Source organism: Panthera onca, chromosome D1 (assembly GCF_046562875.1).
Source record: "Panthera onca isolate mPanOnc1 chromosome D1, mPanOnc1 haplotype 2, whole genome shotgun sequence".
Classification (NCBI taxonomy): Eukaryota; Metazoa; Chordata; class Mammalia; order Carnivora; family Felidae; genus Panthera; species Panthera onca.
The window spans coordinates 96,295,074-96,583,431 of NC_138348.1; the positions used below are offsets into that span (position 1 = coordinate 96,295,074).

The 288,358-nt window shown below is 47.6% G+C and overlaps 1 protein-coding gene and 4 long non-coding RNA genes across 5 annotated transcripts; all 5 read right to left on the reverse strand.

Moving 5' to 3' along the window:
• Positions 1 to 12,838: 12,838 nt before the first annotated feature.
• SORL1 (sortilin related receptor 1) lies at positions 12,839 to 181,481 on the reverse strand. Its single transcript, XM_078432861.2, has 48 exons — positions 180,662 to 181,481; positions 163,429 to 163,545; positions 156,995 to 157,120; positions 148,996 to 149,157; positions 146,706 to 146,773; positions 141,165 to 141,345; positions 128,388 to 128,489; positions 126,725 to 126,894; positions 121,299 to 121,491; positions 118,307 to 118,424; positions 118,020 to 118,093; positions 107,433 to 107,521; positions 94,096 to 94,274; positions 92,421 to 92,607; positions 88,010 to 88,138; positions 87,444 to 87,529; positions 83,510 to 83,682; positions 81,821 to 81,952; positions 79,349 to 79,440; positions 77,812 to 78,058; positions 76,988 to 77,126; positions 70,992 to 71,165; positions 68,885 to 68,998; positions 64,962 to 65,084; positions 61,265 to 61,384; positions 55,340 to 55,465; positions 52,240 to 52,347; positions 50,371 to 50,502; positions 48,683 to 48,814; positions 47,568 to 47,702; positions 46,660 to 46,815; positions 42,141 to 42,290; positions 39,497 to 39,628; positions 38,401 to 38,527; positions 38,066 to 38,235; positions 35,584 to 35,696; positions 35,253 to 35,357; positions 34,399 to 34,471; positions 31,311 to 31,393; positions 29,510 to 29,606; positions 26,917 to 27,101; positions 23,647 to 23,766; positions 22,383 to 22,547; positions 20,633 to 20,807; positions 19,538 to 19,644; positions 17,091 to 17,283; positions 14,287 to 14,499; positions 12,839 to 13,070 (listed from the first exon to the last, which is right to left on the reverse strand). The coding sequence occupies exons 1-48, from the start codon at positions 180,935 to 180,937 to the stop codon at positions 13,003 to 13,005; spliced, it is 6,636 nt and encodes a 2,211-aa protein (XP_078288987.2). The 5' UTR covers positions 180,938 to 181,481; the 3' UTR covers positions 12,839 to 13,002.
• LOC132661002 (uncharacterized) lies at positions 85,378 to 87,437 on the reverse strand. The gene is made up of 2 exons (XR_009602005.3): positions 86,885 to 87,437; positions 85,378 to 86,790 (listed from the first exon to the last, which is right to left on the reverse strand). It is a non-coding gene; the product is annotated as an uncharacterized LOC132661002 (long non-coding RNA).
• LOC132661000 (uncharacterized) lies at positions 107,712 to 117,987 on the reverse strand. Its single transcript, XR_009602002.2, has 2 exons — positions 110,225 to 117,987; positions 107,712 to 107,878 (listed from the first exon to the last, which is right to left on the reverse strand). It is a non-coding gene; the product is annotated as an uncharacterized LOC132661000 (long non-coding RNA).
• Positions 121,534 to 125,647, reverse strand: LOC132661003 (uncharacterized). Its single transcript, XR_014135316.1, has 2 exons — positions 125,579 to 125,647; positions 121,534 to 125,539 (listed from the first exon to the last, which is right to left on the reverse strand). It is a non-coding gene; the product is annotated as an uncharacterized LOC132661003 (long non-coding RNA).
• Positions 181,482 to 241,367: 59,886 nt separating the features above from the next.
• LOC132662292 (uncharacterized) lies at positions 241,368 to 243,530 on the reverse strand. Its single transcript, XR_009602565.3, has 3 exons — positions 243,277 to 243,530; positions 242,090 to 242,160; positions 241,368 to 241,995 (listed from the first exon to the last, which is right to left on the reverse strand). It is a non-coding gene; the product is annotated as an uncharacterized LOC132662292 (long non-coding RNA).
• Between the last annotated feature and the right edge of the window lie 44,828 nt (positions 243,531 to 288,358).

The following is a 288,358-nucleotide window of genomic DNA, read 5'->3' on the forward strand; positions in this document are numbered from 1 at the left end:
CTCCCTCTCAAGTCTTTAAGATTCTATTGAATTTGAAAAAAACAAAAAAAAAACAACAACCAGATTGACACAGAAAATTCCAGAATGTGTCTGTGCATAAAACGTCGTATGTTTGTACTCGATCGGCACTACTCAGCCCACCCCTCCCACATTCCCATCTCAGAAAAGCTCATAAGCACTTCGACCATAAGACGCAGAGAAGGTGGATGGAGGTCAGAATGCGTGATGGTGAGATCTGAAGGCTCGGGGTCATGGTCAAGATCCTCTGAACCCAGCGTTGCCTCTCTGGACTTCTGTGAGAATAACAGGAAGTGGCTCCAACACGCTTCCCTCTGGACTTGGAGGACACTTGTGGTGTTCTAGAAGATGTCACAAGAAGGTGTTCCCCACTAGGCAAACTCCTACTGGTTCCACGTGACCCAGGTCTAACGCCAACTCCGCCCAGATGCCTCACCCAATTTCCCCAAACATAAGGCTTGTTTCAACCCCTCTAGGTTCTGTGGGCCTCTGCCCCGGTCACAGGTCTCGGCAAAGTTGATGCCCTCTGGCCTGCAGATCGTGGATAACCTGGTGCCTCCTTTGTCTCAGGTCACCCTTGCTTAGTGTGGGGGCTGCTGATTAGATGTAGAATAAGAAGGGCTGCTCCTGAGAGTAGAGCTCCTCTCCCTCCATTCCCTGCCGATGGGGCCAGCGATCCCTCCCCCAAGCCCCCCACCCCGACCAGGGACCATAGCATGCCACAGCCAGATGCCGGGAGGAACACAATGGGGGACTCTCCCCCAGCAGCTCTGGGAAGCACAGAGGGGGATGGCCTCCTAGCTAATGCTGTTAGTCACGGCATTTGACGTGCATTATCTAATGCGCCCAATTACCTAATTTAATCCTCACAGCATCCCTATGAGGTAGGTGCTAAAGGATCCTTATTTACAGGAGAGGAACTTTCAGTGCAAAAAAGAGGTGAAGACGCACCCCGAATCTCCAGCTCCCCAGTCCGGATTTGAACTCAGACTGTGATCCCAGAGCCCAGAGCCTTGACTACATGCGATTCTGCACAAAGAAAGCGCTGAAATTCTGCGTGAAAGGCTTCCTGGTGCCCAGGAAGTGCTTGGCTGACATTGGTCATGGGTTCCCCCTTGTGGTCCATGGTCCCGTAGCCAGAATTGCAGAAGCAGGCTGCTACCTCAGCTCATGGGCTCTCCCTCTGAGGGAGGACCTATATGACCTGCCCCCCCCACCCCTACTCCACCACCCCCCCATCCCCCCACCCCCCCGCCGGGGGACTGTTCTTGAATTTTTCGTTTGCTTTCCTTTTACATACCAAAGACGCTGTGTGGCAAAGGCCCCTGTGTGGCCAATATCCACCCTCGCCTTCCTCCTTCCAACAAAAGCCCTCCGTCATTGGAAATGGCGACGAGCCAGGGACAAATGAACTACCTTTCCCAGACTCCTTGCAGAAAGGGAACATGACCGCTACTTGTTAGGTGGAGATGCGGAGAAAGTTCTCCGAATGGAGCCGGTGCAGCTCTGAGGTTCTTCTCTGTCCTCCCCTCTTCCTCTTTCTCGCTGCCCGAACCTCGGACGTGATGGCGAGAAGAGGACCCTGGGTACAGACGGCAGGCCACGAGGAGACCCAAAGTGAGAAAACCGGGCAAAGGACGGCAGAGCAGAAAGCCAGGACAACCCTGGGTCTTTCACGGCTGAAGCTTCCACGGCAGCACATGAGAGCAAACGTTTCACACCATGACCGTGTGGGATTTGGGCCGTTCTCTGCTGTACCTCATACTCATGGATTCATTCTTCGAGAACAGGTTGACTCATGCCTTCACTCAACCAACAGATTGACTAAGTGTCAAGGAATGTTCACTTCCTTGAACACTCCTTGGTTCCACAGAGCCAAGGAGTGGACATAACAACGAAGGAGGAGCCCCAGTCTCAAAGATTCGGTATTTTCTGCCTCTTCGCCTCCACGCTGCCCCACGTGTCACCAGGACCCAGGATGATGGATGATGGGGGTTTTGCTCCACAATGGCCCACCTGCTTTTTGGTGAGATCCCCGGGCCTCACTCCGGAGCTCCCCGCGCCAGGCTGACCGCCAACAGGAGGTGGTTGACTTATGTCCCTGAAATGGAGAGTTCACGTTCTGTGCATCGTGTCCCACCGGGGGGTGGGGGGGGGGGGCACTCCCACAGCCACTTCGGGCCTGTTTATACCTTTGTGCGAAGAGCCAACCCACCTGAAATCGGAAGGAGCGAGGCCCCAAAAGACGGCTTCCGTCTGGCCCTTATTCAGAAAGTTTGCCACATCGTGGAGATACGTCCACACTCTAACGCGCACAGTAGCTCTAAGGAGTATCAACTTGCGTAGCTGTCTTCTCCTTCCTGTTTCCCTCCCCCTCTGGGACCACTGGGGCTTTGAATATGGGAAGCGCTAAAAACCCCACTGTTGATTCCACACTTGGGACCATCCAAAAACCAGTGTAAGTGGGGGGTTAAGACCCTCGGGGTCAAACAGACCTCTGCTAAACGCGGGCTTTATTTTCTTCTGTGTAAAATGAGAGGAGATTCTCTTCACTTCAAGGCGTTTTAAGATGAAATGAAATGGTGGAGTCTGGCATACAATTAGTCCTCGGCAAATGGGAGATATTATCCACTCATCCATCTGTCCACCGAGCAAGCTTTTCCAAAATAATCAGAGCAGTGTGGGAAATGTGGGTAACAGAAAACAAGTAGACAATATGGCCTTTAATTTTAGAGAACTTAATCTTGCCATCCCAGATAGAAGTTATGGGACTTTTTACCAAGTTCAGACGGCAAAATGGATTTCCTTTCAAAGGGTTCCAATGGCCAAGGATCTCTGCAAACAGAAAACTAATTGTCTAATGAATCCTGTAATGTGATTGATCTTAGCAATAAGCCATCTCATGCCTGAGGCCACAGGTATGTGTCATTTCCTCACATAGCCCTCCCTATCTGGAGATTAGCAGAGAAGATCTGCTCTGTAAATTAAGAATGGCACATGGCAAGAGGCTAGCCGGGACCCAGGGATATATTTCTCACCCTCTATCCTGCTGGGTCCCCTGTCTCCAAAGTTGACAAACATTCAGGGAAGGAGTCCATCGTGACCCTCCCGGGGGTCCTGCGGGGAATGATGCTGCATTCACAACAGGCCCCCTGGGTGTTAGGATGCGGCTGATTTCACCAATGTTTCCAGGGCTAAAAGGTGAGGTGAGGGGAAGAAATCCCACCATGGGGTTCAGACCAAAGAGGAAAGGGCACCTTGTTCGTTTATGTTTTAGAGGCTAATGTTCAGTATCAGTTAGTATGAATTGTAGATTTCGGGATGAAGTGGTTAGGATAGATGTATCTGCACTCCATTATCTCTGCTAAAGGAAGGGAGCTGAGAAGCCCTGGGAAAATTTTAAAAGGTGGGCTATTCAAAATTTTAGTCTCTGCGTTTTGTAAATAAAAAGATGGCCTACTTTTCATATGTTTTGCTGACATTATTACAATCAGCCTTCATTTTTAAAAATTTTTTTTTTGAAAGTTTATTTTTGAGAGAGAGAGAGAGACAGAGGGCAAGCGGGAGAGGGGCAGAGAGAGGGGAGACAGAATCCGAAGCAGGCTCCAGGCTCCGAGCTGTCAGCGCAGAGCCCGACGTGGGGTTCAAACCCACAAACTGTGAGATCATGACCTGTGAGATCAGACGCTTCACTGAGCCCCCCAGGCGCCCCAGCCTTCATTTCTTGAGTATAAAAGAATAAAAAGCACAGTGTGAAGTTACAGAACAGTATTTGGGTCCTGGCATCCTTTTTCATTCACAGTCCCTTCCATTTAAGGAAGTCTACGTGTAAAAAGCAATAGCCACGAGGAAACAATGCATCACATAATTAATCCAATCTAGGTAGGCCTCCCATAACACACTCTCCTACCCCCGGTAGAGTTTCTCTTAGAAGCTGAATTGGAGCCTCTGGCTTAGGCTCAGAATCAAACTGGAGCCTCCTGCCTCCCCCAGTGTAGTCATGAGATGCACAAGAACAGGCTTGACTTCAGACTTTTAGACTAAGGCTGATTAGCCAGCTGATAAACCCAACTCTGAGGCAAGTCACATCACATTCTCCGCCTCAGTGTCCTCTTGTATAAAATCACTGAGATCATCTACACAAGACTCGGGACGGCCTCGCCACGCAGAGGCTCCATCCTACGTGTGCCAGAGGGCAAGAATCCTGTCTGCTATATTCTACACTGTTCTTCCAATGGCCAATACAGGACCTCAGACGGAGGACGGGCTCAACAAGGACTTCCTGAATGAACGCTGCTCTAGGATCCAGGAACCGAGTAGGTGCCTCACTGACCAGGAAGGTTTGCATCTTGCCAGCCGGGAGCTTGAGACCTGACATTAATCTTTAATTTCTTCAGGAACTGTCCCAATCCTCAGAATTCTCTGTCTTCCTCCTGCTTGAGACCTCTCTAGCCTGGAGAGGGTAGATATTTGTAAGGGATCCAACAGGGGACTCACGCCACATTTTTTTTTTTTTTTACCGTCTAGCTCTGCCATTATCTATACGCTGCAATTTAACACGTAACTGTCTTGCCATTTAACACATTCCCTTTCCAGTTGAGGTGGAGAAAAAGTTCACCCTCTGACACTAAATCCCTCCAGCACTGTTCCCAATTCCCTCTTTTCCTTCCCTACGCGGGTCACGCAGACACAGGCAAACCACCTAGGCTCTAGCCGTCTTCAGACCATTCCCTTCTCTCTCTTAGAATCCAGACACATCCCTCTTGGCTAGCCAGATTATTCTGTACCAAACATGCTTAGTGTGACAACCATGTTTGCAAACCATCGTCTGCTATGCATCTGTCTTACGCTCTCCTATGTCGGTTCATGCTATTTCCTTTGGTGGGAGGCATTGATGGCTGTTTCTCCCATGTTTGGAAACTAAACGGTGAATGGGGAACCCTTAGTGAGCCAGAGATAATGAAGTGACAATTCTCCGGTTCCACATTTCTTCGGAGTAAGTCTCTGTCAAAACTGGTTGCAGGGACAGGGGCGCCTGGGTGGCTCAGTCAGTTAAGCATCTGACTTCAGCTCAGGTCACGATCTCGTGGTCCGAGAGTTCAAGCCCCACGTCAGGCTCTGTGCTGACAGCTCAGAGCCTGGAGCTTGCTTGGGATTCTGTGTCTCCCTCTCTCTCTGCCCCTCCCCCTCTTGCACTCTCTCTCAAAAATAAACATTAAAAAATTTAAAAAAAAAACATTAAAAAGTATAATCCCCAATAGTGTTATTTAAAAAGGTAAACTAGCTGGTTAAAATAAATCCGAATGTAGACATATCCAAACTGGGCTATCAGAAGGGACACTTGGGAGTGGCTGTGTGAAGTAACTAAAAACACAGACTCTGGAGCCGGGCTACTTGGGTTCAAATCCCAGTTCTGCCCCTTACTAGCTGGTGTGAACTTGGGCAACTTTCTTTATCTTTCTGTGCATCAGTCTCCTTATCTAGAACATAAGAATAATAATATCCTCCTTAAACGATTGGTGTGAGGTTTAAATGAGTTAACGTATAAGAAACCCCCAGAACAATTCCCACCGGAGCGCAATTTGGCTTTGCTACTAACATTCATCGTCAAGTCCCATCGTGGCTACCGGGTATTTGGAACCACCTTTGGGGGCAGTGTATTCAGGGTCTTAAGCACATTCACCAGAATCACTGCAACGTGCATACGTTGGGATACAATTTCGTCCAACGGTAGTGCCGATTCTCGGGAGCAATCAAGCTATTTGGGGTTCAGAATGAGGTGTGCATGCGAAGTCAAGAGCGTGATGCTCCTGCATTGTTCGCCTACCGCCTATGAAGAATTCCATAAAACCCACATGCACACACACCCAGACAGTTGAGCTCCATCTGAGGCTTCGTCAATCCCGGGGTAACTAACAGGTTCGGCTTCTGCTAGTGAGAGGCTGAAAACGAAATTTTAATCGTGAGATCTTCATTCCGTCGATGCTGAGGGCTTTCCCGACTGGTCTCCAACCAATGGGCAAGTTTCATAAAAAGCTGATTTACATTTAAATCCAAGCCTTTTTTGTTTTTTTTTTTTCTCCCTCAAAGTTTGCTGATGCCAAGTTTTAAGTATGAAATGTCATTGTTTTCATACAAATATTCCCAAACATTACCAGTTGTCATTTTGGCATTAAATAAGGTTGCAGCTCTAACAATGGTACCATTAGCATTTTTAAAAGCGTTAACATCATTGTTCTTCTGGAAATTATTGCAGGCTCCAATTACCCTACACAGAATCTTTAAAAAAAAAAAAAAAATTAATGGGGCACCGGAATCAAAGCCAGTTAGCGCTGGATGAAAAGAATGGCAGCTACCTCTTTTTGCTGGGACCATAATGGTCTCGTGCTAGTCCAATTATCACCCCACTGGAACATGTTGCAATGGTGTGCCCCACCGTGTACCTAAATAACCGTGAATAAGACGTCCGTTAAACATTCTTTCCCCAAGATGCATGGGATTTTGATAAAATCGAACTGGGTTGTCACAAAGGAAAAGAATTCTCTGTGGTTCTCAGCGCTGGATTCTTAACAAAAACATTTTCCAATTTTTTTTTTTTTAAAGAAAAGGTTTCATGGATCTAGCATCTTGTGTTTCACATATATGATTTTGCAAAGAAACTTAAGTCTATCTCGTCATGTCTCCAAATGTCATCCGTAATCTTCCTGGGGGAAATCCTTTAAAATTGTATTATCTGTGCCCTTAAATTCCCTAACCACATAGTATTACTATTCTAGACCTCTAATATTGAAACCAAAAGGGCAAAGTAGCATGTGAATAAGAAAATAAATTTCAGAATGGAATAAATCTAGATTCAAATCTTGACTGTTGCCACTTACCACACGTGAGATCTCGGTTACTTCCCCTAAGACTAATGTAACTCACCTTTTAAAACACAGATTCATATCTAAATCACAGGATCACTTTTAAAATTGCAAAAAGCTGTTTCTAGAGTTTAGCAGTGAGGGGCAAAGCATAGGGGTTCAGTAGAAAGGCCATGTTATAATGCTCATCAACTGAGCTACTTAATGTATAGGACTGGCCCTATGGGGTCTATAGGGCTTTTTGGTAAATGGCCTCGAGTTGTCGTCGAGAGTTCCTTTGTAGAGGTTTTTGGGTAGTCTAACTGTAAGGTTCTTTCTTAGTTTTTCTTTTATAGTCAGGCTATCTGCCTTTAGCAGTGCCTTTCCATTTTTAATTTGCTGTCAACTGGGGAACGAGACATAGCTGACAGATGAAGTCAGAATTTGGGGGCTACCCTGACGTGGTCCCCCAGACTCCAAAACAACGCCCTCCCAGAGTTAAACTTTAAAACCAACATATAATAGGCAGAATAATTTTACAGGTGCAATGGCTGTCAGGCCAGGATGATTTTATTGTAACCCAGTCAGGGTTCATTAACATTAGCTATATAATGTTTTAGTGAAGGGGTGGGGGGCGGGGAGCTTGCTTCACCCACAAAACCCAAAAAAAGAGGAGTCAGTGGCAGATATGGGCGGTGCCCAAGCCCTGGTGGAGGGAAACTTTGGCGAAGGGACATCAAGGATCAAGACCCCACTGGCGAGACTTTCCTCAGAAATGGACAGAGTTGCAACCCAAAGGTTTCAAATACTAAGTTCATATGGAGTACATTATTCTTGTATTGGCATGCCAATCATTTGTTCGTTCATTCAATATTTATTGGGCAACCCCTATTCTCACCTGGGTCCCTCCCATTTCCTTTCTTCTGAGTCCATGTTACTAAGCAACCTTCTAGTTGTGTCTGGCTTCCTGGGCAGAGGGCCCTGGGAGGGGGAGAATGCACTGGCCATGCTAACATTCTAAGTGACAGGACTGCTTCCCGTGATGAGCTACTCAATGGGCATTATTTTGTCGCAGATCAGTCTCAGGAGCTTGGTTAAAGTGCACCTGCTCACAAGAGACGAACTCACTAACGTGTTGACAAATTATCTAAACCTGGAGACCCAAGGGCTAGGTCACGACCAGGAATTTTCACCCTTGGGATTCCTCTGGGTGCGACGTGTTAGACTGTGTTCTGACGCTGAATGGTGACGGGGGTGGGGTGGGGGGTGGGGAGGCAGTGTGTGGGGTCAGAAATTCTTGGCACTGGAGGCTGGTTCTGCCATTCATGCTCTGGTTTCCCGAAGCCAGTTGCTTAGCCTCTCCGAGCCTCTGTTGCCTCTTCTACACAACAGAAGGACAGTCCTTCGGGGTTCTCTTTGGGCTCAATATTTAAACAAAAGCGACAAACCAGCAGATCTGTTGCATTAGAAACACCTGCCTCCCCTTCTCTCCCGTTCCATATTCTCCAGGCCTGACTGATGGGCCCACCTGCCATTCATTGACCCATCAGAGGGGCTGGCAGCATCCTTCGCACGACCCCACTGCCCACGGGAACCTCCTCAATGTGCTCTTTGACAACACAGCACATCACACTGCTGTGCTTTCTTCTCGGAAGACTTGAAAACTGCCTTCTTAGCCAATGGTGTCTCAGCAAATGTAGTGACAGCTTTAAGGAAGTCACTGCCCCTGTGGAGTAATTCTATTCACTGCGAGAACAGCTGTCTTGACATCTCCCCGCTCCTCAGCCAACACTAAGGCATCGTGTTCTTCAAGGATCCACCACGCGAGAGCACCTTGGTCATGACAAGATTATCCCAGGCCTTCGTGTTCTCTCATCTATCAAATACACATCCTCCCAAACCAGGCAAATCAAAAAGCGTCCGGACGCTGTACAGACCATCTTTATTGCGCTCAAAAGAACAACTCAAGACACGCGTAGAGAGTGGGTTCTCATATAGGTGTCTCCTTCACCCAGTTAAATTTTTATTCAGTGAAAAAAGTTGACATTGAGACAAAAATTATCGTAAAACTGTGCAACAATATAGTAAAATCTTCAGCATAAATTGGTGATTTGGAAACGCGTCAAGGCAATCGAAATCATAAATGCCTCATGTCACCTTGGAGAGAAACAAGTATACGGTGTTTCACTTTAAATGAGAGCAGAGTAGGCCTTTATTTTGCTTCCAATGCTTTCGATTTTGCCTAAAGTTTCTAATAATTTGTAACAAGAGTCTTTAGATGAGAAATGACATGGAATATCTGAGAATAATGTTCCCTCAGCATTCATACTTATTCCATTTGCGTTATTGTACGTGAAGCAAATACCATTCTTGGGTTACTTGGCTCTGAGGATTTAATTCCTGACACGGCTGCTCAAAATCGGTGGGCAGAAACATACGCACAACCTATCCTCCCTCAACCCACGTTCAGTGGTGGTTCCCGTTCCGAGAACATGCTCATTGTCCCGACTAAGCATACCGACTAACCCGACTAAGCATACCTCTTGCTGTCTATTCCATATCTCAGTCTTGCATAGAAAGTAGTCTATATGAACTTAATGCACTGGCTTTTATTACACAAAAATTGTACCTGAAAGGCAGCACACGCTCCAGTTAAGAAAAATAACATGCTAGGAATGTCAAGAGTACAATCTCAACAAAGTGAAGATTCTGCACAGGGTCTGAGGGTCAATTCGGAAAATCAATATGGAGATGGTATTCGGTTGATTTATCTCCCGGACCCCTTGAGGGAGGGGTCTCCCAACTCTGCCGAAGGAAGAGAAAAATCTTCTCGGAGATTCACCATGATCCCCTTAGTAGGAAAGTGACCACCCAAACCTACCAAGATGAGGTTTCTGCCCTTAAGGAAGTACCGGGACTATCATCTTACAAGATGGAGTGACCGCCGGGTGGATGTTTGGAGGTAAGATTCTCCCAGGGGAGGTGGGTGGTTATCTACAAGAGCCTCACCACACCATCGCCCTCCCCAGTTCCCCCAGAATGGCCGCTATCTGAGAAGGGTTACGGTCCTTAACAGGCTGAAGCGTAGCTTAATCTAGTAGGCCAGGATGATGGGCAGGAGAGAGCATGTAGCTCTGCGTCCCACACCTGTTCCACCCAAATATCCCTAGAGATACTGGCAGAGATGGAACCCCAGGAACCTCTGTCCCCAAAGTCCCAAGTTTCCACCAGTTTCCCACCATCATAACCATGTACCCAGTATGCCGGGGCAGCCAGGAGTTACTGGAACTTCTCACCTGTCTGGAAATGCCTGCATAGACGTGGCTTCTCCCCAGACTCCTCTGCAGAATTCTACTCTTTGTCATGTCATCCGCATGGACCCGTGTCTCCTCAGGCTCTAGGGGCATTCGATACACATAGGGGCAAAGTCAGCTTCCAGAGAAAACTCTGTACGCAGTGCCCCTGCCTGCCAAATTTTAGCGGTCCGTTCGTGGTCCGTCGCGGTCCACGTGCGGGCGGGCTGCTGACATTCTAACGTGCGCGCTGGGAGAGAAGAGAACTCTTTTCCTGTACGGTGTGAACTTTTGAGGTGGCATCTCCAACGAGGTACAAAGCCCCTTCTTCACAAACAACCAGGGGCTCCAACTGGTCACAGTGAAGACAATGATCTGGTCACGTTCAAAGGCTGCACATAGTTTGCGTTCTCATTTCCTGTGGTCACTCCAACCTCTGGACTCCTGCAGACGGCATGTATATACACCACAACCCCACAAAGCCACGCGGAGGGAAGGAAGAGTGGGTGCTTCAAAAGTTCATAAAAATATACAATTTGCACATAGCTGTATCTACCTAGCTTAGTCTTCAGAAACTTAGCTCTTCTGTGTATATAAAATACTCTAGCCCTAAAAGGCTGCTTTTTCTCAAACAGCACAGTGGCGTTTTCCGAGGAGAGGGGTGATGGCCAGTCTATACAGTACTGTGCACTAAGCACTGGGAGGTGCTGGAGACGAGAACTGGAAGCTCAGGTATGTCTCAAGTTGCCAACTGGAGACACGGGCCCTGTAAACAAAGGCCTGCCTACAGAATAACTGAAAATAAAGTCTCAGAGCCTTTTATATCAGCTTTCACAAATGCCACCAAAAAGTTGGCCGAAAAAGAGAAGAAAAAAACATACTTTCTAGGGGTTCAATTAAACGACTTGCCTCCCACCAGACTGTTTATCTTTTAGCTACTAAAAGAGCTTCACTAAAGGGGTGGGGGTGGGGGGTAGGCCTTGGAGTTCCGAACAAAACCCCAAGACAACACGAGATAAAACCAAAGAACTTCCGTTCTTTGAAAAAGTAACAAAGGAGAGAGAAAGAAGGGAGAAAACGTGGAAGGAGGCTCGTCATGACCACCACGTGTTAAAATAAAAGGGAGCCTTACCCACGCAACATGCTACATGTCTATAGTTTAAGACACTCCTCCCTGAAAATATATACATATATAAATTAAAACTTTTAGCACGAAGAAAATGGAATTGGCTCTTCGTTTTCCAGACAATCACTAGCTAGAGCGAAACTATATTATCCCCCAAGAATGATACTTTTGGTTAAAAGAAAGCAAATACTTGTGAGAAGGTGATGTAAAGCATCTCAGAGGAGATGGGGTTTTTAGAAAGCTCGCACGTAAAGGACACACATTCAGAAACATGACTTTGGACTATCCTCAGAGCTCACTGCTTCTCGGCTGAGAGGTTCTGCAGCGAGGTCGGTACGGTAGGAGTCACAACAACGCCGGACATTGGTGCCTACGACGCTAGGTCTAAAGGGCGGGCATCAGTCCACAATGGATTCCACGTACCTATCAAGTGGCCATGAACTGAATACTAGGGTGGCATTTAAAGGCAGAAGAAGAAGAAGAAGAAGAAGAAGAAGAAGAAGAAGAAGAAAAAAGCTCAGCTTGTTCTACAGAGAGAATAAACTCTAGTCTTGTTCCAGCTGCAAACTGGATAGAACGGTCTCGGATTTGTCGATCTCCTGTATCTCTGTTAAGAGCGGACAGGACCCTTTAAACTGGGCAGGGGTATGGGGGAAGCAGGTGGAAGGAAACAGAGATTGAGAGAGAGAGAGAGAGAGAGAGAGAGAGAGAGAAGGCACTGACCCAATTCAAAATGACTGCATATATCAGTGTAGATTTTTAAAGACAGTAAGTGGCCACCTCAACACAAATACAAAATTTTACATTCGAGATTCTTCAGTGGTGAGTAAAAACAAAAAAGCCAAAAAGGACAAAGCAGTACTATATCTGCCAGTGTATCTATCATGGCACAGACCTAGGATTCTCCCACGACCCGGGTGATTTTTTTTTTTTTGCAAGGGCCATGACACCGGGGTGTAGTAAAGCAGGGTTAATCGTTTTGTAGCTGTGAAAGGCGCTATAGTAAGACTCCCTCAGTTAGCGTAAGAGAAGAAACTGCTGTCTGTTTGACTGACTGAAACGGAGCAATGACTCAATGTGCTCTCCTGCCAAATACCATCAGGTGACACACGAGTGACTAAAAATGGATTGCTTCCGACCCTACAAGGCGAGGGGTTCCTAACGGGCAGTGTTGGTGTCAGATGACCGCTAAAGCCTTGCCTTATACAGAGTCCCAATAAATTAACAAAGTAACAGGAAAGAACCTTCCCCTATAACACACACACTTTCATGTAAACTGAATCTGAACGAAATTTAAAGTTTGAGCACACCTTCAAGGAGGAGGGAGGGATCCCACCCGTCACCCTCTCTTGAAGTGTTTCTATTAAATACATTTCTGTGTCTTAGAAAAATAAAAAGAAAGGCCAGTTTATTGAATCAAAATGATCTCACAGACTTAAAAGCATGCCCAGCAAGCACAGCCCTGTAAGACTACATTAATATGAAATTAAAGCAATTTGGTTACTAAAATCAACCTGGTTGGAAGTTCACAGTTGATGACTACAAAGTGTACTCATTCCTTTCTTTCCTTTTTTTTGTTTTTTTTTTGTTTTTGTCTTTTGTTTTTGGCCCATATAAAAATAACATATTGCAACTCAAAGTGCATCTTTTTAAAATAAACCATCAACTATCTTTATCAAATAAAATATTTACACCATTTGGTTTCTAGTGAGGAAAAGCTCTTTCAGGCTATCACCATGGGGACGTCGTCTGAAAATCCAGTTATCATAGGAGCATCTTCGTCATCTTCCCCTAAAGGCAAAACAGTCGGTCCTTGGTAAGTTCCAGAGCACTTGCACCCAATCCCGACACCCACCCCTCCGCCCCGGCCGCCCCCAACACCGTCGTGAGCCCCAGCCTGGAAAATCGGTACCGCGGCCCTCTAGGCACAGTGGTCTAAGCCGAAACCGAGCTCAGCTGACCCCTGACGCTCTTGGGTCACCTTCTCCCTGTCCACGGGTGACCAAGCTTATTTTAATGGTAGCTTGAACTTAACCAAAGAAAGAAAGGAAATCATTTAGGAAGGAGAACCTTATGACCTATCCAAAAGTCCAACGGGTGACTTAGGTTCCCTAATTGGGAGTTATCCACACCCTACAACAACACTGTGAGCTTCTTTATCCGTTTTCTCCTCTGAACCCACACTGCTCTGAGGCAAAGGACCTCAGAGGGGTTGAAGCTATCTGAGGGCAGCTTCCCAGACTAAAGGATGTCCCCTCGTGGCCCCCGGTACAATCCTGTACAACCAAGTCACGATCCGCCTTCAGTGATCACCGTGTGGTACCATTAACTTCTTTTGCCCCCAGTAACGGAAGCAAAGAACCCGCCCCATTCACGCAAAGCAGACCAAATACTTGTACTAAGCAAGACAGGAAACTGAGAAGAGGAGGGAGCAAAGCTAATATCAAATGATCAGTGATCGGGGAATATACAAATACCTTTATAAACAAAAAAATATTATAGCTGGTTTACAGGGAAAAAACTAGGTATGTAAAGTCACAGTCCACATGTCTGCGCTCGGGGACGACCCCAAAACACGCCTAACTTATTATATCAAGTGGTCCACTAGCTCTACGGCATTTCGTAATTATAATGAGCACGTAGACGTTTTAAAAGAGGTATTTCTTTCTTTCTTCCATACCACGTTATGGGTACGCAAAAAGCAGAATGACTGGGGAGGTGCCCCTAGCGATCGGAAAGGGGCACAGCCAGATGGAAAAGGCTTCTCTGGACGGAAGTCAGTTGGGAAGGCGTGACTCCTGATCTTGACCGGGCTCTTCAAGGACGCCGGACCTCCGGGTCCGGGAAGGATGGAGAGGGGTTGGGAATTCCTGAAAACCTGCTGACACCTCGGGGGTATCGAAAGCCCCGGGCCTATCGATCGACCCTTCCGTACTTCCTACTCAGGCCACCGGCTTGGAAGGGGTCTGCGTGGGGAGGAAGAGCCAGGGCACCCCGTCCCACTTACCCAGGTCGTCCCCGGAGGAGAAGATGGCCGAGCCCAGCCTGGAGCTGTAGTGGCTGTTGGCGAAAGCGGTAAAGCTGCTCCGCAGCCTCCGATGCTTCGTGTACAGGACGGCAAACCCCACCGCCAGGCTCAGCAGTATCAGGAACAGGATGGGTACCACCACGGCGGCCACATCCGTAGACCTGGCCGCCCGGGCCGCGGACGCACCCGCACCTGCCAACGTTAAGACAGCCACGCATGAGCCCCCTCCGCAAAGGCGGCAGAGCCGCCCGCCGAGAAAGCGGGGAGTTTGCCGAACGGTTACCCGAACCGCCTGCCCGGTGTGACGAGTTCCTGCCCGTGACGGCCGGCTGGGTCCCCACGCCGTGCCACGAGCCGAGAGACCACGGGCCTTGTGCATGCAAACACGGTAATTACGTTAGACTCCTAATCACTGCCTCGTTGTTGATTTAGATAATCTCCTGGAAGGGAGACCTTTGTTGGGGTAGCGACACTGATATCGTTAGCGTTCTTACTTAAGACCACTCGCTGGCGTTACATAAGAGGATGTGAAATCAGACCAGTAATTAACGAGGTTGCAATTATTTCCCCCTACTTGGCACCGAAGTCACTCTGAACAGCAAATACCTGAAGCTCCGTCGAGTGATGCAAACGAGATCCCTTAACTGCAACACTGACTTAACAGCTCATGAAGTTTTATGAGGTTTTTTTCCTTACTTAAATAAGAGAGAGAGAGAGAACCCTTCCATATACGTTTAACATTTTAACAATCCACTTGGCAAAGCCATTTAGGTGTCTGTAACCTAACAATGATGCCCACTTGCCACTATCTTCAACAAATTCTCCCTTTATGATGATGTATAGATAGATTTGTACCAATAGGGCCCGAGGGCAAAGCCATCCCCCTGCTGGGTTAGGGCCAGTCTTAAAAATCCCTGGGGAGGGGGCGCCTGTCGGTTAAGCGTCTGTCTTCGACTCAGGTCGTGATCTCACGGTTCGTGGGTTCAAGCCCCATGTCGGGCTCCGTGCTGACAGTTCGGATTCTGTGTCTCCCTCTCTCTGCCCCTCCCCTGCTCGTGCTCTGTCTCTCGCAAATAAACAAACATCAAAAAAAAAAAAAAAATTTTTTTTTTTTTAATTCCTGGGGAAAGTCTGAGTGAGGCAGGAAAATGGAACTTGGGAGCCCGTTTTAGCTAAGGAAGCAAAGTGGACCTTCCCTGTCCTATGAAGAGTTGAGGCAGTTCCCTGGTTTAGGGCAAGGTGCTGTGGCACAGGCCTGTGCCTCAGAGGGCAGGCTCAGTAGCCACCCAGGGGTTCATCCCAGCAAGGTGCTCAACCAGGTGGGCCAGAGAACAGCCATTTCTTGCGAGCCTAATCTAACAACTCAAGACGCATGTCTTTACATTCTTTCGTTATTGACCTACGGGGAAAAGCCGTAGCAGAGTCTTACTTCGTATGTCCCAACGTAACCCCAGCTGTGAAGTGGTAAACTAGGGCAATGCTCTTGCCTGGAACGGTTAAGAGGAACCAGTGTGGCGGAGGAAACAAGAATGAGTGGGCCCTCACCTCCTCCACCCTGCTTCTGTGGTGGAAAATGGAGGCCTCACTGAGAGATTCTTTCTGCTGGACGATTTTGGTTTTATAAAGGCAACAGTTGTTTTCCCCCCAGAGTCTATTTCACAGTTGCTAATTGGTTTTGCTTAAAAAGGAGGCTCTATTTAGGAACTGCTAGGTTAACAAGCCTTCTGTTGTGTGTTTTCTGTAAGACCTTCTCAGAACCTCTAATAACACTATGATTCTCCAAAGGGGACACGGTCTGCAAGGTCGTCCTCCCTCAGGGAGGTGCCTGGGAAACATGACATGACAGAACACACAACAACTCTAACGCAAGATTTTGGCTTAAGCATCGGCGAGCTCCTGGCTGGGAGTAAATGGAACTGAAAAGACCAGTGGCAAAACGTTGGCTGAAATGCTGGCCAAGCTACTACGACACAAGCAGCATTTCTGCGCAAATGAAAGGTTCCTCTCCCCTGCCCCACCTCTGCCCTCGGCATGACCCAACATTGGTATCTGTGAGTGTTTATAAGACAAGATGCCAGGCCAAATTCAGGTTCTGATCTGGACTGGCGGCTAAGACGAAGGGGGAGGCTATACAATCGGTTACTCTATGGGAAGGAGATTAGCTACTGACTTGGAAGAATCCCAGGGAATATTAGCATACTAGAGGCTCTGAGAAGTCCTGCAAACAACAAGCAGTAGCACTCACACTAACCTAGTGTTTCCCAAGCAGAATCTCCTTTTTTTAACAAAACCTACTGCTAACCTATGCCCTTTCTAGGCTCTACATTCAGAATTTGGTCACACGGTAACTCCAGCTCCTCACCCCATGCCTGGCTCGGGAAATAGTTGTTAAATAAATCAGTGCCTGATTACACGGATGCACAAATGACTTTTTTTGAACTGAAAGAATATTTAAAAAAATTTTTTTAACGTTTATTTATTTTTGAGACAGAGAGAGACAGAGCATGAACAGGGGAGGGGCAGAGAGAGAGGGAGACACAGAATCTGAAACGGGCTCCAGGCTCTGAGCCGTCAGCACAGAGCCCGACGCGGGGCTCGACCTCACGGACCGTGAGATCATGACCTGAGCCGAAGCCGGACGCTTAACCGACTGAGCCACCCGGGCGCCCCTGAAAGAATATTTTAAATGTGCGTAAGAAAGACACATATTCATCAGACCACGCCACATCCTTCATCTATTTCCCCAGAAGTGAAGATGGAAAGTGGCCACACGAGTGACTCACCAGACCCCAGTTCGTCATACAGCAGGACAGCAGGCTCCCCACAGATCTGGCTGCCAAAAAGGCATCTTGCTTGCACAGTGAAAGTGTAATTATGACCCAATTTCAGGTTGGAAATTTTAAAGAAAGTGTCAGTAGTATTCCCAAGGTAAGCTGAGATATTCATGGCTCCATCCAACATGTGTATCTCATAGCCCTGAAAACAAAGACACGAGAGATTGTGCAGGAAGTTAAGTAAGGAATCTGACAGCTTCTATTACTGGTTCCAACTTTATGTGAGCTCCTTATTGCAGGCTTTTATAGATGCGAAAGCACTTTGGGTTTCTTACTAGATCTTTTTACGTTACCACTGAGATATTGGATTCAGAAAATGGCAATTTTCCCATCCCAAATAACTACCACGCCCACTTGTGAGCTGCAAAGTGGCAAAGTATAGCCCTAATGAAAGCCATTTTGATAAATATTTTGGTACACATTCAAAGTTCTGGTCAAGAGTCCACTCATCTCAAGCAATACGAAACGCAACAAAGAATCTGGACAATTCAGCAACAGTTTGCTGTAATGTAATGTAATGGGATTTGACTCACGATAAATCCGGGTCGTGGTGGGACTCCCGCAGCGGGGCTGGGAAAGTCAGGACATTTCTAGGGAGAACAGTGTGTGGGAACTTCCTTGTCAGCCCACAGCTCACTGCCCAGCTCCTCACTTTCTAGCTCTTCCAGGCTGATGGTGGCCCCAGACCAACTTGGCCTTGACCAGAAAGCACCTCAACATTAGGGTGGGGGCAGAACGGACTTCTGGACTTCTATGACAATCTCCCAATATTCCAGTCTCAAAGCTACCAACTCCCACCCCACCAGCACCAAAAAAAAAGACCTCCTCTCTTAGCTCTATCCACATATTGGGCCCCACTGCATACTCACGGACTCTTGGTCCCCATTCCATTGACCTGTCTATTCTCTGAACTCTAAGCCAGGGGGAGAGGAGAAGGATACGCTATATGCTTATGCCAGAACCCTCCACTGGGAGTCAAATACTGACCTGTCACCTCCACCTAAAAGCTGGGCCGTGAGGCGGACCACTGGCTGCCAAACTGGGCCTCCCAATACCGTCTACCTGGAATCCTGTCCCCCCATTCTTCTTTAGAAACTAGCATTGATTGCTTCTATCTAGCACGTATTTGCTGTCAAGAGCGTGCAACATACATAAAGGTGTAAAGAAAAACATCCAAATGATACAAACGTCGGTCATTCACTTAATTAACTATGAAACATCCTCTTCTTTTAGACACTAAAGTTATTTCCTCTTTCTTGCTATCAGAAATAAAACAAGGCCCTCAACAGGGCCTTGTACATAAATTCTTTATGCACATCGTTTCCTGAGAATAAAATCCCGAAAGAATTGCCGGGCCAAAGGATGCGAACGCTTTTTATTTCTGACATGTATCACCAAAGTGCCTTACAGAAAGGCTGAACCAATTTGTATTCCCAGCATGCTAATCTCCCCAACTACGGCTCATTCTGGTAATACTCTTCCCCCTCCCCTGCCAAACTTAGCTGATTTAATGTTGAAAGGGTCCTATCTTTGTTGTTCAGATCACCAGTGAGATTGATCCTTTTTTCTTTTGCCCACTGCTGCTGGAGTTTTTACTGTGTTACCGGTACCTTTTCCAGAATCAGAATATTAGTCTTCTGAACTGCTTTGAAAGCTTTCTTTATATTTGAGTTTATTAACCACACATCCGTCCCGGCGGGGAGAGTTGTGAGGGTTTTCAAATTTTACTCTAGCTTTGCTTCTGGCATTACAGGGTGACCATTTACAACCCCAGCGCCCTTTACCGACGCTGTGCCGCGAAAGAGCCACAGTGGATTTGTCGTGTCTCTGTTCAGCTCGTGCTTTGCTGACAACGGGGACAAGCCAGGTCTGCTCAAGAACCTGTCCACACTTGGGTGACAGATCGGCAGATCTACTCGCCCTCCTCCTCCCTCCCATCTCCTGCTGCGAATACAGTCATGGGTCTGCCAGTGACAAAACAAAACAAAACAAAACAAAACAAAACAAAACAAAAGTCTTTTCTGTATGTTGACGGACTATCTGCAGGTACTTCTTGTTCCTTTGGACATCACTGGAAAGAAACCGCGATGCCACGGCCCTGCTCTGGGACTGTCAGAAGGCACAGGGAGGGCTTGGCCCATTCCCCTGTCTTGCGGGGGGAAAACAAGTTCAGGAATGAAAGGTGCTTAGTGCAGGGCTCTCTTGAACGGGCAGGATAAACCTCTGAGTAATTAGCGAGCCCACAGAAAATGGCCCTTTTGTTCTCAAGTTCGCTCCCGTGCCCTTTTCTTTCTCTCTCCCCCTGTTGACGCGCCAGCGGGCTGGTAACGAGCCCATCTCTAAAGCTGCATTTCAATTAGACCCCCGAAGTCATTGTGGAGGAGGGAGGAACTCACCCTGCTTTCATTGAAATGCTTTTCCTTCAAAGCTAGACTCTTCCAAAACAGAAGGACGTGGTCGTTTTCTGTTATGATTTTTAAGGCATCAGGTGCAGACAATGAAACTGAAAATTAAAGATTCAGCAGGATGCGGTTAGTGGCTATGTATTGGAATCGCTGTTCTCTCTGGTCAGAGGGAGATTAAATAACGCCAACTTGAGAGGCTAGGTCAAGGAAGAAACGGAACCCATGTGTTGCTTAGTACAGAGCCTCACACAAGGTAGACGCTCCCTAAGTGGCATCTCTCTTGTTGCCGTTATAATACCTTTGGCCAAATCTGGATAGCACCTGCTCTAGTGGCCCTCAGAGCCACAGATGGCCGAAAACAAATTGCGTCGGGGAGAGAGGGAGGGGGTGGGATGGACCACGGTTCCAGAGCCTTCCTGGACTTCTGCTCTGGTTGCAGTCTGCTTTCCTGTCTCCCCGGTCCCGCCCCAAGACCTGAGGAGCCTGACTGCTCAGTGAGGGGCCAGGGGCTGTACCCGACAAGAGGGCCCTGGAGTGACACTGGAGTCAGGCCCTGACCCGCTGCTCACACCGCCAGCCTAGTGGGGCCTCTGTCGCGGACATCCTGACACCGTCTGCTGCCAGCCAGGGACCTGAGCTCGTGACCTGCTTTCTGAACCAGAGTCTGACGGCTGAGCCAGCTCTGGAGTGGCAGCAAGCCCCCTTTAATACGCTGCCCAATTCTTGGCCTCCCTCCTTGGCCACGAGAAACCACTGTGATTTCGGCCTAGGTTCCCATCCTCGGCTTTCGTGGCAAAGGCTGTTTCACTTCCTACCTCTTTGGGGCATTCCTGCCCTGGGCCCCTACAAATGTCGAAACCAGCTAGGCAGAAGGAGAGCAAAAGCGATGCAGGACACAGAGAACGACAGCCGTCCCCCCGGGCCACCACCCTGTAGCCCAGGCCCTGGAACCCTGCCCTGCCCGCCAGGCGTGGATACCGACACTTCCCGTGCGGTTCCTGAGAGATGTTGTGTTTCTACAGGCTTCCTAGCAGCCCTGGGGGCACCTTGCTGCGCGAGCGGGCTCCTCATCGCTCTCCTGTTTACCTGTGGTGATTTTTATACTGGAATCTTTGCTCATGTTCCCCAGTTGGACAATGACGTGGTACTTTCCTCCAGGTTCCAACTTGTTAAGGGTGTATTCCACGGTACTGTTGCGGGATCTTATTTTGTAGCTTCTATCGCTCTTCCTTATTAGATCTTTAACCGCAATTGCATACAACTAGAACAAGAAAGAGAGACCTTAAGGGTAATCAGAAAGTCAGCATTTTTTAACTCTTGGCAATTCGATGGCGGATGACAGGACATAAGCGCATCAGTGGCTGCGACCCAGAGCGACGATGTTTTTGAGCCCCACAGTCTGACTCTGCTCTTTGGAAAGCCTTTCGGGGTGGCCAGGTCCAAATCTGGAACAAGTATTTGTTCCCAGAACTGTGCACAGAATTATCAGTTCAACCCGAAAAACAAGCCTAGGGAAAGTTACATTTATTGTGGCATCAGCAAATAGGTTGCAACAGGCAAGAAAAGTCCAAATGGAGTGTTCAGAGCATCTCCTCAGCTGTGATAGTTTCGGGATGTTGTCAGAGGAGATAAAAGGACAAAACGCTCTGCTTATTCTCTCCCCCAGATTGCTTCTTGTATATAGGGAGGCAAGAGGAAAAGACAGGGCCATGTGGTAAGTGCAGGAGATTCCATCACCAGGAAGAAGCTGAGAGTCAAGGAAAGCCTTAGCAACAGAGCATCTAAAACCATCCACCCCAGGGGCGCTCAGTGGGTTAAGTGTCTGACTTCGACTCAGGTCAAGATCTCACGGTTTGTGAGTTTGAGCCCCACGTCTGTGCTGACAGCTCGGAGCCTGGAGCGTGCTTCGGATTCTGTGTCTCCCTCTCTGTCCCTCCCCCACTTATGCACCCTCTCTCTCTCTCTCTCTCTCTCTCTCAAAAGTAAATAAGGGGTGTCTGAGTGGCTCAGTTGGTTGAGGGTCCATATGACTTTGGCTCAGATCATGATCTCATGGTCCGTGAGTTCGAGCCCCACATCGGCTCTGTGCTGACAAGCCACAGCTGGAGGCTGCTTTGGATTCTGTGTCTCCCCCTCTCTCTGCCCCTCCCCACTTGTGCTCTTTCTCTCTCTCTCAACAATAAACAAACATTAAAAAAAAATTTTTTTTAATAAATAAAACGTTTTTTAAAAATTAAAAAAATAAATAAATAAAACCACCCACCCCTGGGATGACAGAGAGGGCAGCCTGGAGCAAAGGAAAACAGAAGCTGTTTTTCAGAATTAATGCCTCTTCTTTTAGACCAGGGGCCAGCAAACTTTTTTGTAAAGGTTCAGATACAAAGTACCTCTAGGCTTTGAAGGCCAAATGGGTCTCTACCAGAACTATTCAACTCTGCCACGTGTCACATGAAAGCAGCCACAGGAAAGATGTACACGAACGGTTAAGAGTTTGGTTCTAATAAACTGTATTTATAAAAGCAGGCAACGACCTGGATTCGGCCTGCAGGGATTTGTCTGCCAACCCTGCTTCAGAGGATCAGGGGAGGGAAGGGGAGAAGTCAGAGAAGAAAGAGGGACCAACCAATATGGCAGCTGGAAATCTTGGAGAAGCAACGATTAAGAAGAGGCACCTGCAAGGACCCCATCTTTGGCCGGACAGAAACGGGGGGAGAGACCTCCTGCTGAGCTCCCGCCACCAGGGCTGGCTTTCCTGGTCCCATCACAGGACCCCCTCTCTGCTCCCAAACCATGCCAAGAGCACACGCATGGCCGGCCGAATGCCCGGCCCGCTCACCAGGTCCTGGTCAGGAGAATCATACGGGGATTCCCACTTGATGACAGCCGAGGTTTTGCCGGTGCGAACCACATGCAGGTGACGAGGTGGGAGCCTGTTGTCTGGGATCATCCTTACCACAACGTAGTCGGAGGACGGCCCTAGGTAGGGCACCACCACCCGGACCTGAAACAAACACCCATGGATGCACGCAGTCCGCGCTAAGACTTTTTTTTTTTCCCTCCCCCACAAAACAGTGACAGACGTACCCAATTACGATTCAATCATTGCAAAAGAAGACACAGAATGTAAAAGAACTCCCCACCCATCCCAGATCTCTAATCCATTTTCCCAGAAGTATCGCTGGAAATGGTCTTAGGTGCTTCCTTCCCGGTGTCCCGTGCACACGTTAAGCGCAGATCTACACACGTGTGCCTCCTACACATGCGTGCCTACGTGCGTGTGCATCTAGGTAGCCTCTTCTTAATTTTTTTATACAAATGAGAAAATACTACATGGCTCGTTAGGCTCTTCGCTTCTTGCCATTAATAAGAGCCCAGAGGGGCGCCTGGGTGGCTCAGTCGGCTAAGCAGCTGACTTCGGCTCAGGTCACAATCTCGCGGTCCGTGAGTTCGAGCCCCGCGTCGGGCTCTGTACTGACAGCTCAGAGCCTGGAGCCTGTTTCAGACTCTGTGTCTCCCTCTCTCTCTGCCCCTCCCTTGTTCATGCTCTGTCTCTGTCTCAAAAATAAATAAACGTTAAAAAAAATTTAAAAAAAAAAAAAATAAGAGCCCAGAGATGTCTCCCCCTCGGTACGGGGCTCTCTGTCTTTTGAAGGGTTGCCTTGTAGTTCATTGCAAGGATCAGCCACGCTCTTCTTAACCAGCCTTGGCAGCCACGCGTTTCAAACCTTCTGCTGTCACCAGCAAGAGCGCACCAGACACCTTTCTCCAGAGATCTTGGCACACACGTGCAGACAGGTACGTGGGCTACGTTCCTAGAAGTGGAGTCGGACAAAGCGGGGTGTGTCTGTTCCTGTTGTGACCCATCTGCCAAGTTCGCAATCCCCCACCAGGGAACGGCGGTGGGTTAAGGGGTCATTCGTTCTGTTTTTCAAGCAGGAACTTGATGCTGCCACAGAAGAGGAACTACCCTCTCCTCACACACTCAGATCCTGGAGTCCCGCGTCCAGCTCCCCAGGTCTCGGTCTGAGCGAGGCGCCCAGGATCTAAGCCATCCTTAAAGAACAGAAAGTCCTCTGGACCCCCTGGTACGGGAACCTTACCAGAAACAAATACTGCTCATCCCTCCTGACAATGACGGTTTTGTTGTGGAGTGAAGTAGTCAAGCTCTTCGGACTGCGATACAGGTCAAGGAAGGATGTAGCGTAGAAAATGCCATAAACCTGGTCAAGAGGATGGAAGAGGACATCAGCTCGGTGGCCAGTGACTTCATTCTCTTGAAATCCCTAGTTTATGCCCTGCTGCAGGGGAGCTTAGGAGAGAAAAGTCTTCATGTAGCATGTATTTCATCGGCATTTACAGAGAAGGTGCCCTGGGGCTGGCAGTGAACCCACGGCCACCCAGATGAACACGGCGGGTGCTCTCTGTCCTCCAAGAGCTCGTTTTTTTTTTTTTTTTTTTTTTTGAGGAAGGAGGAGCAGAGAAGAAAAACAGACACGATTATAAATGACAAGCTGCCAGTACAGAACAGGGGATGCTACAGGGAGCGACTGCACGAGGAGCCGCGGAGAAGGGGGCGGTGGGTCCCAGAGAGCAGGGGGCATGCTACCTGAAAAGCAGGGATGGAAGAGGGGAGCTGAGCGGAAGTGCTGATTGGGGAGGAAGCGAGTGCATTTGTAGGGGGAGGTGAGGAGGGAAGGCAGCAGGGCGGACATGGGGCGCTGCCCAGAACACACCCATTCTTCGTCTCCCCCTTAGGAGAATCCTGGTTCTTAGTGAGAATTGCCACCTGGAAGAAAATCTGCACTTCCCACCTCCCCGGAAGCTGGGAGGCCAGGTGACAAAGTTCTGGCCAATGAACTTTAAGCAGAGATGTCACGTGGGGCCTGAGTGACGGGCTCGTTAACATAGGGGGAGGAGCCCTTCTTTCAGCTCTCCTCCCGCCTGGAACACAGATGACGGTGTGGCTCCAGCCCTCCAGGCCCTTGAGGTGACCTTGAAAATGGATGCCACGGGCAGCCTGGGTCCCGGATCAAACCGTGCTGCTCCTGTACAAACCCAGGCTCGCCGAAGGACTCCACCTTCCCTGTACAAGCCACTGTCACTTTCAGGCCTGTGATATGCAGCCACTCTGAACCCCGGCTGAGGTGGGTGGAAAACTGGGAGTTTAAAGCAGGGACGGGGGATTTGATGGGCTTGGGGTAGGCGATGGCCTCTGTGGGGGTTATAATGGGGAAGGGGCAGTAAAGTGCCGAGGAAGCTTTCTTTGTCAGGCAGCATGAAAGCACGCATGGGCAGGTAAGACGGGGGCTTGAAGAGAGCTGTACAAGTCTGGAGAGGAGGTGGGGCCGGAGGGCACGGCCCAGGGACGTGCGCGGGGACTTCCGAGGCCCAGAGAGCTGTGCATTTTCTCGAAGCTGCTCAGCAGCCAGGGCCAGAGAGGGGAAAGCATACAGGGAAGGGGAAGGGAAGCCCCAAGGGGGTGATACACTGGTAGGAGGTGAGGAAAGAAAGAATTGGGGGACTCCAGGGAGTCAGAAGCAAAGCAAAAGGAGCAGAACAGGAAAAGGAAGGTGCTCAAAGCATAAGACGGGAATGGGGGTGGGGACCTCCAGCCTCAGAAGCAGGCCTGGTTTCCACAGGACAGGCCCGTGGCTGCTGGGGATGGGGCGGCGTGGGGCGGCTCCGGCCAGGGGCCAAGAGAGGGCTCCAAGAGCCAAGGAGGCCAGGGTGCAAGAAGGGCCCCAGAGATGGACAGCAGCTGTGCAGTTCCCACGGTGGAGAGGGCAACCGTGGGTGACGAACTCGCGTCCTCAGTGGACTGAAGTCGGGAAGAAGCGGAGAGCTTCCGACAGGTGGTTTCACTGGCCTTCTCGCCCTCGGAAAGCTACGCGGAGCAAGGATGAGGCAGAGCAAGGCTACTTCTCGGAGTCCACGTGTAATCAGAGACCCTGAGGTCAAGTAACGACTCAAGGTGCCATACACCAGGCCCCGCGCTGCGAACACGCTTGGGTGTGGCAAGGTGGCCGTGGCCTCGGCTGGGTACGCAAGCGAGAAAGGCCCTCTGTGCAGAGAGTCTACTTCGAGGGGAAGGGGGGGGGGTCCCGGGTGTGGCTCTGGGCATCTCATCTCTGCCCCCGCCTCAGAATCGGGCTCTGGAGCAACAAAAGAGCAGAAGCTGTCACACAGGTCTGAGCCGGACCTGAGCTTGCTTTACAGCTTCAATTCTGGCCAGCCTCCTCACCCCTCTGGGCCTCAGTTTCCTCACTGGTAAACTGAGAACACTGACCCCAGGGAGCTGATGAAAGGATCAAGTGGGAGAAGGAAAAAGGGTTCTTACTTCCCCTTCCTTCAAGGCCGACCTTACAATTACGTGCAAACCTTGGTTCATTCCCCATCACTCCAGACGCACACTGGAGATGCCCTCAGAGGACAAGACACAGGCTTCCATGCTCACCAGTCACGGTGAGGACTAAGTCTCGCCTACAGATTTAGTTCTACGGGCTTCTCCCTTTTGCAAACTCAGAAACCCTTCAAGGAGCTTACAGACTAGTTAGGGAGATAAATAATGCACGGAAAATGTCAACGAGGATAAAGCGGTACCTAATGAGACAGGTCTCTGAATGGCACCAACTATACATTTCTCCGGAGTTCGTACGGGAAAAGCATCAAGTAGAAGACAGTGGGATTGGACTGCAGACCAGAAGGACAGAAGGACTCCAGGAGGAGAAAGAGCATAAGCCAAGGTACAGACGCAGGAGGGGGTGAAAATGTGCCAAGAACCTTGGGAAGACCCACCTAAAAGCAAAGGGGAGGTATGGGGAATGAAAGCCACATTCAAAACGGAAGCACAAATCTGATCATAGTGAGTCAAAATGCATACATAATGATAAAAAAAAAAAAAAAAGACCTATGTAACGTGCAGCAGGGACACTGGGATGAAGGGGGAGGGGGGAGGCACATGTGGGAGGAGCAGCCCCGGGGGCCGGGGCGCGGCGGGGGTGGGGGGGGGTCACATAGGTGGGGAGGAGTTGGAGGGTCTTGTTAGTGCTGCTAACGTGTCACCACGCCCATGAGCCAAGGTGGGTCCCCCATGACAGGAACATGACCCCCTCTTGAAACTCACAGTCTATTCGACAGGAAAGAACATGCATATTTTCTCTCGGATGCCAGGCGAAGGTGTGGAAAGGGATGCTGGGGCTGGGACGGCAGGTGCCTCTAGAAGGTAATCCAGAACTGACCAAGAGAGCGGTCTGTGTTTGGGTGAGAAACGAGGAAGTGGTAACAGAGGAGAAAGCCCTCGGGCTGCTGCCTAGCCTCGCATCAGGGCAGGGTCCATACTGACTCTGCAAAGGTCACCCTGGCTGACTTACCACGTTCCTGGGGCCAGTCCAGGTGCATTCCACTGCAGTCTGATTGACGGCCTTGGCTTTGAGGCTAGGAGCAGGTGGGCGGACTCCTTTGGTCATGACATGCTCGAACGCCAGAGGGCTATCCCCTAAATCAGTCTTGGCCCAGGCAGAAATCTCATAAGACGTATGAGCGGTCAGATTGGTAACTGAAAACAGGGACAAGACGTCAGGAGGGAGCTGGAGGTATCAGTCAAGAATCTGTGTCTTGACAAACCAAGAAAGAGACGCTTGACTACAGAGAACATACCGACATCCCCAGAGGGGAGGTAGGGGGGTGCTGGGTGAAACAGGTGACGGGGATTAAGAGCACACTTATTGTCGTAAGCACTGCGTAACGCACAGAAGTGCTGAATCACCATATTGTACGCCTGAAACTAATATAACACTGGATGTTAATGATACTGGAATTAAAATTAAAAATTTCATCAAAAAAAAAAAAAGAATTTGTTACTTGCTATACAACAACCTATTTTTTAAGCGTTTTTAAAAAAAATCTCTACCCAGTGTGGGGCTCAAACTCATGACCCTGAGATCAAGAGTCATATGCTGTGCCGACTGAGCCAGCCAGGTGCCCCGATACCCTATTTCTTTAAGGCAATCTCTCGGTTTAAGTGAGCCCCACATGCTGTAGGATTTTCATCGTTTTGCAAGTTCATCCCAGCGTTAGTTACTGATGACTCCTACAAATAACACACTTGCACGGGCGCTAGGTAGTTTCTTTAAAGCTGACCATCCGAGGGGCGCCCGGGTGGCTCAGTCGGTTGAGCGTCTGACTTCAGCCCAGGTCATGATCTCGTGGTTGGTGGGTTCGGGCCCCACATCGGGCCCTGTGCTGACAGCGTGGAGCCTGGAGCCTGCTTCAGATTCTGTCTCCCTCTCTCTCTGCCCCTCCCCTGCTCATGCGTCGTCTCTCTCTCAAAAATATCTCCCTCTCTCTCTGCCCCTCCCCTGCTCATGCGCTATCTCTCAAAAATAGGCATTTAAAGAAATTTTTTAAAAAAGTTGTTTCCGAGAATATTTAATGAGACTAGAAAATTCCTACAACTTTACGTTAAGTGGAAAGGGCAGGATATAAAACTACAGCTGCCCCTTGAACAACACAGGTTTGATCCTGCATGAGCCCACCTGTACCTGGGTTTTTTATTTTTTTATTTTTTTTAAAATATTTTTATTTATTTTTGAGAGAGACAGAGACAGAGACAGAGCACGAGTGGGGGGAAGGACCGAGAGAGAGGGAGACAGAATCCGAAGCAGGCTCCAAGCTCTGAGCTGTCAGCACAGAGCCCGACGCGGGGCTCGAACTCACGGACCGTGAGATCATGACCTGAGCCGAAGTCGGACGCTTAACCGACTGAGCCATCCAGGTGCCCCTGTACGTGGGTTTTTTATAATCTGGTACTATAAATGTATGTTGGCTCTTGCCTGTGATTTTCTTAAGAACACTTTTTTTCAAGCTTACTTTATTGTAGGAACACAGTATATAACAGATACGACATACAAAATGTGTGTTAATTCACTGTTCATGTTATTGGCAAGACTCCTGGTCGACAGCAGGCTGTTAGTAGTTAAGTCTTAGGGGAGTCAAAAGTTATATGCAGATTTTCAACGGGGTCAGTGCCCTCGAACCCCCAACTGTTCAGGGTCAACTGTATTCAAACGAAGTCCATTTCCTTGTTTGTAAGACAGAAAAGAACAACTACACTTACAGCAGCTACTATTCCAAGGATTCAAAAATAAAATGCTTAAAAAAAAAAAAAAGCGTTCGGCAGGGTGCCTCGCATCTAGCTAGCCCTAATATATTTTGGGCAAGACGATTACTGTTTCTGATTCTGCCAATTTCTATCGGTGCGACACTGAGACAATGAGATCATAGCCTCAGAAATCAGAAAGTTGCAGGTTCTAAAGCTGCCACCTTCCGAGGGAACGACTTTATCTCTGAACCTTGGGTTCTCACCCATGAAACGAGCATACCCCATAGATTTATTACTGGGGTTGTATAAAATGCCTAGGTTACAAAGAACGCCTAGGTAAATGCCTGTGCCCAGTAGGTGCACACGTATAAGAGGGACTGGGGTACCTCCTTCCCTCCTCCCTTAGCTCAGGTCGCTTGTCCATCCATTCAACAAACGTGCACTGAATACCAACTATGCACCACGCCCTGTGGACCTCGCATTAGCAAAGCAGGAGCGAACCACGCCAGAGAAGAGGTGCAGGTAACTCACTCCCAGAACTTTCTTTTGGAGCTAAAAAATCATCGGTAGAGGGCTAATCTAGCTTCTTTCCAGTTTTTCCTCTTTGAAGCCTCCAACTTCCATTAAGAGCCAACAGAAGAGCCACCAAGCTAGAGAAGGAGGCTGACGAGCCAAGTGGACCACCTCCCCACCCCTCCCCCCCGAAGCAGGCGTCATTTACAGTCTCTTCACTCTGCCCACCCAGAACAGCAGGCAGGGGAGAGCCTCCCTTTCTAGGCGGCCCCCACACAAACTCTGCCACCAGGAAATATCCACCTCCTTTCTCCTCCCTGCTCACGTGCCAACTAGCTCCAAGGTGTTACCTTTGTGCGACAAGATGTTCCCCCGGAAGTTCAAAGTTATCTTCTCTTGTTTGTGGGTGTCAAATGCCCAGAAGAGGTTCACCACATAGCCATTCACCTGCCGAGAACGAAGAAACAGGTTAGAGGAACAGTACACAGTCGAGGGAGCACAGCAAACGCAAAAGGCACCCCTTGACGATGGCTGCTTTCGGCATCTCCTTTCTTACAGCAGACAGGTTGTTTCTTTTGATCTTTAGGCTGGTTCCAAGTGTGCGATCACTGAATATTTAGTTACCTGGCCCCTAGTTCTAAAACCAGGGGCGTCTGGGTGTCGCAGTCGGTTAAGCATAAGACTTCGACGCAGGTCACGATCTCATGGTTCGTGAGTTCGAGCCCCACGTCGGGCTCTGTGCTGACGGCTCGGAGCCTGGAGCTTGCATGGGATTCTGTGTCTCCCTCTCTCTCTTCTCCTGCCCTGCTCACACTCTGTGTGTGTGTGTGTGTCTCTCTCTCTCTCAAAATTAGATAAACATTAAAAAAAAAGAGGGGGGGGGTGGGTGCCTGGGTGGCTGGGTCGGTAGAATGTCCGACTTTGGCTCAGGTCATGATCTCACGGTGAGTTCCAGCCCCGCGTCGGGCTCTGTGCTGACGGCTCGGAGCCTGGAGCCTGCTTCAGATTCTGTGTCTCCCTCTCTCTCTGCCTCTCCCTGGCTCGGGCTCTGTCTCTCTCTCAAAAATGAATAAACATTTAAAAAAAAAAATCCCCCCCCCCAAAAAAATTTAAAAACAAACAGTAGACTATGTAGAATATAAAATATGGGCTTGATGAAATCAAAAACACTGTAGCAGAATAAAAGGACAAGAGCCAGTTCACAAAGGCAGAAAGAGGAAAAACTTTAAAGATAATTACGTTATGGTAATTAAGGATAAATCTCAGCTCAGGCGATCCTTGCAGTCAAGGCCAAGAGGTCGCTACAAAAGGGGCTCCCTTTGAGCTCTTCTTGTCTAACAGGAGCAAACCTATCCATGTATCAGGAAAGCCTACCTTTTCGAAGTCCTGAGCTCATAAAGGAATTTGATCTAAAGACCTTTAAATATGGGACACCAGCCAAAAAACACGTGCAAGACCAAAAACTGTGATACAGACAGGGTTTATATAAAGGCCATTTCTTACACCAATGGTCTCTGAAGCCAAGGGCATGTGCCCCCAAACTGCAGTCCCGTAATTGGCACAAGGGGCTCTGAAGGCTGTTTGTCCCACCACCGCTTCACGGACAGGGAGGGAAACGAGGCAAAACAGACAAGAACGCTACGGAAGGTGGACCTCAGCTTGGAAAACCACAGGCAGGCAGAGAACCCCGGTGGAGCCGGCTTTGCAGACAGACCTCGCAGAGCGGACGGGGGCGCTGGAAGGGGAGGGGGCGCGGTGGCTACAAGGGGGCATGTTTCTAAGGCATCCGACTCTCTCTTCCCCTGTGGGAACCTCTGCATTAGTGCTTAGCACCAGGAAATCCAATAAAGCTGAAAATTACAGGGCATACATATTCTGTTAACACCAACTCTTTATTTGCATTGTAGCTGTGAACCATTTAATTATACGGTTTAAAAAAAAAAAAGGAAAAAAAGGCACCAGGCTGAGGCAGAACAATTACGTGCAAAGACTCACGTTGTTCTTCGTCGGGGGAAGGAACCGACCTGGCTGTGGTATTTTGGGTTTACTGGATCGAATCCCTCGCTTTTCTTCATCTCATTTGGCCCATGCGGCACCAGCTCCATACAAAGGAGAGCCCCACCCGCCGCTGTTTGGAAATTCCAACGTTACCTTGACGTCACTATCCATGGTCAGGGTGAAGCTTAGAGAATTCTCACTGTAGCTGTCAATGCGGATATCTGGTGGTGGGATCACTGAAAACAAAAAGGAATTCAAAAAGAGAAGGCACGTGACGAAAAGTGAGGAAGGCAGGGCCGAACAGTTTTCAACTCAACAGACAAAGCGATCTTTTTAGTTGGGGAAGAAAGGGCATTTCTTGGGCTGCTTTCACTCGTCTCTTTTACCGCTGTCGTCCTGCAGCTGAGGTTGGGTCCACAGTTGCCCGGCGAACACGTAACCCTCTCGGCTCAGCCCGCTCTCCTGGCAATCAGGTGGAGCAGAAAAGTTCCACTGTGTAAATGCCCCCAAACAGCCCAGCGGCGGCCTGGTTCTGAAACGTGTGGGGATCACAGAAAGCTCCACCTTTATTGGCACTGAGGAGGTCTCAGCGGCCTCTTCAAAAGTTGAGAGCGGGCCAGATCGTAAGGCAGAAGTTGTAAATGCACGTGTGGCAAGATGCAAACCACGTGGCCTCTGGAGTCTGGCAAACCCGAGTTCAAGTTCCCGTTTTAGACGCTTAACGACTGTGTAACCGGAGGCAACTTACTTCCCTTCATACTAATGTTAACTCCACCAATGTGCCTTTTCTTTCCGTGTCCAGTAAAGTCCCACCTCGGACAGAGGAAGGAACTAGTAAGTCACTGGCATTCTCAAAAAGGCCAGAGCCCAAGCTGAGAACTGGGGGCAGGGAGGGGTGTGTGTGAAAAGAAAGTGGCAGAGGGAAAAGAGCCCTCTCAGTGCAAGTGATGAGCACGGCGCTTGACGTTCAGAAGGCCCGTCCACAAGATGGCGGATGGTGCTCTGCCAGCCACAATCCAAAGGGCTTAGTGGGATAACTATTATCAGAAGACAGTATTTTAAAAAATTTTTTTTTAACGTTTATTTATTTTTTGGGACAGAGACAGAGCATGAATGGGGGAGGGGCAGAGAGAGAGGAAGACACAGAATCGGAAGCAGGCTCCGGGCTCTGAGCCATCAGCCCAGAGCCCGACGAGGGGCTCGAACTCGCGGACCGCGAGATCGTGACCTGAGCCGAAGTCGGACGCCCAACCGACTGAGCCACCCAGGCGCCCCCAGAAGACAGTATTTAAATGACAACTTGTATACTTGAGTTTTTAGCACATGCGCCTCTGATACAGGCAAGGCAAGAGACACGTGAAGGAGAGGATAAGATTTGGTGGTAAAAGAGACGTACCAAAATCTGGAGGAGTCCCTCCAGATGATCAACCATGCAATGAGAGTCAGCATGAGGAAGAAAAAAGGATAGCAGGGCAGGAAGAAGAAAAGATAGGAGTTTCAGGCCGCCGACTCAGGGCAAAATAGTGTGGGTGCTGCTGTAAAGTCAACCTGAATTATGGTCGTGGTCACTGGGGATAGGTCACAGTCCTTTCCGAAGCCCAGTTTTTTTAAGCTATGAGCTAGGAATACTTACAGAATCAGTAAGTTTTAAGGGAGATCAATTCATGTAAAAAGGAAGCAAGGTGCTTAGTACACAAGAAGTATACAATGTACTCAATCTCATGGACTCAATGAGAAACACTGTTGTTATTAACCCACCACATCCCATGATGAACGTGGTGCTTCTGGCTGACGCCACTGCGTCTGTCCTGTGTGTTACATCACGAGGACACAGGATCACGGACCGAACGCAACACACACTTTGTGATTCAGCACAGCGTGACCTCCTGCACGTGCCTGAACCAAAACCTGTTATGAGCTGAGGCTCACCAACAAAATCGCACAAAAGAAGTTTAAGACACTTTCCAAAGCAGGTGTGATTTGCGCTGAGAGAATTCAAGGCACATGTTTTATTGCTGACCTTCCAGGGTCCCTTCTTTTTGATACGTACGGCCAGCATGCCTTGATGGGTTTTGGAGAGGGAAATGACAACACAGCAAAAACCCTAGGGGAGTGTGAACTCAGTCCATTTTTTTCTAATTACCCAAGAGCACCCTGCTACAGAATGGCTGGCTTCACTAAGTTTGCCTTCCTCTTGCCCTGATCTCAATGAGCCCCAATTTTAAAAGCAACCAGATAGTGACTCTCCATAAACCACAGCCTGTTTTTCACTGGCGCAGGCTCAGGTTAAAGCCCCCCAGTCGTGTCCCATAGGACGCTTCTGTCCAGAAACGAAAGCCGCGAGTGCCAAGGCTAAGATCAGGAAACCGCCGAGGAACATGAGGCTGTAATCCGCCTCCCCCAAGTATGCCAGAAGCCTTCATTTTAATCGCTTTAACTCATTCCTTCCTCAATTATTTCATTGGCTCGCCCTCAACACCAGTGACACGAGGGCGGAGGAAACCAAGCCGGCCCCCCCTGCCCTCGCGAGGACACGTGCAAGCGGGACAGGGCAGCGGGAGCACGCGTCTCGGCCCAAGGGGAGCAGAGCAGCCCAGCGGCTAAAGGCACAGGCTTTGGAGCCAGGAGGATCAGGGTCTGCTCCCAGCTCTCTGCGATTTACTGACCGCGTGGGAGGTGACTTCGCTTCTTTCTACTTCCTTATCTGTTCTTACATCCATGACATGGGCTGATATATGCCGAGCAGCAGGTGCTCCCGAGGTACCCGGCTCTTGGCGGGCAGTCAGCTATCACTAGGGTCAACTCTGGTGCTAGGAACTACCACCTACACACGGTTTGTCAGCGCCGCTGGGGAAGACACAAGGGTCAGCCTGGGGATCTTACAAACACCATAAATGGACACGGACAAAATCCTCTGTACCCTTGGCGAGAAGGAAGGAGTCCTTTGATTTTGGATATTGTGCATGAGTATAAGAGCTGGGCGCGACGGCCTTCGGAAATCCCTCTTGTACGTCTGCATCCTTAGAGATGCTCGGCTCAGGGGTAGGAGGACATTCAACAGGCACCCGAAGAAACTTTGTAGCTAAGGCAGTATGGAAACACCTGGAAATGTGTGCATGTTGGGCAGAAGGAGGATGCGTGAAGATTTCTCATCTACGCTTCTCCGTTTCCCAGTCATACTGTAAGTTATTTCCGAAGGGTTTCTCTCTCCTCTGAATCTGCGAACGCTGGAATCATTTACCTTTGCCTTTGACGGTGGTAATGGATTTAGAATCGCTCCAGTTTCCTACTCCACGGCTAGTCACCGCAGCCACCTTTTCAAATCAGAGTGTGAATTAGTAGAAGATAAAGGCAGTACACCATACAGCGAGGGTCCCCAGTGGGCTACGGGGCTGAGACCCTGGCAATGAGGGAGGCAAACATTCTACACAGAGGGATCCGGGACACTCAGAGGCCCCAGCATCTGAAACAAGGGGCTAATAAGAGGAAGCTGGGCAAAGGGGGTTGTGACAGTGCAGACATGACGGCATTCGTGTGGACTGACGGACGTCAAGGGCAGGGGTGGGGGGGTGCGTGTGCGCGTGGAGGCGTGGGGCCGTTCAGATACACAAATGAAAAAGGGTAATGGGGAAATGATCAGGGTCATGGAGTCGGTGTGCGCCCTTAAGGGTCCCAACAAACATGTTCTGCACAAAATCTCTCTCTTTTCTGCTAAAGGTATTAATAACATATTGCTTAAGATCCCTACGATATTGGCTTGTAAATGCCAGTGACCATAGCTCTGTACCACCCTGCAGCCAAGGATCAGCAGAAAGGTGGTAAGCGTAGACGTACGGGAGCTGAAACGCGAGCAGAAAATCGGGGTGAAAAGCAGGTAAAGCTGCATTTACCATAAATTCTTGGTTTTCTGAGGGAAGTCTGATTTCAAGTTCTCTGTGGCACTGATTTAAGAGACTGAAAAAAATGATGCCTCCCCCCGCCGCCCCCCTCCCCCCCCAGAGCAAAGGGCTGGGTTTTTAGCAGACTATTCGTAAGTCGTTCATAAAGGCATGCTCTAAAGCCGCCCGGATGGCCGAACCGGGTGCTAACACTCACTCGGACAGTGTACGGAGTGTTAACCAGTAAATTCTTTATTTCCGTGAAGTTACTGGTAGCCCTCTGGGACGCCCACATCCTGGAAGCATTCCTGCTGTATTCCACCTGAAGCGAGAAGAAACAATTATCAGCAGGGTACCCAATGGTCTGGGACGTCCTGATACCTGACGAGGAGGCAGGAGGAGAGAGGGAGGTGATATGTAAAATCCTCTAACAGGTGGACCACTATTTACCAGGCTACCCCAAATCAAGTGCTCGGCACACAGAACACCCTGCTGTGCTGGCAGACCCAGAATCTCCTGTTCATACAGTCGCACGTGAAGATGCTTACAATGTACTCTCGAATGAGGCCATGCGTGTGGGCGGGAGGAATCCAGTGGGCCACAATCACGCCTTCCTCTTCCCTGTGGAGCGACAGCTGGAGATTGCGAGGGGCGTCTGGCACTAGAAGAGAGTCAAGGCAGGGTTAAAGCCCATCTGCGTGTTGGGTAAATGGGAGGAACTTCCCTGAGACTGACCACAAAGACCGGAAAGAATCTAGAGCCAGCACTGGCAAGAAGCCACCGGGAAAGGCCGTGAGCTTGGCCTTGGCATCGACAAACCTTTCCTCTCGTCTGGAATGTGAGGTGTGCTGTCCACACGTGAGATCACGGCTTCGTTGGTTGTGATGTAGGTGTGAGGCTCACAAGGGCTGCAGGACAGAATCACCTGCAGGCACTGGGCGTTCAATGCTGAGATCCTAACCGCCAAGCACAGCACCTGCTGCCTCGACTTCTCGTACAACCCTCGTACCACAGGCATGACCACAGAGGAGTAAGACTTTCTAACGGCGCAGAACTTCTGTACCCGAATGAATGGGATCACCCTCAAAGCAAGCTCTTTAACTACTTTCCTTTAATTACACGGGCACAGCCGAGACATTTCTGGATCTTCTCTCTTGTGACTGCCTTCAAGAGCTGGGTGAGACGCCGCCATACGTGAAAACCAGCTACGATACCTTCTGGGCAAACTTCATTCTGACTGCAGCGTACTTATCCACGTGGATGAGCCACAAATGTTGAATATTATGGGCCCTCCCATTCCCCCTTACACACCCACACACAGGCGGAAGATACTATCCGCAAACCAGAGGGACAGAGGCCTCAGAAGGAAAATCCCTGCCAGTACCTTGATCTCGGACTCCCAGCCTCTAGAACTGTGAGAAAATAAATTTCTGTCGTGTAAGCCACCCGGTCCACATCACTCTGTTATAGCAGCCCCAGCAAACCGATGCGGTGAGCATTCATCAACAATCGGTGGCTGGCAAGCCCTCCAAGGGCAGGACTGTGTCTCATTCACCCGAAGCTCCCGTATCTAACCTAACACCTGAGCCATACTAGGTGCTCAGCTAATTATCTGTGGAAAGAAAATCAACGAATGGGGTATTTCAAAGATCGCTCCGGGGCGCCAAGAACTTAGCCAAGATCCTCCTTAGCAGTACCATACTGCTGCCTGAGCCTCCGTTTTGTTTGGCCAGGCAGCCTGCAGGCGTCTTCCACTGACACCAGCCCCTCACGCAAGCGTGTGCCCCAGAAAGCAGCCTGCAGAGCCACAAGCAAATCTGAGCTCCTGACACGACTGATCAACGTGTGATCAACGGTCTCCCTTGCCTCCCCGGACCTTCCCCTGGTGTGCTCCACAGAGCTTTACCCCCTGTTTTTGGCTTGAATTGACCAATCCGGCCTCAGCACAGGAACCCCAATGTACTGCACCCGGGAGCCCTAAAAAGGGCATGTGCCCGGGACCCGCCACTCTCTCTGCCTGCACCCTGCCTTCCCCTGCCCATGTGGCCCCTCGGGTGTGCTGTGGCTCTTCCTGGGGAACCTGCGAATGATAAACCTCTCTGTTTCGATTTTCCTTTGTGGTCTTCTGTGGACCGTCCGGCACCCCAGGGGCTCTACTGAACAAACGTTAATTTAACAAAGTCGTAACACACACACGCACTTCCTTGCTTTCTGTAGGCTCATCTCCTAGCTGCCCCGCCCTAGCGCTGGAATCAACGGATTCTTCAAGGAGCCCTCCTTGAAGGTCTTCCTTTTTTGAAGAATGGCACAGAAGCCCAGGTCTTACTGACAGGTGCGCTCACTGCTACTGTGGAGTCCTCTCTCCGTCTGGGCCTTCTCAGCTGACAAAGCGTGCAAATACACGCGTGTACACCAAGATACGCCTAGATACGCCTATCTGAATCTATTTCACATGTCGGCATCTGCACGGACACGAAGACCAGCGTGAGTTCACAGTGATGTCTCCAACCGTAATCTAAATGTCAGCACGGGCACTGGCAGATGAGACGTTCACAAAACCTTGGGAAAGAGGATCACTGGAATACATGCACAGTCACCCAGTGTCAGCCACCGTGAGAGGGGAAGACGCAGGGAACCCTCTAGGACACGTGAGTTTCGGGAAATTTCTTTACCACTTAGCCTCAATAGTCTTGGCGTGCCTCATGATTTCACAATGACCTCACAATCCCGAGTACCGGGAAATACCTGGAGACGGAAAGTAGGGACGGGAACAAGATAAGAAATGCAAAGGAGGCAACGGTGGGCACAATCTGAAATTCACTTCTTAGGGTAGAAAAACATTACGTGATGTGATAAGGAGAATACATACATGGTCAACCACTCGGGTGGGACCATAAACTTTCGCCACAAATCTTCTGCATGTGTGAGGCACACGTAATTATGTTCCCACGTTGCCAAGCGTCCTTGAGAAACTCTGAAAACCCCACCTAAGGGCTTGTGCGCTCCATAAAAATTAACTGTGACACTCACATCCTTCCGGCGTCCTCAGAGTCACAAAGTCGTTGGTGTTGTGCACCTTGCTCAGGCACTGCACTTGGACTTTAACCTGATACGTGGTATCTGGCTTCAAGACTTTCAATATCATGCTTGTTTTATTGCTGTGGGTCTCCACAGTCTTCCATATGCCCTCTCCAACCACCCTGGCCAAAAGAATAAAGATACCGTCACGTCAAAGCAGCATGGGGTTGCTGGGATGCCTGCCTCAGCGGGCGGGGAGCCACGCCGTGCTCGCCACGAGGGTTTACAGCACATCCAGTGGTGGTAAGGACACGGTTTTCTTCTCCCGAGGCAAAGACGGGACCCACCTGTAGTAGACGTTGTAGACGCAAGAAGCGGAGGGCATTTTCTTGGGCCGTATCCAGGTCAAAGTTACATTCCCAGAGAAGTCAGCTGTCCACTGGAGATTCTGTACTTTGTATACAGTTAGTTCATCTAGAGAGATGGAGAAGAAGGGTTGGAAAGTGGTATCCTTGGATTCCAAAGGACCCAAGAGGTCCTTTGACTTTTAGGCAGACCTGTCATGATCCACGTTGTCAAGCCACTGTCATCATCTTAAGACATTCCAGAAAAAGAGTTCAAACCTTCCTACACAACCTCTCTCGGGGTCTCCTAAATATCCGGTCACGAAATTTTCATTAGATTTCGCCTCCTTGTCTGCACTGAGGTAAGCTGTTTCTCAACAGAAAATACTGCAGGTCCAGGGACAATGTCATAGCACGATCCATTGCCGCTACAGTAGACTGAATGTTTGTGTCCCCCCCCCCAAAATTCATATGCTGAAACTCAATCCCCAACATAATGGTATTAAGAAATGGGGCTTTTGGGAGGTGTTCAGGCCATAAGGATGGAGTCCTCGTGAATGAGATTGGTATCCTCATAAAAGCGACCCCAGAGAGCTCCCTCACCCCTTTCCCTGTGAGAGGGCACACAGAAGGCGGCCATCTATGATCCAGGAAATGAGCCCTCACCAGACACGGAATCTGCGGGTGCTCTGATCTTGGGCCTCCCGCCTCCAGAGCTATGAGGAGGAAGTTTCTGTTGCTTATAAGCCATTCGGTCTGTGGTGTTCTGTTACGGCAGCCCAAAAGGACTAGGACGATTTCTAGACACGTTCTACACAGGAGGACCGAGCTCACCCCACCGCAAAGCCTGAGGCTCTGGGAGCATGGTGCACCCACACGAGGTGGGACGTCCACAGAAAACAAATCCGAGACCAGTGTTTCCCTCACGGGGATGAGTTCAAACTACCACAGAGGCAGGACAAGCCTCACTTGACCGGGTGCTCCAAAACTGGGCAAAAAGCGGTTTCCTCTTCAGACTGAGGAGGCTCCCAAGGGTTCCCGCTGGAGTGGGGGAGGGGAGAGCTGAGGCTGAGCCCAGGGCCCGAGGGGTGGCACTCACCGCTGCAGGCCCTCTCGTCACTCTCGTCTGAGCAGTCCAGGAAGCCGTCACAGCGCTCGGAGAGCACGATGCAGGCCTCGCCGTCCTCACACTTGAACTCCATGCTCATACAGGTCAAGGTGCTGTGTGTGGCTGCAACACAGGGGAGGGCTACGTTATGGTGACGGTTTGTCGTGTTTAGGAAAAGGGATCTGCATTCTCCGAACTAATCAGCTTCTGATTCAAAATACGCCTCTGGGGGCACCTGGGTGGCTCAGTCGGCTAAGCGTCCGACTTCGGCTCAGGTCATGATCTCACAGTGTGTGGGTTTGAGCCCCGCGTCGGGCTCTGTGCTGACAGCTACGAGCCGGGAGGCTGCTTCGGATTCTGTCTCTCTCTCCATCCCTCCCCTGCTCGCTCCCTCTCTCTTTTTCTTTCTCTCTCAAAAATAAATGAACATTCAAAAAAATTAATAAAAAAATACGCCTCCGGGATGAGGAGTGGTAACCCCCCCACAATGGGACCGTGATGCCTCTTTGACAGTAACCGCTGGACCCTGCCTTCAGGAAGAGCAAAAGCTTTGAAGTCAAGTGATCTAGAGTGCATGCAGTCATTTACAAGCTCCACAGCGATTCACCAGAATTGGCTTGAATACTTCTGTTCCAGAACAAGGACAAGTAATCCCGTTTTCTACCTGAAACACCGCATCAACCTCTGACAACCACACCTTGAGACAGAGGTAGAAAGAACGGATAATGTGCTCACGAGAGAACCAGGATGGCAACGGGAATGGATAAGGGATCGACAGAGATGTTGCTAGAGATGAAGAGATCCAGGGGTTGAGGCGGGGTAGAATGTCGTAACAACCCTCCTCAACTGGCGAATTAAAAATGGCATGTCTCTAGTGTGGAAGTATAGACTGCAATTAGCTACGCTTTTAAAAGAGCTCTCTACTAGAGGAATTCGCGATGAAAGAAAGGAAATGTGAGGTTTTTACCAACTATAATCCCCCTTCTCCTGGAAAACCACTGTATTATAGAGCACTGTTATATGCTGAGTAGAAACTGGTTTGCTTTGGGGAAGTTGCAAGGGGGGCTTGGTTACAAATAAAACTGCATTAGAGCATTTAGAAAATGTTTGCGACCCACTAGTGTAAGAAACTCAAGATGGAATTCATCCTTCCATCTATCCATCCACCTACCCACCCACCATCCATCTACTCAACATCCATCCATCCACCCCCCCGCCCATCTAGACACCCATCTATCCATCTACACACCCACCCATCCACCCCTCCATTTATCCCTCTACCCAACCATCTACCCATCCAGTGAATATTCACGGAGGGCTACCATGAATCAGGCACCGTTCCAGATGCTAAGACTATGGTGATGTGTAAAACAAAGGACCTAACCTCATAGAGCTTACTTTCTATTAAGAGGAACAGCAAACAACTCTGGTATTTTAGATAGTGATTAACAACTACAAAGAAACATAAAGAGAAGAATAATAACAGAACACTGGGCAGGGGTCATTTCATATAGAACGGTCAGGGAGAAACCCTGTGAAAGGCGTTGTTTTAAGAGACTGCCAAGATCCCCAACACAGAATTACCCCACGTGGAAAAATATAATCAAACAACAGCTTATTAAACATGTCTCAACATTGTTAAAGTGGCAAAATGTAGGTTTTAGAAACTGAGAATCTAGTTGCTATTAATCTGTGAAGATTCCTAAACTGATAACAAATGATTAACAAGCACTTAGAACAGAATGCAGTGGCCTTCAGGGACCAGCTTTTCTGAGAAGAATCATGCCATACTAATCTCATTTCCTTTTTTTTTTTTTTTTAAGCTTATTTATTCTGAGAGAGAGAGAGCGAGCATGAGCGGAGGGGCAGAGACAGAGGGAAAGAGAGAATCTCAAGCAGGTCCTGTAACACCAGCCCAGAGCCTTGATGCAGGGCTCCAACCCACGAACCATGAGATCATGACCTGAGCTGAAACCAACCATCTCAGATGCTTAACTGACTGAGCCACCCAGGCACTCCTCCTTTCCTTTTTTGATAGGGTTCTCGGATGAATGGATTGGGGAGAATTGGAGACAAAGCACATTTTTATTTTAAGGCTCTTAACTAGGCAACATCCTTATGAATAAGGCCAATTTGGAACAGGTTAAATAAACTTATTTAAAGAATACCAACGAGGGGATGCCTGGGTGGCTCAGTTGGTTGAGTGTCCAACTCTTGATTTTGGCTCAGGTCACGAGCTCACCATTCATGGGATTGAGCCCTGTGTTGGGCCCTGTGCTGCCAGCGCAGAGCCTGCTCGAAATTCTCTCTCTCCCTTTCTCTCTACCCTTCCAACCCCCTCCCCAACTTGCGTCAGCACTCTCTTTCTCTCAAAATAAATAAATAAACTTAAAAAGAAAAAAAAAAGAATACCAATCAATGAGTTAATCTCACCCAGGAGGAAGGTCCTACTGCACTTCTCTGTTGATTATTTTCAATGTTCATCTTACCGTGTGGCTGTTTCATTTGGGCCGAAACGCTCCTGCTATCATTTGGGGGAGTGTGGGATTAATCTGCCCTGTTCTTTTCATGTCCCAAAGGCCCATCTGCATTTTACACTATTCCCTATTTAGCGTCTCCCTCTGAGACTACTCACGGCAGTTGGCCTCGTCCTGGCCGTCCTGGCAATCCTGGTGGCCATCACAGCGCTTCCAGTTGGGGATACACTTCTTTGGCTGGCGGCACTCGAATTCAAATCGGTCACAGCGCCCACGCTGAGTGGGAGTAGAGGCAGCAGTGACATTTGCTGGAAGAAGAGGTTGGTTTTTTTTTTTTTTTAAATTCACTTTTCAGTACTGAGGGACCCGGTCAGCAAGAGCAACCAACTCGACGTGTTAGGAAATTTAGGAAATGACAGTGCTTTGGGAATTACGATGGGGGCCTGGAGACAAAGGTGAGCTCTGGATATGGAAGGCGGATCAACCAGACGTGGGCATCTAACTTTGGAAGGTGGATGTAGACAATGTGCAGGGTAAAAAGGGCTGGTCAGGCCTAGCTAAGAGCAAGAATGCTGTACTGAAGAAAGGGGTTAAACTCACAGATTGCTGGATGCGAGGACCCTGGTCCCCTTCCTCATAAACCGTGGCAGTGACACCTTTATTCTCTAGGCAGTAGATTACTGTAAAAACTCTTCTCTAGGGCAACTGACCAGCCTCGGGGACAAACCCTCAAGTAACCCCAACTCTTGTTGGGGATCAGGAGTTCCCCAACAAACAGCCCAAGCATGAAACTCAAAGCTGTGGGGAGTCTCTTGGCAGTGTTTTCGTCCCCAGCCTTAAACACAAGCAAACACCCCAGGATTATGTGGGCAAAACCTTTGACATGAAAGACAGAAACCAGTGTGGACCCTCTTCCCTCCTGATAAAGAAAATCTGGAGGAAACAGAGATTTTGTAAGAAGAAAACTTCAAAAAATAAATATCCTTAATATGCTCAGAATGAAAGAATATAGATTTCTGCATGAAAAAAAGACAAGATGCCATGAAAAAGGAACAGTACTAGAAATTTTAAATCTCTTAAGATTAAAAACCATGGTAACTGACATGGAAAACTCAGTAGTAGAGCTGAAAGATAGGGTGAGTCTTCCAGAAAACAGAAAAAGAGAGAGAGAGAGAGAGAGAGAAAGAAATTTAAAAAAATAGAAAAAGAGGACCACGTCAGTAGATCTAATGCAGGAATGACATGAGTTCCCGGAAAAGAAAACAGAAGAGAAAATACCATTAATGGAATATTTCAAGGAAAACTCTCCAAACTCAAATACATAAATTTGAAGAATAAAGGAGCCTATCAGCGTCCATCCACCACTCTGGATGGAAAGGGACCTGCATCAAAGCACATCGTTGTGAGATTTCAAAACACTGGAGCCAAAGGGAATACCTTACAAGCTTCCAGAGAGTTAAAAAATGAACAAACAAACAAACATGCAACATGTAAAAGATCAAAATCAAAATGACTTTGAATTTCCCAAGAGCGGTTCAACAGCAGGGGAGCCAAATTCTTAAGGAGAATTACTGACAACATAAAATTCCAAGCCCGGACCAACAATCATCAACCACATCTGAAGACAGAAGAAAAACACTGTTAGATAAGCAAGACCTCAATGATACCTCCCACGTTCCCTTTCTTGAGAACGTTCTGGAAAATGTGCTCTACCAAAAAGTGGGATTGAACGGGAAAGGGAGGGGAGGGGAGAAATCTAGGATACAGAAAATAGAAGCTCCAACATGAGAGAAGTAAAACAAGTCCTTAGGATGGAGAAAACATGTCCCACAAGGCACCTGTGGCCCAGGCATCGACAGCAACAGGCACAACAAATCCAAGCAGCAAACTCAGGGGACATACACGTTGAAGGCTATCCTCTCTGTGTCCTCGGCCACTGTGCCACCACATGCATCTGGCAAAACTACCAGAGGGTGTACTCCAACAACATAAGGGAGTAAACCGAGAAAAGCAAAACACGAGACCCAGGAAGCAGCGAATCTAAACCAGGAGAAAGGCAAGGAGAATCCCAAAGAGGGCAGTGAAGGCCCAGGGGAGGGGCACGCAGGGGGCCTGGAGACCCCTGGGCCCAGAAAGGGAGATCTAGGCCATTAGAAGGAAAATTGCCCAGAGAAACACTGGGGCTGAGAAATCACTGATACGGTGACCTTGGGGAGAGTTACCCTCAGAGGTCATGAAGAGAGAGAGAGCGTTAGCAAACATCACACGATAACCTGAGCTAACAAACACAACAACAAAAACCAGTTACTAACTCTGGGATATTGGGCTCATTCCATGGTTTTAACTGGGTTTTCAAGGGGGCCTCTCCTACCCCCAGAACCACTCTGCGAAAACAGGGTGCATGAGGAAAAGCAGTAAAATATGAGGCTAGAAAGCCAGGCCAAGGCACATCACACAGCACTACTGCTTGGACAGTGAGGGGGCCGCTAGAAGGTTCCAAACTGGGGAGGACAAGATCATGCATCAATATACGGCCTCTCGGAAGGTACACCGAAAACGGGAGAGACACAAAACCCCGAGACCGGTTAGGAGACTTGCAATAAAGAAACCAGATCTGAGAGCTGGAGACAACCTGAATTAAATTTGCACTGATGACGTACATGCAAAAGAAATCACAGAAGTTGAATGGAAAATCCAAATAGGAATCTGCTCACTGGATTAAGCAGAATTTGCTAGAGTCTGTTAACACCCTGCTCAGAGTTCTGATAACCAAAAGACAATTGTGAGAGAAGGAGAATCGAGACACTCACTAACCAGATAGCTGGGTCTTGGGGGCCAAGGACAGAGATTTAAAAATTTTTTTTTTTTTTTTTTTTTTTTTTTACAATTTGTTTTGAGGAACGTTTTTGGGACACTAACTATTTGCCTATTACTGTAATAGGCAAAGTGGGGATTCCAAGCGGCATGCAGCACGATCCCCAAAAATACAAGGTCCACAGAATCGCTTGGGAGGAAAGATTCCCACACGTGAAATGACCAGGAAGCAGCACATGACAGATCATAGTGAGGGATCAAAAGGACAATGGGTAAACGTGAGACTGGAAAAGAGATCAATATCAACTATATCAATTACAGGACTCGGTGAAAGCCCCATGGTGGTGGCCTTGTGACGGAAAATGATGGTGTACTTGTTCCAAGAATCTCAAACTTTAGTGAACGTACAGGTCACATGGGGAGCTCCTGAGCTCCACACAGAAATCCTAATTCTGTATTTTTTACAAACACCCCAAGTGCGGGGCGCCTGGGTGGCTCAGTAGGTTGGGCGTCTGACTTCAGCTCAGGTCATGCTCTCACACCTCGTGAGTTCGAGCCCTGCGTTGGGCTCTGTGCTGACAGCTCAGAGCCTGGAACCTGCTTTGGGTTCTGTGTCTCCCTCTCTCTCTGTCTCTCCCCTGCCCATGCTCTGTCTCTCTCTCTATATCTCTTAAAATTCAATAAACGTTTAAAAAAATTGAAAACTATATTTAAAAAAAAAAAACACCCCAAGTGATTCCCTTACAGGTGGTCTTTGTTCCATACTTTCTTTGATAAATACGGAGGGCGTATCAAGGTCTCTTTTAGCTGCAAAATCCATGCCTCCCTTTGCCGTGATGGATGGTGGGTTTCATGGGGGGTGGGGGGGAGTAGGAGGAGGACAAGGTCAAGGAGGACAGAGGTCTCTGGTGAGGCAGAAACCCTGCTGAAACAATATCAGCAGAGAAGAAGCAGGTCTTTCCAGACAGGATGAGAAGGAGGAACCCAGCTTGGCAGAGGTGCGAAGCAATGGCAGGCAAGGAAGGGTCTTGAAAATAAGACTCAAGGACAATACATTTCATATATTGAAAAATTAAAAAAAAAATAAAATAAAAAAATAAAAAGAAAAGAAAAGAAGACTCAAGGGTTGGGATCTATCTTCGGGACAAGAGGAAACCACTGATGATGTTAAACAGTGAAGCAATGGGACGGATGAGTCTTAAAGGAGGAAAATGAGTGTTGACCTAGAAGTTTGCTAGGCAAAGGATTTGCGAAGCATGGCGGACAACTGTCTATTTTCTCATTATAAACTGAATTTGCAACAGAATCCGGTTGAGGAAAGAACACAGCACCCTTACCTCTGTCCTGCCTGCAGTTAAGGGCATGCACTAGACAGGGGGTCTCAGGGTTTACCCCCGCCTCCAGCAACGTGGTTTACTGCCCACACCTTCAGAGGCCTCTCTGCGTTGGGCCACTAGATGGCAGTGCTTACCCTCCTTTAGTAGGAGGGCCTCCAGCTAGTGGGCAGGAAAGTCGGACTCTCCCCTGGAGAGTGTTAACACACACAAATATTTTCCCTATAATTCCCATTCTAATTTCCTGTGTAGAAGGAAGCAAAGGTGGCCCAACCACAGCCAGGGTGGAAAGCAAGGTGGCTGGCCTCTTCGTGCAGGAAGATCAAAAGGCGGTTATAGGAGACGAGACACTCCAGTCCCAAGTTCCACGGGTCTCCCTGCTCTGGAGGTGAGCAGCAGCCTGGCCACCGAGCACAGGGTCCCAGGAGGCAGGGGAAACCGAGCCCGGCGACGCCGCGCCCAGGGCGTACCCCTGAGGCCCTGCTCCACAGAAGCAGGTGCCACGGGAGAGGGCAGGGCCGGCACTCACCAGGCGAGGGGCAGGCTTCCTCGTCTGAGCCATCGGCACAATCTCGGTACCCATCACATACCCAGCTGTCCATCACGCACGCCCCACTGCTGCAGCGGTAGTAATTGGGCAGACACGTGGAGGGCCCGGGAGTCGGGGAGGGAAGAACGTGTGAATCTGAGCGAAACACAAGCAAGCGAGGAAACCCAGAGTGTTACGGGAAGCCGTGACCTCCAACCGCACATTTCTACTGGGGCATCAGAACGGACGGCAATCTTTTCCCTTTGTTGAGGCAGATGCACCTATCCTATCGTGCTTGCTTTGGGCTAATATTCGAACGAGTTTGCTCTTACTCAATAGGGGCTCAGTGCCTTTGCAGGCTGACGGAGGGCAGGTGACTCAGAACGCACAGGGAGGGTGAGAGAGCTCATCCCACGGAGGCTGAACGCTGTTCTGGTGAAAAGTCAACTACAGCACCCCCCTGAGACCCAGTTCCGACGTGAGAACGCCAGAAGGGAAGGGAAGGTAACGAGCTCGCGTTCCACACCAGTGCTTCTCAGATGTAGTGAGGCACACTCGTCACCCGCAGGCCTTGTTAAAATGCAGATTCTGACTCAAAGGCAGCCTGGGGTGGGGTCAGACACTGCATCTCTAACAAGCCCCAAGCAGATGCGGAGGCCGCATCCTGCAGCAGCCAGGCTGCAGAGAGCTTTCCGGGGCCTGCAAAATACCTAGAAACCGGAGGAACCAGCCACACTGGTTTTCAAAGTGGGAGAGGACAGAAAAGAACTCAGAGAGTTATTACCCAACCCCCACCCCGGATCACTGAACCGGCCTGACAGTGAGGAGACAGAACGACGTTCTGTGCAGAAAGGTGGAAGGCAGTGTGCTGGTGACTCCTGGGCATGGGGCTGCCTCAGGACCCTTACCTCCACAGTCCTTCTCATCAGACCAGTCCTCACAGTCGTTCTCCCTGTCACACTTCCACCTGTTGGGGATGCAGTGGCCATTCTCACACTGGAACTCGAAGTAGCGGGAGCAGTTTGGGGCTTCTGTGGGGTTTTCTGGGGGAGAGGAACCACACAGTCAGTCACTAGCCCGGCACTAGGCGTGGACATAAAGGCCAAACAGATACCCAGGTCCCAGGGCAGCCTGCACAACCCTACCAGATACGGCGGGCAGCCAAAAAGATACATATCCGCAAACAGAAGCCCGTCTTCCCGGATCCCAACTCGTGCTTCGCTGAACTAGGCTTCTGTATCTTACAAATAACGCCCGACTTTTTGACACTTTACCAAAGGGATGACCTAACTAGTGACGATGCCCCAACAAGGACAAAGACTCTATTAAGTCGCAGAATCTGTTCACTTATACGTGGAACTTAAGACACATGACAGATGAACGTAGGGGAAGGGAAGGAAAAATAAGATAAAGACAGAAAGGGAGGCAAACCATAAGAGACTCTTAAATGCAGAGAACAAAACCGAGGGCCGCTGAAGGGATTGTGGGTGGGCAGATGGGCTAAATGGGTCGGGGGCATTAAGGAAGACACTTGTTGGGATGAGCACTGGGTGTCACGTGTAAGAGATGAATCACTGGGTTCTACTCCTGAAGCCAAGACTACCCTGTATGTTAACTACCTGGAATTTAAATTTAAGGAAAAAAGAAAAACCCAAAACTGTGAAATCTGTAACTTTTCCTGGGGAGAGAGAAGTGTGCTCTGAAATATTTACCATAATTCCTCTACCATATTCCTTAGACATAATGTGAACTTCCCAGCTGGGGAAAGAGAAGGAATGGGCATAAACATTCTCCCCCCACCCCCCGGACCCCGACCGGGCCCCCAACACTTCCTGGGGGGCAGGCTGCCACCTCAAGACTCGATTCCTTACATGGAGACTCGCTTGCCAGCTGGCAGGAACGAGTGCTGAGGACGGAGAAGGCAGAGCCTGCGTGGGAGTGTGCTGAGCGTGGCCCTCCTTGACCACAGGAGTCGCCATGACCCGGAGGCTAGGGACAGGAGGCTGGAGGCCCGAGATCTTACCGCAGTTGGCTTCGTCAGAGTAGTCGCCGCAATCGTCCATGCCGTCGCATTTCCAAATCAAGCTGACACACACTCCGTTTTGGCACTGGAAACTGAACTCATCGCACACCTTGTGGAACTCAGGGTCTTGGGCTAGGTAGGGAAGAAGGTTCCAGGTTACTGCCACACCGACGAGTTCGAAGGAGTGCCCCCACTTGGAAACAAGAGGGAAGGGCAAACGTCCTCCTCCAAGAGACAGACCAGCCACCGGCCGCCTTGACAGCAAAAGCCAACCGATGGCCTCACCCCCCACCCCGCCTGCTCAGACGGTGACTGTACTCGGAAACGGGGTCTTTGAAGAGGTGACGAAGTGAGGGGCGCCTGGGTGGCTCAGTCGGTGGGGCGTCCGGCTTCGGCTCAGGTCATGATCTCGCGGTTCGTGAGTTCGAGCCCCACGTCGGGCTCTGTGCTGACAGTTCAGAGCCTGGAGCCTGTTTCAGATTCTGTGTCTCCCCCTCTCTCTGTACCTCCCCCCACTCCCACTCTGTTTTCTCTCTCCCTCTCTCTCGCAAATCAATAAGTCACATTAGGGACACCTGGGTAGCTCGGTCAGTTAAGCGTCCGACTCTTGATTTCAGCTCAGGTCAGGTTATGATCTCATGGTTGGTGAGTTCGAGCCCCACGTCAGGCTCTGCACTGACAGTGTAGAATCTGCGTGGGATTCTCACTCTCTCTCTCTCTGTCCCTCTTCCCACTCGTGCTTGCTCTCTCTCTCTCTCTCTCAAAAATAAATTATTTAAAAAAAAAAAAAAAAAGAAGTGATGAAGTTACAGTGACGTCATTAGGGTGGACCCTAATCTACTAAGACTGGTGTCCTTAGAAGAAAAGGAAAGCAAGACACGGGTAGGCACGGTGAGGAGACCACGTGAGGGAGAAGGCAGCCATCAGCAAGCCATGGAAGAGAGCCTCAGAAGAACCAATCCTCCTGACATCTTGACCTCAAACTTGTGGCCTCTGGACGGTCAGGAAACACTTTTCTGTGGTTTTGAGCCACCCAGTCTGTGGGCTTCTGTGATGGTGGCCAGAGCTGACTAGAATGAGTACCTACCACAGGCAGGGCCCTGTTTTAAGAAGGGGGCTACAGGGGCACCTGGGTGGCTCAGTCAGTTGAGCTCCTGACCCTTGGTTTCGGCTCGGGTCATGATCTCACGGTTTGTGGGTTCAAGCCCCGAGTCAAGCTTGGGATTCTTTCTCTCTGCCCGCCCCCCGCCCACTCGCACTGTCTCTGTCTCTCTCAAAAGAAATACACTTAAGAAAATGGGGCTACAGCAGTGAACAAACCAAAGGCCCTGTTCTCGTGAAGCCCACATTCCGGCAGGGGGAGACAGGCAGGCAAATAAATACACAGCGTGCCAAGGGCTGACTAGTGCCGGGAAGGCCACAGGAGCAAGATAAGGACGCTACAGAGCGATGGGCCGTGGGAAAGGCCTGTCGGAGAAGGTCCCGCTTGGGCCAAGACCTCGGACCTTCGGCGCCTCCCCCTTATACGTATACCAACGACCAAAAAGCAACACTTCTGAAGCCACAAAGGTAAGTCTTTCTCAGGAAGGGCAAGATTGGGCACTCGAGCAAGACCTGTAAACCTGAGTGGCCCGCTCCCCCCAGAGTGTCTCCAGTGGCTCGGGCACCTCCCCATCCAGCCCACTCACAGCATCCCGCGAACGTCGCGTCCTCGTCTGAGCCGTCGCGGCACTGGACGATCCCGTCACACACCATCGAGTGGAAAAGGCACTGCTGGCGGTTCTTGCAGACAAAGTCCATGAAGCGCGTGCACAGGGGCTCTGGAAGGGGCCCGGGGAGGGGAGAAGGCGTCAGCAATTCAGGACTGGTGGGGCCCTCCCCGGCCCTGAGCGGATGCTCCCGGACGCGCGCGCATTCAGGAAACAGTCACAAGAGGCATCATTTATTGCGCACTTCCTATGTGCCGAGCCCTGGGTGAGAGCACCTGACACGGAAGTACATTAAACTCTGAGGACAATGTTATGAGAGATCTTAGTGTCCTGTTTTCCAAATGAGATCTTCATCACCACACAGAACATGGACTCTCGGGGCGCCTGGGTGGCCCAGTCGTTTGAACGTCCGACTTCGGCTCAGGTCATGATCTCACGGTTGGTGAGTTCGAGCCCCATATCGGGCTCTGTGCTGACAGCTCAGAGCCTGGAGCCTGCTTAGGATTCTGTGTCTCCTCTCTCTCTCTCTCTGCCCCTCCCTGGCTTTGTTCTCTCTCTTACCAAAATAAATAAACGTTTAAAAAAAAAAAAAAAAAGAAAGAAAGAAAAAAGAATATGGACTCTCTACTACTGTTTCTATAAAGGACCGGTGTTATGGATGGAATTATACCCCCGACGATGCGTATGTTAAAGCCCTAATCCCCGGTGTAACTGTATTTGGAGACAGAACCCCTTTTAAATGCCTTTAAAGAGGTCATTAAGGTTAAAGGAATTCATGTGGGTGGGGCCCTGGCCCAGTGTGGGCGGTGGCCTCCTAGGAAGAGACACCCGGGACGCAGGCGCAGACAAAATGCCATTGAGGACACAGCAAGGAGATGGCCTTTGGACTTGAACGGCAGCATCAGCCTGTCCCTGGGTCTCCAGCCTGCCAGCCTACCCTGCAGATTTCGGAACTCACCAGCCTTCAAAACTGCATGAGCTGATTCCTGAAAAGAAATCTCTCTGTATAGGACACACACGTCCTACTGGTTCTGTTTTCCTGGAGCACGGGGAGTGGCACAACCAGGGGGCAAGCTCGAAAGGTTCTGAGAGTCATACAGTCTCTACCACAACCACTCCACTCTGCTACAGTTGCATGGAAGCAGCAGGAGTGTCTGTGTTTACAGCAAACTTCAGTTAATAGGACAGGCCACGTACGGGCTGGCTTTCCGCCCCCAAGGCCCGACTGCCACCCCTCCACTATTACATCAGTTCTGAACCTGGAATGCCCATCACAAACACCTGGGGCACTTTTTAAAGGTCCTGATGCTTACGGGGCGCCCTGGTGGCTCAGTCGCTTAAGCGTCCCACTTCGGCTCGGGTCACGATCTCGCGGTTCGTGACTTCGAGCCCCGCGTCGGGCTCTGTGCTGACAGCTCAGAGCCTGGAGCCCGCTTCTGCGTCTCCCTCTCTCTCTGCCCCTTCCCTACTCGTTCTCTCTCTCTCTCTCTCTCTCTCTCTCTCTCAAAAATAAGTAAACGTTAAAAAAAAAAATCCCCACGCTCAGGTCATGCTCTAGAATTACATCAGAAATCTAGGGTTGGGAGGGATGGACCCAGGCAAAGCACACTCAGGCAGGAGCACCAGTGACCCGAGACAACCTCTACGAGTAGAAAGGAAACGGAGGGTAAGAGGGTCCCCCGGCCAAAAATGGTACCCGAGCGACAGTCAGCAACAGGGGAGTAGGAGAAGTAAGCATTCAGTTCCAAACAATGGGCCAATCCCCAAACACACTGCGAAGAAGCGACAAGGTTCGCCGAGCTACAACCTCTTCCACGATCGCCCCGCCGCTGCCGGGAGGGGACTCACCGCAGTGCTGCTCGTCAGAGCCATCCGAGCAGTCCCGCAGACCGTCACAATGCTTGCTGGAGGGGATGCAGGTGCCGTTCGGGCAGCGGAAGCCGTTACACTTCTTCTCTGAAATGCAATCCGACAACGGAGGGAAATGACGGAGAGGAAACAGGCAGGCATGCACGCCCATCGCGGGGGGCAGGGGAGAAGGGGACGGGTCTGTACCACCCCTCAGGAGGGTGGGAGATGGGCAACGGCTGTCCCGATTGCAAGTGTACGCGCCTTGAGCCGGCCATGCCGTTGGAAAAACGCCATCTGCCCAGACAAGTGGAAAATCGGGTAGGTATAAGTCTATTCACCGCAACACTCTTTGCAATACCCTGAGGACCACATACGCGTCCCTCAACAGGGGACTCTGTAAGACCTTGCTGTACGTACAACCGGAGCACCAGATTGTTACAAAGGGACTGAAGAAGTAGTTAGTACTCTGTAAAAATGTGTCCTAGATACACAGTTGTGTGAAAAAAAAAACCAAGGTGAGAAACAACACACATAGCATATGACTCGTGTAAAACAGTGCAAGAATACACACTATATTTAAACGTGCACATACGCACAAAAACATCCTACAAGGGTCTCCAACCAAAGTTTCCTACACGGACAGGGTGAGAGTCCGGCAGATGGGGAGAGAAATGTTTACCCCCACACCTCGTGATACTTTTTTCCATTTTGAACCTGTTACCTACTCAAAAAACGGAGTATATATTTTCAAGAAAAGCTTCGGTGAATGAAAAAAAAAGAAAAGGAGGAGCTGAATCCTGATTATAAACCCTGGTCTTTTAAAGCTCTCATAAATCACCATCTTAATTCTTCAGGAATTCTAAGCCAAAGCCCTTTGGACAAAGTCCATCCTAGAAATGTTAAGAATCTTAGGTTTTACACTTAGCAGAGAATTCTTAGTATGAGGTAACCCTTTCTCATGAACACAGAGCTGCTGCTGGCCATTAGGCTTAATTGTAAGTTCTAGCACGTGAGTCACGGGCCACTGCAAACCCAACTCTTAGGAGAATGGCTCCGGGAGGGGCATGTGTCAGGCAAGAAAATGTGTTTTCATCCTCTAAAAAGCCATCATGCCTAGGAAATTATTCTAAGGACATCAAACAGAAACAGTAAGTGAGTACCATGAGTCAGGGAAATATTTAATGCCGCTAAGTATAAAAGCTTTCTATAAAAGTATAGAATTAAAATCACACGAGACAAACTCCCATTCATTATTACATTAGTGAAAACAACTAAAGAGATAAAATGTAAGATCAAGGGAGACTTGGGGAAACATACACTATGTTACTGATAGAGATGCTTCTGGCATAATCACTCGGAAATGCAATATGGCGACACTTAATGAGAATCATGAAAACACATCAGAACCCTTGACCCAGCAATTCCATACTGAGAAAACATATCATAACGAGTACCTTCAAGAAAAACTAAACCTTCGTTTCCAAAGAAGTGAATAATTTCACTACGTATGACAGTGTAAAATTAAAAACACGCTAATGCCCGACCAGGAAGCAACCAAGTAAACCACGTCAGAGAAATACAAAGTGAATATGCATCTGCCATGAAAATGCTAACTACAGAAAAATACAGATAGAGGCAAACATCTTTGTTTAATATGGTGACATGAGAGGAACAGAGTATGTGACGTGCAGACAATGACTACCATCCCATGAAGATCCGGAACGTATGGTGTAAAATAACAGGAAATATATAGATCTATTGGTCTCTGCCCCTGGTTAGTGGCACAGAGCTCTTAAACCCGTATCATTTCCTAGGTGACAGGAGTGTCCTTTGTTCTAATGGGGCGACTCTGGGTAGACTCCTGTGTAGCTTTAGGATAGGGGCTGATCACCAGAAAAACCATGCCATGACCAGAGGCTTGCAACTTTGAACCCCACTCCCCATCCTCCAGGAAGGGCCAAGGGCTAGAGACAGCTAATGATCAGTCATGCCTATGCCGTAAAGCCTCCATAAACATCCACAAGTATGGGGCTCAGAGAGCTTCCAGGCTGCTGAGCACAGAGAGGCTGGAGAAGTGACAGGTCTGGACAGGGCACGGAAGTTCCACATCCCTTTCCTGTACCTTGCCCTACGCGTACCTTCCATCAGGACGTTCATTCTGTCCTTTTTCAATCAAGTAGGAAATGCGCTTCCCTGAATTCTGTGAGCCATTCTAGCAAATCGATGAACCCAAGGGAGGGGACGTGGGAATGTGGATTTATGGCCGGTCGGTCAGAAGTTCAGGTGGCAATTTGAGGCTTGTGACTGGCATCTGAAGTCGGGGGGGCGGCGTTGGGGACCAAACCCTTCCCCTGTAAGGTCTCACACTATCCCAAGGAAGACAAAGTAAGGAATGAATTAACTGTGGGACACCCAGCTGGTACTGAAGAATTGCTTAGTGTGGAAAACACACATTTGGTGGCCAAGAAATGTTGAAGTATTCTGTGAGCAGAATATTGAGAGCAGAGGAGAAACACGGGGGGTTGGTTTCTGACAGACGTTATAGAGAAAAGGATAAGGAGAGGGAACCTTAAAGATATCTGGTATCAAAGAGGATTTCATACGTTGTGTTCGTGTCAGAGCTATTTTGTGAAGGTAACTGATGACCTCGGAATTCTCTTCTAAATCACTTATGCTGAAAATGTTCTACCTTCGGGGAAGGGTCCATTTTACCAAAGGACCATAACAGAGAACTCTCAGTCATAAAATAGGCTATTTATAGAGAAACCGTTGGCTAAGTTCTGGCAGAACCCTGGCAATTTCCGTCCTTGGTGACTGCAGTTAGCACTCTGGGTGCGTTCATTGGTTTCCACTGCTTTGCTTCAAAGCCGCGATGGAAAAGCAATGAGGCCAAACGGCTTGCCTGACAACGAAGACCGTATCACACACCCCTTTAAGTCCTGCGCGATGCCATACGGAACCTGGGCGGGCTTCTTTGGTTGTCAGAGTGGGCAGAGAGGAACGGTGGAGCAGGACTCCCCGGCCCATCTGTGGCCTCTTTTCCCGACCAGCAGACACCGGGGAAGCTCCAGGGGAAGGCTGGAGCGTTTGCACTTACCGCACTTCACGGGATCCTCATCAGAACCGTCCTGGCAATCCATGTCGCCGTCACACGCCCACCGCTGGGGGATACAGTGCCCGTTGTGACACTGGAAGTTGGAGGCTTCGCAGGTGTGGTAGATGGCTTCCGGCAAAAGGGGAGAGAGAGCGTGTGAATGCCGCCCTCACGGCCGCTCCCCCACCAACCGCCCAGGGGCTGACTAAAGAGACACCGCACTGGGTCAAAAGGTACGCGTGGGGAGCACCCGAGCTCCTCCCTGGCCAGGAGCTAGGCACCCGGGGCCGCCCTGAAGGTGGGGGGCAGCCTCCTGATGAAGCAATCGCTTGGCTCTGTGGGTCTGGAAATGTTATACAAGTGCCGATGTACACACGTTAAAAACAACAACCAGAAAAATCATTTGCTTTTCACAACCACCTACGATGTAAGGATTATTCCCCGTCCACAGGTGAGAAACAGCCTCAGAGAAATGAAGAAACTCGCCCACGTTCACAAAGACGATTAAGTAATGGCTCCAGGGCTATCCCAGCCCACAGCCTGTGCTGCCCCTGCTCCGTCTTGCCACTTCATCTTCTCCCATAAACCCACCCACTCATGCAGATTCTGTGGGACAAGGAGAGGCGGCGGGTGCTCAGGAGACTGGCCCTAGACCCGGTCCAGCCACTGTGCGGGGGCCTCAGTCTCATCATCGATGCTGACACATAAGGACCCTGGTCGGCTCTGACAGGCTGTCATTTTATAATTCTAAACCAACTACCCAATTTCAGATGGGGAAAACCTCAGCTCCAAAGGGCACAGAAGATTTATCCAGGCTCACAAAGAAAAGGTCCCAGGACCTCCCAGACTCGTCTAACTTTCTCAACAGTCAGGAGTGACATCCACCAGACAACAATAAATACGTGGTGTCCCCGACAATCATTTCAAAAGAGGCAAGTAGAACAGAGCTATTGTTATAACTGAACAGCCCTAGCTGCATACGTGGGCTGAGGCCACCTGGAAGTCCTTTAGCAACTTCTCGAAGGCCTGATCAAAGGCTGGTTCAGACGCAGAATGAGTGCCTTGAACCCAACCAACACGACTAACCACCTTCTCCATGAGAGTTGCCCTTCCTCCACTGAAACAGAAAGCCGCTTGTGTCTGTTCATGGCCGAATGAAAGCCAGGCCTGGCCTTTTTGACAACTGACATAAAATAATACCACCGAGATAGATGAGCCCTCTGTTAGTTGAACTGTGTGGACAGGATGTCTGCGCAACCCAGGAGGCAAGACAAACAAAAGTGGGTTCCTGAGTGCATACTGTAGTTATTTATTCAATCAAGATGGTTGGCAACTGCTACTCAAGGGTTGGGAAAATTGGCTTCCAACGCCCTCGAGAATTTCTACTGAATTTGAGGCTATTTTTTGCAGCAGTCGGAAATACAAAGAACCTGATCTTTCAAGCCACTTTAACACAAGTGGTGGTCCATTATCTGCTGTCTTCCTCTCTCTCTGAAGACCAAGGATATATGCGTAGCATGCAAACAGGTCTACAGGAAGTTTCAATATTTTACAACCTTTGGTACAAGGAATCCATTAAACATCTTTTTTTAAAATATACTTATCTGGTAAGAGGAATAACAGGGTACATGATTTTTTGCCCCAGTAAACAGCCATTGCCTGGAATACTTTTTGATCTGTTGGTTTTCCAAGTCTGACAGCCCTTGAAAATATTCCTCAGCAAAGCCTTGCTCACTTTCATAAAATATGCTGCTGCCTAAGCTCATTACCATACTGATCTGCTTGTTATTATTCAGCTTATGCATTTCACTTTTAATTGAAAGCAATTTCAGAGTGCTAATGGAGTTTCCAAATGACCATTCTGGGAGGCATGTCGGAGATCTCCAAAATCCATCACAGGAGCTGCGCTCAGAAAGAATCAGTTTGCACCATTCCATTTTAAGTGGCCAGGTATGAATGCAATGCTTAACACATTCTCTTTTTCTGAATTTTCCCACCTCCTGAGTAACTTATTAGCTCTCTGACACTAAGTGTCTAGTAAATAATACATGTTCAATTAATACTTTTTTTTTTTTAATCACAGGGATAGAAGAGATGGGCTTTAATACAGACTAAAGAACTGGGAAGAAAAATACGAATCTTCACACGGCAGGATTCACTGTGACTATAAGAATGGATGGGCTAATGGGGTAAATGACCATGAAATTAGAGCATCCTGGTTTCTAATAGAGGCCGTTATCCCACACCTTACTCTCTGACTTGGACAGATCTTCTATGACTCAGCAGGACCCTCTGGAATACCCGATGGAAATTATTAACCAAATACAAGTGGGGGGGGGCAGAAGGGATGAATGAATTAATGCGGTAGGAAAGCACTGCCACATTCAACACACAGCACTGGACTATTAGGAAGAGAACGAGGGAACACAAATGAGAATATCAATATAACTTCAATGATTAGTGAAATAAAAGTAATAACGTAAAGCATAAAGAAAAGAGACAGAAATTCGAGATATAAAAAAATACAGTCATGGGGTGCCCAGGGGTGGCTCAGTCAGTTAAGCGTCCAACTTCGGCTCAGGTCATGATCTCACGGATCGTGAGTTTGAGCCCCACATTGGGCTCTTTACCGTCAGCACAGAGCCCACTTTGGATCCTCTCTCTCTGCCCCTCCCCTGTTCTCTCTCTCTCTCTCTCTCTCTCTCTCTCTCTCTCAAAAATAAGCTTAAAAAATGTATATGTAGTCATGGAAATAATAATAGCTCAGGGGATTTGTGAAACAGCCCATTAGATTTAGCTGAAAAGAGAACCGTTGAACTGGAAGAGAAGTCTGAGGAAGTAACCGAGACTATAGACAGTCATAAAGAGTCATAAAGAGACAGGGGATACAAAAACAGGAACCATGAACAACAGAAGGGCACAGTCCAACAAAATGGTTGACAGTAACTGCTGAAGACCAAAGCAGAGAAAGTAGCAAATAGAGCTGAAAAGATCATGGCTGTAGTTCCCCAGAATCGATGAAAAACAAATCCCCAGACCCGAGAAGGAAAACAAGTCTCAAGAGCAGGACAAATAAAAATAATTCCACACCTAGATGGGGGAAGCTGCACACCAACCACAAGACAAACGAATCAACAAGAACCTACAGAGAACTCGAGAGGAAAGAACGTCTGATTGTCGTTTGAACAGATCACCCGACAGGAGAAATCAAATCAACACAGAAGAGGCCAGAAGGAAACAGAATGATTTCGTCAAGATACTTGCGGAAAATTACCACAAACCCAGAAACCCAGATCCATCTGAATTCAGGACTTGAGAGCAGCAAAATAAAGACACGTTTATATAAACAAAACTTAAAAGAGTTTACCACTCACGGACTCCTGCTGCCAAGAAATGGAGAAGGATGTACTCAGAAGGGAGGCATCAGATACAAGAAGCAGTGATAAATGGTTACTAAAATATAATAGCAATGGCTAATATTAGGATTTTTAAAATGTGAAACCAAAATACTAAGTATTTACTGAGTCTGTTAGTCTTGGGACCATGTGCAGAGACTGGAATGCAGGCATTCTGAGGAGAGGCAGATGTTACTACAAAGACACACGAGACGTCTAAGTGTAACCGCTAATACAACAGAAATCAAGTTTAAGTTCAAAATTCCATTCAGGGAGGTGGGGAGAAGGGAATAAAGGAAATTCAATCCCGTGAAAGGAAAAAGCAGGGGGGGAGAAGAGCAAAGACCTTGCACGCAAGCTGAGGCCAACAGGAAGTCAGTCGACCCCGATCTATTTTCCCTGGCTTTGCAGATGACTTAATTTGTTAGGTCAGGAAATGAAGTGACACGCCATACATCCTAATGAGCTCACAGCTGACCGCCATCGATTCGGAGATGACAGGGAAGGAGAATCATCTTTAAATAGCTTTGGAAGAACAGCCATGGGAACAGGGGAGCAGGTGAGGTGCAAACACTCTACATTTTCCCCAGACAGCCCTGCCAGAAAAAAATGAGAGAGGAAAATCAGGAGTCTACGGTGAGCCCACCCATAGAAACGGGTTGATCATTCATCCCGGAAGATCAGCACATGCTGCTGAAACACAAAATTGACTAACGCGGTTGTGCTAACAAGATGTTCAATCATTTTGCAATTTACAAACTGAAATGCCCAAGTGCACCCCTCTAATTTATTACCCAATCATCCACCCAAACCCACAGCTTCCAGACAGCACTCGTGGTTCCTGGGCTGACGGCAATTCCTTCACAGACCTTGGTTTTTCCTCCTTCTGCGGGCCATGCTCATGTTTGGAGAGAAGCATTTTCCTGCAGTGCCCCCAGAACAGAGGTTCAGACACTGACAGATCACACCAGAAAGGACAAAGGGCAAGTTCAGGGTAAGTTTGCAAGGGGACAGAATTTGGTAACATCACAGATCATCCTGTGGGACGACAGGGCATTCGGGGAGGGCCATGTACTCTTTAAGGCCACAGGAGGTCACCTCGAAACTAAGATGACTACAGAAAAGCAGTTGTATAAATTACCAAATTGACAAAAGTTCCCTGAACAGGCACTCTTCCCAGGGGCTGGGCAGTGGGAGAACACAAAGGGGTCAAAGGTCACTTCTGCCCTACAGGAACCAAATCTAAAGCATCACGACACAAGTTGTCTCTATTTACATTTGGGGTCTGATCACATAACCTTCTTTTTATTTGCTTTTACACACTGGTAGGCATGCTTCGAGCTCCCAGATGCTGGGCAGTGTAGGAACCGGTGGGGCACGCTGGGGGCGAGAGAGATTAAGACAGGGGCCTTGGAAGTCCCGCCACAAGAGCCATGATGACAAGTTAACTGCATGAATGACAAGTTAATGCAGTTAACAGTGAATTGAAAACCAAAGCCGAGAAGCAGATCTGCCCTCACCACGACGAAATGGGTACGTGAAACCACCTTAGCCCCATCACTGGAGAGATTTAAACGTAGAACTGAGTGAATTTCAAGAAGTTGCAGAGAAAATTTACTCATCAGGCAATGGGATCAGTCTTTTTTTCCCCCTCCACAGCGTTCCCAATTCTTCGTTCTCCTCCATTCCACCGTAATGTAAATGGGCCCCATTCATTCATTCATTCATAAAAAGTAGTATAATGAACATGAGTGAACCCATCACTCAACAGAAGAATTCAAACATTACCTCCACATCACACCGCCCAGCCTTTCTCTCATATCCTCATGCTCTTTCCAACTTTATTTTTCATAAAATCTTGCCCCAAACAGGTGCACAGTACACTTTAGGCTTTCACCATTGGGGAATTCTCTGATGCTCCCCATTCAAAAACCTGAGCTAGGAGCGCCTGGGCGGCTCAAGTTGGTTAAGCGCCTGACTTCAGCTCAAGTCATGATCTCACAGTTCATGGGTTCGAGCCCCGTGTCGGGCTCTGTGCTGCCAGCTCGGAGCCTGGAGCCTGCTTCGGATTCTGTGTTTCTCTCTCCCTCTCTCTCTGCCCCTCCCCCATTCATGCTCTGTCTCTCTCTCTTGCTCTCTCTCTCAAAAATAAATAAACATTAAAAAAAACAATCAAAACCACGAGCTAGTCCAGTGCTACCCAAAGTAGGGTCCCCAGACAAGGGACCAAGTCTGTCAACTGTGTATTAACGGTCAAGAAGAAATAAGCTTGAGCCAGAATGTGAACTGACTGTATCAGGATACCCGTTTAGTCAATCCTTTTTTCACAGCAAGACCTTCTCCATGAAGAAAGCAGGATGTTGGTTTACCCGTCGGCACAAGCTCATCACAGACCAGCTCTCTGAGAAGCAGCCAATTGGCTGATGTCTACGGTCCAGTTCTCAGAGCCTAGAGTCTACGATCACGTAGGGCTGCGAGGCTAACCAGCGCACATACAGACAAGTGCCGTTCAGGGAGAGCAGGAAGTACTGACCGGTGCAGTTGGCTTCATCAGACCAGTCTCTGCAGTCATTGTCCCCGTCACACACCCAGGAGGAGCGGATGCACATGCCCGAACTGCAGTTGTATTCGTCACTCCGACACTGGTGCATTTCTGCAGGAGAGACCAGAGAGAGACCACACAGCCGTGGGGACAAAGCCTCGCTCATGATTCCATTCTGGCGCCAGAGCCCCTAAGGGTTAGCAGGGCACGCATTATCCGCATCATCCCCAGTTATCCAGACACAGCACGGACTTGCACCGGGGATTTGCAAGGCCGCTGAGGATTGATTCCAGCCAGCGTGCTGCAAATGGGGTACGGGTGCCCCGAGATACTCCTGCTGCTGGTTGCCTCCAGGAAAGAACAGGGTTATTCTCGGTGCACTCTGCAAATATTACCACCGTCTATGGCTACTGCGATGGGAAGGTTGGGGGGCGATGCTCTAGTTGTCCAAAAAGCAGAATTCTCAAGAAACAGAAGCCTTCTAGTATCAGCCTGTGGTTTCAGAAAGGGGGTAGTGAGAACTCCAAGGGGGCTGATTAGGATGTGATGCTCAGACAGGGGAACGTGAGGTCAGTGCCGAGCTCCCGAAACACAGGAAACTGGGGAGCTTCTGTGGGCAGAGCTCCAGGGATGTTGGCTGGCCAGCTGTCTCTAGAAAGGTGGGGTCCTGAAGCAAATGAGCCCGTGCAGCCTGGCCAAGACTTGCAAGCAGGCTTCCCTGGCAACACCATTTACAGGCCCTGGGACTATCCTTTAAAACAGAACTTTCGAATGGAATTAAAAAAAAATTTTTTTTTAAGTTTATTTAATTATTTTGAGAGAGACAGTGAGAGCGAGTGGGGGAAGGGCAGAGAGAGAGGGGGAGAGACAGAATCCCAAGCAGGCTCTGAGCTGTCAGCGTGGAGCCCGACACGGAGCTCGAACCCACCAACCATTGAGATCGTGACCTGAATCGAAACCAAGAGTCAGACGCTCAACTGAGCCTCCCAGGCACCCCTGAAATGGAGTTTTAAAAATTCTATGTGGGGCGCCTGGGTGGCTCAGTGAGTTGGGCATCTGACTTCAGCTCAGGTCATGATCTCATGTTTCATGAGTTTGAGCCCCGCGTCGGGCTCTGTGGTGATGGCTCAGAGCCTAGAGTCTGCTTCAGATTCTGTGTCTCCCTCTCTCTGTCCCTCCCCTGCTCACACTCTGTGTGTGTGTGTGTGTGTGTGTGTGTGTGTGTGTGTGTGTGTCTCAAAAGTAAATAAACATTAAAAAAAAAAAAGATTCTATGAAAACAGAGGTAGCCAAGTCTGGGGCCCAGAGGTAGCCAAGTCTGGGGCCCAGGGTGACTCCCTGAGTTGCCCTCATTCAGGAGACAAGTTGAGGGTGAAGTTGGGGATTCAGATATTTAAGAGGACCTGGCTCTGAGGATGTCAGGGACTGAGACCCCAGGATGGACTCAGGAGACACCAGCATGAACAGGCTCATGAAGGGAGAATCCGGCCAGCGGATGGTCAAACGTGTGCCCAGTGAGTGACACCACTGGGGTCTCCTTCCTACCAAGCTGTGCCCTTCACCCCTCTGAGGGCGCTGAGGAGGAGATGGAAGAAATGCAGGGAGAACAGCACTGGATCCTGAAGACTGCTTTCCAGAACTTCCTATGTTTACAGAGATGAGGGAAAATGACGTGATCCCACAAAATTCCTCAGAGAGCCAGGCTAGGAGCATTTCCCCTGCTCTCCTCATTTCAGTCCCTGGGGTCAAACTGCCTGCTGGTGAAAATAGCAGGCCCCATCTGTAAGCACAGGCACAGCCTGACTGGACCTGCCCTGTGGGTGGGCAGAGAGAACTGGCACGGCCACACCATCTCATCACGATGTCTGGGGTCAGCGTCTGGCCTCCGTTCTCACTTCCCTTTCATGGCCAGGATCCCTCCAATCTGGTACACTGTGTGCACTGTGTAATGTTTCCTCCTTGCACAGTCAGCAACGCGGAGTTGGGTACCAGAGCCATTCACCAAGACAGGCCTCGTGAACCGGGGCAGGGCCGGTGCTGGGCAGCAGCGGGGGTCGGGTGGGAAACAAGGCTCCGGGTTCCTACTCTGACACAAACTAATAGCATCACCTGAAATATGTCCCTTCGGTCATTTAATTGGAAACTGAAAGGACTTGAACTAGAGAACTCCTTATCACGCCTTGCAATTCCAACACACTGATTTTTCTAAATGTAAAAACCTCCATTCGGAAAACAGATGTTCAAACTATGTTCGTACCATCTGCTGGGCTTCTAACAGAGTTTACTGAGTTAGACTGGTTTTAAAAAACGTTCACTGGGGCGCCTGGGTGGCTCAGTCGGTTAAGCGGCCGACTTCGGCTCAGGTCACGATCTCGCGGTCCGTGAGTTCGAGCCCCGCGTCGGACTCTGGGCTGATGGCTCGGAGCCTGGAGCCTGCTTCCGATTCTGTGTCTCCCTCTCTCTGACCCTCCCCTGTTCATGCTCTGTCTCTCTCTGTCTCAAAAATAAATAAACGTTTAAAAAAAAAAAATTAAAAAAAAAAAAAAAAAAAAAAACGTTCACAAAGGTATTGATCTGTGTGTTCGGGAGGCTAATCTCACAGCCACCCAGATGTGTGGGCCAAGTCTGTTCCATATACAGCTGTTACGAACCGCCTAAATTCATTTAGAAATCTTCCTCACTATCATATCCATACTTACAGCGCCTCTGCAAGGTACAAGCAGGGGCTGTTATTTTTTGAATGAATCATTCCTACCATGGTGGTCATGCAGCTGGACTATCATAAACCCAGAGACGCTTTCAGAAATCCTGCATCAGGGCGCCTGGGTGGCACAATCGGTTAAGCGTCCAACTCTTGATCTCAGCTCAGGTCATGATCTCATGGTCTGTGAGTTCGAGCCCCGTGCGGGGCTCTGCGTTCGTGGCACAGAGCCTGCTTGGGATTCTGCATCTTCCTCTCTCTCTGTCCCTACCCTGTTTGCACGCACACTCTTTATTTTTCAAAATAAAAAATAAACTTCTTTAAAAAAAATTGAAAGGAAAGGAAAGGAAAGGGAAGGGAAGGGAAGGGAAGGGAAGGGAAGGGAAGGGAAGGAAAGGAAAGGAAAGGAAAGGAAAGGAAAGGAAAGGAAAGGAAGGAAAGGAAGGAAAGGAAGGAAAGGAAAGGAAAGGAAGGAAAGGAAAGGAAAGGAAAGGAAAAGACAAGACAGGAAGAGAAAAGAAAAGAAAAGAAAGGAAAAGAAAAGACAGGAAGAGAAAAGAAAAGAAAAAAAGGAAAAGAAAGGAAAAGAAAAGAAAAGAAAAGAAAGGAGAGGAAAGGAAGAGAAAAGAAAAAAAAGAAAAGAAAAGAAAGGAAAAGAAAAAAAAGAAAGGAAAAGAAAAGAAAGGAAAGGAAAGGAAAGGAAAAGAAAAGAAAGGAAGAGAAAAGAAAAGAAAAGAAAGGAAAAGAAAAGAAAGGAAAGGAAAGAAAAGAAAAGAAAAGAAAAAAGAAAAGAAAAGAAAAGAAAGGAAAGGAAAGGAAAGGAAAAGAAAGGAAGAGAAAAGGAAAAAAAAGAAAAGAAAAGAAAAGAAAAGAAAAGAAAAGAAAAGAAAAGAAAAGAAATTCTGCATCTGTAACCCACAACAGCCCAGTGAGCAAAGAGTGTCGCCCTGCTCAGGAATGGGGCTCCTGGACGTCGTGTCTCCTTACCACAATGACTTTCATCACTATTGTCTCCACAGTCATCCTCGAGGTCACATTTGTAGGAGAGGGGGATGCAGGTCCCGGACTCCTGGCAACGGAACTGGGTATCCAGATCACAAACGGTAGTAGCTAAGACAGGAGACACAACATACTCGTTAGGAACAATTCATTCCCCCTGCCAAACACAAACATTTCCCTGGAGAGCCAACCAAGGGTGGGGGGGGGGGGGGGGGAACCATGAGAACCTGAAATTTACGACCAAGGGAGATCAGAGCGTGTGTTTCGGTAGACAGCTTCCAGATGGGAACCGGGCTGGGAAAGTGAGAAACCACCATCCAGCTGGGAGAGAGACTGATGGGCTGGACTACCTCCTACGATCCGCTCCGACACGGAGGGGTCTTCCTAAGTAAGTGGCAGAAACACCTTCATCTAGAAAAACTACCATTAAAGAAGCCCAATGTCGCACAAGAAGCTGGCACCTCCTCGTCTCGATGACACAGGGAGCGTTGGGCAAGGATTCTGCAGCGGGCACGCGGTCCCTGTTGTCAGGCTTCAAATCCTGGCTCTGCCTCCGCCTCAAGCAATTAACTTTAACCTCCTTGAGCCTGTTTCCTGCACAGCAGGAAGAGGATAAGGTGATGGGGCCAAGTGCTGTGATGACAGAAAGACTAGATACGGATCTCTCGGTTCTGTTATCTACCACTTACTTATGTAACCTAACCGTCCTGTGCCTCTGTGTTCTCCATTGTAATGTGGAAATCGTACAATACCTACCCTGTGACAGGCTTGTGAAAATAAATAAGGAAACAGGTTTGGGACCAGAGCCCATTAGATAGGCTGTAAAATAGAAGAGGCTCCCACCAGATGTCACGTCTCTTCCTCGTCCTTCCTCTGCCCGACTGCATCCGAACGGGTACAGATTCCTCTCCCTCTTTGGAACAGAACTTATTTGAAGGTGAGCACAACCCCCTGACCCCAGCCAAAGACCCTCCAGGAAAGGCTGCTCTCGGAAGCAGCTGACACACAAGGTAGGATGTGACAGAAGAGAATCCTGGGGCGGAGGGTGGGGCTGTGCCGTGAAATGAAAAGCCAACGCTGCCGTGACACATCCCCAGCAGCTCTTATTTGAGGCTCCATTTCTTCTCTGTAATTGAGCTCATGGTGGGAGGCAGAGGATGAATGCAAAAATGACAAGGCTGCAGGGGATTCATGTCAAAACCCAGAGTACCTGACAGCTACCCAGCACAGGAGCGTGTGTGCGCGCAAGAGGGAGATGAACTGACAGGATGCCCCCCTGCCACACCCCCTGGCAGCTGACGGGATGTTGCATTTAACTTCCCAGACAGGACTGCCCAGCCACAGCCTGCTCCTTTCCTGCAGCCCTGCCCTCGGCCGGGGCGCCTCCACCATCAGGATAAGCGCGGCTCTCCTCCTCCTTGATAAGGGAGCCGCTTGAGCAGACACAGACAAGCACCACTCTCTTGGGTCCCCTGCCACCCCTCCCCTCTGCCACATCTGACTGGTCGGGACTTGGGCCAAGTGGAGTCAATGGAGAAAGAACAGAGCAGCAAGTAAGTCCCATGGTCCCGGGAAGGTCAATCCCAGCTGACGGTGACACCAAAGCAGGGCGGGTTCAGAGCCAGCTGCCAACTTGACCCAGAGGACGAGTGTGAACTCTCTGGAAGCCTGTGAGGCCCGCGCAGAGCTCACGGGCTGGGCGGGAGAGCGTCAAGTCCTGAACATGGAGGGAGGTCCTTCCCTCCTAACGCTGAACCAACACAAGATCCCGGCTTATCCGTCGAGTAGACACCAAAACCCAGGGTAGAATCCCCATCACTGGACACAAGGTCGTCTAGTTTAAATCTCTCTGCTTCCACCAAGCCTAATCATATCTTGGCAATCTTCACCCAACGTGCCAGTTCTAAGAAGCATCTCCTCTCCCACTCTGTAATAAAGTCCTTTCCAAGGTAGGCTCCCCTGTTGTTCATGTGGACAGTTTTTAAGGAGCTTTGGCTCTTCCCCCACAAACACCACACCTTCCTGAGACTCTGGTAGAAAAGAAGAAAACACACAGATAGCCTAATGTTTTCCCAAATCTGCCATTCAGTAAGCTCTTCTCCCTGGGTGTGAATGGCAACCACTGAAACCAAAGAAAAAATCATTAAGAAGAGGTTTAGTAAAAACCTCCTGTGAGCCAGAAAGGGCAATACGTAGTTTTATCAGTGAATTGACTGCTCCTGAGGTTACTTTCTGGATGCAACAGCCTGGGAACCTGGCACAGCCCCCACAGGTGGCTGGCTAAGTACGTCCACCAGAGGCCAGAAGAGTATATGGAGCCAGGAGGCACCCATCGACCTGTTCTTACAGCACAAAATGGTCAACGAGCTTTTGGATTTCCCATGGGGAAATATTTGAAAGAGAAGCCTGCGGATTAGTTTCTGGCTTGCCTGCTCCCGGTCTGCTTCCGCTCCAGTGCATTCTTCCTAGTCCTTATCTTTCCAAAGACAAAAATCTCATCATGTCATTTCAACCGTTCCCAACTGCTCCTCTGAATAAAGCTCACAGGCCCTTGCTGCTCTGGGGACCATCCCTAGGCCAACTCTCCATTCCTGTCACCGATGCCCCACACCATGCACTCTGACCTCTGGGTTTTCATACCTGCAGTTCTCTTGCCTACCACGATATTCCCTCCACCTCTGCTTGGCTCACCTCTACCCACCCTTCTTCAGGGCTCTCCATAAATACCTACCCAAGCTTGATTTGTGTGCTCTTCCTGGATGCATATGGTGCGTCCCCATCACAGCACTCATAGGCTCCTCTGTAACTGCCTCTATTTTTCCAACTCCCCTACAGACTGTAAACTCCTGATCCACCTGTCCACCTGATCACCTAAGGCCAGGCACAGAGCCAAGCACAGAGCCTAGAACAGAGCACAGAGCCTAGAACAAGGGAGTCCTCAACAAATACTTGCTGAGTGAATGTCTGAACGTATTACTCACTGTCAGAAGGCAAAGCACCTCCTTACAAGGTAATGTCGAAGCTACTAAAAATTAAAAACTGGAAGTAAATCAATTACCCATGATATGTAGTTATTTGTTTGTCTTTAAACCTTGCTAAACACAATCATATATTTTAGTTGTTACCCTTACAAAGTATACACTCTTTGGAGTGGATGTTTCCATGCACACCTATCAACAGCCCCGCATTTCATTTTTTTTTTTTTTAACGTTTATTTATTTTTGAGACAGAGAGAGACAGAGCATGAACGGGGGAGGGGCAGAGAGAGAGGGAGACACAGAATCGGAAGCAGGCTCCAGGCTCTGAGCCATCAGCCCAGGGCCCGACGCGGGGCTCGAACTCACGGACCGTGAGATCGTGACCTGAGCCGAAGTCGGCCGCTTAACCGACTGAGCCACCCAGGCGCCCCGACAGCCCCGCATTTCAAACTAAACCAGGCATCGTCAGTCAATTAGGATGATCACTCTAGAGCCTGGCAGGCAGCTGATATCCGCCGATTGGAGTGGCATACAAAGTAAAACCTGTTTCCAATCTCTGAAAAGGTTGAATTTACCGATCAAGGAATGTCACCTGGTCAACAGCTTTATCACAGTAGTAGGGCCACAGTTACAGCCCAGGCCGCCTGATGCCCCAGGCAGCTCAGTTTCAGCCACGAGATGCTTCTTGGTCAACCCCTTGTAGTGAGCACTTCCCTCACCTGTGGGGGTTGGGTGTTAAACAATAACCCGTATCTAAGTGGCGGTGGAGACATGTTCTTCTCTGTTCTCCAAGCCCCATCAGCCTAAACGGGCATCGCTGATCATGAGGGGCCATCCGGGGTGGCAGGTCCGCACCTGGGAGTTGCTGACCGGCCTCGTGAGTAACCACAAACGTGTAACATCCCAGACGCCCGGCCAAGCTAAGAGACTCACGGCAGTTTCTCTCGTCGCTCATGTCGCCACAGTCGTTGTCAAAGTCGCACCACCAAATGCTGTTGATACAGTTCCCGTTGCTGCAGCGGTACTGGTTACGGAGACAGGTGTTCTCTGGCCGCCGGCGGCAGGCAGAAGAGGAAACGAAACCAATATTATTCTTACTGCTGGACCGCAAGACTCTTCTCTTTTGACTTTCCGCTTCTCTTCCTCAAATAACAGGCCTTAAATGGCCAAGAGGGAGAGAGGGGGGGTGCCAAGCTCACCTGCACTACGATAGAGGCCTCCTTATTTCCTCTTTCAATTACAATTAAGGGGTAAGAGGGAGCTAGAGAGGTGCCGGGGGTGATTACAATAATGAAAAAGGACAGTGATGGTGCAGGTTGGGTCCAATGGGTAGATACCAGCCCATCAACGTTATAAAATATTAATCATCCAAGGAACTGCTTAAGGGACTATGTCTACACAGTATGAAAACATACATAGTCAACATAGTTATAGCCATCTGTATTCTGTACATACTATTATATATATTCATAGATCTTCAATTTTTCAGTCAAGTAGGTACCAAAGGATATACAATACTCTGAGGTTTTTTTCTACCCGTGACACACAGGAGAAAGAAAAACGCGTTGTTTGGTAAACTGAGTCTAGAACACGTGATGACTGGCCTCTTGTTTGGGTAACCAAAGGCATTCTAATGGAAAATATAGAAAAGCCTTTCCCTCTCCTCTTGGTTAACTTAGCGTTAACTTTGTTTCTTTCTAAAACAGATGTAAGAGGATGTCCAGAGCCTGAAAGAGAATCTCCCGGGTCTAAGAAGGGCAGGGTCATCTTTTTTCCATTTATATTTCTTTTTTTTTTAAGTGTATTTATTTATGTTTAGAGAGAGGGAGCAAGGAGGGTAGGGGCAGAGAGAGAAAGGGAGTGAGAGAATCCCAAGCAGGCTCCATACTATGAGCACAGAGCCCAATGCGGGGCTCGAACTCACACACCGTGAGATCATAACCTGAGCCGAAACCAGGAGTCGGACGCTTAACCGACTGAGCCACACAAGCACCCCTCCATTTGTATTTCTTATGGAAAAGGGACCCCAGGGCCGCTTCGTGTGTTCCCCCCGCCCGGGACTAAGAGGCTGCTATAAGGAGGGAGGCCGTGATTACAAAGCAAATATAACCTTGGGAATGAAAATAGCAGGGATTCGGACGCTTCCTGGCAGGGCCCCCTTCCAGAGGTTCCCCTCACTGACAGTAATATACGGGGCCAGGACTGCGGAGGTGGTAAGGGCACAAATTAGACAGGAAAGCAAGACGAAGACAGGTTTTCAGAGGAAAAGTTTTAGAACCTATGTATTCACATTCAAAGCAAGAATGGATGGGGTTGTTAGAGCCAGTTGGTCACGGCGTGAGGTAAAGCCTCAAGACCCTCTGCAACGTCATTGTGAACACTCTGGTTGTTTCTGGGCTAGTGTTGCGGGGGCGGGGGGGGGGGCGGACAGGGTGTGGGAAAGAGCTGCTGCTGAGCCCAGGTGAGCTGTGAAGGGGTCCGACCAGTCCTTTCTCCAAGTCAGGTTTGGTCCAACTGACAGGAAGCAGGAGAAGTTGAGAACCCGGATGTAGAGGGGTGGATGAGGAAAGGAAGAGGCAGAACGAAGGGCGTCTGGATGGCTCAGTCGGTGAAGCGTCTGACTTCGGCTCAGGTCATGATCTCACGGTTGGTGAGCTTGAGCCCCACGTCGGGCTCTGCACTGACAGTGCGGAGCCTGCTTAGGATTCTTACTCTCTCCTCTCTCCCTCTGCCCCTCCCCTACTCGCTCGCTCTCTTTCTCTATCTCAAAATAAGTGAAAATAAATAAATAAATAAATAAATAAATAAATAAATAGAGGCAGAAGGAGACAAAGAGGGGACTCCCACTGAGGACTGAAGTACCACAGGCCTCAGCTCCCGAGCCGGGATGTCTGTATGTATCTAGCGGATTTGTTTCTTACCCGCGGCAATTTCAATAACCCAGCAACGTGGGGAACACACAGCACGGGGAAGGGGAAGGGGAGGGGAGGGGAGGGGAGAGGGAAGGAGGAAGGAGGGTAGAAAAGAAGAAGGGACGCACCTTCTTTGACACAGGTGCTGTTCTCCCGCTGATAGCCCTGCGGGCAGTCGCACATCAGGTCCCCGGACGGGAGGACAGTGCTGGACACGCCCTCCGGACACCGGCAGCTCTTACCGTTGTTGGCCCTGGGCAGGCAGAGCAGGCTGCACGGCCTGGACACACAGGCGTTGCTTCCTGGAGAGAAGGCAAGCGGCGGCCACATCCGGGTTAAAAAAAACACCGAACGGGATACTGACATCAACACAACCTGCTCGTCGTACAGACACACGACGGCGCGGAGCGCAGAAAGAGAGAAAGGGGAAGGGCCGAGTGCGGGGGCTCGAACCTCGCCGACAACCTCTGCTCAGGGCCGGGCGTCCGCTGTTCCTCCTGGGAATTTGGAATTGGGGTGATGGAAAAACAACAGAGCAACTGGGGAGCCCGAGCCGGGAGAGAAGTCACACGGCGTGGGTGTCAAAGGTGAGGCAGGACAAACCAAACCCCGTGCAGGTCAAGGCTGTGCAGAAACAGACTCCAGAGAGGCAGACGGGAGAATACGGCAGACTTCCAGAGGGGAGGGGAAGGGCCACACCAGGGCCCCGCAGGGAGAAGGAGAGAGAGAGACAGAAGTGGTGTCTTTACCATTTCCTGCACCTGTCCCCACAAGGCTCACCTCTGTTTCCTCTCTTTGGGTTCCTTACAATCTCTATGGTTTCATTTGCACTTTTTACTTGAGTTAGCTTGACTGGATTTCTGCTCCTCTGACCCAAGAGCCCTTAACAAGAACATGCACCTGAGTAATGACAGGGCCCAGACGAACAGCCGGGTCTCTGCTTTTCAATTCCTCTGCGCCCGAGTGCAGCGGCCGAGCTGAATAAAAAGCCAGCCACGGTGCCCATTAGCCTCAGTGCTATCTGTCATGCAATAAATCCACACGAGGACTAGTTAACATTGATCTATCCCTATTTCCAGTCTTTTCTCTGGTTCAGCTTTCCACAGAGAGGGCCAGACGCAAGTCCATAAAATCCTTCGCCGCATTCTGGAGAGAGAACTTTTGTGGATGCACAATGATGGGAAAGGGATGTTCCTACCCTCCACATCCTTCTGGCAAGGCGGGAGAGGATGCACACACCACTGGGTAAAAGCTGGAAACACGATACAACCATGGAGCACCATAAAAGCCACATAAATTATGAAATGTAAGCGTGTTCTTTTGGCTGTGACCGTCCATCATCAAACTCGGGGGGAAATACACATAAACGCTCTGATAAAACTCAGCTGATGACAGTCCTTCAGCTGTGCTGTCTCACGGACAGACAAACCGACCACAATCACATCCAGGTAACCTGTTTCCATGCGGGGAGATTTTAGCCATGTCATTGCCTATACTGACCTGCAGGTTGGAAAACAGGGCTCGTTAATGACGACTGGTATTAATATGGGTGATGACACGCTCAGTGGCTTTGGATGTGTTGGCACTTCATCAGTGTTTAACTAGCACACGCATAAAAATAAAAGTCACCATGATATATAGCAACAGTGTTGTTTAGACGCTAAGGACCGGAGAGTACGAAGCATTACCAAAGACACGAAATACATTCGCAGAGGAGAATCCATATGATGAAACATTCAAAAGGGTTCTACAAATATTTAACCAACTCCACAGGTAGAGTTTCCACAGCAGAATAACCGGTTGACTAGAGCAGAAATGCCAGAGATCAGTTCACCCTGATCTGTTCCATGAAGAGAGATTATTCCTTTTTCAAAATACACATGCTCTAGGCTACAGGGAAGAACACAGAGCTGCCACTAATGCAAAACAACTCCAAAATGATCTGGAACATGTTCTTTGTATTCAGAGGACAACACAGCATTCAGTGTTCCAAGAAATGGAACGGTAACAGAATACTTAAAAAAAAAATACTCCAGGACAGGATGATGTTTTCACATGGGCTATGTCTGTAAAAGAACACGACTAACACTTTCACATGTGGAGCAAAGGTTTCTACCCAAGGAAGCAAGAGCCAGAAGCACCGAACCCAAAATGGGGTTCTAATTTTTTTTTTTTTTAACGTTTATTCATTTTCGAGAGAGAGCGTGAGCAGGGGAGGGGCAGAGAGAGAGGGAGACACAGAATCGGAAGCAGGCTCCAGGCTCTGAACTCTCAGCACAGAGACTGACTCAGGGCTCTAACTCGTGAACCACGAGATCATGACCTGAGCCGAAATCAGACACTCAACCGACTGAGCCACCCCGGCACCCCCAAAATGGGGTTCTAGACAGAGATGTATACGGTCTGAGAGGCAGTGTCCAGAGGCAAACCCCAAACCAAGCAGACCCAGTCACTGACCCCAAGAGGTACACTGGGCAGGAGCTTATGGGGTGCTACAGAGAAGCCGGGAGAGCATGGAAGGAGTAGTCAGCAGAATTCCACCCCCAGAACATGGCCACGGACTCTATACAGGAGGCTGCAGTCTTGCATGGGCAAAGAAGACAATACAAAGACCATCAATCTGATATAAAGAGTGGACAAATGGCAGTCATCATCTCCAAAGATGTCCCCTTCAAAGACCAAACAGCCCCATGATGCCTTCATTGGGCAGATTCAGAACATATTTCAGATCTCCTCTTTGGAAAATTCCTCCAGAACCAGTTTAGGACACAGAAATGCTATTATCTTGCTTAATTATCTAAACGTTTGACAATGATCAAATCAAATCCACCTCAGAGAATAAGTGTTTGCCCTCACTACAGATATTTAAAAGCCTTAGGTTACTGAGACTCTGAAGGACCATTCCAAGAGCTCCAAAGTATTTTAATCCATTGCAAAATCAACTGAAAAAATCAACAGCCTTGTAAACTAAGCTCTTTAAAGAAAAAGCACTCAGGGCGCCTGGGTGGCTCAGTCGGTTACGCTTCTGACTTCGGCTTAGGTCATGATCTTGCAGTTCGTTGAGTTCGAGCCCCACGTCGGGCTCTGTGCTGACAGCTCAGAGCCTGGAGCCTGCTTCCGATTCTGTCTCCCCCTCTCTCTGCCCCTCCCCTGCTTGTGCTCTCTCTCTCTCAAAAATAAATACACATTTAAAAAAAGAAAAAGAAAAAAGCACTCTTTGTGGAGAATAAATTCCAGTAACCCTACATGAAAACTAATCAGGGACAAAGATCAAGAAAGGCGTCTGGTTATAACCAAAATCACCCAAATGGACAAATGCTCGGAGTGAACAAATTTTTATCACGAACATCAATCAATCAACATCTAGGACTTCCATATCACCATCATATACCAGGGCACTGCTATTCCAACAACAGATGATAGAGGGAGCAGAGCCTAACAGTTTCGTGGAAGTCAAGCTTGGAAGTGAATCAGGCCACGGTGCAAATTCTTACCACTTGACTATACGTATGATACAGAAACATGAACCTGACTTTCATGTTCTCATCTACAAAACAGAAATATTAATAGTACACAGGATTTGGGGAAGGTTAACTGAGGTCATTCAAGCCCACAAAGCACATTAGCGTGATACTGATAACACAGGAATCCCTAAATAAATGTAGGTTATCATCTCGATTATTATTTTACACTTGGCTAATAGTCCTACGTGCGCTAGAAGCTGACAATAAAAATAATAAAGGTTGACTAGCACCAGAGGTCACGAATGTGCAAAACAGGGTCCAAAAAAATCAGGCAGGTTAGAGCAAACAAGTTCAAGGCCAAGAGGCACCTGCTGCATACAGGCAGTGCTGGCAGCCAGCTGCCATTTCAAAAGTGCTCAGCTAACCTAAACTAGCCCTGAGAGATCACAGACTTGCTTCTCCGGCCCTGTGTCTGTGGGCAGGAGGCCGGCTGCAAGGATCCTGCTCGCACAAAGGAGAAAAAGGAAATCCGAAAGGCAAACGGAGGAAGGACCAAAGAGAAGGCAGCGACCGGTCCTGAGGCTGCAGGCCCGAGTCTGTGTGCTACCCACCGGCACACATCTCCGTCCAGACCCCAGCCAGACTCCCGGAATTACTCTGGATGGTTTAAATGAAGGGGGCTCATTCAGGCACAAAGGGGAACTCATGCCCAAGGTGAGGCTCGCAGGCCCGTGTGCACAGCCCCAGGAGACCACCTATGCACATGCTTAGACCACAAACTCGCTCCCCCAGCACACCACCCCCGCCCCCCCGGGACCTGGCGGTGACTGCCCATCAGCTGGAATGAAGCAAGTGACCAGCCGAGACCGGGGAGGGGTGGAAGCCCAAGGGTCAGCGGTTCATCTGAACGCTGCCGTGTGCTCACCAACATGTGCTTACAAGCGCTTGTCAAAAGGCAGACTTGCTTTCTGGAAGGAGTGCTAATCCAGAGGAATGCTGAGGACTCACTGGGCTTGCTACCCACGCCCATCAGCAGGGGTGGGGGTCCTCCATCAGACAAAGGCCCTGAGTTTCAGCCCCTGGAGCTGAGAAGCAGTCCTTCATCTCTCCCTGTTTTAAAACAGGCACCATGTCCGAGAAGAGAGTGACCCCTACGTTCTGTGGCAGAACGGGAACAAAAGCCCGGCTCCTAAACCAGCGAGGGACCTTTGAGAGAGCGAATTCACAACATCTGAGATGTCGTTCCCTAATCTATGATCCATGGATCCCAGTACCGCCCCCGCCCACGTCACAGGTCAGTCGCAAAGGCAGGACAAGAATACAGACTTACATTTCCAGCATTCCATATGGTTTCCTAAGGGTGTTCTCAATGCTATCTCCACTGGTCTCCCCCAAATAACAAGGGTATCTATAACCGTATTTTTTCCCTTTGACAATCTTCTCTTAGCACAAGGCCAGCCAAAACCCACCAAACAATGTCAACATTCTAGTTCAAACCGGGAAACCTAGCAGTTTGTCAATAAAGGAGAGTCAGCAGACCCAGGGTGCTATTTAATCCTGCTGAGAAAAATAGGGTGCTTCTTAAAAGGACTATTCTTCCCAGAGCATCCTGCCGTCTCTTCTGGAGAGCCAACCATACGGGTGGCATACAGACGGAAAGGGCAGGAAATAAGGAAGGAGGCTTTCTCCAGGACCAGAGGGTCACAGGCACCGGAGCAGCTCTCGAAGCCTCCGCCAGCAATCTTTAAGACAGCTACTGGGGCACCTGGGCGGCTCAGTCGGTTGGGCATCCGACTTCAGCTCAGGTCATGATCTCATAGTCTCTGAGTCCGAGCCCCGCGTCGGGCTCTGTGCTGACAGCTCAGAGCCTGGAGCCTGCCTTGGATTCTGTGTCTCCCTCTCTCTCTGCCCCTCCCCTGCTCATGCTTTGTCTCTCTCTGTCTCAAAAATAAATAAAAACGTTAGAAAAAAAATTAAAAAAAAAAAAAAAAAAAAAGACAGCTACTGTCTCCATCCAATGGCAGCTCTTCCTTTTCCATGACCTCTTTCCACAAATACCGAGCCCTACTAAGTGCCAGGCAGTGGCAAAACTGTTGAGGCCAGAAGGGAAGAAAGAAAAAAAAAAAAAAAAAAAAGAAAAAACCCACAATCCCCTTCTTCATGGGCCTTAAGAGTTGCAGGAGGGACGCATTCATTAATGCATCATACAGGGAGGCGCTCAATGAGCAACAGGTCATCTGGGCAACCGGAGAACAAGACACGATCCCATCAGGAGGCAGCGACTGTCTGCACACCCAGCACAGCGCTGGGCCCTGTAAGGTTGCCAAGTAGGGATTAAGCGCCCGCTGGGACTCTCCAGCTGCAACAGAAGCCACAGCACCAATCAGTCAGGGGCCAAAGGCAGGGGAGGGGGGTGTAATTACCCGCCAAGTATCACACGCTAGGCAGGCAAAAACACGCTGTCTTCCAGCTGTTTGTGTACCATTAGAAAAGAAATTAAGATGTCATTAGGAAGACATTAAATAATGTGCATGTTGTCGTGACAATAAAAATGCAGGCTGCCAGATCCCGCCTGAGCAGGGATTGCCCACGCCCAGCCCCGCCTAGAGATCCACAAGAGACAGAGAGAGAGAAAGACGAAGCGGGGCATACCGCCTTACCAGTCGTCTTCCCCTTGTAGAAAATCTTCATGTCCATCAGCCCCGTGAGCTGGCTCGCCAGAATCGCCATCTGAGAGCCGGTGTACTTGGAAGCTCGGAAGATGCTGAGCTGCGACCAATCATCCCAGTAGATTTCATTCTAAAAAAAGAAAAAAGAAAACCGTGCTCGTTAGCGTAGTTCCTGGGTCTCCTGTTCTGGACCCTCCGTGAGAACACGGGTTTGCCCGTGCGGGGCGATGCCTCACGTTCACTGGTGAATGACCAGCTTCATCAAGATTCCGCCGAAATGCAAGGCAGCAGTTTTATCCAGACCTCACCAAAGAGCCGCACAGAAGGGACCGCCCGAAAGAAACTAACCGATGGGCAATCAAGTTTGCCCACGGTCCAGCCCCTTCGGTTCGAAATCTGCTTCCCAACGTCGGGGAGAAGCGACCATTCTGTTTTCTAGAGTCGAAGCAGGAGCGACGGGCAATGCAGCTGTTACAGAGCTCATCTGAAGCCATCAGGGCACGAGGCGGACAAGCCGCACAGGAGATGACACGGAGCCCAGACTACCGGCACTCAAGGGCAAACGGGGATTTTTCCGTGAAACAACCTCAACCTTTAATCTGTTGAAATGTGAACAGTGAGCAGCCCGGCAACTGTGACATCCGTAAAGGATGTCAAGGAAAGGAAACTGTAAAGGAAACTGTCTCAAATTCAGAAATGAGCCGGTTTTCCAGAAGTAGACAAGCATCTCTGTAAGACAAGAGCAGCTCTTCACCTCGGTACACTCTTCCCCAGCTCTAAGAGACCGCCCAAGGTGGGAGCAAAGGAGGCCCCACCTTAAAGACGGCGATGGCGTAGGGGTGTGGGAGGTTGTCCAGGATGACGGAGCGCTGCTGGCCATCAAAGGTGATCCGCTCGATGCAGTCCAGGTAGGCGTCTGTCCAGTAGATCCACTGGTCATCCACAGAGATGCCGTTGGGCCACTTCACGTCCTCTGACACTAGACGATGCACAGCAGAACCGTCCATGTTGCTCCGATAAATTCCTGGCTTCAGGTCTCCCCAGTCAGTCCAGAACATCACCCTGGTCAAAACCAGGAAAGAATGCACATCACATCAGACCTGGGGAAAGGTGGGGGGGGTGGGGGGTGGGGTCACATGCTACCCCAAGGAGGTAAGAAGCCCATCGACAAACATAAGGCCAGTTCGTTCAGCATTATTGTTATAATCTGTAATTGTGATACTTAAGATACTTAACTTCTTGACCCAGGAATTCCTTTACCGGAATTTAAACAGATATAATCAAGTTACGTGACTGCAATATACAAAGCTATTCATCACAGCATCATTCTTACTAGCAAGTGCGTATATATATACATACGTGTACACGTATATGTATTATGTGTGTACAGATACACACACACTTTTAGGTGGATATGTATGTATACACACCAAAACGTCAATATACAGAGAAAGTGACAGACTGTGGTATACACAAAAGAGTATTACGAAGCCTGAAAAATCTACAAGCACTCACATGAAAACGTCATCTTCAAACCACGTTAAATATGTTTAAAACATGCAGAACAGCAAATGTCCTCCGATTCTGTCTGACACACGGGCGTGTACATGTGTTTTAAGGATATACGCTTGTATACGGGTAAAAGAGAATTCTGAAAGCTACACAAGAAACCACTAATCATGGTTACCCCTAGGATGCGTGAGCGAGAAGGGTTAAGAGTGAGAAAGGAGAAAACAAATGTTTTTCATGTCATAAGCTTCTGTTCTCGTAACGTTTTTAATCAGGTACATATACTTTTTCTCTTAAAAAGCAGATCGAATTCTGTATCATAAATATTAGAAGGACTGAAAACCTAATCCAGAATTTCCTTTCAGCTATGTTTCCTTAAGTTAAGAAATTAATAAAAAGCACCTTTGCATTTCCCAGGTGCATACAAATTGTTAGTAAGAGAACCCACCCAAGCCGGCGGGGGGGGGGGGGGGGTGCACAGGAAAAAGATGGACGGGATCAAATGTTTGCATCATGCCTCAAACTCCAGGTAAAGATCCTTACGATATCCAACCAGGCCTGACCACATCTAACCGAGAGACTTGCTTTCAATAATACCCTTCGTTGGAGAAAACACCCCACAGATGTGAGACATCTGGGTGCAGAGACTCTGATGCTCGGGAACGGAAAGGGAGTAGAGTTACCTGACCAGATGACTGAGCTCTGGCTTCAAAACTCGAAGTCAACAGATTATTTCAACCGTAATCATCAGAAACAAGTTTGTGTTCAGCAGTTTGCATTTCCACGAAAATCTGTCTGCTGTAGCATCCGACACATGCTGACTCCCTCTGGGGCCACACTTACCCGTCTTGGGGCAGGAGGACCAGGGCCCGGGGCCGATCGAGCACAGAGGAGTTGACAATCGTGAGTCGGAAGTCACCATCTGGATTAGCTACCTGACAAAAAAAAAAGGGGGGGGGGGTGGTGGGAGCCGTGGGTGGAAGGCCAAGATGGATGTGAGCTCCTTGAAAGGCCCACATCACAGTTTCCCATGGGGCTGCTGCCTACAGACACGCGCCTCTATGACTGCCTGATTCCCCTGCAGGCGCCATCTGGGAAACTTCCCGGCGGAATGAGCTGTTCCCTCCTCCGGTCATGAGACAATTCTCACGTGGTCTGACAGAGGAGCCACACGGCCGCCTGTGCCCCAGGTCTGGGGCGTGAAGATCTGCACAAAGCAACCCACCTACGTCACTCCAGGCTCCAAAGCCACCAGTGGCTCTACGTTGTCCACAAAACAAATCCTCAAAGTTCCCGCCTCACGATTAAGCGTCTCCACACGGGCGCCTGGGTGGCCCAGTTGGTTAAGCTCTGGCTTCAGACCGACTTTGGCTCAGGTCATGCTCTCACAGTTCGTGAGTTCGAGCCCCGTGTCGGACTGTGCCGACAGCTCGGAGCCTGGAGCCTGCTTCGGATTCTGCGTCTCCCTCTCTGCCCCTCCCCTGCTGGTGTTCTCTCTCTCGTCTCTCGAAAGATGAATAAACGTTAAAAAAAAAAAACTCAAAAACAAAAAAGGAGCCTCCACAGACCGTTCATTTTCTTTCCCCCATATTCTCTCTCTTCCACGTCAGCCCCTACAACTTTGGTGGGACTGGCCTTCTCGTGGGTCTCCAAGCCTGACGTACTCCTCGTCCTCGTCTGCTCTTACCATATCCCCTCCTGGGCCTGTCCTCTGCCCCGTAATCAAATCGTGTCTTTCCTTCAAAACTCACCTCCAGGCCCCACTTCCTCGGCTTAACGCCTCTGACCTGCCTCGAGCAACGAGCGTCGGCACTTCTTGTCCGTGACTCCCCTCACCATTCTGCACAGACGGGACCTGAGTTGTATGCTGTGTGGGGGCTTACGCTTTACTGCATCCTTCCAGCACCTGGCAAAGTGCTGACCACACACATCAAAGAAAGGAGAGGAAGGGCAAGACAGACGCACTACTCAGTATGTCCAAGGCACTGGGCGCCTTCTTGTTCACTTCCCCCAGCCGCGCTGTGGCGTGGACGCTAATCACCCTGTCCTCAGGGCTCCGCTCAGGTGTCACATCCTCAAGGCCTTCCTGCCCACCTCGTGGCATGCCGCCTGACTGTGCAGTCACACGATCACACTGTCCCCCACCCCCCACCCCGGACATTCTCTGGAGGACGCGTCGCTGACGGAACTGACAGACTTCTTTCTTCATTAGTTCGCTGCCTCCACGAAACTCTAATCTCGATCACAACAGTCACTCGGCTTCCAGAATAAAGACGGAACCCAGGTCTGGCTCTCGACTTCGCGGGTCTCGTCTGGCAACTTCTCCCGACTCTCTGAGCCTCCCTGCCTCTACTGCACTTCCTGCACCACCCGCGTGCCATGCTTCCACATCGTCAGTACAAAGAGGGCTGGGGACGATGGGCCGCAGCCGTGACGTCCAGGAGGTGAGCGTGCCTATGAGACCATGACTTTGGTGCTGTCGAGGCCATTCCTGACCCTCGCGTTGCCTTAGGTAGCTAAGGCACAGACAGGTAAAAACGGGATAATAAGAGTACCCGCTGTTGGGACGCCTGCGTGGCTCAGTCGGTTAAGCGTCCGACTTCAGCTCACGTCATGATCTCGCTGCTCGTGAGTTCGAGGCCGCATCGGGCGCTGTGCTGACAGCTCACGGCCCGGAGCCTGGAGCCTGCTTCAGGTTCTGTCTCCGTCTCTCTGCCCCTCCCCCACTCATGCTCTGTCTCTCTCTCTCTCTGTCTCAAATATAAATAAAACATTTAAAAAAAAAAAGTACCCACTGTTAACAGGGTTGTTGTAAGAAGTCTATCACATAATTCATGCAAAGTGGTTCTAGTGGGGCTTGGCACCCAGGGAGTCCTCATTGCCTTTAATAATAACGATGGTGATCATGATCGTGACGTTGTCTTTATGACTCTGGTCGACAACAGTCATGCTAGAGCACTGATACTACGGCACGATAATCATGCTGTGGCGTTATTATGATTATCATTATGGTTACTCCCACATGCTGCCGTTAGCCAAAACAGAACCATTCAGGGCACCTTCGAGAAATCTCTGTCAGGTGGGTCCAGGCATCCTGTTCTCACGTGGGCCCTTCACGGCAAAGGGCAAGAATTCGGAACCTCCCCCCTTTTCTTCCCTTTCCAGAGGCTCCGCTGGCCCATTCTCTGGAATTCTCGAAGAATCTCCAGAGAAGTGGGTGGGACACACTAGCTGCCACCTCGGTGTCAAAACGTGACTCCAGGCCCAGGTGCACCCCCTGCTCGCTTAATTACGGACAGCATGGGACACACGTACCTCAATCTTTTTAAAGCCAGAATCCACCCAGTACAATAACTGGCTGAGGGGTTCAAAAGCCAAGGCCTCTACGGTCTCCAGGCCGGAGTTGATGATCACCTCTTGCCCTGTACTCCCGTTCAGACAGAGGCGCTGAAGAGAGAAAAAGAACAAAGGCTGTGAAACGCGCAGACGACCCCGCGCCAGCTCGGTCCCCCCGATGGTAACCGTTTCCTCAACGGGCTTGGCTGGCAAGGGATGCGAGGTTTTAGATGAGTCAACTTTCCACGTGAGCGAAGCCGGTTTCCGGGCAAAGTGTTCTAGAACATGTCACCGCTTCCTGTTTTCAGCAGAACACCTAAACACAACGTAATCATCTGTATGACTCAGCATGAGCGTTACGAACACCGGTTACTGAACGATGCCGTATCACAATAATGAGGTCGGAGATTACGGAGAAGCAGGATTTTGTTTGCTTTTAAAATACACGAAGCCCGGGGTGCCTGGGTGGCGCAGTCGGTTAAGCGTCCGACTTCAGCCAGGTCACGATCTCGCGGTCTGTGAGTTCGAGCCCTGCGTCAGGCTCTGGGCTGATGGCTCGGAGCCTGGAGCCTGTTTCCGATTCTGTGTCTCCCTCTCTCTCTGCCCCTCCCCCGTTCATGCTCTGTCTCTCTCTGTCCCAAAAATAAATAAAAAAAGTTGAAAAAAAAAAAAAAAAAATACACGAAGCCAGACTGCTGTTATCTCTGAGTTCTTGGGTCAGTTTTCAGAGGCTCTCCTCCCTTGGGATAGCTCCACCCACCAGTCCCTCCCAATGCCCATCCCCCACCCCCCATCGCCACCCTCCTCAAAACCCGGCCCCAGTAAAATTGGGTTGGAAGTCCCGAGAAAGCTTGTTGGAATTGCTTTTCTAAAAGGGATTAAGTGGGCAATGAATAAAGATCAAATAGCTCTCCTTTAAAATGCATGGGTTTGGGGCGCCTGGGTGGCTCAGTCGGCTGAGCGTCCGACTTCGGCTCAGGTCACGATCTCGCCGTATGTGAGTTCGAGCCCCATGTCGGGCTCTGTGCTGACTGCTCAGAGCCTGGAGCCTGTTTCATATTCTGTGTGTCTCCCTCTCTCTCTGACCCTCCCCCGTTCATGCTCTCTCTCTCTCTGTCTCAAAAATAAATAAATGTTAAAAAAAATAAAAAAAATAAAAAATAAAAAAAAATAAAATGCATGGGTTTGAGTGTAGATGGCTATCTATCTGGCCTGTGTGGGGATCTTTAGAGCTCACTTCCCAGCTCTTGACTGTGTTCGGAATAGCTCAAGTGGATAATTACGTGGAGAAGTCAAGTATTACTGGGTCACGGCTTCGGCAGAAGGACGCTTAAGAGGCAGCTGGTGCGATAGTGACTAATAATCCTACGCTGCTAGTCCTAAAATCTTCCCAGCAGGAAAAGTGAGGCTTCCCTTATAAGCCAGACTGCCGGCTTGGGCTCCCTCTGTCCTTCCTACAAGGACAGAAGTAGGCAGGGCAAGAAAATGCTAAAAGAGAAGACTGAAAATTTTCATCAGCCGGCCCTGAAATGAGTTACCATGTAAAACCTCTAATACCCATTTCTAATACCTGTTGGGAATTAGAAGTGGGCCATTTGGAAAGAGGCTTATCAGGACTGGGCGATCACGAGGCGTAGCCCCCGCGAGCAGACCGAAGGGTTGACGCACCTGGATGATGTCCAAGGCCAGGTCAGACCAATACAAGCAGTTCTGCTCATAGTCAAAGTCCAGGGCCACTGCGGCCCGCAAGCCAGTGAGAGGCAGCTGCTCCGTGGCTCCTGAGGCCAGGTCATAGCGGTGGATGGACTTCCGCATGGCGTACAGGATGAACTCATTCTCCTCTGCACAGACACACAAAGCAACAGAGAGGGTGGGCCCGGGGGTTGCTGAGGAGGTCTTGGCATGCCTCGCCTGTTTTCTTCTCAAGCCTAAACCTCAGAGCCACGGGCCCGTGGCGTGGATCTAGTGGCAAAGCACGGGAATCGAGATGTGGAAAGCAGAATCGCCTTTCCACTTGGGACAAGCTACTTCAACCCCTATAAATCCGTTGTCGTGGCTGCAAACCGTGTCCCTCGTTACATTTGCTCTTTTTCATCTGGGTGCCCCAGTAGGCATGCTCCAACATCCACGCTTCTGAGCTCGACCTAGAAGTCTTTCAAGTTACACATGAGAACATGATGACCCCACGCAGCATGCTCTCCCTCGTCACAGGACTGTATCACACGGCACCGTAATCATGTTGACTGGAGACCCCTCGTCACGGAGACTCGTAGCTAATCTGTTTGCTCACCCATCCAACGTCACTCACGATGACACAGGGCAATTATATCAACCTAGTGTGTTTCCAAAACAGTAAGGCTACATTTGTTCTCGAATACTTAACGAAACGTCTCACCACGCGATCATCCCGAAGATTCTACCTCTACTTAACAAATACTTACACAGTGCATATACCAGCTTCCGGCGTTTGTTTCGCGGGCGTAACAACCGCCTGATGGAAGCATGACCGTTAGCTCGATTTTATACGTGAGAAAACCGACAGCAGAGAGGTTAACGCACTCAAGGTCACCCAACTCGGAAGTAGGAGAGCCACGGCTTGAACTTGGGCAGTCTGGCTCCAGGACCTACATTTTACCCACTACACAATGCTGCCTCTTACAGTCGAGATGCTCACGTGGTCGTTTTTTGAAGACACAGAAATAGAGGCCCAGAGTGTTTGAGGCGACTTACTTAATGTCAGACAGCCAGTCACCGGAGGAGCTAGTCTTCTCTCTCTTCTACTTAGGGAACGGCCGAGAAAACATTCAGATTTTTCCACAGCGATGGACACGAGCAGCACAGCCCCGTCCACGTCTAACGTGTCCATTTGGACAGTATGCTGTGTGTGGGACCAAGACCCGAATCTCTCGGCCGCAGGCCTGCAGGGTGACCGTTTTTCGCTCTCTCTGATTCCCTTCATTGAGTTCACGTGAACTAGCTGCCTGCTTCCCAGCTAGAAGACAGATAATGCATCCCCCCCAAAAAATCTACCTACGGTTTTTTTTTTTTTTTTAAAGATTATTTATTTCGAGAGAGAGCACGCAAGCAGGTGAGGCAGAGAGAGAGGGAGAGAGAGCATCCCAAGCCGGCTCCACGCTGTCAGCACAGAGCCCAACGTGGGGCTCGGTCTCATGAACCAGGAGATCGTGACCTGAGCCGAAATCAAGAGTTGGACACTTAACACCCAGGTGCCCCCACATACAATTTTTAATAAAGGTTAAGTCTGCCTACTTTTCCTTTGGTCTCATTTTACTTCAAAAATGTCTAAGCCGCCACCACGGGGTAACTAATCTCTTCTTCTGGTTTTCAAGGGAAGCTTCCCACTGTAATTCCCAGTGAAGGGGGCCGTTAAGACGAAAACTGCCAAGCCCGTACGTGACAGGGAAGTCAAGGACTCTCGTCGCAGCTGCCACAGGGGGCCGTGGAGGATACGTTCACAGCAGCAAGCTTTCCACCCCGCATCTCCAACATCTGCAAACCCCATGCTGGGGCTCTGGTTTTCCTTCTAACCACCTGATGCCTTTATAGCAGAGCCTGAGTCCAGAAAGACTTGCCTTAGGATTAGGGACAGAGGAACATTTCCCATTTCTGGTGTTCAGTGCTTAGGAAAGGAACAGAATTCTTGACCAATCCCAGCCTAGGAAGAGCCCAGACATCTGTGTTATTACAGTCCTCATAAAGGAAGGAAGATGACTTCATTTTTAAAAAGGGTGCCCAGGGGTGCCTGGGTGGCTCAGTCAGTTGAGTGTCCGACTTCAGCTCGGGTCATGATCTAAAGGCTTGTGGGTTCAAGCCCCCACGTGGGGCTCTGTGCTGACAGCTCAGAGCCTGGAGCCTCTATCAGATTCTGTCTCCTTCTCTCTCTGCCCCTTCCCCGTTCATGCTCTCTTTTTCTCTCAAAAATAAACATTAAAAAAAAAAAAACTGATGCCCAGATTACCAGATGCCCAGATTACCTCAATCTTTACAAAGATGCTGTGGTTCCCATCAGCCCTAGGAAACCATCCTTTCCTTTCCTGGTACACCCCTGCCTTCTGTGCCATGCGTCTTTTTTTTTCTTTTTTTTTTTTTTTTTTACATTTGGGAGGTGGTCTACACTACAAATGTGCTTTTTTTCTACTTTGGTCCCTGTTCTATTTTCTCCTCTCAGCAAAGAAAACAGCTCTCTTACCAGTTTAGGTGGTTTTCCACACACTGTTTTGTCCCTTACAGAAGTATCTTCAGAAATGTTTATTATGAAAGTATGCACTCCAGCCCGAGAGCAACCACTCCAACCCTACTAACCCAAACCCTCATCAGTAACAGCTCTCGTGAGGAGCATATTTGAATATTATCTGCTCATTTGCAGGAATCTGCTGAAGCTGTGTTCTTTTGAAGTCTCCACAGCGAGGGACGTTAATGACTCTGGTAATGATGGAAGATTAAATTAAGGGACTAATGAGCTTAGCATGAAAAACACCGGGGCAAACGCTGGCAAGCGGTGAGCAATGGAGGGGGGCGCTCTGCCCTGTCTGCGGAGGGCCATGCGCTTCTCGTGATTCAGCGGAGTGCCGATGGCTGTTCCATCAGACCCCACCACCACCACCACCACCACGGGTCCAAGCAGCCCCAACCATCCACCTTCACCGAGAGGTAAGAGCAGGAGGAAGGGCTCACAGGGAATAAGGAAGTTCTGCAAGAACAAGAACTGGAAACAGAGGAGGGAAGAAAAAAGAGGCCGGGAGGTGAACTCTTTGCAAGGGGATCATCGTCTCCTGCCTGGGTTGCAAATACCTGTGCCATCACCGCTCAGTCAACTTAACGCACGTTTGGACCAGTCAACTTAACGCACGTTTGGACCACACCGTCCCCTTACAGCGCGAACCCTCGCTCCAAAGAACGTTTTCCCAATGAGCATGCATAACGGTCACCTAAAATAATGCGAGTGACACTCATCTGCCACTGGGGCGATGGCCAAGGAAGGGCATGGGGCTTAAGAGTCTGAATTTGAACTTTGTCCCTTACCAGATGCGTGACCTCAAACAGGTCGATTCATCCTCTCCTCTGAACATGCTTCGTTTAAAAAAAAAAAAAAGCGGACTCATGATAGTATCTGCTTCATTGAGTGGTGATAAGGATTAAAATGGCAACACAAGGAAAAGTACATTAAAAGTGTGAAACTCCATTCAAGTATTCGTTATAATTATTATCATAAAAATGAAGATAGACCACTTCGCTACTTCCCAAAGAGCCATAGTTTCTTTATGTTCCAACCCTGACAAACAGACCAAGGAACACACAAAAGACCCTCGCCGTGCCTAGGACACAAGAGGTGCCGAATAAACATTTTTCAATGACCAAAAGGGATTTCCCTCAAAAAGCTACTCTCTATTCCTATGCAAGCATAAGGCTATAAATTTGGTTTGGATACCAAGGTTAGAGGAAAAGGGGAGGTCTGTGATGCTTGTAATTTCTATGTTTTTCCACCACTGAGTTAGAAGGGCCACAAGACTGGACCAACGTGAGATCATAAGGACACTACAATGACGTCTCAAGAACTCAAAGGCAAGAAACCACCTCTTACCTGCCAAGGGACACGGGACCAGTTCTCCTTCCAGCCGTGTTTCAACGTCTCCTCCACTACAAGTGTCCCCAGAAATCTTCCGATAGCTGTCACCCCCCCGCCCCAAGAGCAAGAGGTCAGACACATCCAAGAACAGCCATTAAGTCTTCATACCTGGAAACCTATTTCCTATCCACATCCATCTCTTCACTTCCCTATAGAACAAGAAGGATGTTTCATCATTCTCAATTGGTTCTGCTTATAATTACACCGGGAAGCCCAGATAACAGGGAAGACTGTCCCGGGCAAGAATATACATGTATCCCTTCCACGAAGTCCTATGACGATGTGTCCTTGCGGAAGTTTATGACTTAACATATAGCTAGAGCTACAGAGAAGCTTACGGGTTTGCATTTTTTTCTCACAGAGGGTAGAAGCGTTTGTAAACATCCTAATTCTAAATATTGCCCAAGCTACCTGAGACCCGCTACGAATCCAAGCAGTGGGAGTACGAAAGGAGCCCAGGTGGCTTTCTCTGCTCTCTCAAACCCAGTGCAGACATGTCCCCAGCACGTTGGGGTACGTACCCTCTTGTTCTCCTGTATGTAGAACCCACAGGACAAGGCACAGGAGGGGAGTATGACTTCCCAGGAAAATCAGGATCCGGAACACAGACCTCTAATGCCAGATCTTCACTCATCTTGAAGCCAAAGTCACTGCAAAGGCAATCGGGGTTTGTTAGGGCCAATGGCTTGTGTACTTGGGGCGTGTCAATACCAACTCTTGTGACTTCTCCCATAACGCCTACCAACTTACTGTAAGTTACTAAACATGTCCCTTTGAAGAACACTCCCTTTTTTATGCTAACACACTTTCAATAGAAACGTTGTATCTGAACCACGACTGGCAAACCGCGATCATATGCCAAAAACAGACAAAGGCAATACAAATCATTACACCAGAAACAAAATAATATTACTTTTTTTTAGCTGGATCTAGCTCCCCACCCAAAGGCCCTGGGTCTGCCCTCTCTTTGTTAAGAGGGACCAGCAAATGTTAAAGAGTTACCAGCACTCAGGGATACTTTCTCCTTGACATGCTGACAAGCATTAGAAAGGAAATTTAAAAGAATCACCTTTTTTAAATGAATGATTCAACGTTATTTAAGACCATGTCCATGCACTACCTAAAATCACCGTGGGTGTCTCATGCTGTACTTTAGGACACAACACTTTGGCCCACGAGACCTTCCACAATTTGGGGGCCACATCTCTGCCAAAATACTCAGCTCGGGGGCGAGGCGGGGCGGGGGGAGCTGGAGTAGGAACCAGGGACAGTAGGTCTAGTCCTGACTCTGCCCTTTACCGCAGTGAACAACCCCAAGAGGAGGCAGTTACACTATATACGTCCCAAAGCCCGGCCCAAAACCGAAATTCGAATTCAAAGAGATTCTTCACGTTGACATGCTCTACTCGAAAGGCTTCCTTTATGTATGGAAACCAATTTGACAGTAAATTTCATATATTAAAAAATAAAAAAATAAAAAAAATAAAAAAATAAAAAAAAATAAAAAAAGAAAGGCTTCCTTTACTCTATCCAGACCAATGAATTACTTATTAAACACTTTCTCCACGAGAAGCGTTAACAGGTACGGGGCTGAGTGGTCTGTGGGTTCCTTACGCCACAATCAACATTCAGCAATTTGTTGGAATTTTTCAGAAGGGAGAGTTTTATTACTGTGTGGAACACGTCTCATTCATTAAATCAGGTCATTTTTACCGAACGGCTGCTTACGATCTTTTTGGGGGCTAGGTGGAGCATTACCTAATTATTTACTTGCCTCCAATGGCAAAGCACCTGTTCTTAGGCTTCTGCAATCTGTAGGTCACGGCCTAATAGGCCGTGAACACACGTTGGGAGGGTTAAGCCCAGCTTCCGAAAGAAACTAACGCTGAAATCAAGGAACATATGGGCCAGTGGCTGGGCTTTCCAGAGAGGTCAGAAAGGACCGTCAGAAGCAACCAGACTTTCACATGTAGCTGTCAGTTGGCAGCTGAACTAACGCACGGAAACCACAAGCTCACTCATTCTCATTTCCCCTCCTACAGTCTTCCCTCAGACCATCCCGTCCTCACTGCCGCGGTCCAAGCCCCCAAACATTTCCAGGAGCCACACAGACCAGCCAGCTCCTTTCTAGCAGCTACACAATCAGAGGCCTTGAAATCAATACATCCTTTATCATTTTCATGGGTCATCACCCTCACGATCTCATCTGGCCTAAAGCCCACCTCTGTGAGAGGCAAGACGGGTGGTTTTCCCCGTCCAAACTGAACCCTCAGCCCCTAGTGGGTTTCCACGAGTCAGCTGGGATGAGCACGGGAGACCAGTGGGAGCTAAGCCAGTTTACCAAGAAGGCACACCAGCCTCTGGTTGTTGGCTGTTGTTGTCGTTTTGGTAGAAAGGGAGCAGATTTTAGAGAAAAAGCACAGCAGGGGTCTTTAAGAAAACAAACCAAAAACAAAGGAGAGTTGTTAGGGTTTCTTACATGTTTATTATTTCCTTTTGTCTTGACGTAGTTAGGATAAAAGAGAGAAGAGAGAGAGCCTTACAAACTTTTCCATGAATAGGGCCTCTACAGTCAGGGGACCTCAGGCCAGCAAAAGCTCTCAGATTAGAATTTACAATTTGGGGGCATCTAAGAGAGAACACAGGGTAGCAAAGGGGCACTGAACGGACAACCCTGGGAACGTCAAACAGCTCTGTGGTTTTACACTGCAAGGCTCTATGCCGTTATCTCAGGACCACACGGCTTTCAAAGAGAATGCGCGTCCTGTACGGTCTAAAACCCGGCTGTTCAAAGGATGGGTTGGCAGATTAGCGAGCTCAGATCACCCAGAGCAGGGCACCAGCTACAGAGCCCCAGAACTGGAGTCAGAACTGGCATTTTAACAAGATCCCAGGTGATTCATACGCACGCTCGACTTTCAGAAGCATGGGTCTAGGGCAGGAGTTGGCCAGATCTGGTTAGCTGTTCTTCTAAACAGAGCTTTCTGGGACCACAGGCATGCCCATCCACCTACGGCTGCTTCTGTGCTCCCACAAGCAGTCGCCAAGCCACCATCATGGACCGCAGGGCTCGCAAAGCCTAGGACGTTTACCCCATGTCCCTGTTCCGACCTCAGGCTAGAACATATCAGAGGCTTCTGGCTTTCATCGAGATAAGTGTGGCTTCCTAAAGCAAACTTTAGCTGTTCTGAGAATGGCAGTGGCTGAGAAGTGAGTGACGTGCTTAGTTCGATACCCATGCTCTCTACTGACAGCCCCGCCCAGCCTGGGGTGATTTCATGCTGGATTACAGGCACCAGGGACTGCCTACGGGCTCCCAGACCCTATGTGTTTTACTGCTAGAATCATCTTCCAAAGCTAAGCTCTGCTCTGATCAGCGACTCTCCTCAAAGCCTTCAAAGACCCTCTGCTGCTTACAGAATAAGGTCCACACCCCTGTCTCTACCCTTACCTACCAGCCTCAGTTCCCCTCACTGACCCCACTTCATACCGACAAGGCATCCGAACCAAACTACCAATGACCTCCCCACCACCCCTCCGCCTCCCCAGTGCTGCCACATCTTCTCAGAATGCTCCCGTCCACAAATCCAGGCGCTTCCATCTCTAACAGTGCCTCCTCCAGGAACTTCCTGATTTCCAAGCCCCAAATCAGTCTCCTCCTTCCTGCCAACAATCACAATAAAGGCACCCCTTCCTCCTCCAAGGTACGTGCGGCTTTCCCTCTCTGGCCACAGTTATCTGTGGACCTGTCATTTCTTCTGCTGTCACCATTCTCAGCCCTGCCTTGGGTACTCTGCTCCAGGACTGATGAGTATACAAATATACATGCACTGACATTCCCTCACTGCAGATAAAGAAGCACACTCCCAGGGGCGCCTGGGTGGCTCAGTCGGTTAGGCGTCCGACTCCAGCTCAGGTCATGATCTCGCGGTCTGTGAGTTCGAGCCCCGCGTCGGGCTCTGTGCTGACAGCTCGGAGCCTGGAGCCTGTTTCAGATTCTGTGTCTCCCTCTTTCTCTGCCCCTCCCCCGTTCATGCTCTCTCTCTGTCTCAAAAATAAATAAACGTTAAAAAAAAAATTTAAAAAAACAAAAAAAAGAAGCACACTCCCTACAGGATAGGGCTTCTAAGGAAAAGGAGTTACTTACACAGGAACCTTCAGTGTGTTCCCTTTGGAAGCCGCCCTCCTAGAAATAAATCCCAGAGTGATCCATTCCTAAATAAACTATGGCAGCTTCCCTAGGATGTAACTCCTCTCCCACATTTCGTAGCTATAAGAATTAAATGGAATAACCTATATAAAAAGTGCCTAGCACCATTCTTGGCACATCAAAAATTCTTAAGAAATCTTTATTTCTGGGGCGCCTGGGTGGTTCATTCAGTTAAGCGTCCGACGTCGGCTCAGGTCATGATCTCACCATTCGTGGGTTCGAGCCCCGTGTCGGGCTCTGTGCTGACAGCTCAGAGCCTGGAGTCTGCTTTGGATTCTGTGTCTCCCTCTCTCTCTCTGCCCCTCCCCTGCTCGCTCGCTCTCTCTCTCTCTCTCTCTCTCAAAAATAAACATTAAAAAAAATTTTTTTTTTAGTCTTTATTTTTGAGAGACAGAGACAGAGTGTGAGTGGGAGGGGCAGAGAGGGAGGGAGACATAGAATCTGAAGCAGGCTCCAGGCTCTGAGCTGTCAGCACAGAACAGAGCCAGACGCAGGGCTTGAACTCACGAGCTGCAAGATCATGACCTGAGCCAAAGTCGGACACTCAACCGACTGAGCCATTCCGGCACCCCCAAAAAAAAATTAAAAAAAAAAAAAAAAAGGAAATATATATTTCCTACGATTGCCTTCCTTCCCTCAGGGGAAGGGACCATGCCCTAGCCTGTATGTAACACTGCTGAGGAAGACACAACCCAGTCCCCAGGCATCCAGGAAGAACCCACCATTCATAGTCCTCTCGGGTGCAGGAGCAGTTGGACACGACCACGGGCCGGTCAAAGTCCTCTCCGTTAAAGCACGTCGCGTGGGGAGTCCTCCGTTTGAACACAGTCTTGTGTCCCAGCAAACACTCGTTGCCCCGCTCATCAGACGGTGACCACAGCTTGTAGTCATTCTCCGTGCAGGGAACCCCTGAGGAAAAGGAAACGCGGCATGAAGCGTCCAAGGGACACCCACGTGGGCCTTCCTGTCCTCCCCGCCCCTCAGCCCCGCCACCCACGTCCGGCTCATCCCGGTGCTTCTCAGCGGGCACGCAGACCTCGGGAACTGTCCCAAGCCCCTGATCACCTTGCTCTGACGCCAGGAGGCACCCAGGCAAATGAAAATGGTACCGCCTGAAACACAGACGTTCGTCTGAGAAGTCTGGGAAGAAGCAAGCCACCTTTGGCACTCTCTAAACTTCTGAAATATTTTAGCAGATTCTGCAGTGCCTTCTAGAAATGGGTATCAGAGGGTTAGTTGGTAGATGGTGTCACCCAGGGGTGTTGTCTCCTGCCTGCTTTCTGGGGGAGTAGGGTGGGCACACCTGGAAGCAATGGCCCGAGAGCAACAGAGTCCGCTGTCACTGCTTGGAAGAAAGTTCGTGGAAGATTCACGGAAGGAGGGGCTGAGAAATGGTAAGACAACCTGGACGGTCACTTCATCCACCCGTACTCACTTGGAATTTAAGCAGAGTGGCTTCTACGGGAATTCCAAAGTATACCTACGTCTATACTGGTACTCTGCGTCTTTTTCATAGCCGTGTCAGATTGCATGCTGCCTGAAACTGATGAACAGCCGTCAACTCAATGCCATTCAAATCAGCAACTACTTATTAAGCCCTGGCTGCAAGGCTCTCCGGCTGTTCGGTGGGCGGAAAATACAGAATGCACAAGACAGGTTCTTATTTCTAAGACCCTTGTAATCTAGTCGATGGGGAGTGATATAAACAGGGTGACAGACACAAGTTGTAATTCACGGCGTGAGGGGTGGGCTTATGTTCTGGACACGGACGAGAGGTCGGGGGTGGGGGTCCTCTGGCTGGGATATCAGCAGCCAAGTGCATTGGATCCTGAGACGTGAAAAGGATCTCGACTAGGAGAAACGGAATGGGTAGCAGAGGGGATGTTCCAGATAGTTGGAATGATGTCGGCTGAGGCAGAAGGGGGAGGAAAGAGTAGGGCTGCAGAGGGAACGGGGGAGGAAGAAAGACTCTGGATTACACTTCTCCCTGCTTACTTACACATCCTGTGCCTACACTAGCAGACGGCAGATGAGATCCTAGACGGCTGAGAGGTCCCTGCAACATGGGGCACACTGCCATTCACACGGGAGTCACCTGCTGAGTCTGTCAAAGCAGAACTGCTGATGTGGAGGGATGTTTTTCATTTACTCACCTGTTCAACGCACACACACGCAGACCTACTATGCTCCAGCGACTAGACAGAAACACCTAACAAGACATAACACCTGCTCCTACTAAGAACTGTCTGAGTAACTACCTCTGTATTTCCCAACCGCTTACTGCATACGTGTCCGTCTCCTTCAACGGCTACAGACTCTCTCGAGTGCAGAGTGTCGAAGCCGATGCCCTGGTCAACAAATATCTCCACGGAGAGGGCCGAGGAGGCAGCGGCTTACCCAAGGCACCTGTGGCATTGACCTGCAGGATCAGCCAGCTGTGGACATTCTCCTTGTTGGAGCCAAAGATGGTGAAGACAGTGCTCTTCTCGCCGGGTTCCGTGAGGAGCCCGTACACAAACACTGGGCTCTCGGAGAAGATGAACGTTTTCCAGGTCTCCCCTTCGTTGGTACTGTATCTGCCAAGGACGAGTAAGAGGATTCTTACTTACAGTTAAAGTCTCTAGGGCAAGGGCTTGGTTTCCAGGTAACATTCACTAGTGATAAGAGCCAGGACTCTCTGGAGGAACAGCCGGAGCAGGGAACCTTCAAGGCTGTGCCAGAAAGCAAGGACGTGCTAAGAGACTAACGGAGTCAGTGCAAAGGGACACAGCAGCCAGCCTGGTGGAGCTCCAACTGGCCAATTTGGGAAAATCTGAACACAAAAACAGAAAAATGACGGTAACAGATTATACACCCAATAGAAATACGACAGGGGTCTCCGAATGATGCTGAAAGGAAGAGAAAAGGGAAGGGGGAAGATGCTTTTCTTATGCTACAATGCTACCCAATACATATTGAAAACAATGACAGCATGAGAAAAACGACCGTCCCATAACCCGCACTGTAATGACCGAGTCAGGCAAAGAAGACCACTGAATGCTACAACCACATGGTTCACATGGGGACCACGGTGTTCACATCAACCCACAGATGAATCATTCACTGCAAATGGGGAAATGCAATTTTACAATGGGTTAAGAGTCACAACTGTCACCAAAGTTAGCATCACTAACAATGGGACAACCTGACGTCACGTGCCTCCCGGATAAAGCGTTGAGAATATCATCTATGCGCCGTTCTGTACAACCGGACAAATCCAGAACGTGGGACGGTCTCCATGGCCACTGGTCGGGATTCCTCCAACACAAAACTGAGGCCGTGAAAAACTTAACAAACCAACCAAGAAAGGCGGAAGGCTTGTTACAAAGAGACTAAAGAGGTGTTAACGACCACACGCAATGTGTAAACCTTGACTGCATCCCAGACCGGTGGGGGAAGGCAGCTGTAAGCAGTTTGGGACAACTGAGAAAATATAAAAACAGTGTCTAAGGGACACTGAGCTCATGTGAGTTTCCTTAGATGTGATAATGGCATTCTGAGTGCATAGGAAAATACCCGTACGTATTGGTGATACATGTTTTAAATATTTAGCTGTGAAGGGGCACGATGGCTACAACTTTCTTTCAAATGGCTCAGCAAGGGGCGCCTGGGTGGCTCAGTAGGTTAAGCATCCAACTCTTGATTTCAGCCCAGGTCATGATCTCACAGTTTGTGAGTCTGAGCCCCGCATCAGGCTCTGCACTGACAGCATGGAGTCTGCTTGGGATTCTCTCTGCCCCTACCCCGCTCATGTTCATGCTCTCTCTCTCAAAATTAACAAATAAACATTTTTTTTTAAAATCCACAAATGACAAAAGGATAGACACATGGACAGACAGGCAGGCAGGATGAATAGATGACAGAAGTAAAGCAAACTGGCAAAATGTTAGCAACTGGTGATTCTGGGCAAACTTCTGTGGGTGTCCTTTATACAATTCTTCCGCCTTTTCCCGCGGTCTGACAGATTTTTAAGGTGGAGGAAAAATATGTCCAGAGAAAAGTCTCCAAGGAGGACTTGTTCTTGCTACAGCAGAACGAGAAAGCAAGCTCTTTAAAGAAATAGGCGGCACTGACATAACTGTGCTGATTTTTCATGATCTTTTGTATTGAGGGGGAGGGGAGGTGCAGAGGGAGATGGGGAATACCTAACACTTGCTTCGCCTCCCAGGAAGCTGGCCAAGATGCTCAACATGAGAAACCACTCAGTTAGAGCTCTCTTCAGTGTCAGCTCTCGCTTCTCTCTTAAATCCTACGTGCAAAATTTCTCTTTCTTTCACGTTTCCTGTATTTTTGAGATTTTAGTTTTGCTTCCTCAAAGAATGCTTGACACAAATCTTTTCACAACATCATGCAATCCAAACACTCTCTCCCAAATCGAGATGACGACAATGGGTACTTCTGCAAGAGGCCACGGGTTAAATGGGAGGTGGGGAGCGGTGTACAAGGCAACATAAATAAAGAAGGTCAACGAGGACCAAGTGACTCCCCTACGGATCTTCCAAAGAGGAGAAATCCTCATCTGGTTGAACTGCGTTTGGTTGAAGCTGATTTTGAAGCAGATATAGGGATAAGTTAACTCATTCACTCTCCTTGCACCAGTGTGAAGAGCTAACGGCTGAGTATCACTTTTAAAGGAAAATGAATGGGAAAAGCTGGCCTATTATCCAGACAGGATGAGAGCTATCAGGGATAATGTTGGAGGTCCATCCATTTGCACAGCCCCGTAATTCTATTTAGGAGCTCCTTGAACCCCCGATAACCTTAGGAAATGAAGCACCCCATTTCTTGAGAGGTTCCCAGATGACTGATGGGATGACACTTTGATGGGACTGATACATGGCCAAGCAGAGCCTTGTATTTGAGAACAAACTGCGCATTTAGAAAGCGGTGCTTGGGGCGCCTGGGTGGCTCAGTCGGTTAAGCGTCCGACTTCGGCTCGGGTCACGATCTCGCGGTCCGTGAGTTCGAGCCCCGCGTCGGGCTCTGTGCTGACAGCTCAGAGCCTAGAGCCTGTTTCGGATTCTGTGTCTCCCTCTCTCTGACCCTCCCCCGTTTATGCTTTGTCTCTCTCTGTCTCAAAAATAAATAAACGTTAAAAAAAAAAAAAAAATTAAAAAAAAAAAAAAGAAAGCGGTGCTTTTTCCGAGTTTCGGGGAAGAAGCAAGTCACATTACCACTGCAACAGTTAGGGAGACATCTACTCTAGACCAGGTTCTGATCCCCTAAAGAACAACATGTATTGATGGGGTGAAAATGACAACAGCCTTGCAAGAAAACAAACCAAGTCACCTGTGTATTCCTACAGTCAGGAAAGACCATCAGAGCCCTAACCTTCAGGACTGGAGGATTGAAAATGTTCAGATAAAAATACACACATAGGGGTGCCTGTGTGGCTCAGTAGGCTAAGCATCTGACTTGGGCTCAGGTCATGATCTCACAGTTTGTGAGTTCGAGCCCCGCATCGGGCTCTGTGCTGACAGCTTGGAGCCTGCAGCCTGCTTTGAATTCTGGTTATCCTTCTCTCTCTGCCCCTCCCCTGCTCATATTCTATCTCTCTCTGTCTCTCAAAAATAAATAAATTTAAAAAAAGTTTTTTCAATGTTAAAAAAAATACACACATAATCCCAGGGTCAAAACTCTCAAGAGGATGGGAAGGTCATTTAATATAATTAATGTAATAAATTTGTAAAATAAATATAACACAGATACACTAAATAAGGGAAGTGGTAATATTTGAGACATTAATGTGTGGCTGTACAGAAAGGTCCTTGATGAACTCAGATTTTTAAATATGTTCATGATAAGAAAAGAGCCATACAACCAAAGGCAAAAAAAATTAAAGAGCAGTGCTTATCTGCTAGTTAATTCCCGTTATAATTCTGATGGCAAGTAATCTGCAGCAACCGTGAGCAAACAAACCCAAAATGAGTCAAAGATTATGCTTCAAATTATAACAATTAGTGATAGATTCGTGAGTCAGTGGGATGGTGGGTTGGTTGCCTAGTAAATTCTACAAAGTATTAGCAAGAAATTCTATAAAGAACCAGAAAGGGTCCTTTTGATGGTCAGTGGTATAAATAGTAACAATAGAAAGAAGAAAAAAAGGCAGAAGCACTCAATTTCTATTTTGGTTGTATCTTTACCAAGAATGATCTTCAGACTGGACAAGGCAGGAAAAAAAGACAGGGACGTTAAAAGAAAATGAGTACAAAAGAGAGAACGTTCTAGAGAATAGAAAAAGTTCAAAATACGATGGCAGATAAGAATCTCTAAAAGAATCACAAAGAACAGAGATTCTTGAAGCCCAGAGGAGGAAGAATAGTTTTACTTTCCTAAAGAACATAAAAATGGGGGCACCTGGGTGGCTCAGTCGGTTGAGCATCTGACTTCAGTTCAGGCCATGATCTCGTGGTTCATGAGTTCAAACCCTGCATCGGGCTCTGTGCTGACAGCTCAGAGCCTGGAGCCTGCTTCAGATTCTGTGTCTCCCTCTCTCTCTGCCCCTCCCCCACTCGTTCTCTGTCTCTGTCTCTCTCTCAAAGAATAAATAAACATTAAAAAAAAAAAAAGGAACTAAAAAATGGTTTCAAGAATGGAAACAGCTGATCTGAGAGACCTTAGAAAAGAAGGAAGTCAGGGCTGGGACTCACATGGTTTCACACCCAAGTCACAACACAACAATCGAATCCCACTTCCTTTTCTCAAGGTCATCCTTGATTTGAAGAAGAGGGCAATGATAGAGAACGTTCTTTTTTCATAAGGATCTCTATGGACCACACAGCTAGATAAAATTCACCGCTGGGAAAACAAGTCCCGGTGTGCTGATTGCCGACATATGGTGTGAACCCAACCCCAAATGAGATCGCTAGTCCCCACACTGCTCCCTGCTTTAGTCAAAGACATGAATAACAATATGGAAGGTCAACCCATCAAATGTGCAAAGCCTACAAGGCTAATTGGACTGGTAATGCAATTAATGCCCAAACAGGATTCAAAACACTCTTCTTGTTACGTCAAAAGAATAAGCAAACATGAGAAAAAAGTTCCCATGTTGTTTCAAAAGCCTACCTGCTCAGACACCTGCTCAGATGGAGAAAATCTGGTCTTAAATACCATATGATTTCGCTTCTATGTGGAGTTTAAGAAACAAAACAGATTGAACACAGGGGAAGGGAAGGAAAAATAAAGTAAGATAAAAACAGGGAAGCAAACCATTAGAGACTCAACTATAGAGAACAAATTGAGGGGTTGCTTGCTGGAGGGGTGGTGGGTGGGGGATGGGCCAAATGGGTGACGGGCACAAGGAGGACACTTGTTGGGATGAGCACTGGGTGTTACACGTAAGTGATAAACCCCTAAATTCTACACCCGAAACCAATACAACGCTATACGGAAGGAAAAAAAGTAGTGACAAAACTACTCTAAGTCGAGATAATGCGTTCCATTATTTGCATCAATTACCTTGTTTAAATTACCATGTTAAAAATACTGTGAGGCGTTTCCACGGATGAGAAAACTGAGTCTCCATAAGATAAGTAATTTGCTGAGGTTACCCAGCTAGTGAAGGGTTATACTGCCTTTATCATGAAGTTGCAATACGACTCAAACTGGCTTGGAGGTAAAATAAATAAATTAATTAAAAGAATGCGTTATTTCATGAATGTGAGCAGTCCAATGGCACAAGTCCCCTCAGTACGGCAAAGCTGTCGCTGGGATTCAGTCTGTTTTCTCCACCCCTTGATCATTTTTCCTCTCTGTGGTCTTCATCCTCAGGCTGTTTTCCTACACGATAGCAAAGGAAGTCACGGGCCTCCTGGGTTATGTCTGTGGAGACAGACAGCTACGTACTCCCAGAGATGCAAGGAAAGGAAAGTATGCTGCATGTTTAACTACCCAGTTTCTTTCTGGAGTTTCCATTAATGCTGAAGGTGGCATTTCCACCCTACACGCACCTATTCAAAATAAAATCTCATGGCGTCTGGGTGGCTCAGTCGGTTGAGGGTCCAACTCCTGATTCCAGCTCAGATCAAGATCTCACGTCTCATGAGTTCCAGCCGGGCCCCACCTTGGGCTCCGCACTGACAGCACAGAGCCTGCTCCGGATTTTCTCTCTCTTTCTCCCTCTCTCTCTCTGCCCCTCCCCTGCTTGCCCGCATGCTCACTCTCTCGCTCTCAAAGTGAATAAACTTTTAAAATACCACTACGACTACTGGGGGCATCGGGGTGACTCGGTCGGTTGAGCGTCTGACTGCGGCTCAATCTGTGAGTTCGAGCCCCATGTCGGGCTCTGTGCTGACAGCTCGGAGCCCCGGAGCCTGCTTCCGATTCTGTGTCTCCCTCTCTCTGCCCCTCCCCCACTCGCGCTCTGTGTGTGTGTCTCTCTCTCTCTCTCTCTCAAAAATAAATGAACGTTAAAAAACTTTTTTAGGAGCGCCTGGGTGGCTCAGTCGGTTGAGCGTCCGACTTCGGCTCAGGTCACGATCTCACGGTCCGTGAGTTCGAGCCCCGCGTCGGGCTCTGGGCTGATGGCTCAGAGCCTGGAGCCTGCTTCCAATTCTGTGTCTCCCTCTCTCTCTGCCCCTCCCCCGTTCATGCTCTGTCTCTCTCTGTCTCAAAAATAAATAAACGTTAAAAAAAAATTTTTTTTTAAACTTTTTTAATAAAATAAAAGTACTACTACTAAATATAGTCTCAAGTCAATGATATTACAGTAGTGTCGTATAGGGACGGATGGTGGCTACACTTGTGAGCACAGCAGAACATACAGAGATGCTGAATCACGACGTTGTACACCTGAAACTAATGTAACATCGTAGGTCAACTATACTCAAATAAAAAAATTAAAAGAAAAAAAGAAAAAGAAAATCGTTCCTTTAATAAAATCCATAAGAAAAAAAAAAAAGATCTGTAGGTTTCACGGTGAAACTGAACTAAACCTACTGATAGAGATCACAGCACAGATAGGATCTCAAAAATATGATGCTGAATAGCAGAAGCCAAATAAGAAACACAGGAAATTCTGCTAGCGGCAGAAGTAACCTACAGTGATAAAAATATAATCGGACCATCAGTTTGCCTCTAGCTGGGGAGGGGCGGGGCGGGGGGCGGTGGTATTGGAGGAAGGGGCACAGAGGGATTTTCTGGGGTGATGGAAATTTTCTGCATCTTGACGAGGCATCCTCCAGCACTGACTAAACAGTGGATTTACAATCTGAGCATCTCATGGCGCGTAAATTGGTATCTCAGTTTCTACGAGATGATTTAGTAGAAGCTAGAAAGGTAGGGAGGTGGTCAGAAGTGTAAAAAGAGTCTTGGGTTCTCACTGGCAGAAACTGGGTGTCCAGAGCTGCGTTGGTGTTCATCCCTGCATGTTGAGGTCAGATCTGGGCCCCACATTTGAAAGCACTGACATCGTGAGGTGGGCTAAAGGAGACCCGGATGGCGAAGGGTCGGGACCCCACAGCATCAGAGGACAGGAACCGGAGCCACCTGCCACGGAATGGGAGACACACAGGAGGACAGGGAGGGGCCTCAGATCCTGAAAGGTGTTCAGGGGAAGGAGGAAAGGGCCTCTGTGTGCGTCTCCTGGGGGCAGAACTAAGCCTACTCGCTAGAAACCGGAGAGAGGAGAATTGGGGCTCTCTCTGACCTGAGAACCTCCATTCGTAAAGGAATAAATGGATAAAAATGGTGAGCGAATGGAGACATGAACAAACTGTCCCAAAGTGAAATGGAAGCCCCTCGTGATCTGGTAAATTTCCCGTGACTCAAACTATTCAAGGAAAGACTGGTGGACTTCCATAAAAATGCTTTCAAGCACTCGCGAAAGGCCAACCCAGATGACGGACTACGTCCAGATTCCTGCTGGACATCTCCCCTTGGACAGCCCAGAGCCATTCAGCCCACCATGTCCAAACCCACATTCCTCTGATGGCCTTTCAGGGCCTGCTCCCCTCACTTTCCCCTGCACCTCTACGAAGGGTTTGATCAGCGTCCCCCGTCATCCTAGTCAAAAGCAGCCCTGCAGACGTTGTCCCCCAAAATGCTCAGTCCCCCCACCAGCTTTCTCTCTCACCTCCACTCTTGCTTCTTTTACGTTCATCCTCCTCAGCTGGCCAGAGCCATCTTTTCCATAACGTGAATCTAGCCCTGTCATTCCCCTACTGAAAACCCTCTAGGCGTTTTTAGGACCCCCGACTTTGAAAGGCAAGTCTGATCTCTCCGGGGAGGCATGGAGGTCCTCCGGCCCCCAGCCCCTACCTACACCGACCTCAATCCCCATGTCTCACGGCCCCCTCCCTGCAGTCTGCATTCTATTACTACTCGAGCTTACACCTTCCACCCTGGTTCAGGCCGGACCTTCTCTGGCCAAGGTCTTTCTAACCCTGAAATGGCACACCAACCTCGCTCAAGCTTCCTCTTCCTCCTCCTTCCTTCTGGCTTCCTTCTCCTTCCTTCTCCCTGGCCCCCATTCTGTGTTCCCACAGCACCGTGTGCTCCTTCTACCTTACCCCGTACTCTATTTTCATGACCTGATTTTGTGAGCATCTTCGAGCAGACTGCCCTTTGTCAGAAACGAGCCCTCCTCCTCACTTTCCCGCCCCTGGCAGCTGGCACCTTTCTTGGCACACAGAAGGGGCATTAATTAACATTTGCTAAAGGAAAGTAAATGAACTGCACTGTATTTTTTGAACCCCATCACTCAGTTTCTTAACAATTAACAGGTGATAACACCGGCTTCACTATAACCCAAAGGCCGAAGAGACCACATGAGGGTTAAAATGAAGCAGGTAGGGATGACTCTCTCTGCAACCGTCCCAGTAAGTGGTACCCCCCCCCCCCGCCTTAATGCTGCCACAAGCGTGCGGGCTAACCGCCACCTCCCACATTCTGGAACCAAGGGGCTGCTTCCAGAACTCAGGTCCAGAAAAGACAGCTGCACTGCCGGATATAATCTTTGCACTGTCCTTTCGGGGCTCTGGGAGGAAAGCCCTATTCAATCAAAAATCTCCTATGAGAGGGGCGCCTGGGTGGCTCAGTCGGTTAAGCTTCCGACTTCGGCTCAGGTCATGATCTCACGGTCCGTGAGTTCGAGCCCCGCGTCGGGCTCTGTGCTGACCGCTCAGAGCCTGGAGCCTGTTTCGGATCCTGTGTCTCCCTCTTTCTCTCTGACCCTCCCCTGTTCATGTTCTGTCTCTCTCTGTCTCAAAAGTAAATAAACGTTAAAAAAAAAATTTAAAAAAAAAATCTGTGAGGAAAGACGCTTTTGGGCGAGTCCAAAATATTATTAGTAAACTACCAAGAATAGCCTTTTGCTGGCAGGTAAACCTGCCTAGAAGAAACGGAAAATGATCTTGCCCTTCATGATCAAGTCAGCAAACCTGTGTTTGGGTTTTGTTTTGCTTTGTTTTGTTTTATTTTGTTTTGTTTTGCTTTGCTTTGTTTTGCTTTGTTTTGCTTTGTTTTGTTTTGTTTTGCTTTGCTTTGTTTTGTTTTGTTTTGCTTTGTTTTGTTTTGTTTTATCAGGGTGGGAGAACACAGCAGCCCCTTCTCTGAAGAACACACCGATTATACACAAGAAAACCGTGCATCCCCTGAGCAGGTTCACGGTGACAACGTGCTGATCGGATGAAGCTGAATCCCCAGAAGGGGTTCTTATTTACTCATTTCAGACATGCAGACACAAGAGCAAAAAATACAGGGTTCCACTTCTTGCTCTCAGTTTCAATTAACAATAACAAAGGTAACAGCCTCAGAGGAGAGTCCAGGCAGGAGCTGAACAAGTAATGGCCGACTCTTAGTATCTGTGCTAATCAGGGAAAGAAAGACGTGAATAGTTTAAATTTTTTTTAATGTAGATTTGAGAGAGAGAGAGGGAGAGAGAGACAGAGCGCAAGCGGGGAAGGGGCAGAGAGAGAGAGGGAGACACAGAATCCGAAGCAGGCTCCAGGCTCCGACCTGTCAGCACAGAGCCCGACGCAGGGCTCGAACCCCCCGAACCATGAGATCATGACCCGAGCCGAAGCCAGACGCTTAACCGACTGAGCCACCCAGGCACCCCAGATGTGAATAATTTAAAAGAACCACCATCAAAACAAGACGAAACAAAAACCTAACTCTTACATTAAGCAATGTTCCAACCTCTGTCCCTACTGAAACTCTTACGAGAGTTCCTGTTGTTCCTGATGATGGCTTTCTTCCCTAAGGCTTTGTGTCAGGAAGCTCCCTTTCGAAACAGGTCCTTCCCCTGGCCTCTCTTTGTAGCTGGCTCAGAGACATAACAGAGCCACAGTGGGCACAGGCAGCTCCTGAATGATGCCTCACTGGCCTCTGCATCCTCCGTACCTAGAACCGCGTCTGGTTCATTGCAGGCGTTCAACAAATGTTCGCGTAATTGACGTGAAATGATTATCTAACAGAAATATGCTCAAGTTCCAGCTTGGGCCCTAACTACTGACAAGTCACATTATTTCCTTATGTGAAAAGTGAGGAAGGTAGACTGGGCTAGCCCTGATGCCTCTGGGTTGCACATATCTGGGGGACCAACCCCCACCCCGTGTCACTCCTACTTGAGTTCCAGCAATTGCCATTTAGGCAGAGCACTGTGGGAGCGGTCCCCTCAGAGCCGTGCACCTGCCACAGTCCCGCACCCCTTCTGGTTTTATAAATCAGTAAAGAGGGGCGCCTGAGCGGCTCAGTTGGTTAAGCGTCCAACTTCAGCTCAGATCTCACAGTTCATGGGTTCGAGCCCCGTGTCAGGCTCTGTGCTGACAGCTTGGAGCCTGGAGCCTGCTTTGGATTCTGTGCCTTCTCCTCTCCCTGCCCCTCCCCTGCTCGTGCTCTGTCTCTCAAAAACAAATAAATGCTTAAATAAATCGGTAAAGAAATAGGCAATCTTGCAAGACTAAGTGTGCATGACCTATTTATTGAACAATCAAACACTGACTAAGCACCTGCTAGCCTTTACAGAATAGAAATACTGGGCAAAAGAGTATTGTTAATGAGTTGAAAAAGTCAGGCATATAACGAAAGGGTAACTAGCGAAGGACGTCCATATGTGATCAATGCCCAAATAATAAGACAGCCAATAAATGCTGCGAGACTCCAGGAGAGCGATCACGGTGGTCGGGGAGGCCAGACTCGAAGGGGCCCGACACATCTAGACCTGCAACAGAAATCCTCTGTTTGTGCTCAGGTATCACAGTAAGTGGACACTGCAGTCTGAGGATATGAACTAACCATAGTATTATTTCCTGCTTCTCTTCTGATGAAGCGGATGGCACAGGGTGACAGGTCAAAAGCAAAGAAGCAGGAGAAGCAGAAAACAAAACCAAACCACCACTACCACAAAAAACCCAAAAACCAAACCCAAACAAAAACCTCTGAAAGCAACATACTAAGTAAATGCCAGGTGGCTACAGAGATTTAGGCCAAGCTCAGACTCCTATTCGGGACACATGCACCTGTCACTAGGAGGCCTGAAAATATTCTCGTATTTGCAAGTGCTTTATTTGAGCCACCCATACAGATGCCTCCAAACACCCCGGAGCAATACAAAGGCGCCACAGTGCCCACAAACCCTCCAGTCCACAACCCCGCGGTCACTTTTAAGTGTCTGGGGAAGGCACAGTGATTTTCTGGCAGCAGGTTTGTTTTCCTGACCATGTGCCGCTCCTGCTAGTGCAGCAATGACACTGTGTTCCCGGAGCACGGGTGCACCGACAGATGGTGTGAGAGGACCAGAGTCACGCGAACGGCTTCCGTGAAGCCAGCCCGGAATGCAAATGGAACCTGCAGAGAAGTTAAACGAGGAGAACCAGAAACTGACTCTACGATCGGACTGCCACTCAAACAACGGCATGGGACGCACAGGAAGCCAAACTGTGTCCCCTACCATATGTCTCACACAGCAGTGCTCCAACCGTCACACCGTTTGTTGGCCTGGGGATCTTAGTCCTGGAGGATGGGCTCCTTCCGAGTGAGGGGAAACATCTTATTTTAGAGACTCGGTACCCGGCACGATTCAGGTTTGCTAAGCGCGTGAGATGCAAACTGATAATTGATGGATAAATAAATAAGTGGACGGATAGGTAAATAAATGGCAGCTCAGATGTGGGAAGCACAGCGCTCGGTGACTGTCCTCATGGGAGCAAACACCAATCGGAATGCGGATACAGTGCTGCGTACAAACAGGGCTTCTGACTCCTGGCTCGAGAGAAGCAGCTGACCAGGGCCATACGGACTGGAGAACAGCCAGACGCCAGGACTTGGCTTCTCTCTGCTTCTTTGAGGCCAGGCTCCTCAGCACAGGGCAAATTCACCACAGGGGAAACCAGATGCTAAGGCCTCTTTTTTCAAACCACCCACCTCTCTCTTGCTGCTGAACCCTGTTTCTAAAAGGAGCAAAGGAAAAGAAGGCTTTCTTCTTTGCATTAAACAAGATGATTAGTGAAGCCTCTCCACCTCCATTAGTAATACATCTTGTGGATTCAGCTCAAAACTGGGAGGGCGCCTGGGTGGCTCAGATGGTTAAGCGTCCAACTCTTCATTTTGGCCCGGGTCATGACCTCACGGTTTGTGGGTTCAAGCCCCGTGTCAGGCCCTGTGCTGACAGAGAGGAGCCTGCTTGGGATTCTCTGTCTCCCTCTCTCTCTGCCACTCCTCAATTAGCATGTGTGCATGTGCGCTCTAGCTCTCCCTCTCTCTCTCTCTCAAAATAAATAAACTTTCTTTTAATTTTTAACATTTATTTTTGAGAGAGAGAGAGGGAGCATGAGCATGAGCAGGGGAGGGGCAGAGAGAGAGGGAGACACAGAGAGAGAGGGAGCTGTCAGCACAGAGCCCGATGCAGGGCTCGAACTCACAAACCATGGGATCATGACCTGAGCTGAAATCGGATGCTCAACCAACTGAGCCACAGGCTCATTGTTTTAAAAATAGGGAGAAGTGACAGCCCGTGTGCCCTGGCGTAACGTTAACAAAACTAACTTTTGTCCTAACTCAGACAAAAATAATCAAAGAAGTGGTTCCGATAAAAGCAGACTTACGCAGGCAGAGTTTACAGACCCTTGACATTTTTGCTTTTCAGAGCAATACATCTGCAAAGAGTACAGAATGTAATTTAACATGAGTACCAGTCCGGCCTGTCACTAACAGATGTGGGAATCCTCGGCAAGCTACCTTACCTTACTAAGCCTCAGTTTTCTCATTTACAACATGAAGCAGTTAACCCCAATTGTCCCTTCTAGGTCTGTTCCTATGAATCCCAAAACCAAATGGATCACAGCAGAAGTCAACTGATTACCATGTAGAATGCATTCTGAAATGATTACTCAGGTACTATTATCATTTATCGACTGTTTTTATTATCGCTCATTCTATGTCACACACAGAGCAAAGAAAGACAAGTTAAAGTCCCTAGTTAATTGTTTGGTCATTATTAATTTACATTTATAGAGAGCTGTCCTTTGTAGGCTCAATAAAATTATTTCATCTGTTCCTTATGATACCCCCTTGAGATAGGAAGGGCAGATTATCATCCCCCTATTAGAAATGGGGGGTTATTACGCTGAGGTCATAAACTGTGCCGTCAACAATCTAGGGCTGTAGAGAGATAATCCGCTTATACTCACAGACTTAAATTTTGGGGAGTACAGCGTGACGTTAAAAGAAAAAGCTTCATCGGAAACACTTACTTCAGCTCATTGGTTTCCATGCCCTGGGCGATGGCCATGATGATGCCGCCATGATCTCCCCAAGTATAGTAGTGAGGTCCAGGAAGTGCCTAAAGAGGAAAAGCCAGCGCTGATGCCACCGCTGTGGAGGTGACTGGGCAGAAACCATGCACGCCACACAGGCACACACATACACGGGCACACACATGAAAACGCAGCAGCAACACCAACCACTTGAATACAATGTTTTGGTTTTCAGGGCACATTCACATCCATTACCTCGTTTGCTCCACACGACGCTGGGATAGGACAGCAAGTTCTCCTATCCTAATTTTTTTTTTTTTTTTCACAAATGAAGAAAGTAGGGTTCACATTAAAGGGGCTGACTATAAACAGTAGAGGCAGGAGTCAAACCCAAATCTACTCTCACCAACCAGAGATTAAAAATTAACCAACTGGAGGGGCGCCTGGGTGGCTCAGTCGGTTGAGCGTCCAACTGCGGCTCAGGTCACGATCTTGCGGTTTGTGAGTTCGAGCCCCGTGTGGGGCTCTGTGCTGACAGCTCAGAGCCTGGAGCCTGCTTCGGATTCTGTGTCTCCCTCTGTCTCTGTCCCTCCCCTGCTCACGTTCTGTCTCTCTCTTTCTCTCAAAAATAAATAAACATTAAAAAAAAATTTAACAATTAACCAACCGGAGTTCGAATTCTACCGTGATTATATAAACCCACGGCAGTCCATCGTCCCTGCCAATTACAACTGAAAACTTTGAACAAGATACAAAAATCAGCTGCCCAAGGATGCTGAAAAGTAAACAAAATCAGGTGGCTTGTGTAGGGGACTTAAAAACCTGAGAAGCTACCACAAGGTTGGGGTTCCCTGGTATGGCTTTGCCCCAAGGGAAAGTCCCAGTCATGGAATACCTCAGTCCCAGATGGATGGCTAAACCTTCAGGAGAAACTGTTTCTGCCTAAGGAATCAGGAAACGAAGCCTCTACAAGCCTGGGAGAATGTGGATGAAATCCCAGAGGGGAAAGTGTCGAACAAGTAAATCCTCTAATTCTGTGTATATGAACTCATGCCCAACCCCTAAACTAAACATGTGTGCAGCAGGACCTAAACCAGCAAAGCAAAGGTTTAGCGAACGGAACTGAGATTTTAACTGCCACCCTCAGAATACAAAAAGGAAGCTCAAGTCTGAATCTGAGCAGATTTACTACATGCTAAAACAAAAAATATCGACATTGCTCCAGATTTTATTCCACGCATCTCATTCACATGTCCAGCACACAATCCAAAATTACTCAACATGCAAGCATATCAATAAAACGTGTCCAATTCTCAAGGGAAAAGACAATCAACGGGGCCAACACCAAGATGATTCAAATGCCAGAATAACCGAAGACTTTAAATAACGATCATAACTCTGTCTCATGAGTTAAAGGAAAACACACTTGAAACGAACAAAAGACATGAATTCTTCCCAGAGAAGTGGAAACTCTTTTTTAAGGAAAGAATTTTAGAACAGAAAAATATAACATCTGAAGTAACAAATTCACTAATGGGCTCAACAACAGAATGGAAATGACAGAGGAATTGGTGAACTTGGCAATAAATATAGAAGAGTAGAAATTATGCATCCTAAAGAGCACACCAGGGGCGCCTGGGTGGCTCAGTCAACTTTGGCTCAGGTCATGATCTCACATCTCGTGAGTTCGAGCCCTCTGGCAGGCTCTGTGCTGACAGCTCAGAACCTGGAGCCTGCTTCGGATTCTGTGTCTCCCTCTCTCTCTGCCCCTCCCAGCTCGCACTCTGTCTCTCTGTCAAAAATAAACAAACATAAAAAACATTTTCAAATTAAAAAAAAGAACACACAAAAAAAGACTGAAAAGAAAAAAGCTCCGCAGACAGGGAGGACAATAATAAAAGGTCTAAGCATGTGTAACTGGAGTCCAAGAATAACAGGAAAAAGGGACTAGAGCAGGGAAAGAAAAAAAAAAATTGAGGAAATAATGGCTGAAACTTTCCCAAATGTGGTGAAAAACATACATTCACATACTCAAGATCAGCATACCCACACAGGAAAAACGCAAAGAAAACCACATCTAGATATATCACAAGAAAACTGCTGAAAACCAAAGATAAGGAAAAAAATATTGAAGCATTTACACAAAATGACGCATTCGCATACAGGAAACTGGAAACTAAAATGACTACAGATTTCTCATAAGAAACCAGGGAGGCAAGAAGATAGTAGCACGTCCTTAAAGTACCGAGAGAAAATTACTGTCAAACCAGAATTCTATATCCAGCACACATATCCTCCAGGAAGGAAAGCGAAATACAGAGATTCTCAAATGAAGGAAAACCAAGAAAATGCGTAGCCAATAGGTCTGCTCAACAAAAAATGCTAAAGGAGTTTCTTGAGGCCGTAGGGAAACCTATCAGGGGCTTACAGGGATTCTCAGGAATGAAGAAAGGGCAAAAGAAATAACCTGGGTAAATATGAGAGACTGTTTTCTTCCCCCTTAAACTCTTTAAAACTGGTATTAAAATTGGTATTTAAAAACAGGTAAAGCAAAACAAAAGCAAAAACACTGTCTTATAGTGTTTTAATGTATATCGATGGGATACACAGAATAATAACAAAAAGGTCAGGAAAAGAGAAAGGGACTTCCGTGCTTGCAAGGTTTCTAAATTTTAGGTTAGGTGTAACATTATGTTAAGAGCAATGTTAATTCAAAAAAGACTATGAAAGATTAAATATACATGTTGTCATCCTCAGGGTAACCTCTAAAAAAATACAAAGAGAGGCACCTGGGTGGCTCAGTTGGTTAAGAAACTGACTCTTGCTTTTGGCTCAGGTCATTATCTCATGGTTCCTGGGTTCAAGCCCCACGTCAGGCTCCACACTAACAGGGTGGGGCCTGCTTGGGATTCTATCTATCCCTCTCTCTCTCTGCCCCTCCCATGTTCTCTGAAAATAAATAAATTATTTAAAAAATATAAAGAAATATAATAAAAAAAAACAATACCTAAGTAAAAGTAGAATGCCAAAACTATCTAAATAATATTAAAAAGGCAGTAAAGGAAGAACAGAGGAATAAAAAATAAAGATCATATATACATACATAAAATCATGGACCTAAATCCAACTATATCAATAATTATGTTAAATGGTAACAGTCTTGGGCACCTGGGTGGCTCAGTCAGTTAAGTTCTGGTTTTGATCTCAGGGTCATGAGTTCAAGACCTATATTGGGTTCCACACCCAATAAATAAAATAAGTAAATAAATAAAATGGTGAATTTTATGGTATGTGAATTACATCTCAACTTTAAAGGGGAACATTAAAAAATATTCTGAACTGAGTGACAGCAAAATTATAACATCTCTAAAATTTGTGGCCGTAGCTAACACAGTATTTAGAGGAAACTTACAGCTTTAAATGTTTCTATTAGGAAAAATATCTAAAATCAGTGACCTAAAGTTACACCAAAAAAACTACAAGAAGAAAAGCAAAGTAAATCCGAAGTAAATAACGTTAAAGACAATACGAAAGAGCAGAAATCAACAAAAGGATGAACAGAGACAAAGCCAAAAGCATGTTCTTTAAAACGATCAATAATATTGACAAACCAGTAACTAAACTAATAAAAGCAAAATAGAAAAAAAAAACACACAAATTATCAATATCAGGAATGAAAACAGGTTATCACCACAGATCCTATAGACATTAAAAAAAATTAAAAAATACCTTGAGTCATTTTAACCCAATAAATTCAATAACTTAGATGAAACTCACCAAGACAGACACAAGTCGTAGAAAATCTGAATAGTTCTCTATCTGCCAGAGAAACTGAATTTCTAACCAAAACATTCCCAAGAAGACTCCCAAGAATAAAAATGTGCTACTAAAAATAAATTTGAAAAAAATTCAAAAAATAAAAAATAAAAAATAAAAAAAAACAGAAGACGACTCTAGGTCGAGATACATTCACTGGTTAATTATTCAAGAAAAAAAATAACACCACTTTTACATAAAAGAGGAATCACTGCTCAACTTGTTCTATGACACCAGCCCAACCCTAACACCAAAACTTGAAAAGACATTACAAAAAAAAAAAAGCAGACCAATATCTCTCTCGTGAATAATGTAAAAATCTGTAACAAAGTATTAGCGACTCAAACCTAACCTTATATAATAAGGATAATATATCGGGGCGCCTGGGTGGCTCAGTTGGTTGAGCGCCCGACTTTGGCTCAGATCATGATCTCACGATTCGTTAGTTCAACCCCCCGCGTCAGGCTCTGTGCGGGTAGCTCGGAGCCCGGAGCCTGCTTCGGATTCTGTGTCTCACTCTCTCTCTCTCTCTGCCCCTCCCCAGCTTGCACTCTGTCTCTCCCTCTCTCAAAAATAAATGAACATTAAAAAAAAATTTTTAATCAGGATAATATATCATAATGAAATCGAGTTTATCCCAGTAATTTGAGATTAGTATAATAGTCAAGAATCAAACAATGTAAATACCATATCATATATGTGATGGTACGATAATGAAAAAAATTACGTACTTTGGTCTTCACTCCCAGCTCCTGGTCAGAGCTCTTAAAAACCTTGTAACTTCCTGATGGGAGTGATGTGTATCTTACATATCCTATATCCCTTAGAACTTCCTGGATGATAGGAGAGTCCTTTGTTCTAATAAGGTGACTCTCGGTGGACCCCTGGACAGTACAGGGGCTTGCTACCAGAAAAGCTAAACACGATTAGAAGCCTGAAACTTTCAGCCCCACCCCATCCCCTGGGGAAAGGACAGAGGGCTGGAGAGTCTAAGTTCATAATCAATCATGCCTAAATGATGAAGCCACCATTAAAAAAAAACATCCCTGGGGCTCCTGGGTGGCTCAGTCAGTTGAGTATCCGACTCAGGTCACGATCTTGCAGTCCACGAGTTGGGAGCCCCACGTCGGGTTCTGTGCTCACAGCTCGGAGCCCGGGGCCTGTTTCAGATTCTGTGTCTCCCTCTCTCTCTGCCCCTCCCCCGCTCATGCTCGCTCATACGCGCGCGCGCGCTCTGTTTCAAAAATAAATAAATGTTAAAAAAAAAAAACAATTTTTTTAAGCAAAAATAAAAATTAAAAAATCCCCTAAACTGAAAGATGTGAAGAGCTCCCAGGTTGATGGAGACATCCACATGCTGGGAGGCTGGCACATCTCACCTCCACGAGGACAGAAGCTCCTAGCTCAGGACCCTTATGGACCTTGCCCTATGTACCTCTTCATCCAGCTACTCATCTATAGCCTTTGTAATATCCTGCATAATAAACTGATGGACGTAAGTAAGTATTTCCTTGAATTCTGTCAGCCATTCTAGCAAATTATGGAACCCAAGAAGCTTGCGGGGCGGGGCGGTGGGGGCGGGGGGGGGGGGGGAGGTGGTTCATAGGAACGTCCTATTTATAAGCTGCTCAGTCAGAAGAATAAGTGACAACCTGTACCTTGCAATTAGCATGAGAGGTGAGGTGGGGTGGGGCTCAGTCTCACGAGACTGAACCCTTAACCTTCGGGGTCTGTGCTGACTCCAGCTGGCTGGAGTGTAGGACTCAAGTGTAGGACATCCAGTTGGTGTCCAGAGACTTGGAGAACTGCTCCTTGTGAGGGGAAACTCCCCCAACATTGGGTGTCACCAGTATTCTGAGGGGCGCCTGGGTGGCTCAGTCAGTTAAGCATCCGACTCGTGATTTTGGCTGGGTGATCTCACAGTTCATGGTTTCAAGCTCTGAGTCGGGCTCTGTGCGGACAGTGTGGAGCCTGCTTGGGATTCTCTCTTTCTCCTTCTCTCTCTGCCCTTTCCCTGCTTGTGACCTCTCTCTCTCTCTCTCTCTCTCTCTCTCTCTCCCTCAAAATAAATAAATAAACTTTTAAAAAATGGTACTTCAAATCTCTTTTTAAAAAGTATTCTGGGGCACCTGGGTGGCTCAATCAGTTAAGCATCTGACTCTTGAATTCCGTTCGACAATTAAGTAATGGCACCGGGGCTATCCCAGCCCACAGCCTGTGCTGTCCCTGCTCTGTCTTGCCACTTCATCTTCTCCCATAAACCCACCCACTCATGCAGATTCTGTGGGACAAGGAGAGGCGGCGGGTGCTCAGGAGACTGGCCCTCGACCCGGTCCAGCCACTGTGCGGGAGCCTCAGTCTCATCATCGATGCTGACACATAAGGACCCTGGTCGGCTCTGACAGGCTGTCATTTTATAATTCTAAACCAACTACCCAATTTCAGATGGGGAAAACCTCAGCTCCAAAGGGCACAGAAGATTTATCCAGGCTCACAAAGAAAAGGTCCCAGGACCTCCCAGACTCGTCTAACTTTCTCGACAGTCAGGAGTAACATCTATCAGCCAACAATACATGGTGTCCACTATAATCATCAAAAAATAAAATAAAAGGCAAGTGGGACACCTGGGTGGCTCAGTTGGTTAAGCGTCTGACTTTGGCTCGGGTCATGATCTCATGGTTCCTGGAGTTCAAGCCCAGCGTCGGGCTCTCTGCTGTCAGCGAAGAGCCTGCCTCAGATCCTCTGCCTCCCTCCCTCTGGCCCTCCCCAGCTCACGCGTGACGATCTCTCTCTCTCTCTCAAAAATAACAAAAACATTTTTAAAAATTTTTTTAATTAAAACAAACTAAAGTAAAATAGGTGTAAGATGTGAACACTGCACAGCATGATTTTTAAATAGCCAATGAGCATATGAGAAGAAGCTCAGCATCATTAGTCACCAAGGAAAGGCCAATTAAGACCATGATGAGGGGGATGCCTGGGTGGCTCAGTCAGACTGAGCCTGACTCTTGATTTTGGCTCAGGTTATGATCGCATGGTTCATGGGTTCAAGCCCGCATCGGACTCTGTGCTGACAGCATGGAGACTGTTTGGGATTCTGTCTCTCCCCCTCTCTCTGCCCCTCACCTGCTATGCTCTCTCTCTCTCTCAAAATAAATTTTAGAAAATAAATTAAATTTAAAAAAATTTTAAAACACACAATGAGGGGTGCTGGGTGGTTCAATTGGTTAAGTGGCCAACTCTTGATTTCAGCTCAGGCCATACATAGTCTGACAGTTCATAAGTTTGAGCCCCAAAGAGGACTCTGCATTGAAAGCAAGGAGCCTGCTTGGAATTCCCTCCCTCTCTCTCTGCCCCTACCCTGCTCACGCTCTCTCTCTCTCTCCCTCTCTCAAAACTAAATAAACATTTTTTAAAAACCGTGATGAGACATCATTGCATACTCATTAAACTGTCTAGGGGCGCCTGGGTGGCTCAGTCGGTTAGGCGGCCGACTTTGGCTCAGGTCATGTTCTCACGGTCCGTGAGTTTGAACCCCGCGTCGGGCTCTGTGCTGACAGCTCAGAGCCTGGAGCCTGTTTCAGATTCTGTGTCTCCCTCTCTCTGACCCTCCCCCGTTCATGCTCTGTCTCTCTCTATCTCAAAAATAAGAATAAAAAAAAGTTAAAAAAAAAAAAAAAAAACTGTCTAAAATTAAAAAGACTGACCATACCAAGTGTTGGCGTGGACCTGAAGCATTCAGAACTGTCACACACTGTTGGTCGAAATGTAAAATGGTACATCCACTTGGGAAAACAATTTGGTGATTCCTTAAAAAGTTAAACATAAGACCCACTAAGCTGTCTAGTCATTCCATTCTGAGGTATCAGCCCGGAAGAAATAGAAATATGTAGCTAAAAAAAAAAAAAAAAAAAAAAAAGCACGTAATCAAATGTTATAACCGCTATAATTTACAATCGGCAAAAACTGTAATGCCCATCAACAGACGAATGGATAAACAAATTGTAGAATATCCCCACAGTGGGACACCAATCAACAACAAAATGGGAAAGAGCCCCTGATACATGAAACCTCATGAATACACCTCAAAATCACCACGACGAGGGACAGAAGCCAGGCAAACGGGTGGCATATTATGAATCCATTTATATAAAATTCTAGAAAACGCTAACTAATAATCTGGCAGGGACGAGGTCAAGAGAAGGATGGACTGCGAAGGGGGAAGAAAGATACTTTGGGGAGGGACAGAAACGCTTGTTGTCTTAACTGTGGGGTTGGCGACGGTTTAGGGATGGTGACCAATTCTGATCAAACCGTACCCTTTCCTATGCAGAGTTTACTGTCCTCAACAGATAAAGGTAAGGAAAGACGGCACAGAAAAGAACTCGGGATCGGGGAATTTACGCTACTCATGAGTACCGGGAGGGGAACGAGAAGTACAGTCACCAATTTTCTGGGCAGCCTCTACCCACCGCATTTCTATCTCACACTTCCCCTGTCACCACCCATGCCCTTCAAACCCCCAGACTGTCCCATGCGAACACCGCCTGAGCGCACTCAGATGCCCACTCGCACAGACGCAGTCTCAACCCTCCTCTCCCCTCCTTCCAAAAATAAGATCCCTTGTGCAATGCCTGCTCTTGGCGGGCATGAAGCATGCCTGGCAGGAGGCACAAGAGTGGCCCAAGCATTGGCCACATGACACTGCTTCACTGGAGAAGGAACAAGCCACTGCTTTCTACCCTGAAGGAGAGCACTCGCAGATGTTCAAATCCCAGAGGACACCGGCATCAGAACGTCCAAAACAAACCACAAGCCTATCCGCTGAGGAGAGAACACCCCGTTACAAAAGGAAGGTCTGGCTCCCCAGAAGAGGAAAGCCAGCTGTTTAATCCTTCCCAAGGGGGTGGCGCAAGGATGCCCCCCACACTCCAAACTGTTCACGCTTTTTGACTCCTGGGCCTGAACGACATCTCTCACCCGAACACGGAGTTATGTTCTCCACCATCCTGGATGGTTTGTTTTTTTTTTTTTTTTTGTTAACATTTATTTTTGAGACAGAGAGAGACAGAGCGTGAACAGGGGAGGGGCAGAGAGAGAGGGAGACACAGAACCTGAAACAGGCTCCAGGCTCTGAGCTGTCAGCACAGAGCCTGACGCGGGGCTCGAACTCACAGACCGTGAGATCATAACCTGAGCCGAAGTCGGCCGCTTAACCAACTGAGCCACCCAGGCGCCCCTGGATGGTTCTTTATTTACGCGCACACACGACGTCTCGGTCCCAGATCCCTCAGCCTGAAGGACGGTAAGCCCTACCTCGTAGGAGAGAGGTGCTAGGTCTCTGTAAACTGTACAGTAGCCAAACAAACGTCAGGTATTATTAATGCTTCACACAGTACATATTTAAATATAAATGTGTACAGGGCGCCTGCGTGGCTCAGACATTAAGCATCTGACTTAGGCTCAGGTCATGATCTCACAGTTTGTGAGTTCAAGTCCCACATCGAGTGAGCTCAAGCCCCTCATTGGATAAACACGAGCCCCACTTTGGGTGAGCCCTGTCTTTCTCTCTCTCTCTCTCTCTCTCTCTCTCTCTCTCTCTCATTCCCTCTGCCCCTCCTGGGATTCTCTCTCTCTCTCTCTGCCCCAGTCTCCCCCTGGATCACTTGCACCCTCTCTCTCTCACTCAAAGAAAAAACAATAAAAATAAATAAAGAAGTAAATATGAACATGTACATATCACATTCCCCAATAAGAAGCACCGTGAGGATGCTGGCTTTTCTGAGAACGCTAAATCCCTCCTGACATCATGCGGGACGTACTCAGTTAAATTCTTGCCCAGTAGTCTGTTGCGATCTCCTGGTGGCTCCCCACACGGGCAGGAGAGTGCCCCTGAAAGCCACCCCTTAGCATGGGAGGCTGCTGAAAGCGTTGTTTTTCGTTGTTTTTTTTTTTAAACAAGTTTGGCAATTCTCTAATGTCCAGGGCTGGATGAACATTTTGGGACTATAAAGCGAATTCTACTTTCAGAACTAGTATGATCAGTGCCTAAGGACCCAAAGTAGCTCTACGAACTTAAGGTAAAAACAGTCTTCTGTGGCACCTGGGTGGCTCAGTCGATTGAGCGACTCACTTCGGCTCAGGTCACGCTCTCCCAGTTCACGGGTTCGAGCCCCGCATCGGGCTCGGTGCTGAGAGCTCAGAGCTTGGAACCTGCTTCGGATTCTGTGTCTCCCTCTCTCTCTCTGCCCCTCCCTCGCTTGCACTCTCTCTCTCTCAAAAATAAACAAACATTTTTAAAAAGTTTTAACGAAAAAAAGGTACAAAAATAAATAAAACAGCCAGCTTCACACCAGATACCCACACCGTCCTTTGCCGACAGGGTCTGCAAACGTTATGCTGAGTACCCGCCCCATGCCAGGCCCTGCAAACCGGGCATTGCTTTGTCCTCTTGGGATATTTAGTTACATTTACAAGGCAGGGGGAAGAAAAGGTCTGTTTTTGATTCAAAGGGATAACTTTCGGCAAAATCGCCAGCCCACATTACAAGGTGTGGACGCAAGTCAGCGCAGCGGGCGCTCATGTGTGGCTCTGGGTTCCCCTCTTTATTTTATAGTCATACTTGGTGCCATTGACCTCCACCTGAGGCCACAAGTGTTCCTGAAATGCTGAGGCCCAATCGTGTTCTCAGACAAACAAGAACACGGGCTGAGGCTGGGGGCAGGGTTGGGGTCGGGGGGGGGGGGGGGGGGCAGGGGTGAAGCTGACCTCTCGCCATCGGGCTCCGGCACTGCTGGAGATGTACACGTTCGTCTTGCTTGCCAAGTTCTTTCCCACTGACCCTGAAATGCAAGAGGAATAATGACTTTCAATTTCAAGAATATGTCAGATACCCGCCTTGCCCAGCTAGGAATCCAAAGTGGTATTTAGCGACTGAGAACGTCTCCAAACCACAAACGGCACCTGCCGCGGCAGGTGTCCGTGGTCACCGCGTATTCGGCTGCGTGTAACCAAAGAGCTCAGGGCCTAAGTGAGAAGCAGCAAAGCAGACCTACCGGTGGCAATGATGAGCCCGGGAGCGGACTCCTTGGACAGGATGGGCATCCTCCGGAGCTGAAGGTTGAGCAGCTGGCTGAGCCGCTGGGCCAGGTGGAGGGAACAGCCCTGGGCGAGCTACGGGACACAAGTTCCAGACCCCATCAGCACGTGACAGGATGCCTCCCGCTCCCCCAAAACACGGAGGCCCGTGTGAGGACACCGCGGCCACACACAGCGAAAAGGGAATCTGGCCCAGAGGAAACCAGAACTCACGCCCCAGCTGTCCCCGCACCGTCCCCCCTCCCACCCCAGGTGGATGCGATTATCCGAACCACACAAATGCCTCCCGCTGAAGAAAAGAGAAAAATAAAATTAAAACATTCCTTCGGAGACTCTCGGAGAACGGCAATTAGAAATCAGTGTCAACTCAAATAGATCGAAAGCTGTCACTCCCTCTAGATTACCCAGAGATAACTCTCACGTGATTTGGGACCGAAGAGAAATGAAAACGATTTCAGGGCACTCGTTGTTTAAGTCGGGAGAGATAAATTGCAAATAGGATTTACGCAACGCCGTCAGAGGAAACACCAAGAATCAGAAGTCATAAAGCTCCCAGATGTACAACACATGAGATCTAAAAATCCACATGAAAACAATTGTGATGCAGTCTGCATTCGTCCCAAGAACCGGCCCTGCGATGAACGTCCACTGCAAAACGAGTTACTCAAACTCGCCTCCACCACTTCACATCCAGATTTTAACAGTTCTGCAAACAAAGCCGTTTGCTGTGTGGTCGGGCCCGGTTCCCTTGGCCAGAATGTGATGGTCGAATGTCATCCGGCCACGTCTGGTGTTCTAGACACGGTAACTCTTGGGTGCGCTCACGTTAATAGGTAAAAGTTGACATGGTCTGCAAGATACGCTGGTTTTTATAAAAAAAAAAGGATCTAACAAACGTCCACCTTGCTGGCATCGCAGTTTCGCAAATGAAAACTGGAGCAAGTTAGGCTGGGTCTCAAAGAAAGATGTGCCGACCAACCTGTTCTTTCACCACCTAAACTCACAAGCAGAAACGAAAAGCTCGACCAACTGTTGTACAACTCATAACTAAACAGACGAGTCAGGGGAATAAGCTGAGTTTCTTTTTTTTTTTTTAATTTTTTTTAACGTTTATTTATTTTTGGGACAGAGAGAGACAGAGCATGAACGGGGGAGGGGCAGAGAGAGAGGAAGACACAGAATCAGAAGCAGGCTCCAGGCTCTGAGCCGTCAGCCCAGAGCCTGACGCGGGGCTCGAACTCACGGACCGCGAGATCGTGACCTGGGCTGAAGTCGGACGCTTAACCGACTGAGCCACCCAGGCGCCCCTAAGCTGAGTTTCAACAACACCACTAATTCTATAAAACTAGGGCTCAGACCCCCAGCAGACACTCAAAAGCAGCCCACCCCCATCCACATAGACTCACGAAACACTCCCCAAATCTAGAAGACACTCCTGAATAAAGAAGCACCTGGATGTTTGCCTCTTATCTACTTATAGCCTGCCTCTTCCCCAAGTTAGACTCCATGCGGTAAGCTGAAACCTGTTGCCAAATAGGGAAGAGTAATCGAGAAGCCTGGGGAAAGCAAGAGCCTCCAAAACAAATTTCCCAATGGCCACAGATACAGCATACAGTAGAGTCGACACAATCGTGGACAAACAAAATTCAAAAACCCAAAAGACCAGGTGACTGTCTAACTCTTACGGTTTTTCCAAGAACTGCTGCCGCTCGAGTTTTTCTGAGTTCCTTCTGCCCACCTACTTTATATACCCCAGATCCCTTGTGCAAGGCGAAAGTGGAGGTGTGGGGTGTCACATAAGGCCAAGGAACTCAAAGCCAAGAACGCACTGTTCTTCCAAGGGACAAGAAAGGAGCCACCTAGGGGAGGGGGAACCCTTTAGTGAGACCAACTAATACTTTGCATATTCTCAGCTTTTCAGATGGAGCCACTGATTGGGAAAATTATAGAATCCTAAATTCTATTCAAGAAAGCATTTTTGGGGGCGCCCGGGGGGCTCAGTCGGTTAAGCGTCCGGCTTCGGCTCAGGTCATGATCTCACGGTTCATGGGTTCGAGCCCCACATCGGGCTCTGTGCTGACAGCTCAGAGCCCGGAGCCTGTTTCAGATTCTGTGTCACCCTCTCTCTATGCCCCTCCCCACTCGCACTCTGTCTCCCTCTGTCTCAAAAATAAATAAACATTAAAAAAAAAAAAAAAATTAAAAAAAAAAAAAAAGAAAGCATTTTTTTTTTTCAAGTTCCACATAAATGTGGGACTTTAAATGTCAGAGTTTCCAAAACTTTTCTGGTTCACAACATAATTAGTATCCCCATGAATTTTTTATAGCAGCCTCAGGCCAGAAGAAATACCAACGCTTGTTTTTTAAGTAGTTAAGGCCAAGCAACTTAAATAAGTATACATGTTCTAATAACTCAAAAAAAATATATATATACATACGTATATATACATGTACACACACACACATATATATACACACACATATATACATATACACAGAAAGAGAAAGAGAAAGAAAACAAAATTTCTATTTCATTCTTAACCACATTTGCTTTATTAAGGGATATGTGTACCTGATGGGTACTACGTAACTTCTCAAAGTTTAGAATCATACCAATGTCATTTCCTGCTCCACCCTGATTTTCCCACTTGCTTTTTATCTTATCACCTGCTAGAAAATCCAGCTTCACCAAGGAACGATGCCTCCCAAAGAAATACAGCATGAAGTAATGTTGAAACTAGGAACTAACTCAAGACAGCATTTCACAGGGTGACGAACAAATATCACGTTGTCATGCGTTTCCCTTAAAAACTTAAAAACATCCCAGGTGCCCCTGGGAGTTCACCACGGCAGCCCCGGGTGCCTGGGTGCTGAGTTTGGGAACTGTAAGGGCAGATCGCCGCATAAAAATTTGTAGTAAAAGCCTAAACAAGATGAAAGCATCGATACCTCACAATTGATTTTTTCTCCATATCCTGTGAAGGCTGGAGCCTGAAGAAATTCCCAGGTGCCACCTTTGTCAAAGGTGATGACTGATCTCATGTTCTCCTCATTCATAGAACCGTTAATCAGAGTAGCAATGTAGACTCCTTGTAACCCTTCCACTCGGTGGAAGTCAGCAAATGGCTCGTTTGCAAAATACCTGCAGTAAGAGAAAATAAACAGCTGCGAACCAGAATTGACATTTCCTTGGTATGTTTTTATTGTAAATAACATAAAACTTAACTGTTTTAAAGGACAGAACTCAATGGCATGAAGTACACTTGGCAACGTTATGTTGTACCAGCATCACTATCTGGTTCCAGAACCTTTCCAGCGTCTCAGAAAGAAACCCCATACCCATTGGCAAGCATTCCCCGTCTCCTTCCCATCCCAGGTCCTGGCAAGCCCTCGCCACTAGTTTTCCTCTCTCCAGGTTTGCCTATTCTGGATGTTTCATTATCATCGGAATCGTGCAACATGTGGCCTTTTTTATGGTTACTTTCCCATGTTTTCAACATTCGCCCATATTGTAGCACGTAACAGCACCCCGTCCCTTGTCACAGTTGAATAATCTGTTGGTTTTTTGGGTTTTTTTTAACGTGATTGTTTTTTAACCTTGAAGGCCAGGATGCTGATCCCCTCGGTAGGGAGTTCAGAATGCTGAATACAACACAGAAAGCTGATGGAAGGGTCCCACCCAGTTCTTCACTAACAAATTCACCGCAAATCCTCCGGTGAGCCTCGGCCAACGGGAAACAATAAGCTGGTTTTGCCAGACGCTAATAGAAGAGCTGGGGCTTTACCCCAACTGCAGGAATACGGTGTTACAGCTTACACAGCCTTACACTTTCGACTAATTATCCAACACGCTGATCGGACAGAAGCCCACAGGGTTTCTGTCAGAAAGCAGAGCAGAATCCCTACCCAAGGAGGCCATATGCAGAGCGAGGATGGTTCTAGAAACTTGAGGTTCTACTTGGTAACAGTGATGCAGAGAATAAGCCCTCCCAGGCCTGAACTGCCATGCTAGGACACTGATTTCACTGGAAAGCAGTTCTGCACTGAAATGGTACCACAGGATTCAAATGCGACAGATCGCGGAGAAGCGCTAACCAGACTTCACACGTGGCTTTCAAAACTGGAAGTGTGTCCTTTATTTAGAAGGGTTCTGAGCCACTGGGCTTTGTTTAAACACAAAATAAAACAAAACAAAACAAAACAAAACAAAACGCAGAAGTGCTTTCTTCCATGATCTGCTGTATAAATCTTGAGCTGGTTGGGTGCTTGGCCTCCTCAGACAGAAAGAAGCACGCTCCAGGCTCTGAGGCAGACGAGGAAATTTTTGAATTTTTTTTTTTAATGTTTATTCATCTTCGAGACACAGAGAGAGACAGAGTGTGAACGGGGGAGGGGCACAGAAAGAAAGAGAGAGAGAGAGAGAGAGAGAGAGGGAATCCGAAGCAGACTCTGAGCGGTCAGAGCCCCATCCAGGACTCGAACTCACTGGTCATGAGATCATGACCTGAGCCCAAGTCGGACGCTTAACCGACTGAGGCCACCAGGCGCCCCTGAAAAAGAACATTTTTAAAAAGCACTGACAAAGCTACCTCAGGGTGAGAGACGGAGCACAATCCTAAGTAAGATACGGGTGTTGAGACCACATATTCTGACATGTGGTTTCCTTAGGTCTCCTGGAGTTATGTTTTGGTTGCTGCTTTGGAAATCGGTTCAAGATCTATCATCTACCTGCTCCCTGTTTGCCTCAGCAATACGGTGTTGGATTCCATCATCATGAAGCTGCTCCACTGGCTTCCTTCACGCATTCGGGAGGTCTGGGTTTCTCTCATCAAAAGAGCCCTGCTTGTTCCCTCTGGTCATTCCCCTGGAATTTTTGGCTCTTGGATCCAAGCAGAAACCTGTCCTCTGTGCCTCACACGCTCCCCAGACTGTCCTGTCGGCTCCCTTTTGGCCCTGCGACAACTCACCTCTCCCCGAGCGCCCTCTGTTCATCCGTTTTCCTACATTTCTTCTCGTTAGCCCTCACGACAGCACCTTCCCCTGCTCCCCGGCCACGCACCAGGGCCACTCGACCACCCTCCCGGCAGAACCCAAGGCCGCCTCGCCCTCATCTGAGGTTCTCCTCAGTTGCCCCCCACCAGGCCTGACATCGCCTCTCCACACCTGGTCCTCCACCCAGACATCACTTTCCATGACATTTCTGCTCTGCCCATCCCCCCAGTGCCAGGGTCACCCCGTTAGGAACTCCTTCTCCAGCTCTCAAAGCAAGTTAGGATCGGTTCTTTGGCACTCTTCCTATTGCGTCCAAAGAACAACTCATTTCAAATACCACAGAAGTGCTGTGTTTTGTTTTGCTTTGTGCCGTGCTGTTTTTCTTAATCAGCCTGCCCACCTAATCCGCTCACTCACCCTTATCCCATTTCATCTTGCTGAGATGGGAGAAGTGGGTGACAAAACTGGACTCAACGGAGCTTATCCGAAGATCTCCAGTCGTGAGATAAAATCTGAGGAGAGCGACCAGAAGGCTGAGCCTGTGTTGGTCTGTGAGTGTATACATAAATCTGTTTCCAATTTCCGAACTGGATCGTATGCTCAGGCAGGGCGGTAGTGACCTTTGTGACCAAATAAAGGACCGTGCGTGTGTATGACAGGGACATACGGTCACATAACTGAGCTTACTGCCTCCTGGGGAGCCGCTCTCCTCGGCTTCTGGCTTCAGCTCTGCCCTGAGATCTCTGTCCTGATTACCTGACGAATGTGGAGGATAAGGAAACCTTCCGCAAGCTGGGATTTACCTGCTCCACAGCCAGAGGCTCTCAAAGGTGAGGGGGGCAAAAAAAACCCAGAATCTATACAAGGCCTGAGGAATAATGGCTTATAGTTTTAATTATAATAAAAGGAAGGAGGGGCGCCCGGGTGGCTCAGTCGGTTGAGCGTCCCGCTTCGGCTCAGGTCACGATCTCATGGTCCGTGAGTTCGAGCCCCGCGTCGGGCTCTGTGCTGACAGCTCAGAGCCTGAAGCCTGCTTTGGATTCTGTCTCCCTCTCTCTCTGCCCCTCCCCCCACTCACTCTCGATCTCTCAAAACTAAACGTTAATATATATAGATCAGATATATATGTATCTGATATGTATGTAACGGGTAATACGTAAGCTAATGTTATGTGAATTCCACCTCGATAAATTATTTTAAAAAGAAAACAAAAAGGACACAGGAACCAGGCCAAAGAGCCTGCCACTGACCAAACCAGAAAAATCTGAGGCTGAATCATGGTAGGAACGGTTTAGAACACATTAACACACACTGAATAATAAATGACTCGTGAGTTTATACTGGGGGGGCGGAAAGTAAGGCATAAAATAGGACACACCTCCAAAAGAGCCGAAACAGGGAGTGGAAAAGCACTAGCAGAGACCACGTAGAAAGTTCTCCCCGTGGGCATCCAACAGGCACATCCAACCTGGTGAGTCCAGATCCGAAGTCTTGCTTTTTTCCCCCAACACCTGCCCTTCACCCAGCCCTCCCTGACTCCCTGACTCCGCACCGGGCATCATTCTGCCAATGGCCCAGCCCAGGCAGCAGTGGGCCCCTGACTCTCCAGAGCCGAGCAGCAAATCTACCAGCAAAGGATCAGAATTTGCCCATTTCCCTCATCTCCGCCACTACTGCCCTGGGCCCAGCCCACAGCCATCCCCACTTGGCCTGGATTTCTCTAACACTGCTTCCCAGAATCTTCCCATTCTGCTTCCCAGAATCTTTCCAGAGTCTGCGTTGCACACAGCATCCAGATGGCTTCTTTCAAAGATAAGTCACAGGAGTGTTCACCTGAAATTATTGATAACACTGTCCATTTATGTTTCGTGTGCTCTCCTTTATATAATGCGATTCACAGTGTTTAAAATGGTTTTAAACAATGTAAGGGGTTAAATCAGACCATGTCCATCTTCCGGTCAAAACCCTCCACATGCCGCTTAGAAAGAAGAAAAAGCAAGTTCTCTGCATGCTCTCGAAGTCCTTCTACAATCTGAGCCCTGCTCTCTTAGATCCCATATCTTGGGTTCTCTCCCTCCTCCTCCAGCTGTTGGATCCACTCTGGCCTTCTCACCGCTCCTAAAATAAACCAACAGCGCCCAACCTCACAGCCTCTGTGCATGCTGTTCCCTCTCCCTGCCCTTCCCTCCCTCACATAACTCAGGCACCTGCTGAGTTATGTGCCCTTCCCCAGGTACCTGCCTCTTCCCTCCCTCACATAACTCAGGCACCTGCTGAAATGTCACTGTCCTAGAACAGCCTTCCATGACCAGCCTATACGAAACAACACGCTCATAATCCCGCCCTCTGAACTTGCTTCCCTTTGCTTCCCAGCACTCCCCATCACCCCGCAAATCACATATCCGTCTATGTTCTGTCTTCCCCCAGTGAGAACAAAAGCTCCATGGAACGGGGGCCCTGTTTTGACTTTTTGTCACTGGTCACGTGATCTCACTGCGGTGCCTGGAACAAGCTCTGGCCCAGAGCAGCCGTGTCCTTGTTGAGAGAAGTGGTGACCGCATCAATCACCAGCCTGATGAGAGACCATGGACGGCAATCCCAAGCCCTCTGACCTGGTGGTCGTGGCCTCAGAGCCAGACCTCGCTGCCCTCCAGCCAGCTTCACCAGACGGGTCCCTTCCCATAGACACCCACAGAGTAATGTTTGCAATTACAGTAAGAAAAAAAAAAAAATGTCAATTAACCTGAGTCACTTGGAGGCCAGGCCCCATGGCTACCCACACCAGCCTACCCATGACAGCTTGACATTTTCCAAGTGCTTCTTCCCACTGACTCAGAGACCGCAAAGCCAGACAACTGAAGGACAGGAACCCAGGGAGGGCTTGACACATGCTCAGCCTTGGCATCACATCCAAATCCCCCCGAGGGCTTTTTAACATCTTCATACCCCAGGGGCGCCTGGGTGGCTCAGTCAGTTAAGTGTCTGACTCTGGCTCAGGTCGTGATCTCGCTGTTCCCGAGTTCGAGCCCCGCATCGGATTCTGTGCTGACAGCTCAATCTCGCTGTTCGAGTTCGAGCCCCGCATCGGATTCTGTGCTGACAGCTCAGAGCCTATTTCAGATTCTGTGTCTCCCTCTCTCTCTCTGTCCCTCCCCCACTTGTGCTCTGTCTCTCCAAAATAAATAAACATTACCCAAAAATTGTTTTAATCTTCCTACCCCAGCCACACCCCAAAGTGGTTAAACAGCACCACAAGCCAGGCATCGGGCTTTCCAAAAACTCACCAGGTGAGTCCAAATGCTCAGGTAACGGTGAAAAACACCCAACGTGATGGTGGGGGCTGCAGCGATGTAAGAAAGCAGGGGAGGGACTCATCATCTTACCTCACCAGCGTGTCACTGCCCGCCCCTCCTGGGCTATAATACAGCACGTTCTCCAAGGACAGGGAGAATTTCAGCCCTTCTGCCTCCGAGATGTACAAGTTGGTGCGGCTGTTACTATGACTGACGCACACAAATACCTGGTCCTCGGAGGCATCTGCGATGTAATATTCCTTTGGAATCAAGAACCAAAAAACGCACAAGTCAAAAAACACACCCGCGTAGTGGGCTTTCCTTATGGACGCTAAAGTAATGACTTCCAAATGTCCCAAGGACAGGTGTAGGCCCGGAGCCCATGGACAGCTTCCAAAGCTTGGTGAAGGCTTAGCCAGCTTTCTCTGTCGAGGGGCTGAGGATGCCCTGTAGCTGGAGTAAGCCCCTTACTGGCAAATGGGGCACGAAAGAGTGGGCCGCGGGACTCCGTAAATGACCTTAGAACCTCTTTGTAGTTAATAATGTCTCCTCCCTCTTTTTCCCAGGAGATCTATCATTAGTACAAAGCACGATACACATTAATGTGCATTTCCTTTCCTTGCATTGTCTCTAAGGTACCAAAGGAAGGCGGAACCCATAAAAAGCAAAGAATTGATAAGAATGTTCTCCACCTGAGCTACCAGCCTGCCACCACGCCCGCTGCTAAAGGCAAGGCCTTCAAATGCCACCTCCCGGAGCGCCTGGGCGTCTCAGTTGGTTGTGTCCGACTGGTTTCGGCTCAGGTCATGATCTCAAGGGATTGAGCCTGGTGTTGGGCTGTGCATGGAGCCTGCTTGAGATTCTTTCTCTCTGCCCCTCCCCCACTCAGGCACATGCACTCTCTCTCTCTCTTTCTCGAAATAAATAAACATTAAAAAAAAAAATGCCACCTTTGGAGCCTGGGTGGCTCAGTCGGTTGGGCACCCAACTTTGGCTCAGGTCTTGATCTCATGGTCCATGAGTTCAAACCCCACGTCAAGCTCTATGTTGACAGCTCAGACCCTGGAGCCTGCTTCAGATTCTGTCTCCCTCTCTTTCTGCCCCTCCCCCGCTCATGTTCTGTCTCTCTCTCTCTCTCTCTCTCTCTCTCTCTCTCTCAAAAATGAATAAACATAAAAAAAAAAATTTTTTTTTTAAATGCCACCTCCTGCCTGTGGTCACCTCTCTGATGACCCCAGCCGATGCAGATCGTCCCTATTGATCTCTACGTGCTAACACACACATGTGGGAGTCAAGCGTTTGACCACATATGATTTCCTCCTCGGCTCGATTCTCCGCACGTCCAACCTGTGTGTTTCTAAAGGGGTGGGACCCAAATCTTATCCTGTTTTGGAACCCGGCCATCTGTGAGCAACACAGCAGGTGCCTCATCAATAACTGTGGTCACTAGCTCCCCAATCCTTCAGTACTGGCACACTGAGCCCACGGACTCCGGTCCCAAACCTCCCCGCCAATCCCTCTCCACATAAAGCAAATGAAGGCTCCCGTTGAGTTGTGCTTCAAACAGGGAAGAGGGAGAAAACAGACCAAGATGGCCAAAGCATAATGGTTCTTTCTAGAGACCCATCTAGCAAGTGAATGCAGGGGGATTCCATCCAACGCCTACCCAGAAGGACATTCCTCCAACACCCTTCCCCCGAACCCTACATGGGGACGATACACTTCTTTCCACCCCCAAGCGGACCCCACTCACATTAATAGGATGTCTTGTGACAAACTGGGCCGCTCGCATGGGCTTCCGGCCAAAGGAGACCCAGAGCTGGACAGAAGACGGCTGCGGACTGCCCAGGAGATGCTGCCAAGGAAAAGGAGGGGGGAAATGTCAATTGTGCCACGTTTCGGCCTCTCAAAATAAGCGAAGAAGCAAAACGGAGAAGTCAGACCCCTCTATTTCTACCAAAAGCACAAAACAGTGTGACTGCAAATGCACATTTTTGCAACGTTTGTGTTCAGGCCGCGGCTCAGGCTGCATGACCTTCATCCCAGACAACTGGTCTCCGACAGGTACTAGATACTCCCTAACACCAGATAAGGAGGAAGGGAAGATGGTCCCGTGGCTGAAGCTAGGTTTGGGAGTGGGGGTGGAGGCTTAACCCCGACAGCTCCCCAGTGCAGCACAGGGTGAGGTCAGCCACACACCACGCATATAAAACCTATTCCCTGGGGCGCCTAGGTGGCTCAGTTGGTTAAGCATCCAACCTCAGCTCAGGTCATGATCTCGTAGTTCATGGGTTCGAGCCCCGCGTCGGGCCCTGTGCTGACAGCTGAGAGCCTGGAGCCTGCTTCCGATTCTGTGTCTCCCTGGCTCTCTGCCCCTCCCCCGCTCGCACTCTGTCTCTCTCTTAAAAATAAATACACATTGGGGCACCCGGGTGGCTCAGTCGGTTAAGTGTCTGACTTCAGCTTAGGTCATGATCTCACGGTTCGTGGGTTCGAGCCCCGCGTCGGGCTCTGTGCTGACAGCTCAGAGCCTGGAACCTGCTTCAGATTCTGTGTCTCCCTCTTTCTCTGCCCCTCCCCTACTCACGCTCTGTCTCTCCCTCTCTCTCTCTCTCTTAAACATTAAAAAAAAAATTTTTTTTAACTTATTCCCTGTTCTTTCCCTATTTTCAGGTTACAGGTTCTAAAGGTCAGAGGATTCATTTAGATTACCCTATTTATACCCCTATAAATATATATGAATACACAGATGTCAGTGAAACACACCTTTTTATACTTTATATGTTATTACTTCCCATTGTGGTTGTACCTTAAAAAGGAGCCACTTTTCAGGCTACCTGGGCGGCTCAGTCGGTTAAGTGTCTGACTCTTAATCTCGGCTCAGGTCGAGATCTCACGGATCATGAGTTCAAGCCCCATATGGGGCTCTGCACTGATGGCGTAGAACCTGCTTAAGATTCTGTCTCTCCTTCTCTCTGCCTCTCACCTGCTTGTGCTCTCTCACTCTCTCTCTCAAAAGAAATGAACAAACTTTAAAAAAAAAAAAAAAAGAAAAAAGAAAGGAGTCACTTTTTCTCGGTGACACCTGGCTTTAACTTGCACAGAGTTGAGGAAACCTTCACTGCTCCTACTTTTCAATCTTTTAACACTTCTCACTGATGAACGTTTTTGCCGGGATGTGTTTTCTTGGGTAGAGCACCGGGCATTTCCACAGGACATTGGCCACAACACACTGTGTTAGAGACACCAAAGTGCAGCTGTGGAATCTTGAAAATGTGCATGAAATCACTATCAGGAATTCACTCAGTTTCTCCAGGTCTCAGCTTATTCATCTATGAAAATGAGAAGCTGCTCAGCATCAGAACTTCTCTGTCGACGGGATTCAATGGTCCAGGAACCTTGTAAACACATATGCGAATAGTTTGTGTAGATGCTGTCATTTATCCTACCAGGGAGATACACGCTTTTTACCAGGTTCTCCAATGAGTCAATGATTCAAAAAAGGAGAACCACTATAGAGGCTCAAGGTGGTTTTTTTTTTCCCAGCTCTCAAAGCATGGGACTGAGCACTGACAGCAAATGTCGCACGTCTATCCGGACAGAAATGGAGACGCGCCCTCCGTGTGGACGTAATCACGCAGATGACGATTGAGCTCAGCGGAACGGTGGGATTCCCCAGCCAGAAGGGGTTAATTTGGCTTCGTTTACCTTTGGCTATGTTGCTACTGTTTATTACAGACTTCAAACTCCTACAGAGTAAGAAACATACCAATTGCTCTTAACTGTAACAACTGAATCCCCTGTGCCAATATACGCCCAATAAACACCGCTGGAAAAGCAAGCCGCTGGACACGAAGTTATTCTTGATTCATCGGAGCCATATATATACTCATATGTTCAAACCACACCCCGAACAAATGGTTGAAAATAGTTTGTTTTACAGAAGCCAGGTACGGAGGCGCAAAACACCGCCTTTCCAAAATGGCACACTGGAAACCATGTTAATGGCTTGTACTCCGTATGGGGCCACAGGAAACGACAGGATCGTTAAAAACGCAGAACGTATTACCTGAACGAGGAAACAGTGCCCAGCAAAACCATTAGGCATAAATTCCAAAAGCCCTCTTTGAGTCAATAAAATTTTATAGCTATTTATAAAGGTCAGAGGATTCATTTAAGTTACCCTATATAAATCCCTATTAATATACATGAATACACAGATGTCAGTGAAACACACACTTTTATTTTATGCTTTATGTTTTACTACTTCCTACTGTGGTTATACCTTAGAAAGGAGCCACTTTTCTCAGTGACACGAGGGCCCATCATCAGGTAAGCGTTCTTTTTTTTTTTTTTTTAATGTTTATTTAATTTTGAGAGAGAGGGAGACAGAGAGCGAGTGGGGGAGGGGCAGAGAGAGAGGGAGACACAGAATCTGAAGCAGGCTCCAGGCTCTGAGCCGTCAGCACAGAGCTCGACGCGGGGCTCAAACCCACGAAGTGTGAGATCATGACCTGAGCCGAAGTCGGACGCTTAACCGACTGAGCCACCCAGGCGCCCCCAGTAAGCGTTCTTAATGCGCGCTGTTGGTCAGCAGGAGAATTGAGAACTCATACCAAGCCCAGTCTTACTCCATAAATGCAGTAAGTCACAGAATACAAAGGTCACAAGAAACCTCAAAACACATCTGTCCCACTTCCTTCTGGGACCATGATGATTCCTAAGCCTGGACATTCCGGCTTGCTCCTCAGGTCCTCTTAAGGAGTTACCGTAATACTTTCCTGCCACCAAGAAACACATTAACAATGAAACTGTGGCACACTATGGATTATCAGATAGATGATCTAATACTTTCCTTAATGAACCACGGGTTTCTGTGGTTGTTGAGTTTCTCTTTACCACAATTGTAGAAGTAAAACGTGCTCCTGAGAAAGAAATAGCCAACAGTACAGCCGGATAGAAGGTAAAATGCAGACGCTCTCCCTCCCCTCACTCTCTCCTCCTACTCTGCTCCCCAGGGTACCCAGTGGTAACGGGCTCTCATGGGTGCTTACAGAAGTATTCTGTGCCATCATGCCTGAAAGCATATTTATATAGTGACAGACCCGGCGACACTTACCCAACACCCATGATTCCTTTCTCCTTAGCACCAGGACCTTGACTGCCACCCCAAATAAACCACTAGGGTCCTCTGCCTTGTGCGTAATCTCATGTGGCCATGTGACTGTGTGCTAATCGATGGGTATAAACAGAAACGTGGTATTGGCTTTCTCGGAAGGCTGCTTAAAGGGATGGAATCAGCTGGAAGCGGTCTTACTTTGGCCTTTCTACCTGTCCTCACTCTTCCTAACTCCCATAAAGACTTAAAGGCTACTACAGATGTCTCGGACCAAGAGGGAACCTTGAGAATGGAAATCATTAGCCAGGTTGGTGGAAAAGGAAGAGAGAGGTCTGGGTCCCCCATGACAGCAGGGCACCGACATACCAGCCCTAGATTGCCAACCTCGAGGCAGCACTGATGCGAGAAAAAGAAGCCTCTGTCTTCATTAAGCCACTTTCATTTCTAGTCTGTTACCAGTATCCAAACACAATGCAAACTGGATACATGCAATTTTATTTTCTATATACAGAGTAGATAGTGATAAAAATACTGCTATGCAATTCAACTTTTTTTCGTTAACAGAGGCTCTTAGACATCTTCCATTTAACAGCTCACGGGCACTGGTGTTATCTCCAGAAGTACTTTTCGGTGACTATGCTTGTATATATTCCCTTTTTCAGAACTACATAAGAATATATGTAGGATGCCATTCTTAAAGCTCCTAGGTCAAAATTTTCATTTTTGACGGAAGAAATAGCCTTCCTGAAAAGCCCACAGTTAACGCATCTCCCAACACAAACACTTTCACCAGCATCCGAGGTTACTTAAATGTTTCAACTTATTGCCAATATTATAGGGTCTGAGAATTTACGATGATTTTTTTTCACTTAGTGTTTTCATTCTGACAAGGAAAAATAAATGTGTATCTGAATAATCTGAATTTCAGAGGGCGCACTTGCATTCATGTTTGAGATTAGGTCAAGAGCAAAAAAAGGAGGGGTGCCTCGGCAGCTCAGTCGGTTAAACGTCCGACGTTGGCTCAGGTCATGATCTCGTGGTTTGTGGGTTCGAGCCCCGCGTTGGGCTCTGTGCTGACAGCTCAGAGCCTGGAGCCTGCTTTGGATTCTGTATCTCCCTCTCTTTCTGCTCCTCCCCCACTCGTTCTCTCTCTCTCTCTCTCAAAAATGAATAAACATTTAAAAAAAAGCAAAAAAAGGAAATGAGACATCAAGGAGAAAAGAGCAAGAACAGATCTAAATAAATGATGCATTCTTGCTGAGTAAAGGCCAAAGGATGTCACAGTGAGCTATTCAATTCACAGTTTCACAGAGAAAAGTGGCCAGAGAATGAGGGACCCCAAGGCACATGATGGACACCAATTCAGAAGCTCTCGGGCTACAGCATTTACGGCCACCTTCTCCTTCGGAGCAGTAACAAAGTTTCAGGGAAACATCATCGTCCGCGTTAATGTTGTTTATCCTGAAATATTTACAGATAAGAGTTTATATATATTTTATACATATAGTTAAGATTTGCTTTAAAATATTCCAAGACACCCATGAAAAGAGATTAGCAAATGTAATAAAGCAAACATCGCAAAATATAGATAATACTAAGGCCGAATGACGGCACCTGCGGAGGAGATCCTATCGGTATAAACTGTTCTTTCGTGCACCTTTGAACATGCCCACAATTATAAAAAGTTTCACGAAGCTAATATTCATCAGAAGCACGTCCAGCACGTCAGAGGAAGAACTCTCAAACTCCGCTCGTGTCTGAAAGGCAGCAGGATGGGGCGCCTGGGTGGCGCAGTCGGTTAAGCGTCCGACTTCACCCAGGTCACGATCTCGCGGTCCGTGAGTTCGAGCCCCGCGTCGGGCTCTGGGCCGACGGCTCGGAGCCTGGAGCCTGTTTCCGATTCTGTGTCTCCCTCTCTCTCTGCCCCTCCCCCGTTCATGCTCTGTCTCTCTCTGTCCCAAAAATAAAAAAAAAAAAAAAAAAAAAAAATGAAAGGCAGCAGGAACGCTGACAGAAAACTCTCCACGTCAACTTTCTCAGAGTTCTAAAAATTAAATAAAGGCTCACCAAAACACAAGGGGCACTTACTCAAGAAGCGTGACTGAAGCACAGCGATAGAGACGACTTCGTGGCCTCAGTCCCGTCCCCTTCTCTCTCTGTGGTAGCCGTGGAAACCTAACTGTGAAAACCAGCAGCCTAGCGGTCCCCGGAGAGCACAGACGCACAGACTACTCCCATGGCTTGCTTCAAAACTGCATCCCCAGGCCTTCTGTTCATATCACCTGACTCTGCTCACTGCACAAACACACCTACAGCCAGGTCATTTACGGAAAACAGTGACAACTGGCAAAGGTTTAACATCACAGCTGCTGGACCACTTGGAGCTACCGAAAGGCTAACTAAAAAGCGTGGAAGGAAAACCGGGGGAAGCAGATGCCTGTAAGAGGCTCTGATAAGGTGTGAAATATCCCGGGGCATCTACGAGTTCACACACACGCATCTACGAGCTGTAGGATGAGGGTTGAAGAGAAAAGGGCCTGATCTCTCGCGGCTGGCCAGTAACCTCGGGCTCTACGGGAACAGGAACCGAAGGCTGAGGCAGAGTTGTAGATGGCACTGAAAGCAGGCCCCCAACCCATGCTCAGGGGCCCTTAGCAAAAGCTACCAGAAAGTTCAAAGTATTTAAGAATATCTCTAGCGGCGCCTCAGTGGCTCAGCTGGTTATGTGTCCGACTCTTGATTTCGGCTCAGGTAACGATTTCACAGTTGGTGAGTTCGAGCCCTGCATTGGGCTCTGCCCTGACAGTGCTGAGCCTGCTTGGAATTCTCTCTCTCCCTCTCTCTCTCTCTCTGCCCCTCCCCTGCTCATTATCTCTCTCTCAAAAATAAATAAACATTAAAAAAAAATCTCTATTCAATCATTAGCAGATCGCTAAACCTAATTATCAAACATTTCATAGACCTCCACAATGAAAAATACAAACACTACAAAATGAATGCAGGGAACTCACAAACAAAACAAAGATAGGCAACAATAACAATACCAAAAGGCAACAACAAAAAAATCCTGCCTTGAGGGGCTGCCACATTATATCATCTAAAATGTCTTACTTTCAACCAAAAAAATGACAAGACAAGCAAATAGCAAAGTATGGCCCACACACACACACACACACACACACACACACACACACAAAACAGTCAGTGAAAACCATTCCTGAGGAAGGCCAGATATTGGATTTAGAGACAAAAATTTAAATCCTTATTATAAATAAGTTCAAAAAAATGAAAGGAGGGGCGGGGCGCACGGGTGGCTCAGTCAGTTCAGCATCCGACATAGGTTTCAGCACAGGTTCATGAGCTCAAGTCCTGCACTGGGCTCCATGCTGACAATGTGAAGCCTGCTTGGGATTCTCTCTCACCCTCTCTCTCTGCCCCTCCCCTGCTTGCTCTGCCTTTCTCTCAAAAATACATAAACTTAAAAAAAATTTTTTTTCACTGCTAGGAATTTACCCAAGGGATACAGGAGTGCTGACGCATAGAGGCACTTGTACCCCAATGTTTATAGCAGCACTCTCAACAATAGCCAAATGATGGAAAGAGCCTAAATGTCCATCAACCGGCAAATGGATAAAGAAGATGTGGTTAATATATACCATGGAATACTACTTGGCAATAAGAATGAAATCGTGCCATTTGCAACAAGGTGGATGGAACTGAAGGGTATTATGCTAAGTGAAATAAGTCATTCAGAGAAAAACAGATACCATATGTCTTCACTCATATGTGGATCTTGAGAAACTTAACAGAGGGCCATGGGGGAGGGGAAGAGGAAAAAATAGTTTCAAACAGAGAGGGAGGGAGGCAAACCATAAGAGATTCTTGGATACTGAGAACAAACTGAGGGTTGATGTGGGGTAGGGGAGAGGGGAAAGTGGGTGATGGGCATGGAGGAGGGCACTGTTGGGATGCACACGGGACATTGTATGGAAACCAATTTGATAATAAATTATATTAAATTTTTTTTTTAAATTAAAGGGAACCATGTCACAAAACTTAAAGGAAAGTATGAGAACACTATCTCACCAAAGAAAGAATATCCATAGAGATATAGAAATTATATAAATGGAAATTCTTGAGTGGAAAAGTACAATGACTCACAAGAAAAAAAATTCCCCAGAGGGGCTCAACAAGAGATTTGAACTGGCAATGAACCTAAAAACACACGAATTCTGATCATCCTCAATAAACCCAGCTGAAATCTGACAATATTATACTAGGAAAGAAAACAGTTACCAGAGATCACATAGGATAAGATTCTCTTTACACAAAATGTCCAGAACAGGCGGGGCGCCCAGTGGCTCAGTCGATTATGCACCCGACTCTTGGTTTCATGAATTCGAGCTTCAGGCTTTCCAGGGAACCTGGTCGGAGTTCTCCACCCTCCCCCACTCGCGCTGTCTCTCTCAAATAAATAAAAATAAAACTTAAAAAAAAAGTTCTGAACAGGCAATTCTATAAGGCAGGAAATTGATATGTGGCTGCCAGAGGCTGGGAGGCAAGGAGAAAAGAATGGGAGTAAGAGGGTGATGAAACTGTTCTGGAATCAGGTAACAATAAGCATTACCCAGCCTTGTGAATATACTGACAACCTGTATACTTTAAAAGGGGGAATTTGGGGCGCCTGGGTGGCTCAGTCGGTTAAGCGTCCGACTTCGGCTCAGGTCATGATCTCACAGTTCGTGAGTTTGAGCCCCGCGTCGGGCTCTGTGCTGACAGCTCAGAGTCTGGAGCCTGCTTCAGATTCTGTGCCTCCCTCTCTCTGACCCTCCCCCGTTCATGCTCTGTCTCTCTCTGTCTCAAAAATAAATAAACGTTAAAAAAAAAAAAAAAAAATTAGTTAAAACACACAAAAAATAAAATAAAAAAAATGAAAGGGGGAATTTATGGCATAGAATTATATCTCAATAAAGGTGTTATAAAAATTAACTTTAAACTTCTTGGTATTATAGTTTTATTTACAATCTGTAAATGTGTTTGGGTTTTACTGCTGCGCTTAAGTTATAAGCATTAAGTGCTTATACCTAGCGTTATGTTTACGCGCACTGAAGTAATGTTATGATTAAAATAATTTGTCGATAGCTTGGTTTCGGACAGTCATCCTAAAATTCACGCCGCAACTATGGTCAGCTAACTTCTCATAGAGAAGCCCACAATCCTGAGACAATTCCTAAGTTTTCTCATTATCTCTATCATCCTTAGAGACTTTAAATTAGCATAATGAGCATTAGAAACTGGTTTTCAATAGCGAAATTAGTGGTTGGTCGGTCAGAAAAAGTACAAATGAGCCGTCTTGGGAGATCAGCAGCATGCAAGGTACTTGAATTGGCGATAATATCCTAAAGATATATACGTTGGCATGAACAGGACATAACAATTTAAGGAGGCCCGTAACCTAAACTTTTAGGGGTAATGCCTATGACTTATCAAGCTAGAGGATTCCAGTTGCCTGATGCCAACTCAAAGGGTAACAGAATCTTGCCTCCACAACAAGGGTCAGTTTTCTGTAAAGATCCATAGAGAAATATTTTAGACTTTGTGTGCCATCCTGCCTCCATGCAACTATTCAATTCTGCCACTGTAACATGAAAGCAGTGACAGACAACATGGGGGCAAATGCAATAGCTGTTTCAATAAAGCTTTATTGACAAAAACAAGGGAAGGGCCATAGTTTGCCAATCCCTGCTCTAGAACATTGTGTCTGCATCACCTGTAAGAACAGAGGAAATACCATCAAGCCCATACAGAGTGGGTCTTTGCTTACTGATACACATTTGTGCCGGGAAGGTCTGAACCTGGCTTGGACCACGGTAAGCTGGTGGTGAACCTACAGAGGAGCAGCTAGCTGTCACCCACCTCCCACATTCTGGCAACTGTCGATATCTACCGGCAAGAACCTAAAAGCTACAGATTGCCAAGTTAACAAAGCGAAGTTGGTTTTACAGAAGTATCTCGATGCTGCTTCAACGGCCTATCATTGTGAGGTGGACTATGAAGACAAGTAAGTGAACTTTGTGCCAAAAAACAAGGAATAAAAATTAAACTTAGGTTAAAAAAGGTATGAAAGGAGGGGCACCTGGGCGGCTCAGTCGGTTAAGCGTCCGACTCTTGGTTTCAGCTCAGCTCACGATCTCACGGTTTCCTGAACTGGAACCCCACATCGGGCTCTGCGCTGACACACAGTGCCTGCTTGGGATCTTCTCTCTCTCCCTCTCTCCCTGCCCCTCCCCTGCTCACACCGTCTCTCTCTCAAAAATAAATGAAAAAATAAAATAAATACGTAAACTATAAAAACACATACATCAAAGGCCATCAGACCAAAAGCACATATGACGTAAGATCCAGGCCAACAGGGCACCAGCGGATGCTGAAGAGTCAGATACCAGCTTCAGTCCAGAATCCAGATGGCTGTCCCCACGTGTTCTAAAAAGCTAACTGGCAGAGAATTGTAATCATTCATGGTACTGGAGAAAAGCAAGAGAGTTAATCATCCAAGACCAATTTTCTGTGGTTTTCCAATTAGCTCCGTGATTTGATTTGAATCAATTTAATATTAAGGTCACTCAGAATTCCCCACACCCAGGCAGCCCGAGTGCTAAGTAGACCCCAGATAAGAAGTTATACTTGCAGACCTCAACACTCCCACTGATAGGGTTATCCAACCAAGTCCAATGTTGTTTATCCTCGTGGCTCAACAGTCTAATGTAATAAGAACAAAGGAATTCAAAGGGAGAAAACACTCATTTTATCATCCACTGCCAGTTGTGTTTCTTCCCTCATCAACCCATCCAATCTACAATGTTCCTTGGACAACAGAATGGACTATTATCGAAAGCATCTGCAGACAGAAGGCCTCAGGGAAGAGCTTCTCGAATGTTGGAGATTCTTCGGCAGCCTAGGAATGCTCAGAAAATAATGCATTTGGGTCCGGCCATCTGCATTTGGAATACGTGCCCCTGTGTGACGGTGCTGTGCGTGCTCCTAAGACCACCATTTGAGAAACGCTTCCATGGGGTGGCCGACCTCATCTGCCCCTGACCTAGAGCCTCGAGCTAACACCACTGACCTTGGAACCTGGTGGCTCACCATCAAGCCATGCAGAGAGCTGAGAGTTGACAATGAAAATACCGATCATTTAACACCCCCTACCCCACCAAAAATAATCTACTGGCCTATGCTTTCTAAACTAGACAGGCGAAGATGTCATTCATTCAACTATTGTACGCTTGCTCTGGATCAAGCACCGAGCAGCATGCTGGGTACTACATCGGTGATGAACAAAACAGACACGGCCTCTCATCTGACCACTGGCCAGGACCAACAGTAAACTTGCTGCCAGCAGTCTGCAAAGCAGCTATGTCGAGAGAGAACAGACATAGTTGTTAGGTCCGCGTGGAGGGCACAGAAAGTTCCAGCTGGGATATAACTTCAGCTCTTGGGTGTGAGATCCAGAAATAATAGGGGTGAGAGGGACGTAAAATAGCGCTCCACCTCAGCCCCAACTCGGTCAATAGAAGGAAATTAAAATCATATAAATAAATTCAGGCCCAAGGAATCACACAGGAAAGATCCAGGAGCCCTGAAAGACTGGGAACAATCCGGGACCTCAGGAGGGCCAAGAACATGTCACAAGGAATCAGTTCTCAGGCCTGGTTTCTCACCCTGAGCTCCCCTCACCACACCTCTGCCCAGGACAATCCAAGGGTGCCTGCCTAGTGGCCACTGTGCATGTGTGAGAGAAAGTGACAGGCAAGGCAGGAAAGGAAGGACCAGCAAGTGACCCAATGCAAACAGCTTGACAGAAGAAAAACTGCCATAATTTTAGTGGTTTTGCAGGGGCGCCTGGGTGGCTCAGTCAGTGAAGCATCCGACTTTGGCTCAGGTCATGATCTCACACTCTGTGAGTTCGAGCCCCGCGTCGGGCTCTGTGCTGACAGCTCAGAGCCAGGAGCCTGCCTTGGATTCTGTGTCTCCCTCTCTCTCTGTCCCTCCCCTGCTTGCACTGTCTCTGTCTCTCAAAAAAATGAATAAGTGTTTAAAAACATAAAAATAAAACCATTTTGCAAAGTAGGTAATGGGGACTCTATCTTGCCTCTAGCCACCCACATCTTCTCACCTCAACCTTTACTCTCTGCTTTCCTTGCGGGGGATGTCCTCTCTCCACCCCGGAGTCCTCCCAAGGTGGGGTGGCCTGCTTCTGCCTGGCCAGCTACCGATCATACAAGTAAGTGAGAACCTGGAGGAGAATATTACACCTGATCTTAGTCCCTACGGTCAAGTGTGATGGAAAGGAAAGCGCCTGCCAGCGGCCATGGTCAGAGCCTGAGGTCAAGGAGGGAATGGCCGCCATTGAGAAAATAAGTTTATTGCACTCCAGAAAGAGCAGCCCAGCCTGCTCTGGGGCAGGGCAGGTTCTTCCTTTACACAAGGGCAGTACGGTTGCAACCTACAATTTGACACAATGGCAAAGCAAGCCCTGTTAAATAATCAAATCTGCCTTTAAATGAGCAAGCCCTCCATTCCAGCATCTGGCTCCATCCAACCCATCAAATCAAGGGGACGGTTTTCCCAAAGGCTGAGAAGTTAAGCTACTTACTGACAGCTGGAAGCTTAATCACTGCTTTTCTTCGAGCATTAACTCCCACTAGCCAGTGACTACACATTCTATTAGCCATGGAAATTAACATGTGTCCAGAATTCCCAAAGACATCACCCTAATGTGAAAGGAATCAGGCAGCGAGATGAAAGAAAATCACCACTGAGCCCCACCTCTCCTTTCTGTGTTCTTTTAATTGGGATGTCAAAGAAACGTGTGTTTAGGTTTGTGTTTGTTTTTTTTTTTTTTTAATTTTTTAACTGTTTGTTTATTTTTGAGAGAGAGAGAGAGAGAGACAGACAGAACGTGAGTGTGGGAGGGGCAGAGAGTGGGAGACACAGAATCCGAAGCAGGCTCCAGGCTCTGAGCCGTCAGCACAGAGCCCGGCGCGGAGCTTGAAGTCATGAACCGCGAGATCGTGACCTGAGCCTAAGTCGGATGCTTAACCGACTGAGCCACCCAGGAGCCCCATCAAAGAAGCACGTGTTTCACAAGGAGGCTTTGCTACCAGGAGACAAATTCCAAGGCCCCACAGACACCCTGAGTGGTTGTCTAAGCGTCTCCACCTCCTCCAGCCTCCCGGGACCGTCCAAGCCCCACGGGAAGGTTCGTCTACGTCCAGTGCCCCTCAGTCGAGCTCCCATGGGCGCCCCAATCCAGTCCCTGCTTGCGTAAACTCACCTGCTGTATCACAGCATGCCAAACCTCAGAAAGGAAACTCAAAGGGACTTTATTCCTTAGTGCCTTCAACTTACCACCACCTTGGTAGCAAACATGTACTTGTCCCGGAGCTGAAAGTCTCTCACTTCCTCCAGGATCACTTCCTGGTTCTCCCGGGACTGGAAGAAATCTGTACTTCGGAACACCGTGGAGTAGCCAGAGGGCTCGTGCCGCTCGACGTAGATGGTGTTCGGCTTGTCATAGGGATCAACACCCCTAGAGGAAAAAGAGCAGTTGCTACCATCACCACATTTAACCGTTGGACAAATGGAGGTTCTTCTGTGCAGACAGCCAACGGGAGTTGAAGGGCATGAAGGTGGGGTCTACCCAGGATACTCTTTTGTCAAGTTTCTCACTGGTCTCTTTCAGGCGCCCTGGGTTGGGTTCCGGGCAAGCCTCGGCCATGCTTGAGAAGAATGAAAACAAGAAAAAGTAAAAGGCGGCCTATTTCGGAATCAATAAAGCAATGGACTGCTCGAGGCTGTCAGTGAGTTTCTGGCCCCAAGTTATGAGCCCCAGAGAACGAAAGACTGTGTGTCCCCAGGACGGTACGTGCTCAGAAGAACAGCTCTAGAAGAAACCACCTGACGAACCAGTGAGTCTAGCCTTGCTAACGGACCCTGCCCTCTCTGTTTCTGTCCATCCTGTGCTGTCGTCACCCGTCCATGCAATCGGGAATCATCCAACCAGTGCAAAGTCACGTTCCGTGAGGGTCCTTCACAAACTCTTTCCCACGCGTACCGATCTCGCCGAGGTCCTTCAGAAACACAGAGCTCACTGCTCCCCCACTCCCCGTGCTCTGTCAACAGAGCACCCCTCTGCAGGGATGCTCCCTGCATGCACTCTGATCTGCACTTCGAAATCCTATTCATCTTCTGAGGTCAAGCTCAAGGCACCTCTTCCAGGAAGCCCTCCCCCCCAAAGCTCTCCACCCTTCTCCCAACCCAGGCAATGTATCTGCGCAGTGTTCAATTTCAAGCCTTTCATATGAATTTTATCTGAGTTTCAAACAAAGGTACAAAGCTGCTTTGGGTGGGTGGATTTTGGAATCACTCTCGTGACTTGACACAGTGGTGCCTTTTATTCACTGTAATCTATTGTTCACCATAACGTGTCTGAGCCTCCTAGAGAAAGTACAGATGCTTTAAAGGCCACGTCTTAGATTTCTTTTTGTCCTACAGGGCTCCCAGCTGACCTGAACCTTGCTGCATGGAACCTGTAGACCACGGTACAAAGGCTATTTAAAAACCGTAACGCTGACTAGATCAAACTCCCTCGAGAAGAATCTCTGAACCGGGGTCCCCCCCGGCCCCAAATAAGGCCCCAAACAATAGCTGGAAGGACGATGAATCTGCCCCAGGTTTCCTAACTCTCCCAAGACCCCAGGCCAGGCAGACCATTCAACATGTGGGGGAAATAACTAGAAGAACTGGGAGGAGAGCTTCACAGGGAGGACACAGTGATGACCAAGGAAAGGCAGGACTCGCTTCTGTACCTGTCTTTGCACAGGGCCATATTCACAATGGCTCTCAGGATAATGAAGTCTCTGATATAGACTTCCTTCAGAGACAAACTGTCAAGAGTATGTGCTCCAAGAAAGAAAAAAAGAGGGGCGCCTGGGTGGCTCAGTCGGTTAAGCGTCCGACTTCGGCTCAGGTCACGATCTCACTGTCCGTGGGTTCGAGCCCCGCGTCGGGCTCTGTGCTGACTGCTCGGAGCCTGGAGCCTGTTTCAGATTCTGTGTCTCCCTCTCTCTCTGACCCTCCCCCGTTCATGCTCTGTCTCTCTCTGTCTCAAAAATAAATAAATGTAAAAAGAAAGAAAGAAAGAAAGCAAGGAAGCAGGGAGGGGGAAGGGAGGAAGGAGGAGATAAGCAAGAGAAAAAAACAGAAGACTTGACTTTGGCCCCACAATCCAGAGTCTCAGCAGGGCACTGGAGAAGCCAGCAGCCTTGGTCCCAATGTGGGATCATCAGACGCTCTGCTCTGGGTGCGTATGTGTGGGGGTGCTGTGGCATGTTCTCTGTGCTTTTCCACAATTAGAAGTACTGATTAAAGTACTTCCTCTACCCTAGAGGATATGCAAATTAAAACAAAGCTGCTAGATATTTTTAAAAAGGCAGAGAGGAAGGGACCTTGACTCAGATTATTTTGAGACAGAGCTCACCTCTATTATTCTTTCCTAAACAAAAGCAGCAGGCAGTATCTAGAGAGAGAAAGAGCTGGGACTCTTCTCCCAATTCTCTTTCACAATCCATACTTGGACCTCCCGTTTCCGAAAGGCAGGCCACCTACAAGCTTCCGCTCCTTTGCCTTCCGCTACTTCCGGTTCTCTTTGCCCTCACTGGAATGAAAATGCAGAGGCTTGCTCCCATCTGTGAGCGCGGTCACCTGGCCTCACCCGGCCTCACGGAACACCGGTTCGTGATGCTTTACTGGGAACCTCTGAGTCCCTCCCCCATAGCCCTCCCACTGTCCTGTCTTGCCCGTCTCCAGCTCTGGATTACATAGATCATTGGTCTTCCTGACTCTTGCTGCTCCCAGGCTGCCACGCGTTATTGAACAAATGTATGCCATTATTCGCAGAGAGGTCAGATTACACTCTCACGTATTATGGGAAATCCTAGGGGGAAATCCTCCAAATAGCCTGAAATTCCCTGACACCAGACGTGTAATTATCTAAAATAAGATAAGCCGGTCCTTTCCCCTAAGATATCTGCGTATCTGCACGGAGGCAAAAGGTACAACATACAAATTCCCAAGCGTGAAGTTCCTTTATTTGGTCTTCCTGCTGGTTTGCCCTCTTGATATACGGTTACCTAAACAGATCAAAGGGCAATGTGTCCCCGTAAAACTCAAGCAAAGCAGGGGCGCCTAGGTGGCTCAGTGAGTTAAGTGTCCGACTCTCAATTTCGGCTCAGGTCATGATCTCACAGTTTGTGAGTTCGAGCCCCACATCAGGCACCATGCTGGCAGTGTGGAGCCTGCTTGGGATTTTTTTCTCTCTCCCTCTATCTCTGCCCTGCTCGCTCTTTCTCTCTCTCTCCCTCTCTCTCAAAATAAGTAAATAAACCTAAATAAATAAATAAAAATAAAACTCAAAGAAAGCTCTAGTGGTATTCCTGGGGTAGAGGTTATACTCGGATAAGACTGTGCTTACAAGTTCACTGAGACGCCACAACCGCTGCCCAAGGAAAATAACGAAAGGACCAGAAACAGCTGCCCTCTTTGAAAAGGAAGTCCAGGGGCGCCTGAAGATACTCGGCTGGGAGACCCCTCCTTCCGTCTTGACGGACCTCCTTCGCCAAGGAAGCAATACCAACTCCAAGACATTCCTCTTCAAATAAGGAGCTAACGGAAGCACAAACAGTATGTGCCACTCTGCGTTTAGCGATAACTAACACTACGTGGAAAGGTCAAAAGAGAAATGATAAACCAAGAATTATAAATACAAATGAACATACATGTGTGATATGTCATTTCACAAGACTAACCTTAAATATGTAAAGAGCACCTGGAAATCAATAAAAAGACTAACCGATCAATAGAAAAAGAGCAAAGGGCATGAACAGACACGCTGTCACAAAAAAAAAGAAATAAAAATGACTCTTGACCAGGTTAAAAGATGTTCAAACTCATTCACAATAAAATGCAAACTAAGGGTAAGCATGTCTTTCCTAACATACTGGCTGTGGAGAGAGGCACGTTTCTATGTAGTTGAGATGAGAGCAAAATTTGATACTCTCTATAGAAGATCTGGCAATCTCTACCAAAGTCACAATCTCAATGCTTTATTCACTGGGGATATAGCAGTCCACAAAATTGACCAAAGCCTCTGCCCTTGTGGAGCTTTTTTTCTATTGAGAGAAAGACAAATGATAAGCCTAAAAATCTTGGTAAATGCTACGCAAGAAAAGAATAGAGCAGGGTACAGACAATGACAGGAGAGGAGGTGCAGTTTTAGTAGGATCCTTAAGATAGGCCTCGTTTAGAAAGTGTTATGTGAACAGACTTGAATGAAGTAAGGGAGTAAGCAATACGTATATCTTGAATAAGAGCTGTCTAGGCAGGGAGGAAAGTAAGTGCAAAGGCCCTGTGGTAGGAACGTACTTGGTATTAACCTGAGAGAAACGTTGGTGCATATTAAAAGGTTCAACGCAGAGGGAGGAACAAGATCAGACCTGTTTTTAGGAAGATCAACCAGGCCATGTACTGAGAATTAACTGCAGAAGGACAGGAATGGCAGCAGGAAGACCAGGTGGACAACTGATGAGTGACAGTGGTGGCCTGGAGTAAAGTAGCAGCCACATAGTAGATCCTGGATGTAAACCGAAGGAAGAGGCGACAGGATTTCCTGGTAGGTGGGATGTGACACATGAAACACACATGAAATCAGTGACGACCCAAAGTTCTTGCCCTGTACAACTAGAAAGTGAAATGGGGAAGATTACAGGAGCAGCTGACTGGGGGCAGTGAAGGTCAAGTATCTATCTGGGAAGATTCAACTTTGAACCGGTGGAGTGACCCACTGACCCAGCACATCCTTCTCTGGGAATCTTTTCTGCACATTCGCCCACACGGGGACAAATCCGTGTATTCAAGGCTGCGTCCCGCATCCTGCAACTGTGAAAGATCAGGGACAAGTAGGACTAGAAACAATTGTACTTCTTGAAGGGCGGCTCTGTTGACTTCACTCTCCCTTCCCAAAACCCTACAAGGGCTCCACGACGCTTTCAGAATTCAGTCCAGGTTCCTTTACCAAGCACTGCAGATTCGGATACCCACGTCCCTTCCCCCAAACTTCACCCGACATACGGTCCAAAAATCAGACTCTGTGTTCTCCACCTGAGACCACAGTGTCTCATCTCTGCCTCGGGCCATTCTGTTCCTGCCTGGAATCCCAGCCCGCGCACCTCCACGCCCTCCTGCGACCTCCAGCCTGCCACACACATCCTCAGTCAACAGCAAGCTTTTCTATGGAGCTGTGGCCTTCGCATCTGGAAAGGACTGTGTCCCTCCTCTGGCTTCTCCTGCTACGTCCATGACTTCTGTGCTTCTTTCCAAACGTGTTCTGCGCACGAAACGTCTTTTCTTACCTCCTAAGCTGCGGTCTCCTTAGTAACTCTGGCCATAAATTATTCAACTTCTACCCTAAAGCATCTAGCATGTTTTATATTCAGCAGACGCCAAAAAAAAAAAAAAAAAAAAAGTTATGAATGAACAAGTGAATGAATTTTCTATACAGAAAAATCCACACTTCTGTTATCATGCTCGAAGAGTGAAGGTCTTTAGAAATTCTAATCCATGCAAGTGCTTGGAGATTCCCCTGGGTCCCCTGATGGATTGAAAAATGCAAAAGCTCTGCCACTTTTCTCACAAATAGCCCTCCTTTCTCATCCCCCACCACCTCCCACACTGGGTGTATTATACTGGCACCTCTAATTCCCAGGTCTGGAGCGTGCATTTTCTGAACCACAGGCTTTGCATTTCAGGTGAGGGTAGGTGTGTCCTCCATGAAGGAGCCAGAACTCAAAAAACGTGATTATGTAATTCTAACTCCTTCGATGGACGACTTACCAAGAAAAGGATTTCACGTGTTCCTGAATCAGGATCCAGGTCTGGCCAAAATCATCCGACTTCCATAGCTGTAAAGACCAAAAGGACAAGAAGGAATCAGGATCCAAGCAGCACCCACCACCTGAATGGCCTGGCCCTCAAACCCCACCTTAAATAACACTTTGGCTGTGAAGACAGGGACAGAGATCACCAGGGCCAGCTCGATTACTCCAAATACAAACAAGGGCAGGGAGGGAAGTTCCTCCCCATAGTTACTAAGACCTCAAGAGCTACAAGAAAAAAATGACTGGGGCTTATCTTCCATTTACAGATCATCAGAAATTACAGTTTACTCAAGACTAGCCCTCAGGTAGAGTAAAAACAAAAGGATTACACTCCATTCTTCCTGCTTAGGAAACAGTGTCCTTAAAAACCCATAAGGGCTAAAATGAACAAATCAGGAGACTATAGATGCTGGAGAGGATGTGGAGAAACGGGAACCCTCTTGCACTGTTAGTGGGAATGCAAACTGGAAAACAGTGTGGAGGTTCCTCAAAAAACTAAAAATAGATCTACCCTATGACCCAGCAATAGCACTGCTAGGAATTTACCCAAGGGATACGGGAGTGCTGATGCATAGGGGCACTTGTACCCCAATGTTTATAGCAGCACTTTCAACAATAGCCAAATGATGGAAAGAGCCTAAATGTCCATCAACTGATGAATGGATAAAGAAGTTGTGGCTTATATATACGATGAAATACTACTTGGCAATGAGAAAGAATGAAATCATGCCATTTGCAGCAACATGGATGGAACTGGAAGGTATTCTGCTGAGTAAAATAAGTCAGGCAGAGGCTGTCCTCTGGTTTTCACTCATATGCGGATCTTGAGAAACTTAACAGAAGACCATAGGGGAAGGGAAGGGGGAAAAAAATAGTTACAAAGAGAGAGGGAAGAAAACCACAAGAGACTCTTAAATACAGAGAACAAACTGAGGGTTAATGGGGGGCAGAGAGGGGAAAGTGGGTGATGGGCAGTGAGGAGGGCACTTGTTAGGATGAGCACTGGGTGTTGCATGTAAGCCAATCTGACAACAAGTTATATTCATAGAAACAAACAAAGAAAACCATAAGGGGTCATGGTGACTAAAGGGGAACAGAGAGAACGCCGGCTAGGCACAGAGGCAAAGAGCACCAAAGGGAAACACCTTGAACACAAAGGATACGGCCATGAGTAATTAACTTGCCGATCTTGATCTTTGCCAAAGCCCGTGAACTTCCAAACACCGGACCTGAGCCCCTCTGGCCCTAGTGACCATGTATTATGAAGCAGGGGCACCTGGGTGGCTCCATTGGTTATGCATCCGACTCTTGATCTCAGCTCTGGTCACGATCTCACAGATCGTGCCAGCAGAGCAGAACCTGCTTGGGATTCTCTCTCTCTTTCTCAAAATAAATAAATAAACTTAAAAAAAGAAGAAGAAAAAGCTGCAGCAGCAGCAGGGGACCACAAAAAAAACAATAATCCACCTATACTGGTAAACTGACCCAGCCTTACTTAGGTTACTCCCTAAGGCAAGTAAGTGTAAACAGATCATGTTTTCGTTAAACAACCAGCAAAGAAAGAGAAAGGTTCCAAGGTTCCTCTGAGCAAAGCCATTCAACAGTCATCATTAATCCAAACCCACAGGGTCTACAGGCTTCACAGGATTAGACCAGACCAATGCTGTCGATTTGGCAAGTTTCAACCTTGAGATATAAATCCTACAGGGGCTCTCTCCCCATCTTGCTTTCCTTCAAATCCAGGTTCAAGGAGGAAAAAACACACACATTTATATTTGCATATGCATATGCACGCACACGCACGGAGAGGAAAAATTTTAAATTTAATGGTTATTTCAATTAAATGGTACAAAATCAGTGTGTTTACAGTAGAGGATGGGAAAGGTAGAACAGAAATTCACTAAGGGGTCCCAGCAGAGCTCAGACTCCACACTTCTTTAGCTGGCTCTCTCTGGTTAATTTCTAGAGCTTCGATTTACCCCCCAAACCCACAAAGGTGCATCTACACCAAGAAAGGCACGATGTTTAACAGGGCCTGCCAAGTGCTTGGCGTCACCCCCTGGCCGGGATGCATTCTGAAAGTGCCAGGGAGATCTAGTTTTCCTTAGCCATGGGAAGTGAAATAATAGCTACAAAGGCTAAGCTTGGGGGAGGAGGGAGAGGTCACTCAGAGGCCACACGATCCACACGGGCAGAGCAGAAAACTCGAGAAGCCCCACCTGACTATGTTCCAGAAGCTCCCTTACCTGCTTGTTGGGGTGAGACCTGTCAAAGCCCAGGAGAAGGTTGGAGGCCTTGCTATGCAGCAGGAGGTCGGCGGCCCGGAATGGGATGGAAAAGCCTTGGAGGGTGTTGCAGAAGTCAAACGTGATCCAGAGGTACTGGGCATAAGCATCTGCAAAGATGTACTGCAAGAGGAAAAAAAAAAAAAGGCAAGTTCAGAGCAGACGTGGCCAAGGCCACCCACAGCCCCGCTTCTCACAGCGCGTGCGGTGCTGGGGGCCTGTGGGGCCTCCGTGCGGCTTCCTCGCCATCCCCGGGCCAGGAGATGCCGGTGCTTGCCAAGCAAGGCTCAGGGAAGGAAGGGGTGCGGCACGGGCTGGGACAGAGCCAAAGACTGCTCTCCTTTAACCAGGTAACGGCGCGAGTCAAGCCTTCCTTTCTTTTCTCTCAGCTGACTTGGCCATTCTCCCTCTCTGGCAGGTCACTCGGTCACAATCGGAGGGTGGCTAGTGGCAGCAGGGACACAGAAGTCCTGCTCTTCAGACCTGCTGCACACAGACAGGACTGTTTCTACTACCCCTCCGTCCTCTGAGCAGCTACGGGGCATGTCTTCCCAGCAAAATCCCTAAAGTCACACCCATCTAGGAAGATGAGCTTCTCCTTGACACGAGGCCAGGGGACAGGGCAGCTCGGAGGACCGTGCAGCCCGTGGGGCCGGCAGACTCACTGTGGGGCACGGCAGGAAACAGCCTGGGGGAGCAGGGGCGGCACCCTATTTAGCCCCTGCACAAGCCGGACTGTAGAGTGACGGCCAACCCAAAGAGTTCTCGAGGGGAGGGGCGCCTGGGCGGCTCAGCCGGTCGAGGGTCCGACTTCGGCTCAGGTCGCGATCTCACGGTTCATGAGTTCGAGCCCCGCATCGGGCTCTGCACTGGTGGTGCGGAGCCTGCTTGGGATTCTCTCTCTCTTTCTCTCTCTGCCCCTTCCCCACTTGCACTCACTCACACTCCTCTCTCTCTCTCTCTCTCTCAAAATAAATAAAGAGTTCTCGAGGGGAAGCGACGGAGGCAATTCAACCGGACAAATGTGCATTTAATGTTCACCACGGACCAGATGGTACGATGCCACGGTGAAAACACAGAATCCTTAGGGTCCGAAGTGGCAGAAAGAAAGACACGACCGTGGATAACTATAACTCGAGGGAAAATGCGATTCAGTGAGACACCATGGACAGAGTCCTACGAGGAGCGCAGAGCACAGATTTGTTCCAGTTTGGGAGACCAGAAAGGACTCCAGGGAAGAGCCGGCCCTTGTAAAAGGCGGGCAAGGCTTCCACAGGGAAAGAACATCCCGAGTCTGAGGCAGTTTGCGCTTGGGAACAAGGGCGGGCGGAAAAAAAAGTACAGCATGGACTTGAGGGCCTGAGGGAACGTATCAAGAAGCACAGATGGTGGCAGGCCTTGAATGCACAGGAGAGATCTGAAGGAAAGCCTCCCTGCTCCCACAAGGGCAAGGGCGGCTCAGAGGGTCACCGTGAACCGGAGGAAGAGGGACCCAGCTCCTCGGGCGCCAGCCAGTCCCCGAAATCAACAACCCAAAGGAATCCGTTCAAGCACACGTCCCCTAATTGGCTGCATCTGACCCAGATCAATCTTCTGTTCAGAATCCTTTTGGTGCTAACAGCTCAGGCTCGTCCTAATGCTCTGCATTCGCTTGCACGCTGCTCCTGCTCCTTTCCCTTTGGCTTTTCCCTCCCCAATTCCCAAGAACACGCTCTATGTGTTTTTGTTTCCTCCACAGCATCTAATGCAAAACTCCAAAGTCTGCAGGAGCCTAATTAAATCTAACCAGAGAGGCTAGTAAACGTTTTGAAACCAAAAACTACCATAAGCAAATGCAATGTTGTGAAAACAGTCATGATCCTAAGAGGACCATCATGATTTCTGGCACGAAGGCGTTCCCTAGAAGTAACAGAGCCCATCTTCCTGCTCCGAAACCATCTTGGTTCCTAAGGTAGGGAGTGTTCTTGGTTTAAAAAGATTTCTGGGGCACCTGGGTGGCTTGGTTGGTTGAGCATCCGACTCCCGGTTTTGGCTCAGGTCATGATCTCATGGTTTCGTGAGTTGGAGCCCTGCATCGGGCTCTGTGCTGACAGCACCGAGCCTGCTTGGGATTCTCTCTCTCTCTCTCTCTCTCTCTCTCTCTCTGCCCCTCCCCTGTTCACGCTAGCTCTGTCTCTCTCAAACATAAACTTTCAAAAACTAAAATATGATATAAAAATAAATAAAAAGACTCCTCTAGAAATCTACTCCATGGCTTTGACAGGTGTCCCATTTAAAAAATCTAAAGATCACATTCCCAGTCAGGGAGCTTATTATCGTTCCTGATAATAGCTAAATGCGGCAAGAACAGGGATGCCTGGCTGGTGCACGTGGTGGAGTCAGGGCCGTGAGTTCGAGCCCCACGTGGGGCACGGAGTTTACTCTAAACAAACAGTCCAACAAAAGGTGTCAGGAGCGCTCAGCGTGCGCCAGGCACTGAGTTGCAAACGTGCGCCTGCCTTACCAAATTCCATCCTTCTGGTGCTCACGGCAAGTCAGGGCTTTAGCCATGAGTGTCATCTCCTTTACTGACAAGGACACTGAAGCGCAGAGAAGTTTGCTGGCCAAGGTGACCCAGGAGGCAGCATCTACATCGGTGTCTGGCTGGTTCAGAGCCCGTCCCTGAACAGTCCAGCCACCAAGCCTTTCCTCTCCTGCTCCAACAGAGGCAGCATTTCCTGAATTTAATGCCGAGGTCGCACACTGTTCCCCGGGGCTCACTCCTGCGCCTCCTCTCTTACTCCGCTCCTCAAGCTTTTGCGGGCAGCTCCCTTCCCCCGCCCCGTGGCAACGCTGAATCATGCCACGCCTGCACGCCCCACACCCGACCACCCCATCCTCGACTCCCCTCCTCTGGCACGATCAGGCGTGTGGTGACCTTTAATCTACGGTCTCACCCTGACTGCTGCCCTCCTCGGCAGCTCCCCTCTAACGCGCCGAGGTATTTCGCCGGGTCCAAAACCGAGCCCTCCCACACCTTCCGGCCACGTCCCCCGCTCTGTGCGTGCGACCCCGTCGCCCGGCCCCAGTTCTCACCATTACGGGTGGCACTCCGCTGCCTTCCCTCGGCCCCCACTCCCAATCAGCCACCCAGCCGGCCACGTTTTCCTTTGTACACTCTCCGCTCTCCTTTTTTTTTTTATCCCCGGTGCTGCCAAGCGTGGCCCACTTCCTACGGGTGGAGCCCACGAGCAAGCCGGTGCCGGGCACTGGGTTTTGGTCCTTGTCTTGCCTTCTAGGGCTTGGCAGGGTGCGAAACGCTCAGCGGGTGATTCGAGGCCTGGCTGAGCAACTGGGCAACTTCATGCCTGTATTACCACGACGGTTCCCTTCCCGGCCCCTCTCTGATCTTTCCCCTTCTAATGCATCCCGCATGTTGCCAGGACACACATTTCCCTGTAAGACACTATTTACAGCAAGCCCCGTCACTCAGACCCTGCTATGGCTCCCTACTGTCCTCAAGGCCAAAAGCCAACACGACCATCTTCAGATGAGCACCTGCCCGATACCCCAAAGCACCGCGGTGCAAACGCTCCACCCCTGAGAAGTGAATCTCCCCACCGCCTGCACAGAAACCACATACGCCGGCCCCTTGAAGTCTCGGCCCGTGGCCTGTTCCCCCTCTTGGACTCCCGCCAGCTCCACGGAGATACTGGAATCATGCCTGTCCTCGAAGCTCCATTTCCAACCCCAAGTACCCCGTGAGGCCTTTACTTCCCTGATCCAACCTCGCTGACTCCCCGGCCCCACACACACCCGTGGGTTCCAGCCGGCGCTCGGGCACGTGTGGCTTCACGTGGTTACGTAACCGTGCTGCGTGTGCACGTGATAGGAAGTACAGCACATCCTACTCTGCCTTTGGTCCCCAGCCTGCCTGGCTGTCAAGTCTGCCCGAGGCCAGCCCCACAGATCTGCCAGAAGAGCTGACCTGACCTACCAAGTGCTTCCTGGGCGATGTGATTTCAGGAGCGTCCTCACGTATCCCCACCTTCCCCGCCCTGTCGGCAGTCACCGAATATTCAGCTCTTGGCTTACAACTATGTTTCTTCGTGGAGTGCCTGGGTGATTCAGGCAGTGAAGCATCCAGATCTTGGTTTGGGCTCAGGTCGTGATCTCACGGTTCGTGAGTTCGAGCCCCGTGTCGGACTCCACGCTGACACGCGCAGAGCCTGCTTGGGATTCATTCTCTCTCTCTCTCTCTCTCTCTCTCTCTCTGTCCTCTCTCTCTCAAAATAAACTCTTTTTGAAAAATGTATTAAAATACCTATGTTTCCTCTTTCAAGTACAAAGAGTCTAGAAACATAAACTACAGAAGGGGCGCCTGGGTGACTCCGTGGGATAAGCATCTGACTCTTGATTTTGGCCCGGGTCACAATCTGACGGTTTGCGAGTTCAAGGCCTGCATCAGGCTCCTTGCAGACAGTGCGGAGCCTGCTTGGGATTCTCTCTCTCCCTCTCTCTCTGCGCCTCCTCTGCTCTCTCTCGCTCTCTCACTTTAAACTTAAAAAAAAAAAAAAAAGCTACAGAATTCACCTCCATGTTACCACAAGCGATTCTCTCCAGTTCTGAGGGGAGGAACCAAGAGCACAAAGACAGGACAAAGGGCACACAGGAAGCAATGAAGGAACATAATTCCGGAAGAGGAAGAGAGAGGACCAGCTCTCGAGGCTGGGAAGCCTGGCTGCACACTCGGGGGCCTTTTGTAAGGAGCCCCAGGTGTATGCAGACACTGCGTGGCTGACCTCAGGGGCACTGTGAGGCCAGCAGCACTGGCGGGTGGCCAGGGCTGTGCACTGCTTCAGGGAGGCAGCACACAAGGCTGAGAAGAAGGAAGTGGGGCTGTTGGCAGGTACAAAAATAGACCCAAACACTCACATGACCCCCAGAGCCATTCCATCTCCATCGTGAAGCAAAACCACTGGACCACAGCTGCTCGCCTACCCAGCACCTCCTTTCCCTTTGCACAGGTACACAGCCCCTCGGGCTTCCACGTGGCCCTTGTGTGACATCCTCACCTTTCCAGGCAGCTGCTGATGGTCATTTCAACCATTTCAAACCATACTCCTTGACAGCCCCCCTGACATCTTCACCCAGGGGACGTGCCTGGGCCCCGCAACCAGGACTTAACAGTAAGGCACCCGGCCTGTGTGATTTTTCTCAGGAAGTGGTGGGGCTGGTGGGGCAATCTGCCTTCCAAGGGACAAAGGCAAAAGTAACGGAAGTAACGGGCACAACGAGAGTCACGGTTTCCTTCCTGAGAAGTCTGGGGAGGGGTGACCACCTTCTTTGGGGAACTAGAAACTCAGCAGAGAATGCTGTGTCTCCAACCCACTCAGTCTGCTCCAGGCTCGGCCTCCACCTGTCACCAGGTTCTCCAAGAAGGCGGTTCCTCTTCTGTTTCCCCACCAACTGCAAAGCACGTCCCTCTCTCCCGCGAGAAACCCAAGATGTAGCACCTTCCAGGGAGGGGGCACCCAGGCCGCGGGCATGCCCCGTCCCCCCGGCACCTCAAACTCCCTGACAACCACCCCTGGAGTTCTCTTCCCGCTCGCCCCAGCGCCCCGGCCCCTGCCCTGCTCCCTCTTCAGACCTGTTGCTTCAAAGGCCCCTCTTCCTCCTGCACCAAACCATCTTCGCGAGCCCAGAACATCATCCTTCCTGTCTTCTGACTACTGAGACGTGCATGCGGGCCTGGCAGCCGCTCGCCACAACCCATGACAAGCAGGAAGGAAGTCAGAACCTGCTTGCGGACCTCTGTGCCCTTGCAGTGGGAGGTGAGGAGGGGGGCAGAGAGAGCTGAAAAGGAAGATTCCAGAGGGACAGCGGGGTGGTTCCAAGGCCACAACTGCAGTGAGAGTTAGCTCTGGGGCGATGTGTAAAAAGTCACGGTAACAGGCACAACCTGACAAAGTGAGTAATCTGAGAGTTATTTGATTCCCAGAGGCAAGGGGGGGCATACGGATCTCTCCGTGGGAGATGTGGCACAGCCAGCAAGCTGGACCCTGGGGCAGGGTTCCTCACCTCACGGGAGTCAAGCCCTGGGGGCAGCGGGGCCCATCCAACTGTGGGAGCCCCGAATACCAGGGCTGCCTGGCCAAGTGCAGTGGGGAGTGTGGTGCAAAGGGCCGGCAATCTTGTCTTCGGAGCCACTTCCCTCCAGCACCTCTTCCTTGTTTCTCATTGCGGAGGGAGTTAGGGAAGAGGTGAGTTTGTTCCTAACTGCTGCTTTTCTTCAAGATCAGGCAGGACTGATAGGAACCACGACGTACCAGTAATAATTATTTTCGTTTAAAAAAAAAAAAAATAGGGGCGCCTGGGTGGCTCAGTCGGTTGGGCGTCCGACTTCGGCTCAGGTCATGATCTCACGGTCCGTGGGTTCGAGCCCCGCGTCGGGCTCTGTGCTGACAGCTCAGAGCCTGGAGCCTGTTTCGGATTCTGTGTCTCCCTCTCTCTCTGACCCTCCCCTGTTCATGCTGTCTCTCCCTGTCTCAAAAATAAATAAACGTTAAAAAAAAAAAAATTAAAAAAAAAAAAAAAAAAAAAATAGGGGTGCCTGGGTGGCTCAGTCGGTTGAGTGTCCGACTTCAGCTCAGGTCATGATCTCACGGTCCGTGAGTTCGAGCCCCGCGTCGGGCTCTGTGCTGACAGCTCAGAGCCTGGAGCCTGTTTCAGATTCTGTGTCTCCCTCTCTCTGACCCTCCCCCGTTCATGCTCTGTCTCTCTCTGTCTCAAAAATAAATAAACGTTAAAAAAAAAAAATTAAAAAAAAAATGTTTTTAGGGGCGCCTGAGTAGCCCCGCAGGTTAAGCGTCTGACTTTGGCTCAGGTCATGATCTCGCGGTTCATGAGTTCGAACCCCGCGTCAGAAAGCTCAGAGCCTACTTCAGACTCTGGCTCCCTCTTTCTCTGCGCCTCCCCACCCCCTCTAAAAAATAAATAAACGTTAAAAAAATTTGTTTTTGCATTGTTTCTATACCCATTAGTAAACAGCTGCTTCCTTGAAACCCAGGAGTGGTCCCTCCTAAGGACCAGTGGCCTGGACCCTTCCCCAGGACCTGTCCACAATCCAGCAACTAAAAGGTTAATGCCTGGCCCAGCAGCGTGGCCTTCAGGACCCAGCTCCCTCCAGACTGGGTCTGTTCTGATTGGTCAGTGCCATACCAGTGGCTAAATATTTTGAATACGGCAATGGGAGAAGCCGGCGCTGGGGGGTGGGCAGGGAGGAGGTGTAACCTGGCCGAGATGCCTGTGGATCTTGTTCCTTTCTGGATGCCCAAAAAAGCAGCAGCTATGCTTACCTCAGAGGTTTCTGAGCATCCTTAGAAGCAGTGGTCTTAACTCTGGAAGTGAGCTAGGACTCACCAGGGTGGGGAAGAAAGCAATCAAATACACCTTAACCCTGCAGGCTGCCTGATTCCTGTCCTCCCCGCCTCTGCAGCCGCCTCTCTGGGACCCGGGACAATCTCAAATCGATGCTCCCTCCAAATCTAATTGCCTGGGGTTCTGCTGCAGAAACAAAGCCCCAGGCCAGCCAGCTGGGAAAACAAATCAGGAGGCACAGCAGGTCTGCAGCCTTGGTTTTCTTTTCTCCACTGGTGCAGGTTTGGGGGGAGGGAGGGGCGCACATGGGTAACGCGTTTGCCACCTGTGAGTAGGGCAGCTCATTAGCTGGCAGATTTTCTGTGCATTAGCCCGACAGGTTTGTCTAGAAATCCCGCCTGGCAGGCACCTGGCCCCCCTGATTATGCACAGTTCTACCCTGACAACCGTGTTCTCCCAAGGTTAGCAGAAAAACAGTCACTGCCAAGCTGCAAACAGATGACAAGGAAGTCCTTCTGCCAGCCCCCCCTTTAGCAGAGCAGTCGTCCCGGATGGAATCAAGCCCCAGGGAGTCACAACGGGTGGGACAGCGCTTCCTTACACGCTTGTTGTCCGCGGGGCTGTGGTAGAACTGCGCAATCACGGCTTCGCTGCTGTTTCCCATGCCGAAGTTCAATTTCTCGGAAATTTTCTTGAATGATTTTCCATAGTCATAAGACACGTACACCTGGATTAGGGAGGAAGAGAGGGCAAAGAAGACAGAGCTGGTGAGAAACGCAGCAGAAAAGACCCCACCTGTGATCTCAAATCACACCCTGGATCCCAAACGTGGGTGAGAGGCCCCCGGTGTCACGAAATGACAGAAGCCAAGAGATGACACACACAGGAGAAGCGGGGCACCTCTCCGTCCAGTCACGTGGGGGGCGGACGGCAGGGCAATGCCTGCTACACAGGCTCCTTTCTGCCGCCAAGACACGACCCCCCTGCAGGGGGAGACCCACGGATGGCGACAAGGCTGACCTCCTCCCCACGGCTCGGTTAAGTGTTTAACAAATTACATCCAGCGGCAGATAGAATGTGGTTGTCTGGGGAGGGGAGGGGAGGGACTGGGAACTTGTTTTGCCATCTGTCGAAATGTCCCCAAAAGGTAATCTAATCCTGCAATCCTCTGCTGGGAAGTTCTGTTCCTACAGCACTGAGGAAGATGAAAGAAAAAAAGAAAAAAAAAAAAAAAACCCTCCGGGGCCTCCGCAGAGTAGCCCCAGAGATGAGAAAGAAAGCGCTGAGTGATTAAATATGCAGGGAGGTTAAATACATAGGCACCAGATCCCTGGCCCAGTTGGCCTACGCTTGCTAATGCTACATACAGCTCGGGAGAACAGCCACAGGAGCCGTGCCCGTGCCAGCGGTATTTTCTTCTCTCCTGCTTCCGGGTCTCTGGCTACCCAGTAACCACAGTAATAAAACAGAAGAATAACTGTCGTTCGCTGTGTGCTTACGAGGTGCCAGATCCTGTACCACCGTCACGTGAAAGATCTCAGGTAGCTCTTTGCAATGATCAAAATCACTTTACAGATAAGGCATGGGGGGGGGGGGGGGGCTTACGTGATCAGTCACTTGCCAAAGCCACAGAGATAGTAAGCAGCAGCGTGGAATTGTGATCCAGGCTGCTTGCCTCCAAAGCCAGAAATCCCAAAGCCACTACACCTGGGGTAAATAGATGGCAGAAGAGAAGCCAGCAGGTATTTTGCACCTAGACTAGCTGCCTATGCAACGTGAAATTAACATAATCAGAGGATTCAAAACAAGGCTGGCTGATGAATCCAATATTAAGAATACTTAGTGAGCATTGGGGTAAGCGCTGAAGAAAAATGACAGGTGCATCCCAACAAGGACAGGAAGGACTGGACTAATCCCACAAAGGGTATTGCCACCAGGCCCATTGATGCAACAGCAAACACGGTTTAAGGATCTGACAGGAGGCAAGGACTGTGCTAAGCACGAGACATACAAAGACATGCCCTTTACACACAATGTAAGCATACAAATATTTGCAAACAATAACTCATGGAAACAATGAACTACGCAAGGCAGGTACAAAGGAACGGAGAGTATCTACAGGGCGTTAATATTTATTAGATGTCAAGGTTAGAAGAGCACAGATAGAGCCTGTGCCAATATCTGGGCCACCGTGGAAGAAACCCTATTACGAACACTTATGTTTACACATGTGTGTTCCCAACTACCAAGCACCACAGTAAGGGGCCACCATAAAAATGGCTTCAGAAATGCAGCAGGTTGAGAAGTTCGCAGATAATTTGAGTGGGTAAAAAGATAAAGTAGTTCTTACTTCCGTTCTCCTGACCCACAACAGACACTGAGACTCCCCGTTAGGTTCCCATGTCACATGTAATAAACTAATGGCTTCTCAAAACGGGAACTCAGCCCCCTCCAGCTCCAACATCCCCAAAATGGATAATCCCCTATGTGTTACCTCCTCAGAAGCACACGTGATGATAAGTCATATTAGGGTAGCATTTTTTAGTATATGATATTCTTCGATATAAATTCTCGCTCAACTCTAAAAAGTCTGTGGGTTAGCCTCACCTTTGCCGCCCTCGGCATACCCGAGACATCACAGGCACTCGGTAAAGATTTCTCGCATTAGTAAGTATCATTATATACCACAGAGCGAAGTAAATGAATGGATCCCATAAATGAATAAAAAAGAATGACAGCAATGAGTCAGTGAGTGAATGAAGAATTATTTCCATTTAAGAGATCACAAAAACTAAGACTCAGAGAAGTTCACGACCAGCCTGAGGTCATACAGCCAGTAAGTGACAAAACTTAACGGGTTCCTCCAGTCCCGGTTCCAGTTGTCTTTCCACTCTTGCAAGTTACTCTTCTAAGAGAACGTTCTCTTCTACGTACTTACGTCGCTCTGTTAAAGAGGAAGATCATACGCTGAATCTCCAGGCCGGGCAGTAGGTGTGCAGGAGAAGGGATAAAACACCAACTTTAACAAAATACAGGTCCTTTCTGGGATTCTCAGCCCCATTTCATACTCAGAGGTACAACAGCCCTCACCACCAAAAAGCTCTTCCTTCATACACACCTGCAAACAAACCCCATCTCTTTAGGACTTCTACTTCTTAGAAGTGAAGACTAAGTATGTGAGGGTCCCTCCTACACCTCCAGGCTCTTGTAAAGGACTCATCAACCTTTCCTCCTTTCTCCAGGTTGAACAATCCCAACACGATCTTTTTATCCTGTCCTTAGAATTCTTTTTTTTTTTTTTAATATTTAATGTGTATTTATTTTTGAAAGACAGAGTGAGAGCAGGGAAGGGACAGAAAGAGAGGGAGACACAGAATCCGAAGCAGGCTCCAGGCTCTGAGCCGTCAGCACAGAGCCTGACACGGGCCTTGAACTCACAGACCGTGAGATCATGACCGGAGCCGAAGTCGGACGCTTAACCGACTGAGCCACCCAGGAGCCCCGATCCTGTCCTCATAATTCTTATTTCTATTGGATTAACCTAGACACTAAGCTCCATAGGGCAAAGCCCAGGCTGAGGGCTGTGCACAGCTTTCCACCCTCCTCCACCCAGGAAGCCCAGAAAAGGCCTCTGCCAGCACACAGATAACGCCAAGAAGGCTGACGGCCTCATGGTCTCCGCGCTGCACCCCCACCAGTACATTCTGGTTCAGTCTTGCCCCCAGGCTTGTACCAGGCTGCTGACTCACTGCCCACTATGATCTCCAGGCGAATCCAGGCAAACACCCTGTGCCCACTCATCTTGTGCATCGACAGCATGGTCTTTCTCCCAGCACAGGTTTCTGCACTGATTGGTCCCCTCTGACTTCTCCAAGGCACTGCTCCCTAAGGAACAGAATACAACGTGGGGCGCCTGGGTGGCTCAGTCGGTTAAGCATCGAACTTCAGCCCAGGTCATGATCTCACAGTTCGTGAGTTCAAGCCCCCCCGGTGAGCGCACAGCCTGCTTGGGATTCTCTCTCTCTGCCCCTCCCCAACTTGCGCACACTCTCTATCTCTCTCTCTCTCAAAAATAAACACACGTTAAAAAAAAAAAAAATTTCCTTTTGAAAAGAAAATACTCCTGGCTGCTGATTCACAAGACCACACTTTGAGGAGCAAGGTTTTGCAAGCATTCTCTCATTGACAGATGAGAAGACCAAAAGAAGGTTGATGACTCGGCTCAAGGTCAGACGGCTCATGAACGGCAGAGCCGGGATCCAAACCCAGGGAGGGTGATTACAGAGCCAGAGCTCAGCCACACGCCAGCTCCACGGGCTACCAAGTTCTGCCCTGTGACCGAGCTAGCAAGTACTGGCCGCGCTCCTCAGACAATGCTGGGGGACACCGATCATGTCGCACCACTCTGGGCACAAGGGCAGCAAGTCCTACCATTGCTAAAACCTTAGCTGGTGGATTCTGATCTTCCCTCGGACACTATCTCTGGAGAGCTCTTTGGCCAATGACGTTGCACCGAGTACGTCGTAAACTATGTCAGGACGGGGCAGAAACAAAGAGGTGGGAAGGACGAACCGAAACGACACCTAAACACCGAGCGTTTCCTTTCGTCGACCAGACTTATCAGAGAAAAGGACGGCATTCAGCTGTCATTCCCCATGCAACTCGCTACAAGTTCATGAGGACAGTTTTTTGTTTTGTCTTGTTTTTTTTTAATCTGTTTAAAAGCAAACCTTCCGGGATTTCAGATCCAGCCCTTTTTTATATACTGAATATGTATGACTTGGCCGTCCTCCGACACACCCACCCAGTCCCTCACTTGGGCAGGCTCTTTCCCTTCTGCCCTGCTGACGGGGCCTTATGAGCCGTGTTCCCACTCTTCTTTGAAGAAAGTCTGGATCGTTCCTATCCCGGCACCACCGACTCCAGCCTCTGAGTCATTATCTCTGCATTAACTTTTCACATCAGAACATCTCACTGCCAGCTGCCAAGGCTTCAACGTAGCCTGTATACAGACGGGGGAAATCTCTACCACTCCTATTTATGACCTCCAAGCACTGCGTTTCCTTTCCATTGAATCTTATCACGTATTTCATTACAGAATAGTTTATCACTTGGACTGTTCAATGGCTTCTTGGGAAGATACACCCAAATATTTAGCGTGAGAACCGGGTTTGGGCAGAGTGGCAATTCGTGGGGTGACCGGCCATCCCGGTCCACCTCGGACTGAGGAGGCTCCCAGGATGTGGGACTTTGGGGGCCGAAGCACAGACAAGTTGGCCATGCCAGAAACACGACACTCTCACACAGACAGCGCGTGATCGGGCCTCCTTAGCCACCGCTCTCCTCCCACAGACATGCCGAGCGACCTCATGCAGGCCACTTAATGTCTCCAGGCTCCTGTCTGTCCAGCAAGGCCATAAACCAATGGTTAAGGCTTTTACCTATCTTACAAAAATAACAGTAATAATAATAATCTAGATAAAGAATGTTTTTAATGTGTAAAAAACCCTAAGGAGGACTTCTCAACACAGTAGGGCAGAGAGCTGTTTCCTGTGAGATACATACATCCCCAGGTGCCTGTGGGCCTCACGGGACCGACCGCATCCATACGCTGCCATCTGTGTTTGCAAACCCTGATCACACTTACAAAGGGGCCGAAGCCCCTGCCCCCAAGTAAGTCCAGCTGTCCTCCAGAGCACTGCACCCAACCTGGCTGTCAATACAGGGGTTTCCCACCCACCCCTGCCCAGCAGCCACCCTGGGCAAAGCGATGCATCACAGCCCTTCTATTGCCCTCCCTGTCCATGGCTGCCTCGCTTGTACCCACTAGGAAACAGCCCCCAGTGCTTCCTCCAGTCACCCCCCTCGGAGCTCATGTGACCCAGACAGCGGATACCCAGAGAGGGACCTCCCTGAGACCAAATCTACACTCAAGAATTACAAGTGGATCCTTCAGGCCGATGGGACAGTACCAGCAAATTCAGCAGGAGGTTTCCTCTGGCCAACGAGGCACAGGAAACAAAGCTCCACACTGTGTTTCTTTGTCCACAGATTTACCCTGTGGTGACATCGGTCCCTGACCCAAGGCAGGGGCTGTTCCTCTTCCAGCACGGGGAAGTCTGGAGCGGGGACCGCACTGCTGGGACTCAAGGACGAGCTCTGGCCCTCACATACATTGTGCTTGACCCGCCCAAGTTATTTGCGAAAACCACACATGAGCTGCCAACTTGTAAGACTCAGCAGTTTTCACAGAAAAAGCCCGATCTCTGAGCTTCTCTTGGAGATCAGATCTGGCGACGCCGGGCCCTCCACGGCAACCAGAGCTGGGGCCGATGACAGCAGGCCCCTCCAAAGCACGCAAATCCCTTCTACTTCCTCGTGTCTCTAGGACACGGAGACCAAGGATCAATCACCATGTTCAAATTAACATACGGGGGAATGCTTCTTGAACCTGTATCTCTACCGAAGCGGGAAAACGACCCACAGGGTACCAGGAGGCCACACACGTCAAGAAAAACGGGAGAGGTCGTTTTTCTCGGGGGACATAAGAGTGTTGTAAATGTGGAGGCCACCCACCTGGTCTCTCGTGGGCCTTTGGGTCTGTGACCCCTGGTCTCACACATCCAAAGCACCTGGACGATTAAACGCTACCAAAAGCCAACTGTGGAAAGAATGGGATTCAACACCGCTCACCCAACCGTAAGGGGTTCCCTCGGGCTCCGCGGCAGACGCGCAGCCCCGCCCGGAACGCACTTCTGGCATTTCGTGGAACAGACGCAACGAGCCAGATCATACCCTATCACTCCACAAAAGTAATCACACATCCCGTGGATCTCATTGCAAAACTGACCGCGCCGCCCTCTGTTCGACGAACAAGGGGGTATTTAATACCTTCTAGAGTCTCTCCCCTGTTGTAAAACGTATCCCCATCCCTTCTCTAATTACCCACTGTTTTTTTCTGGCAGGATAACCCCACCACATTCCAAAAGGGCGTGCTGGCGGCACAGGAGTGTGCAGAACAACACCAATACTTACATCACTGCTCCTGGGCCTCGCCAGCGCCAGGCTGTCCCGGGCTAAGGCCACGATCACGTTGCTTTTCTCTCCGGCCCAGTGCACCACCATCTGATTGTGGGAGTCATTCAGGCTAACCTGAAAGAGGTCAAACCAACAAAGGCATTAGGACCGATGAGGAGTGAAGGCCGTAATGTTCTAAAGCAAGACTCCTCCTTTGTCACTCACAAATAGCTAAGGTTCTTAGATCTGGAACACTGGGCCAGGGCGGCCTATTTTTCCACCAATGCAGATGCCACCAGACACAACTTCCCCAAAAAGAAACACGAATTCCTTGCTATTTTAGATACAAATGGGTTGCAAAAAAAAAAAAAAAAAAAAAAAAAACCAACTTCTCAGGCTCTCTCTGGCATCACCAATGACTTCGCTTATTCTTGTCTTCTGCGTAATCAATCTCTGGTCACTTTCATCCCCAACCCATACACAGGACATGCACCCCCTAAGGCTTAAAACCAAAACGCTGGAACATCTTCCTCATTCAGAAAAAGTGCTAAGGCCAGAAAGACCACACGCTTTCAATTTTTTTTTTTGAATATTTTATTTATTTTTGAGAGACAGGAGTGTAAGCGGGAGAGGGGCAGAGAGAGAGGGAGACACAGAATCCAAAGCAGGCTCCAGGCGCTGAGCTGTCAGCACGGAGCCCGACGTGGGGCTCGAACCCACAAACTGTGAGATCATGACCTGAGCCGAAGTCGGACGCTTCACCGACTGAGCCACCCAGGCTCCCCGAAAGACCACGCGCTTGCAAACATCTGTGCCACCGGGTGCTCCGGCTGGCTGGCCTAGAGCGGCCACTGCTCACCCTTAGGGCCTAACAAGGAGGAACAAGAGAAAAACATCATGGCACAGTTTTATTTAATTAGTTTTAGAGTGTCCCAGGCGAGGAAATCTTTTCCAGGACTCCCCAGAAATGACCTTTGGATTATTGCCAGCAGTAGTTCCCGGACTCCTGGATTCTGTAAACCAGTAAATGAAAATAAATTAAAAAAGCCAACAGACGACTGGTTGGCCAACTGTGTTTTGCCAGGTAGGGACGTTAACAAAAACAGCAGTCAGAGCCTGACTTGCTGGTCTCTGAACCGGTTTTTTCTGCTTCCTGAGGACAGTGCAGACTGTTGCCCAGGCTGCCTTGCAGTGGGGTGTGGCCTGGGTCTGACTGAAGGTGGCGGTGCCAACCAGCCCCAGCCCCCTCCCGGCCTTCTGCTTCTTCCCCATCTGCAGGCTCCGTCCAGGACTCCAGAGCCCCAAAGGTGAGCGGAACCACAAGCAGGAAGGAGCCCACGTCCCCGAGGAGAAAGCCCTCCCCTAATCAGTCACGCTCATTTTGAACTCCCTACAGTTGGGCAACCCAATGACACCACTGGGACTGCAGGGACTCGTCCGTTATGCAGTTAGCCCTCTTAAGCAACATAACCACCGTCTACAATCACTGCCATTTTTTAAAGGAAGGACAGTTTCACACCGAAAACAGAGTAAGGATCTATCTCAGAACAAAGAACAGTTCGTGCGATAGTCCCACTTTATGAAAAACCAGCTACGTTACTTTTATTTGTCCTACTTCACCAGACACCGATGGATCGTTCAAGGGCTGGCATCTCACAACCCCCGAGCTAACATTTCACCCCCTCCGTGTGATGAGCAAACCAAGGATCGTACTAACAAAAATGCCGTGAGCTGGTGTTAATGGTCAGAATCAGGGCAAACCACCGCCCGCCTCCCCCCCACCAGCCCCCAACAGTCAGGAGAGTGCATGCTCCCTCTTGCGGAGCAACGTCGTGGAGAAGCCTCTTGCTTCTCCAGCCTCAGCTGTCTTGGGCACGCGTAGAAGGATCAAGATCCTGGGCTCTGGGTAGTCTCTGTATAGCCCACCTATACACACACCCCACCACCCTCACCTCTCGGGCTGATGAAGAGTCCAAGCCTGAGCTGCGGTGCCCTCTGAGCTGTCTTCCTATCAAGGTTCTGCAGCAGAAAACCCTCCCCTCCCCACACCTCCTTTCTCCTTTCTGTTCCTTACCCCGCCACTGCCCTAGCTTTCCCCACCCCCTCCTTGAGGTGCTCCCAGATGTCACAGGGGAGACAGAAAACAACAGTGCCATAAAACCTGGCAGACAAGATGACAAAGGAGCTAATCCTTAACTACTTTGCTTTGGCTCTTGAGCGCCCGCGTCTAATTTGATCTATCGGAAATGAGACCTCTTTCAAGAAAAGACCTTTGATAAGTTTTTAGGAAAACATGTCATTCCAAAATGTCCCTTCTCACTCCCAGAGGAAAGTCCAGGCGACCATCAAGCGAGAGGTACAAATAAAAAAGAGAAAGAAGTAAATAATTGAACCCAGAACGCTAGAGGGGAAAAAAGCAGCTAAGATTGGAATCTCCACCAGCAACTCATGCCTTACTTCCAGCCTTCCTGTTCCCCCACCTCTCCCCTTCCAGCTCATGCCTCTGGGAAGAATCTAGAAGCACCTACAGATCAGAAGCCCACTAGCACAGGTGCCCTGGGAATTCAGGCCACAAGCCTTTCCCCTCCAAAAACATTCCCACCCTTAGAACCAGAGGGGAATAAACACAGACCGTATGCAAACATCTATACGATAAAGGATTCAGAACCTACGAGAATCACCCAAGTTCTCAGGGTCTGGGATGAAAGAGCCCACCAATATTTAACTTGGGCAACCTCAGCACGGTCCCCTGTGGCAGGTGACAATCAAATCACACTGGCAATAGGTGACAAAGCCTTCGGTGAGGAGAGTAGGAAAGAGGTCTCAATGCTCCTTGCTGAAGTCTTTCTACTCAGAGGACGTAAGATTTACGAGGCCCCCTCCACCAGTCCTAACAGAGGTGAAGGGGTGAGAGCGGCACAAAGGACGAGCATCACAACGTCCAAGGGCTTTCTTACAAAGGAAGTCGAAGGCAAGCCTAGAGAAACACCTTAAAAAAAAAAAAAAAAAAAAAAGACTTGATAAATGAGACACAGTTAATTGGAGCTGGAAAAGCAGCAGGGAGGGGCCGAGGTCTCCCCTCAGAAAGCAGAGAAAAATCGCATGCCAGAAAAATCTCCCCACACAGAAACAGCGTCATCAACCACCAACAGCACTTGGGAGGTGCTTCAGCACCCCCTGCACCCCCGCTAGGCTCACAGACAGCTCTTTCAGGCCCGAGAGGTCACCTGATCAGGGGCTCCCAAACCCAGCGGACAGAACCCACCCCAGACTCTGGGATTCAGATCCCCTGACTGGGGCCCAGGAATTCATCTTTTTAAAAGACACGCTCCAGCTGTCCATAATGCAGCTTCTTTGGGGAGCAATGAATCTAGTCCATTCCCCTCCTAGTACCTGCGACCAAACTCGTGGTAACTGGAAGACTCACTCTGTGGAGCGCCTGGGCGGCTCAGCCGCTTGAGCGGCTGACTTTGGCTTCAGGTTGTGATCTCACGGTTCCCAAGTTCAAGCCCCGCATCGGGCTCAATGCTATCAGCATAGAGCCTGCTTTGGATCCCCTGTCCCCGTGTCTCTCTCTCTCTGCCCCTCCCTCGCTCATGCTCACTCGCACGCACGTGAGCTCTCTCTCTCTCTCTCTTTCTCAAAAATGTGTAAACATCGAAAAAGAAAAAAAGACTCACTCTTTTTGGGAGGAGGCCGTCTTTGGGTATCTGGAGTAGTTGTTACAATTCTATGATCCTATATATGGCACAACGTGGATAAACCTCAAAAAAAGACTACACTAGTGGAAGCAGTCAGACGCAAAAGGTCACACGTGGCATGAGCCCATTTACACGAAATATGCAGAATGAGTAAATCCATACAGATAGAAAGTAGACTGCTGGTTGCCAGGGGCTGGGGGGAAAGGGAAACAGGAAGTAACCATTTACTAGGTGAGGGGTTTTATTTTCGTTTAGAGAGACGGAAACGGCTTGCAATTAGACAGGGGTGGTGGCCACATAACACTGCCAATGTCCTACACACCACTGAACTATTCACTTTAAAATGGTTGATTTTGGGGCGCCTGGGTGGCTCGGTCGGTTAAGCATCCCACTTCGGCTCAGGTCATGATCTCGCGGTTCGTGGGCTCGAGCCCCACGTCGGGCTCTGTGCGGACAGCTCAGAGCCTGGAGCCTGCTTCGGATTCTGGGTCTCCCTCTCTCTATACCCCTCCCCTGCTCATGCTCTGTCTCTCCCTGTCTCAAAAATAAATAAAAACATGGGGCACCTGGGTGGCTCAGTCAGTTAAGCAACCGGCTTCGGCTCAGGTCATGATCTCACGGTTCCTGAGTTCGAGCCCCGCATTGGGCTCTGTGCTGGCAGCTCAGAGCCTGAAGCCTGTTTCGGATGCTGTGTCTCCCTCTCTCTCTGGCCCTCCCCCGTTCATACTCTGTCTCTGTCTCAAAAAATAAACATTATAAAAAAAAATTAAAATAAGTAAATAAATAAAAACATTAAAAAATTTAAAAAATAAACGCTACAAAAATTAATAATAAAATGGTTAATTTTATGTTATGTGAATTTCACCTCAATAATTTTTTATTTTATTTTTTTAATGCTTTTACTTATTCTTGACAGGGAGAGACAGAGCACGAGCAGGGAAGGGGCAGAGAGAGAGGGAGACACAGAATCCAAAGCAGGCTCCAGGCTCTGAGCTGTCAGCCCAGAGCCCGACGCGGGGCTTGAACCCACAGACCGCGAGATCATGACCCGAGCCGATGTCGGATGCTTCACCAGCTGAGCTCCCCAGGCACCCCCACCTCAATAATTTTTTTGTTAAGCCTGTATCGGTGACCTGTGAAGAACATCATTACTTCCGAAGTGCTGATCTAATACCTAGAACTCCCACTCTTAGCTGCTTTTTCGACTCATCTCGTTCTTTCTTTCCTGCTACCAAAATATGCAGTCAGAATGAGTCATAGAAGAGGCAGGCTGAGGAGTGGGTCTCTGGCCAAAGCAATCCTTCAAAGGGCCGTCAGCAGCATCCGCAGAGCCGCGGCGTCCCCACAGGCCTCCTGGTCCCTGCTCCCAGGATCCCCAGTCCCCTGCTGGAGAATCAGCCTCGAGCTAGCATCCACTTCCAGCTCTCAAACAATCCTCAGGACCCCCGCACACCTCGGTGCAAGCCACCCCCACGTTGTCTCTCAGCCCCCTCCCCCCGGCCCCCAGGGTGCCCTGGCATCCCGAAGAGGTTAAATGATTTGCCTCATTATTCAGAGGGAAAAAAAGAATCTGCTACCGCCCCAGCCCCAAGCTCTGGGTTGTTATAAATAGAAAGGAGGACAAATAAATTGCTTGTTGTATGGAGGCCCTGACCGCTCCGGCCTTCCCCTACTGATGAAGGCACTGGGGCCTACTAGGTGCCAGGCGTTCTTTGAGGCTCGTAAATGGTTTCTTCCCCCATCAAGAGGACACACAGCCCCTCTGGGGGAAATCAGTGTTGCAAGTCTGACCGGTGCGAAGAACCGTCAAAACCCATAGACTCGCTGAAGCTTATTCAGGAGGATGGGGGCTGTTGATGGAACAGGCCCCGTATCATCTCCTTTCATTTCTTCTGCCATCGCCTCTTTCAAAGTGGTCAAAGCCAAAGATCGGGATGTCCTAGACGGACACCCACAGCCTGTGGTCCTCACCACTCCTACACAGCTTCTTTCCAGCTCGCAGGATGAGGAGGACAAACAAGGCAGTCTGGTTCACTCCTCCGCCTCAGCAGCAACGAAATGCGAAGAAGGATTTTTTAAATTCTACAATGAAGGATAAAGCAAATACCCTGTCCTTCAATTTCGAGGACAGGAGGCTGCTAAATCCCCTGGACTATAGGGCAGGCCTGAGGAAACCAAAGACAGACTCCCGAGGCCCAAGAATAACAAGGTTTTGTCAAACCATCCATTTGCATGACCTAAATGCTAGGTGTGCAAATGGCCCCTCCGTGTCCTGAGTGTCTCCTTTCAGGACGGTGTCCTCACTATATTTAGCAAAGCTCATTATCCTCCCTGGGCGCTCCACCTCGGAAGGAGAGCTACGATCTAGTTTAAGAACTCCCTGCAGAGAGCCCCTGCTCAGCTCACACATTTGACTTCTCTGTTGGCTCAAGACGCTTCAGCCACAGAACTCATAAATGACTTTGCTGATAAATTCAGCTGCCCACTTTACAGATGAGCAAACAGAGAATGACTCTGGGTGAAAAAAACACATTTCATTACCACCTCCTTCACTGGGGTCATGAGCTCGCTTTAGAAAAGAGCTAGGTAGGTAGGTCGGTAGGGGGATATCTTTTGCTTTCCCTCTACCAAAAGGGTAATAATCATATTTTCAATGACTTACAATACCAGTTCAGAAAGATTGACCTGTATTTCTGACTGATCCTTGGCTAGAAGAATCTATCCACCACTGACCTATCTGTGGCACCCCCTCCTGGTGAACCCCACTTTGTCATTTGGCCAATAGCAGCCCTGCTATTCCAGGAGGGCTCCCTATTAAAAAGAACCTGTGAGGGGCGCCTGGGTGGCTCAGCCCATTGAGCGTCTAACTCTTGATTTCAGCTTAGATCACGACCCCAGGGTCCTTGGATCGAGCCCCGTGTTGGGCTCCACACCGACCATGCAGCCTACTTAAGATTCTCTCCCTCTCTCCCTGCCCCTTCCCCTACTCTCTCTAAATAATGAATTAATTAATGAATTAAAATTTATAAGAAACTATAAAAAACCTGTCATGAAAATTAGCAGCCCCTAATTTACCAGGTGGTAAGAAAAAGAAGAAAATATCAGGCCAGAAAGAACCTCAGAGAACAACTAAACCAACTTGCACGTTTTGCAGATGAGGTTAAGTCCACAGACAGAGTTAGAGGTGCTGTTCCACAGGCCCCCAGAGCAGGGCATTACAGGGAGAGGCTACAGCGAGCCAGCTCAGCAGCCGGGACAGGCTGCTGACCCGCTAAGCCAGGGCTAACCGCAAATGAGGATTCACCTAGGAACCCAAGCCATTTCTAAGAGCTCTTTAGAGGATGGCTCTACCACATGCACTTACCTTGCCCTGCCTCTTTGGTTTGGCAGCTTCACCACAAATCGCCCTCCACCTCGTTCATTCATAAATGTTTATTGAGCACTTACTATACAGCAAACGCCATGCCAGGTGTTAGGAAACAGATGACTTCTGGGAGTGGGGCATAACCTCAGGTCAGGGAGAGGATGTGAGTGCCCAGAAGGCGTGACTTACAGTGGGGACCACAAAGATGAAGAGAGAGAAGTTAGGAGAAACGGGATGGAGGAGAAAGATCCACACCGGGGGGAAGAGCAGAGCAAAAGCCAGGAGCTGGGAGGGACACGGGAACCGTCCCATTTGAAAAGCTGGAAGAAAATGAGTATAACCAGGAGAGCCAAGGGGAGGGGAGAGTTCTATGAATCTCTAGGTTTTACAGGAGGAAAAGAGAGTTCACAGCAAACAGGCTGTGGATCCCTGGCTGCAAGCGAAGCTTTCGCTCGAGTATTTACAAGAGGCAAATGTGCCACAGTAAACTGGAGACAAGTCAGAGGCTTGGTTTTCAGTCTTGGTCTCTACGATTTTAATAGCGGCAAGACGTTTGGTACGTCGCTATATCTTTTTGAGCCTTCAAATACCCATCTGTGAAATGAGAAGAATTCTTATCTTCCTGATTTTATGGGGCTGTTAGAATTATCAAACAGGAAAAAAAAGGGGGGGAGGCATCAAACGAGATGTTACCCGTGAATATGCTTCATAACCTGCAAAATGCTAAAACGTTATTTCCTCTTGTTGGTATGTCATTTACACCAAAATAAGCCATTCTTCACAAAATGGCTCTGTATAAAAAAATGAACATCAGCATCACCGAGGCTGGAATCCTGAGGCCTCAAGGGCCAACGGTGACATCGTACATAGGACAATGATGAAAACGCCACACGCCTGAGCCTAGCTCAGAGCTCGCTGCCAGGAAGACTTCCTCACCGCAATGTGGGGTAACCCAAGCTCCCGTTCCCGAGGCTCCAGTGCAGAGGTGGCACTGATTTCTACAACTTTCCTTGCCCCAAAGGGATCACATTCAAATCATGCATCAAGCTCTCACCTTACCGGTGGCTCCTTTACCACACTGGGGAAGCTGAGAGAGAGGAGAACACATCCCATCCAGGGATGTGATCCAGGGTAATACGAGATGCCCCCTAAGCTCACAGGAGGGCAAGGCGCCCGTGGGAAGCCCCCCAGGCATCTCTCTGCGAGCTCAACGCCCCAGCTCAGAGCCAACCAGCCTTTCACCCCTGTCCGAGCCCAGGGGACTAAATATATACAGACGAGGTAAGGCAGAGGTGCACCGTCTCCTGTGACGCAAAGAACTCAGCACAGGTTTCAAACGCTTCCCGTCTCCCCAAAAGCTCCCACGGTGTCACCGGCTGCTCTCCCACCTCCACTCTGTTCCCACACCCTGCTGTCAGCAGGTTCCTCTGCGGGGATCCTTAGGCAGGCCAGCACTGGCCTTTCTTCCCAGGTCCCCGGGGCAGACCCTCATGGAACTGCCTTGCACACATCCCCTGGGCTAACGAGAAACAGGGTCCTCCACTACCTGGACCACTACCCCATATACAGCTCATCTCAGAGGCACTCACTTGAGTGTCCACAGTGACAGTCTCCAAACCAGCCTTTCATCCAAGGCTGCCTTGACAATTTTTTTTAATGTTTATTTATTTTTGAGAAGGCGGGGGGGGGGGGTGGGGAACACAATCCGAAGCAGGCTCCAGGCCCTGAGCTGTCAGCACAAGCCCAACGACGCAGGGCTCGAACTCACAAACGATGAGATCATGACCTGAGCCAAAGTCGGACATTTAACCGACTGAGCCACCCAGGCTCCCCGACCCAAGGCTGCTTTGAACCCTGGCCCTCCTGGTTCAATGAGATCATCCCAGCTTTTCCCGATTTCTTCTGGGCACAGAGGTTTCCTAAGAGTTCAAATCCATCACAACACTCCTCAGCTCCCCCCCCCACCCCCGGTTGGCAGGGTGAAATGGATCTCACCCCAGTACCAGCTAGCGTCTTAAATTCAGGATCCACTCCTTGGCTCAAACCCACATTTATTTTACGTAAGAATCACCCTAGCCATCTTCCCCCACACTCTGATCCACAGTTATTTGGGGAAGGAAAGTTTCTACTGAACAGGCTAGTCTCTTTTCTAAAACACGGAAGCCACGTTACTTTCTTCATTTAAGAAACCAACAAGGGGGCGGGGGGAGGGGGCTGAATAAATAATAAACAGCACGTCGGCCCCCGCGCGGCGCAAAACGCCTATAAGTACATCTTTTTATTGCCCTTGTCTGCCATTCAGATTTGGGACATAATCACATCAGCCTGCCTTTCTGAGAATTCGTAGCTGTGTTTTTAATCTAATTCCGGGGACTGGAGATAAATCATCGTGAAGGGTCCCGATTTTCCGAGCCAAGAGCTTGCAGCAGCAGGAACAGCGATGGCATGCTAAGGTAAGGGGCCGGCCAGGAAGGGGGCGGGGCGGGGGGGGGGGGGCCGCATGCAGTGATGAAGACCACACGCCCGTGATGTTTGTCTTCGTGCCAGCCTGCAGGGTCGCAGGGATGAAAGACAGACCCAGCTACGCGGAGGTAAATCAATAAGCACACAGGAAGCGGAGGGCAGGGGCGGGGAGGAGACGGCCCCACCGGCGAGGCACGGCTTGCATCTTGCACCGCTCAACAGACGCGCATGGTGTGTGCAACACCACCCCGGCAAAGCCCGGTACGAGGGAGCTGGGTGTGCAAGGCCACGTCACAGGTGAAGGCCCAGGGGTCAGCCTTCACGACCCAAGTGGCTAATGCCCAGAGGGGCCCCCCCTCTCAGAGGAACGCTGCACCCACTGCACGCCCCGTGGCCGCTGATGCGTTCCGACCTGGGGAAGAGAGGCCACTGTCTCCCGACATCCAAGTTGGCAGTCGGCGGCCACCGAATCCTGGCTTTAGACTACAGCCCTCGGCTCTTGCTTTGCTCCCGCCATTTGTGGCGGAAACAAGTGCTGGCCTCTGCTGTCACCACGGCTTCTCTCCTGGGTGAGGCAGAGGTTGCCCAGTACTGCAAAAGGCAGGCCTCCCTCAATCCATTAAAGCTGTGCCTTCTAAGGGGCGCCTGGGTGGCCCAGTCGGTCGAAGGTCCGACTTTGGCTCAGGCCGTGCTCTCGCGGTTCATGGGTTCGAGACCCGCACCGGGCTCTGTGCCGCCAGCTTGGAGCTCAGAGCCTGGAGCCTGCTTCAGGGTCTGTGTCTCCCCCTAAATAAACATTAAAAAAAAAAAATTTTTTTTTAAAGCTATGCCTTCTAAAACAGTGGCCAAGGGCCACATGTGGCGGTTTCAACCTAAACTTAAATTGACTAAAAGTAAGTGAAAGAAAATAAATTCAGTTCTCAGTCCTACCGGTCCTGTGCCAGTCGACACGCTGGACCACACAGACACAGAACGTCTCCGTCGCCGCAGGAAGGGCTAGCAAAGAGCGCTGTGTTTGAAGACCTGCCGTGGGGCCAGGAAGACAGGGTCTTCCGGCTCTTGGCTGGCAGCAGTGACATGATCATGGACGTCACCACTGTTGCTAACAATGACCCCGTGGATAACAGAATTTTGTGCTTATTTTTGACTCCCCACCGTGGTCCTGATTGTCATGAAGTCCTATTTCTAGGGGACCCGCCCCAAAATGCACAAAGCATGCCTCACGTGACAATCGAGACCTCAAGGTCTCACAGCAACGTAAGAGACAATCCAAATCTTGATGCTGATCAGCCACCGACCCTGCCTTCTCTGATTTATAGCATCATCAGCCACTTCAATGCCAGAAGGCTGCCCATGCCACTTCTTCGAAGGCCCCAGGTCCACAGGTCGATAAACCAATCAATTAGGTCGAAATTAACTGTGGCTCATTTTAAACTGAGGGAAATTGATTTTTGCATCTACGTGGCTGGACTGAATATGCCATGTGCCAATGGATTCGGGCGTACCTAGAGAATACACGGGAAGGTTCTATGCTCAACAAAGTGAACGCCCTACCCCTAGCAGCCCAGACCACTTATGAAGAAATACTAGCCCTCGATTATTCAAACCAAAATGTAGCGAGCTCTCCTTTACTGCCATCACAACTAACTCTTTTTTTTTTAAATGTTTTGAAAAGTTAACGTAATACCTCAGCTTGAAGAGATTTCTGTGCAGTTAACTCTCAATTATCGGCATCTGACTTGTTGTCGAAAATTCTACACGCCAAACTGGCTTTCCCTGAACACGTTTATGCCAGCCATTTCACAGATCAGCTACTCAAGAAAGCAAACTCATTTCAATATTCACCTAAGCAAAATTTAACCAGGAGGGTAACCTGGTGCTTTAAATGAAAAGGCTAAATAAATACAGAGCAAAGGTAAATCGGTTACTTTTTGGATTACCTCCTTTCCAGGTTATTAGAATGTTCCTGTGTCTGCCCATGACTGGCTCCATCTACCTCCGGCCCTGGGATGGAACGATGGCAATACAAAGATGGCTGTCACCTCTAAGGAGGAACAGACCCAAATATGACAATGAAATGCCCTGACAACATCCATCTTCGGCTGTGAGATATTAGTTTGCTCTTAGGACCTGCCTCCTGGATCCCAGGTCCCAGAGCAATTGATTAAACACACCACTGACTTCATTTTGCAGAATATAAAGAAAATAGTCTCAAAAAGAACATGAGCAAAACCAAGATCCGTGATGTCTGCGTTCTGACGTTCTCGCAAATCTGGGCTCTTCCCCTCTAGGGAACGGCTCTCCAGCAGCTTGCCAAGAAACAAGAGCTACCATGCCGCTCTTCCCGCCTGCAGGAGCCCTGAGTGCAACGAGACTGCCTTTTCCTTCACCTGGCCTGGAGGAAAAGTAACAACCTACCTCACACTCTGACACTGCACGTAAGTCCCTGCCTTTTGATAGTCATATACCATAAATAACATTTTGGAGCCAGAGCGAATCTCATTCATTACTCATGGTATCAGCGGCTATGGATAACAGAAAGCCATCGATATTGCAAGTTCCAAATTTTCTGAACATACATGCCATACATGTGGGTAGAATGTTTCCGGAAAGACACACAGAAAAACTGAGGACAGTGGCAGCACAAAAACATAAACAGGGGACGCGAGAAGGAGGGAAATTTACTTCTTGCTATATTCTTGCACAAATCGTATCTTATAAACATGTATTACCCACTGAAGGCTAAATGAACCCACTGGAAGGCTTTTCATTTTCTCTGTTTACTTCTCCGTCTCTTCGCCCCTCCCCCATCCCTTCTTCCTCCCATCCCTTCCACCTCCCACAGCCTTCGCCCACCGTGCCCCAAGATGTACAAGCCCCTAATGAACTAAAGGGTGGCCAGAGCCTGAGCAAGGAGCAGCCCGCAAGAAGAAGAGATGTCAAGTGGAACCAGGAAGTTTTTCAAGGTCACGGCCTTTACCGACCCAACCCAACACCCCAGGCCAACTCTTCACCTACATAGAAGGCCCCGTGAAACAACAAATGCTTTGCCTTCTCATCTTTTGGAAGCAAACAGGTCAAGCATCCTGACGTCAGAATCAACCCGCCGATTCTTTCCCAAGCAAGGGTATCATGCAAGAATCTACTCCAAAGAGATCTAAAGCCACAAGTACCCCACCCCCAAAGGAGGCTCTTTGTCCCCGGGCCTTGTGCTGTAACAGACACTTTATTTTCAGTCTCAAATCAGGACATTGAATACTCCCTGGCCTCTAAAAAAGCAGGAATTATGAAGAGAGAGCTCACTGGAAGGAAAATAAACCTGTAAATCCTGTTAGGCTTTGCGCTTCATTCCAAAGGATTTTTTCCCCAAAACAATACCATTAGCAATACCATGATAGCCCTAAAAGGGAGGCTTCTGTACAACAGAATCCCAGCTCTTTGTTCCACATAACCCCCAAGACAGCACAGCAAAATCAGGACTTCACTACCCTCACCACGGAGAGAGCCAACCCACTTTCCCTCTCCGTTTGTGGGCTCGCCATGGTCCTCCTCCTAAATACCTTTTCTGTAACTTGGATGTGCTTCCTACCCTCTGGGCTCCTCCTCTTCCAAGCGGGCAGTCGGTCCACAAATATTCATTAAGGGCTTCCCAAGTGCCAGCCACAGAGAAGAGAAAGGCTTGGTCCATGCCCTCAAGGAGCAAACAGGGAAATGAGACAAACAAGCAATTATAACACAAGGCAGTAAGTGCTGCAACCAAGTTCAAAAGAGCTCTTCCCACTGGCGCCTGCCCGGGAATGCTTGGAGGTGTTCCCTGGATGCCGAAGAAGGGAACAGGGGCTTTGCGAGCAAAGACAGGAGTGGGAGAAGACCATCTCAGGCAGAGGAAAAGCAAGCATGACGACACAGAGGCAGGGAGCAGGCGTCAAGTCTGGAAGAAAGTCAGTGTGGCAAGAACGATGGAGGCCCCCCGTCTTCGACTTGGCGCTTTTGCGGCGGGGCTCAACCTCGGAACTCTGAACTTGGGACTTCGACTCGGCCCTTTTTCGGCGGGGCTCAACCTCGGAACTCTGAACCCGGAACAGAAAAGTCCTAATATCTGACAGCAACTTGTTTTCACTGCTCTTCCCATATTTTATTATTACAAACATGCCCGCAAGGGATCACGGCAGAAACCACTCTCCCACGTTCCAGAACACGAGGAGGAATATCGTCACAGGAACCATGCCTAGTTTGCTCTGTAGGTGACTGGAGCCGGAGAAAAAGAGAACCGGCATTGCCTCCGACACAGTGCTCTTTCTCAGCTGCAGGCCAGCTACCTCCCTGCAGAAGCTCTCCTTCCCCTGTTCCCGAAGCCGGCGGCCTCAACGTCACCCCTACAGCTTCTCCGGTCAGACAGCTTCAGCTTCCAGCCCTAATCTGTGTTGCCAGGCATCCACTTAACCTCACTCGAAGGTCAGAGGGCAAGAAGCTGCAGTGGCTGAGCCCGATGACCCTTTATCCCTCCATCTCCCATGCCCTCCCGTATCACACAACCCACTAACATCCGACCTTAGGGTTGTAGCCGCTTTATTGTGTATTTGCTCCTGTCCAGCACGGTCACACGCCTGGATTTGCATCTGCTGTATCTACTCCCTTAAACTGAAAACTTTCTGGGGTGGGGGGGGTGAGAGATGAACAATGTCCTGCCCTCCCTCATTTGCATGCCCGTCTCGATTTAGAACTGCACTCTCTTCCACGGGCTACTGTGGGAAAATATTGCAATTCCTCAGGTTAAAAGGAAGGGGGAAAAAAAAAATAGTTACAAACAGAGAGGGAGGGAGGCAAACCATAAGACTCTCAAATACAGAGAAAAGCCTGAGGGTGGATGGGGGGGTGGGGGAGAAGAGAAAACGGGTGAGGGTGGATGGGGGGGTGGGGGAGAAGGGAAAACGGGTGATGGGCATTGAGGAGGGCACTTGTTGGGATGAGCACTGGGTGTTGGAGGTAAGCGATGAACCACAGGAATCTACCCCCCAAAACCAAGAACAGACTTTACGCACGGTACGTTAGCCAATTTGACAATAAATTATATTAAAAATAAATAGACGTTTAAAAAAAACTGAAAGGCGAGGGGAGGGGAGGAATGAAGTGAACTTGGCTTAGAGCTAGAAGCAGAAGGGACATATAATTTATAGTCGGCATCCTGACACTGGAGAGTGAAGGCAGCGCTTTCATAACCAGCACAGACAACTTACAAACTAGGTCTGTCCCAGGGAAAACAGAGGCGAATGGTCACCCTTGCTAGAAAGGTCATTCCAAATAGATGAGGGACTCCGGAGCTCCAAGAGGGACGCGCCAAAGCCCTTCAGTCACCTACTCTTGAGCTTTCAGCCTGAAGGGGCTGTGCCAAACATGCTTGAGGCAGATAGCCCAGTACCGGGAAGTTCTTCCTTCTACCTAACTCAGATCCTTAAAGATTCGAGTTAATCCCACTTTTATTGACCTCGGGGCCTCAGAGAAGAGAAAAACACTGCCCTGGGCCTTCGTGGTAGGAATTCCTCATTATGAGTTCGCCTGCTAGCTCTCCATTCCTCAACTGAACCAAACGCCATCTGGTTGGCTCAGAAATACAAAAGCGGAGGGTTTGAGAGTCATTCCCAATGAGAACACAGTTCATCTTTAACTTGCCCCACATCCCCAGGAGCCCTCACAAACCAAACCCCAGCAAGAAATGGCACCTGTATGCATATTTTTGAGACTAAGAAGCTCCTTTTTTTTTTTAATGTTTATTTATTTTTGAGAGAGAGAGAGAGACGCAGAACGCAAGCGGAGGAAGGGGAGAGAAAGCGAGGGAGACACAGAATCTGAAACAGGCTCCAGGCTCTGACCTGTCAGCACAGAGCCCGACGTGGGGCTCGAACTCATGAACCGCGAGATCGTGACCTGAGCCCTGAGTCAGACCCTAACAGACTAAGCCACCAGGGCGCCCCCTAGGAAGCTCTTCCCTCAGCCAAAACTATAGCTGCGGGGGACATGAGCTCCAGAAAGAATGGACTCCCACCCCTCCCCACTCCCAGCCCCCAGAGAGCTGATTCAAGACAGCAGAGCTGGGTGGCTGTTAAGACTCAATGAACAAGGCAGTATCTCTTGTTTCCCCTCCCCCGCCCCCACCCAACATGGGGATGCTGCTGTCCCAGTTGAGAGCAAGGACCTTGCTGTTTTCTTTTCAACATACAAAAAGAAGTTTCAGATGGGGGTGGAGAGGGGAAGAAGGTCGGGACCCACAAACAAATCAAGCAGGCGGGCTCCGGCAGCCCTTGCCCGCAGCAGTTACATGCCCCCTTGGCACACACTCTTTCCCAGGGACTGATGGTTGATGGAAATCAGATGCTCCCACCCACTTGCCACCATCCCAAGCCCCTTTGGAGCCGTATTTTTTTTTTTTTTTAATTTTAGAAAGCAGTTATTTAAGAAGCCTTGTATAAAGAGAGCACAACTATTTGATCACCCAAAGGTCACCGGGACAATGCCAACAAAAAACGAAACAGCAGGCAACTCTGCCCCACGTGACCTTGGGCTAGTCACTTCACCTTTCTCAGCTTGTGTTTCTTTATCGACAAAATGGCACAATCAGTGAGGTGGTTTATAAGGTTCTTCCTGGCTTCAAGGGTTGAATATTTAACTCTCTGTATTTCCTGAAGACATGGCTAAAGAAAATCAGTGAAGGGAGGCAGAACTCGGACTCATCTTTTAACTTCTACTTTAAATGGGAACATTTTGACTCCAGAAATCGTGCAATTTGCCATCTCCTCTGGCCCCACTTTTCCCCCCACCCCCACCCCACCACTGACCTTCCAGCTCTGCTGATGTCAATCTTAACCACAGGGCTGGGAGTCTCATGAGGCAAAGAACACGGTCAAATTAATTTCGCCAATGCTGATACTAACCCCCACAAACTCGGTTTGCTATTCCTAGCAGTAAGTCTGGCCATAAAAGCGAAATTCATGTTACTTATGAGCTAATAAACCCATTGCCTGGATAGACATAAATCAGTTACTGAATAATGCCCACCAAATTCTTGCAGTCTTTCAAACCCCTAAGTGTCATGAGTTAATATCCCTGTCCAAAAATAAAGTCAGTATCTCAAAGGGGGAGATGGAATGGATAGACCACCCTCCCCACCCCCCCACCCCCCCCCACCCCCCGCAACCAACAACAACAAAATTCAGCCTTTACACAAACACACAGACGCACGCACACCCCTTGCTCTGACCACGGCAAGATAGTCAGCTTTCAGGTTTGCCCACCTTAATTGTGGTGCGGAAACCCCCTCCCCTGCCTGCTCTGTGTAAGTATCCTGCAACTGCGGGGTCCTCGCCTCCACTGCCAACTGACGATACACACTAAAGAAACCCCGTTTTTCAGCCACATGTAAAATGAAGCTGCACCCCTCCTCTACCTGCTGGAAACTACGCCGGTGTGCCCCCACCCCGGGGAAATGTGCACAGCACCCCGCGAGTTTACCTGGCAGACGTTTGCTAAAATCGACAGGAAGAAGGAAAGATCAATGCAATTCAAGTGCTGACGGTTGTACTCGTGCGAGGGGGGGAAAACACAAATGCAAGCCGGGAAGTCCCCAGTGGTGCCTGCACCTGGGAGGCCACCGCAGAGGATGGATGCGGGGCTGAGGAAGTGCGGGGAGAGGAAAGAGCCGGAGGAAGGCGGGTGGCCAGCCGCTCACCTGTCCGTACACCTTGATGGGCTCCGGCTGCAGGGCAGCGCTCCGTCTCCTCCGGAGCGGCTTCTCGTCCGCCCCCCGGGGCCCCCCGCGCGCCCACAGCCGCAGCTCGCGCGGCTCGCCCTGCACCACGCGGAAGCCCCGGTCCTGGGGCAAGGGCGCGCGGCCGCCGTGCAGCGTCTGCGTCCACACCTCGCACAGAGCCCCGGGCGGCAGCAGCGCGACCAGGGTGAATAGGAAGGGGAGTCGGGACTCCCTCCTGCTGCTCCGTGTCGCCATGTTCGGGCGAACGCTGCCGCAGGTGGCGCCGCCGCCAGGAGAGAATGTGCAGCGCGAGGCCGGGACGGCGGCTGGGCCGGGGCCGCGCGCGCCGCTCCCGGGGCTCCAGGCCGCCCGCGCCGCTCGGGGCCGCCCCGCTGCGCCCGCCGCCGCCGCCGGGTCCCGCTCGGCTTGGCGCGGCGCCGTCACGTGTGCGGCTCGCAGCCGCGTCCCCCCTTCGCGCACTTTCTGCGCTCGGCGGCCTCGGCGCCGCTCGGGCCCCTCCCCCGCGCGGGGATGGGGAAGTCAAGGCAGCGAGCGCCCGCGAGCGTGCGTCCCCTTGGCCCGCCGGCGGGCGCACCGCGTCGTCCTCCCTGCGGCGGTCGAGAGTTGTGTGGGGCTCGCTCGTCTTCCCCGGAGTTAGTTGCCTCCTCCGCAGGGTCGCGTCGAGGTCGCCCTAAACCGGTCTCCTTCCCTGACTGCACAGCCCCCGGTCCTGTCTCGCCGCACGACCACCTCCCCCGGCCCCCCGCCGCATCCCCACCTCGGAGGGAGAGCCCGGAGCCAAAGAAAACGAGCTCTGAGAAGGCAGAACACGGCAGCCGGCAAATTACGGTCCAGATGAACCCGCCCCCATTGTGAAATTCACACGGTTTCTACTACTCTGGGCATCAAAACGTATTTGAAGTGGCCACAGCCAAAAACTACCCTCCATCAAGCTCAACTGCCCAGGCCCCGAGCACAGTAAATACGCGCCCGCACAGAGGCAGTAAGAGCCAGGGACCATCCCAAAAGGGGACAAGCACACAGTTATACAGTGGTTCCTTGCACACGTGAGTGCCTGTGCCTGACACTGGGCCCCGGCACAGCGGCTCGCCTGTGACCCTCCAGGGTGACCAAGCACTGAGCCACCCTACCTACACTGCTGCCAAACGGGCACAATATGCCAGTCCTCTCAGCCTGCGGCCAACACCTGCCGCAAGCCTCTAAAGCTTGCCACTGGGTGTGGGAGGGGACAGACACTCAAAAGAGGGAGGAGGACACAGGTTACAGCTCAATTCAGCTTAAAGATCCAGACCCTCTTTGAACCGCGAGATACAGTTTCCGCAGGTTGGAACTACGGAGGCACACCCAAGGTAAACATGGATTTGCGGGTTTGTAGCAGCAGTCAAGACCTATCCGCTGTGGCCTCCTCTCTTCCATTTTATATTTCACTGTGCTCAGGTCTCAGATCCTGCGTTTTGATAAGACTAAAGACAGAAGGAGCAAGGCTAAAGATGAGGCCGCTTCTACGGTCGTCCAGTCCTTGGTTTAGAGGGAGCAGGGGGTGATCGGTTCAGTTCTCCCAAAATGCTCCTTGTTCTCAACAAACCACAGTAGCTTGATTTCTCCACCCTGCCCTAGAGTCCTCTCCAGTTAGCTTAGCAGAGGCCCCCTCCCCTGCCAAGCGTCACCCTTCCAAAGGAGGGACAGCCTTTCCTCACCTCCTTAAACCCAGCATTCTGCCACCCTCCCCACCCCATGCCAGACTTGCTGGGGACCAGGCCGCAGGTTCTGCAGTCCCCTACCCCTTCCCAGCCCATTTTCTCCCCGAAGCAGTTTCCCCTCCAAACCCCATCTTGCCGTCCATCTCAATACAATCACAGAACCACCTGGTTCTCCCCACCTAGCAGATCGCTTATCCTCTGGGAAAGCCACGGAACCACTGCCAGCTCCCACCCCCAATCTAGACCAGTGATGTCTTGTCAGGACCACCTTACCAGAAGCGGACCACCCTGTGGCCTCCCCGGACCAACAGCAAAGGCACTGCTACCCCTACTTAACCCCCAAGGATAAATGAGAGGAACACAGTTCAAGTCACAACACCGTGCAGATGATTCAATTATTGTTTTTTTTCCACGTACATTTAACGAGAACTTCTCTACAAGAACAAGTGTCAGAGTCCCAGCAGCATGAGGATGGCAGCAGAAAACAGAGACACAGGTCCCTTAAGTGTGGATTTGAAGATAAGGAGCCGCTTTTCCCACACAAAACTGCTGGCTTGAGGCTCAGATGGCAATTTGCAAGGGCCAGCTACTTGCTGATTTTGATTTTGATATGCAACTTGGATGCAGGAAGCCTGGCAAGAATGCTCAAACATGGTTAATGTACTCCTTGAAAGCCCTCCTCTGTGGTCGTTATCTACATTCCAGGCCGTTCTCAGGTGGATAATCGGCAAAGCCAGAGACTGTGTATGCCCCGTAACCACAGGGCACGATGGAAAGCACACTGAATTTTGAGTTAGGAAATCTGCTTTCTAACTTGGAGGACTTGGCCAAATAAATTCCCCAAGCTTCAATTTTCTCATCTACAAAAAAAGGACCTTAATCCGTATCTATCACACAAGACTGCTCAGAGTATCAGATAGAATCACATAGATAAAATAAAATAACTACGGTTGTAAAGGCCGCAGAAAGGAGTATTATGGACGAGTGGCATTAGAGACATGCATTCTAGTCCTGGCTTTGCAACCAAGTGACCATGTGATTTTTGTTCTGGTCATCTCGCCCGTCCGGGCGCTGGTTTCTTCATATGCGACACGAAAAGAGGTTTTGCAGCCCTGATTGTTCCCTGCCCGCTTCAGGACCCCCACCTGAGCGTGAGATGGGAGCAGCCACAGGTGAGGCCACCTACGAGGGGTTGGAGCTGGATTGTGCAATTGAGCGGGGTGTTCTGCCTAGCTTCAAAACCGGATCTGGGTTGTACACACGCCACCACTTCCTCCATGCCTCCAAAACAACATCACCGTTGGGGTGGGAATGTAGACAGAGGGAGGCAGTACTCTCATCACCCTCTGCCCCAACATGTACGGCCTCGATCTCCGTGCTGTGCAGTATCACAAGGAAAATCATCAGGCGTAGGAATACTAGACTCACGGCTGCGTAACAAAGTCTTGAGCCTGTGGTCAGCCTTTAAGCGGCCCTCCTCTGTCCTGCCCATCCTAGGCCATCCGGAGCTCCGGCTGGAGATAAAGCTAGGCGAAAACCACCCAGAGGTCTTGGCGTCCCACATTTTTATCCAGATGGAGTCACATTTAAAATAGTAACAAGGACAGCCATGAGGAGAAGGGAAAAAAAAATCCCAAAAGCCTAACTGAACTTCTTTCTGTTCTCTCTTTCTCCCCTCATTGCCTTCCCAAATGCCAGAATCTGTCTGCTCGCCCTCCCCCGCTGCCCCCGGCCTCCCCAACTCCTGTCCCTCTTCCCAGCACCTGTACCCAGCATAGGTAGGTTACAAGCCCTCACACTAAGGTTCTAAGTCCCCCGCAGTCTTTGATACTTCCTCTCTGGTCACGTTACTTAACCTCATCTTCCTCTCCAACTATGAGCAGCAGGAGGCCAACAATGGGCTTGTCCTGCTCATGTGTGTATTCAGTGCCCAGCATAATCCTGGCACATAATGAACGTCCAGTGATACTTACAGAATGAATGCAAATGAATGAGGGGAGGGATGACCCCCCCCCCACCTTTGCTTGTGGCGAGGGTGTGGGGTGGTTAAAGAGCCAATGCAGCTGAATCTTAACCTTTTCTTACCACCACCGCTCCCCCCACCCCCCACCACTTCTTTCTTCCAAAGTTGGCTTCTCTGAGTCACAACCAGACCCCAGAAGTCGCCGAGACAGAAAAGGGACTCTCCCTGCCCAACACTTAGAGTGGTCAACTTTATCCCCCTACCCATCACGTTAGCCAAATGACTATCATCCATCTCACCATCCAGGGTAAGACAGAAGTACCCCCCCTGCTGTTGTCAGAAACTCCTTTCGTTAAGGCAAAGTCCGGGATAATTGATGGAGTTAAAAATACGGTGCACCCAGAACAAGTAACTTAGATTCTCACTCTAGAATAAATTAACTTCAAAGAGGAGGTTCTGGAAATAGGAGTAACTTTTGCAGAGCAGAAGTTTACATTTGCATAGCATTATAACAACATCATCTATCAAATGGCGTCTCCCAGCAACCCGTGGAAGTGGGCCAACGCGGGCATTACTGACATCCCCATTTCACAGATTTTGAGAATAAAGGCTCAGGAAGGAAGATCACATCACTGGCTCAAAGCCACACACTTTGTACGAGGTAGATTCAAACCGAGCCGCTCTGACTTTCTCTGCCACCATCTGATCTCCCTGAGGCAGAGAGAAGAGCCGGTGTATCAAGTCCAGGGGTGGGCAAGGCCCTGAGAACCAGCACAAAAGACAGAACCGCTCAGGTCCTCTCCCCTCTCACGGCCCAGCCCTGCTTCAACCCCCCACAGGCGGCTCGTGGTGCTCATTTGCCTTTCTCCCTCCTCAGGCCCTCGATTGGGCCACGTGGGGAGTTATGTTATAGTGCTCCCAGGTCAAATCCTGTTTTCTATACTCCTCTAGAAAAATGTAATGAGGGATTTGCTTGTGAATTTTCAAATGGGGTATTTTGTTCCCGTGAAGGAGCGCAGGCTTTAAAGGCTGCCCTCAACCTCTGGGTCCACTGCTCACCTAGGGGTCTTGCCTTGATCTCCCCGCAACTCAACTTCTTGAACCTCTGTGACAAGAAAGTGTGTGGTGCAAAAACATAGAAAAGGTCATTATTGTTATGTAGACTCCGGGATTAAAAACTCCTGGCAGGTCTGCTGAGGGACACTGGGAAATTATCTCCTTCTCCATGAATATAGACTGGGACGCCCCTTCCCGGGTTTGGGCAGAATGAGAAGATCTAAAACTGGAGATTCTTTGAAAACCTCTGAAAAATTGCATATCAAAGACTTCTATGTCCTTCCCTTAGAGCCTTTACAATAACTGAGGGGTGCCTGGGTGGCTCAGTCAGTTGAGCGTCCGACTTCGGCTCAGGTCATGCTCTAAACGGTCCGTGAGTTCGAGCCTCGCGTTGGGCTCTGTGCTGACAGGTTGGAGCCTGGAGCCTGCTTCGGATTCTGTGTCTCCCTTTCTCTCTGCCCCTCCCCCGCTCACGCTCGCTCGCGCTCTCTCTCTCTCTCTCTCTCTCTCTCTCAAAAATAAACATTAAGGGGTGCCTGGGTGGCTCAGTCAGTTGGGCGGCCAACTTCGGCTCAGGTCATGATCTCGCGGTCCGTGAGTTCGGGCCCCGCGTCGGGCTCTGTGCTGACTGCTCAGAGCCTGGAGCCTGTTTCAGATTCTGTGTCTCCCTCTCGCTGACCCTCCCCTGTTCATGTTCTGTCTCTCTCTGTCTCAAAAATAAATAAAACGTTAAAAAAAAATTTTTTTTAAAATAAACATTAAAAAAAAACTTTAAAAACAAGTAACCCTGGGTGGGCATGGCTTTAGGTACTGGAGTGTAAGGAGGCATGGAAAGCCACTTGGACAGACCCAGTTTAAGTGTGTGATGACCCGAATTGCTTTTGGCACTCTCAAGACAAGAAGAGTAGACTAACCCATGCTGGCTTTTTTGCCCTCCTTTGTCTAATACATTCCACTCAGACATAGAATCCCCAGAAACCCTCCTCCATTTTCCTGTGCCAGTCAAAAATGGAGACAAAAACGCCCCACACACCTTGCCATTGTTTACTCTTCAACTAAAAGGTCACTTCTTGATTCTGCCCAGATACTCCCCCAACCACTCCAAAGCCCTACAATCTTGATATATGCCTCTCCTGAGATGTTGATCATATTCTTCCTTCCATTAGACCAACAATCTTAGTGCTATTAAAAAACAAAAGTTCAGGGACACCTGGGTGGCTCAGTCGATTGAGCATCCAACTTCGGTTCAGGTCATGATCTCACGGTTCGTGAGTTTGAGCCCCATGTGGGGCTCTGTGCTGACAGCTCAGAGCCTAGAGCCTGCTTCGGATGCTGTATCTCCCTCTCTCTCTAAAGCCCTCCCCCACTCGCACTCTGTCTCTCTCAAAAATAAACATTAAAAAAAAAAAGTTCAACTGAGTAAATTTTAAAGATCTCCTTGGCTTTATCTGATGATTTATGAACCAGGCAGCATCCCATCCAACAGAAAGGAGCTCCAAAGAGCTGTACAAAATAAAAGAAATACAGGCAGAGGGGGCAGGAGGAGGAAGTTATTCACAAAAGCAAAGAATGGATTACTTTTGGCAAGGTCACCTTTCTTTAGGGGACCGCAGGGGTCTATCAGGCAGATACCTTAGAAGTGCTGACCAGGTAATTCCAAATTGACTGGTTTAAGAGTCCATTCCTGGAGGAGACTGAAATTATAATTAAGTCTAAATTTGGTGGCATGGGGCTTAGCACAAGTGACTCCATTTGGGGCCTGTTGTCTTTTTTTTTTTTTTAACAGTACTTACCTCCTTTCCTAACTTATAATTAGGTTTTTCCGACCTATCCCCCTGTCTGGCACTTAATAGATTATAATAGGTTACAGAGTGGAAATGAATGGCTGGGGGGGATGGAATGATTACTGCTCTAGGGAGAAGGAATTTCCCCATCCCAGTGGCCGCAACAAAGGACACTAGAAAGATAGCTGAGGTTCCTGTCAGCACCAAGTGAGTCAGCCTAGTGAAGAAAAGTGAGTCCTTGGGGCGCCTGGGTGGCGCAGTCGGTTAAGCGTCCGACTTCGGCCAGGTCATGATCCCGCGGTCCGTGAGTTCGAGCCCCGCGTCGGCCTCTGGGCTGATGGCTCAGAGCCTGGAGCCTGCTTCCGATTCTGTGTCTCCCTCTCTCTCTGCCCTCCCCCGTTCATGCTCTGTCTCTCTCTGTCCCAAAAATAAATAAACGTTGGAAAAAAAAAAAAATTAAAAAAAAAATAAAAGTGAGTCCTTCCGTCGTGACATACTTTTATGTGTGATCCGGTCATTGCCGACCGCCCGATGATAGGGAAGATAGGGAACAAGTATCTGGAAAGGACCCAGCCACTACTAAGTTAAATTAGACTGAAGTGGCTCTAATGCTTTGGTGGCCTACGTGAGCAAACTGAGACCTAAGCCTGTAAATACGTCAAGTTTAAGAAATCAAAACCTAGGGGCACCTGGGTGGCTCAGCTGGTTAAGCATCTGACTCTTGATTTCGGCTCAAGTCACGATCTCACAGTTTGTGGGTTTGAGTCGGGTTCCACACTATTAGTGCAGAGCCTGCTTGGGGTTCTCTCTCTCTCCCTCTCTCTCTGCCCCTCCCAGCTCACGTTCTCTCTCTCTCTCTCTATCTCTCAAAATAAACAAATAAGCCAAAAACAGAAAAAGAAATCAAAACCTAAGGATAACCCATCATAAATAGCCAACCAGGCTTTAGGCTGGAGCCAATCAACTAATTACCTTTTTTTTTTTTTTTTTTCCTTCTGCACCTTCCCTATATAAGTATTTTCCCCGGCTCCCAGGAGCTCTCCTAACCACTTAGCGTGTTGGTGCTGCCCAACTTGAGTTAACGTTTGTTCAAATGAACTCTTTTTTCTTTTTAATTTATTTTGAATGTTGATTATTTTTGAGAAAGAGAGAGCACAGACAAGCAGGGGAGAGGCAGAGAGAGAGAGGGAGACGCAGAATCTGAAGCAGGCTCTGAACTGTCAGCACAGAGCCCGAAGCGGGGTGGGGCGGGGAGGGGGACTCAAACCCAAGAACCGCAAGATCATGACCTGAGCTGAAGTCAGACACACTTAACTGAGCCACCCGGGGGCCCCCATTTTGGCTCCGAAAACGCTTAAAATCTGTCCTATACCCCGGTTTATCTTTTGGCAACAGAAAAGGCTATGCTTTGAAAAAAAGAAAGATGATCAATGGGTTTGGGGAAGGTGAACTGGGGAAGAGTTTTCACAGAACAAGCCGTTTTGAGCAGGGGAGTTTCAAGCGTGTGTCTTTGGACGTGTGGGGACTGGAGGGGGAGGCTGAAACTGCTGTTTCCAAGAGGAGCCGGAAGTTATTTTATGCATCTGAAGAGAATGAGGAAAGGCTTCGAGGGCAAAGGGTGGCAGCGAGGCAGGGTGTGGGCTCAAATGGGTAGGGTGGTGCCACACACAGGGAGGCTGGGAAGGCCAGGGGCAAGGTGTAGGGAGACCTTGAATGCAGTGCCTCACTGCCTTTTGTCAGCACCATTGTACAGCGTGGTCAGGGGGGTGCCGGGCAGGCAGGGAGGCCTGAAGAGTGTCCTTCAATCACCCCTTTCACCAGGACCATGGCACATGCTCCAAACTGTCATTTGGTCCATCTACCTCCTGAGGCACCTGCTTAGCACATATGGGATCTTTCCCAGGGCACTATGGATCCTACTCCTCTCTGCCTCCCATCCCTAAATCCGTCACAATTGAAATTCTGGGTGGTGTCATCAGCTGAATTAACACCTGTTATAATGATCATTCCCACCAGACTCGAGACTGCAAGCACTTTTAGTGAGGCCCCGCATAAAACATTTTCTCTGAACCCTTAAATTATATTAAATCCTCCACACCAACTTCGTTATTGAAATGGTGATTAGCGTTTGGATCATACCAACAGATCTGCTCAGAGGCAAACACCTTCTCATTTGGGGTGTGACACAATGCCAGAGTTAGAAAACTGCCTGACCACCTAAACCTGAGCGCTAAGTGAAAAATCCTTTCTCTTTCAGTGGTTATTTAAACAAGAACTCCAATGCTAAATTAGCAGTGGATTTTTTTTTTTGTATGAATTTTCTTTGCATTCGAACATTATGTAAATGAAAACCCCAACGAAGTGCAAATTAAGACTATTCTTAATTCTAAAAGGCTGCTATTCTCTGATAATGACGCCATGGAATACCTCACAGTCTGCCAAGCACAGTGTGTGGTTTCTGCCCCCCCCCCCCACCTGCCTTAGTCACCTGCCAGCAGGGGGGCACCCACTGTGTCCCTTTTTCCCTGCCCACTGAAGTCAGATCTGACCCTACACCTCTCCTCCTCCTTAGGATTTCATCGTGCCGGGATCATTTAATCGCATAAAGGTAACAAGAGGTCGATGCGCGCTTAACCCGCCTTGGGGAGCAGCGTGGGCAGACGTAAGGCATTGGTTTGGACATTCGGGAAAGAGCTCACCTGGCTCTTTTCCTAAGAAAAGGGAAGAAAACCTAATTTTCTTCCCTTATAAATGAATTGCCAACCTTGGCAGGTTTAAAGGATTAAATGGGTTGGGCTCAAACCCTGAACAAAAGACTTGATCACTAAATGAGACCTGTGGTTATTGTGAAGAATTCAGGTCAGGTATCGTTGCTAAATGAATCTGGGCCTTCAGCAATTGTCAGTGTTTTATTCGGGTTTCTGTGTGTCCCTTTGACCTCACCCCCAGGTGACACGTTGCTCTAAAGCAAGTCTCCGATCCGGCTCTATCACATGCACGCAGGTTCTTAGCCAACACAGACAACACACACACACAGGTGGTCAGGCCCTGCTCTCTGGCTTCTCTCTCTCTCTCTCTCTCTGGCTTCTTCTTCTTTTCCTGCAGGAAAACCAGGGCCCCAGGAAAACGCAGCAGTTTTCTGAGGCCAGGGAGTCCACCAAACTCTTGGGCCACATCGGGCAACAGAGTTGCTCTTTAAGCAGAGGTACAAAAGACCAGACATCCCCGGGGCTGGAGTCAGCATGCCATTTGGATGCTGGATTCTTCTAGCTTGTCCGTGCAAGCCCGTTCCAGCCAACCACCTTTCCGATACAGCACTGATTTCATCAGTGAAAAACTATTTCTGATATGCTAATTAGCGCATCATCTGATTCAGATTTAAATAATGATATTGCAAGTTCTTGGCGGAGGGAGCCTTCTCTGGAAGCGTGAATTCCTGCCCCGGGGCGGCGGTGAGGGGGGGTTGTGGGGGGCTCAAACTGCTGATCACAAGAGCACGGATTCTTGACTGGGACCCTTCAAATGTTAACTATATGTCCCCCACCATGGATTAAAGTTAGTTTATATACATGTACATGACGCTCTTTATGTTGAAGTATTTAAAAGTCAGTTACAGACAATACAGCGACTACGAGTAAGGAAAAGCTTCCAGCATCCATGGAATAGGAGAGCGATGTGAACGATTGTGATTTTATAATCAGAAATACATATTTGGTCTTCATCCCATTTCTGGCACACAGCTCCTAAAACCCTTGGAATTTCCGAAGTGATAGGAGCAGTAAATGTGTCTTTTGTAATGCATAACAAACCCCGTTCAAGCACCCCAAGAGTTCATGTTAATGAGGTGACTTTTGGAAAGCCCCTAGGTAACCTAAGGACAGGGCAGGGCTGGTTACCGGGGGAACCATCCATCTAAAGTTAAAGGGTTGGAACTCTCAGTCCCAACCAGTGCCGGCCTGAAGATCAAATCAATCCCCAATGGCTAATGATTTAATTAATCATGCCTATTTAATGAAGCTTCCATGAAAACCCAAAAGAATGGGGTTCGGCAGCTTCCAAGTCGGTGAACACATGGAGATCTGGATGCACCCAGAGAGGACAAGGAAATTCCACACCCTTCCCCCATACTTCGCCCAACTCGTCTCTTCCATCTACCTGTTCCTGAATGGCATCCTTTTGTAACAAACCGGTAACCTAGTAAGTGAAACGTGTTCCTGAGTTCCGTGAGCCAGTTAAGCAAACCTGAGGAGGGGGATGTGGGGACCTGCAATCTACAGCCGGCTGGTCAGAAGCACAGGTGCTACAAACTAGACTTTTCGATTTGCATCTGAGGTTGGGGGTAGGGTTGTCTGAACCCTTGACCTGTGGAATCTGCTGCTGTCTCTCAGTAGATAGTGTTTGGACTGAATTAAACTCCATTGAACCACCTGGCCTCACAGAATTGCTCGATGTGTGGAAAACCCACATAATCTGTGTGTCGTAGCCGTGTGTGGTGTACCTATACCATATGAAGTAACCTATATGAGGAGTGTTTCTCCTCTAGAACTAAAGATCCTCCTTCAAGGGCTACAGTCAGGCCTGTAATTTACTAAAGGTACTTCAGCCTAGACAATGAAATACTACTGTGTTGGTTTGAGAGCACCCTAAGGCAGTCATTTGCCCTAATCAGAAATTCATGCTAAGGGAGGGGGGGAGGGGAGGTGTCAGTTCGCATCCTAATCAGAAAGCCCATCCTGGGAGGTAGCTGTTACAAATATTTTAGTTATTCTAATCTCAATCAATACAAGTGATTTTTTTCTCTCTCTCTCTCTTTTTTTTTTTTTTTTAACTAATCAGCACACACACAAAACGTTAAAAAATGGATTTTCATTAGTGGCTTGCTAATTAGCTTAATGAGCATTAAAAATAGACTCTCCTGGGGCACCTGGGTGGCTCAGGTCCAACTTCGGCTCTGGTCATGATCTCACGGTTCAAGAGTCTGAGCCCTGCGTCGGACCCTGTGCTATCAGCTCGGAGCCTGGAGCCCGCTTCAGGTTCCGTCTCCCTCTCTCTCTGCCCCTTCCCCGCTCATTCTCTCTCTCTCTCTCTCTCTCTCTCAAAAATAAACACTTAAATTTTTTTTAAAAAAAGGGGCTAACGTTAGTGAATTCAGAAGTATTCAAGAAAATGGCTTGTCACAAATATTTTACAGACACACCCATCCATCGCATGAACAGGCGAACAGGTGTAGGGATACAAGTCCTCTCGCTCCAGAGACAGCAACAGAATCGTGTTCTGTAAATGGTCCTGTCTGCTTGCGTCTTGGGGATTCTCGCTGCCTGTTTACAGACCATAAGTTTAACTGAATGTTGCCGCCGGAATGTTGTCTCTGCACCTAGCAAAGCACATTCAAGTACAGTGTGGTGAGCTCTCCTAAAAAAGAGGAGAGACTTAATCTGCCCTGTTTCTAATAAATGATCAATAAGTGCCTGCATGCATGGCAGAATCCATCGTGAGGTTTGCTGTCATTAAAATCTGGCAATGAGGGAACTGGCAGGGTGTTAGTTTCCTTGGGCCACCTTAACAAAATACCACAGACTGGGTAGCTTCAACAACAGAAATGTATTTTCTCACAGATCTGGGGACTGGAAGTCCAAGATCAAGGGGGCAGCAAGGTTGGTTTCTTCTGAGGCCTCTCTCCTTGGCTGGCAGATGGCTGCCTTCTCACTGTGTCCTCACATGGTCATCCCTCTGTGCATGGCCACCCCTGGAGTTTCTTCCTCTTCTTATAAAGACACCAGACATATTAGATGAGGGCTCACCCTAAAGGCCTTATTTGAATGTAACCATCTCTTTAAAAACCTTGTCTCCAAATATGGTCACATTCCTAAGGTACGGGGAGCTGGGACTTTAATATATAAATTTGCAGGGGGGCACAATTCAGCCCATAACGGGAAGTAACTAACCTGTATACCTGCTCTCCCTTGGCAGCTACCCTTTTCTATTAAAAAGAACTGATGATGAGGCAGAACCGAACTGACTGAGGTCAGTTTTAACGTGTGGCTATAGAGTGGTCTGAAAACTAGGGTGAGGTTGGGAACAGCGGGTCACACGATGTTCTCATGAGTTGTGATAAAACGTCAGCTGCAGGCCACGGAGACCCAAAACGATGCCCTGACGCAGACAGCTGAGCTCTCACCTTAGATGGTGGGCCAGCCTTGCTCTTGCAAAGTTGTCAGGAGGTCAGGCTTCTTCTGTGTTGTGGCCCTGTCATCCTAGGGTACCTCCTTCATGTGGTCCACGATGGCTCACAGGCAGAGGCTCATTCCCGACAGTGGGAGGAAGAAAAGGTACAAAGCCGAAGTGCACACATCGCTTCTGCTCACACCCCCTTTGCCAGAGCTTGGTCATGGGGCCACACCTACCTGCAAGGGACGTCAGGAGGTAGGGGCACTGTTGGAGCATCTGGAGGCCCACCTACAAATCAGAGGTTCTCTTCGCCGAGAAGAGGGCTGAGAATCCCCGGCCAACCTCCAGTACTGATGCTCTGGTTCTAATAACATTGAAATACTTGCATATCCATTGGCAAAGGGTCACTGCTCTAGCCTCTGAGCACCACCCCCAACCTCCACTGTCCCAGTCCCTATGGACTTCCCCTAGGATCCAGTAAATAAAAGATCGATTAATGCTTGGTCCGCCACGGGCCCTCCAGATCCTGCCCAATGGCCTGTGTCTTCTCTTCTGAGAAGTCACTGCCCTTGTCTTACTGATTTTTTTAAATATTTCAAATATAACTGGCGAGAGCAATGTCTGGAAATCATATTTTATGAAAAAGTTGAACAACTAGGGATATTTAACCTAAAATGGAGGTTTGGCAGGAACAGCTCAACCATCATCTTTAAATGTTTATAATAACAATCACTACCTTTAAACATTTAGTGTCTATCATGTGCCAAGACCTGAACTGGGCTCGGTGCTTTATATGTACTTTCTCGGATTCTCAGAGCAATCCTGTAGGGTGGAAATTATTTTCATTTCACCGACCAAGGCACTGAAGATCAGAGACAGTGAGTTGCTTGTGGAAGACATAAAACCAGGGTCAACAATTAAACCCCTGGATGTCTGGCTCCAAAGTGGGAATCTTTCTCCCTGGTGCTGTGCTGCCTCCTCTGTGAAACAGGAAGTGAACATATTCACACGCCTCCATAGTAGAGCAAGACTAAGACGTTACAGGAGAGCTGGGAAAGTTAAGTTCAAATTTAAAAAGAACTTCTAAGAATCGAGCTATTCAAAAATGAAATGTATTGATGGGTTGATAGTAAATTTTTAACAGAAATGTAAAGAACCGAGACTAGCCAAAGCACTCTTGAGAAAGAACAAATTTGAAGGGCTTATACCACATGATTTCAAGACTTTTGGTACAGCTATGGTAATTAAGACAATGTAGTGTTGGCATAAATAGAAACAAATAGAGAATCGAGAAATAGAATCACATATATAAACTGAGATGATTTTTGACAAAGGCACCAATGAAATTCAGTGGAGAAGAGGAAGTCATTTTTAAGTGGTACTTGTATAATTGATATCTTATATGGAATTAATGAACCTCAGCCCCTACTTCACATCACACACAGAAATTAATTTGAGATGGGTCATAAACCTAAATGTAAAGGCTGAACTATAAACTTTCTAGAAGAAAACACAGGAGAATATATTTGCAAAGATTGGCACGGACAAAGATGTCTTAGAATACAAAAAAATATATAGCAATAAGAGAAAAAATGATTTAATGTACCTCATTAAAATTAAATTTTCTGATTATCAAAATAATTGTTAGTAAAAAGAATAGGCAAGGCACACACTGGGGGAAATACACATCTCTGGCAAAGGACTCAAAAACAATAAAGAACTACAAATCCATAATGGTACAACCACTTTGGAAAACTGGCATTTTCTTACAAGGAGTCGCCTATTTTGTGATCTAGGAATTCCAAAAGAAATGAAATCTTATGTCTACAAACAACAGTATGGGAATGTTCACTGTGGCGTCATTTCTAAAAGCCAGAATTTGGAAACCATGCCAATGTTCAGCTGCAGCAGAATGGATACACAAATGGAGGTAATTTAATTCATATAGTGGGATACTGACCAGCAGTGAATACTGTTAATACACACAGCAACATAGATGAATCTCAAAAATATTACATTATGTGGGGGAAAAAGCCAGACAGGAGTACACGCACTGACTAATTCTACTTACGGGAAGTCCAGGAAAGGCGAAATTAATCTGTGGGAATAGAAATCAGAATTGGGTCTCCCTGGGGGAGAAGGGAGGCAGGATGGTTAACAGGAAAGGATCATGGGGAAATTTTCTGTGTGATGGCAATTTTCTGCATTTTGATCAAGCCATTGGACACACAGGTATATTTGTCAAAATGTCTCAAACTGTATACTTAAGGTCTGTGCGTTTTACTGTATGTAATTTTACCTCAGTTGAAAAATAAATTTAAAGTTTAAAAGGACGGAATTAGTTGCCTTTCCCAGGATTGTGCTCCTTGGCATTGGAGGTATTCAAGCTACGTTAAATGTTTGTTGGAGATATGGTGGAGGGCTCAGATGTGAGAGTTCAGATTAAGTCATCACAGAAAAGAAAACATAAACTCAGGTTTCGAGACCCTGATGTACACGGTATTGAACTAATCATCTATTTCGGAAAAGACAGTGTGTGTCTTCACCATCCACTTTAGGGCACTCAACGTGGGTAAAGAAATTTGTGTTCCTAAAATGCTGAAAACATCTTTCAATGTTTGCATGACTTTCTTTTCTGAAATTCTTCCTATATCTAGCCTTATCTCAACTTCCCTCCTGACACCCAAGCCTTTAGCCATTCTATGTTCCTGTACCTTAGAACATGCAGTGTTTGCACATTTCCTTTGTTAAACAACCTCCCCTCCTCCACTTACTGTCAACTTCTGACCCTCTTTGAAGATTCTCTACAGAAGTGAACCACACCGAGAAGACTTCTCTACAAACGTTACTCCCTGCCCTTTGAGTTCTCCGCCCATCTTAGACTTAGCTGCAACGTTGCTTTTACCCTAGGCTAGATGATGCCAACGTTCCCTCCAGCTCAAAGATTTTAGCTCTTGGAACATAGATTCCAGACTCGAAGATTGAAGAGAAATAGGCAAGCCTTCAATAATAGGATCTTCATCAGGTTCTACGTGAGGGAGATTGAATGAAAGAAACAGACATGGGGCAACTATAGCTGATCCCTGAACAACAAAGGGGCTAGGGATGCTGACACCCTGTGCAGTAAAAACTCTGTGTGTTCCTTCCAGCTCCCCCAAAACTTAACTACTAATAGCCTACTGTTGACCGGAAGGAAGACTTACAGATAACACAGTCGATTAACACGTATTTTGTATGTTATGTGTATTCTGTACTGTGTTCTTCCAGTAAACCAAGCTAGAGAAAAGAAAATGTTATTAAGATAATGATAAGGAAAATACATTTACAGTACTGTACTGTATTTAAAAAAATCATGTTTAAATAAACATTTTAAAAAATCTAAAAAAAAAGGGGGGGGGGGCGCCTGGGTGGCTCAGTGAGGTAAGCATCTGACTTCAACTCAGGTCATGATCCCATGGTTTGTGAGTTCAAGACCCACGTAGGGTTCTCTGCTGTCAGCATGGAGCCTGCTTTAGATCCTCTGCCTCCCTCCCTTCGCCCCTCCCCCGCTTGCATGCACTCTTTCCGAAAAATAAACATCAAAATATTTTTTAAAAATTAAAAACATGTTTAAGAGGACATGCATTGTTCAAACTCATGTCGTTCAAGGGTCAACTGTACAATACTTTAAATCGGGTCAGAAATTGGGGCACCTGGGTGGCTCAGTTGGTTAAGTGGCCGACATCGGCTCAGGCTGTGATTTCACGGTTCATGAGTTCAAGCCCCAGGTCGGGCTCTGAGCTTGGAGACCGCTCCAGATTCTGTCTCCCTCTCTCTCTCTCTGCCCCTCCCCTGCTCGTTCTCTGTCTCTCTCAAAAATAGATAATAAAACATTTTTTAAAAAATTAAAAAATAATCGAATTAGGTCAGAAGCTACAATATCAGCTGACTAGTAAGAGGTAGCTGAGACTGTGGAACTTGGGTAAAGCTGGAGACAGGCAGCTTTGGGGCTGGATACAAAAGGACTAAGCTCCATGGTTGCATGAGAATGGGTCTCTGTGCACGTGCTGGGCATGGGGGTTTGAAAGGAAAGGATTAATAAAAAACTCGAGGCTAAATACAGAAGCTAATATTTATGGAGTACTTTCTTGGGTGCCAGATTCTATCCTGAGTACTGTGTTTCCATTAATCTCATTTAATCCTCATTATAAGTCTCTGCAGAGAGGTTAAGTGCTGTGCCCAAGATTTTGCAGCCAGTAAGTCAGAGAACCAGGTCTCATTTCCGGGTCTCTTTGACTCCGAAATCTGTACTCTTCCTCACTGGGCTCTAACTGTACCCCGGAAAGAAATTGCCCAAGTCCTCTTACCCTGTCTCTTGTTCCAGGAACCTCAACCGATCCAAACTGACAATCTCCTTCCCCGTTATTTTTTAGGTTATCTGAAAAGAAGCGTCTACAGCGTTCCCAAGTAACCTGGTCTGGGGTCTCTCACATCTTTATCCAGGGTGCTCATCTCTGTCTTTAATCTGAGTCCCCTCTTCTCTTGTCTTATCATCAGCACATGAGCTCGAGGCTCCAGTTATAATTTCAGTGGAAGAAGGGGGATGCGGAAACTGCTGGGGCGTCTGAATTCTGCCAGGTTTCCCTACCAGCGTGGTCTAGAACCACATAAAGGTGGCTGATGAAGGGACACGACGCGTCAAAAAGAAAACGCGTATCAAGGAGACTGCGAAATGGATTCCTTCTCACTAAGGTGTAAGCACAGGAGACCACGGAGTCTATCGTTACCTGAAACTGTGGTCTAGCCAAGGAGAACGCAAGGCACCACGTCAAGTAGTGGAAACCGTAGCAATGTTATGCTGAAGTTTTGCAATAGTCTTCTCCTCTTGGTCACTTTTGTCTAAATAAACTAAAAACCGTGTCAGATAGACTCAGCCCTTGCTGGGAACTCATTTCTCCATCCGCTCTTCTTCCTCCTCAGTAGCGCATGTGACTGTATGACAGAGAAATCCTTGCTTTCGAAAACAGTGCCCTGAGAACCCAGGATACAGGTCCCGCTTGCTCAAGAGCCTGACCTCAGTCCTCAGAGCTGCAACCCCAAATGACTCAGACCACTGAGCTGGTGAGTGGGAGGTTTTAAAGCTACGTTTCAAGAGCTAGTCGCGGGCAGAGCACACGCTGAAAGCCACGTCACTAACTTAGCAGCAATTAGGTTTTTCTTTTCATCTCCCCATTTTTTCAGCCAGGTGTAAGGACTGAGACTAGAGCAGATAATTTTTATAGCGACGAGAGCAGAGAGAAACAAGCAATGCACAGAGTGTTAACCCAAGGGCCCAAGGCTGAGTAAGACACAGTGGGACATCCTCGTCGAGGTGAGCTGGATAAGAACACACACGAGTAAACGAGTAAAGGATGAGCCGTGTGTGTGTGCAACCCCTGCGTCAAGTGGTTTCTCAGGAAGGATGAAGAAAGGAAATTGAACTGAGCCAACATGTTGACACTTTATCTCACCGGACAGCTTAAACAAACACGCTAGTTCCAACATCTCTTTGGGTTGCCTGTGCAGCAACCACACGTACTTTGCACAAGTCTAGAAACGGGAGCCAGAGTTTCTGGCTGTTGCTTAAACTTGTAACCTTTCCAAGCTTACCTCAGGGCAAGGTATCTACTGAGCAGACCGGCGGTGAAATTTCCCAAGGAAGCCTTTGGCTTGAACAACAAACGGGGCCACCCCAGAGGTTGGTTCGAGGTGCGAATGCCGCGCTAGCCTTGAGCTGGGGGGGGAGGGGGACCTTCAGCACTCTGCACTCCACGGTGCCCGCCGATTAAGGAAGAACACCAAAGGAGACCAAAGCTGTAGGCTGGTCCAACTTGGGTCCGAGGCCATTTTGGACTGACACGACTGGAAGGAGGATAGAGACCGGTTACTTAGGCTGTTTCAGGGACCTACACTTGGGCAGGCTTGGAAATTCAGTTTTCTCAAGGCACATACACCGATGTGGGCCATCATCAACTTCTTGGATGTTGTCCTTTTGCCTTTCAGACAGTCCCCACCCCCTTTTCGCCCTGTCCTGTGCTCCCACATGCTGGCAGATTCAACAGAATCCTTGACCCTCTGGCTTTGGGTTGGCTTTGAGGCACTGAAAGGAGATCACAGTGTAGCAAAGAAAGGCAGTCGGGGGGGGTTATTCCCCCCAGTCTCTTACTTTCCAGGTGGCTGTGGGTTAGCCACGTTGCTCTGATGAAGGCCCAGCGTGGGTGGGCAGTCCTTTTCCATACAGCTCCCCTCCCTGGGTTCCAGGAACTGCTTCTTTATGTACCTTCAAGGGGACAAGAGGAGGTCTAAGGCTTTCCTGCTGTGATTAATGCAGGACACTGCACTATTCCTTGCAGATTTTCCACACTTTGTAAATCGTAGCTTTATCAAACTCTCCTTAAAATATCTCAGAACACTTGTGATCTCCCATCAACCTGACTTTCAATCAACATCCGTCAACTGACAGCATGGAAATTAAGATGAGAATAACTGTCCCTAAGGGAAGTTGATATGCTGCCTATGGTTTTATCCTCTGGCTTTATTAGGTTGGATAGTTGCAAAGACAACTTTCGAAAGCTCTTAATTTTATCCTGTGTGCCTTGCCTCCAATTTGAATAAGCTGCCTTCAGACAGATGATGGTATTGGGTAATAATCTTGTTAAATATGTATAGGTATTGGATATGCCTGCTTTTGTTTTACTCTATGAGAATATAAAACTATATTAGAACAGTAAGATAGAGTAACTAAATATTGATAGGCTATAGTACAGTGATTCCAAGTACAAGTTTTAAAGGCAGGCGGATAGGGATTCGAGTATACCACCACTTGGCTGTGTGGCCTTTGGAAAGCTACCTAACCTCTCTTGTTTGTTTGCTTGTTTTTTCATTCATAAAATAGTCATAGTAACTGTACCTGCTTTTTACGTTTGTCGTGAAGATTGAATGAAATATTGGACATAAAATAAAGGTACAGTGAGCACTTAAAAATGGTAGATATATGTTTTTTAAGTTTATTTATTTATTTTTAGAGAGAGAGAGCGCATGAGTGGAGGAGGGGCAGGGAGAGAGAAAGAGAGAATCTCAAGCAGGCTTGACATGGGGCACAGAGCCTGACATGGGCCTCGATCTCAACGAACCGTGAGATCGTGACCTGAGTCAAATCAGGAGTCGGATGCTTCACCGACTGAGCCACCCAGGAGCCCCCCAAATGGTAGATATTATTACCAATGGTAAAATCCTGTTAAATTATTTTCAAGTATATCATTATTTTATCTCATTGGGTTGTTATAAAGGTGAAATGAGCTAATATCTTTTAAGTGCTTAGAAGGGTACCTGGCACATAGCTAAAAGTGACAGGAGTGTTAATTAATACTTAAATAATACTTAAGTGTAAACACCTAGGTATAATTTGATTCCTTTCTCTCTGCCTTTTAATTATTCTCAATCTCTCAAACTACTTTTGAATTTCCCTCCAGGCTTAAATAGAAAATAACCTTCTAACGTTACCCTGAAATTTCTCTTGTAGTCAAAAACCTTCCTGAGCACATGATTTCTTTCTTTTTTTTTTAAGTTTATTTATTTACCTTGAGAGCAAGAGAGTATGTACACACACATGAACGGGAGAGAGAGACAGAGACAGAGAGAGAGAGAGAGAGAGAGAATATCCCAGGCAGGATCTGAACTGTCAGAGCCGGATGCAGGGCTGGAACTCATGAACAGTGAGAGCATGACCCGAGCTGAAATCAAGAGACAGATGCTTAATGTACTCAACCACCCAGGCATCCCTGAAGTTCTGATTTCTAAGCATCGGGTCTGCTTAGGATCAGAAGTGATTTCAAGCCAAATTTTGAATATTTCATTCCTCACACTCCTGAATGAGATCTTAGCTATCTTTTCGCCATGGACTGGCTGGATCAAGGTGGCAGGGGGGTAGGGGTGGGGTGCTGTTCCTATGACTCCCTCCTCCCGTTTGTTTAATTTCCTGCGACAGCTCACAGAACGCAGGAAAAGTTTACTTGCTAGATTATTGGTTTCTTTGAAGGATATCGAAGGATACAAAAGAACTGCCAGATGGAGATACATAGGGTAAGATCTGGAAGGGAGGGATCTGAGCACAGGAGCTTCTGTCCCCGTGGAGTCTGGGATGCACCACCATCCCAGAATATAGATGGGTTCTTGTTCACCAACACAGAAGCTCTCCAAACCCCATCCTTTTGGGGTTTTGTGGAGGTTTCATTAGCTCAAATCATTAGCTGTTGGTGATTCAGCCTCTAACCCTTCTCTCTTCCCCGGAGGTCAGGGGGTTGGGGCTGAAAGTTCCAACCCCCTAATGACCGTGGTTGCTTCTCCTGGCAACCAGCCCAAATCCTTAGGGGCTTTCCAAAATCACCTCATTAACATAAACTCAGGTATGGTTTAAAGGAACTTGTTCGGAATACAAAACACACCTTGGCCTCTCGTATTGCTTATGAAATCCCAAGGGTTTTAGGAGCTCTAGAAGCCAGAAATGTGGATGAACACCAAATGTACATTTCTTATAATAAATCACAGTATTACATTCCTCTAAGCAAGAAGGCCGAGAGGTGACCTGAGTTCGACCCCAGCCGGGTCTTGGGGTTCAAATGACGGTTGTCACCACCTCTTACTTCTGCAGGCAGCTAGTTCTGTTGACTCCGGACAGATTTTCTCCAGGTGACAACGAAGGTGATCTCTGGTTCTCCCTGGTTTATATCCTCCTTAGAGGTAAAGAGAAGAGAGAAAAACCTTCCCTCCCTAGCATATCATTCAGTCCATATATGGACCGTAGTGGTCCATATATGGACCGAAGAGGACCGTAGTGAGGTCATATATATATAGGTCTGTCTATATCCAGGATTGTTTAGCTGTAGAGCGATGTGCCCACCATAGTCCCATGGTGTGGAAAGAGCCCTTTTCAGAAGGAAGGCTGGGAGAACAGCGATCCACAACAGCCTCCAACTCCAGTTGGCTGGGACATTTTTTCTAAAATCTCCAAATGCAAAGCTGTTTTAACACTCACGGAGCTCAGTCTATATTTGGTTTGGGAAGAGGAGCACTGTGGGTTTGATGACCTCGAAGGCAGGTCAGAGGTCATCCCTGCCTGCCCGGTCACTCTCAGAACTTTTTGTACTTCTTGGTGGACCACTGGTTGATGGTGATAATCTACTTAGCGATTACAGTCTGGATGTAAAACAATGAAACGGTCATTCCGTTGCACTGCCTCCCCAATTTACCCTCCTACCTCCACAGATAGTAGCTAAAGACGCACCTGTGAGACAGAAAAAGAAAGGGTCTTGGCACAGAATAGGTCACGAGCAACAGTCACGTTTATCTTTTCATACTCTCAGTTCCCCAATCTGCTTTTTCTTTCCGTTGGGGTAGAACCAAAAAGACAGAATGAGAAGACGTCCCCAACATCTATTCATCACTCCTCTGTGACAACTCCGCGATGCCTCCTTAGTTTTCAGTGAGGGGGCTTTTCTGACAGCTGGCTTTTATAATTCCTTCACTAGATAGTTTCAATTTAACGATCAATTTTTAAAAATAACTTTTGTAGGCACCCTGACATTTCAGCCATTTAAGCAGAACATAATAGAGTTTTCCAAAGAAATAAATGGTGATTTCTTTATACAGCTTCTCCCATTCTAACACATTCGCAAGTACGGTCCACCTGAGAAGCTACAACTAACCATCTTAGACATGAGGTTCTCATTTTCCTATTCCCAGAATCCCTGCCCCCCTTTACCAATACTCTTTCAAAACCTCATACAAATGATTCCCTCCAGAAAGTCTTCCTTGATTCATCACTGCCAGATCTAATTACATATTTTTTTCATCATCTAAATATTCATTATAGGTATAGTTCTAATTAGATTCACCTTCCCTTGTTTGTCTATGGATTTAAAGTTTCAAGAGTCTTGGGTTGTGAGTATAGATAGGTTCCACTTCTCCAAGTAGGTGACAATTCATGGGCAGAGGTTTTCTCTTCTGTGTCCATATAACCATCCTTTCCCATCCCCCTGATCCACAGGACTGCTTTAAGCAAAGACAACGGAGGAACTTATGTGTAGCAAATGATCCTGGGCTCCGCAAAATGCCAGAGCAGAGGGGAGATTCTAGCTCTGTTATATACTAGCTGTATGGGGGAAAAGATCAATATGTAAAAGCTTAATTTTCTTACGTGAAAAAGTGATAATAAATTCTTGAGGGTTTCTAAAAAGTGATAATTAAATAAGTTACGTATTCAAAAACATTTAAGGATGCTTGAGGATCCTTTAAGAAGTATTTGTTTCCTTAGTGATATGATTGAAGAAGATACTGAGTCTATGAAATAACTTTCTCATTTGTTGTTGATACTTGAAATGCTTTTCTAGAAGACCAAATCCTTTCTGCCAAATTAGAAATAAGAATAAAGGGGCGCCTGGGTGGCTCAGCTGGTGAAGCATCTGACTTTGGCTCAGGTCATGATCTCACAGTTTGTGAGCTCGAGCCCTGTTTTGGGTGAGCACAAGCCCCTCTTTGGGCGAGCCCCGCTTCTCTCTCTCTCTCCCCCTCTCTCCCTCTGCCCCTCGTTCACATGTGCCCTCTCTCGAAAGAAAGAAAGAAAGAGAGAGAGAGAGAAAGAAAGAATAAAATTCAAATGATCTTGGAGCAAGTAAGAATAAACTTAAGTATGTGATAAATACATGACCACATATCCTGTCTGCTCCTTCCCTTACCCGGGCTTCACATCATGAACTGGTCAAAGTAGAATGTCTCGCTTAGCCTGTGGTACACCTCAGAATTCTCCACACAGGACTCTAGGCAGACACTAGCAATTGATTGGAGTTTGTCCCCTCATGCTAACACATACATCATTGACACTGGCTACTTTCAGAAGGGCAGAATTTGATATCAGGAAGAGGGCAAAGGAACACTCACTGCTGGATGGAGACATTAAGAAAGGGCACCCAGAGAGGAAAAAGGTGCAAGTTCTCTGGCCTGATACACTCTCTCAAATGTTACCCTTATCCAGAGAGGTAATTCCCAGGGTCCAGCTGAAAGGACGGCCCCATGGACTATTAAATAAAATAATGAGTAATCGTAAAGTACTTGAAGTAACAAGACGGTGTGATAGAATATAGCATGAGGAGACCTACCGGGTCTGTGGAATGCCTCTCTAAGGAGGTGACATTGGACTGACGTCTAAAGAATGGACTTTGTGAACCACCCATGCAAAGAAGAGCAGAAGAAGCAAGTGGGAAGAAGGTTCCAGGACAGAATAAACTTGGGATCCTCAAAAGGTTGCATGGACCCAGCAGGGCGGGAGTAAAGTGAGCAGGGGGAGGAGGGTGACAAAGGATGAGTTTCCAGGGTGAGCAGGGCCAGACCACACGGAATATGGGGGCCGATAATAGGAAATCTGGGGAGACATCCAAGGGCTTCTAGGGTACTTACCTGATCTTAGATAATTTTTGAAAGCCCTCTCTGGTTACTGTGGGCAAACTGGGTGGGGGTGGGGATGGGGGTGGGTCAGGAATTGAATAGGAGAGACAGGTTAGGAGGTTGAGTGAAACAGGATAGTGGCTTAGTCTGGGCAACCTATGTTCTGGGGGTTGACCATGTAGGACTTGCTCATGCACCCAGCGTGGGGGGACCAGGAGACGACAGGAAACGTGGCTCCCAGTTTCTGGATGGTGGTGCCATTTACCCAGATGAGGGCTAACAGGAGGAGAGCTATGGAGGGTGGGAATGATTTTCTTACAGAACAAATTTGTGTGTCATTCGGTGGCCAGTTTCTCTTACCCAGTGGGAAGTCTGGGTGTGGGACTAAGAGAAAAAAAAATCCGAGAGAGAGAACAAGAGGGAATGTATGCTTTTATTTGGGCCATTCATTAATTCATTCACCAGATGTGTATTGGGCATAATCATGGGCCAGACCCTCTTCTAGCTTTTGATTGCCAAAATTCTTGTTTTCACGGAATTTATATCCTACTAGGGGGGAGAAGGGGTATATGTGCACAAAAATAAGTATATAAGACAGCAAGTGGTAGAACTGGTGATAAATGCTATGTATACAAGGAAGTAACGCCAAGGATAAAAAATGAAGTGTGTGCGCACGTGTGTGTAAGGGGAATAGTTTGGTAGTTTATATGGGGTAGCCAAAGCCTCATCGACAAAGGTGACATTGAATTGGAAAGCTGAAGGAGGCGAGAAAGGAAGCTACACGGATATCTTGGGGGTGTTCCAGGTAAAGGAACAGTAAATGCAAAGGCCCTGCTTGCTGTGCTCCAGGAGCTACAAGTTGGCTTGTGTGGCTTGTGTTGGCTTGTGTGGCACAGTCACAGAGGGGTAGTGGGTGGGAGTAGAGATCAGAGAGGGGGTGGGGCCAGCTCTTAAAGGCCTCACAGGATAATTGTGAGACATCTGGATTTGACTGTCAGACGAGGAGCCCCTAGAGCATGTCTAACGTTACTGAGGACCCACCAAAGATTCTGCTTTGCATGCCTTGTTCTTAGTAAACGAGGGAACGTTTTATCCCTGGCAAGTTTATGGCGAAGGATAAAAAATAGATCGGGAATATAAAGACGTAAGTGCGCATATCGCTACTAGCAAAGATTGCCTACACGAGAAAGATATCGACAGATCTGTTACCCAAGCCATTTCATCCTTGAGCAACTTGGGATACAACCTTGCGGCTGGCAAATTCTGCTACAGGAGGGTGTGCTTTAGGGAAAAAAGGAGAGTGCCATTTGTTTCTCTCAAGGGTTCTCGATGGCCAAAAAGTCTTATGCAACCGTCTGCCCTACCAATCAACCAACCAACCAGTATTTATTGATCTTCAACCACATGTACAGCAATGGATTGGGTACTATGAATATATAGGGATGTAGAAGATTCCCCTGCTCTGTGCGTTCTTAGATTCTGTATTTGTCTATTTGGCCTCCATCAATGACAGGGCCAAACTAGATAGCCAAAATTGTTCACATCTTCTCTGTGATCCAGCTTCGGTAGAAACCTCAAAACCATATTACAAACCTTCCAACCAATCCTGAGGCCCTGTTCCCAACCACCTCCTTACCTGACTCACACATCAAACCAGTATTTCCCCTGCCCTAAATCAACTCAGGTACTAGACAACCAGGGACAGTCCCTATGCCCCCAAGGCTCTCAGGAATTATTCAAACAAGTCAATCCTCAGCTGTTTACCTTGTCCTATCATATCCTTACCGCAGAAATCCCAATAAAGGCTGTGGCCTCTATTGGCCTCTATTCCCCCCGCCCCCACACTCCCCACTCCTGCTTCTGTCTCCTGACCAAACCTGGTGCTTCACTACGTGGCCCTGGGTGGCATGGCGTGATCCCCTTCCCTTGGGAGTTGTAAGTAACAAAACGTCTTTCAAAGGCATTGACCTCTCTGTGTTGTCACTCAGTCACCTTTATAAATTAAGACCCGGTTGCAAATCATCTGCCCAAAACATTTTCCTCCCCTCTCCCTCTTCTTTCTTTGAGTCCAACATTTCCTTCCCTTTGTTCGGTCCCTAATGTTCTCCTTGTCATGACGCACATATGGTTTCTTGGCTTGTGCAGGCTGACCCGTGTGTTTCAGGCTTTCGGAGCCTTGGAAGATGGATATGGGTTGGTTCTTGGTAGAACCATTTGTCTTTCTTGAAGTTCGCTGGGTCTTGACACCGCACCTTGTAGATTGCAGGCTCCCTCTTATCTGCCTTTGGGCACTGGTTTGATTCTCCTTGCTTTTGATCGTCAGTCCTTAACACAAATCTAGAATATCTTCAGGCCACTGCTCAGTCTTAGAGATACATTTCCACTCTATTCAGTGCCTGGGAGAAGTCATCATGGCTAATGTCTGCACTTTAATGCTCCCTCTTGAGCTATGGTTCATCCAGCTAAGTCATGCTTTAGTGATAATTAGAAAAGAGGTGACCGACATGGGAATTAGATTCGAGGCTTAGTTTGTCTGGGAGATATATTTTTTTTTTTTTACTGCTAATTTATATGACAAATCTGGGAGGCACTCTTGGCTCGCATAATTTATTTTACTGGGATGAGAGGCTGTGTTTTTCTAACTCTTCAGCTGAGCTTGCTGACCTGTATAAAAGTCAGCAAAATCCGATAATATTGTTCAAGCATCCTTGTAGAATCTATGCTAAATACTAGCAATTGAGTTCAAGAGGAGAGAGTCGGTGTCCTTTGAATATTTATATTGCAAAACTGACACAAACATGAAACAGACATAATACCATGGAATGTGCTCACGTGTGGTAATGATGCATTCACACTTGCTTCCTAGCTAAACTTTTAACAACTAAGCGCTGAGCACCCCCTCCTACCAGACCTGCTGAAATACACTAGAATTGCCTGTTGCTCGCCCAGTAACGGTGAGAATATTCAGTGACAGCTTCCCAAGTCCTAGGCTTGGTCCTCCAAATGTTTTTACCCTGGAGTTCCCTCTTGGTGACTTGTAGCTTGGTGTTTTGTTTCGATATTAGGTTTCAACTGGCTAGAACGTGTTAAGGAGCTTGGTTCGCCACAGTGTACTTTAACTGAGCCTCTTCTTATCCTTCAGATATCCTTAAGAGGCCCTTCACTGACATGGAAAGGCCATCTGGTTTTGTGACACATAGCTGCCTGCCTGCCTGCCTGCCTGCCTCAGGAGAGCTGTAGCCACAGCCTGAGCCCCTCCGTCTTTCCATAAAGCCAGTTGGAGCAGATCTTAACAACTTCAACCTGCATTTTATAGGTCAATTAGCATTTATCTGAGTAATTAACAAGGCCAGTTCCCCACTGTGCTAAACTTCTCAAAATCATACAAACCTGGACCTACAAAATCCTTAATCTGACTTCCGCATCCTGGCACAGAGCTCAGTGTCATAGCCACCCTGTGTGGGTTTATCCTTCAGGGCGCAAGGGGAAAAATCATTCTGACCTCCAGGAAAGAAATCTCAAGACAAGAAACCGAGGTTGGCAGAGAGAGATGCCATTGGTGCAACCACCAGAGAAAAATCTCAGGTTGCCAACTTCAGCTTTGGGACTGAAGCCAAAGAGAGACAGATTTCAACCCCGTGTCAGCTGACATCTAACATGCAGTCGTTCATTTGAACTAGGGCTTGAATTTATTTCTATATATTTGTGACTTTGAAGATCCAGTATCAATCATGGTGCTATTTCTCTTGGACGTGGGGCAAAAGGACTTGAGAGGAAGGTTGCCCGTTACTACAGTAACATTTCAGGGAGGGGAGGCTGGAAGAGAGAGCAATATGTTCCCACATTTGGAGACTTTCTCTCCTCCTTGTAACTGCTTTTTCTTATTCCTGTATGTAGGGGTTTTGCAAATTAGCCATGGGGGGAGGGGGGGAGCCTATTTCTTACTCAGCTATCAACTCGCACTTTGAAAAGAGGGAAAAAAAGGGCTTTTACTAGTTTGACATTAACGAATTTATTTTTCTTTGTTTATTGATAGGTGACAGTACTTTTATAGATCGCGTATCTCCACCGTGGATCGCAAGCTTGGGGAAAAGCATTAGCTCTGTAATGGTTATAGCCCTCCGGGAGCCGTGCCCTTGAGTCTGTATGCAAATGAGCATTGACATCCCCTCCCTTAGCCTGGGAGGTGATAGGCACTCATTCCCAAGGTGCTGCAATTGCTCAGCTGATTTTGGAACTTTGCAAGGTGGCGGGGTGGGGGCAGGGGAGAGGGGTGGTTTCTAGCTCTCTCCATGTACTGCATTTACTTTGGATCTGGTTCCCAAGTCACCCCCACATCCGTAGGGATATTTTACCATCCTCACACTTCATTTTTAAAGAATTGTTTCAGGGCGCCTGGGTGGCGCAGTCGGTTAAGCGTCCGACTTCAGCCAGGTCACGATCTCGCGGTCCGTGAGTTCGAGCCCCGCGTCAGGCTCTGGGCCGATGGCTCGGAGCCTGGAGCCTGTTTCCGATTCTGTGTCTCCCTCTCTCTCTGCCCCTCCCCCGTTCATGCTCTGTCTCTCTCTGTCCCAAAAATAAATAAAAAACGTTGAAAAAAAAATGTTAAAAATAAATAAATAAAGAATTGTTTCAAGAAGTTTTTTAAAGAATTCTTTTTTAAGGAATGATTAAGGTATAATTTACGTATAATAAAACTCACCCATTGTAAGTGTGCATTTTCAATGATTTTTATTAAAGTCACAGAGTTGTGCAAAAGTCACCACCATCCAATTTTTAGGACACCTCCATCACCCATTTCCACCCTTAGCCCTGGCAACCTGTAGTTGACTTTCTGTCTCTATAGACCTGCCTTTTCTGAGTATTCCTTATAAACGGGATCATATGATGTATGATCCTTTGTGACTGGCTTATTCCACTTAGCGTGATGTTTTTAGGGTTCATCCGTGTGGTGGCCTGTATCAGGACCCCATTCTTTTTTGTGGTGGAGTTATTAGTCACCGGGTGGATATATCATAGTTGTTTCTCCATTCATCGGTGATCCACACTTGAGCTGTTTCTAGTTCAAAGCTGTCTGAGCATTCACATACTGGTCTTTGTGTGGATTTGATTTCTTCTTTATCAGACAATACATCTCTCAGTTTTATCTTGCCTCTACCCGCACTAGCTTTGCAACATTGAAAATATTCAAAAGAGGGGCGCCTGGGTGGCTCAGTCGGTTGGGTGACCGACTTCAGCTCAGGTCATGATCTCGCAGTTTGTGAGTTCGAGCCCCGGGTCGGGCTCTGTGCTGATTGCTCAGAGCCTGGAGCCAGCTTCGGATTCTACCTCTCTCTACCCCTCCCCTGCTCATGCTCTGCGTCTCTCTGTCTCTCAATAATAAATAAATGTTAAAAAAAATTAAAAAAAAAAAAAAGAAACTATTCAAAAGACTATACCATGGGATCTAGAGGTGATGCCCAAAGAAAAGATTTTTCGAAAATTCTTTCTACAGATAATACAACTGGACTAAGAAGGAATTGTTCTGAAGAAGATCGTATTCATCTGATATATAGTCTCAGGCATATTGGTTGGGAAATAGTTAATCTCATGTGTATGGCTAAATGATACCACACTCCTGTGAATTTACAACAGGTTAGTTCGCACAGTACTTTGCAGATAGTAGCTGCTTAATAAATATTGCTGATTGGTTTTTAAAAAAGCCCTCAGTAGTTCCCTTTGGAAAGTGAAGTATCAAAACCTTTTATTTTTAACTGTTTTTCCATTTTGTGTAAACAACCAAAGCCCTCTGAGAGAACAGGACAAGCTATCTGAAGAGCCCCAGGTCACGATTATCTCCTGGGCAGCCATGCTGACCTTTTTCAGCTCAAGGAGGAAGAGGAATTGTTCTGTGGGCTTGGAGAAGCAGGACACATTTTTGCTGGGCCAGTGGGAGCACTTGGTCAGCCAATGCGTCATGTCTCCATGAGAAACCGTCACAGGAGACAAGCTTTCTCTTGGCAAGGGTCTCCCCTGCCCCCTTGCTGGCACATTTTCTTAGAAGGTTGACTGGCTTCGATCCAACATTGGCTAACTTCCTCCCACTGGCTCTCTTGCACGCTGTTCCAGGCCTGTGTGGTCAGATCTGGGCTGTTAACTCAACAGATTCCAACCGCAAGGAAACTAGAGCCACTCCGTGGTCCTGCTTGGTGACATTTTAGCTGTCTTATTAGCTCTGGACAGCCACTAATGCATATATGCCTTTTGGTCTGTGGGCTCTGGGGTGGCACTTAATGAAAGCCCATCTTTAATTGGACAAATGAAGTGTCCCTCGCTGGGTTTCCCCAGTGCTCAAGAAAACAGTGCATTAGAAATGCAGTGCAAATGTCTGCCCACAGCACTTGCTCTTCCCAGGGAGCACTGCCAAGGACAGGAGAATGACAGGGTCTTTCAGCCAGGTTCTCCCACCTCAGCAGTCGGCATTGGTCCACTTTCAAGTGGTCACAAGTTGTTTCCGTTTGAATTTTCAAAGCACCTTCTTACACCTATGAACTCAGCACGGGTTTTAGAACCTAACAAAAGATGTACTTACATGACTCTAATTCTTTTCCACCACAAAATCCTAAATTTCATTTTAGTACGTATCAAATAAGAATTCAATACACTCAACATCTTATTTCATTACTTGTTTACCTTAAAAAAAAAAAAAACGTATCTTATCAACTCTATTCTTATATCGTCGTTGTCTCTACTTTTCCTCTATTTGAATTTTTGGCTCACCCACTGTAGGGCACATCTGTTTCTGTTTGCCCAGCAACTTTCCCTTCTGGGAGGAATATTCACCTTCCTCCTGGTAATGCTCTGACCCACTCCTCCAGCCATGTGATCCAAGTAGAACTTTCCTCATCTGACCTGGACCCAGGGGTAGACAATGACCCAATTTGACCAATCAGAGCCCTTTCCTGGAACTTTTCCAACTGGAACTTAAGGAGAAGCGAGAGGACTTATTGTTCTTTGATCAACATATGCTCATATTTGCTTAAGCTACTCTCAGTTGGGTATTCTCACTTGCAACCAAAAGCCCAACTTAGGTACATACTTCTCTCCTACAATCTTAGCCAGTCTTTCTGGTCCTAGAACCTTGTCACGCACTTTTTAATCAGCAAATTAAAATAAAACAAAACACACACCATGATACTTTTGTTTTGCCCTATTTCCGTTTCATAACCTAAGGATTTTGTTTGTTTTTATTAGTTTTAGATTATTATTTTTTTTTATGAGGCAAGAAGGGATTAGTGGGCCCTAGGTTTGTTGTGTGTGTGTGTGTGTGTGTGTGTGTGTGTTCTCAAGTTAGTTAACATACAGCATAGTCTTGGCTTCAGGAGTAGAATCCCACTTTTTTTTTTTTAACCTTTATTTATTTTTGAGAGAGAGAGAGAGATGGAGTGCAAGCAGGGAGGAGCAGAGAGAGGAAGACACAGAATCTGAAGCAGGCTGCAGGCTCTGAGCTGTCAGCACAGAGCCCAATGCGGGGCTCGAACTCATGAACAGTGAGATCATGACCTGAGCCGAAGTTGGACCCTCAACTGACTGAGCCAGCAGGCGCCCCTAGCATCTCACTTTTTAATGGCTCTGAGGTTAACAAGATGGAACAGATGAGGATAGGAAGGCGCTTAGAAACTGCTCACTCTGGAGCATTGCAGACGACTGGGTGTTCAACTAGAAGAAAATCCAAACAGCCTCTGGGAAAGGTGTGGTGAAAGTAAAGTTAATTGCAATTACAGTAAAACCTTGGTTTGTGAGCATAATTCGATCCAGAAACATGCTTGTCATTCAAAGCGCTTGTATATCAAAGCAAATTTCCTCATAAGAGAGAATGGAAACTCAGGTGATTCGTTCCACCACCCCAAAATATTCATATAAAAACGATTATGATACTGTAATATAATGAAAAATAGTAAAGAAATACAAGATATAAAGAAAAACAAACAAATTAACCTGCACTCACCTTTGTAAACCTTCATGGCTGGTGTGAGGGAGACAAGAGAGGGGAGGGTTTAGTGTAGGACGACTTTCACTACCACTACCGAAATCACTGCTATCTATTGGCTCAACGGAATCCTTTTCTTTTCATGCAAACTTAATAAGGAATCTATCCAACGACACTTGCTATTGCCTCCTTCTGCAGATTTCCTGGAAATGCGATATTGCATTGTCAAACAGATTCGTCACTTGCACTGCTACAGCCTTATTCGGGTGGTGCTTTTCTACAAAATTTTGCACTGTTTCCCACATTTTACGCATCTCCCTGGTGTCACTTGAGGTGAGGGTTTCCTCTGCCTTTTCCTTCTCCTCCTCGGCAGATGAGATGTACATGTAGACTTATTACAAAATCGTGCAATTTTGGCCACTCGAATACACTCAAATACTTCTCGGTGGTTTCCTTCTCAACTTCCACCGTAATCCTCTCCTTCTTACCGCCTTTCTTTTCAGTCTTTTTCTGCACGGGGGGGCCATTGTATACGCTCCCATGGATGTTGACTATAGTACAGTATTAATAAACTCTTGTCATATAGTGTATTTAATGTAACTGGCAATAAGGCAGCAGAGGAAAGGGTCTATAAGCTGGACCTAGAATGAAGTAAAATATTCCTAAGCTCACTCTTGTATGGAAAAGCAAAGGACTGTCCATTGATGCTTCGAAGTGACAAAAAATACACTAGTGCCAGCTGTGGGCACCCTCTAATGGTTTGAAAAATCACCAGTTTCTGCCAAATACTGCAGCCTGAGACCCAGCATCTGAGCATGGGAGATGATTACCCACAATCCCACAGAAAAATAGAGAGAGAGAGAGAGAGAGAGAGAGAGGGAGGAACCATTGGCTCAGTTGAGATCATGTGATGTTTGGCATCACGTACTATTCGTATTGTAAGAAGACATCATTCATTTATCAAGTTAAAATTTATTAGAAATGTTTGCTCATCTTGCGAAACACTTGAAGAACAAGTTACTCACAACCCAAGGTTTTACTGTATTTGAAAAGCTGTTATGGGCAGAATGGATAAGAAAACAAGATCCATCTGTATGCTGTTTATAAGAGACCCACTTTAGACCTAAAGACACCTTCAGATTGAAAGTAAGGGGATGGGGAACCATCTATCATGCTAATGGTCAACAAAAGAAAGCCAGAGTAGCCATATTTATATCAGACAATCTAGACTTTAAAATAAAGACTGTATCAAGGGACGCAGAAGGGCATTACATCATAATCAAGGGGTCTATAGCCCAAGAAGACTTAACAACTGTAAACATTTATGCACCAAATGTGGAGGCACCCAAATATAAATCAATTAATCACAAACATAAACTCATCGATAGTAATACTTTAATAGTAGGAGACTTAAACACTCCACTCACAGCAATGGACAGATCATTTAATCAAAAAATCAACAAGGAAACAATGGCTTCGAATGACACACTGGGCCAGATGGACTTAACAGATGTATTCAGAACATTTCATGCTAAAGCAACAGAATATACATTCTTCTCCAGTGCACAAGGAACGTTCTCCAGAATAGACCATATACTGGGACACAAATCAGCCCTAAGTAAGTACAAAAAGATCAAGATCATACTGTGCATATTTTCAGACCACAACGCTATGAAACTTGAAATCAACCACAAGAAAAAATTTGGAAACGTAACTAATACTTGGAGACTGAATAACATCCTACTAAGGAATGAATGGGCTAGCCAAGCAGTTAAAGAGGAAATTAAAGTATATGGAAGTCAATGAAAATGATAACACCACAACCCAAAACCTCTGGGACGCAGCAAAGGCAGTCATAAGAGGAAAGTATATAGCAATCTAGGCCTTCCTAAAGAAGGAAGAAAGATCTCAGATACATGACCTAACCTTATGCCTTAAGGAGCTGGAAAAAGAACAGCAAATAAAACCCCAAACCAGCAGAAGACAGGAAATAATAAAGATTAGGGCAGAAATTAATGCTATCTAAACCAAAAAAAAAAAAAAAAACAAAAACAACAACAAAAAACAAAAAACAAACCGTAGAACAGATCAATGAAACCAGAAGCTGGTTCTTTGAAAGAATTAACAAAATTGATAAACCACTAGCCAGTTTGATCAAGAAGAAAAAGGAAAGGACCCAAATAAATAAAATCAAGAATGAAAGAGGAGAGAGAGATCACAACCAACACAACAGAAATAAAAACAATAATAAGAGAATATTATGAGCAATTATATGCCAATAAAATGGGCAATCTGGAAGAAATGGACAAATTCCTAGAAACATATACACTACCAAAACTGAAAAAGGAAGATATAGAAAATTTGAACAGACCCATAACCAGTAAGGAAATTGAATTAGTAATCATAAATCTGCCAAAAAACAAGAGTCCAGGGCCAGATAGCTTTCCAGGGGAATTCTACCAAACATTTAAGGAAGAGTTACCACCTATTCTCTTGAAACTGTTCCAAAAAATAGAAATGGAAGGAAAACTTCCAAACTCTTTCTGTGAAGCCAGCATTACCTTGATTCCAAAACCAGACAGAGACCCCACTAAAAAGGAGAACTATAGACCAATTTCCCTGATGAACATGGATGCAAAAATCCTCAACAAGATATTAGCCAACTGGATCCAACAATACATTAAGAAAATTATTCACCACGACCAAGTGGGATTTATACCTGGGATGCAGGGCTGGTTCAATATTCACAAAACAATTAACGTGATTCATCACATCAATAAAAGAAAGGACAAGAACCATATGATCCTCTCACTAGATGCAGAGAAAGCATTTGACAAAATACAGCATCCTTTCTTGATAAAACCCTCAAGAAAGTAGGGATAGAAGGAACATACCTCGAGATCATAAAAGCTATATACAAACGACCCAACGCTGATATCATCCTCAATGGGGAAAAACTGAGAGCTTTCCCCTAAGGTCAAGAACAAGACAGGGGTGTCCACTCTCGCCACTGTTATTCAACATAGTATTGGAAGTCTTAGCCTCTGCAATCAGACAGCACAAAGAAATAAAAGGCACCCAAATCAGCCAGGAGGAGGTCAAACTTTCACCCTTTGCAGATGACATGATACTCTATATGGAAAACCCAAATATTCCACCAAAAAGCTGCTAGAATTGATTCATGAATTCAGCAAAGTTGCAGGATATAAAATCAATGCACAGAAATCATTTGCATTCCTATACACCAACAATGAAGTGACAGAAAGAGAAATCAAGGAGTCGATCTCATTTACAGTTGCATAAAAAACTGTAAAATACCTAGGAATAAATCTAACCAAAGAGGTGAAAAATCTATACACTTGAAAACTATAGAAAGCTTATGAAAGAAATTGATAACACACACACACACACACACACACACACACACAAAAGAAGAAGAAGACACACACACACACACACAAAAGAAGAAGAAGACACACACACACACACACACACACACAAATGGAAAAAAATTCCATGCTCCTGGATAGGAAGAACAAATATTGTTAAAATGTCAATACTACCCAAAGCAATCTACATATTCAATGCAATCCCTATCAAAATACCACCAGCATTCTTCACAGAGCTAGAACAAATAATCCTAAAATTTGTATGGAACCAGAAAAGACCCCGGAAAGCCAAAGCAATCTTGAAAAAGAAAACCAAAGCAGGAGGCATCACAATCCCAGACTTCAAGCTATACTACAAAGTTGTAATCATCAAGACAGTATGGTACTGGCACAAGAACAGACACTCAGATCAATGGAAAAGAACAGATAACACAGAAATGAACCCACAAACATATGGCCAGCTAATCTTTGACAAAGTAGGAAAGAATATGCAATGGAATAAAGACAGTCTCTTCAGCAAGTGGTGCTGGGAAAACTGGACAGCAACATGCAGAAGAATGAACCTGGACCACTTTCTTACACCACACACAAAAATTAACTCAAAATGGATGAAAGACCTCAATGTAAGACAGGAAGCCATCAAAATCCTCGAGGAGAAAGCAGGAAAAAACCTCTTTGATCTTGGCCGCAGCAACTTCTTACTCAACACGTCTCCTTAAGCAAGGGAAACAAAAGCAAAAATGAACTACTGGGACCTCATCAAAATAAAAACCTTCTGCATAGCAAAGGAAACAATCAGCAAAACCAAAAAGCAACTGACGGAATGGGAGAAGATATTTGCAAATGACATATCGGACAAAGGGTTAGTATCCAGAATCTGTAAAGAACTTATCAAACTCAACACCCAAAAAACAAATAATCCAGTGAAGAAATGGGCAAAAGCAATGAATAGACACTTCTCCAAGGAAGACATCCAGATGGCCAACCGACACAGGAAAAAATGCACATCACTCATCATCAGGGAAATACAAATCAAACCCACAACGAGATACCACCTCACACCTGTCAGAATGGCTAACATGAACATCTCAGGCAACAATAGATGTTGGTGAGGACGCAGAGAAAGAGGATCTCTTTTGCATTGTTGGTGGCAATGCAAGCTGGTGCAGCCACTCTGGAAAACAGTATGGAGGTTCCTCAAAAAACTAAAAATAGAACTACCCTATGACCCAGCAATTGCACTACTAGGCATTTATCCATGGGATACAGATGTGCTGTTTTGAAGGGACACATGCACCCCCATGTTTATAGCATCACTATCAACAATAGCCCAAGTATGGAAAGAGTCCAAATGTCCATCGATGGATGAATGGATAAAGAAGATGTAGTGTATATATATACAATGGAGTATTACTCAGTAATCAAAAAGAATGAAATCTTGCCATTTGCAACTACGTGGATGGAACTGGAGGGTATTATGCCAAGTGAAATTAGTCAGTCAGAGAAAGACAAAAATCATATGACTTCACTCATATGAGGACTTTAAGGGATAAAACAGATGAACATAAAGGAAGGGAAACAAAAATAATATAAAAACAGGGAGAGGGAAAAAACAGAAGAGACTCTTAAATATGGAGAACAAACAGAGGGTTACTAGAGGGGGTGGGGGGGGGGATGGGCTAAATGGGTCAGGGGCATTAAGGAATCTACTCCTGAAATCATTGTTTCATTATATGCTAACTAATTTGAATGTAAATTTTAAAAAAGAAAAAAGAAAATTAAAAGAAAAAAGAAAAGAAAAGCTGTTATGGGAAGAAAGAAGCAGAGTTTTTTGTCATTTTGTAGGGGATTCATTCCCATGTTTGGCATTAGCAGAGCCGATTTCTGTTCTTTATAAAGAGGAAGTATTTTCTTTCTTTCTTTCTTTTTTTTTTAGTTTTTATTTATCTATTTTAAGACCGAGAAAGCGCGAGCAGTGGAGGGGCAGAAAGCGAAAATCCCATGTAGGCGCCACACTGCCAATGAGGAGCCTGATGCAGGGCTCAATTTTCCAGAGTCTGTGGTATTGAAATGGAGATGGAAAAATAGGGGAGAGAGGTTGGGGACATGGAACTCTGCCTGCAAAGAGACCAAGGCTCCATCTGAGATAGGAACCGCCCCTTATCCTGTATCCTGCCCTAACTTCATTCATTCAAATTATTTTTTTTTTTTTTTTTTTTAACGTTTATTTATTTTTGAGACAGAGAGAGACAGAGCATGAACGGGGGAGGGTCAGAGAGAGGGAGACACAGAATCAGAAGCAGGCTCCAGGCTCTGAGCTGTCAGCACAGAGCCCGATGCGGGGCTCGAACTCACAGACCGCGAGATCGTGACCTGAGCCGAAGTCGGCCGCTTAACCGACTGAGCCACCCAGGCGCCCCTCATTCAAATTATTTAAGCGGTGGCTGGATGATCTTGTCTCCCTGGATGGTAGTTTTCTCATATGCAAACTGGGAAGCGTGGACTAGCTTAGAAGTCTCCAGACTTTCCTACTAGAGATTATAGGGGGAGGACTGAGAGGAAATCCCAAAGGTTGGAGAATTGAGAAAATGCGACCTCCGGTATTGTTATTGCAGTTGGGTTCTTGAACTTGAAACGAGGCCAGACCCAAAAATCAAAGGCAGGGTGGTTACAGACAGAGGTGAGGGGAGACACTGCTCTACCAGAAAGTACCTAGGCTGGCCACCCGTAGCAATGGGGAGGCCCTGCTTGTATAAAGTTCCTGCCCAGGTTCCCCCTCCCAATATGCTAATGAGGGAAAGAAAAAAAAATGCTTCATCCTGATTGATTGGTCGATAATGCAACTCAAGCAGCTCATTCTAGCAGCATCCTGGATTTGCTCTGATAAGAGCAGCCGTTTAGCTATAGCAGCCAACAGAAAGCAACCGGGATGCACAATGTTTTTTTCCTTTGGGCTTGTTCCTGGTTCCTAACTGTCTCAGGATTCCACGTGCTTTCCAGCTCTCTCTAGCCATTGGAATTGCCTTATAGCTAGAGAAGTGCATGGAGGGGAGGGAATGGTGGAGAACGAGGGGATATGTGCAGGTCTGGTAACATAATTTGCAGGGCCCTTTGCAAAACGAAAATGTTCAAAATTAACGAGACTTTCGAGACAGCAAGAGTAGAGCATTAAACCAAGTACAGGGCCCTTCTAAGTGTGGGACCCTATGTGACTGTATAGGGCGTATGCCCATGAAGCCAGCCCTGAATATATGATAACACCCCGTATCAAATGAACAAATATAAAACAATAGACTTGAGGCTCTTTGTATAGTCCATTTCAAAACTCTCCTTTGGCTGTAATAGACGATAGTAGAATAAAAAAGAAAAACAATTTGAAGCTTCCCTGAACATTTATATACTAAAAAACTTTGTAATTCTATAAGTACACAATAGAAGAAACAAATAAATATCCAACAAATTTCTCTGAATTCCCTAAAATTGGAATGATTGCGGGTTTGGTTTATTATGACAATCTGCTTCCGAAGAAGGCTGCCAATTAAGGGGAGTTGCCTGCATTGTTTAAACACACATTTTATCTCCGTTTGTCTTTACTCGGAATCAAACGCATCCATTTATTCTCTCTTCTGGGATTGGTGTCAGTGAACCATTTTTCTTCTCTGGTTCAGTCAGCAACTACTTATCATACCTTAAGTACTTAAACTGCCCCACACTGTACTAAGTACTTTAAGTTGTGGGAACCAGTCCACAGCTAAGGATGGCTGGTGGGGTGGGGTGAGGAGTCATCTAAAAAGAAGGGAATATCATGAGCCAAGACGTGAAGGTCAAAACCTTAAGTGAGTCACTGGGCGACCTTTGCAGGCCATTTGGCTGTGAGGCTTTGGAGTGGGCTGAGCTGTTGGTCCTGTGCCAAGATGCTTCAAAACCTTATTTAAAATGTCTGGATCTGGTGGCTCAGTCGGTTGAGCATCGGACTCTTGGTTGCAGCTCAGGTCATGATCTCACGGTTCAGGAGATCAAGCCCCATGTTGGGCTCTGCGCTAATGGCACAAAGCCTGCTTGGGGTTCTCTCTCTCCCTCTCTCTCTTCCCTTCCCCCGCCTCAAAAATAAATAAACATTTGAAAATAGATACATAACATACCTGGATTCTGATGAAATCCTACTAAACCCAAGTTACCGGGAGATTTGGGGAATGCTGGGGTTGATGGGGTTCATTGTTTATAGAATCAGGAGTGCTGGTAAAAGAAGGAAATTTAGCATTCAAAGCTGGGAATCCTGAGAAGCTCCTGGTCGACGTTAACCACCTTTACTTGGAGTGCACATCAGGTAGGACATCAGCCTGGCCGTAAACGTAAGCAAGCTCTGTTAGATGGGAGCATAACCATCACTGTCTGCTTGTATCAAGTGTGGCTTCCTTCGTGGCAAGAATACGTGTACCTGGAAGATGGAAGAAAAAAAAAATTCTTCAGTTGGCTGGAGAATCCAGCGTGGCTGGAGTATAGGATGTATGTGTGGCAGAATGTGGGAGGTGAACATAGGAATCTCGGAGCTAATAGTGGATGGCCTGTGAATACCAGAGGAGTTTGTCATTGATCCTATGAACCAGAAGGAGTTTCCTGGCAGAGAAGAGCCGAGAGCTGCCCTTTTAGGAATTTGTTAGTCACACCTGGCACTAACAAGTGGTAGCTATTGGTGGTATCCTATTATTTTGTAATAGTTTAAACAGTATTTAGAAAAAGTAACCACAAATAATGTGCAGCAATGCCATTCCCCCAGTCTCCCCAGCATTGGTGAGTCATCTGCCATCATGGTCTCTCTCTCCATTATGTAAGCCTTTCAGTATGTTTTTTAAGTTTATTTATTTCGAAAGAGTTTATTTATTTTGAGAGAGACAGAGAGAGCACAAGCGGGGGAGGGGCAGAGAGCGAGGGGGCATTCCAAGCAGGCCCCCCACGGTCGGTGCAGGGCCCGACTCAGGGCTCAAACTCACGAAACTGGTGAGATCATGACCTGAGCCAAAACCAAGAGTCTGATGCTCAACCGACTGAGCCACCCAGGCGTCCCCATTCAGGCCTTTCAATTCTCAACAGTTCTTAATGCAGAGATCATGCATGTCGCTCATTAAACTGATCCCCAAGGATCTTTCTTAATACTGTTATAATAGTTTGAAAAGTTATCTTCAGTTGTTTATTGCTAGTATATAAATATTCATTACAGTTTTTTTTTTTTTTTTTTTTATGTTGATACCGTATCCTCTGACCTCACTAAATTCCCTTATTTCTATTAAGTTTGGGTTTTGGGGTTAGATTTTTAGAATCATTTTCCAAGCGCATTATCATGTTGTCTGTGAATAAAGGACTTTTACAACTTTCTTTATAATCTGTAAGTCTTCTCCTTCTTTTTAAGATTTTTCTTAATGTTTATTTATTTTTAAGAGAGGGAGAGAAAGAGAGAGACAGACAGAGTGTGAGCAGGGGAGGGGCAGAGATGGGGGAGACACAGAATCCAAAGCAGGCTCCAGGCTCCAAGCTGTCAGCACGGAGCCAGACGCAGGACTCGAAATCGTGAACCGGGAGATCATGACCTGAGCCAAAGTCAGCCGCTTAATCGACTGAGCCACCCAGGCACCCCAATAAGTCTCCTGTTTTGTTTTAAAATTTCTTTCCACGCCTTTTCCACTAGCTAATACTAATAGAATTGTAAGAACAGACAACCTTGCTAGTTTCCAGTCTTTGGGGGAAAGCCTTTAGTTGTTTACCATTAAGTATGATGTTAACTATGGGTTTTTATAGTTGCCCTTTATCAGATTGAGGATGTTCCCATCTTTTTCTAGTTTGCTGAAAGTTTTATCTGGATTTTGTCAAATTCTTGTGCTGCATCTATTGAGCTAATCTTATGATTTTCTCCTTTATACTTCTTTTTTTTTTAATGTTTATTTTATTTTTGAGAGAGGGAGAGAGAGAGAGAAAGCGTGAGTAGAGGAGGGGCAGAGAGAGAGAGAGAGAGAGTGGGAGACAAAGAATTCGAAGCAGGCTCCAGGCTCTGAGCTGACAGCATAGGGCCTGACATGGGTGTCAAACTCATGAACCACGAGATCATGACCTGAACCAAAGCTCGTGCTTAACCGACTGAGCCACCCAGGTGCCCCTCTCCTTTACTCTTCTAACCTGGTAAATTACATTGATTGATTTCTATTGAACCAACTTTGCATGCCTGTGTACAACCTACTTAGTCATGACTTATATAGTGCTAGATTCAGTGTGCTAATATTTCATGCAATGTTTTTTCTCTTATGTCTGTGAAAGTTACTTATTTTTCATTTCTTTTCATTGTAGTGTCGTTCTCTTATTTTGATGTCAGAGTAATTCTGGCCTCATAAAATGAATTGGAAAGTGTGCAAAATGGGTATTCTTTTTTGTTTAGATCACTCGATGTTGTCTATAATGAAACGCCAGGGGCACCTGGGTGGCTCAGTCGGTTAAGCGTCTGACTTCAGCTCAGGTCACGATCTTGCGGTCCGCGAGTTCGAGCCCCGCGTCGGGCTCTGGGCTGATGGCTCAGAGCCTGGAGCCTGCTTCCGATTCTGTGTCTCCCTCTCTCTCTGCCCCTCCCCCGTTCATGCTGTGTCTCTCTCTGTCTCAAAAATAAATAAACGTTAAAAAAAAAAATTAAAAAGAAATGAAACGCCAAAGGCTCTGTTCATTTTTTTTTCACTTGTTTTCTCTTGGTGACCCCCACCTCCACCTTCAGTCTCTTGTTTCCTCCATCTTTTCTTTCTCCGTCTAATGCTACAGTTTGTAAACAAATCCCACGCAGAAAGCTGTAGTGAATATGGAGCCCACCTAATGTGTTTTTATTCTTCAAGGGATCAAATCCCTCCTATATATCTTGTCTAAAGCTTGAAAAGTGTTGCTTCATACATTTTGTTCAGATTTATCATTGTTTACAATATAAAAATGAGTTTGACAGCTGTACCCTATCACGGTCAAAACCACAATCCAATATTGCTGTGTTTTTTCAAGCTTGCTATTGACTGAGCATTTGTGTGGGAGGATAAACATTTTACATGCACTTTCTCATGTGACCATCACGCAGCTCTCTGGCACATACTATGGTGTTATCGATTGGTAAATGAGACTTGACAAGGTTAAGTAACTTTTCTAAGGTCACAGGCTTTTTAGGGGGTATGTTCAAAATTTGAATTCATCTCTACCAGAATAAAAACCCAAGCTCTTAACTCTTGTGTAATTGTGTCATTCTATAAAGATTAAATTAATATACATTTGAAAACCTCCAAGACCCACGTCTGGCAAGTAGGAGAAATTCGATGAATCAGTAAAGCAGACCTATTCAAATTTCTGGTAAAGCAATACGCAAGTGCTGTGGAGTAGCTGGCCGGTCATTTGCCTGTTTGATTTCACCCAATTCTCCGTTTTTCCCTTTGCTGCTCACTATTGCAAGAAACCACCCTCTTCCAGGTTTCCTTCCCCTCTGGATTCAAGAAATAATAAAGGAACTTCTTCAGGATGAAAGCAAGTGACCCCAAGCAGTTATTCAAATCCATGCAATGAAAACAAAGAGCATCAGTAAAGATAATTATGTAATTTTATTTATTTAAAAAAAATTTTTTTAAACATTTATTCATTTTTGAGAGACAGAGAGAGACAGAGCACGAATGGGGAAGGGGCAGAGAGAGGGAGACACAGGATCAGAAGCAGGCTCCAGGCTCTGAGCCATCAGCCCAGAGCCCAACGCGGGGCTCGAACTCACAAACTGTGAGATCATGACCTGAGCTGAAGTCGGCCGCTTAACCGACTGAGCCACCCAGGCGCCCCAAATTATGTAATTTTAAAAGACAGTATCAATGCCTCTGTGTTCTTTCTTCTCTTAACTGACTTAAAACGCACTTGTATAAACTGGTATCTATCAAATTGTATGGTTGGGCCTATAGCATATAGAAATACAACGTATTTGACAATAACAGCACAAAGGAGGCAGCTGGGAGCAAAGCTGTACTGTAGTAATAAAATGACACCAATGGATGTTCTGATCCACAGAAAAAAATGAAGAAGGCCAGAAATAGAAAATAAGGCTAATATAAGAAACTGTATGAATATATAACCGATCTCTTTTCTTTTATCAGCTTTTTAAATAGGCATAAAGTTATATAAAGTAGTCATTATAGCAATGTATATTTGGGTTTGTAGCACGTATAGGTGCAACATGTATAACAATAATCACCGAAAGGAGGAGGAAGGAATAGTTCATACAGGAGTAAGTTTTTCACTGAAATTAAGTTAATAAAATTAGTTCTGATAAGTTATGATACATATGGTAAGCCTTGGAGGAACCACCAACAAAATAACTCAAAGCAGTATGGTGAAAAAAATGAAAGGAACTGAAATGTTAAATTAAAATATATTCACTGAATGTAAACGAAGTACAGAGGAACAAAAAAGATATGAGACGGGGGCATCTGGGTGGCTCAGTCGGTTTAGCGTCCGACTTTGGCTCAGGTCATGATCTCACAGTTTGTGAGTTCAAGCCCTGTGTCAGGCTCCATGCTGACAGCTCAGAGCCTGGAGCCTGCTTCCAATTCTATGTCTCCCTCTTTCTCTGCTCCTCCCCTGCTCACTCTGTCTCTCTCTCAAAAGTAAATAAACACTAAAAAAAATTAAAAAAAAAAACATATGAGACGGATGGAAGACAAAATGTAAAACAGCAGATGCAAATCCAACTGTATCAATAATAACACTAAATATGAATAAACAATCCAATGAAGAAGCGGAGATTTTCAGATTTTATTAATAAAGCAATATGTATCAATGTGCATCTACGGGACAGATACTTGAGATTCAAAGACACAAGTAGGTGGAAAGCAAAAGGACGGAAAAATATATGTCATTAAGACAGAAACCATAAGAAAGCTGAAGTGGCTATAATACAATCAGGCAAAATAAAATTTAAAACAAAAAAGCATTACCAGAGATAAAGAGGAACGTTGTATAATGATAAAAGCATCCGTCAATCATCAAGGTACAATTACAATCATTTGTCCACCTGAAAACAGACCCTCAAGATACATGAACCAAAAACTGAAAAACTAAAAGGAAAAAAAACAATTGAATAATAATATTCAACATCCCGCTTTCCATAATGGATAGAACAACTAGTCAGAAGATCAATGAGAAAAGAGAAGGCTTGAGAGCAATCCTATCAATGAAACAACCCTAACAAGCATCCATAAAACAGTCGACCAAAAATAGCAGAAAGCACATTCTTCTCAAAGTACATGAAACATACTCCAGGAAAGCTTATATGTGAAGCCATAAAATGGGACTCAACAAATTTAAAAGTATTGAAATAATAACCGTATAGTGTACATTCTCTGACCACAATGGAATGGAACTAGAAATCAGTGACAAGGAAATTTGAGAAATTCACAAATATGCAGAAATTGAACTATGCACTCCAAGTAACTAATGGTTCAAAGAAGAGATCAAAAGGGAAATTAGAGGGGTACCTGGGTGGCTCAGTTGGTTAAGCGTCCGAGTTCGGCTCAGGTCATGATCTCGTAGTTTGTGGGTTCAAGCCCCGCGTCGGGTTCTGTGCTAATGGCTCAGAGCCTGGAGCCTGCTTGGAATTCTGTGTCTCCCTTTCTCTCTGCTCCTCCCCTGTTCATGCTCTGTCTCCCTCAAAAATAAATAAGCATTAAAAAAAGAAGGGGGGAAAAAAAAAAGAAGGGAAATTAGAAAGTACTTTGAGGTGAATGAAAACAAAAACACAACATTCCAAAACTTATGGGATGCAGCTAAAGCAATACCTGGAAGAAAATGAATAGCTGTAAGTACCTATACAGATTCAACACAAACCCTATCCTACTTCGAACTAGCTTCTTTGCAGAAATTGAGAAGCTAAACTTATTGTTCATATGGAAATGCCAGGGGCCCAGAATAGCCAATTACAATCTTAAAAAAAGGAGAACAAAGTTAAAAGAAAAACAAAGACTTATACTTTCTTATTCATAATAACCCAAAAGTGGAAACAACATTAATGTCCATCAACCGATGAACAGATTTAAAAATGTGAAAGAAGCCAGTCACAAATGACCGTAGATTATGTGATTGCATTTATATGAAATTTCCAGAATGGGCAAATCCGTAGAGACAGAAAATAAATTGAGGGCTGCCTGGGGCTGAGGGACTTGGAAGGGAATGATAATTGGCACAGGGTTTCTTTTGGGGGTGATGAAAATGATCTAAAATTTATTGTGGGGATGGTGGAACAACTGAGTTTACTGAAAACCATTGAATTCAAATGAATGAATTATATCGCGTATAAATGATATCTCAATAAAGCTGATTATATATTTAAAAATTCTATATATTCATTTAAATATTTATGGGGGGGAGAGCACAAGCTGGGAGGGCAGAGAGAGGGGGACAGAAGATCTGAAATGAGCTCTGCGCTGACAGGCTGACAGCAGCAAGTCCGATGTGGGGCTCGAACTCAGGAACCACGAGATCATGACCTGAGCCGAAGTCGGACACTCAACCAACTGAGCCACCCAGGTGCCCCTAAAAATTATGTATGTTTAATGTCTATCTATCTATCTATCTATCTATCTATCTATCTATCTAGACTTAGAAGATACACAGGAGTTGACTTACCTTAATGTAAGGGATGGGTAGTGTTTATGTAGGACATTTCAAATGATAGGGTCCCTTTCCTCAACCACTGAAAAGGTCCATTCTATAGTATCTCTGTATCTTAGTAACTGTAGCATCTGTAGTTAGCCAAGCTCTACTACACTACTTCCAGTGAAAGATCATTCTGCAAACATTTGTTGACATATATGCTAAGCTCTGAGATAACTACAAACCGGACAATTCAGGAATACGGTGTGTTAAGCATTTAACAGTGCTACAAACAGCTGGCAAGGGGATCCGTCTATAGCAAGGGCACCAAACCCAGTCCTAGTAGTCAGTGAAGTTTTCCCAGAGAAATTTATATCAAAGCCCAGGCTGAAAAGGTAGTAAGACAAAGGAGAGAAGGCAAGGGGCAAGGAAAACGATCATAGAAAAAAAGCATAAACTAAGGACCCTGCTTGTTGGGAGCTACAAATCATTGAAAGGGGATGGAGCATAGACTGGAGCATGAGTTCAATCACCAATTGTCAATGATTTCATCAATCATGCCTATGGAATAAAATCCCAAAGGGACAGGGTTCAGAGAAAGCAGGGTCTTGGTGACAGATGGAACAAGAGAAATAAGCGAGGGCCAGGTGATGAAAGCCATCTGTATTGGTCTTCTATGACTGCTAGAACAAATCACCACAAAATGCATGGCTGAAAATAACACAAATGTACTATCTTATAGTCCTGAAGATCAAAAGTCCAAAATGAGATTTTTGAGGGCAAAATCAAGGTGTTGGCTGCATTTCTTCCAGAGGCACCAGGGGACAATAACGTTCCTTGCCTCTTCCAGCTTTGAGGGGCTGTCTGTACTCCATGAGCTGTGACACCCTCCTCCACATTCAGACCCCATCACTCAAAACTCTGTTTCCATCTTCTTTTCTGACTCTCCTCACTTCTGCTTTTCTCTTGTAAGGACGCTTGTGATTACTTTGGGCCCACCCAGATAATCCAGGAGAATCTTACCATCTCAAGATCCTTATGTTAGTCAACTTTTGCAAGGTTCCTTCTGCCATATAAGGTAACATTCACAGGTTCTAGGGATTAGGATAGGGGCATCTTGGGAGTGGAAGGCATTGTTTTGTCTATCACACCATCTTAAGACTTTACTTTTATCTTAAATATAATGGGAAGCGATGGAAAGATTTTAAGAAGAGAAATACATAATAAGACTTAGGTTTAAGAACTATCATTTCAGGGGCACCTGGGTGGTTCAGTCGGTTGAGCGTCCGACTTCGGCTCAGGTCATGGTCTCGCACTCCGTGAGTTCGAGCCCCGCGTCGGGCTCTGTGCTGACGGCTCGGAGCCTGGAGCCTGCTTCAGATTCTGTGTCTCCCTCTCTCTCTGCCCCTCTCCCACTTATGCTCTCTCTCTCTCTCTTTCTCTGTGTATCAAAAATAAATTAAAAACATTTTTAAAAATTAAAAAAAAAAGAACTGTTATTTCAGATATGATAGGAGAGGTATAGAGGATATCCCAGGGACTGAAGGGGAAGGTACTGATTGGGAAGCTTCTCCAGCAATTGAGGCCAGAAAGATGGCAGCTTGATTCAAGGTAGTAGCAGTAGGGATGGAGAGAAGTGGCTAGATTATAGAGATATTAAGAGAGTAACTGACTGGGGCGCCTGGGTGGCTCAGTCGGTTAAGCGTCCGACTTCGGCTCAGGTCACGATCTCGCGGTCCGTGAGTTCGAGCCCCACATCGGGCTCTGGGCTGATGGCTCAGAGCCTGGAGCCTGCTTCCGATTCTGTGTCTCCCTCTCTCTCTGCCCCTCCCCCATTCATGCTCTGTCTCTCTCTGTCTCAAAAATAATAAAATAAACATTAAAAAAATTTAAAAAAAAGATAGTAACTGACTGAGTAGAAGCATGATACTGTGATTTATAATAGGAAATACATATTTGGTCTTGGTCCCCATTGCTAACACATAACTCCTCCAAACCTTGGAATTTCCTAAGCAGTAAGAATAATGGAAGAATCTTTTGTTACAGTGTTTGGTCTTTTGTTCTTGGTTCCTGAAATAGCTCCACAGCCATCACGATGACAAGAGTGTCTTGTTATTTATAACAAACCCCTTTCAATCATGCCTGAGTTTACAAGTTCAATCACCAATGGTCAATGATTTCATCAATCATGCCTATGCAATGACGTGCCCATAAAATCTCAAAAGGACGAGGTTCAGAGAGCTTCTGGGTTGGTGAATACGTAGATGTTCTGGAAGGTTGGCATGCTCAGAGCACAGACACTCCATGCCCTTTCCCCCATATCTTGTCTTACGCAGTTCTTTCATCTGGCTGTTCATCTTTGTTCCTTATAATAACTTTTATAATAAACTGGTAAATATAGGCAAATGTTTCGCCTCGAGTCCCGTGGGCTGCTCTAGCAAATCCTAAGGAAGGGGTATGGGAATCTCTGACCTATAGTCAGAAGCACAGGTGACAGCCGGGACTTGTAACTGCCATCTGGAGGGGGGACAGGCTTATAGGACCGAGCTCTTGACCTGTGGCATCTGATGCTAACTCCAGGTAAAGAGTGTCAGAACTGAGTTCATTGCTCAGTGTTGGAAAAAACAGTGCGATAAGAGAAAAGAAGGACTCAATGATGACCCCCTAAAGACCACTGCTTAAAAAGTATCTCTATTATTACAACCATCTCTCCAGACATGTCTTGATGCATATGTATACATACAGATGTAGAAATAAAAATAATCTTTCACCAAAGGGATCATGAAAAAAGTATCTCTATTATTTAATCTATAGTGTACAATAGTATAACATAGATCCAAATATGTGGCTTAACCAGGTAGAAATTTTACAGATGGAAAGTTTCTCTCTTAGTTAACAGTTCCAATAGTCCAAGGCTGAGGGGCACCTGGCTGGCTCAGTTGGCTAAGTTCCAACTTCAGCTCAGGTCATGATCTCACAGTTCACAGGTTCAAGCCCCCATCGGGCTCTGTGCTGACAACTCAGATTCTGCTTCGGATTCTGTGTGCCCCCCACCCCGCCCCTCCCCTGTTCATGCTGTGTCTCTCTCTCAAAAGTAAATAAACGTTTAAAAAATTCAAATAGTCCAAGGCTGAGGAAGGGGTGTTGAGTATCGATATTGGGAACTCAAGTTCCTCCCATCGTTTTTGCTCTGCACGTTTACCCACAAGATTGAAGAAGACTCATCATGACCACATTCCAGACCATAGGAAGAGAGACAGAGGAAGAGGGCACACTCCTTTCCTTTTAAAGGCATCAACGGGGCACCCGGATGTCTCAGTCAGTTAAGTGTCTGACTCTTGGTTTCCACTCAGGTCATGATCACATGGTTTTGGGAGTTGGAGCCCCATGTCAGGCTCTGCACTGATTGCAGAACCTGCTTGAGATTCTGTCTCCCTCTCTCTCTGCCCCTCCCACACTCGCACTGTTTCTGTCTCCCTCAAAATAAACTTTAAAATAAAATAAAATAAAATAAACTTAAAATAAAATAAAATAAAATAGGCACGAGCAAGTGGCGGCATGCATCATATCTGTTTATATCCCAATGATCTGAACCTAATTGCAGGGCCATACGAAGGAAGAGTAGAAAATATAATCTTCAGCAGACAGCCAAGGGCCCAGTCTAAACTGCTATGACCAAAGAAACAATGCGAGAACGGAGGCTGGAGGGACAAGGGAAATGTCTACAAGTGATCTAGTTGTTAGAAAGTTCTATCATCATTGAGCTGCACCTGCCTCCCTGACACTCACCGATTGGCCCTACGTCTATCTGACCCGGGAGTCAAGCTGCATATCAGTCTCATTTTCTACATGAAAGCCTTGCACGTATTTGGAGACAACTGTAATTTCCCCCGAAGTCATTTCCAAGCTAACAATCTCAGTTTCCTCTTTATTTCTCACATGGCATGTTTTCCAGATTCTCATGACCTTGTCCAATGCAACTCTGTACACCCTCTGGTGGAACTCGTTATGCAACATGAATGAAATGGGACCTCCATCTTTCCTGTTCTGAAAGTGTATTTCAATTAATATAGCCTTTGATTGTGTTTTAACAAGTGAATCTACTACTGACGTGTGGCGTTTGAGATCAGTGAAAGAACACGACTCTCTATCTCAGACTTCGGTCAAGTAAGGTCCCCATCTTATAGTCACAACGATTTTATGAACTTTCACGTACTACCCTGTCTATATATCCTTATTACTTTTCATCTTATTACTTTTAGCCCAAGGTTCTAGAATGTCAATAGGATTTCAGCTCCTAATCTATTATTACCTATAACTTCCAGCATGGATTACAAAAAAATTCTAAGCAAATTAAATAGCCAAAAGAGGGGCGCCTGGGTGGCTCAGTCAGTTAAGCTTCAGACTCTTGATTTTGGCTCAGGTCATGATCTCGCCATCTGCGGGTTTGGACCCCACACTGGGCTCCGCGCTGACAAGGTGGAGCCTGCTTGGGATTCTTTCTCTCCCCCTCTCTCTGCTCTCAAATCGTAAGCAGGCTACTAATAGTATATTTGAGCACAAGCTTGCGTGCTCTCTCTCAAAATAAAAAAATAAAACAATTATCAACTCTAGAAAAAAACACAAAAAGTTGTACAACAAAAGAGGCAATGATAGTATACTATTCTTAATTCCTAGTAGTATTCTACGAGTATACTATCATGAATAGTAATGAGTGTTATTTACGTAGCGATAATGATGTAAGTACTGAACACAAACGAATAAAGATTGAGATGAAAAGTAATGCAAGAGATGAAAAGAGAGGAGTGTAGGAGCATGAACTCCTCACCTTCTAAAACAGAAGGATAGATATTAACTAAAATTGGGGAACCAAGATGTAATAGTGTAAGGAAATTCTTTATAAACACAGCAATAAATCCTAGAAGAAATAGCTTATCATTTGAAAGTAGATGGATCTGAGGAGTGGGGCTGTGGACACGAGGCAGGCGGCAGGAGGCAGCTGACTTTCCTTCTTTCCATTCAGTACCATTTGACTTTTTTTTTTTCTTTTTACTATGTGCATTTATTACTCTGTTAAAAATAAACATTAATTAAAAAAAAAAGAAACAGTTTAATTCGACCTGCTCCATAAGCCCCAGACTAGGAATCTATTAATTACTTTTTATGTGTCATTATCTAACATTTTAGAACAGGAAGGGGAAAGATGCCATTTCCTACACAATATAACACTGCATTTGGTATGGAGTTATCACTTGTGTCAGGGAGATAAATTTAATCACCCCTTTGGTGTCCTATTGTTACGAAGTGACAAAGTTAATGCGATTTGCTCAGTACACTTGTTCCATTATTAATGTGTCACTCAGAATGAGGCTCTAATTTTGTGAAATGACTGAATTTTTATTCTAGCTTTTGAAATCATCATTTCTGTCAGTTTACTTCCAAAAAAAAAAAAAAAAAAAGAAAATAAGAAATTTGGAAGAGAAGTAGTTCAGATCCAATTCCCTAAATTGTCTTAGCTCAAGGGGAAAAAAACAACTTTTCTGGGAGAAAAATTCAGTTTCATTTATTTCTCCTAAAAATAATCTTTCTTTTTTTTTTAAAGTTGATTCATTTATTTTTGAGAGAGGGTAAGTCAGCTGGGGAGAAGCAGAGAGAGAGGGAGAGAAAGGATCCCAAGCAGGCTCTGTGCTTATAGCACAGAGCCCCATGTGGGGCTCGAACTCACAAATGGTGAGATCGAGCCCTGAGCCGAGATCAAGAGTCGGATGCTTAACTGACGGACCCACCCAGGTGCCCTTGATATTTTACATTATAAAACCCAAGTGCTAGGAACCTTAGTGATCATCTAATCCACACTCTTCATCTGTCATTTAAGTAAACTGAGGCAGGGAGAAAAGTCAGAATATTAACCATATTGTAGTGATGCTAAAAGGAGCCGGTTTTTTTTTTTTAATGACCCAATTTTCTGACTACCTATCTTATTTTGGTACTTTGGGTTTCGGTTCAGGTGATAAGAGAGGCTGGAGCCTGTCTTTGGTTCGCCCCAAATGTTATATGCTAAGTAGTATTCATTCTTTAACACATCCGATATTTGACTTGTCTAGTGTATGCAAGACTTGAGGCACCTGGGTGGCTCGGTGAAGTGTCTGACTTCAGCTCAGGTCATGATCTCGTGGTTTGTGGGTTCGAGCCCTGCGTCTGGCTCTGTGCTGACAGCTCAGAGCCTGGAGCCTGCTTTGGGTTCTGTGTCTCCCCTTCTCTCTGCCTCCTCCCCCTCCAAATAAATAAACATTAAAAAAAAAAAAGGCAGTGGATTAACTAGTGAACCTCATTCACTCTTTTGAGAAAGAGAACATGGGCATTTATAGAAGACCTGGGACCCTTCATTCCTTTGCTGGCCTTTGCTGAGTGTACAAACACCCCATGTGCCCAGGTAGATCAAGGTGTTCCTAGCAATCTGTACATGCCCTCCAGCCTCTGGGGAGGACAGCAATTCCCCAGAGCAATAGACCATTTCCCCCCAGATGAACTCCCATTCATTCAAAGCAGCTGCAGCTGTGTGGGAAGGGTAGGTTTTCACAAGAAGTCCCGGATGAGCAAAGGTAGATGTATGCCCTTGGGATCTTTGCAGCTCTTTCTCTCTTTGTGAGCATGCAAACCAGCCGAAGCCAGCTGCCTGTGATGAAACTTCTCTCAGCCATTACAACGTGTAGTGCAGAAGGAGGTAAAAAAATGATCAGATGGACGGCGATGCACCGAGCGATGTGGAAAGTGGAAAGTAATTCCTGTGATCTAAACTTGCTCTTTGCGGTTATTACCGTGTTCCTGGGGAAGCATCATGGAAAGAACCCATGCTCTGGGACCAGACAAATCTGGGTTCAAGTCCCAGCCTCACACCTTCACCCAAAGGACAGTGCACACATCACGTGAGGGCTCTCAGCTTGCCTTCTTCCCTTCTCTGAGGCAATGATACTGTCCACCTAACGTGCTGTAGGTATGGAAAGCTTCTGAAACACAGCAAGCATCCAATTAATGGGAGCTATTACAGTGATGTTTGTGGAACACCAGCAGGATTCAGCATAAAGCTTGTAGATTGGGAAAATGTCATCAAGATTCGTTGGGGGAAAAAAATGTATTTTTATTTTTTCTTATTTTATTTTTTTCCCCCCCGAAGACGTGATCATTTTCCTAACTCTGCTGGTGAGCTCTCGTTCCTAAGCAACTTGCAGGCTCGGCCCAGATTTCTGGCAGGGGTCTCTGAGTTGTCGTTGCCAGCCAGGGAGAGATCATGCCCCATTTTATCACCCATCCCCAGGGCTCTATCACCTAGACAAATGAACACCCTGCATCAGCTGGGGACCAAGAGAGGGTCAATACTCTTTCTGCCTGTGAAGTACTTTTTGATGGTCTCTAATTGGCATTTATCCTAAACCGAATCAGTATATAGCATTGTTTAGTTACCTGTCTTCCCTAACAGGCGGCAACCCGCGCTTACCATGGGATAGAGAAACAATATCCAGGAGACCCGAAGGCGGCAAGGGGTCCCCGGGGCAGGGAGAGGATCTTGGACTGGTTCCCGAGGGCAGGAAGGGCTAGGGGACAATGACATTGTTGCTCAACTGGCCTATAAAGTGAAACCATCCTGAACCTTCTTAAGAATCGTACATGGAAAGAGAAAGAAAGCAGACATCCAGAACCTGTCCATAATGGGATACGAAGGGCATTTCAGCTTATCCAGGTGTGGTGGTCTTTCCGAGCTGCTGAAAGTGCCCCTGCTACTGGGAATCCAAGGTATTCCTGTGCTCTCCTCACTGGTGATGCTGGCATCCCCAGCTCAGAGTGCACTAACACCCCCCAGGTCAGCCCCAGAGAACAATTATGGTGGCTCTCTAGCATTCATGAGGGTCCTGGGGGCCTCTGGGCAGGGGATTTGGAGGCGAGGACTTGAAGTACAGGCAAGGTCGGTATCCCCTCCTGCCTTGATGGAGACCTAGGCTGCGGTCCTGGACCCGCTTAGGACACTCGTGCATTAACCCCCACCACGCTTCTTCTTGGGGTCCACGGCCCCTAGCACTTTGGGGACCATGTCCACATGGGTCCAGTCTCAGGAATAGATGCCCTCTAGACTCAGGGCCCCTTTCCATATCTCCTCCTCATTCCCTTTTTTCTCCTCGTTCTTCAAAGCCCTTATTCTTCTCATTCACTTTTATTTTTTTTAACCATAAAAGGGCTCAGTGGTTCCCCGAAAGAGTTTGATGGTTGATAGATGGAGTAAAAAGTCTGTACAGTCCTTAGCAACACCCAACACTTCTTTGCCTTCCCTGTGGGGTTGGGAAGGACCCAATTCCTGGAAACACAAGTTGATTTTTTGCCAGAGTAAAATAGTATTTCCAACGCTTTCTGATGAGTCATCATCTACCAGGGGTGGACAAAAGGACCTTCGGCTACCGCTGACAAAACGTAAACAAAATAGAAACTGACAAAGGAACCCCCATGCTGTAGGCTCTCTATGGGCCACCCTGCAAGCTGAGGCTTTGGTGATACCTTGCATACATTTATATAAATGCCTCATCTCCCCCATCAGAAGAGGGCAAGGAAATGTGTCCTTCTCGTCTTTTCTATCCCACGTCACTTAGCATTGTACCTTATACCTAACAAACGCTCAGTCTGAAGGCCCTGCTCCTATCTTCATTGCTGCTTTTTCAACTCTTCCTCATAGTCTTAAGTCCCTTCACCAGTGTGTTGTGATCCCTGACATACCACCCTATATCTGTAGCCCTCTCCAAGAGGCCCTTGTAAGAAAATTAAACATCTCAGCTATAGTCTGGACTGTCCAGAGCAAGGACTGTAACAAGGCCATATTATTAAAAGCTCTGTGTAGAGATTAACACCAACCCATTAATCTGTACCCTTATGGTTACTCAAGCAGTTATAAACCCACCTAATTGTTGGCTTTAACCCATATTTCTCCATCTCGAACGCACGGATATCAAAGGAGACCTTGTTAAACGCGGCTCAAGTTCCGAAACGCTTCGTCAAGTATAGTTCCGAGGCCTGCTAGTATAATGCATTAAGTTGCACGGAGTTCTGGGAGTTCTGTCTGCAGCGCTGTAACAAGATAGCAGTTTATGTTTCTCTCGTGTAAAAGTCCAAGCTGGTAGGCTGGCTTTGCTCCAAGAAATTATCAGGGACATGGGCTCTTGTTTCTGAAACACTTCCAGGTACTGCCCTCATCTGCATGGTTTAAAAGGACTTCCTTATCGACATTTTAGCAAATAACATGCGTCTTTGGTTTAGGGCATGACTCAAAAAGGACATACCTCGCTTTTGCTCACATGCATAGCCAGGACTTGGTCACAGGGCTGGATAATTCATTTCTATTTCAGGTAGCTCAAGTAGGCTGAATAATCCCTATAATCCCTACCCTGCTCTCCCCCACCCCCAGCCACCAGCCAAGACACTCATGTCCTAATCTCTAGGTCCTATAGATTACCTGATGCAGCAAAGGGACTTTGCACACGTGATTAAGTAAAGGCTCTCAAAATGTGAGATGATCCTTGATTATCTACAGGAATCCAATGTAATAACAAGGGTCCTTGTAAAGGGGAGACAGGAGAGTTAGAAGGCAGAGGATCAAAGAGAGACAGAGAGACGTTTGAAACTGTGCTGGTGGCTTTGAAGATGAAGGACGAGGCCACAAGTCAAAGAAAGCAGGCGGCTTCTAGAAGCTAGAAAAGGCGTGGAAAAAGATGGTCTCTTACAGCCCCCAGAGAAATGCAGTCCTGCTCATGCATTTTAGACCTCTGGCCTCCAGAACTATAAAATATTAAATTTGTGTTGATTTGGGTCACTAAAGTCTTGGTCATTTGTTATGGCAGCAGTAGGAAACGAATACAGTAGCCATTTACTCTGCTGAAATAGCCCTTCCTGTGGAAAAAGCTAAGAAAAGATATTGGGGGATGGGTAGCAGTCTCTACCATGACTTTCTCTCAGGGTGGTCTTAACGCCTGTTCCTAAAGATCGCTCCTTCCTCTTCAAGTTGCTCACAAACATTCTTTTGAAAATCCCGTTGTTTATCTTGCTGGGGCTCATTGTCAAACCCACGGGCCTCTCTGGTGCCTCAGAGGTAACCGGTGAGGGACCCACCAAGTCACTCATACTCAGTCTAAGCTGCAAGGGCTCAGCCCCTGACGTTGTTTAAAGCGTTAGGGCGGTCCCCCGGTTCCTTCATGCATCGCAGATCACCGGTCCCCATCTATGAATAGTCCTTTGCCCTTTCAGCGGGAAGATCACTCTCCTTGAGACAGAATCCAGAAACGACTCAGATGCTGGAGGTGTTCTGCTTTCTTAAGGGCGCCCGTCAGCAAGCAGCGTGCCGTGAGCGTTCAGCAGAACTTTGACGTCCTGCCTTAAATGACTGTTGAAGGTATTAGATCGCCTCCATGGGGTTCACGGAGGCCAGGGCCGTTGTGGCTTTCTGGCCCAATCAGAAGAAGGCAAAGGATTCGGGCTTCTCCATGGGCCTCTTGGCGTGGCTTCATTGCCTTCCAGGTATCAAGTGCCCACGTTTCTGGGCCTCCAACCCTCTCAGGCCTCTGCTCCCCACAATAGTTCCAGGGCTGTTCAAAATGATGTATCTGCTTACCTTAGTTCACCCAAAATCCATAGCTGCTTCTATGAGCTATTTGCTCCCAGAGAAACAGCCTTTGGGACGACAGCCAGCATAATGGGGAAATCAAATAATTCTGGGGATTCAAGTTTCCAAGAGATGAGCGCATCTCTCTGTTTTGTTCTCCTCACCTGCTCTGTGTTCTCTCTGCCAACAAGCTCACTCTGCCCCAGATTCATTGGCAGTCAAGGCAGGAGCCAACTGCCTACCAGAGGCGTCCTCATTAAAATGCACTGCTCTTGCTAATTAGGAGCCAAGGTTCTCCCACGGTGGGCTTGGCCTGGGTATTGCCATTATCTTCATAAATAGACTCTTTACTTTGCAAATGGTGCTGTCATAGCCAGGCATTCCCGACCTGGCAAATGCTCTGTGCATTCTTAAGTGGCGGAGGGAGTGTGTTAGCTCGAGAAGGCAGAGGCATTCATGCTGAAGCAGGGCTCTGTCCTGACTTCACCCCGCTCTGTCTGGGCAGCAGGCAGTCAACACAACGGCTGAACCTGAGTGCACAACCACGATGTGAAGGAGCCATATGGCCCAGATTTTCTGGGAGATCTTCTTTCCCATCATTTTAATCTTTACGGTAAAGGCGACTTGTTAATGCATAAACTGCATAAATATTTTTTAAAGGGCTCTAGTTGTTTTACCTTTTAAATGGCTATATGGGGCGCCTGGGTGGCTCAGTCAGTTGGGCGGCCGACTTCGGCTCAGGGCATGATCTCACGGTCCGTGAGTTCGAGCCCCGCGTCGGGCTCTGTGCTGACCGCTCGGAGCCTGGAGCCTGTTTCGGATTCTGTGTCTCCCTCTCTCTGCCCCTCCCCTGTTCATGCTCTGTCTCTCCCTGTCTCAAAAATAAATAAAACGTTAAAAAATTAAAAAAAAATAAAAAAAAATAAAAAAAATAAATGGCTATACCTACCAATAAATTCACAAATCAGGGGCGGGGTGGGGGGAATCAGATGAGTTCTTGGTCTCCTTATGTAATCTCTATGAGAACGAGTTTGCTTATTTAATTTCTTTCACCTACAAAAACTCTACTAGCCTGTCTCGTGCTTGCCTGTCTCGTGCTTACCTGTACTCGTTCTTTTGCAAGGCCTGTTCTGATTCCCTCAATGAAATGTAACCTCTCCCTTTTCTGCATCGTCAGCGCATGTGTTTATCTCTCTTTCACGCCACCTGTTTGTGGAATACCGACTCTCTGCCAGGTCTGTGCTGAACACACATGATCTCTAATCCCTGCAGTGAACTTGCAACTTAAGTGTTACCCCCATTTTGCAGATGAGAAAACTGAGGCTCAGTGCCGTCAAGAAATGGGTCCAGGGATATTCCTCCACAGGGAGCCGAGTGAGGCTTGAGGATGTGAGTTGCTGTTCACAGTGAACTTCTCTTCTTACTACACTGCAGACTCCTACAGGGAAGAGCCTGTCTGTCCGTCATCTTGGCATTTCCTTTCTGCCCGAGGCACTCAAGAGTGGTGCATCAAGGAAATGAAGTTCTTGGTTACCATTTAATTAGGGAGATAAAACATGCCTTCAAGAGGGGCGCCTGGGTGGCTCAGTCGGTTAAGTGTCCGACTTCGGCTCAGGTCATGATCTCACGGTCCGTGGGTTCGAGCCCCGTGTCGGGCTCTGGGCTGACAGCTCAGAGCCTGGAGCCTGTTTCAGATTCTGTGTCTCCCTCTCTCTCTGACCCTCCCCTGTTCATGCTCTGTCTCTCTCTGTCCCAAAAATAAATAAACGTTAAAAAATAAAAATAAAAAACATGCCTTCAAGAAAAATAGCTGTATTTGAAGACAGTCTAAAAGGGTAGTTGGTACAAGTAATATACCTACTGCTGGTGCACCTCCCTTCTGCAAAACTTACCCATAAAAGGTTCTATGGCTGAAGTTACAGGGCGAGTTGTTAGCTTTCCCCCTGATGCTAGTGTTATAGTGAAACAAGCACTTTGCAAACTTTAATCTGCGTCTGAACCACCTGGGGGATCTTGTTGAAATGAATATTCGGTTGCATGTTTGGGGTGGAACTCAAGAATCTGCATTTCTCAATAGCCCCCAGGTGATGTCACCGCTGCTGTTCTGCTGGCCCCACTTTGAGTAGCAAGGCTCTAGGAGACTGAACCATAAACTATAATTGGGGGAAACTGGAAGAAAAGCAGGGGTGAGGGGAGGTGTGGAGGTTAGAAACCAGAAGGGTTTCAAAATGGGTGAAAAGTGCCTGCCCCCTTACCTCTCTCCCTGCATTGTGCTCTTTGCCTGGAAATGCCTTGTACATTCTTTCACTGACGAACGTTTATGTATCCTTTGAAACAGTTCAGAGGTCATTGCCAGGAAACTTTGCCGAACCTCCAGGCTGGGCTAGTGTACCTCTCCTGTGTGATCACGATAATCAGTGCATACTTCACTCCGGCCGGCTTCCCCGCCCTGATGTGGGAAACAAAGGCAGAAGGAAATGGCAGATAAAATTAAATTTCCTTATAACCTGCGGCCGGTTGGCAAATAAGTGAGGCAGGCAGAGCAAAACGTGTCTCCGGGACTCCCTACTGTCTTAATGCTAATGATTGGCTAGAGGGAAAAACAACCTTGGCTTGACAATAGCTAAACCTCCCGTAATCTGTGAGTCTTCTTTAGCATATGAAAATCTCGTTGGCAACTTCCCCTTGACTTTACCTCCCCCAGCTCCCAAGAATATAACCAGTGTCTCTTCAGGGTCCTGAGGCAGCTCTTTTTTGCCCATGGGTCCTGGCCCCGAGCTTTAGGAAAATCACCTTTCTACACTGAAGACTTCTTCAAGAACTCTTTCTTGGCTGTCGGCTCCAGACCCCACGAACCCCACCATCACCCCAAAACCTCATCAACCTGACTGTCCATGCCTTGAGGTCAGGGACTGTGCATTAAAGGTCTGACACCTGATGGTCGCTCTTTAATGAGCTGAATTTCATGGAGACTGAGGAGCGGGTAACGAGGAAACATGGCAGGATTTTTTGTACCTCAATACCCTGGATTTGTTGTCTCACCTCTTTGAAGAGTGAAGAGAACTTCCAAAGAAGTTCTGCTTTGAATCCTCTATGAGCACCAAGAAATGCATAGGATTGTTGAATCACTATATTGGACACCCGAAGCTAATGTAACGCTGTATCTTAATTATGCTTGAATTAAAAAAAAAAAAAAAAAGTGAGACCCTCCTTGGACACAAGGAGCAGCCGGCAAAAATTTATTAGAGTATAAGATTAGGAAGTAAGAATAGTAGGAAAGCTCTCTTTACAGAGAGGGGGCATTCGATGGTGAATACCTACAGATTATAGGCAAGGGTCCTTGTTTCATAAGGTTCTTGCCCGCCTTCACTTCCCCCTCGTTTCTTGTCAGGCTCGACCCTTATTGGCTGGATGGCTCTGGGTATTGGGTTGTCCAATCCTGATTGGCTCGTTTCCATTGTGTGAGGAGTCAGACTGGTCATACTGTCCCTCATGTACCATAAGTTTTATGGTTTACTTTTTTTAGTCAGGTATTTTGATTGTCAAATTCCCGAGGGGAACCTGAGGGGGAGTAGGCGGTGTCTGTTACATTCTTAAGGGGAACCTTAAACCCGAGGGGGGTTTGCTGTAGTCTGAGGCTCCTAGCGTTGTTCCAAAATAGGTGTTTTCCCCCACCCGGGGATCTCAGGTTCTATCCTTTCCCTCTCTGCCTATTTTATCCTATCTTTTCCAATCATAAAAGTAACGATAGCCTACTAGATATGGAAAGGAAGCAAAGCCAGGACAGCAAAGAAGTTCTGTACCAGTCATCTGCTGTCCCAGGAAGGCTATGCAAGAAACAACCAGAAAACTCAGTGGCTTAAAACAAGAGGCTTGTATTCAACTCATGAGGGTAGGAGTCAGATGGACAGCTTTGATCCCAGGTTAATCCTCACGTGTCTACCCTCAGTTGGCAGATTGGCTCTGCTGATCTTGGCTGGGCCTTCCTGCACACCTGGAGCTCCAGCTGAGGGCCGTCACCCCAGCCGCTAGGCCAGGTTCGGGCTCACGTCCGTGGCAGTCCTCCAAGAGACGGAGTGAAGTGTAGGAGGTCTCCTGATGCCTAGGCTTGCGTGTGGCACGATACTACTTTGGCTTCATTTTAATGACCCAAACTAGTCAAAAGGCCAGTCCAGGGTCAAGAAGGGAGGAAATAGGTTCTATTACTTGAAAGGAAGAGTTACAGTTCATAGAGTAAGCTCGTGACTGCATGGGGCAGCGTAACTGGGGCCATTTTTGCAACCAGCTGCCATAATTTTAGATTGACTCAGACTCTTTGACTCTTAGTAAGAGTATGCAAATTCCAGGGCACACCACTAGTGGATCGTGACCTTAATGCTGTCACCTTCTGGAGACAACTGGGCTGCAAACCATAGCCACTCTTTATTATTTGCACATCAGTCACCCAAGGCAAATGTTCTTTCCCAGACTGGCTTCTTAGCTGTTTCCTCCCACTGTCCAGCTGGTGTGTGTTCATATAACTCAGGCTTGGTCTAAAATTAGGGTGAGCAAAACATGATTAGAGAGGCGAATTTGTGGCAAAAAAAAAAAAAAAAGTGAAATCGAACCAAAACTAAATATAAATACCTTTACATGTAGCTTCATTCGGATTACCTGTTCCCGCAATCAATGTAGATCCTTAAGAGTTGTTTTCCCTCCTATGTGGAAGAAACCAAAGGAACAAATAAAAAATTAAATTTAAAAAAAGAAAAGGGGGGGACAAGCGAAAACCAGACTCTTAAATACAGAGAACAAACTGGTGGCTGCCAGAGGGGAGGTGGGCAGGAAGATGAAGGGATTAAGAGTACACTTATCGTGGGGCTCCTGGGTGGCTCAGTCCGTTGAGTGCCCGACTCGGGCTCGGGTCATTATCTCACAGCTCGTGAGGTCAAGCCCCACACTGGGACTCACCACTGTCAGGGTGGAGCCTGCTTTGGATCCTCTATGAGCACCAAGAAATGCATAGGATTGTTGAATCACTATATTGGACACCCGAAGCTAAGGTAACGCTGTATCTTAATTATGCTTGAATTAAAAAAAAAAAGAGTACGTGCGAACCCTCCCTCACACATTCCCCTCCCCGTCTGCCACACTTAGTTCTCCCCAGAGGCAAACAATGGTATTTTTTAAACATGTCCTCCCAGAAATGCACATATAATCAGATATAAACAAATGCGTATATATGTCACCTCCTTGCTTCTGCGTTTTTGCTTTTATTTGTTTCAATTAACATTACACTTACAAAGAGTTGTCCAAATCAGGGCATAAAAAATTTCTCATTCTTTTGTTAGGGCTGCGTAATTTTCCATCGTGCGGCCATATCAGAACTCCTGTCCCCGGTCCCCTACTGACGGCCACCTCATTTGTTTCCCTTCTGCTGCTATTGTGTGACCTCAGCTCTAGAGGACTTGAGCGAGCACAGCGATAGATTCCAGACTTTGGCCCTGTGAAGGGATTAGTGACAATGGCTGCTCTATTATCTTCTGATTGGAGACTTTGTCTTAGTTTGTAACCTTGCCACGTGAAAAACAAACAGAAAATTCCACGAAGACCTTCCACTTGGCCTGTGCCCGGCACTTTGGGAACTTTATGTCCTCAGTGACCTCCAGAGGAAGGCGTCCGGGAGAGTGGGGAGCCAGCGGGCAAGCAGAATATGATTAAAACTACTACAGTCGGCTCTGTTGCATTTTTAAAGGGCTGTTGAGAACTGTTTAGGAGAAGGCCAGTTTGCTCAAGCATCTCCCCGTGCTTAAGAGCTTTTCCACATTACTTACCTCTGCTTTGCTCCCGTCAGCACTTTCTGTCCCGGAGGCAAGTTAGAGATGTGCAGAAACGGAGTTCGGATAAAACTTCAGTACAACGGCCGTGGTAAACTGGATGCTTGGGGATCCCAGAACCCCTCGGGGTAGTCTAAATGCCACAGTCACCATCTAAGATTCAGGAAGGCCAAATCGGTTCGTATCTTAATTTGTCCAGAGGCAATCATGTACACCAATCGTTTCCAAATGCCAGCTCATGCTGCCTCAGAATCACCCCTGTGGGTTGTTTAAAAAAAAAAAAAAATATTGCTGGGCCCCACCTCACAGACCCAAGGAACCAGCCTGTCTGGAAATCTATAACAAGCTGCTGGGTAACTCGGAAGCCTCGTCAGGATTGGGAACTCTACCAAGGCAACAGTGCAGATCAACATGACTGCATTTAGAAACCAGGAAGCTCAGGCCTTACAGACTCGCTGTGTGGGACACACCAAATGTTCCGGCACCCTATCAGCCTGATGCTCGGGCATGGGAAAGACTTCACATTCTCTCTGGCTTCAATGGCTTCAAAGGTGAAACTCTATCCCTCTATCCCTATCCTAGCTCCTGGCCAGTCCCGTTTCCGACAGGGGACCCTGAATGTCACTTTGCAATGGTGATCTACAGAGAAACATGGGGTAGGGGTGATGCGGAGCTGAGGACAAGTCCGGTGATCCCCTTCTGGCTCACGTGGATACACACAAGTCATCATGGCGCCCTAGACGAGGCCCTGGGATTGATCAGGCTGACAAGGAAGCTTGTCTGAAGAGGGATAGTAGATATAAGGCTGGACCACCGTCCCAGGCAGGGAATTACTGCCATGAGGTGGTCCCACCCAAAGAAGAGCAGCTGATTTTTTTTTAAGTTTTTTTATAATGTTTTGTTTTTTTTTAATTTAGTTTTGAAGGAGAGAGTGTGAGCAGGGGAGGGGCAGAGAGAGAGAGAGAGACAGAGGATCTGAAGCAGGCTCTGAGCTATCAGCACAGAACCCGACGTGGGGCTCAAACCCACAAACTGTGGGATCATGACCTGAGCTGAAGTCGGATGCTTAACCGACTGAGCCAATCAGGTGCCCCAAGCGACTTTTCCAAGGGAGTTGTGAACTCTGGGGCCATTGGGTAGTGTTGGTGAGAAGGGAGGGAGGTAGATTCCGGTGCCCCTGTACTCCAGAGAGAACTGTCTTGTCTTTAAGTCCAGGATCAATCTGGGAAGCTCTGCTTTTCCTAGGGGAAACTTGGCCTCCTCACCCTCTCAAGGTCCTCATCGTTGGTGGCCATGGTCACACCCACATATGTGGCCATTCACGGGGTCTCAGGTGGGGCCTGTGCCTGACTGCAAAGGGGGTTGTTGATTCTGCGGGGGGGTGGACCATCAGGGGTGGCTACTCTCTGCTAGACCTAACTTGCCCTTTTATGTAGGGACGACAGATTTTTCTGTAAGTCTGTATACCTGTAAATTTAATGTCAATGCATTACGTGTTTAATGTCCAAAGCTCCAACCAGGATTCTAGAGAAGCAGACCAGTAAACGCTTTGCTATTTCAGGATGTACCGGTGCAAATAAATCCTCTTTTAAAAGTCAAAATCTGTTTCTCCAAGTCTGAACAGTGTTTTGTACATAGTTGGTTCTCAGTGAGTGGATGGTAAATTCATGACGATACATCAGTTATCATCCTGAAATTAAGTGATATCTACATATAAAAAGATGCCCTCTGCTGTGGTCGAAGGGCACGACAATGTTCTTATATTTTTCAATGAGTCTGAGCCGATACTAGAATATTTGCCCCCAGTGACTTGTAATCATCATTCATGCTTTGAAAGTGTGCCACTTCTGTGAAGGAATAAATGGAAAAAGGATTCACGTGAAAATGCTTTCATGGATTAAGGAATTTTAGGTAAATACTTCAGAGGGAACAAAACCCCCTTTCTAAAGCCCCTTTCTCTAAGTATCAATCCATACCTAAGCCCAAGGCAACTGGAAGCACCTTTACTCCTACACACACCCTATGTCCTTATAGTTGACACAGAGCTTCCCGAACTGGGGCTCCAAGCACAGGCCTGAGCAGTTACTGGTGTAAAGATTTTGATCAATGACAAGCTTTTTGTCTTCCTGAGTTGGATTCAAAAGAGATCTGGGGAGACGAGGCAGAGGGGGAAAGGAGAGAAAAGACAGAGGAACCCAGAAGGAAGAGAGTTTGAGGTACCTGTGGGCGCCATTGCTGTCATTGCCTCCAGGACCTCAGGGTTGTCTGGGACTTGGGCACAACAGAACAGAGAAGAAGAAAAAGAAAAATGGACCATTTTCTCCATTCCTCCTAAGCATCCGGAATCTCCTTTCTGCTTGTAGAGCCAGAAGTAGAGGGCTTTCTCCTGGAATTTTCTCTATCCATATCTGCTTCTTGCTTCCAATTTTGGGGCTGCCTTGAGTCCAAGCCAGGAAACATCAGGGAGAAAAAGGGGGGCGGGCAGGGGTAGGGCAGACAATGCTGGTTCTCTGGCATTTCACATTCTGGGCTTTCCCAGTCCACCTGCTATCACTTATTTTTTAGGGTCCTCAAATAGCTACCCTGTGCATTCTTGCTGGTTCTTAGGGCTGCATTCACTCGGAGAGAGGGGTGGAAGGTGCCCATCATATCTTCAATCCTTCTATTTTGCTTCGCAGGGATTCCGTCTCACTCTGCTTAACAGACTGTAAACTGATAAACTAGGGTTTTAACCTTTATTTCATTCTGAGATGAGTTCACAAAGGCAAAAGTCACCAGGGAACAAGTTTATCTAGTAAGGAAAGTAACCTAAGTTTGGTTTCTAAACTTTTTAGATCACTTTGCTTCCTCTTCAAGATCATGAGCAAGAAAAATCAAAGCTAGAGCCTGATTACCATGCAGGATGTGCACCTGCTGAGAAAAAGGTCTACAACGTCTTAAGGTACTCAGAGCACAAAGTAAGCATGAGACCTTAAGGTCAGAGTTGTAGTTTAAGAAAATAGGCTATGTGGTCCATACAGAGAGGTCTTTCATACATGCCTTGGGATTTAACTGCAAGAACGCTAACAAGCTTGCTTTCTCAAAGCTTTTTGAAAATATTCATCGAGTTGCCAAGACCAGGGTGTTCTTCATCAAGGACTTCCGAGCAGATAAGATTTAATTTGCACTTCTGTTGGCCTTGTTGGGGAGGGTGAATTCCAGGGAGTGATGTATGTTTTCTGTAAACTCAGCAAGCCATTGTTGAACAGAATTTCTGCAGATATTGTCAGTGGGAATATAATTTGGGTCAATGAATCATAAATTCTATTTTGGTAATTTGCCGAAGACAACATCGAGAACATAGCTATCCCAGCGGGGGAAACTGGAAAGAGACATTCATAACTTTAACAGCATGGCAATAGGGCAGGGAGGGGGGCGGCAAGAAGGGAGACACATTCTGCTTAACAGATTGCAGACTTGTTTTCAACCAATTAGTCACCGAGCAGGTAGGATACTCTTTTTCCTCCAAGCGCTGGGGGTGGCTATGAAGCAGTGGCCACGGTCTGCCCAGCCACAAACAAACAGGAACATGACACTTGGGGTAAGTCCCCTAAGGTTCTCGGGTGACTACCTCTGTTCAGTTGATCAACCCATGAACGTGTCCCTTGGAACAAATCCACAGACATTAAATGCGACAGCCTCGTGCTGCTGGTGTCCTAGTTTCTGTAGGTTACAGAAAAAGAGCCAGTTCACACACTGGCTTTAGCTTTCCTTCCTTTTGCTTCACAAACTCAGGTGGAGATATCGGTTCAAGGAGACTCCGGTGGGGGGAGGAGCAGTGGAAACGAGTGCGAGGAAGAATGAGCTGTTCGTTAGAGGTGGCGTTTCCTTAACACACTTTTTTTTTTTTCAGTGTAGGCTCCACCCCCAGCGTGGAGCCCAACGTGGGGCTTGAACTCATAACCCTGAGATCAAGATCTGAGCTGAGATCAAGAGTCAGCCACTCAACTGACGGAGCCACTCAGGTGCCCCTCAGTACAATTTTATCTGCTTTATTTAAAAAAAATTTTTTTTTTTACATTTCTTTATTTTTGAGAGACAGAGAGAGATAGAGTGTGAGTGGCGGAGGGGCAGAGAGAGCGAGACGCAGAATCCGAAGCAGGCTCCAGGCCCTGAGATGGCAGCACAGAGCCCGACGCGGGGCTCGAACCCACGAACCGCGAGACCATGTCCCGAGCCGAAGTCGGACGCTTAACCGACTGAGCCACCCAGGCGCCCCTACAATTTTATCTGCTTTATAAGTGAAGAGATGGGAAGACTAAAAATAACAAAGAAACCCCAAGTCATCCTTATTCATCCCAGGAATTACATCGAGGACCCTCGGGGCGCCTGGGTGGCTCAGTCGGTTGAGCATCCGACCTCCGCTCAGGTCATGATCTCACGGTCTGTGGGTTCGAGCCCCACATCGGGCTCTGTGCTGACAGCTTGGAGCCTGGAGCCTGCTTCATTCTGTCTCTCTTTCTCTGACCCTCCCCCGATCATGCTCTGTCTCTGTCTCAAAAATAAATAAACATTTAAAAAAATTAAAAAAAAATAAATAAATCGAGAACCCTCAACCAGAATGCCCTTCTTCTTAGCTCATCAGGGTCCTGGAGGAAGAGACGAATCGTACCTGAGGGCGGATGTAAAACCAAGGTCAGACAATTCCGCATTTACCCTCTGTTGGCAGCCTCCTCACCAATCAGTCCTCAAGAGCTTTGCTCGAGTGAGAAAGCTGCCCTTTGTTTCTGACAAGGACAAACAAGAAAACTGGAGTTTGCAGTAGGAGGGATTTGGATTAGATGTGAGGAAGGATTGTTAGACCCCAAGTGTTGTGAGGCAAAGGGATGAGTTATAACAGAGAGAGACAGAGACAGATCTGCTAAAGATTTTAGAGACCGCTCTCTTCATGGGGTGATCAAAGTCCTTCCAGGAGGACCAATGAATTACATGGGGAAGGGAAAGAGAAACGACCTTCTTTCAAAATAAGCAGTGGCTGGGCTGCCTGGGTGGCTCAGTCAGGTTGAGCGTCCGACTTCGGCTCAGGTCATGATCTCACGGTTAGTGGGTTCGAGCCCCGCATCCAGCTCTGTGCGCACAGCTCAGAGCCTGGAGCCTGTTTCGGATTCTGTGTCTCCTTCTCTCTCTGCCCCTCCCTGACTTGTGCTCTGTCTCCCTCTGTCTCTCAAAAATAAACAAACATTACGGAAATTTTTCAAAATGAGCCCTGGCCGCCCCCCCTCCCCCACACTGGGGAAGAGCTATGTCAGTTTCTTAAGGGGGACAGAAAACCACCTCCCCAAGTTTAAAAGACATTCTTAGTGACAGAACAACGGCAGCATCCCGGAGCTGGGCTTCCCAAACCCGGCTGCCTGTTAGAATCACTGGGGACTCCGGGAGCCATCCCAGTCCAGTTAGATCAGAAAGTGTGGGTGGTAGGGCACGGGCATTGATATTTCTTTCAAAGCTTCCCGGGTGATTGGAAAGCGCATCCAGGGTTGAGGAACGCCACGTGAGAGGTAGAGGTGATAGTCTGTACTCTCTTTGAGGTCTTTCTAGTGGTCCAAACATTCATTTGGCTGGACCAAGGAAGTACAGGGTGTCTACTTATAGGTGTTGTGTTTTCGATTTGATTTGATTGCTGTGGTGGAGGACCAGGGCCCCGGGCATTACACTGTGAAGGCAGGTGCCGCTGTGAAGGCAGGTGACACAAGGGAGCCACTTTAACAGCCTTGTTTCGAGAGCCCGGGAAGACAGCACCTGTGACTCAGTGGCCGGGAGGCTCCCTACAGAGAAAGGGAGGCTGTGATTCTGTGCTGGAATAAGGGGTCTCCAAGCTGCTGAGTACAAGCTGCTGGCTCATCCTCAACGATCACAGGGCAGAATGCGTAAAATTCCCGAAACACGGCGAATCGGTCGTCTGCGGTGCAAAGGAGACACATCGTGAAGCCTAGCGACCGAGTACATAAAGGCAGCAAAGCGGGGCACCTGGGTGGCTCCGTCAGTTAAGCGGTCCGACTCTTGATTTTCGGCTCAGGTCACGATCTCACGGTTTGTGGGTTCGAGCCCCAAGATAGGCTCTGCATTGACAGCTCGGAGCCTGCTTGGGATTCCCTCTCTCTCTGCCCCTTTTCCCTGCTCATGCTCGCTCGCTCTCTCTCCCTCTCTCTCTCTCAAAATAAATAAACATTAAAAAAAAAATAATAAAGGCAACAGAGTGCAGGGGTTAGGAATTCCAGTTCCGAATTCGGACTTCCCTAGGTTCAAGTCCTACCACATACTGACTTCGTGCCCATGGGCATATACTTAATTTCAGTTTGGGTTTTCTTACCTGTAAGATGAAACGGGTAATGGTGACTGTCTCCTATCGTTGTGGTGATTCAGGGAAATGATAAATGTCATAGCTGGCGTTGCGTTCAATAAAAGCTGCCCGCGTTTAGTCTGTTGGGGCGGGCGTTTTGCCCGCAGTCGCTGCGGTGATAGCGGGGAGATGGAGGTTTCCTGGACAACAGGGCGGTGGCATTGGAGACCAAGGAAGAGGTGGGAGAGAAAGGCATCAGCCGGGACACCAGGCTGGTGCCGGCCACTGCTTCTCCAGGCCATGGGGCACCCTCGCTGTGCCTTCACAGCCCCTGTACTTGGTAGGGAAGGACGGCACCCCTGCTCAGGGTGGCCCTGTATCTGCTCAACTTTAAGAGCAAATGAAGTCAGGGGGCACCTAGGTGGCTCAGTCGGTTGGGCATCTGACTCCTGGTTTCGGCTCCGGTCACGATCTCATGGTTGGTGAGTTTGAGCCCCGCGTTGGGCTCCGTGCTGAGAGTGTGGAGCCTGCTTGAGATTCTGTCTCTCTCTCTCTCAGCCCCTCCTGCATTCTGTCTCTCTCTCTCTCTCAAAATAAATAAATAACAACAACAAAAAGAGCAAGTGAAGCCGTCACCTGGTCTTCAGGCATATCATCCCTGGAGATTCTGAGTAAGAAATTTGGGGGTGGAACCAAGGAATCTGTATTTTCTTAAGAGATCTCTGGGCGATTTGGCCTCACAGACAGGTTTGAGAAACTTAGTGCAATCTGCTCAGTCCAGTTAGAAGGGGTCAGGAAAGCCCCTCTGCCCGAGCTCGCGGGCTCGCTCTTGTGTTTCGCGGCCGGAGATCAGCGGCTCAGGAGCCCCATGAGACAGACAGCTGTGTGATCAAGTACCTTCTGTTCAAGAGCACTTGGGCCTTGATGTGAGATCGCAGAGACCTAGCACTTGAGATCGAATTCAACAAGTATACAGAATACTTCAGAGGAAGAGAGGCAAGAGGTGATTTGGGGACAGGGGTGATGTGGGAACAAGAGGGGGCTTTTGGCGACATAAAAAAAAGAGGCCATCTGGGAGGCGGACAAAGGGAGTGCGTACACCTGGAAGGTGGAGAAAGGGCCCAAGATGAAAGGAGGGAAGGTTCCAAAGACAAGCCTGCTTCCTTCACCATCTAGTTACAACCCAGAAACTGCTGTGGACGGGGCACCTGCTGGATGATAAGCCTTGTGCCAAATAGTTTAACACCCACTTGATTTTCACAGCTGCCCTACAACAAAGGCTGTTATATGTATTCTATAGTGTATTCTTACAATGAAGTCAGCTAGGGGAAAGAAAATACTGTTACGAAAATCATGAGGAAGAGAAAATACACTTATAAGACTGTACTTATTGGGAAAAAAATCTACATATAAATGGACCTGCACAGTTCAAACCTGTGTTGTTTGGGGATCAACTAGGTAAGCTCCTAGAGAAGAGAGCTGGGGAGCTCGTCTTGAGGACCAAGGGGGAATCTCTGAGGGAGTGTATTTAAGCAAGAGATGGGGAGGAAAAGGATTCCAGGCCTAAGGAAGACTATGCATGATGACTGGAAGTAAGATTGGGGTGTGGCCACCGACAAGCCTGGAAGAGGTTCAGCAGGGCTAGGGTGTTGAGCATGCATGATGTGTTCCTTTTTTTTTTTTAAGTTTCTTTATTTATTTTTGAGAGAGAGAGAGAGAGAGAGAGAATGAGAATTCCAAGCAGGCTCTACACCATCAGCGCAGAACCCGACCTGGGGTTCAAGCTCACAACTATGAGATCATGATCCGAGCCAAAATCAAGAATCAGGTGCTCAACGAAGTGGGCCAAACCTGGTGCCATGATGTGTTACTTTTTTTTTTAACACGTGTCACATTTTTGCGTGAATATCTGCCTGCCTCTCTGTCCCCACCAGCCTGTGAGCTCTGTGAAGTCCCTGTCTTTATATTCTCAGGGGCCAGCCCAGAAGACAGTGCATAGGAAGTGCTCAATAATGCTGCACTGAACTCAGTGGTACCAGAGCTCCGGCCTCGGCCTCGTCTGGTGCCTTTCCCTTCCCCAGCAGTCTGGTTCCCAGCTTGTGTCCTGAACTTGCTTGAGTCACGGCAATGCTCTTCTACACGAGGAAAGGCAGCAACATCTGTAAGGACTTGTGAGTATCTTGATGCACCAATCGTTCAGATTGTTGGAGCTACAAAGTTTGTCTACGCAAAACCCTTGGGAACAAGGTGGGATCGTGTGGACGTTGAAACCTGCTCTTTTTCCTTACTTGCCAGAAAAAAACTCTCTAGGTCATCGGGGGTTTTTTAGGTCCTATTTCCCACAAGACCTAGATGCAATTCATTATCTAATTGTTCTCTCCTTAAAAAAACAAAAAAACAAAAAAACCCAACCTAGTATTTTAAGACAAGTCATGTTTTTTTAAGCTGTTAAGTAAATCACATGCTTAATAACTAGTTTCTAAAAAATCTGTTTTCTTCTAAGGTTCTTCTTGACTTTCAGGGGAATCTGAGGAAATCTGGAGCAAGGCTGTGTTCAGTCCCTCAAGTTGCCCCTGCTTCTCTGGAAGAAATAGCCCACGTCCTTTCGCTCCTGCACTCCCCATGTCGGGGGATCCCCTTATTTTTGGACAGTCTCTGGTTTCAGTGGCCAGTGTCCTTCTGCCCCTGGGTCCTACTCACCCTTCAGGAGAGACAGTCCTGGTCAATCCTTCCCTTCAGTACTTTTCCTTCCAGGTGTCCCATGCTTCAGTCACATAAATGACTTATTATTTCACACACTCGCAGATGCAGTCACAGTCCCCTTAGAACCCGTCTACCATTCCCAACTTCCTCATGGACGCACACAGAGGAAACCCAGCCCGCTACGGCTGCCATTACTGCCAACGACACTACCAGCAGATGTTTAATCAGCACTTACCGAAACTAATTCACATCATCTTCCGAGGCAGGTACATTATCCTTCCTTTACAGACGAGGCAGTCCGGTTCCAAACTGTGCTCTTAAGCATCCCATTATGCTGCATTCTGTGAACAATTCCTGCAGCGGAGTAGACAGAAGGTGACCTTTGAGGTTGGAAATTTCCTTGGCTTTGACATTTATTAGTTGAGTGATCTCGAGCAGGTTACTTGGCTTCTCTGAGCCTCCGTTTTATTATCTGTAAAAGAAGAAGAATTTCTACCTTGTAGTAATGAAGAAATAAAATCAGAGGCTCTCATCTTTTGAGTCAGCTATGGAGATTTATTCCTAAATGTCTACTCTGTGTCTTTCTTCCCAACCCTTGCTTGGTGCCATAAGCCTGAAGTCCCTGAACGTCCAAGGCCTCAAACCCCAAAGGCCACAGATCCGAACGTCCCTGGAGGACCAGTATAGCATCAGAACTACAGCTATTCCAAAGTAGGCCTGTTAGTCTGGGTCGTCCCAGAAGTAGGGGTGGGGGCAAAGCGGGATTAAATGTGTGAGGACTTTGTTAAAGGAAATGTCCGCATGAGAGAAAGGAGAGAGGAGGCTAAGAAGGACTAAGAAGGAGAGTTCTTTGATCACGAATCAAGTGTGAGCAGAGGGAGGAAGGTTGGGAAAGGCATCCTCGACTTCTGTGCGGTCTAGAGAGGGTTTGGCAACGCAGTCTGGGAGTCTCTGAGCCAACACTGCTGTCAAGGATGGTCAGCGTCTCTCAAGAAGGGTCTGCCCCATTATCCCCACCCCACACAGTCATTGCCTGGGAACAGCCCCTGGGAGGCATGTCCTCTTTGCCCACTGGATGTCAGAATGTGGTAGCTGGGGCCCTGGTCGGTGATGCTGAGTCCCTCCTAAATCAAAGCCAGGAAGGTAAAGGAAAAACTTGTACTTCCTTGTCTTAAGGGTAGAGTACCATTCCGCGACTTTCCTAGCAACCGGAACGTTTCTTGAAAATAAAAGGTTGGGAATCTTTGGGTTTTATTGTTGAGTGGTCCCATCTTTAATATTCTAGTACTCTATACTCAGAGTCTCAGAGAATTCTAGAAAGCCAGCTGGTATCAGATTTTAGAATTTCCTCTATGTCTCCGTGAAAGGGAGTCCGTGGTAAGGGTCAAGAGGCAGTCACTAGTTCCCTGTTTCTGGGAATGAAGAGTTGGAGCCTCGGAAGCCCTAAGTTAGTGGCCTTGGGTCTACCCTTGCCTGTGAGCCTCAGCTTCCTTCCTGATCACGGGCTTGCTGCATCATTATCTACTATTGTGATTCAACCTAGCTGTGAATTAGCTAGAATTACCGAAGGAGCTTTTTAATAATACACAGCACAGACCTATTTAATCAGTGTCTCTGGGGGTGGGGCACAGAAATCCGCATTTTCCAAAGCTCCCTAAATGATATTCATGGTTAGCCTGGTATGGAAACCCTGATGAGGCACACAAAACCGTCTATTAAGGAAGACTGGGAAGCCCGGAAGAAGAGATTTACCAGCTGCACTTGAATTCCAAACCATATTTTGTGCCTTGCTTGGGAACTGCCCTACATCTAGGCATTCACCTACACTGGGCCCAATCGTGTGTCTTTCATGGTTCAGTCTCATTAGCATGTGTCATTGCCAGGCACACGATGACAACGTTGGATGGTTCCTCCGCACAGACCTGACCCATGGCACTCCCAGAGGAAGGCAGTCAAGATGTCTCTCTTGCATTGTTTTCAGAGGAATTTTTACTAAAGGTCCAAGTGTTCAGAAAGCTCGTTACCCTCTCTTAGTGGATGAGAGCCATCTTGGTCACGATGTCAGTAGAATGGAAAACCCGGACACTCGTAGAATCAGACACAAAAATCCATCTTGCAGATGCATAGTTAGCTCTCCCTCCCCATGCCCTCCTGTGGTTATACTTCTGCCTCGCATGTGCCCTGCAAAACTGACCTCAGCTCCCTGAGAGCTGACGGCTTACTGCTACTTAATACAGAGATGTTCTCTGGGTCGGGTGCCTATCCTACGCAAGGGTGTGATTGGGTGTGACCAACCCTTCTGCTGCCTTGTAGGTTCGAGTTCCTGGCAATAGTGCCTGGAAGGAAGGTGCTCAAAAAGGTTTATTGAACAAAGAATAGTTGGTTCTTGTTTTGGGCCATAGCCTCTGCCAATGTGCTGAGCCCTGCTCAACACCAATACCCACCTGGGATTGCAAATAAAGGAAATAGTGACACTGAAAATGCAGTACTTGTTAGGCACAGTGCTCAGTGCTTTCCATGAATCATCTCTTTAATCCCCCAACAACTCCATAACGAAGGTACTGTTGCTGCCATTTTATGGATGAGGAGGTAATGAACTTGCTCAGTGTGAAAGGGAGTGAGTGCAAGAGTCCATACTCAACCATCAACATCAGAGACTTGCAAAGGCATTTTCTTATCGCCCCTCCTCTTTATAAAAGGCTGTTTTAATCAGAATAACCCCATTCACTGAGAGTTTTTCAAGGGGTCTCTACTGGGAGCCCCCATTTTCCAGGCCCCTTCAAAATCTTTGTAGGTCTGGCTCCACGTTCTCCCCAGCACAACCCCCTGGACTCTCAGCCCTGGGCCCCGATCCACCTGTGCTCCCCCACCTCCTATCCCCTCTCTTTCCTTCTCAGACCTCCTCGGGGCCCTGCCTTCTCTCTTCCTGGGGGCCTGGAGAAGGTGCTGGCCCAGTGAGTTCAGTGACATGACCACCCCCCTGCTTCATTCCTCTCCTGCTCCCTGTGGGCCTTGTCTGTCGCCCATGTCACAAGCACTGTCAGTTGGTGACAGAGAAGAGGAAGGGCAGTCTTCTTGTGGACTCTAACTTCGTTGTTACTCTTCAATTTAGTGACCTTGTAAAGTCAGTTTCTTTGCAAAACTTTTTTAACCTTTATTTATTTTGGGGAGAGAGAGGCAGAGTGTGAGCAGGGGAGGGGCAGAGAGAGAGGGAGACACAGAATCGAAGCAGGCTCCGGGCTCCGAGCCATCAGCACAAAGCCCGACGCGGGGCTCGAACTCACAAACTGTGAGATCATGACCTGAGCTGAAGTGGGGCACTTATCTGACTGAGTCACCCAGGCGCCCCCATGAAGTTAGTTTTTTTCGATGCAGCAACAGAAGTGTTTCACTTACTTGTATTTACCATAATATAAAACGCTCTCTTTTTCTTCCTGGTTTGCCCGACTTTGCTCAAGTTCCCTCAGGATCCACAGGGTCAGTGGATAATATATTGTTCATCTCAACACAGACCCTCTCCCCTGGACCTGGTTAGAATCCCTGACCGGGCTGGCACACAGTGAGGTTCTGCTGTCAGGGCGAGCCTCTTCTGGTCTCCTAAGGATTGACTCTGTGTCGTCTCCCTTCTCTGACAGTGTGTCAGCCCCACCCGAGTGCCAGCTGCCTCCCTAGATCAATCCTTAGGTGTTGTCACCCGGAAAGGTAAAGAGAGCCAGTTTTCACGAACAGTGGTGCAGCCTGGCTCTCTGGATTACGACTGAACAGACAAGGTTGAAGTCAGAGGCTGAGGGCTCAGCTCTTGTTGTGCTTGAGCAAGGCGGTGGCAGTCATTGTCATTGTCAGTCAGTCATTGACTGAGTCAGTCATTATCAACAGGCTTTAGAAAACAGAATTATGTGTCCGGCTAGAGAAAGATGAGATATCGGGCGTGCTCAAGATGCTGGCATTCTGTTGCTGCTCTGCCTTGGACGTGTGATCTGTCAGTCATTCATTCATGCAGTGTCATCGTCGTCGTCTTCTTCTTCTTCTCCTTCTTCAAGCTTATTTGTTTATTTTGAGAGAGTGAGAGCAGAGGAGGGGCAGAGAGAGAGAATCCCAAGCAGGTTCCGCACTGTCCACACAGAGCCTGATGCAGGGCTCAAACTCAGGAACCGTGAAGTCACAACCTGAGCCAAAACCAAGAGTTGGACGCTTAACCAACTGAGCCACCTGGGGGCCCCCACGCAGTACTCTTCTAAGTGCCTGGGCCCATCACCATGAAGGAGCCATGCGTGGCCCTGGGCCTCATGGAGCCAAGAATCGGGGGACACTGACTGTCTCTGTGCCATTTTTGCCCTCCTGAGAATGATGTTGAGTGACGAAAAGCCAAGTAAGTGGCTTTTTTCTAAAATGTTTTGAGTATGTGGGAGATAAACTTTGATTTTGCTTTATCAGTTATCCCTTCTAGTGCCCTCCGGATTGGGACAGCACAACGTCAGGGTGGAAATGGAGACGCCAAAGGAAAAGATAAGTGTGTAAATGGTAGGGCTGACTTATCCCAGATGTGTTTAAATGGGATTGTCGACATAGCCTCCCAGAGCCATTCCATCCTTAGGGTACACTCATGATTCATTCATTCGTTCGATCATTTATTAAACATCCTCAGTATGCCTACTGTATGCCAGGCACAGAGCTAAGTGCCAGGAGCTCAAAGTCAAATAACACATAAGCCTTGACAGCCTTGACCTCAATAAGCTTGGGTCCAGTCATCGAGACTGCCGTGTTAAATAAGCAAGGGCAGAGGGACGTGCACCGTGATGAAGGCACGCACGGGACGTAATAGGACACAAAAGAGAAATTGACCAGTTCTACCGGAAGGAGTCGGCGCCTCTCGAGCTGAGTTTTGAAGGGTAGATCTGAATTCCCTTGGCAGCCAAGAAGCAGGGACATGGGAAAACATGAGCAAAGAACAAGACACGCTAAAGTAGGGACCGGTATGTTTGTAAAGCCAGAGTATGAAGAGTGACGATAGGATATGAAGTGTATAGAGTATGAAGTGATAGATGTGAAGGGATGATAGTGTTTAGGGGCATAAAGAAGGCATGAGAGGAAACGATCAGAGGTGAGGATTGAGGAAGTCAGCAATCAGACCTCAGGAGACTAACATGCCATGATAGGGAGTTTGGAATTATCCTGCAGATCATGTGGAGTCACTGATAGTTCTTAGATAAGGAAATGACGTAATCATGTTTGTAGTTTATAAATGTTTTATACATCATAATATACTGTATAAAGTTTCCTCTGGTAACACCAAGGGGAACAGGTTGAATGAGGGGGGCAAGAGACTAGAAGCAGGGACATCGTCTAGAGATGTATCTGTCAATTTCTTCAGTTGATGGTCACAAAAACCCAATTTAAGCTAGCGTAATCTGAATATACAGATAAAGAAGGAGAAAGCCATATAGTAGGTTGTAAAGGCTTCAGGGACAGCTGTATCCAGGAGTGCAAACAAGGCCATCAGATCTCTCTCTCCATCTCTGGACTCTGCTAGTTTTCTCTATGTGTGTTACGTTCTGTCACACTACAGACAGATCATGTCCACACGGTGGGAATGATGGTTGCTGGAAATCTCAAGACTGTATCTTGTTGCAGAAGTGAAAGGGACTCTATTCCTCCCAGAATCCTTACATCAAATTTCACGGAAGCACTTTGGTTGGCTCTGCATGGAACACAGTCTCCCTGTGGACAGGTACGTTGGGCGCTATGATTGTCCAGGCCTTAGTGACGTGCCCACCCCTGTGGACTGGGAGAAGGACACTTCCCTAAAAGGAAAGCTGGTGCAATTATCCAAAGAAGACGAAACTGAGGGCATGTAGGACAAATGAAAGTGCATCAGCCACAACCAGCTTCATTTAGGTAAAAACTCATGAAGAACTGAACTTGTGGACAAAGGGAGAGGTTCAATATCTTTTTTTTTTTTTAAGTTTATTTCTTTCTTTTGCGGGGGGTGGGGGGAGTGGGACAGAAAGAGGAGAGAGAGAATCCCAAGCAGGCTTCTCACTGTCAGCACAGGGCCTGATGGGGGGCTAGAACTCACGAACCGCAAGATCATGACCTGAGCCGCGGTCAAGAGTGAGACGCTTAATCACCCAGGCGTCCATGCTTCTTCTTTTTTTTCCTTTCTTTCTTTTTTTTTTTTTCTTTATTTTTTTTTTTTTTTTAAATTTTTTTTTTTTTTTTCAACGTTTTTTATTTATTTTTGGGACAGAGAGAGACAGAGCATGAACGGGGGAGGGTCAGAGAGAGAGGGAGACACAGAATCGGAAACAGGCTCCAGGCTCCGAGCCATCAGCCCAGAGCCTGACGCGGGGCTCGAACTCACGGACCGCGAGATCGTGACCTGGCTGAAGTCGGACGCTTAACCGACTGCGCCACCCAGGCGCCCCTTTTTTCTTTATTTTTGAGACAGAGAGAGCATGAGTGGGAGAGGGGCCGAGAGAGTGGGGGACAGAGAATCTGAAGCGGGCTCTGTGCTGACAGCAGGGAGCCCAACGCCGGGGAGATCATGACCTGAGCCAAAGTCGGATGCTCAACCGACGGAGCCACCCGGGCGCCCCTAGTTTCAATAACTTGTTTTAAAAAACCAATTTGTAAAGAACAATTTTCCACATACATCACAGTTCCTGTGCACGGGCAGCTCCTGCTGGCCACCAGAGCTCTAGGGGACTTGGTGCCCTGAGACTACCATGGCCCCTGGCCATTTGGGGCCCCCTGTAAGGTGAGGAGTCACCCCACAGGAGGCTCTTGGGAGGTGCTGACTTCTGGAGGGCAGCTTTCCTGCCAGGCTTGTTGGGAGAGGACACGAGGAATGGTGTCAGTCCCCTCGGGCCCGGGGAAAGGCTGGTTGGCAAGGCTGCAGGAGGCTCCCAGCTGCTAAAACTCTCTCGACTGGCTTCCTGGACTGAGAGTGAGGCGGGGAGGGGGGGGGGGCCTGCCAAGGACATGACATTTCTCATGCTAATTAGGGAAGGAGGCAGCAGCCATAGCGCCACTGATTTATGTTTCTATGCTGAACATCAGGCTTCATCCGTGGCTAGGTGAGAGCAAGGACCTCTGCATTTGGAACACTCCCGGAGCTGATGCTCCCAGAGCTTTCGAGGTGATCTTCTGTCTTCCCTTGGACACAGGGTACCTGACCGCCGCCCCTTCTCACACTGCCCCCAATGGGCTCTTCTAGCCCCTCCTTCCACCCAGAGTAGGCAGAGCTGAGACTCGGAGCATCTGCGGGAGTCAGAGGAAAAGGTCATCCTCCTGCTCTCATGAGGTGGTTAAACTCATCCCCGACCCTGAACGTCTTGAAATCTGTGGGCATACTTGGGGAAGGAGCACTTTCTATCTGCGAGCGATCCCGACGCCGTGTGCACGCGGGTGCAGAAGGGTTTATGTGGCCTTGGAAAGATGTTCTCAACATATTGTTAAATGAGAAAGTTTCGAAACAGTATACGGTGTGCCTGATGGCACAAAATAGGAGTACTTACATATGGGATGTAGTGACATGCAGACAAATTATAAAAGAATGTATACTAAGATGTTAGTACTGCTGGGCCTCCTGGGGGGCTCCGTGGGTTAAGCGTCCGACTTGGGCTCATGGCTCAGGTCATGATCTCGCAGTTCGTGCGTTGGAGCCCGTGAGTTCGAGCCCCGCGTCGGGCTCTGGGCTGACGGCTCAGAGCCTGGAGCCTGCTTCGGATTCTGTGTCTCCCTCTCTCTCTGCCCCTCCCCCACTTACGCACGCAGGTGTGCTCTCTCTCTCTCTCTCAACAGTAAATAAATATTAAAAAACTTTTTTTAAATGTTAGTAGTGCTTTTCTCTGTATTATAAGACTCTGTTTGCATATATATATATATATATATATATATATATATATATATAAATGAAAGAAGCCAAAATTCAAAACATATATATATACATATATATATGTATATATATATATACATATATATATGCATATATATATGTATATATATATATACATATATATATATATATGTTTTGAATTTTGGCTTCTTTCATTTATTCTTATTTTCTAATTTTTCTTTAATAAATGTATTCGTTATATGATAATAACAGGACTACTAGCAGGAACAAACACAAGGTATACTACCCTGGTATCTTTTTAGCCTAAGGCCTGAAAAACAGTCAGAATGGAACTAAGAAAAATCAAGATCATTGCAGTGGACTGAATGTTTATTCGTATGTTGAAAGCCTAACCCCCCATGTGAAAGTATTAGGAAGCGTGTCCTCTGTAGGTGATTCTGTCATGGGAACAGGTCAAGAATGGGATTAGATCCCTTGTAAAAGAGGCCCAGGGAGCTCTCTCAGCCCATCTGCCGTGTGAGGATACAGTGAGAAGACAGCCCTCTATGAACCGGGACGTGGGCTCTCACCAGACGCTGAATCTGCCTTGACCTTGGACTCCCAGCCTCCAGCCCTGTGAGAAATGAATTTCCGTTGTTGAGAAGCCACTTCGTCTGTGAGATTCTATTATAACAGACTGAGACACCTTGAATCTAAAAAGATTCATAGGACTCTCTGGCTCTCAGTGCTACTTGGGCTCCTGTGCGTGTCTGTGTCCGATGTGCAAGGAATTCTCAGCGTGTGGACCCATCTCAAAGACCGGTGTTCCCTGAGACTGTGCGTGCAGGGAGCCGAGACAGATAAGGGTAACGAACCTGACACAGGATTTGAGGTGAAGGTGGAGGGGGTGTAAAAGTAGATACAAATAAGAGAAGAACTTTTGATGGCTGTGTTGCCTAGCTGGAATGGCCCACGAACGATATTCCCACCATGGGGCTGTGCCATTGGAGTGAAGTAAGTGGAACTCATTCCATTAAAAAAGAAATGTTTTTTTAAGTGAGAAAAAACCTTCCTATACTATATTACCCATGCAGCACCCAACCCCTATTCCAGGATCATAAACCCCACCACAAAAATTTGAGTTGCTAAGTTTTTTGGAGTCTGACACAGTCAGAAGTGTGAAATACAGCCATCTGGCAGGCCAGAAAGCAAGGGGTTTTGAAATATTTATTTCCATGAAGCATTAGCAATGGTTTTTAACCATGTACTGGAAGTTTTGAGCAGACACACAGCTCGGGGCTCTGGTCAACCAGCCAGGAACCTTTGGCTGAGCTCTTTTTCCCCAAAGAGGAAGCAGGTAATAGGCTTAAAGGGAAAAATTAGGTAGGCCTTTTTGTGCTTTTTGTAGGAATCTTAGTTGAGAGAAAAGGGTGCTGATGCTGGGGATTAATAACCCAGGATACTCTTGGAGGCCCTATGAGCTTTAAAAATGTTTTAGAGGGGCGCCTGGGTGGCGGTTAAGCGCCCGCCTTCAGCTCAGGTCACGATCTCACAGTTCGCGAGTTCAAACCCCACATGGGGCTCTGTGGGCTGACAGCTCAGAGCCTGGAGCCTGCTTCGGATTCTGTGTCTCCCTCTCTCTCTGTCCCCCCTGCACTTGCACTCTGTCTCTCTCTGTCTCTTAAAAATGAATGACATTTAAAAAAAATGTTTTTTTAAAATGTTTTAGAGAGCTGGGTGACCAAGAGGAGGGGAGGGAATGTCCATCTTAATCAGCGGCATGAGTTTAAATTTGGGGCTCCCTGGTAAATTATCTGCAAGGGCCATTACCTTTCATCAATTACACAATAAACAACTCTTCAGTGAAAAGGGCCCGCTGGTTATGGGAGGCAGGGGAGGGAAGGCAATTCTGTGCCCTCTAGACAGTAGTCATAGCCTGGACCCGGAGAGACAGCCTCCCTTTTGCAACCTGCTTGCAGAGATGTTCAGCCCTGAGTGGGCCAGCCCCTTTCCCAGGGTGGGAGGTGGGTCCCCTTATCCATATCTGGTAGAATCATTATGTGCTTTTCCTCTATCTACTGTTGACAGGGGGTAGTGGGGGGGGGGGGGAGCAACAAAGGCTGAAAGAACAAAGAACAAAGATTTTTTTTCCCCCACATTTCCAGCTGAAGTGGTGAATATTGGATCACTTACATGGGAGATGTTCTTGGGGTTTTTCCAGATCATTTCAAGAAGGCAGGTGCTTTCTGAAAATGAGCATTCTGCTTCTGGGTTAATTTTTGAAGGCCATCTGTGATTGATTTACTGGAGTGCTAATAATATTTTGTTTTCCTTTGTTTTTTCCCCCAAGCATCCTAAACTTCTTCCGTAACCCCCGTATACCCAGCTCAGCTGTAGAGAGGCCAAAGTCACACGCTGTGTGGTATTTACAGTTTTATGGGAAGGCTGGTGGTTTTCCCCTAACTCTAATGTTGGGTGTGGGGGGCGGGGGGTGGGGATCTTCTGTTTAAAACAAAACGGCACCTGAGATTTCACAATCTGTGTTAGGGTTATCTTCCCCACTGTGGAAAATAAAATCACACAAGAAAAGGGTGGTAGGCTCTTTTCTTAGTAAAAGGTAGTACGTCAAAAATGGCTGTAACATAACAGCTGTCAAAGAATAGTCAGATGCCATGCTAAGCACTTGTCGTGGGTGATCTCATTTACTTCTTATAGCTCTGTGAGGAAGGTACTGTTACAACCATACCTATGGTCTAGAAAGGTTAAGTAACATGCTTGAGTCTTTTTGTTTTTTAAGGTGTGATTGACAAATAAAATCGTACGTATTTAAAGTATACAACGAGATGATTTGATAGACATATACATTGTGAAATGATTGCCACAATCAAGTTAATTAACACATCCATCACCTCAAATAATTGTCTCTTTTTTTAGCAGGGGCAGTGGGACAAGATCTACTCTCTCTCCATGGGGCACCTGGGTGGCTCAGTCAGTTAAGCGTCCGACTTGGGCTCAGGGTATGATCTCACAGTTGGTGAGTTCGAGCCCCACTTTGGGCTCTGTGCTGACAGCTCAGAGCCTGGAGCCGACTTCAGATTCTGTGTCTCCCTCTTTCTGCCCCTCCCCTGCTCACACTCTGTCTCTCAATCTCTTTCAAAAACTAAATTAACATTAAAAAAATGTTTTAAAAGATCTACTCTCTTTGTAAATTTCAGATATACAATATGGTATTACTGCCTATGGTCACCATGTGTATGTTCGATTTACAGGACTCAATCACCTTATAACTAAAAGTTTGTTCCCTTTAACCAATATCTCCCAGGGAAAACCCCCAGCCTCTGGCAATGGCCATTCTTCTCCTTTTCTATAGGCTCTTTTTTTTTTTTTTTTAAGGTTCCACATATAAGTGACACCATACAGTATTTGTCTTTGCCCAAGCCTAGTGGTAATGTAGGAAAAGGATTTGAACCCAGAACATTCCATACAATAACTTGTGTCCCTACACCCGACACTGTATTCTCTAGAAGGAAGTGGGGAGAAGGAATTTGGCAATTAACCCATCCTCTTAAGAAAAGTATCCTCTAAAAGAACCATGTCCTCTCTTTAACCCGACTCCTACATCAGCTCTGGATATAGAGCCCACACTCTGTGTTCGAGATGAACTTTATTCTTTTTGCACTTTGGCGTATGGGTGTTAACGGAGCTTATTTGCTTAAAGGACTGAGGAATCCCCTGCCAGAGAATTTATACTGAGACAAATAGCAGCCAGAGGAGGGGAAACTCTTGGTGTCGTGTCAATCACTGGGATTTGTCCCCTAATCCCATCTCTGAGTCCTACTGAGAACAAGGAAGGAGCTGATTATCTGGTCTATTTCCAGTTTTCTCTTGACATTACCATTGTGTCCATGTGGCTTGTTAGAGAAGCTTCTTAAAGCATCACAGAAGTCACCTTTAGGGTTGTTTGTCCCACTAGCCCGTCTTCCCTGACACTGACATTTACAGCCCCAGGCTGGCTCTTGGCAGCCGTTTTCCAGCTTTGAGCTGGTGCTCGCTCCTTGCCTCACCCCACCCCTACTACCTCTGACTGTGCAGAAGTGGGCTCTTGACTGAAGCCGAGCCAGAATCCCTTCCAGAAACTAGAAATTGGGACTGAGAGAAGGTTAGTGGCTGGACCTTAACATGGTGTTAACTTGGGAGTGATTTCCACCAAGTAGATTGATGCCCCAGGAGAGCTGCTCTTCAAACAGAAAAAAAAAAAAAAAAAAAAAAAAAAGCAAACCAATTAGTTGCAGAGAGGAGAGCAGAGATAAAGGTAGAGAGCAAATGCAATGGCTTTCCCATCTCTGCTTTCGGTCCCCTTCCTCTGGCTCTTGACTCTGGAGGTACCCAGTTTTTTTGGTTTGTTTTTTAAGTAATGAAAGTATTTTTGTCTTAAAAAAATTTTTTTTAATGTCTACTTATTTTTGAGAAAGAGAGACAGAGTGCGAGCAGGGGAGGGGCAGAGAGAGGGAGACCCAGAATCTGAAGCAGGCTCCGGGCTCCGAGCTGTCAGCGCAGAGCCCGACGCGGGGCTTGAACTCACGGACTACGAGATCATGACCTGAGCTGAAATCAGATGCTTAACCAACTGAGCCACCCAGGCTCAAAAGTATGTTTGTCTTAAACCAACCTGAGATGGTTTCTAAACTTGCAACGGGGAATTCTAACTTTTCAGACTTTTAGGAGTTAGGATATGCTACAATCTGTCTTTTCTTTTCTTTTTTTTTAAGTTTATTTATTCTGACAGAGGGAGAGAGGGCACAAGCAGGTGAGGGGCAGAGAGAAGGAGAGACAGAATCCCAAGCAGGCGCAGAGCCCCGATGCAGGGCTTGAACTCATGAACCGAGAGATTGTGACATGACATCACCACCTGAGCCGAGATCAAGAATCGGATGCTGAACTGAGCCCCTCAGGTGCCCAGGACATAGTATAATCTATGAATTCAAGCCATGGCGATAGCTTCGCTTCCCCTGTAGGTACCTTCGTTTCGCTCAGTCTTGAGGCAACAGTTTATCTTCTTACCTGTTTCACAAGGTGGGGAGGGATGTATGGGTCAGCGCCACTGCTAGAGAAAGAGCTTAACAGCAAGTGTACGTTTGACAGCGAGCGTGTATGATCTTGGAACGTGGTCGACACCGCATCATCTCACTATTTTATTTTTTTTCTCTTCATCTAGCCTACAACCGCGGCTCTGGGGATAAATAACCCAGCTGTAGGGTCCAAAGGTCTCACATCTGATGCAAAGTTTCGCGGCAGAGCCGCACTGTGGTTTCCCTTCCTCCTTCAGGTGCCCGGAGGGACAGCCAAGAGCGTCATATGGCATCCGTATTCATTTCCTGGAGCTGCCAGAGCAACTGGGTGGTTCACAGGCAACAGGAACGTAGAGTTTCACAGTTCTGAGGCTAGAAGTCCAAAATCAAAGTGTTGGCAGGGTCAGACACCCTCTGAAGCCTCTCAAGGAGGATCCTTCCTTGCCTCTTCCAGATTCCGGTAGCCCCAAGTGTTCCCTGGCTTGTGGCTACACCTCACTGTGTCTGCCTCTGTTAGCACATGGCATTCTCCCTGTGTGTCTTCACGCTGTCTTATGAAAGGCACACGTTTGTATCCACGTTCCTTCTTCCTATATCAATACCAGTTCTATTGGATCGGGACCCACCCTACTCCGAAAGGACTCCATCCCAACCAGTTACGTCTGTGACAACCTTGTTTCCAAATAAGGTCACGTTCTGGGGTATTGCGGACTGGGACTTTAGCATATCTTTTTCAGGTAGGGGGAGCAATTCGAATCATGACATCACACATGGGGGTTTGGCAACCTTGAGCTTGACTTGAGACAGTATAAATGACCCAAGGGGCCTGACGTAGTTGGTCTCTTAAGCTAGCTGATGATGTACCTCGGCAGATTTGGTGAACCGATTGGGCAGCTTGTCAGAAAACAATTTTCATGAGGACCCAAGGATGGGAATGTATCCTAACAGAGGAAATCACCAGGCATGGTGACTTATTTAGTACAGTTTTTCCCCCCTTAGTGGTATATAAAATAATACAGCATTTATTTTATTTTTTTTTAATTTTTTTTAATGTTTATTTATTTTTGAGACAGAGACAGAGCACGAGTAGGGGAGGGGCAGAGAGAGCAAGACACAGAATCCGAAACAGGCTTCAGGCTCTGAGCTGTCAGCACAGAGCCCGATGCGAGGCTCGAACCCACGAACCGTGAGATCATGACCTGAGCCGAAGTCAGACGCTCAACCGGCTGAGCCACCCAGGCGCCCCAAAATAATACAGCATTTAGAATACATGGTGATCTAGCTTCAGTGAGATCCCATAATATAAACTTGCTTTTCCTTTTTCTGTCTCAAAATAGTTTATCCCAGTGACTTTAAATCAATTTCCTTGGGAAATGGCTCTTCAACTGACTTTCAATTTATTATATACAAATGATAGCTTTTGTCAATTGCCTTGATGGAAGAAAAGATCCAACATTTCCACTATCTACCAATCTAGAGACTGTACTTTTTTTTCTTTAAACGCATGAATTTGTGCCTTTTTTTTTTTTTTTGAGCGTGTATTATATATTAGCTATGGGTATAAACGTGGATATATATTTACGGTTAAAAGTACAGATTGGGTCTTTGTTCTTAAGCTTTTTTTTTTTTTTTCCCTAGGGCAGTGTTGTCCAATGTAAATATGTAATTTTATTTTTGGAGTAGTCACATTACAAACAGTACAAGGAAACAGGTGAAACTAATCCTAAGAGTGTGTCGTATTTAACTCAACGTATGCAAAATATTTTATTAGTGAGGCATTTTCTATCCCTCTGTATGCCAAGTCTTCAAAATCCAGGGTGTATTTTTACCTATACCACATCTCAGTTAGGACTCGCTCACATTCAAGTGCCCAATAGCCACTGTGGCTGGTGACTACCGTGTTGGTCGGCACAAATGCAGGGAGTGGAGACAGGTAATAAAGAAGGTAAACAAATAAGATCGTTTTAGATGAAGAATGTAAAATAGGATCATGGGATCAAGAGTGACTGGATGGGGTTCTTTTAATCAAGTCTGTCTCGGAGAAGGTCACGTTGAAACGCCACCAAATGGATGAGAAGGACTTTGCTATGCTAAGTTGAGATGCAAGAAGGCAGGAATAGTGAGAATAAAGTCTCTGCGGTCGGAAAGAATATGGGACAGCCCAGGAACAGAGTCCGCGTCTGTGTGGCTGGAGCAGAGGGAGTATGTGTGTGCGTGTGCAGTGGGGGGTGGGGGGTGAGGGTAGAGAAGGTAAGAGGGGCGGAATGGTAAGGGACCAGGAAGGAGAGGTCAGCCGGCCCCTTGTGGGCATTGTAAGGACTTTGGGAACGGTGTTGATTTAAATGCCTCATTTCTATGTGAAATCACACTTGCTTCTGGGGACTACTGCGTTCATTCTTTAAGTATTCACAGCCATGTGTTTCATAATGAACTCTGGAATTTTGCCGGGGCTTGGTGTCTAGATTTTCCATGTGAAGTTTTCAAAAGCCATCCCTTTTCCCTTGTTGAACGTTAAGACATTGTCCTTAGTATCTCCTATTTTCCATCCATCTCTCTTTTTTTTTTTAATTTTTTTTTTTTAATGTTTATTTATTTTTGAGACAGAGAGAGACAGAGCATGAACGGGGGAGGGTCAGAGAGAGGGAGACACAGTATCTGAAGTAGGCTCCAGGCTCTGAGCTGTCAGCACAGAGCCCGACGCGGGGCTCGAACTCACGGACCGCGAGATCATGACCTGAGCCGAAGTCGGACGCTCAACCGACTGAGCCACCCAGTTGCCCCATCCATCCATCTGTTGAATGATGCTGAGTCCATACCTGTGAGTTTCTTCAATACACAAGGATATAATCCAGATACGTCTGGAGATGTAAACACATTTTCCTTGAGTAAATTCTTTTTTTTTTTTTTTTTTTTTTTTTGAGAGAGAGAGAGAAAGGAGGGGAGAGGCGTAGAGGGAGAGAGGGAGAATTCCAAGCAGGCTCCACTCTCAGCACAGAGCCTGATGCAGGGCTCGATCCCATGACCCTGGGATCATGACCTGAGCTGAGATTGGGAGTTGGATGCTCAACTGACTGAGCCACCCAGGGACCCCAAATAAATTCTTTTTTTTTTTTTACCAGATTGTCACACATCTTCCCTTCCATGTATCTTTTTATAGTATTCATGCTCTTCAGTTCGAAGATACCACTTGATGGAAAAGGCAGAAGTACAATAGCAACTGAAGGAATTCTGCTTTCTACTGGTTGTTAAAATTGTACCATTTTCCCTACCTTCTTTTTTTGCTCTGTATATAACGATCTTCGCTGGATTTTTTTTTTTTTTTTTTTTTTTTTTTGCACGAGTTTCAGCTCAGACAGTGTATTGCTTTCTAAATATCAGTGTTTTCATGACTTCTTTCTCTTTGCATTTACCACAGTGGATGGTGGTACTCCTTCCTCCCATACCCCCCAAACACCAGGGCATTTTGACTCTTTGATTTTCCTGATGTCCAATATTTGGCCAATCCTAATGTTAGTTAGGACCCTCCATTGAAAGTTATAGGAATGCAGCTCAACTGATTTAAGCCGAAAGAAAATGGACTAGTTCGGATGATTGGGAAGTTTACTGATTTTACGCACAGTAGGATCTAAAGTCTCAAAGATGTTAACAGGACTCTGGGTTGTTTTGTTTTGTTTTGTTTTGTTTTTCTTCGCTTTGTTTTTTCTATTTGCTTTTATTCCTAAGGAGGCTTTTTGGTGGTCCGCCCCAGCAAGGGGGAAAAAAAAAAGTCTCATTTCTGAAAGCACCACGGGAGGAAATGATGTTCTCATTGGCCAAGTTTGGGGTTCACGTCCCACTCAAGCCATCTGGGCTGCAAATGGCAAAGGTGGCTCCTCGAGGCAAGATCAGTCCGGGCTGTGATATGAGAAGAGAGAATGGGGCATGACCTAAGTGCAAAATAACAAAGGAACCCTACACCTCCTCCCTCCACGGTGTTGCTGGTATTTGTTCACTTCTCCCCATGTTCTTCACCTCTGTTTAACTGAGTTACATTAGATTGTTGCCTGGTTTGTTGATAAAAAGGCTCTTCGCTAGCCTTCCAGCTTCCGCTTCTCCCGCCTAGCCGTATCACACACATTTCCACGGGGGCACAATTTGCATGAAAATCTACACGAACACGCTGCAACACCACAGACCCGACCCTTCCCAACTCCCGCCCCCCCCCCCGCCCACGTGACACCCACCGGGGTGATGTTTTCAAAGCGCCAGAATCTATAGATAGAGGCCACCCTACCGGGAAGGAAGTCGGAAAGCTCACCACTTAGAAGGGGCAGAGAGATGCCATATTTCACAGGTGGGGACTGGGATCTGATAGAACGCCAAGAAACAATGTCTGCATTGCGTTGGGTTAACTGATGTAAGGAGGACAGAGCAACATGAGAAACACCGGCTAACCACGAAGAACTTGCAGTACTGGTAAAGGGAGAGAAGCTCACCAGTATCTGTGATATTTGCTAGAATGTAGGAAGGGCCACACGAGGTGTCCTGTTCATGTCTCATGGACGACTTATAACTGGAACGATGAAGGAGGGCATCATGATGGAGATGACAATTGAGCTGCCCTTGAAAGATAGGGGTTTACTGGCTAAGAGGAGGGGAGAGGGGAGGCATGCCCGCTGGAGTGGATGGCTCGAGCCAAGACATGGCGAGTCGATAGGAGGCCAGAGAATGGCGAATTGCCCACATCGGCGGTCTCCTGGGTAGCTGGAGACAGACTTTGAGACCATGTTTAGGCTAGACTGTGGAGGGTGTTGAGTGTGTTGGATTTGGGGGATTATGGAAATGTGTCGTGAGCTAAAAAAGAAGTTCAGCCCCAAAGACAAGCAGACATTTGGTGATCTGTAGGGCCATTTGACCTTTATATGCTTTTAGGAGAGCGGCCCCAGCTCTTGAGATCTGGCATGGGGAGCCCACTTCCCCACTGCTGTGTGGCTGGCGTACCCCCATCGTCTACGTGAGGGAGCCTGCCTGTACCTTGGCAGCCTGGACTCATGCCTCCAGAACAGATGTTAGTACGTGGGCCCCAGAGCCATCCTGATATTGAATCCTTCTTCCTGACCCCATCTTTGCCCGCCAGAGACGCTGTGTTTATCTGGGGTTTTCTGGTGAAACTGAGGCGTCCCCAGGGACTAAAGCAAGGTCCTGGGGCAAGCAGGACAGAGAACAGCAGAGAGAGACAGCATGGGCCCTATTTGCATGCTCAGTGTGTGGTATAATTTCCCAGCTGGCCTGAAAGGTCAGCCAGGGGATCTTGGTTGTGAAAATAGAAAGAAGCATACGTTGCTGACTATTTCTTTCTTAATCTGTTCTCTCTCCCTGCTACCCTCTAACTGGAAGCTGGGTTATGCCTCTCGCCAGGAGCGTCCCTTCCTTGTCAACTGACTGCCTCTCTTTCTTCCTCTCTCAAAAAGAAGGACGGGTTTCTTGGCTGAATTTCTGGTAGCTTCTGAAAGGCTTTCAATTCTCTGCTGGCAGAGGCTGGCTTCACTGTGACTCGTTCCATGTGACATGTTCTGCGCGACAGGACTTCGCCCCAAGGTGTCTCGGGAAGGCAGTCCCTGCTGTCCCCTCAGGGGTTGTTGAAATGGGAGAGCAAGGCACAGCAGAGTTAAAATGCGTCTGTGGGGGGCGGACGGCATGGCCAATGTGGGCGGCTGCTCATTCGCCATGATCCCAGGCCATTTGGGCAAGGTCACAGATGTCTCCTCTCTGACCGGCCTCGCGGGGAAAGTGCTGGGCAGTGAACAGATGCCCGGATGTCCTGTGGGGAGGATTCATTTCTGTAAGACTTTCTAAGCCCTGGGCTGCATTTCAAGAGCCTCCTCCTGCTCATCCTCCTTATGTCTATTGATGGGGTAGGATCAGGGCTAGACCTAAGAAAGCAAATGCGGATGGCCTCTACCCCAGCCCGCCAGAAGAATAGGTACAGGGGGCCCCTGGGTGGCGCAGTCCGTTAGGCCTCCCACTCTTGATCTCGGCTCCCATCGTGATCTCACGGTTCGTGAGTTCGAGGCCCCCATCGGGCTCTGCGATGAGGGTGCCAGCCTGCTTGGGATTCTGTCTCTCCTTCTCTTTCTGCCCCTCCCCTGCTTGTGCGCGCACACACTCTCTCTCAAAATAAATAAACTAAAGGAGGAGGAGGAGGAGAACAGGTATCAATCTGTGGGCTGGAAATACTTCTGGGCTTTGGTTGCAATGTATTAGAGAAAGCCCCCTGGCCTGTGTGAAGGAAGCGCACCACCGATGTTTGTAAGAGGGAAACCCACGCTGCAGGTGAAGAGGGCATCTTAGAGTCAGACAGACCCAGGCAAAAAAATCCCCAGTTCACCCACCTACCCGTGAGACTGGGCAAGCCACGTTCAGAGCGTCGGTCTCCATATTTGTCAGATAGGATACTGGTGGTGCCCACCTGACAATGACGTGGGAGGGAATAAACAAGGTAATGCATGTAAAGGGGTTAGCGCAGCACTTGGTGCTCAGTGAGCACTCAGTAAGTGGTAGGTACGGTTAACATCGAGGCAGTGGTTTTGCCTTTATTGTTTGGCGCCGATGAAGCAAAGAGAGGGGAATGGTCCCGAAGGCAGGTCTCTGCATGTCCCCAACTGCTGTTGTTCCCACAGTCCAGGCAGCTGTTACAAAATAGCATTAACACGGGAGCTAATTTAACACAGTATTAATTTTAAGATGCAGCTGGGTCATCCCCAGGCTCCAGTGCCTTCCCGCTCATGTCTGGCACCCTGCCCTGGAGAGACAATCCTCTCTGTGACTTCCAGATTGACCTCAGGAGGGTGTGTGTGGCTCAGTGATCAAAGGGTTGTTAATTTTATACGCATACCGCATTAACACGCATTTTAAATGGTCTCATTAGTTTTTCTGCTGATATCCAGCTTTGAAATTATTGCTTTGACTGCAGAGCCCCCGTGGACGTGAGCTCTCATTATTTTTAGGGACAACACCCCCGCCCACACCCGCACCCATAAATCTAGGACAGATGCCTTTTGGGTTTTTCTCTGTGGTTCAAATGGCCTATCATATTGGAGAGGTGGTAAGTCAGAAACCACTGCTTGGATGTTTGATTGGGGTAAATGGAGGTAGGTCAAATCAATTGCACAAATACAGGAAGGGAGCAAGGTGTATGGGTGAAAAAAAATCAGGGGCTACAGTGGACCACAAGCTTGAGAGCAATCAGCAGTGCAACTCAGTTGCAACTCACACTGATGATGGTAAGTGCATGGGTGTCTGTCCCTTGTGCTCAGTCCAGTTAACCCCCCAAAGAAGCAATGTCACACAAAGTAGGGACCCAGTATATCTTTTTCTTTTTTTAATTTTTTTTCCCTCTTAACGTTTATTTATTTTTGAGACAGAGAGAGACAGAACTTGAACGGGGGAGGGTCAGAGAGAGAGGGAGACACAGAATCCGAAACAGGCTCCAGGCTCTGAGCGGTCAGCAGAGCGGGGCTCGGACTCACGGACCGCGAGATCATGACCTGAGCCGAAGTCGGCCGCTTAACCGACTGAGCCACCCGGGCGCCCCGGGACCCAGTATATCTTACAACACTTCAAAGAAGATTTTATTTAAGGCCGGCCCCGAGGGAATATCTTTACTCTTTTACCAGTGAGTGCCACACAGTTACATTTCTCATTTGGTCTCTCTACAAGTCTCAGAACAATTACTTCCCAGGGATTTCTTTTAAAATAAAAGTTAGGGGCTCCTGGGCGGCTCAGTCCGCTAAGCATCCAGCTCTTGATTTCTGCTTAGGTCACGATCTCACGGCTCATGGGTTTGAGCTCTGCGTCGGGCTCTGCATTGACAGTGCAGAGCCTGCTTGGGATTCTCTCTCTCTTCCTCCCCCACTTGTGTTCTCTCTCTCTCTCTCTCAAGAAATGACTAAAAACAATAAAAAATTTTTTTAAATAAGAGTCAAAAATTAGTTTATAAAGCCTTGGTTGTTCAGATACTTAGCTGTGTATGGTCCTTTCAAAAAAAGGTGGGGGGTGTGCAAAGCACACACACAAGAAGATCCCATGGTTCTGGGATGCTCTCCTCTCTCTGTGGTCAGTGGTAGGCAGGGGCAGGGCTGGTGGGTAGCACTTTCTCTGTGGCTTCCCCTCACCCCTGCCCCAGAGGCATCCATTCATGCAGGGGCACCCCCAGACCAGGCGTCGATGGCTCCTCTGCCAGCCACAGGACAGCCTGAGAAATGTTCCTCTCCCTCTCTTTTGGACTGGTGCCTGGAGCAGTGACCAGCTCCTTTGGAGGGCGGGGAAGGAGGCGTGAGTGATGGGAGCTGAGGACACGGGGCTGTTTGTCAGAATCAGGCTTCCCATCAGAAACGGAGGAGACTGGGGGCGCCTGGGTGGCTCAGCCGGTTAAGCGCCCGACTTCCGCTCAGGTCATGATCTCGCGGTTTGTGGGTTCGAGCCCCGTGTCGGTCTCTGTGCTGACAGCTCAGAGCCTGGAGCCTGTTTCGGATTCTGTGTCTCCCTCTGTCTCTGCCCCTCCCCCACTCACGTTCTGTCTGTCTCAAAAATAAATGATCATTAAAAAGAGAGAGAGAGAAAGAAATGGAGGAGATTGAAGATCATCCCCCACTTTACCACAGCTGTTGTCCTTGGCCTGGAACCCTCCCCGAGGAACTCAGGGCTAACTATAATCCAGCCCACAGGCAGAAAACTGTGCAAACCCTGTGTGTGTCTCGGGAGCAAACAGGGCAGTTGGGGGGACCTTCAGCGAGCAGCCCCCCAGCTGCCGATTCAGAGCCAGCACTAAGCCAGCAGGGGCAGTCATTTCGCAGAGACAGTTTCTCATTCTGGGTATTATTTGATCGGCGCGGCAACCCTGTGAGGTCACTGTTACTATTCCCATTTTGCGGATGAAGAAACCGAGCATTTGAGAGGTGAAGCGAGCTGTTGCCTTGGGTCTACCCATCAGGTGACAGGACCAGGACTCAAGCCCAGATCCTCTCCAGAGCAATTCCGAATTGTCTAGGGCAACCCGTGTAGAATCTGACCAGTGGAGCAGCGAATCTGGTACCACCCTGTAAACTCGACGTTTGTTGGGAAGTAGGACCACTGGGAATTTTATTGATTTGTCTTTTCTGTTTTTTAATGTTTATTTCTTTTTTGAGAGAGCGAAAGAGAGCATGCAAGGCGGGGCAGGGAGCAGAGAGAAGGGGACAGAGGATCTGAAGCAGGCTCAACGCTGTCACTGCGGAGCCCGATGTAGGGCTGAAACTCACGAACTGACCCGTGAGATCATGACCCGAGCCACAGTTAAATGCTCAATGGACTGAGCCACCCAGACCCCCCTACCACTGGCAGTTTTATGGACAACCATCTGATATACTCTGGCTTTTGATTTTTTTTCCCCAACATTTATAATTATTTCATCAAGAGGAGTCGGTAATAGCATCTGAATTGTGGGGTTTTTTTTAATTTTTTTTTTTAACGTTTATTTATTTTTGAGACAGAGAGAGACAGAGCATGAACGGGTGTGGGTCAGAGAGAGGGAGACACAGAATCTGAAACAGGCTCCAGGCTCTGAGCCGTCAGCACAGAGCCCGACGCGGGGCTCAAACTCATAGACCGCGAGATCATGACCTGAGCTGAAGTCGGACGCTTAACCGACTGAGCCACCCAGGCGCCCCCTGAATTGTGTTTTTAAGATAATGTCTTAAAGTAGATCAATGTGTTTGAGGTACTTTATCACAGAAAATTTAGAAATATAGAAATATAAAAAAGTAAGAGAAGAACGGGTGCCTGGGTGGCTCAGGAGGTTAAGCGTCCAACTCTTGACTGTGGCTCAGTCATGATCTTGCGGTTTGTGAGATCGAGCTCCGCGTTGGGCTCTGTGTGCTGACGGCGTGGACCCTGCTTGGGATTCTCTCTCTCTCTTCTCTCTCTCTCCTTCCCTCACTTGTGCTGCCCTCTCCCTCTCAAAATAGTAATAAATACATAAACTTAAAAAAAAAAAAAGTAAGAGCAGAAATTACCCGTCACTTGTGATCTTACCATCATCAGCACTCCGTCTTTTCATTGTATGTGCATATAAACACACAACACAATACAAATTAGTCAATAAGTCAAATCTTGATTTCCATTTTCCTCTCAACTTTATATGACAAGCATTTTCCATATAATTAGGCAGTTTTTGAAGGTAATATTTTAAAAGCTTTCAACAGGTTCTGGGACATAGTAAATGTTTAACACACAGTGGCTATTATTATTTATGACACAGTATTCCACCAAATGAGTACACTGTGATTTACCTGACTTTCTGATTTTGATGAACATTTAATTTTTTTGTGTGTTTATTTATTTCTGAGACAGAGAGAGACAGAGCATGAGCGGGGGAGGGGCAGAGAGAGAGGGAGACACAGAATCCGAAGCAGGCTCCATTTCTTTTTTACATTTATTTTTTATTTTTGAGACAGAGAGAGACAGAGCATGAGCGGGGGAGGGGCAGAGAGAGAGGGAGACACAGAATCGGAAGCAGGCCATCAGCCCAGAGCCTGATGCGGGGCTCGAACTCATGGACCGCGAGTTCGTGACCTGAGCTGAAGTCAGATGCTTAACCGACTGAGCCACCCAGGCGCCCCAGGCTCCATTTCAACGCGGGGCTCAAACCCACAGACCGTGAGATCATGACCTGAGCCGAAGTCGGGCGCTCAACCCACTGAGCCACCCAGGCGCCCCTGGTGAACATTTAGGTTGCTACCTTTCCCCCACTATTATAAACAATTGTATCAAGAAATATTTATATATAAAGTTGTGTTTGTCACTATGTCACACACCTGAAATGAATGAAACTTTATCAACTATACTCAAATAAAAATAAAAATACAATAGAATACATACAATACAATACAATACAATACAATAAAAGTGTGTCTAAGTTTCTCATCAGTTTCTTAGGCTGGACTGGTGGTAAAGAATTACTAGATCAAAGCTTAGGCACGTCTTCACTTTTTATTTGGAACATATATTACCAAAGTGTTTTCCTAGGAGTGTACCTGTTTAAATTCTAACAGCAGTGTGGGAGAGGGTCCATTTCCTTTAACACGGAACTTGGGTGATAGTGTCACTTTGGTGAGCAGGGCTATAGTGGTAAACAGCCTGGGGGCGCCTGGGGGGGCACCTCAGTTGGTTGAGTGTCTGACTTCGGCTCAGGTCATGACCTCACCGTTAGTGAGTTCAAGCCCCGCATCAGGCTCTGTGATGACAGTGCAGAGCCTGTGTGGAATTCTCTCTTCTCTCTCTCTGCCCTTCAGCCACTAGTGTTTTCTCTCTCTCTCTCTCTCTCAAAATAAATAAATAAAGTTAAAAAAATTATAATTATAATTTTATAATTATAATAAAATAAATACATGCATACGCACAGCCTGACTGGCCCAGGTGCTTCTCACCCACCCGTGGAAGGATTTGGCAAGAAGGTGAATTGGCTTTGAGACAATACCAGTGAGATCTGGGAATTTCCTCTTCATGTAAACAGTTCTGAGCTATCGCTTTTCTTCCCTAACCTGGCCCTTGTTATGGATCCTCCAAGAACCCTCATGTTTCTTTTTATGTAACGTTCGCCCCACTGGTAATTCCTTGTTCATCCATCCTCCCTGTTGGACTACCAGCTCCCCAAGATCAGGACTCTCTCATCACATTAAAGCCCAGCACGGAGCCTGGTACCGAAGGGGCACCCAGCGAGCGTTTGAGAATGGAAGAACCACAGCTACGCGTAAACATGCCCTCAGTTAAGAGCCTTGAGCTGAATCATCCTCTCGAGGCTGTGTGGGTTTAAAAATGGAGGAAGTATTTCTTATATGTGATTAAACAAAATAAGCCAGTTACAGAACATTCTGTACTTTATGATCCCAGTTTTGCGTGAGAGGGAGCAAGACAGGGAAAGAGGTAGAGAGGGATAGTGAGAGGTCCAGAGACCATCACAGAGGTGGGGAGACCCAGGCAAAGACTAAACCCTGAAATATTGACAGCGATCATCACAGGGAGGGTGAGAAGGTTTCCTTTTTTGAGGGCGTCTGCATTTTGCAAGCACTTTATAATGTGCACGAGTTGGAAACGTTTTTTATTAAAATTATTACCAGATCTCAAATACTTTGAAACCTGGTATTCTAGTAATTTGGCAAACGTTACCTTATTTCCAGAGCCCTTTTCATCAGGTGGAGACATCTTAGTTATGTGGCCTCTTTCCTTCCCCCAGAGTTGTAATTTTTATTTTTTACTTGAAGAACCAGAGTGGAGAGGATACAGAAAAACCCACAAAGTTCCTAAACAATCTTAGAGGTTTTCCCCAAGCCAGCCGATCTCTTTGGGAAGGTGAGGAATGATCTTACTGAATGAAGAGGTGATCTAAGGTCAGCATTAAATAGATGTGTTGCTTTTCCCAGGGTTGGCTGAAAAGATCAAGTGACTTTCTGTACTGAGAAGTTATAATTCAATGATTAACAGAATTTACTCACAGATTTACAGGCGTCAGTTCTCATTCCCCAAAGTGCTGCCCTCATTACCATCTCTCCTCTCCAGGGGACAGCAGTCTGAGCCCGGTCCCCAGGGAGGAACCACAGAGTTGCATTTTATACGGAGAGACAGGTGCTAAGCAGAGCACAGGAGGGGAGGTGGGGGCAGGGGAGATAGGAGAGGGCAGGAAGGGACATCCCGAAAAGGGAAAAACTATAGCCTCTATGTTTGAGGTGCTTATAATCTGCCCAATATTTCTTTTACTGCTTGAAAATTTCCTACTTCCTACCTTCCTCCCCACCCCTCACCCCCAGTAATTGTAGGATCCTGTGGTGATAAATCCACAGTCCCTGGAAATACAGAATCTCAGAATTTTCTGGGATCAAATATAGAGGAAAACTTGTAACTCTTTTCATCAGACACGGTTTAGAACGTGTGTTTCTCCCTAACTTCCAGGAATTTGTGAATTAAACTCATCAAACACTGCTTAAATGCTGTGACTATTTGATCCTGGACCCCTTGCATACCACCCTTGCGCCTGGTACACAACGTCTTATTTACTTGGTCTGTCTTTGTGTGGTTTTGTATCCTTGTTCACCTCACAAATGATTGTAATCCACCTTGATGCCAAAGCGCAGTATCTATTCATCTGTTCATTTATTTATTCTATGCGTTAGGTAAAGGGTAAGCTGCTGTGACAAAAGTATAGCCCCTTTCTTTCTTATATACATCCCCTGACCTGAGTGGTGCAGGCTGGCAGGTGAGCAGGGGATTCTGCCCCAGGAGCTCCTTTGGGAAGCCAGTTTCCAGAATGTTCTTGATCTGCCACCTAATGAGATGATGTCATTGTGCAATCAAAAGAAGGCCATAAGTATATCTGCATTTCCGCTTGTGGCAGAGTGAAAGAGTGCAATTCCAGAGCAAACTGGTTATCCTTTTATCTTTTTTTAAAAAATAAAAAAAATTTTTAGAGCAATTTTTTAGAGCAATCTATTTTTTTAGAGCAATTTTAAGTTCAGGGCAAAATTGAGCCGAGAGTACAGGAAGTTCCCATACACCCCCTGCCCCTATACATGCATGGACTTCCCAACATTTGTTACAACCCACGAATCTACATCGACAACATCGTTGTCATCCAAGCTCCATAATTCACATTACAGTTCACTCTTGCTGTTGCACATTCTATGGGTTTGGATGAATGTATAATGGCACGTATTCACCATTGTGGTGTCGTAATAATAGTGTCACTGTCCTTACAATCCTCTGTGCTCTGTCTGTTCATCCCGTCCTCCCCTCTCATCCCTGGCAACCACTGATCTTTTTACTGCCTCCATAGTTTTGTCTTTGCCAGAAGGTAATAAGCTGGGAATCATACAGGATGGAGCCTTTTCAGGTTGGCTTCTTTCACTTAGTAACATGCATTTATGTTTCTCTCTGTCTCCATTGGTACCCACCTTGCAGACGGTGGATCATGAGACTTCTCAGCTTACATAATTATGTGGGCCAAACCCTCATAATAAATCTCAATATAGGGGCGCCTGGGTGGCTTAGTCGGTTAAGCTTCCGACTTTGACTCGTGGTCTCACAGCTCATGCGGTCGACCACCGCGTCGGGCTCTGTGCTGACAGCTCAGAGCCTAGAGCTTGCTTCAGATTCTGTGTCTCCTCCTCTCTCTCTGCCCCCTCCACCACTCATGCTTTGTCTCTCTCTCTTTCCCTCAAAAATAAACGTTAAAATTTTTTAAATAAATCTCAATATTCATATTTATATAATATATATTTACATATATTAATATATATCTATATTAATATATATGTAAATATATATTAATATATATGTAATATATATATTACATATATATAATATATGTATATATAATATATTATTATTATTTATATATATTATATATTATATATATATTATATATAATATATAATATATATAATATATATTATAGTATTATATTATTATATATACTAATATATAGTATATATAATAATATATACTATATATTAATAATCTATATTAATATAGATATTTGTATAAATATATATTCTGTTTCTCTGAAGAACCCTGACTAGTAAATCTCGAAATACACAATCCTCTGTAGAACCCTGGAAATCCAGAATCCCCATGTTGAGCTCCTTCTCGGGACTCAAAGTTCCTTGAAGGGGGAATTATACCTTTACTTATTGCTGAGTTTATTCAATTAAATATTCTTCAAGTAAAATATAATTTGTTAATAAGAATAGCAATAAAATGATCTCATTTATTCAGTGTGATTGATTTATTTTATCTTATTTAATTACCATACCATACTGGGGAGAAAGGTAATATTAGCCTCATTTTGCAGATGAGGAAGCTGGGATTTAGCAAAAGACAAGTAATTTGAGTAAAGTCACATGGTTCAGAAGCCAAATCTGCCTGACTCCAAGTCTTACTCTGTTTTTGCTACAAATACCTTCAATATAGAAAATGGAGCTTTCTTTTAAATGTTTATTTATTCATCTTAGAGAGAGAGCACGCATGCACAAGCACGGGAGGGACGGGGGAGACACAGAATCCCAAGCAGGCTCCAGGCTCTGAGCTGTCAGCACAGAGACCGACACGGGGCTCAAACCCATGAACTGCTAGATGATGACCTGAGCCGAAGTCGGACGCTTAACCGCTTAACCGCTTAACCGGCTGAGCCACCCAGGCGCCCCCAGTCTCCTCCGTTTCTGATGGGAAGCCTGATTCTGACAAACAGCCCCGTGTCCTCAGCTCCCATCACTCACGCCTCCTTCCCCGCCCTCCAAAGGAGCTGGTCACTGCTCCAGGCACCAGTCCAAAAGAGAGGGAGAGGAACATTTCTCAGGCTGTCCTGTGGCTGGCAGAGGAGCCATCGACGCCTGGTCTGGGGGTGCCCCTGCATGAATGGATGCCTCTGGGGCAGGGGTGAGGGGAAGCCACAGAGAAAGTGCTACCCACCAGCCCTGCCCCTGCCTACCACTGACCACAGAGAGAGGAGAGCATCCCAGAACCATGGGATCTTCTTGTGTGTATGCTTTGCACACCCCCTCCCCTTCCTTTGAAAGGACCATACACAGCTAAGTATCTGAACAACCAAGGCTTTACAAACTAATTTTTTACTTTTATTTAAATAAATTTTTATTAAGATTTTAGTTATCTCTTTTGAGAGGGAGAGAGAGAACACAAGTGGGGGAGGAACAGAGAGAGAGGAAGAGAGAGAGAATCTCAGGCAGGCTCCACACTGTCAGCGCAGAGCCCAGTGCGGGGCTTGAACCCACGAACTGTGAGATCATGACCCGAGCTGAAGTTGGACCCTCAACTGACGGAGCCACCCAGGCGCCTAGCGAAATGGGGATTTTAAAGGTCTTTTAGCAAACGAAGAGGCTTGTTTAGATGACCTCAGCCCAGTCCATCAAGCTTTTGTTAAGTGCCTACTATGTACCAGCAGGGCACTGGGACCACACGACTGAATGGCATGATATTTCCCTTAAGGGAAACATGCCAGTTAATAGACATTAACGGCACGAAGGTGAATGCTCTGGGAGAGACGTAGGGGCACAGAGGAGGGGCACAGCCTGGCAAATCATGGAGAGCTTCTGAAGGAGGTCTGATCTGACCTGAGTCCTGGAGGAGGAGTAGAAGTTAGGCAGGTGGAAAATCTGGGGAGGACACGCTAGGGAGTCAAAGCAGCATGAGAAAGGGCACACGATGTGAGGTGACAGAGAGGAGATGCACCTTCTGCGTGCCGGTAGCTTATCTCCATGAGGAGGAAGCTCCATTATCAATTCCCACCCTCTCTCTCCCTTGACTAATCAGAGTGGCTTCTGATTAGTGAATCTGAGAAGAATAATTTCCACGCGCCCGATTCAGCTCCCTTGTTTTCCCAATGGGAGTGAGCCATTTACAGGGAGCTCACGTTTGTCTCCTTCTGGGGTCTACAAGGAGGAAGCCCCCTCCACTGCAAATAAGAGTCACTTTCTTCAGTGTGGATTTTATCTGTAATAAAGGGGGTATGTATGTTGGTCTTTCGCATGCGATCTCCTCTCATATACTTAATTGATTCAGAACTCCAGCAGGGAAGAGAGGTGCTAGATGGGCCTTCTAGAACACACACAATGGGAATGTAAGGTGTCTAGTAGTGTGAAGGGCAGCAGATGAGTTTCAACAGATTTGGAAGAGCCAGGTCCTTTGTCTCCAAGGCCATGGGTTGGATCCCTCTGATTGGTTTTAAGGTGGGTAGTACCCGTCTCAGAACTACATTCCACAGTTGTTCGCTCTGGCAACAGTGTAGAACATGGATGTTGGGGGGAATTACAGAAACAAAATCAAAGGCAGGGAGGCCAATCTGTAAGTGACTGCAGCAGTATGTGTTGAGGAAGGCGAGGCCTGAGCTGCCTCAGGGGACAAAGCACAGAGGAGAGCATGATCCAGTAGATGCTAGGAGACCATATGGGTGACATTTGAGTATCGGCCATGTGTGGTGGAATGCATTAGAAGAGTCTGGGATCAGTCCCCGTTTCCTGACTTCGGTAACTGAGTGGATTATAATGTCAGTTACCAGGGAGCCTAGGTGGCTCAGTCGGTTAAGCGTCTGACTTCAGCTCGGGTCGTGATCTCATAGCTTGCGAGTTCGAGCCCCCTACTGGGCTCTGTGCTGACAGCTCAGAGCCTGGAGCCTGCTTCCCATTCTGTGTCTCCCTCTCTCTCTGCCCCTCCTACGTTCACACTCTATCTCTCCCTCTCTCTCAAGAATAAATAAACGTTAAAAAAATGTATAATGTCAGTTACCAAGAAAGGAAACAGGAAAACAATCTGCTCAGGGGGAAGTGAGGCAATGATGCGTGTAGTTTGGGCCATGCTGATTTTTATGTTTGGGATCTCCAGGTGAGATGTCGTGAAGCCTACGGTCAGGAAGGGTCTCAAGTCCAGCAGTGATGTACGTCACTATGGAAGATTTAAATATGGAAGCCATCAGCTTCCAAGGGAGCATTATAATCATGGTTGCGTGGGATAGTGTAGGAAAATAGAACATGGGGCCAGAAGGGAGCCCTTTGGGGAATGCAGACATTTAGGAAGTTGACAGAGGAGGAAGACCCCATGAAATAGGACAGAAAGAAATGATCAGACATGCAGGGGGAGAATCATGAGAGATGTCAAACAAGTGGAGAATTTCAGAAAGAACCGAAGGAGAAATTGCGTTGAACACAGCAGAGAGGCCCAGTTAGACTAAGACTGGGGGTGTCCAGTGGCAATGTGGAGGCGATGCCTTTGGAAGCGGTTTGGATTGAGTGGTATGGTCAGACGCCAGGTACAGTGAGGAGTGAAGACCCCATTCAGAGGGGCTGTTTTTAAGATGCTCGGCTGAGAAGCCAAGGGGACGTCAAGAGAGACTTTCTCCTCTGAAAGTGAATCTTGAGGGAGGGCAGAGGGCAAGAAAGGGAATTTATAGAAGAAAGGGGATTATGGACCGAGCAAGGTCCCAAAGAGGACAGGAGATAATGAATTAAAAGCTGACATGGGGGGAGGGGGTAGAGGGTGAGGGGCAGGGAGGAGGGGGTGGCCCCTTGAAGAGAAGAAGTTATCTTGAAGAGGAGATGCCTTCTTCCCAGAGACCCTGAAGAACAAGGAAGGGTGTTTGCAAATGGGACAGGCATTGTCTCCTTGTTGAAGTAGTTTTTGGTGACGGCTGGAGAAAAGGACAGCAGTAGAAGTTCAGGCCAGTGGCCTCAGTGTTTTTGGTGAAATAGGAGGCAAGGCCACGTGCTGACATGGCCTTGGGACTTGAGAAAAGATTGGAGGCTTGTCCTGAACACCAGGCAGAATGGGAGAGGGGACTCTAACCGAGGACCCGGGGATCTAGGCTGGAGCCAGCCTGGTCAGAGGAGACAGGAGCTTCCCCGCACACCGCGTGGAAATGGCAAGAGGGAGGAACTCAGTGGTCTATGAAACTCGAGAGGTGGCACTGAGGGCATGCGAAAACAATGTAAACAGAAGAGGTCATCAGTAGGTGGTGGTTTCGTTCAGTTACAAGGTTCTAAACCAGTAACTAATGTTGGAACGGCTCTTTACATTTGGGGAAATGTTTTTGCAGACATACTTCATTTGGTTTTCATAGCAGCGCTACGAGGCATCTGTTATTACGTTCCTGTTCTGCAGAGACAAAGCGAGACTCGCAGAAGGAGTGACTTACTCAAGGTCAGACAAGCAGCAAAGGCAGGCTTCAAAGTATATTTTTGGTCTCCAGGCTTTATACGCATACGATCTGATATTTAAAAACATGGAGGACTCAAGTCAGGAATAAACATAGACACGCTGGGTTAATTTTTCTAAGAATGAGGATGAATCTTTCCTTCTCTGCTCGTGACCCTGAGTGGGGTGCCTCCAAAAGGCTCACTGATGTGATGTTTACATCAAGGTGAGTCTTGGCTTTACCTGGCTATTCGGCCCACCCAGCCCACATTGGTGCATGTACACGCCGGCCAGTTCACAGCTCTGTGCTACCGTACCCGCTTTTCTTCTGCCTACAGGATTCACCCCATGGTTACCTCCTGGCTAATTCCGACGTCTTTCACAGCCCCCCCAAATGCCTTTCTTTCCAGAGACTGACCCAAGACACTACTAGGCGCTCCTCATCATACCCTGGGCTCTTCCCTTACTCCATCACATTGAATTTGTGGCCTATACACCTGTCTCTCTCACTAGACTAAGAGCTCTTGGAGACCGGGAACTCTGCCCTATGTGTCTTTACGTCTCCAGACCAAGTGCCGAGCACGGTGCTCGGGTCAGTCACCTGCAAAGATGGAAAACGTGACCCTGTGGCACGACTCTCCGTGGAAACCAACTAAGAGCGGAAGTTGGACCATCACACAATCAGCCTCGACACAGCCTCACTGTTCTTTTGCTGAGAAGACAAGCTGTGGCAGAAGGATTGAGGGACAGATCATTAGTAAAGTTTTCCTTCCTTCCCCTAAGACTTGTCTTCCTTTTCACATCTGAAGTTCTAGTGTTTGCGTATATCCAGAAACTGACTACTTTTCCCCACCCATACTACGGCTACTAGCCCATCTCTGGCCTGGATTGTTGCGACCGCTTCCTAGCTGGTCTCTCTGCTTTATCCTTCCCAGGGGACAGAACGTTCCCCACACCACACCAGAGACATCCAATTACAATGTAGGTCAGATGAAGTCCTTCAGTGACTCAGTGGCCCCAATGGCTGCTGCCGCGTGCTGGTGAAAGCCAAAATCCTTTCAAATGCTCTACACGATCTGGCCCTCGACTCCGCCTTCTACTCAGCCACATTGATGCCCTCACTATTTTTAAGACACCAAGACCCCTCTTGCCTCAGGACCTTGCATTGACCTTCCCTTGCCTGGAATTCTCCTCCTCCAGATTTCATTATCTCTCTCTCTCTCCTTTGCTCCCTCAGCTCTTCTGACTCAGGCACGTCCTTCTCAGTGAGGCATAACCCCTGTGCCACGCCCACCCCACCCACCCCCCACCGCCCCCATCAGACATTATAGCTTCCGACCCCTGCCCCTGACAGTGGCATCCGTCTCCTGCTTTATTTCTCTACTTAGCACTCAACACTGACCAGAATACTACACGTTTCACTTTCTTACCCTGTTTATTCTCTGCCTCCCCCAGCAGGGCACAATTTAGAACCGTCTGGTTCATTTCCGCATCCCTCACACCCCGAACGGCGTCGGGCACAGAGAGGGTACTCAATGAATATTGAGTTGAATGAATGATTTCTGATTCAAGTCTGACCTCTTATCTCCTGGTTAAAAATGGATGGTTCTCCAATTGTTTCCCATCCATTAATTCGGTTTGTGTAATTAGAGTCTATGCTTTTCAGAAGTAGAGACTGGTCTACACCTCATGCCTGTTGACTAATGCGGGGTGACAGGCCTCATAGCTCAGCCGCATCTGTCCTTTGTCCCATCCACCCACTCTGCCTGGCTCAGTTGTCCCTGCCAGACCACTAGGTTTCCCTCTGCCTCCCTCTACCTGTCCCGTTCGTTGCCTTGTCTCAGGAAAACCTCATCATTCCTGGAGAAATTCTTCCTTTCTGCAGCTTCTGCTGATTTAATCCTTGCTTTTTAATCAGATGAAAGGAGGTGGGGGTGGGAGTGGAGAATGTACTCAGACCATCATACATCATTTTATGGAAGAAAAAGCCTGACATTTTCATTGGCAAATAAACCCTGGAGCCCTGGGCCTGGGAGGGACCTAAGAGGTCAGCTCATCTATTTTCACACCTGTGGGCAGTTCTGTATCGGAAAACCATCCCCCAAAGGCAACTGTCCAGTCTTTTCTCTGACTGTTCTCTAAGGAAGCTATTTCCCTGACCTCCTTGGATAAGATGTTATAGTACCTTAGCGGAAAATATGAAATTATCATTGAAGCACTTGCAATGCATTAGAGTTAAGGCATAGGAGGACAAAGGTATGGGCTGGAGCCCTGGGTGGGAGGCTGGGCTCTGAGGCCAGACCAACGTGGGCTTGAATTTTGAATCGACCGCTAGTGAACTGGATGACCTTGGGCAAGTTAACCTCCAAAAGTGGGATTCTTGTAAAGTCCGGATGACTTTATAAGCTTATGTGTGCATATAAATAATAAGTGTATATGCTCAGTAAATGCTTCTCTTCTTCCTTTCTTCTATTTCTCTCCCTTAGCCCACCTAAATGCATTTCATGTTTAAGAAACCATCCAAACCTTCATTAGAGAAATTTCAAGCGCGAGAGAATCTTCCAGCTTGGTGATCCCCCAAACATTTGCAAAAGACTATCCCTAAAGCATTCCCATTTGAACATAAATGCAGTTGATTTAGAGGACAGATGACGAAGGCTGGGGAGACTGTATTTGAATCCCAGCTCCAAAATGTATAGCTGTGGGACTTGGGGCTCTCGGCTTCTTACACTCTTCATTTCCTCATCTGTAAAATGGGTGTGAATTATCTGCTACCCTATGGAGTTCTTGGACTGATTAAATGAGATTATGTATGGAAAGGGTTCAGCATAGTGCCCTGAAACTTAGCCTGTGCTTAATAGATGATAATGATGATTTTAACGGTAGCTAACATTTAATATAGGTCAGGCCTCAAGACGAAGTTTACCGATACTAATTCATTTCGTAGGAAATGGCGAGAGAGCTTGGTGTTTTCATCATCATTACGGTGATCATGTTTTAAAGCCCTGTGAATAAAAGTGATTGAGTTCTCTGCCCTCAAAGGATCTGTTGAAGTCAATGAGGTGCTTCTATAAGGTCAGTGTGAGTGGTTGATGTTTATTCTGCTCAAGAGAAGGGGTGAAATGGGCTCAAAGAGAAACGGGTTAAAGCAGCAGTGTGTAGGAGAAGCTGGCTCATCACCCCGAGGGTGGGAGCCAGTCCTTACCATGTAAACAAGGCTGGGCACTGTTCATTTCTCCAACCTGAAGCAGCAAGCTGACCCTCCCCAGGACAGTCGTGCACTGAGTGGAAGGGGAGTGACAAGGGGGATCCACAGACCTTTGGGGGCAGTGTCGCTCAATTTCTGTGGGTTGTGAGTACACATCTCTCCAGAAGTGCAAGTGACCTGGAAGGAGAGGTGTAGGATTTTAAGGTGCAAAAAAGCCACAGCAGGTCACCCTGACCTAGCCAAATAAGAAGTTTGATTTGAGCCTAACAATGACATTAATAATGTTGTCGAAGTGCTCCGCAAACATTTTAATTTAGCCCACAGTTTTTTTAATTGTAAAAAAAATTTTTTTTAATTACAATGATGATTTTCAAAAACATTAAAGAAGACAGAGCAAGAGAAAATTTTGGCGACTACAAATGTATTAAAATTCATCACAAAAGAGAAAGCCTGCTACATATTAAAGGTGCCTGTGGCTGCACCATCCAGATGGTTCCTGACACATTGAGATCTTAGGCATAATCGTTTTCTACACTAAAAGGTGGAGATGGGCCATTTGAAAATAATAATGCAATTCCAGTTACCAGTTCAGGTTACCGAGCCTGAAATGTCCCTCTATGAATTGTTATGCTCTACTGAAACTCCCAATTTGCTTTAATAACGTGTCAACTTTTAGACTGAAGTATGAAAGTAGCTGTTTTCCGAGAGCATGTTTGAATGGGTTTCTGGAACACTCAGGGAGACAACAGGAGGAACAGGATCACGTTTATTAGAAAGTGCCGCTCGCACTCACCGCCCAGCTCCCAACCCAGCTCCTAAAGCCACACCCAGGACCTTCTCAACTCAGCCCCTCCTTCTTGAAGTTTCCTCTTCTTGTGACAATGTCTTCTTCTCCCATTCTCTTGGCTGTTGGTTTCTTATCCATTAAGTTCAGGATTAAATATCATCCCTTAAGAGACCTTTAATGACTATGCCATCTAAAGCAGATCCCCCCCGCCATGACTCCAGCTTGCAGTGTGCTGGTGATGTTTCATAGCACACATCAGTGTATTTCATTTGTTTGTTTCCTTGTCAATGGGCTCTCCCTACTAGACTCTAAGGTCCGTGAGGGCAGATGGACAGGATCCACACCCGCTTCATTTCTCATTACAGCTTTAGCATCTAGCACAGAGGCTGTGATCTAGCGGAAGCCCAATAAATACTGGTTAAATGAGAGAAATAAAAGTTCAATATTT

Bases quoted from the DNA above. Each gene is read 5' to 3' on its own strand.
- SORL1 (XM_078432861.2), bottom strand. From the start codon at position 180,937: ATGGCGACACGGAGCAGCAGGAGGGAGTCCCGACTCCCCTTCCTATTC. The intron at 47,703-48,682 runs GTAAGATCTCGG...CCTCTCCCCCAG, and splicing joins CTCTGACGAAGCCAACTGCG to AAAACCCCACAGAAGCCCCA. The intron at 17,284-19,537 runs GTGAGTTCCTCC...CTTTGTTTTCAG, and splicing joins AGCATTTCAATGAAAGCAGG to GGCTATGAGATACACATGTT.